This window comes from Dermacentor albipictus, chromosome 10 (genome assembly GCF_038994185.2).
Source record: "Dermacentor albipictus isolate Rhodes 1998 colony chromosome 10, USDA_Dalb.pri_finalv2, whole genome shotgun sequence".
In the NCBI taxonomy this organism is placed as follows: Eukaryota; Metazoa; Arthropoda; class Arachnida; order Ixodida; family Ixodidae; genus Dermacentor; species Dermacentor albipictus.
In genome coordinates, this window is record NC_091830.1 from 69,373,796 (window position 1) to 69,642,702 (window position 268,907).

General features: G+C 46.9%; 3 protein-coding genes across 4 annotated transcripts; 1 reads left to right on the top strand and 2 right to left on the bottom strand.

Annotated features, from left to right (window-relative positions):
* Positions 1-3,238: 3,238 nt before the first annotated feature.
* LOC135899525 (phospholipid-transporting ATPase ABCA3-like) lies at positions 3,239-141,548 on the bottom strand. The gene is made up of 24 exons (XM_065428809.1): positions 141,492-141,548; positions 134,618-135,006; positions 130,852-131,118; positions 119,610-119,698; positions 107,864-108,013; positions 102,909-103,134; positions 97,015-97,206; positions 95,358-95,536; positions 91,040-91,165; positions 89,826-89,943; positions 87,483-87,637; positions 83,003-83,158; positions 77,628-77,838; positions 74,900-75,152; positions 71,304-71,356; positions 64,248-64,689; positions 54,507-54,928; positions 49,079-49,204; positions 39,626-39,814; positions 27,382-27,833; positions 22,307-22,494; positions 15,933-16,106; positions 7,362-7,575; positions 3,239-3,528 (listed from the first exon to the last, which is right to left on the bottom strand). The coding sequence occupies exons 2-24, from the start codon at positions 134,904-134,906 to the stop codon at positions 3,304-3,306; spliced, it is 4,896 nt and encodes a 1,631-aa protein (XP_065284881.1). The 5' UTR covers positions 134,907-135,006; positions 141,492-141,548; the 3' UTR covers positions 3,239-3,303.
* An 11,961-nt stretch (positions 141,549-153,509) lies between these two features.
* Positions 153,510-243,209, top strand: Mical (Molecule interacting with CasL). Of its 2 annotated transcripts, XM_065428789.2 has the most exons (26): positions 153,510-153,653; positions 177,895-178,122; positions 179,816-179,977; positions 181,977-182,184; positions 183,957-184,073; positions 184,774-184,875; positions 188,333-188,469; positions 188,771-188,890; positions 192,425-192,682; positions 193,198-193,302; positions 194,979-195,213; positions 196,751-196,947; positions 197,705-199,094; positions 201,648-201,701; positions 203,135-203,415; positions 209,703-209,920; positions 211,929-212,170; positions 214,979-215,110; positions 227,464-227,583; positions 228,015-231,731; positions 232,326-232,411; positions 233,924-234,110; positions 236,721-236,817; positions 237,820-237,893; positions 240,828-240,942; positions 242,710-243,209. In XM_065428789.2, the coding sequence occupies exons 2-26, from the start codon at positions 177,985-177,987 to the stop codon at positions 242,765-242,767; spliced, it is 8,550 nt and encodes a 2,849-aa protein (XP_065284861.1). In that variant the 5' UTR covers positions 153,510-153,653; positions 177,895-177,984; the 3' UTR covers positions 242,768-243,209. The 2 variants fall into 2 exon arrangements, with proteins under 2 accessions (XP_065284861.1, XP_065284869.1); XM_065428797.2 differs by lacking the exon at positions 201,648-201,701.
* A 14,130-nt stretch (positions 243,210-257,339) lies between these two features.
* On the bottom strand, positions 257,340-266,445 carry LOC135899503 (leucine-rich repeat-containing protein 57). The gene is made up of 5 exons (XM_065428780.2): positions 266,112-266,445; positions 265,823-265,958; positions 263,476-263,744; positions 259,970-260,155; positions 257,340-257,738 (listed from the first exon to the last, which is right to left on the bottom strand). Exons 1-5 carry the CDS (start codon positions 266,190-266,192, stop codon positions 257,697-257,699), a joined length of 714 nt encoding a protein of 237 aa, XP_065284852.1. The 5' UTR covers positions 266,193-266,445; the 3' UTR covers positions 257,340-257,696.
* Positions 266,446-268,907: the final 2,462 nt, after the last annotated feature.

Sequence of the window (268,907 nt, forward strand, 5' to 3'; positions counted from 1 at the left end):
CCCATCAGTACCGCAGGAGCGAAAAAAGGTGCTTCCCTTCCTTATATCGTCATAATATACCTCTTCACCGAGCACTCCACTTAAGCAACGACCCTCTTTTTAATTTGAGAACAGTATTAAAGCTCTTGGCAGAAATGAACACGGTATAAATCATTTGGCGAGGCTATATGTAGCATAGCCTCCAAGCTTCTCCTTGGAGGCTGTAGCTGCAATGCAGTCGCTCACAGAGCACATGCCTCGCAGCCCTCTCGAAGGTCTCTGCTGAGGCATTGGTGCTCCCTTCACAAAAAAGTTTTAGTAATCAATCGTTTATAGCGCACATTTATAGTCATAGCACTCACCGTTCGTCGACGTTTAATTGTAACAGTATACAAATTTCTTACGCCATTTACAGCGAATATTTTTAGGCCGCTAAGATTCCCAGCTAATTTTCTCATCCAGGAACAACGCATTTCCACACACCTCCAAGTGTCATGGTGCTCTTTGGCCATCTCTGGCCCTTGCGCAAAAAAAACAAGAAAAAAACAAAAAAACAATATCCGTCAAATCAAATCAATGTGTTAACGATTGATTGTGTTTCGAGCGTCGTTGCTCCTCGGGCGTTGTGAGCATATACGTGGACCCCATACCCCAGCCATATTTTGCCGCAAGACCCGCTGGGTCGTTTGTGTGGCCGGCGGTTCGGTGCCCGGTCGCAGCGGGCACATTCCGAGTCTCAGGGAATGCAAAAAAACAAAAACAAAACCATTCCAGTATACAAATATAGGTGCGCGTTAATGAACAGCACACAGGCGCAATGACTCCGGAGCCCCAACGCTACCACGTCCCTCGTAACGCACTCTGCCACTCTGAGGAAGCCAAACACCACAATGCTTAAATGTCTGAATGCGCTGCAGACGTACAAAATCCAGTTACTGCTACCTAGTTTGTGGACTGACAACTGTGTCATCCTCACACGGATCTTTGTACTAAAAGCTGATTAACCCAGAGCGTTTTGTGGTCAGGATAGAGAAGCACTGAAAAGATTTCCCCTATCGCTGGTTAATGCTGTTTTGTTAATCCTGCTTTACTGTGGCTGCGTGTGTGTGTGTGTGTGAAAACATTTATTGTAATGAGGTCCGGAGGCTCGACTTCTTAAGCCAAGGCGGGCCGCACCCACGTTGGCACTGTCAAGCCAAGCCTTTCAGCGACATCATGGGCCATCTGGACGGCCCTTAGTTGGTCCTGAAACAATGGGCTTTGAATCCTTTTCTCCCGCTGTGTCCATTCTTCAACTAGGTTGGGGAGAGTCGCGGGACACCCCGCCAGCATATGTCCGATTCCAATGATGACATTACAATCATTGCAGTCCATTGCCAAATCTGGGAGTACCACTGTGGCTGTGGTACTCCCAGATTTTGCGAGCCCCTCTCTTTTTCGTGCCATAACCACGAAATAAATTGTCGGACCGTCATTTAACGCAAGCCAAGGTTTCGTTGTGGCAAAACAATTTCGCGATTATTTGTCATCAAACGCAAGTTTTCGGGGAAAAACAATATGAAAACCTTATAGCAGCACCTCAAGTATAGTATACACTCGCTCGCGCTTGTAAATATAATTTTCGCGGTCTCCACTAACGTACGCCCTTGTTCATCGACTTAGTCGCATATTAGATATGAGCGCAGAGAGTTTGCCGACCAACGAGCCATTTACATGTGTTACGGAAGAATCTTCAAAGCCGAACGTTTAGTTACGTGTCACAACAAAACGAATGACGAACGATGTTACTTCCTTTCCGTAAGTTACTACAAAGCTTCAAACCATTGATGATATACGCTATAAACGCGGCATAAAGAAATCTAGCGCAATTGACATATTCCCGAGCTATTACCTCGAAAGTAAAATAATTTAATGACATCGCAGCAATAGACATTACTGAACCAAGAACATCATATCACAAGTTGTGTATTTCAAGCCGTTTGCAAAAATAAAGAAAAAAAAAGATGAACGGAGGGCAGTTATCCTGATTCGATACAACGGCTGAAAGTGAGCGCCATTGCGCATTGGAAAACAACTTACATCTCTACCTTCCAGTATACGCGCACCGTTCAGCAATACTCGTGCCATTCGGACAACGTTAATGAACTTGGAAGGATGGATACGCGACGTTTACGTGCCCTGCGAAGCTTTGGCCAAAGCTTCGTGCTATTCACGCCGTGATTGTCTGCGGCAGACGCCGTGATGTAGCGTCATGCTGCGACGCGCACCAGCGTTGTGCGCTGCCTTTGTTAATAGCGGCGGCAGAGGCGTAGACGAGGCACTGTACTGAGGCATGCAATGGCGTCGAACCACGTTGTAGAACTCGGCGGCGCCCACGGGAACGTGGTCAAAGGCGTTTATACTTTTGTCTCGTGGCACATACGACTGGTATTTTCGAGCTCTCTGTAGGGTCGGAGTCGAGAGCATTTGCAACACGTTCGTCTGCTTCTTTTAGAGCGGCGCACTCGAGCTCGGGAGTCACTCCCGCCTTCAACTGGAAAGCGCGAACCACGATCCGACAGAAGCACGATCACGTGGCTATACTCCGAATGATCCGAGAGTGCTCGGAGTCACGTGGGTGCTATGCAAAATGAAAAAGAAATTGCTGCGTCAGCTCGCGATGCAGATATAATTTTAAAGCGAAGTCGTCTTGGCAAACCTTAGTGATCTTTCCTCACCCTTGATAGGCGCTGCTGTCTTGCCGAATATGTCAAACGCCAAACTGCACTATCTCTACTGGCCTTACGGGTCTCCTGGACGCTGGCCTCGTTATCTACGGAATTACTCAGCGATGACACAAACGATCCCCTAAATAGTTTATTTCCAACGAATATGCATGGTCAAGAGCCCAATTCCTTTAATAAGGCAAACCTTTCTCTGCGTACTTTTTAGGGTATCGGGTATGACGCATCTGCTTCGTCGGTTGTCCACCGAGTGAAGTACAGTTAACTGCTGCACAGATCCAGGAGAACGAAGGCGAGCAATGCTGAAGACAGTATAATGCGCGGTCACGTGGGTGAAGTCGGGGGGCTCTCCGCGTCCTGCCCTGTTCACTGGCAGGCGGGCAATCGCTACGGTTCAAAATGCAGAGCAGAATACAATTAGTTGCATATCACGTCTTTACTTAAATGGCTTGACGAAAGCTCCGCTCCCAAGATTACATCACGTGGGTCGAATCTGAATGCATATTGTATTTTCAAAAAATACCAAGAGTAGACCATTTGATGTGGAAGAGGGCTTTTATTGCCGCCCATGCGAAGCATCTTCCGGGTGCCACGGTCGGGCCTAGTACGCTGGACCTGGTGGTGGTGCAAGATAGCCGCCTCCCAGTGGCGCACCACTCGGAAGGTGTGGCCGCGCTGCACCTTTGGCGAAGATCAAGAAGATGTCCTCGAGGGTTTTCTCCCCGACCAGAGCGTGCTCGAGTTGGAAGCTTTTCTGCAGCTGCGCCACCTTGGTGAACAGCACGCTCCAAGGAATCCGCTCCGACAGGTGATAGCCAAGCAGGTTCTGGATGGCAAGGAACACGCGTCGATGCGCTATACTACGGGGCATCACGCGCAATAAAGGAAGCATCCAAAGTGTGTCATTCGAATCAAAATACAAATATAACGTTCGCCATGACTCTTATTTATAATGGTCCCTTATGAAGCATATTGGATCCTACGTACGGGGTGTGTTTTCTTTAGTGCTATTAGCATTCCTTGAGAACTGTACCCAGCCTGCGGTATGTCATTATGTATCCAAGTGTGAAAGTCCGCGTATAAACTCTTTCTTGCCATCTTGGGTCACTGCGTAGTCCACGAACAAATGGGTAGAGCGTTGGGCTTCTGTGCTGAGAAAACTGGATTCAAAACCCACCGTTGGCGCAACTTGGTTCACTGGGTCACTGGGTACGTAACACTGAGTATGTGAGCTCTGAAACGAACCCCCTCGACGTGAGCTTGGGTCACATGGCGTTCACCAGTGGTCATGCGCCGCTCTTGTATAAAACGCTTTGATGCCAATTTGAGTCGCCGGTTGTGTGCCACCTTTCACGATAATCGTTATATAAAACATATCGACAACTACGCACTGACCATTAGACGGATTGCTATGAGAATTGATGTCGTCGATCATTTCTAAAAGGACAGATGCACGGCCATTTTTTTAGACCCCACAAAATTTATAAAAAGCGTCGGTGACAGAAAGTGCAATTGTCTCCCTTGAGCGGGTATACTCGAGGCGGCAGAGATTACTGACACGAGAAGTCAAAATGCGAAATCGACTAATCCGCAGAAATGCGCTAATTAACTACTGTGTTTAATTACTTTACAACACATATTGCCATTTACGAATTCTAGCGGCAGAGTTTGCGAGGAATATCCGTTTGGAACGACTTCTGAGGATCGCCTGGATTTCGAAATATGCACCGCGAACCTTGCGGTCGAAATGCATTGTTCTTCCTTTTACTTTTTGAACCAACCACCGTTTAATGAATTGAAACACAAGAAGTGAGGGAACGCCGATGTATTTCGCCAAACAATTTCGTTATACATATCTGGAAACTGGTGCTCTGAAATTTCGTTTACCGGCTGCAATTAGTTAATTACAATTTGCGCAGTAAAGTAGTTATTTTAATTTTGACTAGTGAATTTTTGCTGACTAGTCGACTATGCATTTCGATGTCTTGTGCATGTAATGTCCTCCGCATTGAGTAGCCCAACTCAGTGACTACAATGACGCCATTTGCCACAGCTCTGGATTAAACAAAATATATGTATGACTTAAAAATAAATAAAGAAAGGACACCCGGTACAAAATGATATAGCCCTATAGAGGCGATAAGCAATGCACCAGCCGTGAACGAGAAAAAGAAAAAGGTTTTTCAGTAATGACTACTTACGTTCTGAAAACAGTTAAAGTTAGGAAATAGGTTACAGCTTACCGTCCGAGCGCCTTACACGCTGCATTGCATGGTTTTACGGGGCTGAATTCACGAAACCTGTCGTTCGTAATTAGTGCTGTTTGTAATTTGCCGGTTACGTTTCATTCTGATGTGATCCACATTACAACCAGCCGGTATTCGCACTATAACCTACTATTACGTCGCAAATACTTTTTTTGTGTGTGCAAAGGAGCCAAGAAATACTTTAGGAATGTTCGGAAAACTTGAGTAATTGAAAGATACCATGCAGAAAATATATCGGATTGCTATAAAAGTACTTTGAGAAATGAACAGTTACAGTGTCTATGTGCGGTTTCAGTAGTCTCTCCTCGTACCTTCTTTAAAGGAACGGACAATCGTCCGGAATGTGTCGCGAGATTATAGTGCGGATGGAAACATGGTGGCTCGCAGCGAATGGAGCGAGCATAATTTTATCCCTTCAATAAGGAGCTACATCTTTAAGTCGGCACTGAAACTGAAGCAAGAATTACGGGGGGGGGGAGGCATTCTGCGGCGGAATGTGTTGTCAGGCCTTGAAAATCGTGTCCGTTTCTAAATACATGTAGGAGCTTGAGTTGTTTTCATGTGCTATATCTACGAAGCCACGAAAACGCGTATTACCAATCACTTCACATTATCACTGTATATCTGTGTACTCGTAACCTGCAAGTTGTTTTTTATAGAAAAATGGCGCCCCTTGCAGGCGCGGAAGGCGAACAGTTCGCTGACGGAGCACCGCTATCTCGCGCAAGCTTCTCGCAAGTACAAAACCAGCCACTACACCACTGCACCGAGTGTACCGCAAAAACCTGCAGGCGTCTGCACGCCGGTCGATAGACAGCTTTACGGATGACCGTATACCAGTGTACAAGTGTATAACAGCTGTGTCTTACCAGTACTCTCGTACGGGGCACAAACCTGGAGGCTTACGAAAAGGGTTCTACTTAAATTGAGGACGACGCAATGAGCTATGGAAAGAATGACGGGTGTAACGTTAAGGGATAAGAAAAGAGCAGATTGGGTGAGGGAACAAACGCGAGTAAATGACATCCTAGTTGAAATCAAGAAAAAGAAATGGGCATGGGCAGGACATGTAATGAGGAGGGAAGATAACCGATGGTCAGTAAGGGTTACGGACTGGATTCCAAGGGAAGGGAAGCGTAGCAGGGGGTGGGAGAAAGTTGGGTGGGCGGATGAGATTAAGAAGTTTGCAGGGACGAAATGGCCACAAATAGTACATGACCGGGATTGTTGGAAAAAATATGGGAGAGGCCTTTGCCCTGCAGTGGGCGTAGCCAGGCTGATGATGATGATATACCAGCGGTGCAACCTGCACCGCCACCTGCCTCACTCGACTCGGCCCATTCGTCCATAAGTCGGACGCATAGGTAGGGACGGTTGCCTCCGAGATGCCCTCTGACCAACAGAAACGGATCTCGAAGGCTAAGACGTCAACGCAGCCATGTTTTATTCTGCCGTTGGCAGGAAACATCGCAAAATAGATAAAAGCACTCCGTCTCAAACATCTCAAACAATAATAAAACGTTGTTGCGGCAGTTTTTTTTTACGCGGCAGTCTCGACGTTTGACAGGAATAGCTGCTCCGGCGAGTAATATGCATGTATTTCGAATTGCTGAGTTACTGCCGCCATCGATATCGGTTATCGCTGTTGACGGCGTCCGTACATAGTAAGTAGAACTGACTTGGCTGATCAGCAAATTCCCCTTTAAAGTTTCCACAAATTTCGGCGATGAACTCCAGGAAATTTCGACGGGATATAAGCTCTCCGTCGCGCCAAGAGAAGGGACATGTTTGAATATCAGATTTCAATCCCGTAAAAAAAAAAAAGTTGGAGAAAGATTGCATGTGCAGCATAGCGGCCTACGGAACCGGACTAAACAAAGTGTCTAGAATTTCACGATAACAATATTCGGCTTTGGAATGCGCAATTGTCTTGGGTGCGTGCCAACCTAGACGGCACATGCCAGCTTTCACATTCACAATTTTCGATGCCTGACTGACACTCTACGCAGTGACGGTGTTTTTCCAAAGCCGCACTACACGGAGGTTCTCTGCAAGATTTTAGGCATGAGGGGTTCTACAAGAGTTTGACGCCCACTGCTGTCTCTAAAAAAAGAAAGATTTATATCAATGATGACATTTGTGCACACAATCTAATGCCGGCATCATCGTCCGAACGAATCAGTATGTCCGTTCTGTGCGAAAAACGAAAGAATGAAACTAGAGTACTTCATCGTCAACACGCGCTATGAACATCAGCACCAGCACATACACCAGCACCAGCACGTATACCAGCTCATATACGTGCACCAGCACCACCAGCACCAGCACATATACGTGCCGGCAAAGCGTATTTTTTCTTCTGTTAAAAAAAAATCTAAGAAATCGCCAATACCTGGTGGGATTCGTCGAGTTCGATTCCCGCGAAAAGCTGTCGCACAGCTTCGTCCAGCCTGGGCGCATCTGCCGCGGCGGTGTGCTTGAGCAGGAACTCGAGTCGGTAGCCCTGGCCAAACTTCTCCCGCAGGTGCTGCAGCGTGCCCAGGCACATCATCTGACCGCCGACCATGATGGTGAGCCGGTCGCAAGAAAACTCGCACTCGTCCATGCTGCATGTGTTGACAGACGCGCGGGGCACAGCCTTAAGACTAAGGAATTCTGTTAGAATTAAGGCATCCATCCAACCCACCTACCCTCTGTAGTGGTAAAGGCAAGGCGCAGAAGACCAGGACTCAAGAAGAAGAACGCAAACAACAGGACCGGCGCCATCGTTTGTGTTCTTCTTCTTGAGTCCTGGTCTTCTGCGCCTTGCCTTTACTACTTCAAGCCTGAACCAACTAGCCCAAGCAATAGTTTTACTACCCTCTGTGTGCGTGCCCTCCATGTGCGTGCGCGAGCTCCCCGCAGCTTTCCTCCCCCTCCCCTTCCTTCCCTCTATCTCATCTTTCTATTCCCTCTCTCCCGTCCCCCAGAGCAGGGTAGCCAACCAGACGCATTTCTGGTTGCCTTCTCTCTTTGTTTCCTCCTCCTCCTCGCTGAACCTTGTGCAATGATATTGTATGCGCGACGCGAATAGTGTACTTTCTGAAAGGTGCGCGAGTACCACCAATTTTACGATGTGTAATGGGTGCACTGAACAGTTCCGAGGGTAACGTCTCTTCGTAACCGAGGAGGCAGGTGACGCAGAGCAGGAACAGCTGGTTGCCCGAACGGCTCACACTCGTGCCAAGCACTGTTGATCCGGCTGGCCCACTGGTTGCACAGCAGGCATGGAAGAGACGATCTGGCTGGCCTTGTTCTTGTGCTCTTCTTCTTCATTACAGATGGAACGTTTGACGAGTCGTGTATAAAAAAAAAAAGCCGACGCGTTTGACGTACCGAGCAAATTCCTTCGACGAACGGCGAGTGAGCTCGCCGCAGTCATTTGTCCACTTGTCTCGCTATTCACAGGTGCGCCCAATAAACATACCGTTTCGCGACGCGAGTTGCGTCATTGCGGTTGTTCGCCGTCACTACAATGCGACATTACTGGCAAAGTTACAATGCTTCGTACAAATGGCCATGTGTGTACGCTGTTGCACGTTTCGTAGTTATCACCGTTGTAACATTTTTTGTTTGTACCCACCCCTGGAAGCGGGGCCTTTGGCCCTCAACTCGCAGGACACGCAATAAAGTTGTTTCCTCCTCCTCCACGCCTGGAATGCCTCTTATCGAAGTCGGCATTATTTGCATATCATAACGGACGCGTGCATGCGAAGGAGAACGCAGCGCGAAATTGTGTTCCTTCTTTTGTTGACGAATGAAAAATTTGTAATTTCTAAGATAACAGCCACAGCATAAGAATTCCTACGCGCCAAGTGCAGGGTCGATCACATCTAAAGGCACGGACTTGCTGACCCGCTCGCCTATCGAGTTAAGAAATAGCGCCATCCATATCGCAACACTACTGCTAATCGACAGGTAGGTTTTAAAGCTCGGCATGAGCATTCTACCACTTCATTATTTAATTGCCACCGCCGTCGGATACTGCGCTGAAGCGACAAAGAACCCACTACGCTGGCCGAAGTGCCGCCAGGTGACGGGAGGTGGCGGGTCGAGAGCGAGGGATGCTACGGTGAGGAAGAGGCGGTAGTTTTGGCAGTCCATTGGGGAAGCACGGATTAACGCATTGGGGAATGGAAGGTAAAAATAAAGAGGAAAACAGATGAGAGAGAGAGAGATGTGGCGACCGTCACAGCCATAGCTGCCAGCACAATCTTTTTCATCCGCGATGTGGCAGCAGTGCGTTCATGACCCCAGAGAATTTCCGGTCAGCCATTTTCGAGAGTAAAATTAGCCAAGAAAGAAAAAGTGGTTTGCCGCATAGCAAACTGTAGGCTCATATTCTTGATGTTTTCAGATATAAAGAACGTGCACCATGCGTCGAACTCATGTACGGGCTTTTTTTGTTGCACTTTACAATACAATTCATTGTCAACTCCCGAACAAAACTGGTGCCAGCTGGAGGGGCCTGTAAGTTTATAGACTATTGTAGCTTGCGTTGTTCTTGAGGGCTTAACCGGAAGTCTTCTGGGAACTCTGTTTATAAGCATGAAAAGGGTCCAGTCCGCGTTCTCCCGGAACCCAACTAGGTTCCCTGCGTCTACTTTGTCTCCAGGTTTAACAAAAAAATTGTACGACTTTGGCCAGAAGCCTCCGAAACAGTGCCCTGACGTAGACACGGTGAAGGGTTGGACAAATGATATCAATACCCAATCACGATAACGCTTCCGAAACGCCTTTGGAATCATGTCAGGACCTGGAGACGTTTTAATATTGAGCCTCAGCAGCAAAGTCGGGAGGCCTCCCTTGACAACAACAGTTTGATTTGAGCTGCGCGTTATTGGCGTTTGACGAGTTGCCTGTAAATCGGTATCCCTGATTAACACTCCAGCTGCAAGATTTATTCAATTTTTCGGTGATCGAAGCTAGATCACTGCAAATGCGGTCACGTGCACGTAGGCCATCTACTGAGCGTTTAGTGCCCGACAAGCACCTCGAACACTTCTGTGGTACATTCTTTCCCCAGTAATTTATAGCGCTGTCTTCATAAGTTAAAACTTGGGTTGCCTAAATTCCTTCTGAACTTGTGTATTGAGCAGAGCCGTAACGACACGGTTTTGAGGCATTCTGTAACGCGCCTGCGATCACCGCCATTTAATATAGTTTGGGTTTACATATTTGCTTAGATTTCTGAGGGAAAAAGGGAGATGGGCAACATTTCCCAACATACTTTACGTCTTTACGGTTTGCGTCATCTACCGAAGGCATTGCATCGACAGCATGTTCTATATATTCGAGAATTGACGTGTCATATCAGCTTGATTAAATTTGTAAACGTGTATTGATGGGTCTGTCATTCACATTAAGAGAAGCTACTATCTTTTTTTTAAAATCTGAAATACCTCCTTCCACAGTAGTGTTGGAAGGAAATGTATCTTGAGTTAAAAATAAATCCAGTAGGAATGGACTACGTGCCTGCGGCACTCGCGTTGGTTCAGCTCCCTGCATTGTAGCACGGGCAAGGGCCTTGGCGGATATGGTGCTTTGACGTAATATACGATGTTTTATTGGTCAGTTCTGTGCAGCTAAGTTTTCGTACTTCATGCCACTTGCGGTAGGCAGGCTATTCTACATCCACCGCAATAGCGGTGAATGGCGCCAGCCAGTGGCGTAGCTAGGTCGTCTGGTACCCGGGGCCCATAGGTCTTCTGTCACCCCCCCGGGTGTAGTCGAGGAAGGCGAGGATATCGACAATTTCCGGGTTTCAGCACCAGTACAGCCGCCTTGGACACCGCGCACGTCCCACGGGTCCCACTCTCCTTCACTTTCTTTCCCAGAGGTCGCGAATGCGGCAAGTATTGGCGGCTAGGAGTTACGGAGTCGCCATCTATCGGAAGCGCCTCGCAGGCGTAGTGTGAGGGATCACGCGGCTCGCACCTCATAGGTTTTGCTGTCAGCGCTCACTGAAAACACCACCCGTGTGCTCTCCCAGAAATTTCTGTAAGTACTTTCGAAACGAGAGAAGTTTTTTACTGTCTAACTAATAATCTTGGGCAGACTGAAAGCACAGAATCCCTTACAGACGCTATCTCTTTACCGAATACGTACAGTGGACGCCACTGTGCGCGGTCGCCGCCATTTAGTCTCCCGAACCGGCTTCTTGCGTGAAAGGTAGGCAAACGGCGGGACCGTACTATGTGAAATATGTTCTTATAGTGCTTGTATATCTAAATGGAGCGTAATAGAAAAAAGCCTCAATGCAGCGATCGCACAGCTTCGCAGCGACCGAGTGCGCGTCTGCATGCTTGTCCGCGCACTGTTTCGCTTTCGCCGCGTGCGTTTTCGCACCGTGCCATGAGCTTTAGGCTGCAGAATATGAGCATTTGACAGTATACAAGCAACCAATGTTGCGCGGGCGCTATCAGAGCTGTTAAAAAATAATTTCATTGTAAAGACTTCGACGCCTACGTGGACTGATGTGCCGGACGTCGCGACGATTCAATCTTTTTTTTTTCTAAATTCTTGGACGTTTCAATATTATTTCTCGAGTTGCGTCGCACTATATGTTTATCGGTGTTCTCAGCGTGCGATTTCCCGCTGCTTCTTTTTTTTGTAATCCAGTGCATTAATTCATAACACAAACATGACCATATGCCATGCGTTTTTTTTGTGTGTGCTTCTTACCGCTCCCTATCCACTCCAGTGAACTTGCCAGTATCTATAGCATCGACAAGTTCATAGACCAAACCGTCATGACATTAGTCGGGCAGCGGACTCGGGCGAGCGGCTCAGTGCGCATTTTTCGAACATTGCAGAACCGGCGCCGAAGCAGAAATCTTCCTCGCGTCTGTGCTTGCTGCATACCCGAGTTGTAGCCGATGACTGTCTGTCGGTTTTATATTTCGCGATCATGGTTATATTGCGCTCAGTTTTACACAGACGATATTATAACGCAATATAACCATGAACGTTCACCAACTAGCCCCCTTCATTGCTTTACTATATATTTCGCGAGCCAAGCTTCACGCAGCTTCTTGTCCTGCCGCTACGTATGAATAAGGCTGACACCGGGCTCCGTTGCGTACGTCCGGCACTGCGGCACCGAGCAGTAGCCTACCATGTTGCGCATCTTTAAAGGCAGCCACTACCTATTCTAGTGCTTTCAATCGTTGTAAAGGAGGCACTCGAAGCGGGAAAACCCCGCCAATAAATGAGGACCGCAGCGTACGAGGGAACTTAAACTTTCCTTTTCAGCTCGCTTCCGCGCCCTCGAAGCAGCCGACGCGGCCGCTATTCCACGTGATCCCTAAAAGCACGTCACGCCGACGGTGGCGCCAGCTTCTCCAGTGGTGGAGCTCGAGGCCAATACACGCTGTTTTTATGCGAAGCATACTAGCCGCACAACCACGCTCTTCCTTGCTGCGCCGCGCGCGGCCGCGTAGCTACCATATGACGTCATAACAGCTGCAAAACGCCTCCTCGGCACGCCAATGGGCGCGCGTCTCTCGCAGGCATAGAGTTTCCTACAAAAATTGCTCGCAGGGGCCTGTCCGGTTGTCTGGAACGCCTCCCCGCGCTCCCATTCGGAGGCTCAACTCGTGCGCTCGCTTGCGGCCGCGTAGCTACATAGCCGGGTCTCAGCTCGTGCGCTCGCCTGCATGAGTTGTTTCTCCGTCTAGCCGAACCGAATATAGCCAAGCAGCAGCAGTTCACCAGGCTAAACAGTGGTTCAACAACTAAAATAAAGGCTAGTACGCTTCGCATCCTGGGGCGCTATAACGTAAAACTATTCCAAACTTTTCTATTCCAATTCTGCTATCAGTCCTCCACGATTGGTCAAAGACTTTTTTCGACCACGCCCACTTCGCCTGTCTGTCACGCGACGTCACGAAAACCGCTATACCTCTCCATCTGATATGATGTGTACACACTGATTATGCATGATTTGACAGAAAAAAGAAAAACAGTTATTTCTGATTCGATTCCTTTTCGCCATTAGCCCTCGGCTATTGGTGAAAAGTTTTCGGGCTGCGCCCACTTCACCTGCCTGTCACGCGACGTCACAAAACCGCACAAACTCACCGCGTCAAAGTGACGTGTATGCGATAAAGATGCATTAATATGCCGAACAAAACTGAATTTTCTTCGGAATAGCCGCAGGCTGCCCCGTTCCGAAAGGAATAAAAGATTGCTGCTGCCGATTGCTGAGACGCTGGCTACTCGCACCTGCCGGAGAGCATGGGTCTATTTGCGCATTATAAAACTTCTTGCGTGGCCGTGTAACATTTTTGAGCCCTTTTGGGACGTTTACCACCTCATTTTGCCAACTCTTCTTTGCTGAGGATCAGTTTTAGCGTCATTCTTAAGCTTCCGTTGCATGCCGCTGTGATTTTCGACCAGCCACCACAAGCTAAGTAAGAGAAAGCCGACCAATCGCACACGCCAGCACCACCCTCTTCATCCGGTTATCGATTTTCAGTGCACTGGCTCTGCCCCAGTGAATCCCTCTCCACTTGAACGTTCTCCTCGCCTCTTGTCAGCCAATTAGATAAGACAAGCCGCTCAGTTTAGGCAACGTTTTAGTTTTTCAAGCAAACAAAAGTGACCTCCTATGAGCGAGGAGAGCGTTTGATTGGTCTGTTCAGACACCCCTGCGGGTGACCGCCCGGTGCTTGCGTCGGTGGTTACGCAAATTTGACGTCAGGAGATTGGAATAGAAACATATTGGAATAGTTTTACGTTATAGGGCCCCTGGGCTTAACCTTAGCTAAGCCACAGCCATTCTTTTTTTCTGCGCCAAATAACACAGTTGCTGCACTGATAACTTGTGATAAGTGCATGTGCACATCTTCTGTCAGATTGTAAGGCTTGGCAACCAAAACAAATGCGGCATCGTGGCAAATACGGCTCACGTCACAAGTAAAAAAAATTATAAAGTTTTAATTACCAATTTTAGCGGCAAAATTGCATTTGCAAAATTGAATGCCGACATTCATATTTTGCCCAACAACAACTTCACAAAAATCGTCGTAGGTACTATGGCCCGCAGTATTTTGGCTGTGGGCAGCCCTGAACGAAAACGAAAATTGTGTCTCAGTGACGCTGATCTCCCCACCATATTAGAAAAACGGAAAACGCCACCTGCCTCCCTGCTGCGTGGGCACCAATGTTATTGCGATTACGACTTCTCTTTATTGTGATCAATAAAGCCTTGTTTTTATTTGCTGCTATACGGACAAACGTGATTATCCTAGCTGCGGTACCACCAAAAGATTGGGAACAGAATAGAGCACGCTTCGAGTCGATTCTTGGCGTCACCATAAAAAAAAAAGGACCTCGATGAAGTCCGTGCCAGCGAAACCTGTTGGTCTGCACTCACAATGGAGAGGGTTGAAGGATCAACCTCACTAGTCCACTATTTCATATTTCTTTCGCTACTGCCATGCTGGGCGCCGCCCGCAGTGCCAAAGTACTGTAGGTTGTAGCACCCAAAACGATATTGTTTTGGGTGCTAGTTTTTGTTGAGTTAATAATATGACTTTGAATCCTCAATTCTAGAATTGAAGTGCTTCCTCTATAAGTACTAATTTGGGGATTATTGAGGATACGGTTATTACTTACCTGCCATATTTTTCACGCTACCGAGTTCCTAGTAATCACAGATACATAACTTCATAGAATATCCGGAAATATCCTCACAAAATTCACGTTTTTTTTATTCTGTGCAGCTGACACAGACACTGTACTTACGACATGGAGTCACACAATAACAACAGTTTTTTGAAACTTTCGAGGGTAAGAAGGAAAGCGTGAAACATAACGGCAGGTTTCGCAGCGGCTTCTCGGAGCGAGCGGGAGAGAAGTAAAAGCGAGCACATAGTTTAGCGACCATTTTAGGAATTAAATTTTTCTAGCCCGCACATTCGTGCAATTATTTCATGGGGTGTTGACATAGCTGCAGCCGACAATTCTGCAGCGCAACGCATCGGGTACATGAGCTCGGGCTACTGGATACCGGAGCATTCTTTGCCGTTTGCGCCCAGTCAAGCCAGCGGAAAAAGGGGTGTCTACAGGCGTATGACACCCCCCCCCTCCCTCTGGCCCCTTGCACCCGGGGCCCACGGCCCCCCGGCTCCCCCTATTGCTACGCCACTGGCGCCAGCTAACACTGCTATGTGGGATGCCTCAACGCGCACCTCCTACCCCGCTCCACGGAGCGGCGGGCGAAGAAGACATCGAGGCACCCTATACTGCTATGGCTAATTCTAACACATGCACACAAATGCCCGCGAAAGTCAATAAAAGGGACAGACGGCTCAATTGCTGAAGCATTGCACGCAGGTTGTTGGTTTGGCAATGGCCTCCGAAACTGGGCCGCGTGCGCCAGCCGATCTCGGAGGCTATGGTTCGTCCTTCACCTACGAAGGCTGCCTTTTCTTCGCTGTCTGTTGGCTGCATTTAGATTCGCCTACAAATGTAGCCATTGGCTCGTATATCAAGGAATCCGCTGTCGCTGCATGTTTTCCTACACCTTCTCCTTGGCTTCACCGTCTGTTGATTTTACCTGCATGTTACACGAGCACTCACGTCGATGAGCAAAACGTGAACAAAGCGAATGCAGGAGCCAACGTTTCGACAAGTGGACTTGTCTTCTCCAAGGCGACGTATGCTTTCCTCGCCACAGTATATATAGGTGGGGTTCTTCTAAAGGGGAGAGGGTGCGAAGCCGGAGGATGCGGAAACGAGGGAAAATGTGTTAGCGTGTCGAATTACATATACTGTGGCGAGGAAAGCATACGTCGCCTTGAAGAAGACAAGTCCACTTGTCGAAACGTTGGCTCCTGCATTCGCTTTGTTCACGTTTGCTCATTGTCTTGGAATTTCCATATCCCGCATTCCCCGTCTTTTGCACGAGTATACTCACGTGTGTGACGTGAGCACGAAGGTTGTCCGCGAGCGCCTCTTGATCTCGCCGATGGCCCGGAAGATTTTGTTGCGGGACACCACGTCCACGCCGGCGTACGGCTCGTCGAGGAACACGAACGGCTGCATGCCCAGCAGCGCAGCACCGATGGACAACTTCCGGCGGTTGCCTCCGCTGAGAGTCCGGAGAGAAGCGCGCTCAAATAACACTCGACGATGAGAAGTATTGCGCACGGCGAGACGGGCACTGCCAGGTACCAGGCAGTATGCCAGGTACCTGGCATACTGTCTGGTACCTGGCACAGGCGGTACCTGGCATTACAGTACCTCCTATATGAAGCAGGTACAGTACCGTGGCAGAGTATGCCAGGTACTGCCTGTGCCAGGTACCAGGCAGTATGCCAGGTACCTGGCATACTGACTGGTACCTGGCACAGGCAGTACCTGGAATACTCTGCCACGGCACTGTACCTGGCATACTGCCTGGTACCTGGCACAGGCAGTACCTGGCATACTCTGCCACTGTACCTGGTTCATATAGGAGGTACTGTACCTGGTACTGGTGCTGTGCTGTATGGTAACGGTACCTGGCATACTCTGCCAGGTACCGTTACACTTACTTAAAGGGGCCAGGATACGGGCCCCAATACTGTTATTCACGCAGAAATACTGAGCTGCAAGCTCACATTTAAGATTGTGTGGTACAGCGCGAAGCAGGGACGAAGGACGTGAGAAGAAAAGAAAACGAGGACAAACGAGGAAACCTCGTTTTTCTCGCGTCCGTTGTCCCTACTTCGCGGTGTGCCACGCAGCCTAAAATGGAAAAACCGACTAGCCCAAACCATCACCCTTCTAACTCACATTTGAACTCCAACTTTCAAACCTGAAACGCTGCCTTCTGGCAATTCCAGAATGTGTTACTTGTGGAGGCAACACTGACCAAACAAACAAAGATGGCTACGACATCTGTGTAGTCTGGAAAGTTGCGCTTCTTGGTGATTAATCATCATGCCTTGCTTGTGAAGCAGCGCACAGACACGGACACAGTGAAGACACAGAAGAAACCAAGTAACCAACCAAGAAAGCCGATCCGACCGAACCAAGCAATCAAACCACCCAAACCAAGCAAACAAACCAAGCAGCGAGTGTCGTCTTTTCTTGTGTGCCTTCACTGTGTCCGTGTCAGTGCGCTGCTTCACCAGCAAGGTATGATGACATCTATGTTCATGGCGGCTCTTCCGCCTGTTTCTACGATCAAGTTTCTGATTTGTGGTGTAGAACGGAGGCGTTCAGTCGAAAGGGTTTTTGCTGCCGATTACCTCATTTTGATCGTATCAAGTATTTCGGCGACGAAAGCGCGGAAATCGTTGCGCTGTGCGTGCGAACGTTCGGCCTGTCTATAGCGAGCCACATTGGTCATTTTTAACGGCGAAGTGCCTTTTAGACGAGCCGGAGGTTAAAGGGAAAGCGTGTGTGCGTAGCGGGTCCCTTCAAAAGCTACGAGCAATAGTTCGCGGCGTTGCTCCAATGCTACACTGTAACCCGTGCAGTATTATCACATAATATGATCCCCACTATCCCCACTATCCCCACTATCCCCACTATCCCACTATCCCCCAATATGTATTGGAAGTATCGTCTGTCGTGCTCCCAGGAGCTAGATGCGCATATTGTGCACTGGTAGAACGCGGCTGAAAACTGTAAGTTACCTGGCCAGTGTGTCTTAAAAAAGAAGATAACAAACAAACAAACAAACAAACAAACAAACTATAGCTCCGTTTGTACGTCGGAGTGCGCATTTCTCTTTACAGTTAGCTTATCCGTGTGATAAGGTCTGATAAGATACTGCTCTCAGTACGCAGTGTTCGAGTTAGGGTCCAGGCTTTGGAACGCAGTAACCGTTTTCCTCCCGTAGGAATTCTCAAAACCCGGAGAAACGGGAGAAGTGAATAACAACCAATCGGAACAAGTTGAGTTTCTTCCAACAAGTTCCCGAAATTTAGCGAGGGCTATCTTTTGCTCAATTAAACTTGTATTAATGTAAACGCGTCACTTGGAAACGAATCGAACCAGTCTTGATGGAATTTAGCTGTGGAATTCAGGGTCACTTCAGTGTCAGATACATGGAATTCAGTGCCGGAAAGCACACTAGCGGTGCTGTGGCCAGGCCGAATGCTCCAAATCTGGAACGAGTGCTGTTTGCAGTTCCTTCTAAATTGCTTACGAGCAAACAAACGAAGAGCTAAGTATGCTGAATGAGAAAACATCTTCTGCTTGCGCCGCTACACTAAAGCATGCTGTAAAAACGATACGTCGTCTCGCGGCATAGCATGAGTCATGATCAATTTTAGAACTTCCGAGCTAGCTACCGTTCTTGCTACGGGTGCCTGCAGCCAAAAGTACATTAGGGAGAGTATTCCTGCTGCTTAAGGCATTACTAACAGGAATTCTTGGGCAGAAAACTAAAAAAAACAAGTGAAGCTTAAGCGTACATCACTAATTTATTAAAGCGCCTTCCCTGAACAAAGTACACTTCGCGATTTGAAGCACCAGCAGCATACATAAAATATAGAAAGACAAAACAATGATCATTCCGCCGGGAATAAAGAAGTCATCCCTAGCGAAGTGTTTCGAACAAACCAGCACGGTATCGGTCACCGTTTCCCAAGGCCCGTAAGATTCTATTCAATGCCGGTCTCCGATGCGCGTCGTCTGCTTGTTTCGGGAAACGATGAGATCACACACTGCTGCTTTCAGCCGTAATGACACGCACAATAGTACACAACAGAAGTCTTTCGACGTCCGACTTTTTTCATTTCCGGGCTTGTGCGCAGCGGCATCACAACGGCCTGAGAACTGCTAGGCAATCAGCGCATGCCGCGAGAGGGCGTACACCCGGTCTCGCTTCAAGGCTGAACCTGGATCGGCCGTTTCTCGGCGCTGCCGCTAGGCGGCGAGCGATTACTTGGAGTCGGGATTAAGCCCTAGCTCCCAGCCACAGCGAGTGCCATGTTGACATAGGCTCTGTTAAGCCAGGAAATGCGAGGCCACCGTTGGACTGTATTCTCCGAAGAAGTTCCGAGACCACATCACAAGTTCTAGTACACGGTGGCAATGCAAAAAACCAAACACGGCCGCGTGATAGACATGGCGCATTTTCAGCTCCTGCAATCGCTTTGAGTGCTTAGGGTACACAGAAGCATGGCTTCGAGATCGGCTGCCTTTAGTGAGAGCCGGCTGTTTCCGCACTGCCCGGGGTGCGATTTCGGATGGATGGATGGCGGCTATACCCTTTGTAACGGGCGGCGGCTGGCGCCACCTAGCCTTTTGCTCCCCCTCCTATTTTATTATTATTATTTTTTCCTTTCTTTATATCCTCTTTTCCTTAACCTAGTTTCATTTCCCTCCTCCCCCCAAAATTACTATTTAAAACAGTAGAGGAAACATTATCTCCCCGATTTATGGTATTATCTATCCCTTGACTTTCTCCACCAATCCTCAAGCCTCCCCTTCGTTACTGCCACTCTTTTCTCGTCTATCTGCCCTCGTTCCCCGGGAAAACCTAATGCCCCTTCCATATCTGCCACTGTTCCCTCTGCCAGGGTCCTGCGAAAGTCTGTGCATCTCAGCACTATATGTTCAGCGGTCTCCATTTCGGCTCCGCAGGCTGTGCACCGAAGGTCCACGTCTTCAAATTTAACCCTGTATGTTTTCGTTCTCAAAACCCCCGTCCTAGCTTCGAATAATAGTGAGCTGCCCCGCGAGTTATCAAATAAGGGCTCTCTCTTAATCTCCTGTTTTTGAACCTATACATTGATAGCGCTGGCTTTCCGAGCATTCTTTCTTCCCACATTTTTCTTTCTGTCTCCTTCACCTCCTTTCCCTCACTAGAACCACGTTGGACCCCCTCCCTCGGCTGTAGGTATCTATTCCTCAGCTTCCTCGTTCTGAGTGTCCACTTTGTGTTCAAACTTTTCATGTACAGATATTTGTACACTTTTCCTGCCCACCTTTTTTCCTCCAGTGTTGGGAGTCTCTGTTCAAATTTTAGTTTACTTATTGCCTGTCTACCTTCGAATGACGTCCATCCCATGTCCCCCTGCACTCCCCGTGTTCTCCTAAGGCCAACCTGCCTACACTTCTCTGTCTCGTTTCCATGCATGCCTGAACTTCCGATTTCATGCACAGTACTGAATTTCCGAATGTGAGGCCAGGTACCATAACCCCTTTCCATACGCCCCTAACCACCTCGCACCTATTATAGTTCCAAAGTGCATTGTGTTTCATTACAGCTGAGTTCCTTTTCACTTTTTCAATCATAATTTTTTCCTGTTCTTCCAAGTACTTTTTGCCATTGTTTAGCCATATGCCCAAATACTTGTATTTTTCAACATGATCAATCTTAGTGCTTTGTATTTCCAATGGTTCCCCCCTTTCTTCATTTCATTTCTTCAGCGTTCATTGTTGCCAGAGTGCTGCGTGGTGCAACTTCATTATAAGGAAAGTTACGGCGCAGATTTTCTACCACACCTAATGCGCTCAAGTTTTGCGAGCTTGCTGAGGGAGGCCGGACGTGTGCGGCTTGGGACGCAATGTAGAATACAGGCCCGAAAATTTGATGGCATTGCCATTCTGATGACTAGAGAACTGAAGGTGTCAACAGTGCCTCATCATGAGCCAGTGATGCAGCACAAGCATGCGAGTCCCTTATGGGAGCTGAGCCTATGTAAATACTCTTTTCCAAGTAATTTGCTTTTGGAGTTTACTCAGTGTTGTTTGCAGCACACCAGACAGGTTACGAACTCTGACCGTTCTGACATGAGCGGTGAATGATAAAGGAACACTATATAGGGAAATCAATACGCACATTATACCGGCACTAGCTCTGCACATCTGGCCTGTATGCGCACGCACACACACACACACACACACACACACACACACACACACACACACACACACACACACACACACACACGCACACGCACACACGCACACGCACACGCACACACGCACGCACACACTCACACACACGCACGCACGCACGCACGCACACACACACACACGCACACACGCACACGCACACGCACACGCACACACGCACGCACACACTCACACACACGCACGCACGCACGCACGCACACACACGCACACGCACGCACGCGGGCACACCAGGAAAGTGCCAAAACACAGACTGTGCGGCTGAGTGTCGGTGTGTCCCATCGAATAACAGTTAGCGCTCGTTTCGTGTGCAAGTAGGAATATTTTCCGTGTTTCGGACAAAAATGGGGCATTGGAGGGCAATATTTTATCAATTCCCCAGTCGGCGCGTTTCATTAGCAGAAAATTGGTTCAAACCGGTCACAGCGAAACGCTATAGATAGTTTGAACAGACGTCATCGCGGCCGCCATCTTTAGGTACTAATTAGCAGGTCGAGAAGGAGTGTAATCGAGAGAACGTGACAACATGGCAGCACGATGGGCCCATCTTGTGTCGAACGGCCAAGCGACCACACCGATAAACCGGTGAAGAACCATCACCGTCAATAAGCAAAGCAATGCGCGCGTGATAATACAATCTGCTAACATCATCGTGGCCGCCATGTTTTGGTACTAGCGCCGTGACAGCCACGTCCGTGACGTCACATGAAAACTATCTGTATCGTGAACATGCGCGCCACCGACTGTCCATGCCCCGCTAACGCGGCTACGGTGGTGCCACCCATAGCTCGATCTCGTTGCCTCATACGGCACTTATGACCGAAAAAAAGATTTCCCATTGGCTACCTCCCACCACAACCCTACATGCTCCCGTCTTTTTTTTCTCCCTTCTTTCTTTCTATTGGACCACAGACAAGCTCTCTCGACAAAGATCAAACTCGCTGATTACAATCTTTCTCTCTTTGTGTTCTTATCTCGAAACTTAATTTTGAAGCGAAATTTTTAGCAATCCAAACACCATCCACGTTTAGCAATCTTGTGCTACAGTTTTCTATTTCTTTCACACATTTCTATTTTTACCATTCAGCTCAGTACGTAGTGCTTTGAACAGGTAATCAATCAATTAATATGCATGCACACAATATTGTTACACGAAAAAAAAGGAGCGATCACTATTACGATAACTATGTCCCCAAAGATTTTAAAGATGACAAGAAGGCGTGTACATTTCGACAAGTATACTGGCAGCTTGCGCAAAAAACTGAACAGGAAAGGGCGACAGCAAGTTCCTGACGCTATCATTCAGGAACGCATACAACGCAAACGTTTGTGCGATAGTGAACGGCAAAACTGACGAGCATTAATGCTTTGCAAATTTTTAACGATTAGCGGGGACCGTTGTAAGAACTCAGAAGCTAATTTCAAGCTGCGAACCTGCAACGCCCGGACTCCTTGGAGGCGTGTTCCGTGAGGTCGACGACCGATATTATGCCGTCCACCATCGGCTTCAGCTCGCTTTCGGGGATGCCTCTCAGCCGACCCAGCAGGTAGAGATACTCGTACGCGTTCAGCCTGTCTAGCAGGCCCCCCATCTGGAAACAGTAGCTGATCTGCGACTGCCACTGCGATGCACGAGGACACATACACACACAAAAAAAGAGGGAAGAAAGTTATTTATTTCGCGCGAGAATCGGCACCAAATAAACAAAAAATTCGTTTTTTTTAAATATTTGGAATATTTGGAAGTCATTTAAAACTGCGCCAAACATGCCTCATGCTGTGGCTGCGCTTACCGGCCCTGAAAGCTTGGGCAGGAGTTTTCTTTGTCGTTACTTCTTGTTCATAAACGCGTGATTGAAAGAGCGCATCGTGCAAAAATTTCGAAAGGTACGTGATTGCATCAACACCGTATGCGTTGGTTGATTTACGGGGCTCAAAGTCCCAAAGCAACTCTTCGGCTACGCGAGAAATCATATGGGAGAGCTCCGGGTGAATTTTGATCTCCCTTGGTTCTTTAATTGCAGCTAAATATAAGTAAGTACAAGCGGGTAAATTGGCTACCCCTTTTAATTAGTTCGGCGTACGCAGCAAACACCGTAAGTTGTTTACACCTACGTTGCAGCTGCGGTTATCATATAGTTTATCGGAACTCCGCTTCCGGACTTAGTTTCTTTCGAAATTTTGTTGCGATGACAATTATATGGATGCTCCAGGCGCATCTCTGCCATCGGCACACCGTCGCCATGAGCTTTCTGTAAAGTCCACGGGAGTTAAAATCGTTGCTACGTGTTGTATGCTGTACGTGCCAGTGAAAGCTTGCGAGGGTGCAACGCGCGCAACGGCGGAAAGCGGGGAGGAATCGCGCCACCTTCCGTCGCGCGCGAGGCTTGGGGAAGGGGGGGGGGGGGAGGGGAGGGCGCGTTCTACTTCGGGCGGCGACTTTACAATTGCAAATAAGTATTAGCCCCGAGAATTAGGAGTGGCGCCCTCTCGCGAGTGACGTCACGGCCAGGACGCCGCTCGCTCCGGCTCGCTCGGCTGCCGCGCGCGCTCGTTCCCATCGTGTATGCTTGGGGTATGGGTGGCTCGAGCCGTACGTATTGAAGAATACGTCGGCTTCTTTCAGCTGTCATACCTTAACCAAAGTTTCTTCTTCAAAAGCGTGTGAGTCGAGAAACTTTGCGGCTTGGATATCGCAAGCTAAGTAGCGTTAAAGGGGTCTACTAGGTTTTGCAATGCATATATGCGCCGTGTCTATCGGTAAATTTTGGCTAAAAAAAAGAATATCTGCAAATTCAACGCGCGAAGTTGTGTATGATGCTTCGCTAAACATTTAACATTCCTTTAGTATTTAGCTATGAGAGGCATTGCATTTTACGTGGAAGAAAAATTTGGTAATTGGCGTCAACATGTTACCTGATTTTAGAAAGACACTGCCCAGCGAAGCTCTCATCATGATTCCTATTACTCTGGTGTGTTGTTCTATTCAAATATGCCCATTCATTAATGCGTAAAAAAATAGTTAGGCGCGCATTTCTTATGAAAAAGTTTGCTGCTACTTTCATCCCCCTCTGAAACAGGCCTCCAAAAAACGAATTGCTCATGGCTGCTAACACGACGGCGCGTCATGTAGAGTATTTACATAGTTAATTCACAAACACCATAGTAGCAATCACCTGAGAGAAAAGTTTCGTTGTTAAGATCGAGAGCCACTCAATTGAAAGTGATGAAATGTTTCATAGTGGCCCTCAGTAGCCTTTATCGACAATATGGCACACCCCTGATCACGTAATGGTAGCAATCGACTGTCCGTATGGCGAGGCACGCTATGTTCGCGTGCCTCGCCATACTACAATTCAGTTCACTACAACTTCGAATTAAAACCATAAAGCATGTTTTTTACAGCGCCAACTGGAATGGCTAAAGTATTCTCGAGCTACTACACCGCAGCTTAGATTTACTGTATACAAAAGGAAAATTCAAGCACCTTCTGTCTCACCATGTCTCGATCCAGCGTTATTCAATTATACAAACTATTCGCTTCGTCGGTACATAAAAGAGAACCTTGCAGGCAAATTAAGTTTGCTCCAATCCAATCGCAAACATTCATAAAGAAAGCACCACAAGCCTTGCATATACTTTCACTTGATTTCTGACCCTCCACCGGGGGAATTTCGATATCTTCAATATGTCCCATACTACTAATCATTGACGCTTCGACTTCTTTCTGGCTGCAGCTATGCGGTCCAGCAGGCATACTTCACTAAAAAAATTGGGCCGAGCAGCCTGTGTCAGTTCGCCAAACAGATTGGTCATGTACATTCCTCAAGCAGCAAGCACCAGTAAATTTCTCAAGTGAGTTTGATTTGATTTATTAATTTCCATTTACACACACACATGTACAGAGGAGTGGTAAGTGGAGGTGGATGAGGGAAAAAAGTCGCACAGACGCGGCTTGAGGTAACCTCACCCCCTTAGGTACAATATGGCTGCATGGTGTAACACATCAAGCGCCATATAAATTACATTTATATAGTGGCCATAAAACATTGCAGTTATACAATATATGAAAGAACAGTGAAATATTTCCACAATAACAATGCAAAACACACTGCGGCACTGAAATAAATAAATGATATACACTTGGTAATATAGACAAAAAAAAGAGGAACATAACTTACATTATTAATCATTAACAAATGCGCCCTAAAGAGGTGAGTTGAACGTGTAACACGGAAAAGGAAATATATATTGGTACATTCCTATTTGTACTCCATAAATAGCTGTAAGCCTTCATTAAATTTACTTCAAATTTCCGCCGCTTAAAAAAAGTAAACACGTGAAGAACCGCCTAATGTTGACAGGCAGTTAAAGAAGGAAGTGAGGCGTGTAGAATCGAAGCTCCAGTATTAGTTAAGTCCCCGTGCTACTGCCGAGCGTTTCTGTGAGGAAATGCGAAAATTCGATATTATACCATGAACTACCCGTCGTGAGCAAACCTATTTTAGCGGAATAAAATCAACGTAACTGCTGTCGAAGTCATATATAGCCAGCTTTGTGACATACTTGTTGCACCGCGGCAGGTATGGTATCATAACTGGATTCCTATAGGCTATGCTTTTGCGATTGTCTATCCGCGCATGAAAAACCCGCAATGGGCTGGTCTGCGTCGCTTCGGCTGGCACTGTAGCGTTGCCTTCGAGAGCTGCATTGTTGTCTGAGAAATTAGCTCTTTGAATAAATGTTCGCAAAGGAAGACGTCGTAAAAATATATTTGAGACGACCACCATAAGTATACAAGCAGAGAGAACGAGGGCGAACAAACGAAAACACAGCAGAAAGCGCCCGGACAACGCCCGAACTGTAGCAGACGACAGGCGCGAGTCCGTGCCCTGACGTCACGCGAGCGGCGCTCGCAGCGCCGCCCGTGTTCGTTCTCGGGGCTAATAGCGGGGCGTGGCACTCGCGGAGGCGTCGGACGTTTGCGCGCATGCGCGAGTAAGAACAGGTGTCAGAGAGAAAATGTGGGGGGCTTTTTCCTTGAATACATGGCTGCCTAGGAAGTACGGAGGAGAAGTTTGTCCCTAGGCGTTTGTATGTGTTTATCCCTAGGCGCGCCGGCATTGCGGAGTCGGGTAAAGTTTGTTTACGCCCAAACACTAGCTGCCGGCGCGTTGAAACAGGTGATGAGATCGCAGATGTTTCCGTGGGAGCATTAGGGACCGTGGAAAAGGTCGGTCCGCGTATATTTAAAATCTAGAAGCCAGAGCGCCGTAGCAACCACAGTTGAACGCGAGTGGCTTGCAGGGCGCCGATGACGCTCGACGCCCCTGCAACCGCTATAAGAATTCGCCGCGCCTCCCTAACGCGTTTTATGCTAGCTTAATCTAACGTTAACCTAACCTAACGAGGCCGAGACAAAGAACAAAATTCCTCACCGCGAAACCATTGCGAGAATACGCCGCGCCACCCTAACGCCTTTTACGCTGAGCTAATGTAACTTGAGCTAACCTTGAGCTAACTTGAGTCACCCGGCAGCACAGTTGCTTCTAATGCGGAGTGAACAAACATCACGCCACTCTCTACCACCCGTCGGATGGAAGCCCGGAATTTTCGCGGGGGGCATAATTTCCCAACTTGTGTATACGTCTCGCTCTGCGAATTGGCGTTGCGGAAAGGAAACATTAGAGACGTTTAGCGTTTCCGTTATACCGGCAAACCGGGGCGGTTTGGGCGGATTACCGGATGGTCGGGGGCGTAAACGTGAGCGGCCGGAGCGGTGCAGCCGCCTGGCGTTGCAGAGCTCAATCAGACAAACACAGAACTAGAATTGCAGTAACGTACTTTATTCTGCTTCGCTGCCGGTGCGAATTTTCCGCAGCAGCGTAATTGTGCTCACAATTACGCCGCTGTCGAAAACTTACACCCCGGCTAAGAAGAATATAGTAATTGGCTCTGTGTTTAGGTCGTTGAGCTTTGCACCACCAGCCGCCGCCACCAATCTGGCCGCTCACGTTTACGCCCCCGACCATCCGGTAATCCGCCAAAACCGCCCCGGTTTGCCGGAATAGCGGACACGCTAAAAGTCTTTATTAGAGACTTTTAGCTTGTACGCTATTCCGGTAAACGGGAGCGGTTTGGGCGGATTACCGGATGGTCGGGGCGCAAACGTGAGCGGTGAAGCCGCCTGGTGTTGTAGAGCTCAACCAGACAAATGCAGAGCTAAAACTGAAGTAACTCACCATATCCTGCTTCGCCACTCGTGCAAATTTTTGGCAGCGGCGTAATTGTGAACACGATTACGCCACTGTCGAAAATTTACCCCAGCAGCTAAGCAGAATAGAGTAATTAGCTCTTTGTTTGTGTGGTTGAGCTTCGCGCCACCAGCTGGCGCCACCGATCGGGCCGCTCACCTTGACGCCCCCGCTAAACCGGAAAACCGCGCGCGCTTGCCCGAATACCGGACACGCTAAAGGTACCTAATTGCCGTTACGAATACGCCCACTCACGGCACGGGCGTCTTCGCTGAGGTTGGCCGTCGCTGTCCAGGCGTCGCCGTGCGAGACGCTCGTCAGGGCGGCCAGCATCTGGAACGTGGTGGTCTTGCCGGCGCCGTTCACGCCCAGGAGGCCGAAGCACTCGGAGGGCCGGAGCGCCACGTAGATGCCCCTGACGGCGTGCAACGCGCCGAAGTGTTTGTGCAGGCTCCAGGCCAGCATCGAGTTTCGGGCGAAGTCTCTTTGCTGGCAAGCGACGATCACCCGCGACTTCTCCTCTTCCACGTCTGCGTCGACGGGAAACTCCTGGGGCGCGAAGCGGGTCTCTTGGCAGAAGTCGCCGGAAGTGGCGAACACCATGAGGCCCAGAAAGAACAGGCCCTCGGCTATCATGACGAACAGCTCGTAGCCGATTCCTTCGTAGCTGAAGTTCAGCAGACCCCCGCTGCAATCGATCCCGAAGACTGGAAGAGTAACAGACCAACCGTCAGAGACGATGGCATTCAAGACAGCCTGTTCAGTTCAGTTCAGTTTTATTTCCTTAAAGACCCCTTTGCTAGGGGTATTACATAAGGGGTGGGTACAGTTTATAATGCAAATATAAACACAGGTATACAGGAAAATTGTACATAGAAGCTACATTTTCGCAAGTGCATAAAACCAGAATAATAATACGTGAAAAGCAGGTTATTGATTAGCCAACAAGGACACATTTTCGAGAAACGATGTCGGGCAAGTGATTGCAGCTACGTGGTGGGGAACGGCGTACCAATCTGATGCTGTGCGGGAAAAAAATAGACGAGGAGAAAGTGGTTGGGTGGGAGCGTGGGCGTAAGACTTGTAATGGGTGCCCAGTTCGTTATACCAGCCTGTCGCAGCTGGTATAGCGTATAGCGTTATACCAGCAAAAAAAAAAAGAAAAGAAAACGCTTTCCAACGTGAGGGAAACTATAGTGGGGTGGCTGGGGGCGGGCTAGACACGCTGAGGAAAGCGGAACGAGCGCGCTGGACTGAGGTACAACTATATTTTCAGTCTCGGGAGAGAAGTACGTTGCAGTCAACAGTAATTGATTTCCTATACGGGAGGTATACGCATACTTGTGCTATATAGAGGAAAGAATGTAAACTTCGCCGTTTGGCATTTGCCTTCCAGCGGCTGGTCGTAAGCAAGTTACCGATGAATGACTTGGAAAACAAACAGCGCTAAAAACGGGAATAAACAAGCAGACACAGGCCGGATCTTGTTTAGTCCCATTTTTAGCGCTGTTTTGTTTTCCAAGTCGTTCACCACCGAGCGTTATATATATATATACACAGTGAAAGCTCGTTAATTCGAACTTCAATAATTCGAATTTATGGATAATGCGAACTGTAAGATTTGGTCCGGCCAAGCTCCACAGAAGTCTATGTATAAAAAAGTCCGTTAATTCGAACGCCAGAAGGTTCCCTCACGGATAATTCGAACTACGCTCACCTGGCACACGGCCAGAGAAACGCGCCTACAGCCTACACACAAGGCTGTATTGCCTCCGAAACGGAGAGAACGGCGAGAGAAGGCAAAATCGCAAAAAAATCTAACCGACGCGGGGTCAGCCAGAAGGCAGCGGCGGCTGCCGCCTACCCGTTCTACGTAACCTCCGAGATTTCTTGGCTGTTGCGAATCTCGGAGGCTTTGCAAATCTTGTACAGCTGCTAATGTTGTGCGGAGATGGCACTGCAAGCTCCAAAACACAGCGAATCAAGTACGTCGCAGCTGCGCTTGCAATCAAGAACCAACGAATCAGGGCTTTCGCCACCTTCACATGTTCAGCGTCTTTGTCTCGGCAGTCTTCATCGGTTGTGCACCTCTGTTTTCAGCGTAGGAGGTATCGGCCGTCGCGATTCATTGTGATGGTGTTAAGCCTCGGCTAACGTTCGTTTCGGTGGACATCGGTGGTGTGGCACAGTCGAACCCGGAGCTTCGACTTGAAGATGGCGTGTGCCGCGGGCACACGCCATCATTTTCTGACACGCCAAATTTCTGACATGCCCTACTGCTTCCAAATCGCAGTGTACTGTTGCCCTCCTTCACTTTCGTTACTTCGAACTGAAGCGGCTTCCCCTTGCGGTTCGAATTAACGAGCTTTTACTGTGTATATATATATATATATATATATATATATATATATATATATATATATATATATATATATATATATATATATATATATATATATATATATATATACAGAGAGATAGAGAGAGAGAGAGACAGAGAGCAGCTCTTATGCGCCAGTTCCTGCGGGTCTGCGTCGACAGCGTAACCGAGCGAACGAGCCCAGCGTAGGATGCAAGCGAATCCATTCACGTCAGCCGCACGAGACAGATTGTCCGCGCCAGCCAATATACCGCGAAATGAAAACACATATAGAGCTGCGTTCACTTCGCATTATAAAGTATTGTAATCGTCGCAGAACCTTTGTAAACGCATTTTCTTTGTTAAATAAAATATAGAGTAGAATCTCGGTAAACGAAAATCACCTAAGCGAAGCACCAGCCCTTAAATTGGTTGGTTTTGTATTTGGGTAACGGGGAAAAAGTTTTACTTCTTGTTGCTGAGCTGGTTGGTTGATAACTTCTTGCGGTGTAAAAATACGAGAAAACGGTAAAAAAGAATAACCGAATAGAAAAAATGACTTTTTTTTTGCTGTCCATGTTGGTTCTCATTGTCGTATCTCGTAGGCCCTTGTTTAAACAGCTTGACCCGGGTTAGCTGGGGCGCGCGGTATACTATTGTGTTAGCTTCCTGTCCTTCGTGAATCGCGGTAAAACATGGGCGACCTGCACTAGACCGGCACTTCACAGCAACTCGGAACATACTAAAATCTCAAAACCACTGCATCGTCGCATAGCAGCCGTTTATTGAAGCTAAAGAACCTTCCGACTGGCACAAATATGGACTTAACGCTTCAGTATACATAAAAAAATAGATATTTTGCCCGGGAATTCTGCGTTACGTTCAGTTTCATAAAGTGTAATTTTTAATGAGACGCCATTAGCCCCGTGAAATTTGAGTGCCACCCACTCGCAGTTTGCAGTCTTGCACAAAAGTGGGCAGAAAACCATCCACTGCGCGATTGAGCGAATTTGGTGCACCTCGGGATGGGCCGTCGTATTTTTTTTTTTGCTTAATATTGATCGCCCCGGTCAAGCCGCCTGCTAGCCACCAGTGCGTATAACAGGTTTAAATTGTCACTTGACTATATCGTGCGACGATTTGGTGTTACGTGGTTGTGACGCTATCATTATTGCATCATGTCTGTTCATTCTTTTTTTTTTGCGACGATCTGCGGCGCTGGTTCGTGGGGCCGTCTCTGCGCTGTAATAAATTTAGTGCTTGCCTGTGTAGAGCGCACTTTGCGTGGTCGGTAGGGCGTTATACATTGGCCACAGTCACTTCATTTTTTTTTTGTTGGCGCCCAACGCTTTAAAAGGCCAACTAAGGAGAAAAAATTATAATTATTTTCTGTATCAGTAAACCACTCTTCCATAACACCGAAAACACCACTCTCAGCACGATAAGATGCTTGGTATAAGCTAGAAAAAGCGCAATAACAAAAGATGGGTGGCGAGTCTCTGTGAAGTTTTCGCACCAGCTCGCTGGCACGTCATGGATTTCGACAACGTCTTCTAGGGCCTAGTCGATCATTTCGCGGTAAACAAAGCCGACATAGTGTTCTAAAGGGGCCAAAGATTGAGCATGGCGAGTTTCTGGAACTCTTGCGGTGCTAACGCCACCTAAGTATGAAAAAAAAAACGTACTTCGAAATCTCTGACGTCACAGTGACGTACCGGTGTTGAGTATTTGGTGCTATATTCAAAAACCTCAAACGTTGACATTCGTTTTGAGCCGAACTCTATGAAAAGCTCAATGAACGTGTGAAAGCAAACATTGCGTAGCTGAGTGCAAAGTCCTGCAGCTTTGTAAAAAATTCCGTGCTTTTCACTTACAAAGAAAGGTTCTCCGCTTTTAGTACAAAAAAGTGATCTTCGAGGAGCGTATCACGTGTCTTCGCAGCAGAACATTCCAATGCCAAGTAATTGAAAATAATTCCAGCGAAGCGCCGCCGTTCACGTACCAAATGCTTACCGACGACTTGCGGAGCTTACCGCGCGATGACAGTTTGACAACGTTTAATGCATTAGCATTAGGAGTGTGGGAGTTAAAAGCAGTGTATGCGATGCGTAGGAAGCCGGTCACGTCGTTCGAAAAGCCCAATTAAACGCGCTCCTTGTTTATAGGAGGTCTCTTTTCTTGCTTTCAAAGCGAATAGCGTCGCCTACATTGAGGATATTCCCTTATCGAATTGGCTGACAAGAGGCGAGAAGGACGCTCAAGTGGAGTGGAGTTCGATGGGGCCGAGCCAGAACAGGGAGAGTAGATAACCGGCTGAAGAGGGTGGGGCCCGCGTCTGCGATTGGTCCGCTTCCCCTTAGCTTGCGGTGGATGGTCGAAAATCGCTGCGGCGTGCAACGGAAAATTAAAAATGACACCAGAACGGATCCTCAGCAAAGAAGAGTTGCCAAACGTAGACGTGCCGAAAGGGCTCTATAACGTTATATTGCCACGGAAAAATGTTATTATACGCAAATAAATCCACTCCCACTAGCTAGTGCAGTGCACTCCCACTAGCTAGTGCAGAGCAATCTGTGGGCAGCCATCTTCTATTTCTTTCCAAACGGGGCAGCCTCCGGCTATTCATAAAAAAATCAGTTTTGTTCGGCATATTAAGGGTTCTTTCACGCGTATACGTCACTTTGACAGTATGCGTTTTCGCGGTTTTGTGACGTTGCGTGACAGACAGGCGAAGTGGGCGCAGCCCGATAACGTTTGACCAATGGCAGAGTATCGCGGCAAAAAAGGCGTCGAATGAGAAATAATTATTTTTCTTTCGTTCGGTTTAATCATGCATAATCGGTGTGCGCGCATCATATCAGATGGGGCGTTTCCGCGGTTTTTGTGACGTTGCGTGAGAGACAGGCGATGTGCAGGTGGAGCTGGTTGCACCCGATGTGCCCAGCTCTACCCGATATCAGCTCTACCCTATGTGCGGGTAGAGCTGATTGTAGAATTAGAATAGAAGTTTGGAATAACTAATTATATTAAGAAGGTTACGTGCCAAAACCACTTTCTGATTATGAGGCACGCTGTAGTGGAGGGCTCCGGAAATTTCAATCACCTGGGGTTCTTTAACGTGCACCTAAATCTAAGTACACGGGTGTTTTCGCATTTCGCCCCCAATGAAATGCGGCCGCCGTGGCCGGGATTCGATCCCGCGACCTCGTGCTCAGCAGCCCAAAAAACGTTTGGAATAGCTTAACGTTATAGCGCCCTATGTTTCGTTATGGAGTGTCATGTTCTTTTCTTTTTGCTACGAATCATTTGTAACTCCCTATTTGTATTTAGTCACACATTAGCCTCGTGAGCTATGGACCAACATGAATTGGCACACTTTTTACCGATTAAAAGATTCTGATAATTTTCACTGCAGAAGTTGTTAATCGATAGCTTCATCATCAGCCTGTTTTATGTTCGCCCCAAGGACACATGCCTCTCCAAGCGACCTGAAATCACTGCCTTGTTCAGTAGCCGACTGCTCCTTGTACCTGGAAATTTCCGTATACCCCGAGAGCAGCCGATTTCCTGCCGTCCTCGACTAACCTCTGTCAATCGTCTGTCAGTATCTGTCAATTTGTACCCATTGTTATCCCAACAGAGCAGAGATCATGATCTCTCTCCATTTAATAATGATGTGCCGGACTTCACTTCCTCCTTTTAATCTCAACGAGAACGTCACCCACACGTGGTTCGTTTATCACCCCTATGTTTCATTGCTGAAGGTGAGCCAGTCCCGATTGGTGGTTTCTGTTCCTACATCTCCCCCTCTCCCTAGCTGGCTCAGTGCGACACCCGCGATTCTGCGCTGCATAGTTACAGCTAGAATAAAGCGATCATAAGCTGGCGAGAAAAGGGATGTGTGAGGCTTCGTGAGGTAAGAGGAGTCGAAATATTTCGCAAGGAGGGTTAGGCTGTCACAGAGAGGATGGGGTTAAAGTTATTCCGAAAAGTTGGTTGCCCGGGGGGTGTTCTCAGAAGTGGGGAGAGAGAAAAAAGAACGGACATGAATTTTCGTGTGTGGGCAGGTGTCGCGAAACCCGTGGGACTAGTTTTAGAACTGTTCGTCACTCCAGGTGTTGAGCGCCGGACGCTGGCGTAAAAATAAAAGTTTTCTCTCTCTCTCTCTCTCCAGGCGTCCACAATTTCGTGGACTTTTGCTAAGCTTTGGCTGGCGAAAGAATAATAGTTTAGAAAGGTGCAAAGTCGAGGCTTTGATGAAACCTTGTCCGGCCGGGACCAAGCATTGGCAAAGGCAAAGACGAGTCTGCCGACTACAAACAACAACAACAACAACAACAACAACAACAACAACAACAACAACTTCAACAACAAGCTTTGGCTGGCGAAAGAATAATAGTTTAGAAAGGTGCAAAGTCGAGGCTTTGATGAAACCTTGTCCGGCCGGGACCAAGCATTGGCAAAGGCAAAGACGAGTCTGCCGACTACAAACAACAACAACAACAACAACAACAACAACAGAAATAATAATAATAATAAACATGCCAGACGTTCCAGCTTCCATGCGGGAGCTTCGTTCACAATGATGGTTGCAAACAAGGCCCAGCTCTGGGCTGTCGCATAGCTGCCGAACCGCTTTTCAGTGCGAAAACAATTTTTGCCTCTACGCCCGCAAGCTTTTGCGTGGCTAGCTGGCCTTGAAAGTATTACCGCGTGGAAAAAGAATTAAGAGCAGTGAGCGAACGTACCCGGGGCTTTCAGCACGGTAATCGAGTAACTGTCCTTCCGGACATGCTAACAGCGATGTCATGCGGCCCGACGGCACTTGGCCAGCGTGACCACTGACGTCGCTCGGTGTGGCGCGATGCTAGATGTTCCAGAAGAAGAAAAAGACAGAACAGATGGTTCCGCGGAATTATCGAAATGGACTTTGAGGGCAGGGCCTGCGGTTACAAGCTTGATACGTACCTCAATGACAGATACTGTCATTGACGACGTCTTTGTGAGGGGGATACGACACTTGAAATCGTTTAAGTGCAGTCGACCAAAAAAGTTTACGGACCACGGGATCTCAGAAAATTGAAAATATACAAGCAGGCTTTAAAAGCACCCAGTAAAATTGTGCATCACAATGTTGTTCGCATATGCCACAAAAGGCTAAAAATGGGAATAACAGGCTGTGTTTTAAGACTGAGGAGATATTCAGCTTTGTGTCAGATCTCTCGGTCCGTAAACTCTTTTGGTCGACTGTACGTACCATATTTGAGCCCGCACTGAACCGTGAGAGCTACGTTAAGCGCGACAGGTCAAGTGAGCAATTCATAATGGTGGTTGAATAAAGCTTGCACGTGCGCGCGCTGTGGATGGTTATGCGTAACTTAGAAGCCATCGTGGGTGGTTTCCGGTGCGACTTTATTTTTTAGCTTTACATCGAAGCCGTATTAGTGAGTTTCGCAGCCATTTTTGTGGCTGCGGCGAAGGCCGGCGTGAGTATGTTATCCGTGATCACGTAGCGTTTTACCGACTTTCGCGTTTGAGGCAAGCAAGCAGTTGGTACGGCAGTGGCGGTGGAAACTGACCGCGTCATTTTTTTTACCGTCACTTCGAGCAAGCGCGCCTCAGTGCAGTGAGTATGTCACTTTGGCGGCGCACAGCTACTGGAGAAAGAAAAGTTGATGGCATTGGCGATGCGTGAACCGTTCGGCTCAACACATGCGTGTTACTTCGAGCAACAGTAGCAAAATGTTAGCACGGCGTAGTTAAAAACAGTATCTAACGCGAGGTTTAATATAAACGTTGTAAATAATTGCAACCGCGATGACATCGTCGATCATCACGAGCTTTGGTACCGAGGCTACGCACTTTGACGCAGCGATGCGGTTTCGCCGAGAACACTGGCTCGTGAGTGTACTCAAAAGCATCCCCAAAGTGCTCTCCCTAGAGTGGCTGCGTTCCAATGGGTGAACAGGAACGAGAGTGCTGTGATCCAATGGCACAACAGCACCAGTTTGTCGATGCCCCGAGCAGTTCGAGCTGCTCCCGCGCGACAAATGGAGGAGAAAGGAAGTCACGTGACGTAAACGCGTCTTATCCTTTCTATTATGCGAAGCATATTACGAGAGCTCAACCCAGCTCCTCAGGCGCGGCAGTGTCGCCTTCAATGACCTTTGACCCCATGCCATACCACGTGGCACCGTGACGTCACGACAGAGGAGTAACGGGGCTCCAACGCGCGCCGTCGCTCGCGGCGTCGCGGCGGTATATAAGCAGCTGCGCTTGTTTCTAGGTGGCTTTGGCTCAACTCTTGCAAGATGGGCTGGGTGGGAATCGAACCAGGGTCTCCGGAGTGTGAGACGGAGACGCTACCACTGAGCCACGAGTACGATGTTTCAAAGTGGTACAAAAGTGCCTCTAGTGAATGCGCTGTTGTCTTAGAAACGAGCTGTTTCTAAGGCTCAGGCGTGCGTCGCTTGCTCAGGCGCACATTTCGTTGCCGCGCCGAACGCTGCGTTGCTCGACGCTCACCGCGTCCAATGCGGGGCGCGTAGTCGCTGCGCCGTAGCCCATTGTCTTACACCCCTTGGCGGGTCGACGGGAACGCTGTCGCGTTCCACTCTTGAAGGCGAAGCAGAGTAACGCATGAGTTGTTTCTTCGTCTAGCCGAACCAAATATAGCCAAGCAACAGCAGTTCACCAGGCTAAACAGTGGTTCAACAACTAAAATAAAGGCTAGTATGCTTCGCATCCTGGGCTTAACCTTAGCTAAGCCACAGCCATTTTTTTGGTTGCGTTTCCGTCGTTACGGTTCGGTGTGCAGCAACAAGGAAAGACTTAGTTTAACAGAAAGTTGCATCAGAGGGGTCTGCATATCTTCAGCGCACTTCAGATCGCCCGCCCCGAGCGGGGGAGTGGTGACGTTGCACGCGCCACCACTGGCTTTTACTGCCGTCGGTGAGTAAAACGGCGCCCGACAGGCGGCGTTACGTTCTTTTTTTGTGTTAAACACAAACGCGCGGGCATGGAGAATCCGAGCCAAGACATGGCGTTGGATTCGCCGCTGCAGCGGCTTTCCGTCAGGTGGCGTGAACCTCGCTCGGGCATCCCGCGACATCACGTGAGCGTCGAATTCCCTGCTACTTGCAGTTTGCACGAGTTTCGCGAGCCAGCAAAACAAGCGAAGCACTGCCTAGTAACGAAACAACTGATGTCTGAAAACGCGGGTGGGGCAGAGTAGTGCGAGAACGAAACCTTTCCACCGCTCGCATCGTTGTCAAGCGTAATGTCAATGAGTTCTTCCTTTTCTTTCGGAACATCGAATAGAACTGGACAAATCGCACTTCCCCGTCAGATATTACAGTACAATGACCTTTTCATTGCGAGAGGTTGAGTACTAGTGACAGAATTATAATGAGGAGGGCCTTCGTTATCGGGCGAGTGCTTGAACGTCCTGCGGGAAGGCTCTGATAGTGTCCTGCACTAACCTCAACTTGTTGATTACTCTATCCTTACTTCGTATAGCTGTCTGCTAATTTGCTATAGCAATTGGTGCTTCGCTTTCGGCTGAAACTGTGTTTTTTAACGCGATAGCGTTAAGGAGCTCGTGTCGCAGAAAAGCCGGTGTCGTCGGCGTCGGTGTCGGCGTCGGCGTTTGCGGCGTTGACCGTGAGCGATAAATCACGGCAGGCACTCCATAAATAAAAAGCAACTTCCAAGATGGGCTGGGTGGGAATCGAACCAGGGTCTCCGGAGTGTGAGACGGAGACTCTACCACTCAGCCACGAGTTTTTTTTTCTTTATTTACACTCAGCCACAGGTTCGATGCTTCCAAGAGGTACAAACGCGCCTCTAGTGAATGCGGTGTTGCCTTCGAAACGAGCCGTGGAATGTTATACTGCGGTGTATATCGGTAATTATGAACATGTAACTTACAGAAGTCGCAATTACACGAGTAGCGAAGTGGGTTTCGCTGCATTTCTTCTGCGCTTTCCGCACACGCAGAGCCATCTTGCGGCAAACACAGAAGACCCTCTCCTCTCCATGTACGGCGCTGCCCCGACAGATAGCGCCACGCGCGCATTGGAGCTGTCGCGGCTCGGACTCTCTCCCCTGACAACGCTTCGCCTTGCTCCTTCTGCAGAATCAAGCGTCCTTCCTTTCTTTAGATCACTATCTGTCTATCTCTCTGCCCGTGCCGATCACGACGTTTGGCTGGCGTGCATCATTTCCCCCTCCGGGATACCGAGTTCTTTGGTTCGCTCCGCTTGCTCAGGCGCACGTTTCGTTGCTGCGCCGAACGCCGCGTTGCTCGACCATATGGCTCGACGCTCACCGCGTCCGATGCGGGGCGCCTCGTAAGTGATGGCTGCCCTGTAGCCCATTGTCTTACACCCCTTGGCGGGTCGACGGGAACGCTGTCGCGTTCCACTCTTGAAGGCGAAGCTTAAGCGTCCTCCAATTTTTTTTGCTTATAGGGGCAGGGTTTGCGCCAACATGGTCTTCCGTTTCTTACGGCGAAGCTGCTAATGCGACTAGAAGTGCTCGAAAACGTTATACGCCGTTTTCACCATTGCTCAAAAAAAAAGAAGAAAGAACAATATCACTCGAAAAAGCTTACGTTTTGAGAAAATGTGCAGAATGTTAGGGACAGTATGTACGTAAATGTTGAATTGTGTGTGTCCCACTTAGTGGTTAAATGAAATTTACGAAACTCTCGTTTTTTCCCGCTTGGAATCATTACGTGAATCGATTATAATAAAGCTTGCCCGTCCAGCTGACAGCGCAAGAACGCCAGAACTTTCATAGTTACAGGAAATGTGCCCCGCTTTATTGGTGAAGTGAACCTGAACTTTCAACTGTGCACGTTGGTTATGTTCTCCGGAAATAAGTACTGAATTATTTGCGTCTTCTCCCAAATTTCTTGCGTTATACGTGGCGTGTAGCTGGTTTTCCCGGACTCATTGGTGAACAATGCAAGCCACGTTCTTTATATTTCGTTTAAGTAGGATGTAGTGAGCGACGAAAAATAATTTCTTAACAATTCAAGCGTTCCAGAGTGTCACGCTGCCGCTATTCGCAATGTTTCCTATAGTCATAAGACGACTGTCTAAGACACCAGGTTAAAATTAAGTAAAAATAGGGGGATAGTTAGGTGTAATGTGTGGCGAAACATTTCAAATACCTGGCTCAATTCGAAGGGCTGCTAATAATTACTAAAAGTTCGCTTCACTTTTTTCGTTCTATTTTTCAGTTTTGTGCTCGCAGGTACGTCGATGTCGCCTTCTTTCGTGCCAATCAATGTTGACACGCCTTTTTTTTACCAAGGTGCCAGGTGGACCGATGCCAGATATAGTTGCGTCTATGGTGAAGTCTGGCTAATTTTGGCGATATTGGCGCTAATTGCACCCGCACTGATAATATTGCCTACCCTTCGACTAATTCTCGCTTCCTGTCTCGTTGAGACCTACGTTTTGACACCTGTTGCAAATCCCTACGGCATTCTAAACTCACGAATTCACTCCTTTTGTCAAGAGGTTATATACATAGATACTAAGGTTCCAGATATACCAAAAAAACCCGTATGAAGTCGATAAATAAAAGAAGGAAAGGTGCATGAAATGTCGATGCAAAGGAAGACAAGGTCGACGTACATGGTGGATCAAATGAATTGATGAGTAAATCTTGAATACACCAATCCCTGCTGTCTCTTTTTCGTGTTTTAGTATTGACTCATTTCTTATCCTTTTCACATCGTATTTTACGGTCAGTGACGTCGGCCTTCTCTATTTTGCCGTCGGCCTTGGCGGACCTTTCCTTTTTTGATGAAGAGGCCATATGGGCTTTGCCTCAACATGTCTATACTTACGGCGGTGCACCCTTTACAGGGGAAAAGTGAATTGGGTAATTTTATACCGTACTGCACTGCGCCTGTACCGTTCGTCTTACCTATTGTGCGACTAATTCTCACTCCTGTTCTCGTTAAGGCCTACGTTTTGATGTCTTGCGACGGGCTACCAGGCCCCGGAGGTGCGACAGGGCTGCTTTTTTTTGGGGGGAGGGGGGGGGAAGTGGTCAGAAAATACAAATGTATGCGAAACCCGTGTGAAGTCAGCAAAGAGCCTTGTCCTCAAAAAAATACTGCACCTTCTTTGTTGAAGATGACCTTGTTCTTCTTCTCCAGCAGCTTGCACTGTAGCTGTTTTTCTTCCTCGTTCCACACTTTGACGAGCGCGGACAACATTGCGTACGGAGGGGCGAGGAGGGACACGTAGTGCACGGTTCTTTTCGTTACAAAAATCCAAACAAGGAAGCCGAGTGTGGTGCTCACCCAACCTGAAATCCACAAGAGGGTGTGCGACAGAAGCTTGGCGTTAACGCGGAAAGAACTCTTTCAGGAAGTCGGCGAAAAAAAAATGAAATCTAGTGCCAGAAAAAAAAATGGCTGTGGCTTAGGTAAGGTTAAGCCCAGGATGCGAAGCATACTAGCCTTTATTTTAGTTGTTGAACCACTGTTTAGCCTGGTGAACTGCTGTTGCTTGGCTATATTTGGTTCGGCTAGACGAAGAAACAACTCATGAATTACTGCTTCGCCTTCAAGAGTGGAACGCGACAGCGTTCCCGTCGACCCGCCAAGGAGTGTAAGACAATGGGCTACAGGGCAGCGACTACGCGCCCCGCATTGGACGCGGTGAGCGTCGAGCAAAGCAGCGTTCGGCGAGGCAACGAAATGTGCGCCTGAGCAAGAGACGCACGCCTTAGAAACAGCTCGTTTCTAAGGCAACACCGCATTCACTAGAGGCGCTTTTGTACCGCTTTGAAGCATCGTACTCGTGGCTCAGTGGTAGCGTCTCCGTCCCACACTCAGGAGACCCTAGTTCGATTCCCACCCAGCCCGTCTTGCAAGAGTTGAGCCAAAGCCACTTCTCCTCTGTCGTGACGTCACGGTGTCACGTGGTTTCAAGGCGACACCGCCGCGCCTGAGGAGCTGGGTTGAGCTCTCGTAATATGCTTCGCATAAAAAAGAAGAGAGAATTGGCTTGTCATCCCGCGTTTGTTAGATGTATAGGGCACAGTTTAATCGTCACATGCCGCGATGACATAGCGACCATGGCGACGTGCTGCCAAGTACGAGGTCGAGAGCTCAATTCTCTGCAGTGGCGGTCACAGTTTGACAGAGGCGAAATGAAAAAAAAAAATACCCGAGGACAGCTAAGCAATTCTTACGGGTTGCGAATGCGAAAGCGTTTATGTTGAACGCCGCTGTGCTGACCTTCGAGATTTCGCGCCACGAGTATTGTTAACGCTGACGCTCGTTCCGCTTGCCGTGCATTGTGAAAGTTGGCGGCGGTGGTGGACTTCGCTGCTAGCATTTCCGCTCGTTTTCCTGCGTTCCTCCGCTCCTTTACTTGCGTCTGCGGTTTACTCCCGTGGACGGTCGCGTTTCGGTAGAGTCGCGGTTGCGCCACGACTGTGCCCCTACGTCACAAGCGCCTCGTCACGTGACGCCACGTCATGAGCGTGCCAGGCGCACTCACGACGTGTGGTCGGTGGCAGCGCGAAATTAAGTGACGCGTTTTCGTTGCTATAGATGCTCAATGGGCCATTGCTCAATGGGCCATTGGACGAGTTAACGTAAAACAAGAACTGCTTTTCTACATATATTTAGGTGCCCATTAGAAAAACCCGGTGTCTAAATTGATCTGGAGTTCGCCCCACCCCCACTTCCCTACGAAGACACCCCTCATAATCAGTTCGTAGTTTTGGCGCGTTAAATCCCAAGAAGTCATTATTTCATAAACTTAATGAGGAAATAAGTACTGTGGTATGCCACAAAGTGTAGAAGGCTTTCTGACGAGGGATATTGTCATACTTATCAAGCTACAAAAGTAGTCTAAGTGGGATCAACAGCAGGCGAGTTTCACTGTTGCATGAAATTCTCATTTCCTCGAGTATAAAGACGAAGGTAAACCTCTCTTCAATTACAAAGTTATTTTTCGCCTTAATGGGCTTTTGGTTACGTGACTCTTGCAAGTGAATGACATGTTCCTCTTTATGCTGTACCGATAATGTCACAGACCTTAGCGGGAAGCGAAAAGTATACGCCCATAAAAAAATTAAACCCTTTGGGGCTTATCATGTCCCACAACAATACTCGTCATATGTCTTGCCCACGTTTCTTTTATATAACGCTGCGAGCCCGGCACTTCCCAGTCATGAACGCCTTGCGCGTTATCAGTGTGACACAGAACTCTCGACAGGAAAGTAGCGAGCACCGAGCTTTCTAGAAAGGAAACGCAAGCAAGGCAGATTGAGATCATTATTTTGGGAAAAATATAGACCCCAAAGGGTGCAACCGTTTTAAGAGTGTAACCTACGCTGCTAACCGATTTACACCTTCAAGAGTGCAAATTGATTTCTAACACTCCTACATCCTTACGGGTGTAAGGATGCTAGCTGTAGACCAATTTGCACTCTTAAGTACCCTCGAGGGCGTAAATCAGTTTACCGTGTAGCCTTCGAAATACACTTGCGAGGCACAGATCTCTGAGGCTCAATATCCAGAAAAAAATTCACATGACCAGCTTCTGAGCGCATTTTCGGACTATCGCTGTCGTTCCTAGAACTTGGAGCAGCACGGATTGAATTGAGGGCTCCTTTTACTAGCAGACACTGTATGTGTTCTTACTTCCGCTTGCCGTCTTCGCAGACGTGAACGGGACAAATCGATAGTAGAATGGGACACTACGACAAGCTGTACTGTAGTCCGGAAAGTGGGGCACGATTCTGGATGGTTTGTTTCATCTAACTGCTTTATACTGTGCCCTAAGAAAACACGTTGACCTAACGTGGATCCTAGGTATGAGGGCTTTAGTTGTGGGAATAAAAAAAAATAACACAGGCGTCTCTAATGCTGCCACATCGCCTTGCAATGCGGTTTAGTACTGCGCTTATATATCGCCGCTTATAATATCGCTATTATCGCCGCTCATATATATATTTTTAACGCGGCGCGCATGCGTAGATCACGACAAGAACGGAGCGTACGCGTGACGTGTAATGGATACCTTGTAGCTCTCGTCTTGCTCGAGACAGCGCTAGATGGGATCTTTTATTTTTTTTTTCGCAAGAACGCGAGCTCGCCGGCGACTCCACGCATAGCGCTTTACGTTTCGGCTTGCTTGCGCGAGTTTGCGCACGCGGGCACATCCGTGGTTTAGAAGTGCTGTCGCCACGAGCTGCAGACTTCAGCGAAACGATAACGTGCAGGGTGCCGGGGGGGGGGGGGGGGGCGCCTTGGCCGCAACGCACCAACGGCCCATACACCATTATGAAACATCGTGCCAGCGCACAATTGAACACGGACGAGGAGAGAAAGACAACACGAACACCGGACTTCAAGTTGAAGTCCGGCGTTCGTGTTGTCTTTCTCTCCTCGTCCGTGTTCAATTGTGCGCTGGCACGATTTTTTGATAATGCTAATCATAACCAACTAGCCCAGCTGTCCATACTTAGCCCATACACCAGACGGGAAAGGCGCACGGCGAAATTTTACGTATGCAGGCACCGCTGGTGGCTTCAGTTGTGTTTCTTCTCTCAGTTATTCATTAATACTCTTAAAAAATAAATTATGGGGTTTTACGTGCCAAAACCACTTTCTGTTTATGAGGCACGCCGTAGTGGAGGACTCCGGAAATTTAGACCACCTGGGATTCCTTAACGTGCACCTAAATGTAAGTGCACGGGTGTTTTCGCATTTCGCCCCCATCGAAATGCGGCCGCCGTGACTGGGATTCGATTCCGCGACCTCGTGCTTAGCAGCCCAACACCATTAACGCTTTAAGCTCCGCTAGCACATTACGGGGGTGCACAAGAACAAAGGCTCTCAATCATAAGGCATTTTTATTCATGACAACAAACAAACAAACACTCGCCATTGTTTCAACAAAAAACTGCTCTTTATGATGTTTCGAGTCCCCTACAGGGACTCGAAGCGCCACTTTCATTGCATTTCCATTGCACAAAGAACTAGGCCCGGCCCGCTTGAACCGAGGTATGATTAATCAGGAGAGCAGTGTATCTCAAAACTAGTGTTATAAAATTCCTTTTCTGGTCCCGAACCTTCTACAAAGTGGAAGTATATTGAATCCATTGTCTTGTTTACAACCTACATAGCCTTAATTCTTTCCGATGTTTGATGAATGTTATACATATTAACACAATCATATAGAGTAATTTACGATCACGCAGTTATATAGCAGCTGACACTTCGCAAATAGTTTCTTTTTGCCAGTGCATTTCAATCACTTTCAATTCATATACATTAACACTCATACAAGATTCGTATCGCACTCTTTTTTCATCACGTAAACTTCTCTTTTTAATATTGTGATAATATTTCTTTTTCACTGTCTATGGGGAAGCTTGAAATGCCACTAGAAGGAGCCGCAATGGGTCGCAGCGTCTTTTAGGGGGGAGGGGGGCACTTAGCCAGAGGCCGGGCGAGGGTAACTTGCACTGGTGTTCCAGCGACCTGCGCAACTTCCTCTGTTGCAGCACCGGAGAAGAACGCATTAGAAGCGATGACATTCATGTGAGTACCACTAACCATACAATCCTTTAAATGAAGTTGCTGGTACCATCTGAAATGGACATGTTTCATTTCAATTACTAGCGACCAAACGAATAGCGCCGGCGAAATCCTGACAATTGTCTACTAATGCGTAAGCATTCTTTGGCGCCACAAATTGAAGGGTAGACATGCATAAGCCAGCAAAGGCAAGTAAGTAAAAGCGAAGTAACAGCCGAGCCTTAATCATTCTTTGGCTCGGCTGTTATTTCACTTTTGCTTACTTCGTTTTCCTAGCTTATGCATGTCTACCCACCACTTTTCCTGTGCCCAAGAATGCTTACGCATTAGTAGACAATTCTCACAATTTATGTAGCCACTTTTGTGGCTTATCATGTCTGTCCTGCTTACACCACATCATAACGTTCCAAACACAATTAAGTTCATGGACTCACAGGGTTACAATATTGCTGTATTGCTGCGTTCTGTATAATTTTTTTTTAAAATCAGACGACCTGCATTTCTTCTGTGGAGGCTGGGAACCTGCTTCTCCTTCACCATAAATGTCTCGCTGTTTATTCTTCATCTGCGTCTTCTTCTTTCTTTCTCCTACACAGGTTAGAGCACGCAGTATATCCTATTTATTTATCCTATCTCCCTTTTAAATGCGTAAGCATTTCTGGGCTTACGCAACGAGAAAACTGTCCCTCCGTCCGTTCCCTAAGGTGACCACTTTCGAGACAGCACCCGCAGCAGCGAATGGACTCATCTTCGTGCAGCCTCTAGTTTCAACGCGAACGAAGCGGCGAGGACAGAGAACACATGGAGGTCTCAGCACACGCCTCACTATGCCACTTTCGCAGATCGCTTTCAAGATACGGGCGCGCTTGTGTCTCTTCTGAGCTAAGTAAGCGGCGAAGACACATCGCGCGAAGCTATCAGCAGTCGGCACTCTCTGTCGGCATTACAGATCGCTTTCAAGGCATGGTCCACGTGGCGGTGCCATACGAAGCCGACGCCCGAGTACGTTTGGTCGATGGCTCGACGCGGATAGATAAAGTGATAAAGGGTGATAGCAACTTATAATGATCGGAACGTATCAGCACATCTGGCGCGGCCGTCCGCACGCGTTCGTGTCGCCACAGCGTTGTCGTTTGTACTCGACCGATCAAGTTTCATAACATTGATAATGACACCGGGCTGCGTGGAGATGAGCGAGCGGCACAATGCTTATTTATACTCGGACAACCTACCAGAGGAGTTTCTGCGTGCATTTTTATGTTACGATGTGAGCGCGGTGACGTAGCATTTCCTTAGTCTGTCAGTCATCTGCTATTGCGTCGTTATCGCATCTACAAGCACCTAATTTATCACTATTCATATTGCGCAGTCCAAAGCTGGCTCCTTTGCACGCACACAAGTAATGCGGAAAATTAAGCTTTCAAGGGGGCAACACTAGAACGGTTATCTTTCTCTTTTATCTGCTTTCTTTATTGCGATAGCAATTACATGGACACTCCGGGCACATTTTTGCCGGCACCGTAATGTTCCATAAGAAGCCGAAGGGCGATTACACCGTCGCCGCGCGTCGTGTGCTGTATGTGCGAGTGAAGAAAGCACGAGAAACGAAGCCGACGATCGCGGCTCAATCTGTCACGCGGGAAGGAGGAAAGCGGAGAGCAAACGCGCAGCCTTCGGTCGCGCGAAAGGCCGTGGAGGGATGGGAGGGACGGAGAGAGGGGGCGCCGTTGTGCTCCGGCAGCAACTGCGCATTTCGCAACCGGATGCAAGGGGAACTACGATAGCAACTCAATCTCGCGTGCCCTATATGGAAGAAAGCGGGGGGGGGGGGGGGGAGGGCAGCGCGTAAGGGAGATGGTCGGCTTATGTTGAATTCCAATGGCGGAGTCGGAGCAAGCTTTTCTGCCCATTTCGGAGCAAGTTTGTTCCAATGACAGAGTGAGGGCGGGAGTAAGGTGTTCCAATGAGAGGGTCGGAGAGGATTCAGAGTGGGAGTCACTCCGTGGAGCAGAAAAAATTGGAGGACGCTTAAGCTTCGCCTTCAAGAGTGGAACGCGACAGCGTTCCCATCGACCCGCCAAGGGGTGTAAGACAATGCGCTACGGAGCAGGGATCACTTACGAGGCGCCCCGCATCGGACTTTGCGCCCACTTATCACACGGAGAGCATCGAGCAACGCAGTGTTCGGCGCGGCAACGAAACGTGCGCCTGAGCAAACGGAACGAACCAAAGAACTCGGTGTCTCGGAGGGGGAAACGATCTACGCCAGCCAAATGTCGTGATCGGCACGGGCAGAGAGATAGATAGATAGTAATCTAAAGAAAGGAACGGCGCTTGATTCTGCAACCCGCGTGGGAGCACGGCGAAGCGTCGTCAGGGGAGAGAGAACCGGACCGCGCACAGCCCCAATGCGCGTATGGCGCGCCACCTGTCGGGGCAGCGCCGTACATTGAGAGGAGGGGGTCTTCTGTGTTTGCCGCAAGATGGCTCTGCGTGTGCGGTAAGCGCAGAAGAAATGTAGCGGAAACGTACTTCCCTATCGTGTAAATGCGACTTCTGTAAGTTACAGGCTCAATAATTACCGATATACACCGCAGTATAACTTTCTACGGCACGTTTTCAAGGCAACACCGCGTTCACTAGACGCGCGTTTGTACCGCTTTCAAGCATTGAACTCCTGGCTGAGTGGTAGCGTCTCCGTCTCACATTCCGGAGACCCTGGTTCGATTCCCACCCAGCCCATCTTGGAAGTTGCTTTTTATTTATGAAGTGCCTGCCATGATTTATAGCTCACGGCCAACGCCGCGGACGCCGACACCGACGACACCGGCTTTTCTGCGACACGAGCTCCTTAACGCTATCGCGTTAAAAAGATGCTCCGCCAAAATCGGCGGAGTGGACCGGAACTCTGCGTGACGTATTTCCTTTACCACGTTTGTCTGCTGGGAGGCGCCACCGGTCACGACTCGCGAGGAAGTAAAAGCTGCTGCACGCTTGGCGAGATATCTATTCCGCACTTAAAAAAAAAACAGATGAACGGCGCTGAAGAGACAGGTGACCGGTGCGGCGGTGGTGGGAGCAAACAGCGGAAGGAAATGACAACACGCAAGGTATCCTGGGTAACTCGGTGATAGAACTTCCGCTTCCGGCGGCGCAGGTTGTGTTCCACTCGCGGATTTGGAGGCGTTGCTCTGCGCCAGAGTCGAGTGCTCGCTCGCGGATTCCGTCGGCTGCTCCGACTCCGCCATTGGAATTCAACATTAGACTCCGCCAACAAGTGCGCACTTTACGCGCCCGTGCATGGCCGAGCGCGCCGTATCTCGAAAGGGTTCTGCAGACGGCTCATACCTTTGCGCGCGCTGTGTTCTCGCCGCTATTGCGCTGAAGCGATAGACAGCACGAAGGTCACTTCGCTTGCTGCTGCTGCCGCGCTTGCTCACACCAGCGTTTTGACAGCGAGTGTCCGCGCACATAGAGTGGGATGTGTTCTTGCTTGCTTGTGCGCGCTGACACCATGCTCGTTAATTCAGTTAGTAAGCGGATGTTTATACGGCCGATAAAACTACCATCCTTACTTCGTATAGCTGCCTACTAATTTTCTATTGCAATCGATTGCGATAGTAAATTAGTGGACAGCTATACGAAGTAAGGATAGTAGGTTTATCGGCGGTATAAACTTGTAAACGTAGACACACTAACTAAATTAACAAGCACGGTGTCCGGCGCGCACAAGCAAACATGAACACATCTGACTCGATGACAGAACGCTGGCGTGGTGGAATGCGGCAGTAGCAGCGGACGAAGAGAACATCGGATGCCAAGCCCATCGGCCAGCGCAGTCGCATGAAAACAAGTAAACAATTATCTGGCCGTCATAACTCACTACTTTTGACTGAACAGGTTAAAAAGCGACGAAGCTAGCCGGGTCACCAAATTCAAGCTTCGACATGCAATAACGCACAACGTATGAGGGGGAGGGGGGCGTATTTGAACAGGTGAACTTTACGAGCGCGCCTTTCTGCATGTTTCAAGAGCTGCATTGCTGTTAGGCTGCTGGGCACAAGGTCGCGGGATTGAATCCCGGCCACGGTGGCAGCATTTACATGAGGGCGAAATGCGAAAACACCCGTGTACTTAGAGTTAGGTGCACGTTAAAGAACCCCAGGTGGTCGAAATTTCCGGAGTCCTCCACTACGGCGTGCCTCATAATCAGAAAGTGGTTTTGGCACGTAAAACCGCTAATTTAAATTTAAGAGCTGCATTGCATTGTGAGTGATAGCGGCGTCAACGCCCCCTGTAAGGATAGGCGCTGAAAAGAAATATGTTTATTAATAATAATAAAATGAAAACTTGTGTGTTCTTAACTCGTGACGAATATATAAGACTGACCAGGAATTTTATTTTAAATGAATGAATCTAACTGTGTCTCGCCTGAATTAAAAACGCTTTTTTGTTTCCCAATGTTTCTTCGCGCCAAACGTAGTCACGCTTCGATCGCTGCTCCCATAACCACCCTTGCTGACGTCGGTGACAATGTGAACTGAACCGCTTTTCGTCCGAAGCTTCGCGACCTATGTGGATCGACCTTGCAATTTTGTTCTCGCAATAAAGATAATTAAACTATTAACTTGAGGTATAAATCATTGCGTACTAATTAAAAGAAACGTCGACTACACTGGAAGGTCCTTTGGTTTTACCGCTACCAGTTTAGAGTTTGTTTCACCCATATAGTTGGCCCCACGTTTTCTTTAAACCTTTCTGCATGATAACCAGAACATCTTGCATATAGGAAGATTGCACTATGTAAAACGTTGTGGTAAAGAAAATATGAGCATTCATTTCGTGCATATAGGAAGCCGGCGCAACACATACGTGTTTTTCTGTAATTATAGACATGTTGAATAGCTTAGAACGTTCAACCTACAAGTGGTTTAAACAGAATTTTTCGAGGCTCCGTAGCCTGTATTGTCCAACGCCACTGGAGACCTGTAGATGGCGTTGCTGCTTACCTCCAATGTAGAGGGCTATGAAAATCCAAACGACTGCTGCACCTGAGGACACTGAATATTCCGCCATGCAGTAGCCAAGGCCAATAGCTTGCGGCCCAAAAAATAGAAAAACCAACAATAACATGCCTGCAAGAGAAAAAGAAAGAGAGAGAGAGAGAGACGAATACAGCGAATTTTAGTGGCATGACCGTGGCTTGACACTCACCTCCATTTATCGCCATAGCCATCCCATTTTATGCCCACTGCCAGAATTCAGTCACCCCAGTCTTGCGTCAGCTGGCACCGTCGTATGCCTGGAAGCGTTCTAATGCCGTCGCACCGTCTAGTTTTCTGATAGCTTTGACTGCGGCTACCTTTCCTTGAGACCCATGATGCTTACCTCATGTGCGCCTCCGGTTATCGTCTGTACGCCTTACATGGCCCCCCACAACTGTTTTTACCGCTCGTCTTAATCTCAACCTGAATGCCGGCTACCTCCGTTTGGTCTTTGCTAGACGCCGCCGTCTTCTTTTCTCTTTTGTTGCGCAGTTACTAAAGGAAACCAAAGAAACATGGTAAGTCGAGCTAGATTCAAGGATAAGGTTTCTGTAATAATCAATTCGTCATTCATAGCGAAAACAGAGCATTTGTGGTATCCCTCACGTGACGTCAGTACAGGGAGCGGCAAAGAAGGGACCACGTGATGATTTCGTCAATTTGACCGTCCTGGCGTGGGCGATTCAAATCGAGGAGAGACAGTAGCAACTCGCGCGGTAATTTTCTACGCGATAAAGTAATTTGTAGGCAGTTAGAAAACGGGGATAGGCTTCTCGACAAGAGCCTTTCTATCTAAGTGGGCTTAAAGTTTTTTAGCACCCCTTTACCTTTTCCTGAATCGCCAATTTTAAATGCCGATTTTCAGTTCCCTCGGCTGGTGCGATTATTATGCTGTGCTTGCACAATTTTCTGCTCGACAATAGCGGTAAGCATCTGGTCATAACTGGGTAATGCCTGCTGGATGATATCCGAGTAACTTTTATTCTTCTGTACATTTGCTCCGCATTATCCGCGTACTCTATGACATTAAAATTTAAAATTTCAATTTATTACAACGTACTGTATCAAGTGCACGAGCAGCCAGGGAATATCATAGATCGGCAAAATAATTGGCAATAACTCAGACCCATCCATATATTTTTCTTAATCACTCACTCACCAAAATTCTACTAAGCCGAGCTCACTAACCAGAATGTTACTCACCACAATTCTATTTAACCTGACCTCATCCAGACTCAAGCGCCCAAAAATTATACTCAGCCAGGCTCACTCGGGTTCAGGCTCACCGAAATATTACTAAACCGAACTCACTTGGACTAAGGCTTACAAGAACCAGACTCAGCTAGCCCATTCAGACTCGTGGGTTTACTCGTGATTCCTCAGATTTACGTAATTACGGATGCATTCATACTAACGGAAGCGTGGAATCGGACTCTATGAAATGTCGTGGAATCGCGCCTTCCCGCTTTTGATCTGAACTCGCAGGTTCATTTCTCACGTGAATTACAAGATCACCAAAGGACCACTGATACAGAAAATTATCAGCGCTTACTTCAAAGTCACGTTCACACTTACGTCTGCACACATGCGCTGTGACGCACTGACTAGCACACTCTGCTGCTCCCACTAACACGTACCTGTTCATGCTCGTAATCACGTCCATGCACGCTCACCGGCGTTTAACGACATTCAAAGCAAGGTGCCGAACCGTATAAAATACCGGTTCGGTATAACGTGCACGAATTTCGTTCCGGCTCAGTTCTGGCTTGTACAAATAAAAAAATAAGTAACTCGTCACCCCTGCCTTCCGAAAGTGCATGTCCAGCGAAGATGTTGCAAAACCATCATTACAACTGCTCAAATGGGTATGCAATGCTTTATTGATGGCTCGGATGCTTATTTTGAGCTTGTCCTTTATTGAAACGTACGCTATTATCTGTGTTCTATGGGTGATTGCAAGGAATGTATGCACTATTCGCTTCACTTTGCTAAGCGTTTCGCCTTAAAGCGATATGAGGCATTGCATTTTAACGCGATAGCGTTAAGGGGCCTGCGTCGCAGGAATTCCGTGCTCAGTTTATTTCGAAAAGAGGCGATACGGACACTGAGTCACAATCACGGCACAATTCCAACAGGACGACAACATATACAAAGTACGAAGCATTGTATACACGACACGTTTTCACAGAAGTGTCGAGCCCTCACTCAGTAACGTGTAACCACAGAGACCCACGGAAACCCACAGCTACACATAAACTAATTGTCACATTTTATAAAATGATGTTCAATATATAGTGTACACGATGGTTTTGCGCAATGATGATGTGACAGAGACCCTTTACATAATTTTGTAGTGATGCTACGAGATGTGTATATACAAAGATGATCATGTATACGAGAGCACGTACACGCAGACATCACGGGCACATACATGCCATACGCGTCCGTAAGACACCGACAGGCAACGGCATGACCACTTTTGATGGAACTCCTCTACCCAAAGGAAGAACCACTCCTCCGACAGAAACGACAGTAGCTCAGAGTAGAGCTTCTCCAGAAGAGGAAACAGAGCGCGGTGACGATGTCCCGCGGCAACTGCCTCGCACCGGTTACGCCATAGACAAAAGGCCCCCGCAGCAATCAAAAGCCGCACGAAGCGGCCACGTGGGCTGCGACTAGATGTAATGAAGCGGTTAACTCCAAGGCCACGGAAACCGGCTTGCACGGCCCTCCTAAATACCCTAGCAAGGACGCATTCCAGCAGCACATGTTTGTACGATTTGTTTAGGTTGACCAGCCATGGTGCCCTGACATATCCGGAGCGGCCGATTCCGCGGCCCCTCCGCTTAAGCAAGGTTTAAGTACGGGCTAGTTGGTATTCCATGGTATAAATCGTCACTTACAGCGCATACATAGACGGAGGACAACAAAGGACGACGTATAGACAAGCGCTGCAGACTTCCAACTGATTTTTATTTTCATTCCAATGAACATACCAGAATTATCATTGCAGCAGCAGCGATTGCCGATGGCGACTCGGTTAGTAAGCCATCAATCGCACTAACAGACAAAGAACTGGTATTCCTGAGGTCGCACATGCGCTATCGTACATCTTAGGTAACAAATTCTGAATGCCTTCGCATGTCGGGTTGCTGCTTGTAGAGGGCGCTTTTGTCTTGGTGTTTAGGGTATACAAGTTTGTTTCTGAAAATAAAAATCAGTTGGAAGTCAGCGCTTGTCTACGTCGTCCTTTTTTGTCCTCCGTCTATGTATGCGCTGTAAGTGATGATTGATACCTGCGGTTAAGCGCGCTAGCGTGTTCTCGCGCTCTATTCTTGAGAGCCGTGTTCTTCTTCACCGGCTCTGTAGGCGATAGCCGCGCCGCTACAAGGTCCCCATCCTAGTGCAAAGCACGGTTGTTGTAATTTACAGCTTCGCTGTCCAACCACATTGACAAGCGTGGATTGGAGACCATATTTTTAAGCCACAATGTCAGGCAGGCCAATCCCTGACATAGTGCAGTCTAAAGTGCAGTGAAAGGGAAAAAAATGGCATCCACCCGAATAGTAGCACGAAACTACAGAGGAAGCCACCTAGCGACTGAGCAAGCTACAATTCGGGTGGATATGTACTTGCCTCCCCCTTCCCGGCTTCCGCAGAATTGATTTGCCATTCTAAGGTGCAATGTGTTTAATTCGTTGCCATATTGTCGATAAACAGGCCCGTACCATTATTTTCTAAATACCGTGCGATTAATTCTCGCTTCTTGTGGGCGCCGCCGAAGCCGCCTTCCAGACACAATGCCGCTCGTGAGCCCTGCTCAGTACAAGCCAACCTGCTCCATTTGCAAAATGTGTGCAGTGCGGTGGCTTTGCCTCAACATACCTACATCTGCGGCGGTGTACTTTTTACAGGGGCATAGTGAAATGCAGTTGGACTACATTGAAGCTAATTACACCTGTGGCGTTGTTCTTACTCATTTTGCGACTGATTCTCGCTTATTTTCTCGTTGAGCCCTACATTTTGACAGCTTTTTCCACTCTCCACGAGGGAGGCGCAAAAGCCGTTCTTTTTTCTGGAAGTGTTCACAACATGCCCTCAGATTAAAAACATGGGGTTTTACATGCTATACCCACAATATGATTATGAGGACCACTGTAATGTGGGGGACATCCGAATTATATTTTGGCCACCTGAGGCTCCTTACCGCGTACCCAATTATCGGAACACGGACGTTTTCCATTTCGCCCTCATACAAAGTCGGCCGCTGTGGCCGGGATTTAATCCCGCCGCTTAAAGGGCATCTCACCAGGTCTGGCCATGTTGAGCTGACAAGCGTAGCGCATACAATGTGCGCTAACAATCGGGCCTGTTAAGTATTACACGCCTGCGTGCCGCGGAAAGAGCTTAAATGTCAAAACAAACACCGTTCGCTCTTCTCTTCGCGGGGGCCACGCCCTCAGCCAGACAGTCGACGTCAATCGCACAAGTGCGCCTACGTACATGGCAGTGTTGTGACGTCACTCAGTTACACGTGACCTTGAGAATTATTCAAGGCGACATTAGTGGGGGGATTTGTTTAGTCTGTTGGAATCAATCGTACAAACCGAATGTCTGGGTGTTTTCGTATTACTTCGTACCGCATCAAGAGAGATGCACTTCCGTTTCGTCTGCTTCTTGCCACCGTCGTGCAGTCGCGCGCGCAGAGAACGAAACTATGTCATGTTCTACCATCTCGCAGTGCCGCGATCACGCTCTCTCATCCTCTGCCGCCTGCCTCAGTGCTCGTGACGGTGGCACTGACTTACACCGCTAATCCAGTGTTCTCGTGCAGAGTGTGCAAAATCGTCTGCTGCGCGAAACAAGACGGACGCAAGCCACGCGTGCATCTCTGTCGGGGCAGCACGATAACGGCGGAGTCGGCGGTTCGCTACTTCGGATGCGTCGACATGGGATCCACGGCCTAGTCGGTCGGGGTCGGGACTTAAACGAGGGGCGTGGTGTCGGCAACCTTAAACGAGGAGCGTGGTGTCGGCGTCGGCAACCTTAAACGAGGGGCGTGGTTCACTACTTCGGATGCGTCCACGCGGGATCCACGACCTAGTCGGTCGTGGTCGGGACTTAATACGAGGCGCGTGGTGTCGGCGTCGGCAACCTTAAACGAGGGGCGTGGTGTCGGCGTCGGCAACCTTAAACGAGGGGCGTGGTATCGGCGTCGGCAACCTTAAACGAGGGGCGTGGTTCACTACTTCGGATGCGTCCACGCGGGATCCACGACCTAGTCGGTCGTGGTCGGGACTTAAACAAGGCGCGTGGTGTCGGCGTCGGCAACCTTAAACGAGGGGCGTGGTGTCGGCGTCGGCAAAAGAGCCCACCCAGGGGGCGCACGTACCGAATGTGGCTGCCGAGTAGTGGCTGAAGCTGTAGTGGACGGCGCACCACGACACGCTGAAGAAGACGTGGTAGAGGAAGTCGAAGGCGAAGTGGGCGAAGATGAACTCGAGGCCCGGGATGCCCGTCATGAGCTGGACGTCGCGAGCCCCGCTCAGGCGCTCGGCGACCGGGAACGAGCCGTACGCGGCGAAGCCCAGCGAGTAGGTCAGGGACGGCACGCGCATCCAGTAGTACCAAGCAATGAATCGTGAAGCGAGGACGAGTACTTCGGCCCGCACACGAGAATATTTCAGGATAGTGACGGTGACGTTGAACTGCGCCGTCGGCTGCGCCGTGAGCGCGCGAAGCCAGGCCGTGCCCACCAGGTTGACGACGATGGGAAGTGTGACGTCACTCGTCGGGTTGGGAATCATCCGTATGCTGCGCGGATGAGAGATGTCATTGCGTTGTCAGTGCGCAATGTGTCGCGAAGATACACTGCGCGCCGATTCGAGAGAGAAGCATTAGCATCTCCGCATGTGTAACTATACTCGGTGATTTCATGCAGCGCTCGCAACTGGGTCTGTCCCTCACCGCAGTTCTGCTGAATGCGCAAGTCACTGCACCTGCCGTTGCAAATTCAGTTCGCGTTCACTTGTCAGGCCTCCTGTCTGCAATTTTTGCATGTTCAGTGACAGAGTCGAAAAGTCGTCGAGCTGCCCGTCTGCACACCTGTGCTCCCACCTACAGCAGGTGCGTTGCGATAATTAGTTTTCTATTAAACTGCACATGCCTCATGTAATATCTATTGGGGGAAACATTCGACTTGCGAAACTGTAAATCAAAGAAGGAAGCAAATAGAAATGTTAAAATGGCCTGTTTTCTCTTTTTATGTGCGCCTTGCTCTGTGTTACGGTCACCCGACCAACGCAGCAGCAGGGAACGTACAAAGTACGACATATTGTGGCTGGTCTCGCATTCATCTAAATTATATGGCAAGGTCTGCCCAATTCTCTATACTTGAACAATAGCTTCCCAATAAGGCTACCATCGTTGTAAACACGTCATTTTCTTTCGCCATTTTTTTTTCGCAGGTAAATGCGGGAAGCAAATGAGTTCAGCAGAATACACGACGCCATGCCGTTAACTCAGGTTCATCGGATTTGGCGCAAGTTGATGACGGAACGGTGGTTTACATTTTCTCGGCGTAATCTGCAGAAAACAACGGTGACAGACGCGTAAGCTAAGCCTCAATAACACTGTTAGACACCGAAATAGCACCTGTGTAATAGTGAGGGACGTCCAAGCTGAGATTTCAGCACTGCCAGCGCGTGTGCGTATACAGTACGACGAGAGTGTCCTGAGGAAGTGGTCCGTTGCGAGCCATCGCCCACATTGTCGTTTCTTTCATGTGTCGCCCCTGGCCGCGTCACCGCCTGTTCGCGCTACGTTGAGGAAATTAGTCCCCGCACCCAACTACCTCAATCCAGCGGGCACACGTCTTAAGCTCAATGCGACAGTATACACGCCGGCGGCCCCAAATTGAGCCCGCACACTAACACGTTCGACTCGAATGCCACGGCCATTGAGTAAGAGGTGATGTAGCTGTGCATCATTGAGTAAGTGGTGATGTGTGTAGCAAATTAGTCCCCGCACCCAACTACCTCGATCCAGCGCGCACACGTCTTAAGCTCAACGCGACAGTATACACGCCGGCGGCCCCAAATTGAGTCCGCACACTAACACGTTCGACTCGAATGCCACGGCCATTGAATAAGAGGTGATGTAGCTGTGCATCATTGAGTAAGTGGTGATGTGTGTAGCAAATTAGTCCCCGCACCCAACTACCTCGATCCAGCGCGCACACGTCTTAAGCTCAACGCGACAGCATACACGCCGGCGGCCCCAAATTGAGTCCGCACACTCACACGTTCGACTCGAATGCCACGGCCATTGAGTAAGTGGTGATGTAGCTGTGCATCATTGAGTAAGTGGTGATGTGTGTAGCAAATTAGTCCGCACCCAACTACCTCAATCCAGCGCGCACACGTCTTAAGCTCAACGCGACAGCATACACGCTGGCGGCCCCAAATTGAGTCCGCACACTCACACGTTCGACTCGAATGCCACGGCCATTGAGTAAGTGGTGATGTAGCTGTGCATCATTGAGTAAGTGGTGATGTGTGTAGCAAATTAGTCCGCACCCAACTACCTCAATCCAGCGCGCACACGTCTTAAGCTCAACGCGACATCATACACGCCGGCGGCCCCAAATTGGGTCCGCACACTCACACGTTCGACTCGAATGCCACGGCCATTGAGTAAGTGGTGATGTAGCTGCGCATCCTTGAGTAAGTGGTGATGTGTGTAGCAAATTAGTCCGCCCCCAACTACCTCAATCCAGCGCGCACACGTCTTAAGCTCAACGCGATAGCATACACGCCGGCGGCCCCAAATTGAGTCCGCACACTCACACGTTCGACTCGAATGCCACGGCCATTGAGTAAGTGGTGATGTAGCTGTGCATCATTGAGTAAGTGGTGATGTGTGTAGCAAATTAGTCCGCACCCAACTACCTCAATCCAGCGCGCACACGTCTTAAGCTCAACGCGACAGCATACACGCCAGCGGCCCCAAATTGAGTCCGCACACTCACACGTTCGACTCGAATGCCACGGCCATTGAGTAAGTGGTGATGTAGCTGTGCATCATTGAGTAAGTGGTGATGTGTGTAGCAAATTAGTTCGCACCCAACTACCTCGATTCTGTGTGCACACGTCTTATGCTCAACGCGACAGCATACACGCCAGCGGCCCCAAATTGAGTCCGCACACTCACACGTTCGACTCGAATGCCACGGCCATTGAGTAAGTGGTGATGTAGCTGTGCATCATTGAGTAAGTGGTGATGTGTGTAGCAAATTGGTCCGCACCCAACTACCTCAATCCAGCGCGCACACGTCTTAAGCTCAACGCGACAGCATAAACTCCGGCGGCCCCAAATTGAGTCCGCACACTCACACGTTCGACTCGAATGCCACGGCCATTGAGTAAGTGGTGATGTAGCTGTGCATCATTGAGTAAGTGGTGATGTGTGTAGCAAATGAGTCCGCACCCAACTACCTCGATTCTGTGTGCACACGTCTTATGCTCAACGCGACAGCATACACGCCAGCGGCCCCAAATTGAGTCCGCACACTCACACGTTCGACTCGAATGCCACGGCCATTGAGTAAGTGGTGATGTAGCTGTGCATCATTGAGTAAGTGGTGATGTGTGTAGCAAATTAGTCCGCACCCAACTACCTCAATCCAGCGCGCACACGTCTTAAGCTCAATGCGACAGCATACACGCCGGCGGCCCCAAATTGAGTCCGCACACTCACACGTTCGACTCGAATACCACGGCCATTGAGTAAGTGGTGATGTAGCTGTGCATCATTGAGTAAGTGGTGATGTGTGTAGCAAATTAGTCCGCACCCAACTACCTCAATCCAGCGCGCACACGTCTTAAGCTCAACGGGACAGCACACACACCGGCGGCCCCAAATTGAGTCCGCACACTCACACGTTCGACTCGAATGCCACGGCCATTGAGTAAGTGGTGATGTAGCGGTGCATCATTGAGTAAGTGGTGATGTGTGTAGCAAATTAGTCCGCACCCAACTACCTCGATTCTGTGTTCACTAGTCTTATGCTCAATGCGACAGCACACACGCCAGCGGCCCCAAATTGAGTCCGCACACTCACACGTTCGACTCGAATGCCACGGCCATTGAGTAAGTGGTGATGTAGCTGTGCATCATTGAGTAAGTGGTGATGTGTGTAGCAAATGGTCCGCACCCAACTACCTCAATCCAGCGCGCACACGTCTTGAGCTCAACGCGACAGCATACACGCCGGCGGCCCCAAATTGAGTCCGCACACTCACACGTTCGACTCGAATGCCACGGCCATTGAGTAAGTGGTGATATAGCTGTGCATCATTGAGTAAGTGGTGATGAGTGTAGCAAACTAGTCCACAACCCACTACCTCGATTCTGTGTTCACACGTCTTATGCTCAACGCGACAGCATACACGCCAGCGGCCCCAAATTGAGTCCGCACACTCACACGTTCGACTCGAATGCCACGGCCATTGAGTAAGTGGTGATGTAGCTGTGCATCATTGAGTAAGTGGTGATGTGTGTAGCAAATTAGTCCGCACCCAACTACCTCGATTCTGTGTGCACACGTCTTATGCTCAACGCGACAGCATACACGCCAGCGGCCCCAAATTGAGTCCGCACACTAACACGTTCGACTCGAATGCCACGGCCATTGAGTAAGAGGTGATGTAGCTGTGCATCATTGACTGAGTGGTGATGTGTGTAGCAAATTAGTCCGCACCCAACTACCTCAACCCAGCGCGCACACGTCTTAAGCTCAACGCGACAGCATACACGCCGGCGGCCCCAAATTGAGTCCGCACACTCACACGTTCGACTCGAATGCCACGGCCATTGAGTAAGTGGTGATGTAGCTGTGCATCATTGAGTAAGTGGTGATGTGTGTAGCAAATTAGTCCGCACCCAACTACCTCAATCCAGCGCGCACACGTCTTGAGCTCAACGCGACAGCATACACGCCGGCGGCCCCAAATTGAGTCCGCACACTCACACGTTCGACTCGAATGCCACGGCCATTGAGTAAGTGGTGATATAGCTGTGCATCATTGAGTAAGTGGTGATGTGTGTAGCAAATAAGTCCACACCCCACTACCTCGATTCTGTGTTCACACGTCTTATGCTCAACGCGACAGCATACACGCCAGCGGCCCCAAATTGAGTCCGCACACTCACACGTTCGACTCGAATGCCACGGCCATTGAGTAAGTGGTGATGTAGCTGTGCATCATTGAGTAAGTGGTGATGTGTGTAGCAAATTAGTCCGCACCCAACTACCTCGATTCTGTGTGCACACGTCTTATGCTCAACGCGACAGCATACACGCCAGCGGCCCCAAATTGAGTCCGCACACTAACACGTTCGACTCGAATGCCACGGCCATTGAGTAAGAGGTGATGTAGCTGTGCATCATTGACTGAGTGGTGATGTGTGTAGCAAATTAGTCCGCACCCAACTACCTCAATCCAGCACGCACACGTCTTAAGCTCAACGCGACAGCATACACGCCGGCGGCCCCAAATTGAGTCCGCACACTCACACGTTCGACTCGAATGCCACGGCCATTGAGTAAGTGGTGATGTAGCTGTGCATCATTGAGTAAGTGGTGATGTGTGTAGCAAATTAGTCCGCACCCAACTACCTCAATCCAGCGCGCACACGTCTTAAGGTCAACGCGATAGTATACACGCCGGTGGCCCCAAATGGAGTCCGCACACTAACACGTTCGACTCGAATGCCACGGCCATTGAGTAAGAGGTGATGTAGCTGTGCATCATTGAGTAAGTGGTGATGTGTGTAGCAAATTAGTCCCCGCACCCAACTACCTCGATACAGCGCGCACACGTCTTAAGCTCTACGCGACAGCATACACGCCGGCGGCCCCAAATTGAGTCCGCACACTCACACGTTCGACTCGAATGCCACGGCCATTGAGTAAGTGGTGATGTAGCTGTGCATCATTGAGTAAGTGGTGATGTGTGTAGCAAATTAGTCCGCACCCAACTACCTCCATCCAGCGTGCACACGTCTTAAGCTCAACGCGACAGCATACACGCCAGCGGCCCCAAATTGAGTCCGCACACTCACACGTTCGACTCGAATGCCACGGCCATTGAGTAAGTGGTGATGTAGCTGTGCATCATTGACTGAGTGGTGATGTGTGTAGCAAATTAGTCCGCACCCAACTACCTCAATCCAGCGCGCACACGTCTTAAGCTCAACGCGACAGCATACACGCCGGCGGCCCCAAATTGAGTCCGCACACTCACACGTTCGACTCGAATGCCACGGCCATTGAGTAAGTGGTGATGTAGCTGTGCATCATTGAGTAAGTGGTGATGTGTGTAGCAAATTAGTCCGCACCCAACTACCTCAATCCAGCGCGCACACGTCTTGAGCTCAACGCGACAGCATACACGCCGGCGGCCCCAAACTGAGTCCGCACACTCACACGTTCGACTCGAATGCCACGGCCATTGAGTAAGTGGTGATATAGCTGTGCATCATTGAGTAAGTGGTGATGTGTGTAGCAAATTAGTCCACACCCAACTACCTCGATTCTGTGTTCACACGTCTTATGCTCAACGCGACAGCATACACGCCAGCGGCCCCAAATTGAGTCCGCACACTCACACGTTCGACTCGAATGCCACGGCCATTGAGTAAGTGGTGATGTAGCTGTGCATCATTGAGTAAGTGGTGATGTGTGTAGCAAATTAGTCCGCACCCAACTACCTCGATTCTGTGTGCACACGTCTTATGCTCAACGCGACAGCATACACGCCAGCGGCCCCAAATTGAGTCCGCACACTAACACGTTCGACTCGAATGCCACGGCCATTGAGTAAGTGGTGATGTAGCTGTGCATCATTGAGTAAGTGGTGATGTGTGTAGCAAATTAGTCCGCACCCAACTACCTCAATCCAGCGCGCACACGTCTTAAGGTCAACGCGATAGTATACACGCCGGTGGCCCCAAATGGAGTCCGCACACTAACACGTTCGACTCGAATGCCACGGCCATTGAGTAAGAGGTGATGTAGCTGTGCATCATTGAGTAAGTGGTGATGTGTGTAGCAAATTAGTCCCCGCACCCAACTACCTCGATACAGCGCGCACACGTCTTAAGCTCTACGCGACAGCATACACGCCGGCGGCCCCAAATTGAGTCCGCACACTCACACGTTCGACTCGAATGCCACGGCCATTGAGTAAGTGGTGATGTAGCTGTGCATCATTGAGTAAGTGGTGATGTGTGTAGCAAATTAGTCCGCACCCAACTACCTCCATCCAGCGTGCACACGTCTTAAGCTCAACGCGACAGCATACACGCCAGCGGCCCCAAATTGAGTCCGCACACTCACACGTTCGACTCGAATGCCACGGCCATTGAGTAAGTGGTGATGTAGCTGTGCATCATTGACTGAGTGGTGATGTGTGTAGCAAATTAGTCCGCACCCAACTACCTCAATCCAGCGCGCACACGTCTTAAGCTCAACGCGACAGCATACACGCCGGCGGCCCCAAATTGAGTCCGCACACTCACACGTTCGACTCGAATGCCACGGCCATTGAGTAAGTGGTGATGTAGCTGTGCATCATTGAGTAAGTGGTGATGTGTGTAGCACATTAGTCCGCACCCAACTACCTCAATCCAGCGCGCACACGTCTTGAGCTCAACGCGACAGCATACACGCCGGCGGCCCCAAACTGAGTCCGCACACTCACACGTTCGACTCGAATGCCACGGCCATTGAGTAAGTGGTGATATAGCTGTGCATCATTGAGTAAGTGGTGATGTGTGTAGCAAATTAGTCCACACCCAACTACCTCGATTCTGTGTTCACACGTCTTATGCTCAACGCGACAGCATACACGCCAGCGGCCCCAAATTGAGTCCGCACACTCACACGTTCGACTCGAATGCCACGGCCATTGAGTAAGTGGTGATGTAGCTGTGCATCATTGAGTAAGTGGTGATGTGTGTAGCAAATTAGTCCGCACCCAACTACCTCGATTCTGTGTGCACACGTCTTATGCTCAACGCGACAGCATACACGCCAGCGGCCCCAAATTGAGTCCGCACACTAACACGTTCGACTCGAATGCCACGGCCATTGAGTAAGTGGTGATGTAGCTGTGCATCATTGAGTAAGTGGTGATGTGTGTAGCAAATTTGTCCGCACCCAACTACCTCAATCCAGCGCGCACACGTCTTAAGGTCAACGCGATAGTATACACGCCGGTGGCCCCAAATGGAGTCCGCACACTAACACGTTCGACTCGAATGCCACGGCCATTGAGTAAGAGGTGATGTAGCTGTGCATCATTGAGTAAGTGGTGATGTGTGTAGCAAATTAGTCCCCGCACCCAACTACCTCGATACAGCGCGCACACGTCTTAAGCTCTACGCGACAGCATACACGCCGGCGGCCCCAAATTGAGTCCGCACACTCACACGTTCGACTCGAATGCCACGGCCATTGAGTAAGTGGTGATGTAGCTGTGCATCATTGAGTAAGTGGTGATGTGTGTAGCAAATTAGTCCGCACCCAACTACCTCCATCCAGCGTGCACACGTCTTAAGCTCAACGCGACAGCATACACGCCAGCGGCCCCAAATTGAGTCCGCACACTCACACGTTCGACTCGAATGCCACGGCCATTGAGTAAGTGGTGATGTAGCTGTGCATCATTGACTGAGTGCTGATGTGTGTAGCAAATTAGTCCGCACCCAACTACCTCAATCCAGCGCGCACACGTCTTAAGCTCAACGCGACAGCATACACGCCGGCGGCCCCAAATTGAGTCCGCACACTCACACGTTCGACTCGAATGCCACGGCCATTGAGTAAGTGGTGATGTAGCTGTGCATCATTGAGTAAGTGGTGATGTGTGTAGCACATTAGTCCGCACCCAACTACCTCAATCCAGCGCGCACACGTCTTGAGCTCAACGCGACAGCATACACGCCGGCGGCCCCAAACTGAGTCCGCACACTCACACGTTCGACTCGAATGCCACGGCCATTGAGTAAGTGGTGATATAGCTGTGCATCATTGAGTAAGTGGTGATGTGTGTAGCAAATTAGTCCACACCCAACTACCTCGATTCTGTGTTCACACGTCTTATGCTCAACGCGACAGCATACACGCCAGCGGCCCCAAATTGAGTCCGCACACTCACACGTTCGACTCGAATGCCACGGCCATTGAGTAAGTGGTGATGTAGCTGTGCATCATTGAGTAAGTGGTGATGTGTGTAGCAAATTAGTCCGCACCCAACTACCTCGATTCTGTGTGCACACGTCTTACGCTCAACGCGACAGCATACACGCCAGCGGCCCCAAATTGAGTCCGCACACTAACACGTTCGACTCGAATGCCACGGCCATTGAGTAAGAGGTGATGTAGCTGTGCATCATTGAGCAAGTGGTGATGTGTGTAGCAAATTAGTCCCCGCACCCAACTACCTCGATCAAGCGCGCACACGTCTTAAGCTCAACGCGACAGCATACACGCCGGCGGCCCCAAATTGAGTCCGCACACTCACACGTTCGACTCGAATGCCACGGCCATTGAGTAAGTGGTGATGTAGCTGTGCATCATTGAGTAAGTGGTGATGTGCGTAGCAAATTAGTCCGCACCCAACTACCTCAACCAGCGCGCACACGTCTTAAGCTCAACGCGACAGCATACACGCCGGCGGCCCCAAATGGAGTCCGCACACTCACACGTTCGACTCGAATGCCACGGCCATTGAGTAAGTGGTGATGCAGCTGTGCATCATTGAGTAAGTGGTGATGTGTGTAGCAAATTAGTCCGCACCCAACTACCTCAATCCAGCGTGCACACGTCTTAAGCTTAGCGCGACAGTATACACGCCGGCGGCCCCAAATTGAGTCCGCACACTCACACGTTCGACTCGAATGCCACGGCCATTGAGTAAGTGGTGATGTAGCTGTGCATCATTGAGTAAGTGGTGATGTGTGTAGCAAATTAGTCCGCACCCAACTACCTCAATCCAGCGCGCACACGTCTTAAGCTCAACGCGACAGCATACACGCCAGCGGCCCCAAATTGAGTCCGCAGACTCACACGTTCGAGTCGAATGCCACGGCCATCGAGTACGTGGTGATGTAGCTGTGCAAGTCGCCCTCGATGGAATCGCGCAGCTGCTTCCTCACGTCCTTCGTGGAGCGCACGCTGCAGCCTTCGGACTCGACGAGCGCGCGCAGTCTCTGGCTCACGTTGGTGGCCGGCGACTCGCCGAGCACCACCACGGACTCCGGGAAGTGGGCGCCCAGTTTAATCGGGACGTCGGCGGAAGTTGCCGCGCTGGTCCACTTCAGCAGCTGGCTCTGAGGGTTCGAACGCCACGAGTCCAGAGCCAACAGTGCGAGCGGCAGAAGGAAGAAGATGAAGAAGAGGTCCCAGCTGCGAACGAGGCTCAGGAGCCGCTTGGAAAACAGGGCGCCGAAGGATCGCGGCCCCGTGCGCTCTTTCGTGATGGGCTTGCAAACAGCGTCGATGTCTTTTCCTGCAAGCCGCGCGCAAGATTCGCAAGTTTATTAATTCGTGACTGGAACTTCCATTGATGAAATGAATGCCGGTAACGGATTTGCAAAACGCGAACGAAATAGTGCATAAATTCTGAGTTTTTTTGTTGACTTGACTACTTCCCTAAACTACAAGAATATTGGTAATCTGAGAGAGAGAGAATGTTCATTAAGGAGCAGTAAGAGAATGTGCCGGAATGTATGTGTCTCATATGTCTGGCTCACTTACCGAAAATGAAGTATGTAGACTTACTTTAGGTGCAATGGGTTTTACGTATGGGAAATAAAGGTGACTCCGATCATGGCCGCAGGGTAAATGAATCAAACGTAGCAATTTGACCTCTCTTTTCCAAAACACGCACACGCAAATATTGAAGAAAGCTACGCCTAAAACAGGCATAGAAACAACGTAAGTTGGTCTTCTGGAAGAGGTAACCAGTACAGTAGCCGGTGTGAACACAAGGCTAACGACTCAATTGCTCTTGCGTATATTCTTCCAAATGGCAGGATACATGTGTAGCAAGTAACTGGATGGATTCTTTAGCATTACCGCCATGTTCTGATAAAGCAGTACATGTTGGTCACTGCGCACTGTCCCTGTGATTCGGCTGGATTTTTTCTGCGAACCATCTTTCTTCAAAAGATGACCCGATGCTGTTCTCTCAGGTATATGTTAAGAATCAAGGAACAAGCCGCGTTAGCAGAGGGGAAAATTGTTTGCAAACCATGTACTCCCTTTGTAATTTTGAACGTTTACCAGGAGCAAAAGAATTTTGTATTCTTCCTCGTTATTAATGGTTATTAGTGAGCGAAAACTTTTGCACTTGTATGTGCACTTGAATACGTGTAAATTTGTTCAGGTGGGCTCCTTGTCGACAACTGTGTTCGAGCTGCCAGCGTCTGCAATAAAATTTTCTCTCGACTTCCTTGAACTCTCTCACAGAATTAGCCAGCCTATGCCTTCTTATATTTCTTTTACCAACACTACATTGGGGCACACCCTGTTCTCCGCTCCGTGCAACATTCCCTGCCGTCTGAACCATTGCTTAATTGTTCATGTGTCGTTCTGCCAGACCAATCTACACACGCGTTCCTTCGTGCAGAAGGTGTCACCTGAGTGGATTTACCTTTAAGCGTACATCACTCAGTAACCCTGTTCATTTTTTGAAGACTACCATTTTAAACACAATTTTAATTCGAGCAGACGTTTTCTTTTTGGCCCAACATTAGCCAGAAATCACAGTACCAACTCGGAGACTACATGCTACGTCCAACGGGTGTCCAGCTAAGACTCGTGTGTCCAAAGCCGAGTATACTGTTAAGCAAATGTACACCCTTTGCGGTGTAAATTTTTCGCAGGAGTGTAATCGTTAACAGGTTGTTCATGTAAATGTTTAAAATGTTTTACGTTTGGTTAGAGTAATATTAGCGCTTTGTGTGGCTGGTTAAGCACGGCGCCAACAGGTTGGCTGGACCGTGCAGACCGATCAGGCCGCTCACGTACGCCTACGCTAAAGTTCCTTCAACAGCTTGAGTTTATGCCTCCAGCCATCCGTCGATACGCCCAGCTTGCCTGTGGTTACCGGAATACCAGACACGTTCGGCGCTGGGACAGAATGCTCGCAAGGCACGCTGCTTCGATAGCTTTCGCTTGGCGTCGACTGCAAAGCAGCTGGCGGAGAGTTTGGAGAGACTTCGCACGCTCGCTCCTAGAGAACCGGAAGTCAACGATACGACGGGCCATCATGACGCGGAGCCAGTGAACACGGAGCTTAGCCCCGGTCATGCGGCGTACGAGTTGAGGAGAAAATGCCTGGCTATGGGGGAGGGCAACTTGTAATCGTCCGTAGCTCTCTTAATATGAGCCGTTTCACACAAATTGTGGTGTGAATGATTAAGTTTAGCTGCACCTTACGAATCTACAATATTTGTCCGAACAGTTTCAGGGGCCCTTTGATAAGGGGTATACATTAAAGGTGGTACAAGCATACGCTCCAACCTCCAGCCATGATGATGAAGAAGTAGATCGGTTTTATGAATATGTGGAATTAGCCATGAGAAAAGCACAAACTCAGCATACTACAGTAATGGGCGACTTCAATGCAAAAGTTGGGGAAAAGCAAGCTGGAGAACAGGCAATTGGCTCTGGAAACACGAGAGGAGAGATGTTGGTAGAATTCGCGCAAAGGAAGAAGCTACTAATAATAAACACCTTCTTCAGAAAGCGTAGCAACAAAAAATGGAACTGGAAAAACCGTAATGGTCAAACAAGGAATGAAATCAATTTCATACTTTCTACCAATCCCAGCATAGTGCAGAATGCAGAAGTGTTAAGTAGGGTAAAGTGCAGTGATCATATGTTAGTTAGTGTAGGATTTACCCGAATTCGAAGAGAGAAAGAGTAAAATTGGTCAAGAAGAAACAGGCCAACCTAGACGCAGTAAGAATAAAAGCGGACAAATTCAGGCCGGTACATGCAAACAAATATGCAGCCTTAGAACAGCGAGATGTAGACGACATAGAGGTAATGAATGAAACCATAACTAGGCTTCCTTGAAAAGCAGCGCTTGAAGTGGGAGGCAATGCACCAAGGCAACCAGTAGGTAAGCTCTCCCTAGAACCAAAGGACCCAGTAAAGAATCGGCAAAGAATGAAACAGTCCAACTCGAGAGATCACATAGAATTCGCGGAATTGTCAAAACTGATCAACACGGAGAAAATAAAGGGTGTCCAAAATTATAACGCAAGAAAGACTGAGGAAGCAGTAATAAATGGACGCAGCATGAGATCAGTTAGAAGAAAGCTTGGCATAGGACAAGCCAAGATATATACCGTCAAAGATAAGCAGGGAAATATCATCAGTAATTTTGAATATATAGTAAAAGCCACGGAAGAATTCTATGCTGACCTGTACAATACCTAGAGCAGCCAGGACACCTCCTTTGAAAGAAGTAATGAAGAGGTTACAGAGGCTCCTCTATAACTTGCGATGAAGTTAGAAGGGCTTTAGAAGACATGAGACGAGGAAAGGCGGCTGGTGAATATGGAATAACAGTCGATTTAATCAAAGATGAAGCAGACATCATGCTTGAAAAGTTTGCGGCTCTCTCTATACGAAGTGGCTATCGACTTCAATGGTCCCAGAGAACTGGAAGAATGCCAGCATTATACTAATCCACAAAAAGGGAGACGTTAAAGAATCGAAAAATTACAAGCCCATTAGCTTACTTCCAGTATTGTACAAAATATTCGCAAAGATAATTTCGAATAGAACAAGGGCAACACTTGACTTCAGTCAACCAAGGCAACACGCTGGCTTCAGGAAGAGATACTGTACAATGGATCACATCCATGTAATCAATCAGGTAATCGAGAAATCTGCAGAGTACAATCCATCTTTCTACATGGTATTCATAGGTTCTGAAAAGGCATTTGATTCAGTAGAGATGCCAGCAGTGATAGAGACACTGCGTAATAAAGGAGTAGAGGAAGCTGACGTAAATATTTTGGAAAGCATCTACAAAGATTCCACAGCTACCTTAATTCTCGACAGGAAAATTAGGAAGATGCCTATAAAGAAAAGGGTCAGACAAGGAGACACAATCTCTCCAATGTTATTCACTGCGCGCTTGGAAGAAGTATTGAAGCTATTAAATTGAGACGGCTTAGGGACAAGGATCAAAGACGAATATCCCAGCAACCTTCGGTTTGCACATGGCATTGTCCTATTCATTAACATTGGGGACGAGTTACAACAAATGACTGAGGATCTTAACAGAGTGAGTGTAAGAGTGGGGTTGAAGATTAATATGCTGGAAACCAAAATAATGATCAATAGCCTGGCAAGGGAACAAGAGTTCAGGATCACCAGCCGGTCTCTAGAGTATGCGAAGAGATACCTTTACCTAGGTTAATTACCCACAGGATACCCTGATCATGAGAAGGAAACTTACAGAATAAAATTTGGATGGAGTTATACTCATTTCTCATTATATCCTTAGCTGCTGACTAATGCAACGTGTTATCTGCATGGGAAAGTATCAGTTCACGCCATTCTCGTGTTCATACGACATCTAAAACTCACCTAACTTACTCTTTTTTGTGGAAGTGCTTGCAAAACAACCAGATACCAGATACGCCAACCCTGTGGGAAGTCAGCTAAGAAGACCTTGTCTTCGAAATATGAAAGGAGCACATAATCATGCAACATCTGGTGGAATGAAGAATGATGAGCATAACTCTAAAACAAACGTAATTCTAACTCAACGTTAGATGCATACACAAACTGTGTCCTGCCAGATGCTTTACGTGAGGTTTGCGGGGACCCACCGAGCTGAGTAAGTCATGTAGTGCGTATAGAATGCAATCAATGGTCTGTTATAGTGAGCAGATTTGGTGGCACTGTTAAAAAAAGGCATTCGAGAGGGGAGCTGAGAGGGGAGCATTCGAGTAAACAGTTGAGATTATTAAATATGCATGCGTATGATAATAAAATCCGGAGCAAGGCAAGGGTGACAGGAAATCGCTGGCTAGACTTTCAGGCAGTTACATAAGCAATGCATAATAATCAATATGTCCGAGTTCAAAATTGTGCGTTGATTTCTGGCTGCAAGGCCATCAACGACCACTGTGCGTGTGACGCGACCGCAATTCCATAGTTACCGGTATATCAGATAACCTTTCTCATTGGCTTAGTATGCCTAAACTACGCGTAAATGCAGTAGCTATACTGATACTTGTTTTCATACAACTGTCAGAAAATTTTGTAGATAATATTGGGGGAAATTATCCTTAGATGATCAGGAACCCTGATATTCGTGCGCAATATTCTGCCTTGCATCGCCAAGAATCGCCAAGTTTCTTTATTCAGTAACTACACGCTCATTAGCAACACGTATAACATTCTTTGTAGTGACCGCTCCTTGTGTGGTGTCAGGTTAACGTTCGACAAGTCTTTAAAGCGGATTTGTCTAGCAAAGCGTTTGTTACAAAACTGAAGGCATCTGCAAATTATCATATGAAAAAGAATTTGTTTGTGAGGTTTGGTGACTTGACAACTACGCGAACTTAAATTAATACAAATTATGAGGTTTTATGTGCCACAACACGATACGATTATGAGGCACGCCGTAGTAGGGGACTCTGGAATAATTGGAAACACCTGGGTTTCTTTAACGTGCACTGAAATATAAGTACACCAACCCATCGAAATGCGGCCACCGTAGATGGGATTCGATACCGCGACCACGTGTTTAGCAGCATAACACCATAGCCACTAAGCAGCCACGGCGGTTCCGTCCTCATTAAATTAATAATTTCACTCGTCGTCGAAAATTTATATCAACTGCTTTTTTTGTACGTTTAAAATGCACATTACCTCCAGAAAATGCAATGTAACATTTTGTCATACTACCACCTCTTTAGTAGAGAGTTACAGTATACGTACACCTTAATATTTTTCGAAAGCTTTTCAATATTCCCATTTCAAGTTCATATTTTATCGTTAAATACTTCTCTTTTGCTATTTCATAATGTTTTTCAGCCGATATTATAAGAATGAAGAATAAAGATTATCTTGTATCAAACAATACCACTAATAACTGTATATTACTAGAGCATGTGTCGAAAGAAAGTGCGTTGGCAAAATTCTCAGAATGTAAGGCAATTCCCACCGTTGACTGCACTCAAATCGCTTTTCGAAATCTTAGATAAAAATCTGACACTGACAAGAAGAAAGACCACACCTTCGTTGTGCACACGCATCGCAGAAACTCTGCTCTAGCATACGCCTAAGGCTTTCACCTTTTCTGATCATAGGAATGTCACAGAAGGGGAAAAAAATGAGTGTTAACGACGCATTACGGCATGATTACAATATATCAGGGTGCAAACACATATTCATATGACAGATATCTGAATTTTGTTAACCTAAGATGTACTTCAAGGATACTTGTGTATTTATTTATTAATTTATTTTCACATACTGTCAATCCCTCATGGGATTATAACAGGAAGGGCAAGTACATAGGGTAGTGTTTGCGAACAAAGAATATAAATAGATTATATAATCATAAGTGTGTTATTGCAAAGGTTTTGGTTTCACTAAACACAAGAAATAAGTAGTTCATCACAAATGCAATATTTGGGCACAATATACTTTAACAAGGAAGAATCTGAGAAAACAAGAAACCAAACAAGAGAAAAAAAAACACACCTGAAAGCACATGTGATATACAATACCTAATGAACATGACAAACAGATGCAGTCATGCGTATGATTCATCATACAAAAGGCACACTCATAGATTAAAGTGTTAGGCTATGAAGATCGGTAACAAACCTGGCTATGTGTCAGAGCTGTAAGGCAAGGAGGTGTTCTTCCACTGAATTATCAAATGTATCTAGTGAGGAGCTGTTACTAATGGATTCACTAGGTTTATTCCACTCTCTTATCGCTAAAGGAAAGAAGGAATTCTTAAAGCAATCGGTATGAAAAGAATGCTCATTGAGTGTTTGTGTGTTTTTATACCGCGTCGGCCGTGTTTCATTTCTGGAGATATATCTAGAGGTATCGATATTAAGCTTCTTAACAAACCTTCGACTGCACTTTCTCGTGCTTTTCCTCCAGGTGCCCAGCCAAGGTTAATCCTGTAAAAAACAAAAAGAAAAAAAGACGCCGTTTCGTCAGAAAGACGAAGCATCGATTCCGATAGTAAATTAGCATATAGCTGTACGGAGTAAGGGTAGTAGTTTTATGGGCTGTGTAAACTCGTAAACATTCGCTAACTAAATTAAACAAGCGTGGTGCTTGTTAATAAAAAAAAGACATCTCACTTGTTGATCACGACACTCGCTGCCAAAAAGCTGGCGTGAACAAGAGCGGCAGGAGCAGCGAGCGAAGTGACTTTCATGCTGCCTCTCGCTTTAACCCGAACTGAGCAACGGAGATGGCAATTCGCTTGGTGTGTCCATATAATTGCTATCGCAATACATGATAAAACCGGGGGTTACGGGTAGAACCAGATATTCATAATCAAGTACTTTCAACAAACAGGTTTAGCGACTTTTCGCATCTCTTCTAAAAGTTGTTTATGATCACTCGTGTAGAATTGTCTTATTTTACGCTAACGGTGATTCGGTGATGTAAATGTCAAGACTAAGCACGAAGTCGTCCAAGTGGCCAAAGATATCAAGCGTTGCCATTATACACGACTATGCAAAACAAAGATTGCTTTTGCATATTAGAGGAGTTATTGGCGTGCGACATTTATACAACGACGACCCATGAGTCAATAATATTTGAAGTCCGCTCTATAGATGACCATCAACGATGGGGTAGAAGTGTATTCGATCTCACTGTATAAATAATGAAATGCTTGATTAATAAAGTATTGAAGGAAAGAGGTGATGATTGTGCACTTCTTTATTCACCGGTGGGGTCTCATCAGGCTTAACGAACCTGCCATTTCGTAACATTCAGTGGTGACATCGCCTTCCCAACATTCCAGAAACCAAACGCGGAAAACACCTTGAAGGTTTTGGAATCTTTAGAAAGCGTACTGGAGATACGTTTTCTCAGATTACACGTAATACGTGACGTCACATACATGTAGTCGCGGTGGCTGCGCTGTCGATATCAGACCGTTAGTCTATATAGATTGTTATACATCCGCTTGTAGAAGAAACGGACTCGGCCCCTTATATTGTGTATGTGAGAATCGTCTACTGAAGCACGTTCTCGAACTTGCGCGGTTATATTATTCCAGTCTGTAATCAAGGACGACACCTGTGTAAAAGAAGCAGACTGGCTGCGTCTTTCGATTAGACTGACGAGTGCGCTCACTGATATCGCCGCCGCCGAATTGTACTAATAAGATAACATTGTTGGCGGGCTTAATTCCCCACGTTGAGGAATCCAACAGAAAACTCGTTAACGTAACATTGATAAATGAGTGTGCGCGAGGTCAGCCGGTGACGGACACGCGCGCGCCCAGACATTACAACTATCACAATCTAAGTATTGTCAACACAGGTTTGCAGAGCCACTTGTGCTAAGTTATGGCCTAGCTTTTCTTTAATAACCAGATACGTCCTGGTGAAGATATTTATTCTTAGCTTATCAGGGCCAGCTGCGTGTATGTACACCTATCGATCAGCACTGGTAACTACACCGCGGCTTACGCTGGGACAGCTCATGTTCAGCTCACACCCACAGCACCAGGGCGCGAGCCCGCATAATCGTGATATGTTATACACCACTTTCAACTAGCTTGGAATTTTGCACAACTCGCTTGGATAAACGTTGGTAAACGTTCATGTAAACTGGAAACTGAAGCATCATATTTGTGTGGTAAATTACTGCTTTAAGTTTCAGAGCCCACAATAATGAAAAATTGCGGCAGAATACGTCGACCGTGATTGTCACTGCGAGCGAGTAGCCGAACGCTCCTATAGAAGGCTATTAAATGGACTTATAGCACACCGTGAACCGCATCCGCGATCCACTCCCGTGATGAGGCACTTGCGAATGCGCGAGTCCCCAAACTGTTGTGACCGGAGTAGCCCGAGGACCTTATCTATAGATAGATAAGGTCCTTGGGCTATAGATAGATATCTATAGGGGTGTTAAGGTAGCTGTGGTCGAGGCGTTCCACTTTCTGTCGACGGTGACAGCGCCGCGAAACTCGGCAACAATTTGTGTGGCGCGGTAAATAATAACCAAATAGTTGACAGGCACTTCCGCATAAGCTAAAGAGGATGAAGGCGAAAGGCATTGATTGCGCAAGCAAAGTACGGCCGGTGGCGCCGGCAGGTGCGCTGATGACGTTCCGATGGTTTTAAGCCATTATCTCTCTTTAGCGCCTTATCCGTCCACGTCGAACCATTTTGAACCGTGACCAAACGTGCCAACACGGCGGCTGCGTCTGGCGCGGCCGCGCGTACCGTATCTTGAAAGCGATCTGCGATGGCGACAGAGAGCGCCGACTGCTGATAGCTTCGCGCGCTGTGTTCTTGCCGCTTCGTTGGCGTTAAAGCGTGAGGCAGCGCGAAGGTGAATTCGCACGCCGCTGCGGGCGTTATCTTGAAGGCGATCGTCTTGCGGGACGGACGGACATTTTACTAGTTGGGTATGCGTACAAATGCTTACGCGTTTAAGAAATGGGCTTACCTCCTATAGCGGCTTGTGAAATCTGACTCACGTACGCTTGTCTGGAGTGGCTAATCGGCCGATTTTAGCGCCATCTTTCGCGAAAAAAAAAGAGGGAAGCATCGGCTAACACCCCAAAAGACCATGCATGGCCGTGCACTATATAGAATAAACAAATATATACCCAGAGGCTGCTGCTTCGCCACTCGCGCTGTCCGCAGCCGGCCACTGAACCAATCGACAAGTGTGATTTACAGTGTACTGTGTGCTAGTATCGCTAACAAAAACAATTTTATTCGTGGGCGCCAACCACGTCCATCAAAAGAGGTAGTCACGAAATGTATTTTCGTATATTCGCTATGTATTTCGTAGTCGCCATGCGTTCACTCCCCCGCCGATTGTCGAAAAAAAGATGTAAGGATGCATTGGAGAGATGGCGCTCGTACATTCTGTTGTCTGCTACACATTCGGACCCATGACGTCTAGATCGAGCAGCAACCAAACAAAGAATAAAAAACACCCTAGACAAGCGTACGTGATTCAAACTTTACAAGCCGCAATATGAGGAAAGCCCACAGTTTCGCCCGTGAGGTCCTTTATGGGCAACATGAATGAATAACATGAGTAAATGATTTGCCTTTCGTAGCATGTATGCTGTATGCCCCTGTCCTGTGCGAGACGAGAGCAGGTAATCTTGCACAGGACAGGGGCATACAGCATACATGCTACGAAAGGCAAATCATTTACTCATGTTTATATATTCATTCATGTTACCCATAAAGCACCTCAGGGGCGAAACTGTGGGCTTTCCTCATATTGCGGCTTGTAAAGTCTGAATCACGCGCGCTTGTCTAGGGTGTTTTTTTCTTTGTTTCGTTGCTGCTCGATCTAGACGTCATGGGTCCGAATGTATAGATTACCTGCTCTCGTCTCTGTGCTCTGCCGTCTGACCCAAGTACCCAGTGGCGTTCCTTCAATCATGTGCCTCGTGCCAAACTTAATAAATGCGAAATTCATTCACTGGCACGCTCATTCAGACCTACTTCAGGTAAACGTCCTTCATTGTGGCAACGGTGACTCCCATGCTTGCAATGCCGAGCTTTCTGAAGGACCTTTCCAGCGCCTCGAACATCCCTGGGAACTCCGTGGGGTCAAGGGTGCCCAGCGCGACGGACACTTGCTCCTGCTTGTCGTCATCCACGAGAGCATCAGGCGTGGTCTTGCGGACGATGTCCATCACGTCAGCGAGATTGAACGCATTCGGCACCTTGGAAAACGTCAGCTTGTATCCAACGCCTGCGAGCACACACGGCGCAGTTAGAGGTAATTCGTCGTGACCTGGCTCGAATGCAGATATACGGTTTGAACGGCCGTAGTGATTCAGTGGCTACGGTTATACGCTTTTGAGCACGAGATGGCGAATTCGATTTCCTAGCACTATAATGGCATCCCGACCGGTGCTGAGTAAAAAGCTACAGGCAAACGAAACTCAACGACATATATGACGAAAAAACGCATGTTGAAATACATCACTTTTTTACATTTTATTCGGGGAAAATAAACGTATGGTTTTCAATTAACGTGTATATTTTTTCAAAAGTTATGGAGTTGCTAAGAATTATCTTTGAACCACACACGCACACGCACACACACACACACAAACACACAGGACGTGCGATTTGTCAGCGTGGCTCGTTAGGTAATTCTGCTGGGTCCCTCTTGGCAAAGTATGGAGGCGCGAAAGAAACAGAGAATAAGGTACGCGCATAAGCAGAACGAGCGCCAACTACGAATCGATTTTGATTCAGGAAGACGACCATTTTATACTACAAACGCACTGTAGTAACCAGTGGCACAATAGAAACAACATGCCCACTAACAGCGACAAGTGAACAGGCGTCGACAAAAGTGGTGTACTCCACGCAGATTGCTATTGCAGCGGCATCGCTCGGCATTTTGGCGAGCTAAAGCACAAAACATCGACACGAGTCAAGCGACATGCCTTCAGATAATGATGATGATCACAAAATGTATTTATTAAGGGATGGCGCGAAGGCCTATAATGGGGAATAGGAAGAGGAGGGGGGAGGCGTATTCAGAGCCATCCTAGAAGCTGCGCGTCCTTGGCGAAAGCCAAGAGCGAGTCCAGAATGGCCCTGTCGGAATCCATCGAGCCAGTTGCCGGTCTAATCCACTCCTCGTAGGACGACACTCGCACCGCCCTCAGGTGGTGGTCCCGCTGTTGAGCGTGTTGCTGGCACTCCCAAAACAGAGGGACTGTGGATGGCCGCGTAGCCATGTCGCAGTCAGGGCACTTGTGTGGCGTCTGGAGCGCTTCTTGTTCCGCGGAGGCTGTGGGATGGCCGGGTTCCTGCGATGGAAGGGAGTTAGGAGACGGAGATGGAGGGCGTCTTTCCCGGGGTGGCCGGTACTCTCGCCACCGCTCCAGCACATCCGGTGTGAGGACGAAGCCGGAACGGAGCCTATGCAGCAGCACCTGCCCCGACCTGGGAAGACCCGCTGGAAGTAGGTCTGGGTCTGAGGGCACACTCGCACGGAGTTCCCACTTGCGTCGGTTGGCTGCTGCTCTCAGAGCTCTGTCTGGGTCATACGGGGCTCCATTTGTCGTGTTGCTTGTGCTGGTTTTGCTGCAGATAATAAAGGGCACCCATTGGCTGTCTCGATCCCAGATGCTGCCTGTAGATGGCGTTGCTATGCAGTTTGCCGTTGCTCCGGCTCCCGCTGCGTGGAGTATACCACTTTCGTGGGCGCCTGTACATATCTTGACGGTAGCTACAACGCAGTCCAATGCACTACCAAAACCGACACTTATTTATCCAGTAAAGACAGTGAATCTTTACTGACACCTCTCGAACCCTGTTTCCTGTTGTGAAAGGCCTCAATCTTATACTGTATGTTTGACCATCTAGCTCAAACAAATCCTATGCCACATCATGATTATGTTCTTTTTTTTCTTGTAATTAAGAATAAATATGATATTGGAGTGCGCGCATGCAACGCTTGGTTCTTTTTGTCCTGACCATCAAAGCTGCGCGAACAACGGTGATCATTGAGAAGGCTCATCAGTTCACATCAGTTCTTTTGAGGTGGCGTTCAGACATGGTACCGGTAGTCCTGAGAACACTAAGTTGGCGCAGCCATGGAGTCTAAGTGAACTAGCGCCTTGTAATCTGGAGCTCGCGTCTCAACCATCTGTCCTGTTGTTCCGCGACACAATAGTGTACGGCAGCAAGACAGCGCGCAGCTGAGGAGGCCCTGCAGTACGGTGATTGGATATCCGTTGGCCCATTAAAGCAAAAGCTTGCGAGCCACGAGAATGCAAACGCGCAACTGAATTGAGGGCGGCGTATAGTAAGTTAGACTGAATGAATTTAGACTAAGAAATGCGCAGAGGTAGGATTAAGTCAATTGAATAATGACATTTAAGGCTAAGATAGCTGGAAGAAGCCTTCGTTCATAGGTGTACATAAATATAGGCCACGTCCCTTGCGAAAACTCCCAGACTAGTCAAACTGCGTGATGGCTGAATTGAGGGCCAACTGAAAGTAAAGGAAAACGCCCAAATGTCAGGTTCTTTACACAACGCTGAAAACAATCCAGCTACTCTGTTTCATAGACAATATGTTTATTTCTTTGTTGTCGTCGGGACTCTACCTGGCGCTTGCACCCCGAAGCACAGGGCCGCCAAAAAGACAGGCGGATGCATCGAATCAATCAAGATATAATCATCAAGCGACTGCAGATGCTTACCGCACGCTCTTTTGAGAAAGGCTGTCGATCCACTGCCGATGACCACACCCGAAGCCATGATGATTATCTGGTCGGCGATGGCGTCGGCCTCCTCCATGTCATGGGAAGACAGAAGCAACGTTTTTTTCGTGGCTATCTTCTGCAAGGTATCCCAGATACGTCGCCTCGTATTCGGGTCCATGCCCGCCGTTGGCTCATCCAGAATCAGGAGCTGGAATTGGAGGTTATTTGGTTTCCGCGTCGCAGACTTGCCCGAACTCTACCGTAGTCGAGGGCTTCCCAGTTAATGGTGGCCACCCAGAGTGCTCTAAGCTGACATGTTCATCTATCTGTGCAATCATCATTGCGCTCTGTCAGAGAACATAACGGAACCGGAGTTGCCATGATCGCTGAACGCCGTGGTCTTTGTGCCATCACAGCGAGTGCGAAGGATGCGGACATGTCAAAATTACCACGTATCGAGGCAGAGAGAGATCTAACCCCTTCGCTGCCAGTTTTGGAAGATACAAACTTCGCTACGGTGTTCATAGAGAGCGCTGGAACAGGTTTTAAAGGAGTTCTGTAATGTGTTTAGGGAACAAAAGTCACTACCTGTGGAATCATATCTACGAAGTTTTTGTTTATACAGATGTTCACTTCGACAAGGGGAACATTCAGGCCGCTAAGAGAGAGAATACGTTTTCCTACAAAATTAACGAGCTATTACTCTGCTTGCCAACGTAGCGACAATCTTACTGTGATTCACGCGAATTAAACACGACGACAGGCATCGCGACATTAAAATGTACCATAGAAGCTTGCAAAAAAAGCCCTCGATCGTTGACAGCTTTCTCTGCTAAAGGCGCAGAACAACTTCATCGCAACCTTAATGGCAACGTGATTGAAACAAGGACTCACAGAAAGATAAGCAGCACAGTACAAGCCCTCAACGCCACATGATCAGGACGAGCATCACAGTATCAGCGCTTGTCCTGTGGGTGCGTGTACATTGTTACGTGTACGTGTACATTGTACATTGTACAGTGTAGATTGTACATGTACATTGTACTTTGTTAACTCGCTTCAGTATTGCTCTAATATGTTACTAACATAACTTGAATACCTCAAAATACTAAACAGCAAATAATTCATTAAATTAACAAGTAGGCAAACATGAGATCTCACTCGATGATCGCGGACACTCTATGTCAGCACACTAGCCTGATGGAGAGTGGCGGAGCGGCGAGCGAATGGCCTGCGGCCCCACTGGCTTTCGACGCCACTCCTAAACCTAAGATTACGCGGCCTCCAACACCAGGCGCCCGGAAACATAGCGCACGCGAAGACACCAGCCAATCCGGCTCGCCTAAGCTTTGCACCCGCCACCGATTACCTCTCGCGGAGTCGCGCTCAACCACTCGCTCACCTCACCCTCTTCTCCGCCTTCTTTAGCACGCGCTTGATCACGTTACCACGCGCTAACGCCCCATCCCGCCCTTGCGCACACAGCATTGAGGGAGCCGATAGACGGCGCGCATCAGGTAACTGTACTTCTCGGCTCACCTTGGCGCGCTTTCTCGCGCACCTAAAACACACGGCGCGTGGAGCACAATAGGACCTTATCGCACTTGGACCTCATGGCGACGGCGTAAGTTCGCCTGGAGCGTACCGATAAGTACTATCGCGACAAGAAGACCAACTCGGTGGCGCTGATTGCAGCAAGCACGGACGGCAGTCTTCGGATCGAATGCCGCTGATTGTCTCTCGCCGCTTCCATACGCGCGTGTGATTGACCCCCGTGTTCTCGAAGCATCCTCTCCACGCGAAGCCTTTCTTCTCCTCCACCGAGATCGGAGCGCAGCGCCTTCTCTCGACTGAGCAAGACACTAGGCTTCCCATACATTTGCCTAGGTAGTTCTCTCGAGGAGAGTATCCAGAGGCGGTAAATTGGATGCAAATGATGGAAGCAAACATACCATGGAGATTTACGAAACCGCCAAGAAGCAGGAGGAAAATAATGCGTGATAACGCAGGGGCCAGTAGCTTACTAGTTGAGGCCCGAGCTGGCTGCCTGGAGACAATAACATGCCGGAGGAACTGTGCGCCACAGGATGAGGCATGCGTGTGCTGCAAAAAATAACCGAAAATTGCTGAGCACCTCGTAATGGAATGCAGCGAAATTTATTCAGCGACACCTATCAGGAACGTCCATCTTACAGAAGCGATGATATTCAAAGAAGACGGAATAACTAACGGGTCAGCAGTCGAGACAAGTAAGAGATAGTTAGATGATATTGGTAGGAAAAAAATGCGGCGGAACCCAGCTCAGGATAAATGTCGACTTAATGCATTAGCACTGACTCAATAGAGGACACAATGTATTAAGACCGTCGAAACGTGTTATGTATGAGCGACGTACTGCAGCGGTACTCCTCCTTCGCGCTTTCCCGAGGACACTCGGCTCCATCTAGCGCCGCCGCCGCGAAGCCTGTGCGTGGCCTCCGAGATGCATGCCGCACCGGTGCGTGCAAACTCTGAGAAGCACGTCATGCGGTAACCGGGCTCCGCTCTCTCACGCTGCTTTCTCACGCTGTGCCATCTAGTAGAACTGCCAGGAAGTCCTCGCCTGGCCTCCCAGACGACAATCGTGGGGCGTGGGTGCCTATCTACGAACGCTGAGAATTGCTCCCTCGCTCGTCCCACAATCAGCGGCACACAACCAGTGAACTGAATTGCCATCAAAGACGTTCGTCAAAGACTAGTACAGACCGAGTGGCACATGCTCGGAGCTCCAAGTCGGCGTCAAAGAGTTTCTTCGAACATCGGTACCTACCCAGTCCCGCAGCGTACGGTGACCCGTGACCACGTGGACGAGGTTCTTTGAAGAGCGGCACGTATGCTCACAGTGTCATGTGCCGAGTGACCGAAGTTGGTCCAGCGGTGGGTTTCGAACCCCGTTGCCTCAGCACTGCAGCAGGATGCGCTACCTGATCGACTACAGATTACCTATTGACCCAGGAAGGCGGAAAAATGGTGCGTGAAGTGCCCTAAGAGATCTAACGCATTAAAAGCAGGGAAGGGATTCATAGGGAAGAGATTGATAGAAGCGGAGTCGTTACAATTAAACAGCCTTTAATTAAGAGCGAAAAGTACGAGAAGAGATAGGCAAATCGATAAACTGCGACAGTTGTAGTGAAACCTGATTAGATCAAGCCGACTAGACGATCGTTCGCCGCCCCGCTATAAAAGGGACGCCAAGAAAAATTATCATCACCATCATCACTGTACCGAAGTGTAATTTTGAGTGGAGTAACATTCTCAAATACGGGGGTCAGTCTTCAAAACAAGCTCATGATGACGATGTAAACAGTGCGGCGCGTCTCTGTGCGTTTCGCTGCAAACAACGCTTGTGTGTTTGTCAGTGTTACGTCCCCAACGCCGTAAGTAGAATAATAAAAAGAAGCTTGTAGCGCATAGGGAATGCATTACGAAGTCGTGAGTGGAAGTAGAAGTGGTTGAGCGGCTGGGGCGTTGAGCTGCGAAGCCCAAGATTGCATGTTCGGTTCCCCGACTGCGGCGGCAGCACTTCGATGGCCGCGAGCCTCTGTACATATGTTTAGGTGCGCATATTAAGTAAGTTTAGGTGGTCAAGATTATTCCGGAGTCCCGCCTTCACAGCTTCGCTCAAAACCATATTGCGCTTTTGGTGGTATGTAGAACGCCAGAATTCATATTTTTAAGTTTGAAGAGAAAAGAAAGTGTACAGTTAAGGCATTCTACCGGCGCTTATTATGGGGCAGAAACTTGGAGGTTAGCAAGGAAGCTAGTGACCGCGAAAAGGGTGGTAGAACGAAAGATGATAGGTGTAACCAGAAAATAAAGTTAGGGGGGCGGGGTAGGGCCGGATCCCCGACTCAAGCAGACGAGGGGGGATATCCCGCCGTCACTTTGGGATCAACAGTGCATTCATCTATGTATGTATGTATGTATGTATGTATGTATGTATGTATGTATGTATGTATGTATGTATGTATGTATGTATGTATGTATGTATGTATGTATGTATGTATGTATGTATGTATGTATGTATGTATGTATGTGTGCGTATGTATGTATGTACGTATGTATGTATGTATGTATGTATGTATGTATGTATGTATGTATGTATGTGTAGTTACGTCCATACATACAGACAAGCGGCCCATGTACGTGTGGGAAACTCCCCTCCAGCAAAGGGAGATATCGAGCACTGGATATAAGGTTGAGATAGTGAGTGAATGGTGTGGATTAAGAAAGCAAAAAAAACGTGGACGTTAATGCGATGAGCATCTCAGCGATGTAGCGACACAGCCTAGTACACTGCCGAAACGCGTCATGTGTCACGCATATATGCAGCCTGGCTCCTTCTGGCACTTCTCTTGGCGTGCTGTGCCATCTGGCGGCACCGCCACGAAGTCCGCGTGTGGTGCGTGGGCGAATATATTCAGAGAAGGTTGTCCGAGTAAACATAGAAGCGGGTTTGGTTCCCTCCAACACGGGAGTGACATTAAAGTTGTTTGGTCAGTGAAGAACGGCACATGCCCAACGGGCCGCACCTATATTGACCAAAGTTAGGGTCAAAGAGGTTTATTGAAGAGTGACATATACCCAACAGCACATATAAGGTGAGCCGAGTTGACGTCAAAACAGGGTTCATTCAAGATCGGTACATAACCAGTAACGCATACCCAGTGACCGAAATTGATGTAAGAGAGGCTAATTCAAGCTCGGCCCAAACGAAGTCGCACATTCTTGCCAGTTGCCAAGTTGGTGTCCAAGAGGTTCACTGAACATCGGCACATATCTGTTGCCGCGTGCCCATTGTCCCGTACCCAGCGACCCAAGTTGTTTCGACGGTTGCTTTCTAACCTTGTTCCTTCAGCACAGCAGCCCGACGCGCTGGCCAGAAGTCTATGGACGGGCCAGTAACCCAAGTTGACCGGAAAGTGGTTAGAGACGCAGATAGTCAGTTAGCCTTTGGAAAGTTGGTGAAGGGCTGTAAGAATGCTAATCGAATTAAAACTGACCGAGCCACTATTCTATTACAAGTAGGAAATTTAGTTTGGAAGGCCATGTAATTCTTCGGGAAGATAACGGATTATCTACCACAGTTGCTGAATGGGTACCGAAACAAAGGCAACAGAGTCAGTGAGGGCAGTGAACTAGGTAGTGTAATGCAGTTGGGAAATTCGCAGGCAAAGCATGGGTAAGCTGGCGCAAGACCGCTGTATTGGGAGTTAGTTGCGAGGGGTCCTTGTAATGCAATGAAGTATGAGGACGGTAATGCTGATTGCAATCGCAACCTGACACCGAAATGGCGGGAACAGCTGATTCAGCTTTTGCTTTCAAGAACTTACCTCTGGATCAGAAACAAGGGTAAGGGCTATACTCAGCCTCCTCCTCATGCCACCAGAAAGCTCATTCGGCATGTTTTCGGCCTTGTTTTCGAGCTGGACCACACGCAGTGTATTCTGGATGGATTCTTTAAGCTTCTTGTACGGTGCTCCCTTGAGCTGCAAAACAAATGACAAACAATAGTGTACAAATAACTTTGGGGTATTACGTGCCAAGCTCGCCGTAGAGGGGAACTATGAAGCACGCCGTAGAGAGGAGGGGGGGGGGGGCACACCGGATTAATTTTGTTAAATAGCACCGAAAGTAGTCAAGTGGGGGCGAGTTTGGCAGCGCCTGGGATGTCTGCTTCCCTGGCGCCCTGTCCACGTATTTTCACTCTACTTCTTACTTGTATGCGATGATTAATTATGACCACCTGGAGACTCTAACGCGTGCCTGAGTCTAACTATAGGAGCGTTTCGGCAACGCGCCGCCATCGAAACCTCGCGCTTAGCGGCGCGATGGTGGCGCCACTCAAGCCACCGTGGCGGATGATAAATTCTGAGCTGTCGATATCGTCACCTCGTGAGATACGGTTCGCACAGTAAGGAACAATTATAAATTCGGCTGAGTAAGTTTAGAGTGCTTCGAGAACATCAAAAAGCTACACTCTTGCTAAGGTGATAGCATCGTTTTCCGAAAATTTTTCAATTTCCAACAATTAAAAAAAAAGATTTGCCTGCCCTAATCAAAATCGCTCTTCCAAATGCAACAAGCCTAATCGAAATTGGTGCAGTGGTAGCTGAGAAAAAGGCTATCTCAGTTCGCATGTATTTGATATGAGCTCCCTAGAGACCATTGCGCTGTTTACAAACATAGGCCCTGGACGGCTACCAGGTTTGTCCACTGACGTAGCCAGCTACGTCAGTGGGCAAACTTGGTGAGCCGCAGATGAAGAAGAAGGGCGACACCGGGTATTGTGCTGATCGGGGAATATAGCCTCACTTCAAATCTTCCCTAATGCAAAATTTGAGCGCAGGTGTATACGTGCTTTCATTTCGCGTTATAATGGCTGGCGCGGACAATCTGCATCGTGCGGCCCGTTGCAAACGGAGCGAAGTGTGGCGCGACTGCCTTGATGATCTGGAGATCGCGAGAATCAGCGCGTGGGTTACGCGTGGGCGCAACTCACATCAGCAACCGCCGCCGACTGACCTCCCCGACGACGCGCGCTACTCTGGTGCCATCTCGTAGCAGTCGTCGCCGCTCTACGCTTTCCTTCTCACCATTTCGCCGTGCCCTCCTCCTCCGTTTTCCGCCTCATGGTTCCGCCGCACCCTCCTCCTCCTCCGCTGTCCTCCTCGCGTCTTTCATCCCCCACTGCGCTCCGCGTTCGCTCTATCGTCGTTCGCTGTGCTCATTCGCTCGGCCAAGGGCCGCGCCACGTCGCCTGCCTGCAAGAGGTGCGGGGACCCCGAGACTCTGGAGCACCTTCTCTGTGCTTGCCCATCCTTGGCTCAGGAACGCTCCACAGTGATCAACACCTACAGACGCCACGGCCTTCCAGCGGCCACAGAGACTGACCTGCTGTTCCCAGTGTGTCCACAGCTCCCTGCGCTGCGAAGCGTGCTGGAGTTTATCACGGGAATAGACACCCTATAAGCGCCCGCTACAACGCTGGCAACTTTACTGAGGACTGCCACCTGTCGCGTATAGTGGAGTCTATTAGGCCACATCCTCCCTCTTTCTCTATCATCTTTCACTACCCATTCCCTCTCCCCTGATGACGCTTCGCCGTGCTCCCTGACGGGTTGCAGAACCAAGCGTCCTTCCTTTCCCTAGATCACTATCATTCGCTCGGTTACGCCGACGTCGACGCTCACCGCAGTAACAGGCACCTAATAGCTGCGCTCTAAAAAACACTGCTTGAATCGGCAGACTTGATTATTTGTTGCGCGTAACGTTTACATTAGGCTGCTCTCTGACCCTGTTGCACAGCGGGGGAAGTTGCAAGACCAGGGCAAGGTAGGCTTTCCCGGTTAGATTGCTTTAATTAGGATTTAAATGGAGATGCGTCACACCACAACAACATTCGCACCCTCTTTCTACCGCCAAGCAATTGCCAAAACCCAGATTACGAAGAAGTGTATAAGAGTTAAAGTGGCACTGTCGGATATGAAGTGCACTTAAGAGGAAGTCTTAGCTCGGGGTCATATCCGATGCCGCCTAATGAAAGACATGTAAAACGCAGAATCACTTTTAGGAGGCAACCGTCGGACTAATATAGGTGAAATTTGTTGAATTTAAGAGGGAAAGCTAAATTCTAGTGAATGAAGGAAGCATAATTTTGTTTTAGGCCTTCGATTTTTTTTACAAAAATTGCCACAACTTGGTTAGCTAAAACAATTAGATCGTCCGAGTTTACAGATCACAGCTTCGCAACAAAAACTGATACCGCATTTCTGTAAACTGCAACTATTAGAGCATCGAAAGCCATGTCTAACACGTCAACTTTGTCCGTTCTTGATTTGCTATTAGAATGAGTTAGCAGAATTGCGATATCGTGTTTCATTGTTGAGTCACGGAACTGTAAAGGTGATAGCATCGTTTTCCGAAAATTTGCAATTTCCAACAATTAAAAAAAAGATTTGCCTGCCCTAATCGAAATTTCTCTTCCGAATGCAACAAGCCTAATCGAAATTGGTGCGGTGGTAGCCGAGAAAAGGGCTATCTCAGTTCCCATGTATTTGATAGGAGCTCCCTAGAGATCATTGCACTGTTTACAAACACAGGCGCTGGACGGCTACCGGGTTTTCCCACTGACGTAGCCAGCTACGTCAGTGGGCAAGCTTGTTTGCTACTGACGCAGCGAGCAAGAAAAGCATGGGTCGCACTATTGAGTATAGCATGAGCGCGTTAAAACGGGATCCCGCACATTTTGAACACTTTTCCTCGTTGGATATCGATCATTTTCCAAGTCAAACGTTGCCGTACGTTATACGCAAGTAAATTGAGGTATGACGATTTAGGCGTAATGCTCAAGTTTATCTCAACGCGTCAAAATAGACTCCGTACATTGAATTTTGGTAAAATAGACTTTCCGTACAGCCTCGTAGCGCGAGTGTCAGTCCCACCGCGACTCTCAACACCAGATGCTGCCTTTTGGGGAGGACTGCGGAAGACGGTAGAATACAGTTACACTTGCGATAGTTACAAATGTTACACTTACACTTCTAAAGCCTTACACGCCTCATGGGACGAAAAACCCGATGTTCGGATTTCCAATGTCCGGCACCAATACTCTAGGGAGTCGAACCCTGGACCTTTCGTGAGAGTAGAACCCACGGCCTTTGGTGTTAATTAGGGCGACTTAGACAATCAATTTATTAACAAGAAATCATGAAGCCGGTTTAAACACATGGGGGAGGTAGGAAGTGAGAGCGGGATAACTGGGAGGAGGCAGTAGGATAAAATGAAAAATAAGGAAGAAACAAATTCGGAAGAACCCATCTCACGATAACCGTCGACGGTAGTGCGTTAGCATCGAACGGTAAAATGGTATCACCCATAAAAGACGCTATGTACTGATCGCATCGCGACCGAAAGCAGGAGCAGCCGTGGAAAATGGCGAGCGGAGCCCGGGTAGATTTAACTAAAGCCCCTTGAACTTCGTAAAGTAGTGCCACGCTTTGAAGGATGCCGCCTCCTCCTCGCGCGCTCTGGCCGAGGCCGCCGCCGCGTCGCTATTGGCCTACTAGCACCACGTGGGCCCTCGCGCCTTGCTTCAGCGCCATTTTTGCTCGAGAAGCGTCTACGGAGTGGCGATGAGCGCATATTGGCGCCGTTGCTACGCTCGAGCATTGTAGGTGGCGTCACGGTTGAGGAGGGAGCGTGAGAGAGAGGAGAAACGAGGAGTCAAGGCGAAGGAGGAGAGTATCGCTAGTTCGCGAAGTTTAAGAGGCTTTAGATTTAGCCCTCTGCAGCTCTCCCCCTCTCCTATTGTCCGATCATTGCACCAACAAGCACTCGTCTCCGCGCTAGGTGTGCGCCTGATGCGCGGTAGCTGAGCCTGTCGCGCCTGAAGGGGGCGGAGTTTCGGACTTCGTTGTGGGTGATGTGGCCTTCGTGCCCACAGAACCCACAAATTATGGTAAATCATGTGACGCACCTTAAATGAGCCCTTACTACGCAGATAAAACACATTGGCTATTTTCGAGCTCCTCCGTTAGCTTATCACTTCGCACTCCACACAAAACCAATAAATTGAGGCTATGTTTAATGTTACTAATTAACGACTGCATATACCCTCATTTGGGTTGGATACTACAGACATAATTAGGCCTATTTGGAAACTGTAGCCATATTCGGTGGATTTGTAAACGGGAAATTCCATTTTTAGGTGCACCGAAATATTTTATATGACCTGGCTTGAGCTTGCTGAAGGCTTCCTAAATAATGCTTCGCCTGAAATGCATGGCCAAAGAAAATTTGCATGGTGCGTACCGATCCAAAGTATTGGAGATTCTCGGTGCAAGTCATGTCTTCAAAGAAGATGTCTGTCTGTTGACAGAAGCTGACCCGCTGACGCACCTGGTAACGCTGCTTCGCGACGTCGTAGCCACAGACTGTTGCATTACCACTGGTTGGGGCCTGCATACCTATGTAATTCAAACGAAGCACTGAATAAACCACTTGTGAAGCTTGTGAAGTGAAGTCAAGAAATGGTCGGAGTCGTAAATAAATAGCGCCAAATTTTTCGAAGGCAGAATGAACATCTGTATTACCTGTACCTTCTGTGGCCTTATTCCGATATATATACTCCCGACACACATAGTGGTCCTTTTATAGGAAGTATATATACTTTCACTAAAGAACACATATCTTTATACCAAGAGGTTTATTACTGAGTAACCTAGCTATGAGGCGAACCTGCGACGACGGTAAACTTAGTAATTAATGTATGTTGCTTCCTCAAGCTTGATTTGGGCGATTTGGTTCGTACTAAATAGCGTAGGTACAGCGCAACAATTTTCGCGAAGGAAAAACAGAGAGTCTGGAAATAACGCTGACTTTCAACTGAGTTTATTGAAGAAACTGTGGGAAGAATAGGTCATGCAGGCCAATGCTTTAAGGATCGAGCCAGGCAGCAAGCCTATAACGTAAGAAATGGGTATGACAGCCATACGGCTGTGTATTGCAAAGAGTGCAAATGCGAGCCGTTATTCCACAAGGCAAGGCGTCTGAAAAACAGCAAGAACGAAAAAAAAGAGAGACATTTTAGAAGCTTTCTTCATCAGGAGGGCTGATAGAGAATTTTCATTCATCGGTCAACACTGTTATCACGTGTAATCACATACGCGTTTCTCTTTCCTTGTATAAATAGGACCAGAATTTGTTCAAAAAGTTCAGCTGAAAGTCAGCGTTCTTTCCTGTCTCTTTGCTTTTCCTTCCTAAAAAATTGTTGCGCTGTACCTACGTTATTTAATGGGGAGGGATGGAGGAGCAACGAGAGGCTACATACAGTAGTCATGAGGCACCAAGCTTTTTGAAGCGTTACATTGCTCTATTGCGCGCGCACTGCGGTGTCACTGATGGTATGGTATGGTATGGTATGGTATGGTATGGTATGGTATGGTATGGTATGGTATGGTATGGTATGGTATGGTATGATGAACTTTATTTAATGTACTGAAGGTCAACCCTTAGGTTGACGCAGGCGGCTCCCACGTCGGGACACTAAGGTTTAACCTTACCGCCGTATCATGGGCATTCTGGACGGCCTGTACTTGATCGAAAAGAACTCCACTGTGTAGGACTCGCCGCCACCAGTCTCTCTCCTGTCACTGAGGGTGCGTAAATTTATTTCGACACTCAAGGCCTGCATATTCTGTACGACTCCTTTTTCTTTCTGACATGAAACGTGATTGAAAAGGTTTAAAGGAGGTCACATGATAAAACCAACCTAACGAAAATATGTATAGCAGTACCGCTTACATCTTTGCAAACAATCACGCCCACAAGCCTTTCTTTGATGTCGTTGTGCAAAGGAAATAACACATGGACTTGAGGACGCATGTGTCGCGTTTGCAGACGGCGACGTTGTTGCGCAACGCGTGACGCAATCGAAGCTAAATTTAGCCTCGCCCGCGTCCTTATACGTAGTTCGGCAGTACGTCTGTTCATCCGAGCAGGAATGGTCACGGTTTGAGAACACTCACTCTGCCGTAGCATTTATAATCTATCAAAATCAAGGCTGTCTTCATCAGGATTTACCACGCTTACAGCTGCGCGGTTTGTTGCAGGGATCTTACGCTTTCTCGGCCATGGGCCCTTGCGTTCGACACGTAGGGTTCAGAAATGGCTTGAAGAGGGTCGAACAGCAAGACAAAGTGATGTCCGACCCCTCTGACCAGCGCGGAGTGTGTCCCCTTTGGATAGCGAGCTCAAGGGCAGGAGGTTGAGACAAGCGCCGGAGTCCCAGCTACCTTCGAGTGCGGCGGCCTTGAACGGCTCTGGGCACGCTCGGGTGCCACTGGTGGAGGGCGAAGTCATTTTTTTAACCCCCGTTCTCAAACGCCCACTGCAAAACGAGCGGGTTCACTACGAATAGGAATTAAGCACGATTGCAAAGTTAGAGAATGAGACCCCCACTAACTGTAACTTACGTATGCCGTGTAACCTTTATAATGCACCAAGGAATGTAACCCGTGTGTTTGGATACGCAATTTCTGTACCCTAGTGTCCGTACGCCGTCTGCAGCAGGCGCAAGACGTTTCACGTGCCCTACAGCGACTGCGTCCCTGATGCAGCCAAGCAAATTAATCTAGCTGTTTAATTGTTGCTTACCTGTCAATATGCTCATCAGAGTCGTCTTCCCGGCTCCATTGTGCCCGAGAAGTACTGTGATTTTCGACTCGTACACTTTCGTGTCAACGCCATTCAACGCTCGCACGTAACCATAAGCCTGTTGAAATAACAGCGATGAAAACGGCATTTGAGCTGTTTTAACGTTAGGCTCGGCGAGATGACCATTTCTCTTCTGATATACTGCAGCCGCCATGCCCACAACTGTCATTTACTTCTCGCACTGACTAAACAGGCATCACCGACGTTAAGGGATGTTGCGGTAAGTTAGATGTTTCACATTTGTGTTCATACACGATACTCCTCTTTTTGACGTGTTTTTAATAAAGGAACACTGGTCTTTCATTGTGTTTTTGAAGTGGTTTGTGTCATGCTTTTCCTTCTTCGAGGTTTCAATTGACAAGAAAACTATAGGATAAATGCATAGCATAAATCATTGTAGAATTAGCATGAATTCACGTTCTAATATTTGAGATTGCGTGCGAGTATGCACAAATACTCTTGAGCTTGTGGGAATGAAAAGTAGTTACAAATAATAGGCACGGGAGCAATTTAGTAGTGAAGAAAGTAAAAACACTAAATACGAAACAAGCCTACAAAAACAATTGAATGCGATGCCACTTTGCAGTGGATGATTATCACGAATTATTTGCATTTCTTCGTGCCCTCCAATGCTGCATTCTAAGCCTCATATGCCCTTACGTCTGAAAGCTCATCATAATGTAATTAAAATAGTAAAATGCTCGTAGAATGCCGCTAATTAACCGATCTGAATAAATTTAAGTATATTCAGAGAGATATCCCCCCCCCTTTTTTTTGCTTATGCGAGTTAAGTACTTAGGTTTAAAACTTTAGCGGAGTCAAACTTTGAGCATCTAAGGAGCGAAAAAAAAATTACCGCGAGGAAAATTTCACGATGCAACTGTGTTTATCTTGTTTCTCTGCAATCGCTGTTGTTAGGTTACAAGAAATGTTCACTTCAGGATGATATTTGTTAAGCGACTGTAATGCGTCATGTGATATAATGTGATACCCTTTTTATTAAGAGTCCTTAAGGTAATAAAATGAATTGGAATGAGTGACACAAAGGGCCAACGGGCAGTAATAATTAAAAAAAACGCAACGTGTATTGATCTTCTCGTAAGCTTTTCATTCAAGCGTAGTATACTACTAGCGCATTGTCATCCTTTCCCCACCTTGGTCAGATTATCAATGGCGATGACAGTTTTGTTTTCTGGCGGAAGTTCCTCGAATCGGTAGGCGTCTTGCTTGTCTTTCGTTTCTACTGTGGGTCCAGCGCCTCCGGGCTTCCTATACGAGGGCTGCGAGCATCGAGCACAAGATACGCATAACCCAAACGTGGTCATAAGAGAAAACGTTTACTTATTTGAACACGTACCGAATTTAAGTACCAAATGTAGTACGACACACTGTTCTGCTTCTATTACTATACACTGTGTCATGGGGACGAAAGGTTGCCGGACAGCTTACCCACATGTTTATATTCTTTGACACCGTATCTTTGTTTATTTGTAACTTGAACTGACAACGTTTTTTTACATGTTTATTGGCTTGTTTGTACGATGTGCTCCTCCTGCCTTGTTCTGGGGGATTGTATTATAAGTGGACTATCTTTAAACGGAATCTCAAGGGACCAGGGGAAGTTGGTTCCACTTATTAGGAGTTCCATTTACTGTTAGTGATACGTACGGAGTCTATTAACGTAATAGGGACGCTCCTCAGAATGCGTCCTAGCAGTGCAGCACGCCTCCTAAACTGCTAGGACGCATTCTGGGCAGCGTCCCTATTATTATACGACTAATATGGACGCCCTGTGGATGTCCTAAATCCACACATGGATGTCCAACAAATGTCCTTTGGACAATGTCCCAAAAGCGTCCCACATCGTTACAAAGATATCCTTAGGACGTACTTGCGATTATGCAATAAGAAATATTTATATTTAAACATTTCTTGGACGTCCCATTACCAACTAGGACGTTCGTGGGACGTTTCTTAGAACGCCAATTCGCGTGCATCGGACGATCCCACAGACATCCAAAGATCACGCACGGGATCTTCACGTATGTCCAAGGGAAATTCGCATGTCCCGTTTCGGCACTTGGTCGACATCTGTAGGACATTGTAGGACAATGCGGAGAAACAAAACTGAATACAACTGTATGAACCAACCAACCATGAGGATGGCGTGGCGTTTAAGAGGCAGTTCCATTTCAGCGATTTCCGTTTATCGAGATTCTAATAAAGAGGTTATATATATATATATATATATATATATATATATATATATATATATATATATGTGTGTGTAAAATTAAATTATGGGGCTTTACGTGCCAAAACTACTTTCTGATTATGAGACACGCCGTAGTGCCGGAAATCTCGACCACCTGGGGTTCTTTAACGTGCACACGGGTGTTTTCGCATTTCGCCCCCATCGAAATGCGGCCGCCGCGGCCGGGATTCGATCCCGCGACCTCGTGCTTAGCAGCCCAACACCATAGCCACTGAGCAACCACGGCAGGTGTGTGTGTGTGTGTGTGTGTATATATGTAATATATATATATATATATATATATATATATATATATATATATATATATATATATATATATATATATATATATATATATATATATATATATATATATATATATATATATATATATATATATATATATATATATATATTTACATATATATATATGTACATATACACACACACACACACACCTGCCGTGGTTGCTCAGTGGCTATGGTGTTGGGCTGCTAAGCACGAGGTCGCGGGATCGAATCCCGGCCGCGGCGGGATTCGGGATATATATATATATATATATATATATATATATATATATATATATATATATATATATATATATATATATATATATATATATATATATATATATATAACAATTACACAGATACTCCAGGCGCCTTTGTGCCGTCGTCGTTGCCGTGAGGTTCCATATAATGTACAAGCTCGATATTATAGTTGCCGCGCACCGTATGTTGTATGTGCAAGTGAAACTTGCAATGGTCGCCCGAGGATCGCGGCTCAATCTCACACGTGCAAAGGAGGAAAGCGGGGAGGGAGCGCGCCGCCTTCCGTCGCGCGCGAGGCGCCGTGGGGAGGGGAGGAACGGAGGGATGGGTTCTACTCCAGCGGTTGCTTGGTACAGTGAGGCCGCGCAGCCGCCGTACTTTGAAAGCGATCTGGGATGTCGACACAGTGCGCTGAGCGCTGGTATATCTTCGTTTGCGCTGTGCCTTCGACGCTTAGTTCGCGTTGAAACGAGAGTCGGCACGAAGGTCAATTGGCTCGCTGCTTCTTGCCACGCTTCCTCACTCCAGCATTTTCATAGGGAGTTTCCACGGTCATCGAGTGAGATGTGGTCATGTTTACTTGTAAGCGCGTTGTACTATGCTTGTTAATTTAGTTAGTGAGCGAATGTTTGCTCATTTATACCGCCGATAAAACAACTATCCTTACTTCGTATACCTGCCTACTAATTTGCTATCGCAATCGATGTGTCACTTTCCAGCGAAACTGCGACTTTTTTTATGTGATCAATTAGTTGAAGGTCATACTAGGCGCTAAATTATTTATAGCGGGTACTTCAAGTGGCTGGTAAGCATAATTATTCAGCGCTTCTATATGGAATCCAAATTGGGGTGCGCGTAATGAGGTAAACACTATTGGAGCTTATTCTAATATTCCAAAAATGCATTCAAGGGCCCTATAACGTAAACCTAGTTCAATGTGTTTTTATTCCAATCTCCTGCCGTCAAATTTGCGTAACCGCCGACGCAAGCATCGGGCGGTTACCCGCAGGGTTGTCTGAACAGACCAGTCAAACGCTCTCCTCGTTCATAGGAGGTCACTTTTGTTTGCTTGAAAACCGAATAACATTGCATACACTGAGCGGCCTGTCTTATCTAATTGGCTGACAAGAGGCGAGGATCACGCTCAAGGGGAGAGGGATTCGTGGGAGCCGAGCCACTGCACTGAAAGTCGATAGCCGAATGAAGAAGGTGGTGCCGGCGTCTGCGATTGGTCCGCTTTCCGTTACTTAGGTTGCGGGCGCTGGTCGAAAAACGCGGCTGGATGCAACGGAAGGTTATGTATGCCACTAAACCGGATCCTCAGCAAAGAAGAGTTCGCAGAACGAAGTCGTAAACGTGCCGAGAGTGCACGAAAACGTTACACGGCCACGCAGGAAGCTTTATTATACGCAAATAAACCCATGCTCTCCGGCAGGTGCGAGTAGCCAGTGCCTGAGTGATCGGCGGGCGCTATCTTTCATTCCTTTCGGAACGGGGATGCCTGTGGCTATTCAGAAGAAAATTCAGTTTTGTTCGGCGTAATAATGCATGTTTAACGCGTACACGTCAATTTGACGCGGTGAGTTTTTGCCGTTTTGTGACGTTACGTGACAGGCAAGTGAAGTGGCTGCAGCCCGAAAACTTTCGACGAGTAGCCGAGGGCTAATGGGGTCAAGGTGTCGAATCAGAAATAACTATTTTTTCTTTTGTTCTGTCCAATCATGCATAATAAGCGTGTACATGTCATATTATATGGGGAGCTATCGCAGTTTGCGTGACGTCGCGTGCCAGACAGGCGAAGTGGGGGTGATCCAAAAAAAAATGTTTTGACCAATCGCGGAGGGCTGATTGCAGAATTGGAATAGAAAAGTTTGGAATAGTTTTAGTTTATAGCGCCCCAAGTTTCTCAATAAAAAATCAAAGCAGATGTATCAGGAACTCATTCAGAACTTTGAGCAATCGCAGCATTCTTTCGCTGCCTTGAAGCACACAAACAAAACGTTAAGCGTCATGCGAAATGATAGCCCTCAAGACATGTATAAATGTGCTACAATGAACACAGTGGCGACATTTATTCATAACAATGCGTTTCTAATAGATGTTTATTAGAATTTATTGAACCTTCGAGAGGGGGGCATGGTTTCGGCAGTATCTGGCATTGGAAGCAGTCTGAAGCACATAAACGTGTCATAAGCCTGCAATTAGAATTTGGGTTCGGAATGTTTCCTTTAGAGGGGAATGGCGGATTGTATCATGGAAATTGTTGTCATGGAAACATTATTGCTCGGGCAATAACGTTGCCCTATTCATTTGTTAGGCTCCAAAAAAGAGTTGACTTGCCAATAAGTTCAAGGCTAAATATTTCGCCGTGGACGGACAGTGTCGCACAGCCGCTGAAACGAAAAAAAAATGCGTTCGCACGTAATAACAGCAAGGCAATAATTTGAATCAACTGTTCGCACAGAATTTTTCGGCAGCGTCTGCCAAGAGAAAGAAGCAAAGGATGCATAAAAAGCAGTGTTGTTAACTAGATGTGGTTACGGTTGGCTACCTTTCACGGGGGAAAGGGCCAGGGGCTAAAAAAACACAGATAGAGCGTACAAATAGAGCTATGAAGAGAGATGAGCATAAAGGTAAGCGTTTGTCAAAACTCGCTGCTGTACCTACCTTAAGACAGAATAATGGGTGCTGCCGGTTATCGGTGCTCCAGGGAAGAACTTTCGAGAGGTACCAGGCTAAGAACGCCATGACAACGTCGCAGGTGAGCATGGTTGCCCAAATTTCCGCAATAGTGATGCTGTCTAGGCCGAGCACTCTCCTAGTCACAAGGGACCATGTTGCTCCTTCTGCAGTATTCGAAATTTTGGAAGTTTAGCTCATCTTTGTACTATACACACGCGCGTAACAAAATTTTTTAGACTTTTGTATGCTCGCTTTCTATGAGTGATATTTTCTTTTGAAGAACGTCGTTATCAGTAGAAAGTTTATAGGGAATGATATATGTTCTGAAAAGAAAGATTTATTGCGAGCACCTTTACTTTCTTTATTTCAACTACACCTCAATCGCTGAAGCATTGTAATGTGCAGGTGGGGTACAGAGAAATAAATGTAAATAAGGCTACAATAGCTGTAAAGTACCCTACTGTGAATACAGGAATAACCATAAATCCCAATAAAATCTACAGAAAGACATTTTCCATAAATGAATTACACTTTGTAAAGATGCATGACCATCACATATTATGCAATACAACATTCTACAAGAAGAATGATAATGTTTCGCATACAGAAAAAGCTGGAAGAGTGCGCCTCCACATTGAGTGGTCGGCTATTTTAACTACTTCGACGCGTAGGATATTTCATTAAACGCCTCGCAAAGTTCACCTTATATTCATGGTTATCGTGTTTGTTAGCGATTTGAGAAATTGACAACACAATACTATAATCCAACGGAATGTGGCCAATCGGCAAAACAATTTACTTCTCCGAGACAGGATGGCCAAATAAATATTCTGCGGCGATTACGATACTCCATAATGCGAAATTTGGGCACAGCTCTATCCGTGTTTTCGCTTCGCGATATATTAAGGCAAATAATTTGAGTGAGACATGTAGCAGAGTCGGCGATCGTCGAAAACCTGACCTGCGGGGCAAGCACGTCGGCTTTTATACACGACTCGTCGGAGTTTCTAGTGTAATCGCTGATGCCGCGTCGCTTCCAGAAAGTGCTACAGAAATCGCGTCGCGCGTACAGCCACATTACAAAACAATTGCAAACCGTGACAATAGAAACAAGCGCGAACAAGTCCAAACCAAGCGTACCGAACAAACGTGAGCGAGAGCAGACGCGAGCAGACGATAGTGCGAAACGAGCGGTGCGGCTGAGACCAGTTACGAGTACGCATCGAGCGGTTGGGCAGGTCCGCATGACACCGATTTCCTGCGCGCAGGTCACTGAAGGTGCCGCTCACATGGATCTCTACCGTTCGCGTCTCGCGTCTTTTATATGCCGCTCCGCGTTCGCTCTTTCATCATTCGCTGTGCTCGTTCGTTCGGTTACGCCGCCGACGCTGACGCTCCCCTCCCCACGGCGCCTCGCGCGCGACGGAAGGCGGCGCGCTCCCTCCCCGCTTTCCTCCTTTGCCGCGATCCTCGGGTGAGCAAGGAACGGGCGCTTAAGAGCTGCGCTCTAACACAGACAATACAGACGGCCGTGATCAAGGGGGGGGGGGGGGTTATCAGTAAGGGAGAGCTCAAAAATAAACGATGCCAGCACATAGCTTTGTGCCTATAGCTGCATATAATGGAACTAGGGCATGCAGACCTTCATAGTCTCGAGCAATGCAGATGATCCTCAGTACACAGTAGAAGCCGCTGTGTGGCAGAATACTCGCTAGGAGCTTCTGCGTCTTTGATTGGAGGAAATATTCGGGCAACGGCACCGAGTCGGCCGAGTCTGAGAAAAATGCAGGAGCGGCCTCCATCAGAAGTACGGCAATGATGAATGCCAGCCAACCTGTAAAGAACAGAAGTAATCATTGCGTTTTTTTCTGGTGCGACGCTTTTTTTTCTTTTTTCAATTATTGTTTCCCATTTGCCACATGCAGGAGGCTGCAGAAACCCTAATAGGCGACCCAACTAACTCTCAACCCCTGAGAACCTCATATTACAGCAAGGCAGGGCAGAAGAGAGACACAAGCTAAAAATTAGAGGGAAGCTAAAGAGGTGGTATACGTAACCACAGCCAAGCTAAACACCCCGTACATGTGGTTAGTGAATGCCTAAATATGTAATAAATACTGTAACCAGAACAAAGCAGTGGCAACAAAGCACGATAAGCATAAAAGTTGACAAAAACTTCAACTCTGTATTAAGGAATTCAGGATGTCATCAAAAGGTACCAGTTATGCGGCCAAAAATATTGCAGTAAACTTTTCTTTTTCGCGCTAAAAAAACGTTTTTTTTTTTTCAAGGGATACCAAATCGTCCAACAATACATTCTATTAACAGAGCTTCTTAAGAAATGTTGCAGCCCGAATGAGTGGGTTTATTGAATTGTGTAGTGTGTGTGCTTAATACACGAAATTGAACGAATAAGCGCTGCAAACTATAAGTGAGCGATTGCAGGCCGATCACCTTTCCCTTTGCTGGCTGGCCAGCTTAAAGGACCCATCTGGACGACTTGCAAAGCGGTGCCTCAGGATACAAAAACACGCCATTACTGTTGTACACAGGTCTGGGAGAAAACATAGCGATGCTGACAGCTTGTCCCGCTCCCCAGTGCAGTCTACTCCTTCAGACTTCGCGTTCCCTACTGTAACGAAAGCTTCGAAAATCGCCGAGTGTCAGCGGGCCGACGCAGAGTTGTTCCCATTCACCGAGCAACTCGAAGGACACGACGTGCATGTCCCACCTACGTTGATGAGAGGTCTGTCGTCATTTTGCCTCCAAGAGAATACGCTCTACGAGAGGAACTTTCTGCACCGTCACGAAAAATTCTTACTCGTAGTGAGCCATGCGACCGGAAATTTTGGAAGCTTGCCACGGTGAACTATCGTCAGGTCACTTAGCTGTCAGCCGCAACTTCGCCAGAATTTATCTCAGATATTACTGGCCTAAGTTGTTAACGTCGGCGCAATATTAAGTGAAGACACATTGAGAATATGTCAAAGGCGCAGAACAACACACCGCAAACCGGCCGGCCTTATCCAACTCATAGACCCTCCGAAGACTGGAATTCTTCTTGGACCGACGTCATCGTCAGGCAAAAGATGGATGGCAGCAACGACGGACTATTTAGCACGATTTGCTGGAACTGCCTGCCTTGAGCGAGGAACAGCAGTTGAAGTTGCCATCTTCTTCCTTTATAACACAATCCTGAGACATGATCGGGACTGCCGATCGAGGAGCAGCCTTCACGGCTGAGTTGATGCAGTGCTTGGTGAAGACGACTCCCGCCAGTCACGGGAAAGGTACTGCATACCTTACAAAAAAAAAAAAAGGCTGGCGGAACGCCTAAACCGAAGCCCGGCCGGCATGCAGTCCGCGTATGTCGACCTCGAACATAAGACATTGGACGCAATCTTACCTTTCGCTACTTTCGCCCATAATACGTCTGTACAGGAGACAGCTCAGGTCAGTCCAGTTCAACTGATCTATGTTAGCTCATTCAGAACCGCACTGGATGCCATGTTACCAGTAGATGATGACAACAACACGTACGCCGTCGACGGCATCCTACAACGAGCTAAAGACGTCACACAGTAGGCACGGTGCCGCATTCGCCAGCAACAACGTAGGAGCGCCAGGTATACAACCTGCACAGCAGAGGAGTTCAGTAACAGCCAGGCGGTAAAGAGTGGGTGTGGACACCAGTGAGTCGTCGCGGACTATCTGAAAAACACTTTTGCCGATACTTTGGTCTTTACGACGGTTTTCACCGAGCAGGTGACCTGGATTACGAAGTCATACTTCATGGACAAGAGCGATCGAAGCGGCACAACCTTGCGGAGGTCGTACACGTAGTCCGCATGAAACCTTAATACTACAACAGGCAATGAAAAGTCATGGATATATCAAGTTTGTTTCACATGCATCGGGACTATACGTCTTCGAAGGAGACTATAGTTCTGCAGAGAGGTCTCCACATGTCACTTCCTAACACTCTCGCCTGGATACCCTGAATAACCGAGGTACCATTGCAAGGGCCTCATCGCAACGACGTTAGAAGAGCGCCAGCAACCCTCGCGCATGGTGACACAGCGCGTGTCTCTCGTGCACGGGCACTCGACAGTGCTCGAGTCCCCCTCCAACTAGAAGTCACGGCGTGGCTCCTCGTCTTCAGGGCGCGAGGGAAGTGTGTCCAGTGAACAGACGTGGTTGTTTGTTGAATGGGCTCCAATTAAATCAGCTTGCAAATTGATTAGAAGTGTTTGATTCTTTAATTTCTTGGTAGACTCACTCACTATAAACCATTCCTGTAATATGCTTGATTGAAGAGTGCTACAATATACCCAGCGGCACATGCCCATTTGCACATACCTAGCGACCCAGGTTGTTTGTTTGGGAACATACCCAGTAGCAGCTGCTATGGTGGCTTAGTGGCTACGGTGTCGCGCTGCTAAGCGCGAGGTCTCGGGATCAAATCCCGGTCACGGCGGCCGCATTTAGATGTGGGCGAAATGCAAAAAATTCAGTGCACTTCCAATCTGTGAAGAAGGATGACGAGCGAAGCTGTGAATGTGGGCCCTTTAATGGCGAAGTGCACCCGCCGCGGGTCGGCCCGGTATTGCACTGTCTTCGGGATCGGCCCATGTATGGGGAGTGCTTAACGCCTGCTTCACCTCCGCCGCGGGTCGGCCTGGAAGGTGCTGAGTCGTGCTCCCTAAAGGGCTGCAGAAAATAGCGCCTCTTCCTCCTCACAATCACTCTCTCTCTCTGCGTAGTATTGCACTATCGTCGGGATCGGCCCATGTAGAAAATGTGGTCTAGGTCCACGGAGACGAGAATCACTAGAACCTAGCCCCTAAACAGCTTCGCTGTAAAAATGCCCCACGTTGTCTATTCGGAAACCTACGCAGTGCCACATGTTTTTGCCGGTACCCATTGGCTCAAGTTGTCTATTTCGAAACATACCGACAGGCGCATGCTCACTTTCACATATACAATGTCCCAAGTTGTTTCTTTGGAAGCGCACCCGATTGCCCAATGCCCTGTTGTATATGCCCAGTGACCCAAATTGTTTGTTAAGGAATGTACCCAGTAGTAAATGCCCATTTGGACATAGACAGTGGCCCAAGTTGTTACTTCGGGGAACATGCCGGGTGGCACACACCCACTTGGACATAAACAGCGGCCCAAGTTTTTTGTTGGGAAACATACACAGTGGTACATGCCCCCTTGCACGTTAAAAATGGCCCACGTTGACTATTAGGAAATCGACACAGTGCCACATGCGTTTGCGTGTTTGCTGTATAGTGTGCTGTGTAGTTGTCTATTCGGAAACATACCCAGCGGCGCATGCCCTCTTGCGCATACCCAGTGATCCAAGCTGTTCGGTAACATACTCAGTGGCGCATACCCATTTGCACATACCCAGTGACCAAAGCTGTTTGTTCAGTAACATACCCAGTCGGACATTTCCTTTCTTTGAAAACATACCCAGTGGCACATGTCCAATTTCACACAAAAATGGCCCATGTTGACTATTAGGAAATCTACACAATGCCACATGCGTTTGCTTCTTTGCTGTATAGTGTGCTGTGTAGTTGCCTATTCGGAAACATACCAAGCGGCGCATGCCCACTTGGGCATACCCAGTGATCCAAGCTGTTAGGTAACATACTCAGTCAGTGGCGCATACCCATTTGCGCATACCCAGTGACCAAAGCTGTTTGTTCAGTAGCATACCGAGTCGCACATTCCCACTTGCACATGCCCAGTGCCCAAGTTCTCTCTTTGGAAACGTACCCAATGGCACATACCCACTTGCCCATAAGGAGAGGTCCAAGTTGTCTATTCGCAAACATGCGCAGTGTCACATGCTGTCGCACATAACCAGTGGCCCAAGCTGTCAATTTGGAAATATACCCAGCGGCACATACCCATTTGCACGTATAACATACCCAGCAGTACATGCCCAGTTGCACATAGCCAGTGACCCAAGCTCTTTGGGAAACATACCCAGTGCAATGAGCTTATTTTGTGCAATGGTCACACGCGTGCTGATATTCCTAAAAACGAGGAGTTGCTTCCCAACACACCCCTAAAGAATCACATTGAAGGTGTCCATATCCGTGTCTGGAGTGGTCTACTAAATGGCGCATTACACCGTGATTCTAGAGTGCTTATCTTCGGATCAGCATTTTCATTATCTACTATTTTTACAAATTTTTGCAACCTTTTTAGGACATTCTGTAAGGACATCATCGTACTTTCTGAATGCAGTGTACGACAGTAGTTAATTGGCTATTGAACTTTTACGTAATCGTATAGCACTTTCATAGTGCGTACTTCCCCCATTGCATTCATGATCTTGTATGAAATAAGAAAGAAAGCTTGACGTGTTCTAGCTGCCATTTGCATTATAGCGTCACAAAATGCATAGTTTCAAACAAGGATTTATTACTCCGGAGTTGCCTCATAATAAGGAATACAACGCCACCTTGTGTGCTGGCTATGCCAATTTGGCAAATATTCAACGGCTTTGGGACAGCCTCGTTATGTTGCAATGACTCTAGTAAGGTGCAGCTTTAGAGGTTTACTAATGGAATCAACATATAGGGTGGTCGTTTCCACTTCAACCACAAGCACGAGTGAGAGAAACAAAGACACCCACGAACTACTTATATGAAGTGCAGAAAGCATATTCTTACAATGTAGGCATGTAGAGTCTTAATACGGTATACATATTGGACATTTCTGACCAAGCTGTATAATGGCACAGTATTGTTGTGCCATAGAAGGGTAGTTTCTGTAAACAGGCGAAAGCTAGTTCTTTCCTCTATCATTTATCCTATGTCGAATGTCCAGGAACGTGACCTGAGTACCATTATTCCACTTTGAAACTTAGTCAGAAACTTGGCGTGCTTTAGAACTTTTCAGAATGTTTCTGATTGGAACGAGAATGTCTCAACTTCACTGCAGGCCTAGTTGCTCAAATCTATTCAAGAAGTATGTCAGCTGTTCAGGCACTGAAGGTATCATTACGTGCACTTGCGCTTTGTTCGAAGAAAGACACTGTTGTATTGCAGAATCAAAATATCCTCAGAAGCGGCTCCATAAAATACGTATTATGCAATGAATGCACTCGATAAGTACGCTTTCAAACGCCAATGTTAAGGATAGAATCACTTCGCGCAGCCGTTGAATGTGTTGTAGTTCTAATAGCTCATTTCTATAGCCCCGTTCGTTTTCTTGTTTCGGCAATCGGGAGTTGGCTGGACGGCCAGGCAAATATTTGTTAACAATGATGACATTAAAGCGAGTATGTTGTTCGATGCCGTATACGACTAGCAGCGCCAATTAATTGCGAAACTGCATAAATATCTGAGTGGCCAGCGAGGAACGGGTGCCAAAGAAATGAGCAACCTGCGGTGCCTATCAAGTTCACACCACTCGCATACTTTATTTCGGCGATCATTTCTATACGGCCCGTTTCTGTGGTCACAGCTTACGAAGGCTGTGTCGCTGCGATGCACTATATCTCTCTGCGCTCACCTTTAGGGAACACCCACGTGATGAGTATGATAAGCAGGCTATAGCCAATTTGAAAGATGACGCACGATACGGTCACGAGACCCGCGTTCATTCCATGGGCTCCTTTTCCTTCTATGAGAAACACTGGAATAGCGATGGCAATTTCAATGAGGCCGATGATCAGAGCCGTTAGAAAGTGGCCAAGGAAGAACTCGGCATCTGAGAGCCCCATTACACCTTGGTGTTCCTGAAAAATGTAACGAAAAAAATTTGAGTTCTCATTGAAGCATTGTAGATAGCGTGGATTCATCATATGGCACCTTTTCTGTTCTAGATCGCCCCGTATAATATGAACGTATTGCATGCACCTCTCCACGCCCGCTTAAAAGAACATCTGAATAAAAAATTAAGGAGGAAGATATGTTTCCCGAGAAAGAAGTGACATTGGTATTATATTACTGCGAAGATAAGGTTTGTCTTTTGCAGCTTTTGTTATAAACCTTTCATATGTGAGTAGCTAGCTGATTAAGAAGGTGTTTGAAGTATTTAGATCTAAGTGAATTATTATTTGCGCAATTTTTTTTTAGAATGTAGCGTTTGCTGAAATGGGAAGAAAAGCGCATGTCATTGCTTTATTAAGGAATCGTCTATTCTTCACCATGTATCTTGTTCTACTAATATTCCCACTTCACTAGTGTTTGTATCTGACGAGGTACAGACCCCACCAAACGATATCTTCGAGCTTGTAGCCTGTAGCATAGGCATGTGTAACCTCTGATGTTGAACAGGGCAATTTCATCTAATTAAGCGGCCTCTTCCTGTTTTTCATGAAGTCAAATGATAACGTGTTGGCACAGTGCACGGTTCTAGCTCATAAATAAGCGTTGTAGCCAAGTTTAATCCTCGGCTTCTGGTCACTCCCTTTTGTCGAGAGTAATCATTGAATTTTATTCCAATTCACGACCAAACTAAGTGAGCGCGCTTGTACGCCAGCCACGTTGTAATAACGTTACCGCGCCTGATGAGCACATGTGGGTTTTTCAAAACATTTAGAAGCGTTGCAAAGTTCAAGGCGCATATAATTCATAACGTTTAACTTTATTTGTTATATTTCGAACTCTTTCGTTGCAAGAATACGAAGAGATTGCATTGAATTAGAATTTCAATCCGGTTATAAATTATTGGCTACAGGAAACTGTACCACAGTGGAATAGTTGTTGGGCCAGTTGGCATGGGTTAAACTAATCTGGACTTTGACAATAACAAGACTGAAAGCAAGAAGTTAACGAAACATTTCTATTGTTCCCGTGCTTTGCTTTAACAAGGGACCCAAAGCAAAGGGACAGCAATGGCAAATAATATGTGTTGCATAAAGCCGCACTGAAGTCCTTTTGGTGATTTTCTGGAAAAATTACTTATTCTGGAACCTTTCTATGCTAGAATTGTTTTCAAAACTTTCATAAACTTCCATTTTCTGTCTTAACTCTAGGTCTAGGTAAGGTCCACTAGAAGCTCTGGAACATTAACGCTACACAGCACAGGCATGGGTCATCGTGGAGTACTGCTTCAAGAAATTCTTGCACTTTTCTTTAGAGAGGAACGCGTGTTCATTTAAGCGTTGTATGTGAACACCGTCGAAATAGCATGTATATACTTTTACAGCTTGAGAGAACACATGCCACGATAAGGTGTTTTGGATTCAACTTAGAGCACCTTTGAGCTAAATCACAGACTCTCTCGAGCTGCTCCTGCGCAGACATCAGCATTTGCAATCTTAAAATACCTAATGCCCAAGTTCTTTAATCTGTCAACACCTTTTCCGCAAAAAAAGTATTACAAAATGATCTCCTGACTTCTTAAATTTCTTAGTATAAAATTACGTGCTTGTGTTGTTGTAGTGTTTAACTGTCTGCGCTGTAAACATGTGTTGCAAATATTGCCTGCTGCTGCTTTTTTCCCAGGTTCACGAGGCCAGTCAAGTGGTACTGCCATGCTGCCTGTTTTGGCCTCCCTCAGTCTAGTAAAAACTGGAATAAAGTGATTTACTGATAATTGGAGTTTTTTCAACTTAGGTCATTCTTGCGCCGTGTGGGAGCTTACACTTGGTCTCCTATCTTTTAGTCGAACCAGCTCCTACCTCACATTAATCCGGTAATTTGTTTCTTCAGCCCACAAAGGGCCGTATTCAAATAGCTTTTTAATCGTTACTCCTGTTCGCCACTGGCCAGCCACTTTTAGTAACGATAGATATGACAAGATGACTGGCTGGCATGATTATTTGCAAACAGTCCTAGCTTAAAAACTTTATTAGCAACATGAATTAACCTGTTTAATTGCACCTTCAGACTGCACGCGATGTACGTAATCAGGCCTTAAAGTCTCCCCTCCATGAAGAGGCACCCCGCGTATGTGGCAACTGGTATGGTGCATGAGTCAGTTTACGGGACGGAAGATACGAAGTAACATTGCCCTGGAAGGAAGATTTCGATAGAACGACTTGTTGAGCTACTCGGTGTTTGCTTATCGACATAGTGTAACGCGAAGACACAATTATAAAGAAGAAACAGAACACGTCACAGGTGCTGTGATGCTGGCAAAATTGTGACAGAACAGATTACAGGCACTGTGATATTACAGAGCGCCTGTGACATGTCCTGCGTGTCTTCTTTGTAATTGCGTCTTCGCGCTACATTATGTTGGGAACCCAGACCCGCAGAAAACAGCTGTCATCCAGTTGCCTATCGACAAGAAGGCAGTGCGTAGATTCCTTGGCATGTATGTCTACTACAGGCGCTTTGTCAAGGACTTTTCACGCATTACTGAACCGCTGACACATGTAACCAAATGTGATGTCGAGTTCAAGTGGGCAACGCCGCAGGCCGACGCATTTGAAAAACTCAAATGACGCCTGCAGTCGCCACCGGTACTTGCGCATTTCGACGAGGACGCCGCTACAGAAATCCAAACTAATGCCAGTAGCCTAGGGCTTGGTGCCGTCCTAGTCCAGAGGAAAGACGATTTTGAACGGGTGATAGCTTACGCTAGCCGGTCACTGTCTAAAGCTGAAGGCAATTATTCAACGGCCGAAAACGAATGCCTCGCCGTCATTTGGGCTACAGCGAAATTCCAGCCTTACCTATATGACAGACGGTCAGTCTCGTCAGCGACTGTCGCGCGTTGTGATGGCTAGCGAAAGTACCCTTCAGGACGCCTGGTGCGGTGAGGCCTCAGACTGCAAAAATATGACATCACTGTAACCTACAAGTCCGGGCGAAAACACTCTGATACCGACTGCCTCTAACGCGCCCCCATTGACCCGCCGCCTCAAGACGACAAGGATGACAACGCCTTCCTTGGAATAATAAGCGTGGAAGACTTCGCTGAACAGCAACGAGTAGACCTTGAGCTAAAAAGCTTCATCGAGCATTTGAGAGGAAACATCGATGCTGCCCCCAGGGCATTTAAGCGAGGATTGTCTTCGTTCTCGCTCCAAAACGGCCTACTCGTAAAGAATAATTTCTCACCAGTCTGGGCCAACTATCGTCTTCTTGTTCCCTCAGCGCTGCGTCCAGAAGTATACTGCTCGCCCTACATGACGATCCGACCGCTGGGGACCTCGAATTCTCCCGGACGCTATGGAGGATACAGGAAAGGTATTACTGGCTGCACCTTACCGCCGAAGTCACCCGCTAGGTCAGGACATGCCGAGACTGTCAGCGACGCAAGGCACCACCGACAAGGCCAACAGGATTACTACAGCCGATCGAGCCTCCTTGCCAACCATTTCATCTGATCGGGATGGATTTTTTGGGATCCTTTCCGACGTCAACATCTGGAAATAAGTGGATCGTCGTGGCAACGGTCTACCTCGCCCGCTTCGTTGAAACAAAGGCTATGCCGAAAAGTAGTGCAGCCGAAGTGGCGAAGTTATTCGTCAAGAACATCCTGCTGCGACATGGCGCCCCAGAAGTCTTCATCGCCGACAGAGAAACGGCCTTTACAGCGGAGCTCACCCAAGCCATTCTGCCATCCAGACAAGCCACAGGAGGACAACTGCCTACGGTTTACGTAGGTTAATAGTTTACGGAGCGCCTGGATAAGACCCTCGCCCACATGCTGGTTATGTACTTCGACATCGAACGGTAGACCTGGGATGCCATCCTGTCGAACGTAACCTTCGCTTACAACAGGGCAGTGCAAGAAACAATACAGACCACGCCGTTCAAGCTGGTTCACGGCAGGAACCCGACGATGATTCTCGACGCCATGCTGCCACACGTCACCGACGAAGAGAATCTTGACGTGGCCACCTATTTCCAGCGCGTCGAAGAAGACCGACAGCTCGCCCGCCTGCAGATGAAGAACCAGCAGAGGACCGACAGCCGACACTACAACCTCCGACGACACTACGTCAAGTACCAGCCCGGTGACCGTGCTTGGGTTTGGACCCCGATACGCCAACGAGGACTCGGTGAGAAACTACTGTGACACTATTTCAGACCCTACATGATCATCCGACGCATTGGCATACTCGACTATGAGGTCGTGCCAGACGGCATTTCGCTATACCAGCGGCGCCGCTCACGGTCTGAAGTAGTCCATGTTGCGCGACTTAAGCCGTTCTACCAGCGCTAACGAACTTTGGGAATTCGCGTAGATGCACTTTGAACTTTTGTTTTGGATTGAGTTACCTTGGACTTTGTTTCCTTGTTGTTTTGTTACTTTTGTTTAATAGTGTCCTCTTGGGTTTCGCTCTCTTGTTACCTTTGCAGCATCGGGACGATGCTTTTTGAGAGGGGGGCATTGACACGTAGACTTGTTAATCTTTTACGGGTGAGCGCGTCTCACCGTCGCTACTACGTGATAATATTTTATGTTTTAAGGAACAAAGAAAGACAGACAGACATAGGGAGACATGTCGTGCAAAGTTCTGAATGACGTATATGTGAAGAAAACTTTGGGCCATTTGTACTTACCGCAGTGCCGGTCGTAAACTCGTACTGTATGGCGTTCATTCGTCTGATGAGAGGAATTAGGAATCCGACATAAAGTGCACGTTGGAGGAAGCCTTCATAACTATTTTCATGCCCCGCAAACACCCAGCCGGGCATGTTGTCAATCATAAGCTGGACCACAGAAAAGAAAACAATAACTGATTAGTGTAATTGCGGAACCGGGAGTACCACTAACCATAACACGTCGCAGGTTTCTTTAAAGTTGCCTTAATCAAAAATGAATTCAGCAAGTAGGAATGGCGCGTTTAGTCTCTAAACGGTACCATGTCAAGAGTTCCGGCCACTTACATACAGACATGGACAAGTTGCACATACAAAACTAACGTTTATAATCAAATAAAAATCATACAAAACACCCCAAAGCACAAAGACACTGCGCACGCAGTAGGAACATTTAAACTGCACAATATATACAGTCATACTCGGCAAGTCGTGAACGCTCAGAATTCGCTTGGGTGGCATGTCACGGTCTCGGAGCAATCTCCACGGCACAAGACATGTCACGTCGTAGGGAGGTCCGTGCCACAGGAAGCGACCTCGTGAGCACTAAATAGCCACTGGTGCATAGCATGGGGCCTGGTGAGTGGCGACGTGTTTATTTATTTATATTTATTTTTATCTATTTATTCATATTACCCTCCAGGCCCCAAATGAGCACTGGGTAAGGAGGTTACGAAAAAATAACAACAATGAAAGCATATAAAGGAACGAACGTGACAAAAATACAGGAAATGAAAAAATCGTTCAGACGCGCGAAAAAGAACTGCGTTTGAAAGAAAAAAGAACAGTATGCAAGCGCAGAGCAAATAAAACGGAAGTAGCCATCATAACACAAAATCAAAACGACATTTAAAGTTGGAATTGTTCACGAAATTTAACAAGATCGCTTATCGGCACAATATCGCTAGGGAGATTATTGCATAATTCTATGACGCGTGGCAAGGATGCATTGTTGAAAGACGTGTGCGGCCGAAATTACGCCTTGAAACTGAGGTGAATATGATGTCCACCAGATGTGGGCGAAGGAATTTCAAGCGAGAGACAACTAGACCACGAATCGTAAAAGTACCCATGAAAAAGGCATCGAACAGCAATACAACGGCGGAAATCCAAGTTAATAAACATATTAGTGCGCTTAATTTGACTAATGCTAGATTGACGATTGTAATTGCTTTTTTATAAAACAGGTAGCACGATTTTTGACGAATTATGACTTATCTACTCCATAATTCATGGCGAGACCAGATCGACGACGCATATTGAAGTTGTAGGTGGGCAAAGGTTTGGTAGGCCAGTTGTCGACAGTGTCGCGAAACGAGTATAGCGCGGGCCTCTTTGCTTGCTTTCCGGGAATTTTGTTGGCTCCTCGACGCGGGGAGAAACCTTTGTCCAGAAATAAAAGTGACGGCGCCCGGCCGCCGCCGCTGCACCTGAGACGTCATGACGCATCATCGTCTCACGCTCGGCTGTCAAAAGCCGATTAGTTATGGTCAGAGTGCTTTTGTGTACGGAGTGTTGACGCGACCATTTCTTGACCCCTTGAACTCTGACGCTCATTGGATGATGTCGGCTTGCCTGATTGGTCGGAGTAACGAAGTAGCCCATTGGTGGAGGAAAGTGTCTATTGGATGCTGTGTAAACTTATTTAAGGGATAGTTCGAGTAGTTTTTGGGAGTGAGCAAGTAGACAGCAGCAGACACGGCGCAACTTCACCAGGGGAGACCAGGCCGGTCAGGCAGGCCGACGACGACGGGTATGACACCGCTTTGTTTGTAGATTTTTGCACAGTTTAAAATTACGGCAGATGCCAAGTGAATAAATCTAGTTGTTCAAATACTACTCTCGTCGTCGTACCTGCGGATTTGGACTTGCCCCTGCCAGAGCTCATTCCCCGTCATCTTCCGTCTCCCTGGTGAGCTGATGCGTCTGATATCTAACACAGCTGCGTCACTCCGCTACAACAGAATGGCAGATGGAGATTGATGAAGATGCCGACATAGAAATCGCAGGGGGGATGTTATTGCGATAGCAAATATACGGACACTCCATGCGCATTTTCGACGTCGGCGCCGTCGTCTTGATGTTCCGTATAAAGTCTAAGGGCGATGACACCGTCGCCGAGCGCTTTATACTGTATGTGCAGGTGAAAGCGTGCGAGGGTGAAGAGACAATCGCAGCGCAATCTCACGCGCGCAGAGGAGGAAAACGGAGAGGAAGCGCGCCGTCTTTCGTCGGGCGCATGGTGCCGGGGCGGAGGAGAGGGAGGGCAGGCGTTGTACTTCGGCAGCAACTGGCTACGGCGCGGCCTTTTTATCTTGAAAGCGATCTGCTTTGGAGACACAGTCTAGGCGGGCCGACGGCTCGTAGCTTTGCGTGTGCCGTGTTCTCGCCCCTCTGTTTGCTTTGAAGCGACAGACGGCACGAAGGTCACTTCGCTCGCTGCTGCTACCGCGCTTCCTCACGCCAGCGTATTGAGAGAGAGTGTCCGCAGTCATCGAGTGTGGTGTGTTCATGTTTGCCTGCGCGCGCTGCCACCACGCTTGTTAATTTAGTACGCGAATGTTTACGAGTTTACACGGCTGTCAGAACTAGTATCCTTACTTTGTATCGCCGTGTATTAATTTGCTATAGCAATGGATGCTTCGCTTTTAGGGCGAAACTGCGACATTTTTTTTTACATAAGCGCATATCTCAACACGAACGGACCAGTGAAGATTGTAATAAAGACGAATGTCAATAAGTAGTCGCCCGGAATTTCGGCGGAACAAATAGCGTACGCCAAGTTGAAGATGATGCTTTTATGGCTGCAATTACGCAGCCCTTAGATATGTTTAGTGTCATTTGCCAACCCTTACACCACTCATGCACCAGGTGAACGTCCTTTTGCAACGCTAGATTATCATATTCACTGCTAATATCTCTGTAAATTGAGCAATCGTCCGCTAAGGCTCGTACACTTCAAGAATGATCGTGCTTTTGCAAAGGTAGATTATCACCTTGAGTGCTAATAGTTCTGGAAATTGAGAAGTCATCCGCAAAGGGTCGTATACTAGAAGATATGTTACTCAGCAAATCAATAACATAACTTAGAAAGGTGAGAGTGCCGATACACTATCTGGGGGAATACCCGATGTGATTATTTTATATGATAATGCCACACCTTGCAACAGGCTCCGCAGAATTAGAAAGCAGACGAAGACATGCGCCAGTCCACCTGCCATGCGCCGGCACCTGCTTTGACGGACGCCAGTGAAGCAGCAGATGAAAACCCTCCCACCCACGCGTGGGTGCTTGAAGTTTTTCGTCTGCTCAGTTGACGGTTGCAGACTCGAACGTCGCCCTGGACCTCTCGATCGCCCGGCACCTGGCATATTACCAACTACGGAACCGTAATGGCCGCTTGGACGCAGAGTCACAACAACTAGCTGTACGGCAGCGATGGGATACGCTACCCTGAGTCCCAACAAGTTCCAGATGAAAATTGGCGCCATCTGTGACGCAACTTGTTGGAAGCGCAATGGTGATTGCGTAACGCGTCCTGTAATCTGCAGACGCAGTGACCCGCTTGTTGCCAGACGTCCAAGAGGAATCGGGTCAAGTAAGTCCAAGCCAACGCGAGAGAAAGGCCCCGCCGGCACGCCGAGCGGTTGAAGGCACCAAAGAGGTAGTGTCGATGGTGTTTTTCGGAGCTGCAATTTCTCGCGCTGCTCAATGTATTTTCGGATAGAGCGGGCAAGGCCTGGCTACAGTAAGCGTCCGCGAATCCGGTCGTAAGTGCGGGAGACGCCGAAGTCACCGATGGTTGGCAAGTCGTGAAGTTCACGGAGAGCAACCGACCGCAGATGCTTGAGAATGGCGGGTAGTAGTGCAGGACTGCAGGAACGAACGTTACGGTGGTGTAACACACCATCCCGGAGGACAGACAAGAGGTGATTCGGACGGCAACAATTCTAGGCGACCTTCTAGGCACGCAAGGAGGCACCACGGCATTGCTCGTCGGTGACGTGGAGCAGTCGCAAAACGGAGAAAACGCAAGCGTCGGTGTCAGGGACGCGGCGTGTTTCATCCACTGAATAACGTGATAAACAGCCTGCGTCTTGATGTAGGCGAGCCGCCTTGTATACTACTGTATAGTAATATTCTTGTAGCCGCACGGCCCAGCTACCAAGCCGACCGGTAGGATCCTTGAGTGACGAAAGCCGGCAGAGCGCGTGATGGTGCAGGATGACAGAGCAGTGCGTGCCGGTGTAAATACGGGCGGAATTAGGAGAGATCCAGGATGAGAGCAAGCCATTCGTGCGATATAATCGAATAGTTGCGATCCACTGCCGTGAGCAGCACTGGACCAGATCTGCTGCTCCAGTGCTGCTCTCAAGCGTGCGTTCGGTGAACAAGGTCAGATGCAGCATCGTGACTGGCGATGGGGAAGCGGCTGGGCGTTCTTCATCGCCTCTGCAGCGCTCTGCCGCCAGCATGCATTTTCGCCGTCATCGGACGGGAGTCGACCTTGTTCACCGAACGCATGCTTTAGAGCAGCACGATGCAACTGCGCAAGCGCTCCGTCACATGGCTTTTTCGTATTACATATAAACAACTCAATCGCTGGTGCCTGAAGGCGCTCTACAAATCGGCCTATCATACTTGAAGTCCTCAGCCAAGAATTAAAAAGTTGGGTAATTAAACCTAATCAGTTAGTGAGTTATGGGGAAAACAAGAACTGCCCGAGTTACTATAGACTATTGCGAATAGTATGCGTTCGGTTAAATTCGCTTTTGACACGCCTTTCTTTTCTTTTAATTCATGGCTCAAGTAACGTGAGACACGCTATATATGTGTGTGTATATGCACAGGTTGTCCCAACTATCATGCCCCAGATTTAAAATATGCAAATGCCATGTAGCTAGACAGAACCAAGGAAATGTTGTTTGCCATCGCTTGGAGATACTCGGAGTATGTTTTACATTCCGTATATTTACATAACTAGTCTTAACTTATCAACTTCTCAAGTATTAGATGAAAAGTGTCAATGAGAAAATTGTAGAGCAACATGAAAAACTTCCGATAGAGCTCTTTGTTGCTCAATACGTGCTGCTTAAAAGTGCTTTTCCGGACGTGAAAGAAGCCTGCAAATACTCGCAAAATTACTGCTTGACTGGCCGCTTGAGGCACTTCGCGTGTTTATTTTTTGCGTGTTAGACACAGTTTATTCTGCATCTCGGCCTGACAATCATACAAGAACTTATACAAGAGCTTATAAAAGAACTTATACAAGGGCGTCACTTTCTAATGTCAGTCCCCGACATATTTTGCGCGTAAACAGAGCTTCAGCATCAACTATTTTAGCCTTTCTGAGAGGGCCACCTCATCGAACATTGACGCAAGAAGCTGCAGTTCACGGTTTGTACCAAAACAGCACGCGTATACTTTTTCAACAACAAAGGCTACTACAACTTGGAGCTGACCAACCCAAAGTTGGGCTAGTGGACTTAAAAAGGGTGTGCTGTGATTTGTCAAAGTGATTGGCTTGCTCAAAGGCACCATCCTAATATTTACTTCACCAAACCTAACGCTTGCTGCAATATCGCAAAGATTCTCTTTCTTCCCTTTGGTCCAAAAGTTGCGGCCCAACATTGCATGTAGGAAGTGGCAAATTCCCTCCAAGGAACATCACTGCACTCGTCGATGGTGTAATAAGAGGCGATTACGAGTGCCGTGAAAACTACTTGTCGGTATTAGTAGTCTCTGTCCTCGTTTTCGGGCTATGCACAGGGGGTTGCTCTGCGCTCTACGGCAGAACCCAAACGATGATACAACCAGCAATAAAGGAGTGCCGCGTTTCGGGCTCAGTGAGAGGTTCGTGAACGGGGATCGAGAGCGGCAGCTGGTGCGACGCGTTTAGGAACTGGAGCACGAGCCGGGGCCTCCATTTCGATAGGTTTGTGGTGACATTGAATCGAAAAGGTCCCGGAGGCTGTTGATGTCCTGCCACAGTTTCCGCGGTTTCGCTACGCGATTTCGGCAGACTGAAACAGGCGGCGAGGTGGAACCGCAGCAAACGTAGCGCCGATGAAACAGCTGGTGCGGCAGGAGATAGTCCGGCAAGTTTCACGATTTCGTCAGTTTGGACCGCCAAAGTCAGCTGGGAGAGGTCTGCCACTGTGGCTAGGAGCATCTGCACGCGGGCTCTGGTAGTCGCCGACGAAAACGAGGTCCCGAAGAAGCTGCTGGTAAAATGTTGCTGCTGATCTACCTCCTAACAAGGGTTTCATGTGTTCGACAAGCAGTGTGGATCGGCGGCCACCGACTTACTTTCCGGAAACAAGCTGTTGCAGATGCTGTCGCGTCCGGTCAGCATGATATGTTCCAGGACTATTGCCTTGACGGCGTCCTACTCTTTTGTCGCGCTTGGGTTGGAGAGGACGTCGAACACTGGATGTGGGCATAGCGAACACGTGGAAAGGTGATGCGCAGTAGGTGGAACAATTCTTCAGCTTACTCGATCAGACTTCAGGATTTTGCGTTCAGAAAGGGCAAAATCGAACAATGATCGCTTGAGCTGCCGGTGAAGGTGGCGTGTTTGAGAATCGGGGTAGCGTTTAGGCAAGGAATCCTTCATGGCATATGGATGAGTACGTCCACAAGTAGGAGTGATAGGGAACTGGTTTATTATGCGTTATTCACATATTGCAAGAAGTCGTCAGATTCTAGTGAGAGCTCGCACATGTCTGCAGACGTCAGGACACCTCAGCATACCTCTCTCTGCACCAAGGGCCCGCTTTTAAAACGTTCTGCTTCCCTAGTTCCCTACGCAAGGGAATTGGATGACCTTGTTGCGGCCAATCAGAGGTGTCGCATAGTTCACAGAACTCCATCTCCGATATCCAACCTTCAAAGCAAGGACGAGACAATCGGGAAACAGATATCGTTTGCGCTCCTTGCACGAAACAGTTCACGCTCGTTACCGCCTCCACGGAGGGCGGCGGACGCGGTCGTTTCTAAGAGAGTCGCTTGCTTTGCCGTCACAGTCGGTGTCGAGCACTGCTGTCGCCGTCTCGGTGACAGCAGTGCCTGGCTGCTGCCTTGGGGTAAACACCCAAAGAACTCATACAGTCGATTTGGGGCACAACAGTGTTGCGGGCTCCGGTGATCGCTGGAAGCGTTGCATTTGGCCACTCCAGGTCACCACTGTGGAGATGAGAATCGTGGGACACGAAGTCGCATCACTCTGGTTGTCGTTGTTGTTGCCTCATTTATTGGTGCTGCTCGAGAAAGTCTTCGTCCTTTTCTGTGCAAGGGTGCAACTAAGACTCGACTGCCCCGATATAGAGAAGCAAGCAGTGACCAGCACAACCTTTAGGCACTTAAGACCACATTTACTGATCGATTCATGCAATGGGATGCCCCAAAATGGCACTGGAACTATGAGGCAGGCCGTAATGGAGGAATCTGGAATATACAGCTTTAGATTCTTTAACTTGCACGTTGGTCTAGGTGATCAACTTCTCGAGGGACTAGTTGTTCACTGATTACAGTATGGAATTGCCGCAGTGACAACAGCAATGACGCACGCAATGCTACGTGTATTTTCGTGTAGTGTCCCTTTCTTTGCAGCCACCCGCTAGTTCTGCACCGCAATCACTAACTTAAATGCTCGGTGTCACACACCCCGTGAACGAGGCGCCAACACCGTGCCAATTCCAAAGCCGACTTATCAGCCTCCAAAAATAACCCCGCTAAAGCACGGACAATTAATAAAAGGCCTTCTGGTGCCCCAGCGAACGCTTGTTGTGGTCAAAAGACCTAGTCAAAGCCCACAGTTGGCAAAACTCAACAAAACGTATTTGCAAATAAGGCATTTGCATTCACACATGCACACTTCGGCTAGGCACATCACAATGCAATGCAGATGAGTATTAAGAAAACTCTGGAAAATATTTAACAACACGCACTAATAGTTCAACATGTACAATACAGAATGAATAAGAGCACCAAGTGTCCACTCGTATTCACCCATGTCGGTCTTGAGCCCGACATCCTCAGCGTAGCTCGAAGCAAATCTCGAAGAAGGAGCTTCTTCAGGAAATGCATACGCTCGAGAAACTCAACCAGCTTGCCGGCGAACCCCCTCTTCTTCTGCAAACGGCCAGTCTACGCATCACTTCCCTTCACGGGCGCGATCTCTTTCAGGGTTGCCAGCTCTTTAGCAGAAAAAGGAGCCGAAACTTTTCGAAAAGTTGCCCACAAAAGTAGACAACTGCGGTGAAAGTTTTAATTGGTAGCCAGAAAAGTAGCCACGATGTGACAAACCAACAATTGTTCTGACGCGAAAATAATGAAGAAAGAAAGCGAAAAATACCTGTAGCATGATGCTTCACTGAAGGCAAACAAAAGTAACAGAACAAAACAAAAGTTATCACATATTATTCTGTGATAATTTACCGTAATAACGGGCTGACGTTCTTTTATAAAGTGTTGCCGACAGTTTCAGTACAATAACCTCGCTGCACGATGTCCTTGCTCCTCTATGACTTCAAACGTTCCCAAGCGGACTCTTATGACGTCACACACTCCTTACCACCCTGGTAAGCAGTCACATAGTCACGTAGACATTGACACTTGTAATGTCATGGCTGCCGTGACGCGTTCTCGGTTGTTTCAGTCGTTTCTGGCGCCAAGGACCATGGCCTTCGAGGTTCTCTACAGAGGTAATTATTCGTCGCTGGGGATGATATTAGGACACCACCTATTGCTTCCGTTCTACGAAGGACGTAAAATCATTTCCTTAAAGATTGGTTAATTCCTGTTACTCAGAGAGAGCTGCTTTGGCCTGTTGACAGGCCAAATCCGTCTATGACAGTCCCGGACTGCCCAAAAGGTTGATTTCAGGCAACGAGCGTTGCACATGAAGCGTGTGCCGGGCAGTCCTGGACAGCCCAGAACAAGTCGAATAGGCCCACTGACCATATGACGGCTATGATATATTCTCAGCCCTTGAATTTGCTTACTCAGCTTGCAAGACACATGAGCATAGCCTTCATGATCTGGAGTTTGGGGCTGTTGCATCGAGGGAGCCATCGGGGGGAGTGTGATTCGTACACTACCTATACCAATTACCGCCGCCAAATGTAGACAGAAAGTAGCCACATCGCCAATCACGATTTTCGGTCACCAGGAGCTTTTAAAAGTAGCCAATTTGGCGAGAGATCGCCAAGCCTGGCAACCCTGGACCCCGTTTTCCCATATTCCAGCACGGCGCTTTTATCGCCTCCGCCTGCGCATCTCGAACTTTCTGACGGAGTCGTGCTCCCATATAGCATGAGCAAAGCCTGGGAATCTTCTGGACGTTTATCGCGTTTTCGGCCGCGTATTCGGCCGCGTCTTCGAGGAGGGTGGTGACACAGCCGTTGGCGCACGCTCGGGCTGTCGCTCTGCCCTATCGCCATGCTCGCCATGTGTCGAGGTCTGAGAGGGTGTTTCGGTCGCGCTCTCTTTCCTCTCTCTTCTTGGAGTATCTTGTCGAAGCTTTAGTTAGTAACCGTTGATCGCGTCGGTTGTCTGTGGCGTACGCGCTCTTTTAACGCGACAGCGTTAAGGAGCTCGTGTCGCAGAAAAGCCGGTGTCGTCGGTGTCGGCGTCGGTGTCGGCGTTGGCCGTGAGCGATAAATACCAGGAGGCGCTTCATAAATAAAAAAACAACTTTTCCTCTGCCGAAGAAGACGTGGGGCCGGCGTCTCCTTTGCTGGATTGGGTGACACGCTCCACGCACTTTCATGACGCGCGCTTTCGTGACACGCGAGCGTAGAATGTATTCTTTCGATCGTGTATATTGCAAAAGCAGCTGCAAAAAAAGGAATTATTATAATTCTGCTGGAATTAGCTGTTAGAATAGTGGGCCGAATCCGATGCCCACGTTACCTAAAAAAAATCTGCAGCTGCTTATGCAACACATAATAAACGGACACACTGACGCGTTTTATACAGCAGTAGCCTGAGCGCAGGCATTAGTAAAGCCCATGTGCAATGAACAGCTGACTTTCTGACCCATAATTTTGAACACACACATCTCACAATTAATGCAAACATTACACGCGCTGCCTATAAGCCAAACCTCGGCGACACGTCGGCTGTCTGTCATGTAAACGGGGGCCTGAACCTTCATCAAGTGAACTAGTTTTCACGTTTTGTTCAAGCCTCCTTCGATTTCTTTATGAGAAAAATAAACTTGATTTGATTTGATTTGAAGTACGTCGTTTCATTCCACAAAATTGGGTCTGTAAGCTTGTGCATTCTCCGTGTTTTCAACCTATAAATCTCGGCATAATATCTGTACATTCATTCATTCATTCTGTGCTTTATTTTGCACAACAAGGTCTCGTATACAAGGCCAAAGGCACATGTGCTCTGCATGATGGGACCCCAGCACCGGAATGCACAGACTCGGAGCATGCAGCAACGGAAACGAAAACATACACTATCGTTACATACAGAAAACAGTTTTATGCAAAGTAAACAACGGAATAAGGTGCAAACATTTGCAATCATAAAGGAAAATTCGTACAAATAAGGAAACCTCAGTATCGCAAAATATTCTGTATACACAACCTATTATTCATTAGGACTGGAAAGAAGGTAAGCTTTAGGATTCTTTTTTAAAAAGTTCAGGGGCACGCATTTCTGAATAATTTCTATGGCCTGTGTATGCCTGTTGAGAACACTGAGAATTAGGTATGAAAGCATTTGGGTTCCGTAGTTGGTCCGCAGAAGTGGAATTCTGTAATGGTCGTGTCTTAATTTGTAAGACACATTACTGCTTGAGTGCAATTAAATGTATTTGGAAGGATTGAGCTTGATCTCGTTAAGGACGTAAGAGAGCAACTTCAACTCATATAATTGATTCACTTAATATATACATATATACATATACATATATGCTCAGCTCAGAGAAAACTCTGATATACGCAGGTCAGCTATACTTAAAATTTGGAGGACGCTTGATCTACGTTTTTAAGAGTGGAACGTGGAAGCATTCAACCATATTCCCCTGCGGAAACCCCCTTAGCCACCGTGACAATCATTAGTCGATGTATTGATCTAATTTGACATGGTCTTTGCTTAGGAAGTACAGAAGGGTGGTGAAAGGGGGCAAGATGGGGGGAAAATCATTCACAAAGATCCCTGACTGCTTCTCCCACTTCTCGGCAGCTGCAGGTCATGTGACCGTAATGTTTACCGGGAAACGCTGGCGGCGATCGCTATGCTCGAAGGTGAGCTTTCTGACAGAAACGCTGCTTACATAACATAATTGTGTTTTCTCGTATATTCAAATTACAATCCGACGCTACCATATCGGTATGTTGTGTACGAGTTGCATTTTACGATTTTTGTGACGTACTTTAGTTTAAGAAAATAGATTAGTTCGGTAACTTCCTAGCGATACATGGAGCGTCTGAGTGGTTGGGCGCGCGTATTTCGAAATGGTTTTCGCCGAAACTACGCCAACATCGGATTTTCGGCGACCCGGGGCCCTTAACGCTATCGCGCTAAAAGAATAACATGATAGTCAATGATTTCACTACAAGAATGTGGAACTCAATACTCTAAGAGTTGCAGCCCATGTGTTTGCTTTGCACACAACGCCCCGAGGGTAGCCAAATAGGCGCGCATGCAACTCCTAAAACACTAAATTTTTTACACTCTGTTCACTCACCGTGTAATTCATTTCTGCTTCTGGAAATGCCTTACTTTTTAGCTTTAAGTGCTCCTGCTGTATTATGTACAGAAAAGCAGTCGTTTCATCTGAAAGTAGAAGACATCGCATTTCATGAGCATGTTTGAACGAATGAATACGCTTTCTTTCAATTGTTTCATTGAAGCCAAAAGCAAACAATCATACATATATATATAAATATATATATATATATATATATGAAAGTACAACTGCGCGGTCGGTTCCGAATGGCTTATTTGCCCAACAGTTGCGGTCGGGGAGCCCCTCCCCCCCCCCACCCCCTTGAAGTAGGTTGGTCCACCAATCGAAATTGTTCAGCACATAAACCATTGATAACCACAAAGTTGTGCTTCTTATGTATCTAAATACGCTCATAAACATAGAGCTTCGCACAACTGCCATGTCTGCAGATGAGTACGCATTTGGGCTGGTTTGTTCATTATTACGAGCAGTAAACAGCGCTACACAACATGACGAAGATAGAGACACAGGCCGCAGCGTTGACTAACAACCAAGTGTCTTTATTCTTTGAGTCAGCATGTATATACTCTACCGCTATCTCAAAGTACAGAATCAACATAATTCAGCATGCGCAGGGGCAATAAATTGCAATGAATGCGATAGGAAGGCTATCTACTTCGGAAGGAGAGAAAGGGAGGGAAGCCTTACAATGCTTCGCCACTGTTCTGAATGTGGAAAGCTTGCGAAATAAGACGAGCGCGGTCATCACGGTATCTTGACAAATAGCTCACATCTTTCGGCCTGCAGCCGCATTATTGCGATGCAGCGGTAATTGACGATTTCCAGCTTGTTCTTGAACTTTCTTTGAGTGTTCGTGCATCCGGTCATTGATGCACCACCCCGTATGACCGATATAGAAACGCTTGCGTGAAAGAGGATTCTTATAAACCACGCAGCCACAACAGTCAATCACAAACCTCTGCCTGCACTGCTTTTTGCAACTTTTTTGGTTGTTCTCGGTCACCCGGTGGACTTGATGGCGCAGGCTACCTAACTTATTTCTGGCAGTGAACAGCAACCGAACGCCTGCCCTGCTGACAACCTTTTTGAGATTATGCACAACTTGGTGCACATATGCGATAGCCGCAACTATTTGCCGTGAGCGAGTCTCAGATTGAGCAGCTGCCGATTGTGTTCTTTTAAGGCTTGTCGCGAGGCTTTGATTGATGCTAGTTAAGTGATGGTCGCAGGTTTCCCTTTACCGCTTTGAACTAGCATCCCTGAAAGCCAGGGCAGATGTGATAGTTCACGAAACCGCGTCCAGTCGGCTAAATCTACATTCAACCGGGGAACGTGTGTAAAGCCCTCAGCTTGTTTTGTAAGGCTTAGAACAATGGGGAAGTGATAACTTCCATAAGGGTTATTAATCACATCCAAGGCCAGATATGGTAGGATTGTACTGGACACTATGCTTAGGTCTATTAAAGAAAAGGTTTTGTGTGCAGGGCTATAGAATGTTTTTTTTTTCTGGTTAAGGAAGCAGGCATTTGAATAGGATAGGATGTTTTCGATTAGCTGTCCTCTGGCACCACAGCGACGTCTCCCCACAAAGTGTCCTGTGCGTTTAGATCTCAGACAACTATGTACGGCGCCAGAAGGTCGTCTATGTAGTTCTGAAATTCGGCTTGAGTAAGATGATAATTAGGATAGATGTAAGCAGAGCTGATAGTGACTACCTTGTCAAACAACATCCATCCGACAGCAACTGCCTCTAGGGGCGTACGAAGTTTTAATCCCCGGCAGGCAACACCTCTGTCGACCATGATAGCCACACCACCGGGTGACACGACAGTGTCATCGCGGTGTTTGCGAAAAAATAGCATGTTGTGGGACAAAATTTGTTTCCGTAGGCTTTAAATATGTCTCCTGAGCACACATCACCTATGAATTATGCTCATATAGGAGCTCTTTGATGTCATCAAAGTTGTGGAGGAGACCTCTGACATTCTAGTGTAATATTTGTATTTCCAGGTTGAACGTGGTTTTTTGTGCTATGTGTTTAAGAAAAGACAGCTTACAGAGCCCTTTACAGGCCCCGTCATGCTATGTTTCTCATTTTTGGAACGGTCGAGGAATTCTCGCTGCTCCTTAGGCGCTGTCGGTGCCGTCTGGCTGGGAGATGTGTCCATCGCCTCTTGCGGGATGCTGGACACCCGCTCTTGTGAGCGGTTTATTCGCGATGTAGGCCTCGTCTCGGGTGGCGAGACCCTTGAAGCCACCAGTCTGGAGATTGATGACCCCTTCTTCTGAGATGGCGGAGCAGTGCTAGCTGCGTATGGCGTCACCACCGGCTCACTAAGCGTGGGCCAGACGGCAGCTGGACGCCGCTGTGACGCTGCCCACTGACGCGCTACTTCGTCAAACATGGTATTAGACAGGAAGGACACCCGCCTTCATGCATCTTTAAATGAAATGTTTTCTTTGACTTTAACTGTAACTATTTCCTTCTCTTTCTTCCACGATGGTCAGGACAGTGAGTAGGCGGCATGCTCGCCATCACAGTTCATGCGGGGCAGTTTGTTCTCACAGGATTGCGATGGATGTTCGTGGCCACATTTTGCACAGGTGAGGTGGTCACAACAGTTCTGTGAACTATGGCCTAGAAAATCGAAAATAAGACAGAAGGGAGGAGAAGACAGGAAAGATTAAATGTGAGAAAGAAAGACGAAGATTAGAGAGGAGGAGAGGAAAAGCCAACTATCGATTTCCCCTGGATGAGTCAGTCCGGGGGGGGGGGGGGGGTCTACGTGAAGCCGAGGCCAAAGGGGCGTGTTGCCTCCGCCGAGGGGCCTTAAAGGCCCAAGCACTCAGCATCGCCTCAACACCCAGCATCCCCCTTTCCCCGGACACTGCTAAGCCACGCAAGGTTATACGCGGGAGGGTCCAGCCCTCGTGTGCTCGGGTACGTGGTGTCGCAGCGCACCAAATGCCTGCTGACGCAGATGTCCTTGTGGGGAAGTATACTGGTATCTCTTCACATAATGTGCAAATGTTTGCACATACAAGGGTTATTACCACAATGTGCAAACTTGAAATGAGTGCACAGATCATATCAGGATATTAATTTCCTCTTTATTAGCCTTGTTAGGAATGACCTGCCGAGGTGACGACATGCAAAGTTTTGCCAGCCAGCTGCGGCAGCGTCGTCAACATTTTCTAGGAAGCCACCGTCTTTCTCCAGCCGAAAGGCGCCACTAGGTCTACTGTGTGAGGAGGAAAATACGCCGCGTCAGCGACTCCGTCGCGGGAAGGCCGAGATGAGTACGACGAACCAGGCTTTGTTACTGAACTCGCCACTGCCGACCTGGTCTGCCGTGAGCGGGGGAGTTCCCGAGGGAAGGTATTTGGCGGCACCTCCCCACGTGCCTTTCAAGACGTAAGCCCCGAGTTCTGCAAAGCCTGTCTCACCTCGGTGGGAGTTGTGAAACCAGTGCCGAAGTGTGTGTGTAAGCCCTGCCGCTCAAAGGCGGTTCGGCTGCGATGGCTGGTCGAACGTTTTTCTCTCACCTAGCGATCTAGGGAGCACGGAGTGTTTATAAGCAGCTGTTTGTCGCTGCTAGGGGGTGCTCGTGAGCTGTGTGCTCTGTGATCGTGCTCGTGAGCAGTGTGCTTGTGCTCGAGAAGCAATGTGCTCGGAGCTTCGTGCTCGCATGTTGTATGCTTCGTCTTGCGTGCTCCATTTGTGAGTCACGCTAGTGCGTCGAATGTATTAGTTGTTTGAATGTAAATATCTGTAAATAAAACCTGCTCGCCTTGTCCTGTGCCCCCAAGTTCCTCCCTACGACCTACAACCCCTTACAACTGGTGGCAGCGGCGAGATCGTCCGACAACTCTTACAGCCTACTGTGATGTTTCAACGGAGAAGCACATTTGGCTGGTTATGTGAGGCAACCATTAATTTTCTGCATCATGTATAACACAGCCAATGCAGTTTTTGAAAAGTAGGCGAGTCGGTATTGATTCATGGAAACGGATAACGGTAACGAGTCTCACTTCGGCTGAAGAATATTACCATCAAATATAACGTGAAAGTAGGGGTTGTTTTGACGCCGCAAATCTAAACGAATTTGCTCAGCAGTAAGAGCACGTGCCCGCACCAGTGCATGCGAACAAGGCGTTTGCAAAGTCAGGCTCCACATGCATTTCTTGCCTTGTAAGAATTGCGGGTGGCACACCATGTTTAACCATTTCCTGAAGTCGAGTAAATGTAGGCCAAAGTGAGCGATGTATAAATATACAACTCAGGGAGCATGCCAGCTCATCGAAAAGAGCAGTGCATACCCTACTTGACCTTGAACTGCAAAAGTCGCGTATGCACACCTATTTTTAGTGGGGATGAAGTGCTTTTCCAACACGAACGGCCGCGAGCTAGGTCAGGCGTACCGACATAAAGAAAAAAAAGGGGACCCATGCGTCAGTCAGACGTTGGTATCACATTTAAAAAGTGAAGTAACCTTGTAGAAAATGGCTAGGCACGTGCGTAATTTTGGACAGGTGATTTTGAACTTGTGCTTCGATTCGTACCTGATGTCAATATATTAGTTTTCTTATACTTTTTAATCATTGCTAACATCGCGGTTTGTTTCGTTTTTCTGTCTTCATGTCATGTGAGGAATGGGCTCACGTGGTCTTGTTCGTAATTAAACAACCTTTTTCTATGAATAATTGAATTCTAAGGTTTTATGTGCCAAAACCACGATTTGGTTATGAGACACGCCGTAGCGGGGGACTACAGATTACTTTTGACCACCAGGAGGTCCTGAACGTGTCCCCATGAAACAGGCACACTGGAGTTTTTGCATTTCGCTGCCATCGAAATGCGGCCGCCCCGGCCGGGAATCCACCCCGCGACCTCGTGCTTGCCACCGCGGCAGGTTCTTTCTGTGAATAAAATGTGAAGGACGCTTCATCTTCGCCTTTTTGAGCGGAACGCCATAGTATTCAAAAGATCACTGACTGCTTGTCACGCTTCCCGGCAACCGGAGATTTCTTGCGGATGCCTAAAGCCCCTTAAACTTCGTAAAGTAGTGTCACGCTTTGAAGAATGCCGCCTCCTCCTCACGCGCTCTGGCCGAGGCCGACGCCGCGTCGCTATTGGCCTAATAGCATCACGTGGGCTCTCGCGCAGTGCATCAGCGCCATTTTTGCTCGAGAAGCGTCTGCGGAGTGTCAAGGAGCGCGTATTGGCGCCGTTGCTACGCTCGAGCAGTGTAGGCGGCGCCACGGTCGAGGAGGGAGCGTGAAAGAGAGGAGGAACGAGAAGGAGTGAAGGCGGAGGAGGAGAGTGACAGTACCTTAAGGGGCTTTACGGATGCCCGGAGAAGAGTGCCATCTGGATGGTCTTGTTGCAGGGAACCGAGCGAGCCACACCACGTTACGAATGGTAGAAATGCTGGAAAGGGGCCTTTTGTTTGAGTGTTTGAGTTTTCCGGTATATTCAAAATACAGCCCGACGCTTTCATATCTCTAGGTTGTATTTACGTCGTATTTTACAATTTTTCTGGCGCGTTCTACTCTGATGAATTCAATTTGTTCAGTAACGCATCTGTGCCACGCAGAGGGTCTGCGCGTTTGTGGTTCGGAAGGATTTTTCGCGAGACAATATCTGGCGCCGACACCGGATATCTTGCGACACGGGGCCCTTAACACTAGTGCGTTAAAATGTAGTTCAAGTAAGCGCTAAACTTTTGTGGTTCTTTCTTTTGTTTTCGTTGCTCGCACTACTAACCGTACGTAACCATGCGGTTAGGGGTTGTTTTGCGGAGGACAGTAGAGGTGTTTGCTCACGAAAGAAAAAGTTGGGTGGCAAAATTTCTTGTTTTACTCCACGATACCTTTTATTATAACCATTATTGGTAAAAATGGGTCATCATAATCATCATCAGCCTGGTTACGCCTACTGCAGGGCAAAGGCCTCTCCCATACTTCTCCAACTACACCGGTCATGTACTAATTGTGGCCATGTTGTCCCTGCAAACTTCTTAATCTCATCCGCCCACCTAACTTTTTTGCCGCCCCCTGCTACGCTTCCCTTCCCTTGGAATCCAGTCCGTAACCCTTCAAGACCATCGGTTATCTTCCCTCCTCATTACATGTCCTGCCCATGCCCATTTCTTTTCCTTGATTTCAACTAAGATGTCATTAACTCGCGTTTGTTCCCTCACCCAATCTGCGTCGTCCTCAATTTAAGTAGAACCCTTTTCGTAATCCTCCAGGTTTCTGCCCCGTACGTGAGTACTGGTAAGACACAGCTGTTATACACTTTTCTCTTGAGGGATAATGGCAACCTGCTGTTCATGATCTGAGAATGCCTGCCAAACGCACACCATCCCATTCTTATTCTTCTGATTATTTCAGTTTCATGATTCGGATCTGCGGTCACTACGTGTCCTGAGTAGATGTATTCGCTTACCACTTTCACTGCCTCGCTACCCAGCGTAAACTGCTTTTCTCTTCCAAGACTGTTATACATTACTTTAGTTTTCTGCAGATTAATTTATTGACCAACCCTTCTGCTTTGCCTCTCCAGGTCAGTGAGCATACATTGCAATTGGTCCCCTGGGTTACTAAGCAAGGCAATATCATCAGCGAATCGCAATATACTGAGGTATTCGCCCTTAACTCTTATCCCCAATTGTTCCCAATCCAGGTCTCTTAATACCTCCGGTAAACATGCTCTGAATATCATTGGAGAGATCGTATCTCCCTGCCTGACGCCTTTCTTCATCGGGATTTTGTTGCTTTCTTTATGGAGGACTATGGTGGCTGTGGAGCCGCTATAGATATCTTTCAGTATTTTTACATACGGCTCGTCTACACCCTGATTCCGTAATGCATCCATGACTGAGGTTTCAACTGAATCAAACGCTTTCTCGTAATCAATGAAAACTATATTTAAGGGTTGGTTATGTTCCGCACATTTCTCTACCACCTGATTGAGTATGAATATAGGCTATTGTTGAGCAGCCTTTACGGAATCCTGCCTGGTCCTTTGGTTGACAGAAGTCTAAGGTGTTCCTTATTCTATTTGCGATTACCTTAGTAAATACTGTGTAGGCAACGGACAGTTAGCTGATTGGTCCATAATTTTTCAAGTCTTTGGCGTCCCGTTTCTAATGGATTAGGATTATGTTAGCGTTCTTCCAAGATTCCGGTACGCTCGAAGTCATGAGGCATTGCGTATACAGGGTGGCCAGTTTTTCTAGAACAATCTGCTTGCTATCCAACAAATCTGCTGTTACCTGATCCTCACCAGCAGCCTTCCCCTTTTGCATAGCTCCCAAAGCTTTCTTTACTTCTTCCGACGTTACTTGTGGGATTTCCAATTCCTTTAGACTATTCTCTCTTCGATTATCGTCGTGGGTGCCATTGGTACTGTATAAATCTCTATAGAACTCATCTGCCACTTCAACTATTTCATCCATATTAGTAATGATATTGTCGGCATTGTCTCTTAACGCATACATCTGATTCTTGCCTATTCTCAGTTTCTTCTTCACTGCTTTTAGGCTTCCTTTGTTCCTGAGTACATGTTCAATTCTATCCATATTATACTTCCTTATGTCAGCTGTCTTACGCTTGTTGATTAACTTCGAAAGTTCTGCCAGTTGTATTCTAGCTGTAAGGTTAGAGGCTTTCATACATTGGTGTTTCTTGATCAGATCTTTCGTCTCCTGCGATAGTTTACTGGTATCCTGCCTAACGGAGTTACCCCCGACTTCTATTGCGCACTCCTTAAGGATGCCCATAAGATTGTCGTTCATATCTTCATCACGAAAGTCCTATTCCTGAGTCAAGGCCGAATAACTGGCTTCTTATGTACCAGTTTCTTCCGTTGCCTCGTCAAGTTTAGGCTAGTTCGAGTTCTTGCCATCCTATGGTCACTACAGCGCACCTCGCCGAGATCGTCCACATCTTGTATTATGCCAGGGTTAGCGCAGAGTATAAAGTCTATTTCATTTCTAGTCTCGTCATTCGGGCTCCTCCACGTCCACTTTCGGCTATATCCCGCTTTCGGAAGAAGGTATTCATTATCCGCATATTATTCTGTTCTGCAAAGTCTAATAATAACTCTCCCCTGCTCCTCCTAGAGCATATGCCATATTCCCCCACTGACTTGTCTCCAGCCTACTTCTTGCCTACCGTGGCATTGAAGTCGCCCATCAGTATAGCGTATTTTGTTTTGACTTTACCCATCGCCGAGTCCAGGTCTTCATAGAAGCTTTCGACTTCCTGGTCATCATGACTGAATGTAGGGGCGTAGACCTGTTCGTCCTTCGATTTGTACATCTTATTAGGTTCACAACAAGACCTGCCACCCTCTCGTTAATGCTATAGAATTCCCGTATGTTACCAGTTATATCCTTATTAATCAGGAATCCTACTCCTAGTCCTAGTGTCTTCGCTAAGCCACGGCAGCACAGGGCGTGCCCGCTTTTTAGCACTGGATATGCTTCTTTTGTCCTCCTAACTTCACGGAACCCTATTATATCCCATTTAGTGCCCTATAATTCCTCGCCTCACTAGATAACGTTCTAGCTGGGATGAGAATATCAGCAGTGTTAACGATGAAGATAGCTTGGGGCCTGCGATGTTCCAGAAGCTTTTAAGAATAGACGCAACAATTAACTCCCAAAAGAAAAGGAAGAAAGTTTTGGCTTGCACCAATCTCGTAAACAATATGCAAAGCCGAAGTAAACGTAAAATCAAGTTCTATAAATGGTATACAAATGCCAATAATATATGAAAAACATTGAAGGCATGAATCAGCCGATCAAGAATGACATCAAATTTGAGTGAAACTTGCATACAGACTGGAGCTCTAAGTAATACGCTTCAGCTCTTGAAACAATGTGTCAAGTCTTTTCAGTGGTTCTGATATTTTCAAGTTTTCTGCACATCAAATGTATTTTTGCGTGGTCAAAAGATATACCCGTAACTGCACAGCGTATATTATACATCATATCTCCCTCTCCGTTATTTTCTACCCTTTTCCCCTGTGTAGGGTTGACCTCCCTACATATGCGAAAATGTTTGCCTATAAATATACAAATAGGCGAGTATTTTTAATACGCGGCGTGGGTTTAGGCATATCTGGCCTAAACAAAGGCTTGCTGAATTCTGTTACTAAATAAGAGCTTATGGAGTAAGGGGTTAAAATTGAATGAGAAGCCTGGGATTTCTTGTTCAACCCTGTGTTCACACAGCCTGGGTTCATTCCCGTAACCCTGGATTCGTGCAGACGGTTCACGCCATGGTTGGACCATTCGCATAACTTATGAATATTTGTGGGAGAATGGCATAAATTTGTTGCACAATTATTGATGGGGCTTGTTACTTGTGTTTCAAGTAACGTTTTGTTAAAATGTTACTTGTGTTTCACGTAGCAAGTAGTTAAAGAAAGGCGTTGTGGAAGCGCACGTTCGTCATTTCTATCGCACCTACGCCTGTTTGCAAGCCAGCGTGATCAAATGCGTCCGCTTATTAACCAGAAGCGCTTCGTCATTTCTACGGCGCTGCAGTTTCACCGAGCGTGTGTTCGTGTGTCTTTCCTATTGCGCGTCTCATGCAGAAACGCTATGAACTTGTTCCACGTCAATGCCAAATCGGCATGTTGCTGAAGAGCTTTCACAATCGTCTGCGGTCAGTAAGCTGCACTGCAGATTACTTCCTACACTCAGAATGTCCCAATGGATTTATATGCGAAAGTCGCAGTGGTCTGGGCTAGACTTACAATTCACTGACGTTGTGCTAATTTTCTCTGAAAATCACTACGGGTGCCTTGGCACGAAAATGAAACAGAAATACCGTTACCACGTCGTTAATTTGAAACGTCTTACTCACCACCTTACGATTATCGGGTTTTCATATACCCTCATGGCGACAGAGAGAACACAATTTATGACCGCAGAGCATCAAATGCCGCGGACGCGACTTCAGGGCGGCTGTGTTGCAACTTGCAAGGTGCAACCAGTGAAAACACGCCAGCCAGTGCAGCTAGGGGACGAATGGAGCTAGGGAAGCTTCCTGCGTAGTACCTAGGCAAAGGCGGTTCTTTAGGGAGCAAAAGAGCCCGGAGGCGACATGCCGCCGTGGTTCACGTTTTGCCGAGTGGTGTCGCCTCAGTCGCGGGCCTGCCGCCCTGGAAAATAAGTCACGCGCGCACGACCGAAACGAAAATGCGAAGAGCAGGGCATAGCCGTAAGGGCAAAGGAGGGCGCAGCAGGCAGGAAGAAGGATGGCGAAGGGTGAAAGGAGAGGGACATGACGTCACCGCGGTTTTTGTTCAGCTTGTGATTTAATTCGGCGCGGGCGGCACTCAGGGGTGGAACTGGCGCTCATTGTAGGTCTCACGAAATTGCTAAGTGAGAGGTCAGTGAGAGGAACACGGCCAATGAGAGGAATGCATAGCTTCCCGCCTACTGGCGCTGCCTGAGTGAGATGCCGCGTCCCCTTCCACCCGCACTGGCCTCCTCTCCACCCATCTCTCCTCCTTTGCCGCACACAAGCAGACAGACGGGTTTTCGTTCAAACCTTTCGTTCTCATGCTCGCTTGTTAATAAATCACCAGGCTCGCCCGAAGGGCGTCGCATTGGCAGCGGTAGCAAGGTGCAACGTTGCGCCTGGATTCCTCAGACGATACTCAAAGCGTACGCGGGTGCAAAAGGCAACCCTGGCAGCTACGAAGCGTCTCACAACGCTACTGTAAAGCCCCTTAAACTTCGTAAAGTAATGCCACGCTTTGAAGAATGCCACTTCCTCCTCGCGCGCTCTGAACGAGGCCGCCGCCGCGTCGCTATTGGCCTAATAGCATCACGTGGGCCGTCGCGCCTTGCTTCAGCGCCATTTTTGCTCGAGAAGCGTCCGGAGTGGCGAGGAGCGCATGTTGGCGCCGTTGCTAGGCTCGAGCAGTGTAGGTGGCGCCACGGTCGAGCAGGGAGCGTGAAAGAGGGGAGAAACGAGGAGGAGTGAAGGCGGAGGAGGAGAGTGTCACTACTTCGCGAGGTTTAAGGGGCCTTACGCTGGTGCGATGAAGAGCGCCGCCAGCGGGGTGTTGCAGGCCACGTACATTCTTTCTGCGCTACGCGGTACGGGAAGACTGGGACCCTTCACGTGCGCACGGCACGTGAGGTTTGCGTAATTGCGTGACAACCTGGTCACGTGTACTACACGGCCTGTTGCGGCCACGCTGGTGACTTACCGAAAAACGATTCAGGCGTGAAGGTAGTACCGAGGTGATACTCCGTCATAATTGTCGAAATAATCTCAACGGGAGTGTAGAGCCTTAGCGAGAGGCTGGCGGAATCGCTCGCCGTGGCGGGAAAGGCTAAGCACAGCGGCTTGGTGGTGCTGCTATCGTCGCTGCCGTTCACGAGCTCCTGGCACTTAAGAGCCACGGCGTCTGCGTCTTTCAGGGTGACCACTGCTGACTCGAGTGTATTTGTCGCGTTATCTTCAGACAGAAGACCTAAACAGAGGGAGCGAAGGAAGCGGTAATTAAAAATAGTAAGAGGCATATCGCTTGGGGTGTTTTTCGTGAGGTGGCAAGGATAAATTACGTAGTTTCACGCATCAATACGTCTAGGGTCACCTAGATTTTAAAAAGAACATCAAATTGTGGCGGCTTTACGTGCGAAACCACGATTTGATTATGATAATGAGGAATTTGGCTTTCTGGGGCGAAAGGCCCAACTATGGCCAAATAGCGCCATGCCGGTGCTAATTAGTTGGCAGTGGAGCAATGAATTACATAAAGTAGATGTGACGTCGCTGATGATGTCTGGAATTTTATGGCGCAAGGGTCAATAATGGCCCAAACGTGCCGGCTTGGCTGTAAAGGGGCGTAAAACAGTCTCACTAAAGTGAGCAAAATGCATCTGTAATAAAATTATGGCAATGATTAAGGCAATTAAAAAATTAAATTATGGGGCTTTAGCCAAAACCACGATCTGAGTATGAGGCACGCCGTAGTGGGGCCAAGCCAATAGATTCAAGCACGAAAATATCAAAATTCTGGTGTTTAGTTACTTGAACTAAACGTTTATGGGTGTAAAATGCAAGTCTCTCAGTATATAAGATAAACACAAACGTGGCGCTAGCATGTTTCGCGCTTTAAACGCCGTATCAGTCTCACTTTCCCAAAATACACTATACTCGCGGACTTTTCTTGGCTATAATACGAAGGCTACGAAAACTAAGCGCGCCTCTTTCACCGCTGCTGGATGTAGTCCCGCAGTTTTCCTCCCATTTTCTTACTTGGGAAATAGAAAACAATATCCTTTTTGTTTTTACAGCACCTAATTTGAAACGATACGTAACATTCACCGGTCCGCCATTGGTATTTTATTGTATTTCTAGTTTGCTCTAGCAAGTTTTTGCACACCCGCAACCGTCGCACTCTTTGCACATTCATCAAACGCGAAATGGTGCCCACCTCTTCTAGTTATTTTTTGCCGCTTGCTGTCCCGCCATTCAACTTCGCTGAGAGGCTGTTGACCAACTTTAGCAACAAAATACTGTTGAAACGCACAAAAAAATGGCTGTGGCTTAGCTAAGGTTAAGCCCAGGATGCGAAGCACACTAGCCTTTATTTTAACGCGACAGCGTTAAGGAGCTCGTGTCGCAGAAAAGCCGGTGTCGTCGGCGTCGGCTCAGGCGTGCGTCGCTTGCTCAGGCGCACATTTCGTTGTCGCGCCGAACGCTGCGTTGCTCGACGCTCACCGCGTCCGATGCGGGGCGCGTAGTCGCTGCGCCGTAGCAAAGCCACCTAGAAACAGTCTCTGTTGCACGCCGCAACCTTCGCTTCCCATTCCAACGAGCAGCTCTGTCTCCAGGGCCGGTATTTTGTAGCGATGCCTTTTCTGATTCTATGCTTTTTCAGGCTTTTCGCTCTTGGCCAGTGGTCAGAGCGACGGCCTGCCCACATTATCAACGGGATCAGGCGGCCGTGTGTGGTGGATGATAAGAAAAGCATGGAATAAGGCATAAGGCATCGCTACAAAATAGCGGCCCAGGAGGCATCTCACCTCGTGAGTGTCTAGCAGAGGCAAGCGCAGCTGCTTATATACCGCCGCGAGCGACAGCGCGAGTTGGAGCCCCGTTTCTCCTCTGTCGTGACGTCACGGTGTCACGTGGTCAGCCTTGAAGGCGACGCCGCGAGCGACGGCGCGAGTTGGAGCCCCGTTTCTCCTCTGTCGTGACGCCACGGTGTCACGTGGTATTGAAGGCGACACCGCCGCGCCTGAGGAGCTGGGTTGAGCTCCAGTAATATGCTTCGCATAAAAAAGCATTTGCAGCGACTGAGCGGAAACAAGCGAACCTATCTGGAAATCGCAACCTTCGGCATGTAGAAACGAGTGAGCGAGCTGACTGCTACGCCGGCTGTGCCGACGCCAGCGTCGGTTGCGCGTCCGAGTCCTAAGCGACGCCGTACGTGTGCTTCGGAGCTCCGACGCGGGCTGCGATGCTCGCTGTTCAGAACTTGGTGCATATCGGATGTGAATAAACGTTTATTCACGCCGAGCTCATTGTATCTGCCTTCACTAAAGAGGTTGTGCAAGGTTGGCGAAACCGGAACCGGTGCCGCGCGCGTCTGGACTACATTGCGTACGAATACAGACATGTGCAGAAGCTCCGTAGCTTTCGCTTCATAGCGAAGTTGTCCACGAGTGGTCATGCAATTGGTCGTTGTGAGCCATGCTAGGCGATTATGGTCAGCACTTGGTCCGAATTGCGGCCCGTGCTTCCGCAGTTGTAAACTTAAGATCTTGTTATTTTAATTGGGCTTCCACAAATCAATGAATGTTGGAAACTGTAAACGGATTTTCTTTTCCCCAGCAAGCAGACTTTTTTCTGGTGCTGCTTGTTTACAATGCCACGAGTTCATGTTCTACGCGCAATGACTATGCAATGGCCATCCGTCGACTTCTCTGGAGTTTAGCCTATGGTGACAGAAAAAGGCATCAACCTGAAGTCTGCAAGCCAACTTCCTCTGACGCCGCCCATCTAGATTTATAGGTTTCAAGACAGACATGCAACGCTCACTCATGGCAAGTCGGGGCGCGCCGATACTACTGCGCTGTCATCTACAGCGTGGACGGATCATGACTGAAGTCAAAAACAAGGACGACATCACACGGGCCACTGCAATAAACGTTAAAAAAAAATGGCTGTGGCTTAGGTAAGGTTAAGCCCAGGATGCGAAGCATACTAGCCTTTATTTTAGTTGTTGAACCACTGTTTAGCCTGGTGAACTGCTGTTGCTTGGCTATATTTGGTTCGGCTAGACGAAGAAACAACTCATGCATTACTTCTTCGCCTTCAAGAGTGGAACGCGACAGCGTTCCCGTCGACCCGCCAAGGGGTGTAAGACAATGGGCTACAGGGCAGCGACTACGCGTCCCGCATTGGACGCGGTGAGCGTCGAGCAAAGCAGCGTTCGGCGCGGCAACGAAATGTGCGCCTGAGCAAGAGACGCACGCCTTAGAAACAGCGCGTTTCTAAGGCAACACCGCATTCACTAGAGGCGCTTTTGTACCGCTTTGAAGCGTTGTACTCGTGGCTCAGTGGTAGCGTCTCCGTCCCACACTCCGGAGACCCTGGTTCGATTCCCACCCAGCCCGTCTTGCAAGAGTTGAGCCAAAGCCACTTCTCCTCTGTCGTGACGTCACGGTGTCACGTGATTTCATGGTCACCGCCGCGCCTGAGGAGCTGGGTTGAGCCCTCGTAATATGCTTCGCATAAAAGAACAAATGTTTTAGCGTGACCCAGGAGATGTCCTCCTTTCTGTTGCATTCAGCCCGATTTGTCATCGCTCTACGTAAGCATATTCAGAGCCAGTCCGTTTTGTTCCTGCATGGTTTGGTGAAAGCCAGTGATTCTGGTCTGGTGGTCGCGTCCAGCACGCGCAGCTCTTGCACGCGGGTGCCCGTTAGGGTTAGGAAACGAAACGCCCGTGCGCCACTCACCGCGCGCTGAGTTCCCCAACAGTCGGCTCAGGACGGCGGCCATCAGCTCGTCGTTGTAGTCGCTCTTTGGCGCGTACACAATGTGCGACACCCGGGGCGGGACAAAGGCCCAGCGCGCTTCCACCTCGCCCGAGTCGCTGCCGAGTCGCCTGGCCGGCTCCCGCAAGCCCCCCAGGAAGTAAAAGAGGCCCGCCACGGCCGAAAGCTCGATCGCCGTGGCGATGTAGTGGCGACGTACGGCCTGCACGTACAGCGTCCGCCACAGGAAGATCGCCACGTTGCGCGCCATCGAACAGGAGCGTCCGTCGTTCCAGCGGACCTTCTGCGGACACGCTGCTGTAGGTGACGACGAAGGTCGGCGCTCGACCAGGTCGCAGGAGGGCGATGCCCTGGAAGGAACGTGTGGAAAAGGGCCCTTCTATATGTAGCTGCGATGATGTGCGTGAGCAGGTCGACACATGACAGTCTATTTACTGAAGGCGGGTAGTATAGTATGGCGCGCCGTGATTGCAATCAACCGCTGTGAGTCTCTGCTGTCCCAATGAACGCCAGAATTTCCAGCATTCTACTTTTTTTTTACTTGTAGCATTCTTTCTTTTTTATTGCGAAAGCTATACTGCTCGAAATTTCCGCTCTTGGCCGTCGTCCCGGAGAATCCACCATTGATCTTTAGCGTGACCTATGTGTGACGTCATACCAGCTGTGGAAAAGCGCCCCCCCCCCCATCACTCGGCTCGTCGCAGTCGTCCCAGCGAATGCTCCGCGTATGTCAGATGATGTGTATAAGGTGAAGCTGCAACGATGTGCAGCAGCTACGAAGCGGCGGCGTGCGGAAGAAACGGATGAAGAGCGGGAACAACGTTTAGCTAAACGGCGTGCATATTACGCAGCCAGGCGAATGCGTTCAACATCTCTTGATCTGGGTGCATCTACAAGAATCATGCATGCTCTCAATGCTGACGCGACTTTGGCGACACCCGATCGTCGGACAGCAAGCCTTATGGATGCTTTAAATGGCGACGAGACTGCATCTACACGTTCGATGAGCAGTATGGAACTATACAACTTGAACAGAAGATTGCTTTCGCAATCCACTAGGCTTAGCCAAGCTAAGCCTCTGCCAATTTTTTGCCTCCAGTTTGCTTAGCTCTGGGTCAGTATTACAGCTGTAGATGGCCGCGTTTTGGCCCTACGTTTGGGCGGCTGCCTAGGAGTGATGCTCAGGTCAGGCCCGATCGCTTAACACCGACAAGCCCGTCCTGCCCAGGCCGCCATTTTTTTTAGACATTGCGGCTTGAGAGATGAAGAAAATTTGCTCAAGATGTTTTATTTTAGTGCGCCAGGGATGGGCAAAAATACTTTGCAATTGTGTCACGATACAGGTACAAGTTACTGAGGCGGTAAGTATTTGAGATACAGATACAAGACACAAGCGCATTAATTGTACCCGATACGATACCGGCCGTATGTATCTTGAGATATTTCAATACACTGGTAAGTTTCTCATTATATTGCTCAAATGTAGAGGTCAGTGCAAGTCGACAGGTGTTTGCTTCCAATGTTCCTACCAACCAGCATAGACATCTTCCCTTTAAAGTTTTCTTTACTGACACGTAAAAGGTTTGCTCGACGTAGTATATCGTAGTATAGTAGTAAAGTAGTAGTAAAGTAGCATATCACATTTCCGCAACAGTCTATGAGGAAGGCCGGACGCTCAGCAGATCGGCACTAACACTCTGCGTTAATCGGCGATATTTTTCGTGCCACCTTTGTCGACGGGTACGATGCACAGCTTCGTGATCTATTCGCGAAGCTGGTCAGTGGTTCATACTGCTGTGTTTCCTTTTGCATAATCTGGCAATTTTGTCACATTAACGTTTCAATGCATAATCTGCATATCACGCACTGAATAAGTTGCGCGTGTTCTATGTACATAATTTTTATAAACAGGGCATCGCCTTATGTGAATTTCGTTTACGGGCCTCAGTACAAAACGTCAGTAAGTGTAATTAAGAGTGTAAATATATTTGACGACTTTGTCACACCGGAAGGAGGTTGGTGACACGCGTCCCCACACAGTCTCTGAAGGTACGCTCGCGTCATCGTCACTGTCACAATCAATTTGACAACTGTAATGAATAATCATCTAATGTAATAATCATCTTGACAATGAACGAGAGATCGATGTCACAACTGTTAGCAAAAACACACTGCGCTTCGTTTTTATGACGCATTCATGATATCATCTGTTCTGCGTGGACGTTTGTCTGAAACCTAATATGCATTTCATCACGGACATTTCATTTCATGCATACAACCCTGCAATTCTCTGTATTTTCTGTATTTTCTTTTATTTTTTCCCTACAGAGAATATGTGAAATAGTAGCCCGTGCCTGAAATTTTGATATTGAAATGTATGCTGTTTTGTTTTTAACGCTTCTTGTGCTCATATTATGTTTGAAATGTCAGTCACTGGTTTATCCTACTGTATACTTTGTAAAGGGGTCCGAACCTCTGTCAAGTGAATTCACTTTTACTTTTTAGTTCGGACTTTCCCCCATTCAATATGGAAATCAATTCAATTCAATTCAGTTCAATTCAACGTCATGATTGATGAGTAATTTTCAAAGTGCATGTAAGTTTAGGTGTCGATTTCAAGATGGAACAGCATGACCCGCTGATGATTGCCTTGCAAAATGCGCATCTTCGCTTCACCTTTTATCCGTCGGACGAAGATGTGGTCGATCACGTAACAGACGACAATTTTTCCATCCAAGTAACATGCCGAGTATCATCGAAGCTCCCAGCTCTTTAGTTGGGGACAACTCGCGCTCGCAATAAAACGTCCAAATGTGATATAAAACCAACCAGTCAATATTACCGCAACGCATACGCGTCGAGAGAGGCGATGGCAAATGTAAGACAAAGAAACAGCACAGTGGATATTGGGACGACGGGGAGGAAGCCATTAACCTATATGGAACACACATAACAAAAAGCAAATTAAAAGGAATGGTTTGTGACAATTCAAAGCGCTGAGAACTACTGCACGACCCATGTAACGGTTTCAGATTCGCCAAAAAGGGCGTTAAAGGATAAATTTTGCCGATGGCGACTATATTCGTGGACATAGCGCAGGAACTATTCATTTCGTTCTGTTGTAATAAGACTTGTTGCGAAGAAACAAATGGAGTGCGCGGAATCCAAGACAAGGACGTAGTAAGGGACAGGGACAAGCACTAACTTTCAACTAACTTTATTCTTCGTCGCTCGGGTGCACCTATATGTCGAGATATCTTTATAAAGGCAAATAAAGATGTAGGTACTCTGCCGAATGCATTGCGTGTGAAAGACTACCGGAAACAAGTAAATGAACCTGTCTTGGAAAATGGCAAATTACAGCTAGAATTATAATAGCTAGCACACTGGCAGTAGAGCGGAATGGAGCCCCGCGTTCCCTCGTACCCCTTCTGACGATGCGCACTAAATGTGGCAGCAGCCATATTGTTCCGGCTCTTTTTATCGAGGCAGTTTCTGATGGGGAACTGCTGACTAAATTTTGTTCAGCTGCGGTGGAATAATGTGTCAAATAGCGTTTTTTTTCTTTCATTTTAGGCCGCACAACTTCAAACAGTACGTCGACGCCGATGGGAGATTCGCGACGGGGACAGCCGGGCGACCGCGGTGAGCAAATGAGTACAATCAAATATTTCTCTCTTTTCAGCGCCTGCGTTTGCGGCTTGGAACTCTAATCCTGTGTGCGTATTCAGCAGTGACTAGATCAGCACTCGTACAGTGCAACCAAGGCACTCGAATTCTGCAGCGATATGCAGAAACGTTCCAGACAGTGCTTCCACAGTTTCCAAAGGGCTGCATGTAAAACGGTTCGCTGCAAAAGGAAGGCGTTCGTGCTCAAAATATACTTCTCGAAGCTGGTTTTAAGGGTAAAGTTTCTAGAGAATGGTATGCTTACGAGTGCCGGCTTGACTTACATTCTGCAGCGTGCCAAACGAGGCACTACTGCCGGCGCTTCCGATGCCGTAATGTTAAACCCCATCTGGTTAATGCGCTGAGGTGGTAGAGCCTCACTCAGCCACCGATCTGACGAACGGAAAGGTGAAGCATCTCCGCGACGCGAGAAAACTTCTGCGATACTGCGGGCGCAATCGACGGGTTTCGCCGCTAGTATGGATGGATGGATAGATGTTATGAGCATCCCCTTTGGAACGGGGCGGTGGGTTGCGCCACCAAGCTCTTGCTACTATGCTGCCTAATATCCTACCTAGGTTAAAGAATGAAAAAAGAAGAGAAAAAGAAACACTATGAACTACCACGTCCAAATTTTCTGATCCCCTATTGCGAACTGTGTTTTTGTGCGTCTCCATCTTTTGTCGTTTCCCTACTTTTCTTCCACCAATCCTCCAATCGCCTCTTACTAATGTCTACTGCGGACCTGTTTGCTTTACTACTGCTCCCGCTGAACCCAAGGGCTTCAAGGAGGCCAGTGGTGCCTAAATCGACCGCTGGGTAGACGTCTTCACATTCTAATAAAATATGCTCCGTCGTTTCCCTAGCTTTACCGCAGCAAGCACATGTTTCTTCTTCCTTCTTATATCTCGCTTTATAGGTGCGTGTTCTAAGGCATCCCGATCTCGCTTCGAAAAGTAATGAGCTTCCCTTTGAGTTATCATAAATGGTTTCTTTCCTGATTTCGTTTTTTTCCTCTTAAGTAGTTACTCATGGCAGGTTTCTTTTCCATTGGCGCCACCCATGAGATTAATTCAGCTTCTCTCACTTTCTGCTTGACCTTCTTTGTTGCTGTGTTGCCCACCCCACAGGCCGCATACTTGCTGGTAAGTTTTCTAGTTCTTTTCCTCCACTGTGAATCAATGTTTTGCCTGTACAGATACCTGAACACTCCCAGTGATGTGCGCTGGGCAACGCCATCTGGTGGTGTTACGGCGAACCGAGCTTTGCGTCACCTGACCGAACGCTCCTCACTCATTGGTGGAAGTGCCGTGGCGTGCGCGTTCACTAATGTCAGCACCTTCTGGTACCTCCCTCACCTGTCTCACCTATCGCGCTTCGGATGGTGCCAACGGCGAGAAATCGAGCAACGAGCTAAGACACGTCATGGAGAGTTTTAGGTTACGTGACGTAAAACGCACCCAAGCATTGGGGAACGCAAACGCCATTGTGGGCCCTTCGCGCTCTTTTGTGCTCGCGACGGTTTCTCTCGCACGCCCGGTGGTTTGCATCCCCTACCGCTTGGGGGCAGTTTGTGTTCCCTAACCTATAACTCCGTAATGAAATTTTTAGTTTAACGTTAACGTATTAGCGGCGATAAGGGAAGTAGCGCTACCGTTCCGCAGGTGAACTTTGCAAAACCAAGTTTTAGTATAGCGTGACAGCGTATTTTACGTGCAAGACGCCATTTAACTAGTGTTTTAGATTGGGTAATGCAAGCCACACCAAAGCGTTGGCGGACGCAAACAGCCGGGTGTACAAAGATCCCAAATAACGCTTAAGGGCCCACAATGAAGTTTGCGTCCCCCAACGCTTAGGTGCGGCTTGCGTTCCCCAATCATAAGCTCGTTAACTACGCTTTAAATTTCTCAATTGCTTAGTGCACATAAGAAATTTCATCTATTCCACAAACGTTGCGTGCGCGTCAGGAAAGTGGGATATACAGCGCAATGACAGCTGGGAACGCGTCCTCCATGGCCTCTGAGATCACCCGATCTCAGAGGCCATATGCTGTCGCGCCCAGGTCGTGGCTTCGCCGTTAGGAGGTGCTGCCATTTCGGAAATTTTAGGGAGCCTACGTGCCAGCACAGCGCTTGTATGTAGGCTACCTAAGAAATTTCTCCCGTTAGGGCTCGCTGCGTTCGGAATGAGAAGCTAACTCGAAAGCTACGCAAGGTTATCCATAATACGCTATCGCCGAAGAGGCCTGAGATTGAGCGAAAGCACTTCACACAGCCATTCACTACGAGCAGAGTTAATTCTGCAAAAACAACGGCAAATTCAGTTCGAAGTGGGCAGCCCGGACCACCGCCATGTCTTCCGTAAACTGTGTACTCCACGCGAAGACGGTAGCGCTAAATGTGAGGAGTAGCGTGCGTACGTTGAACGAGACGGCTCATTTAAGGTTCTACGCATGCGCATTCTGGTCCCGCTGTTACGCTGAAGAAGCTAAACTAAACCTGTCTAATATTGCGGCAGTACGTAAGAAGCCCATTTGAATACCATTCCAAAAATTTGTACAAGTGCGATTATAGAATCTTGTATGCGTTGCATGCAGGAAAAAAATGACAACGGACGCACTGCTTGTGGTTTTAGGGGTTAATTTCTATTGCATTTTATGAATAATTAGAATCATATGTGTTCATATACTATGTGTGAATAATATATGTAAGTAATGCATAATAATGTGTGTACTTATATTTGTACCTCCTGCTCTTTTCTTTCTGCGAAAATAAATTAGTACCGCTACTAAGTTCTATTATTTTCGGCTGCCCAATTTCTCGCCAGTCTCCCGAAGGGGGTGTGCGCCATTTGTACCTAAGCCTCTGCATTTACATTTTCGAAACACATAACAGGCATTGTAGATATTTCAAACATATTTCAATGCCATCAGAATCGAGAATGTTACATATAAACGAAGATGTTGGGGTAGCGAAAGCGCTGTTGGCGGAAGCGCTGTCTATGGCCATGTAGGCGAGCTCCACAGATATGTGCCGGTATGTTTCTTTCCGTATTAATTTCCATGCCGTGGCACGACAAAGGAGACGTTACAGACCCGTGCGGAGGCCTTGTCTCGCCACGCAGAAAGAGCGTGGGGGCTGAATAAATTTCAAATCTGCCAACTTACGACGGTTTTTTGAAGACGTGGTGAGGAAGTGGTCCGGTGGGTCTCTCTTCGTTCTTGTTCTTGTTCTCGTGCCCAAACACTGGCTTATGCCCACTACGGGGGACTGGCCAAGAAGCACGTAGTTTGAAGTGTCTTTTTCATTAGGATTGTAACATTTCGTAGTTTCTACTGTAACCTCACGTGTCGATGTTTCGAGATGCCAATAAGAAATTTTTAGTCCGCACGGTGAGAATTGAATCGGGTAATGTTAATGCAACACGGTCGTATGCGTAATCAGGATATCGCGGTTCGGTAATACCCCAGGACGAGAGGCATCAAAAAAAAAGGACATTTAGAGCAGCCCTGCAGGTAGAGAGACATCTGGATGGAAACAACTTTATTCTGAATCCGGCAAATTTGACGACCCGGGCTCAGTAGAGAGACATCACGAAGGGCAAGTCGCTCGCCGCTGCCGACGCTATACGTCACCGCAGTGGGTCTCCTCAGTCATCGAGGCAGATGCGCTGCATGTTTGCCCGTGCGCATATCACACCATGCTTGTTAACTTAAATGGTCACCATTTTATGTCGATGAGGAAAGCAAGTGTGAATACCCGCCCTAAAGCGGACCGCTTTGGGCAGGGTGCCGGTGGCGAAAGTGATAATAACGGATCGCTTTTTTCCGAAAGGCCGAGCGTCAATAATCGGTAGTTCAGGATTGAAGGGAACAAGTCCTTTCAAGATTTCACCGTGCGATTCGCCATCACTGTGGGCCATGTGAATGGCGCCCCTCACGGCATCATCCGGCGGAGCGAGGTAGGCGCTGACATCAGTTGAACTCGTGCCGATGCGAATTGACGCGATTTGGGCATAAGGCCGAGATCGAACCTCCTCTCGAGTGATGAACGCGTGGAAGCATTGTTTGTTGGATGCAGCCGCACCTGGTCCTGGGAGAGCGCTTCCTGAAGGGGGATTTTCTTCACATCGCTTATTGCTGTGAAAGGCGTGCGAGGGGTCTCCTTGGTCACGTCCAAACCGCCGCGTGGTTGGATTATACGATTTTGAGGTCTCCGCACGGGAATTGCGGGGTAGGCGAGCGTCACGGACGCATGCAGCTGGTGGCGTCGCGGCTCGGAATTTCTCGGCCGTTGAGCGGCCGTCGCCGCCATTGGGTTCCGTCTGGGGAGAGTGACTGGCAGTCGCCGGGCGGTATTGGTTGCGGAGACGCAGGACAGTCTCCCATTCCCCGTTTAGGGCTTCGGTGGAATCGATGTCAGTGCCGTTTACTTGATATTCCATGGCTGAGTGGGTTGTGGGGGGCCACGGACGCTAGGCCTAAAACAGGCCTAGCTGCGGCGTGCACCAGGGAGACAGAGAAAAGGCCGAAAAATCCGATCCGGGCGGGACAGTGACAACCGGGTGGGCTCAAAATGGGCGGCTCACCTTCCCGGATACGATGGTGGTGATACTGCGAGCCTCGGGTCAGAATCTCCGGTCGCTGTGGACTTTTAAGGAGGAGCCCATACAGGGTGCGTCCGCTCCCATTGGGGTCCGTTTTCTGGGACTGTCCCTCTTCCGAGTGCGGCCAAGTGCGGCCAAGTGCGGCACTTGTCAGTTTGCTAAACTGCACGCGCGCTCACCGTTTGTGTCAAGCACGCGGACGAGCACGCGGGACTGCTGGCCACACGGTGCACTCCGAAGATGCACACCATCGCAACTGTTGCTTGAGAACAGTGTTAAACGTGCCCGCGGTCTCCGACACGGGCAAGAAGAAGCGTGGCCCCCGTATACCTATGCGGGGGCCACTAGTTGGAGAGGGTGGGGCCTCCGCCTCCTCCAACGCAACAGAATGAAAAAACAGTGATTGAAACACGCACACTTGAACACCGCAGTGTTCAATCAATCAACACTTCTTTAATTACCCGGCGCCCTATATTATATAGTGACTATGGCATTTCTTCCCTGTTAGCGTGTTCGGTCCTGACGACAGCGGCCGAACTTCGACGGGGCCGAAATGCAAGCACGCTCGCGCGCTTAAATTTAGGTGCACGTTAAAGAACCCCACGTGATCAAAATTAATCCTCCGCTACGGCATGCCAGATAATCCGAATGTGATGGCACCCGTAAAGCACCCTACCCAGCTAACCACAAATATGTACTGGACGCACCCAAAAGACCAAATATCCGAGAAATTTAATGACGTCTTGTTAACATCTATAATATGTTCCACTAGTACATGGCAGTCAAGGGTCATCCAAAGGACGTCGAATGTCTTTGTGATTGGGACATCTCTTGCATATTGTCAGGATTGGGGGCTCAATCCCATCGTCCGTGGTCATTTGCCAAGATTGGAGTACGGCATGAATTCGAAGGTAGCTGGCCCATGCCGTCGTCCAACTTATTTACGCTGAGATCGTTGATGAAGTGAAGAACTGTTTCTCATCGAGAACGAGGAAAAAGGGTTTATTTACAGAAATTAAATCAGTCTAACATGACTGCTTGAGAAAAAGAGTAACAGTCCAACATGACTGCATGAGAGAAGTGACTCAGTCTAACATGACTGCTCAAGAGAAGTGTCCTCAGCATTCGCACAACCACAGTTTTTATACACTCGATCCGCCGGTCCTACGACGCGGCGACTGTTCGTTTACTCATCACCAACTCGCCGCGGCTCTGCAGATCAGTTTACGTACACAAAGGCAACCGCGCTCTGATGCCCGACGACGGCGTTGGCGGGGTGCCGAAGCGTGAGACGCACCAAAATACGTTGTCCCCACGGCAGCTTGTCCATGCGTGTCAAATCAGCTCCGCGTTGGGGAATTCCGGAATCATTGTTCACACACGCCGAACTAGTCCCGTCACAATGTCGATGGGGCGGGTGGAAGGCGGCGGATTCCAGCGCAAAGGCCGCTTCTTTGAACGCCTCCCAGCTGCAGCGACGGAGAGGGAGAGGTGCGCGTCGTGTCGCCCTGTCGTAACTGTGTGGCAATCTTGTTTCGCAGCTCGCCATCCTTGACAGCGCCTCCATGGCCCGGAAAGTCTCGACTGTCTAGCGCTGACAACCGCTAGGCAGGAAGAGAACGGCTGCTGGTCAGGGGGGGGGGGGGGGGGGGATTGATGTCTTGGCTCGCAGCGACCACTTGTGCATTGATGTCACCGCCCCAAAACATCCAACAAGGACAGGCAACTGCAAAATGAACCCCACAACACGGCTCTGCGCCGAGATGACGTGCATTGGCTCTCACTTTAGACTCGCTAGGCTTCAAAAAAACAACAACAACATAAGTGCAGAAACAAAAAAAAATGCTGCATTTCACTATGCCAATTTCTGAAGCAAATTCCTGCTGACAAATTCAGCAATCATGGAGGGAATCCTGCTAAATGAGAGGGGATCTTCTTCGCTTAATAAAAGTTAACACTAGTAACCCTAAAATTTAGGCGGGACCCTCAAACGCAGAATTCAAATTAGCCTGCTCAAACCATCCGCATTGCTATGCAACTTTCCCTTCTTATATCTAACGGAGAAGTTGTACTCTTGGAGAGTGAGGCTCCATCGGAGCAAGCGGCCGTTTTTGTGTGACATTTGATTGAGCCACGTCAGAGGACAGTGGTCGGTCTCGAAGATGAACTTCGCTCCGTACAAGTAACACGACAACTTCTGGGCGGCCCAAACCAAACAAGCGCATTCCTTCTCTGAAGCGCTGTAGGCTTCCTCTCTTACATTTAGTTTACGGCTGGCGTAGAGGATAGGATGCTCCTCGTTATCGTCGGCGACTTGACTAAGTACCACGCCCATACCTCTGTCGCTTGCGTCGCATTGAACTATGAATTCCTTTGTGTAGTCTGGCGCGCGAAGCACAGGGCGAGAAACCAATAGCGTTTTCAAACTTTGGAAAGCGTTCTCTTTGTCCTTATCCCAGTGTACGTTACTCGGTGCTCCCTTTCGGAGGGCGTCTGTTAATGGACTTGCCAATTGCGAGTAATTCGGAATGTACCGTTGATAGTACCCCACAAGTCCCAAAAATGAACGAAGGTCCGTTTTCGGGCGCGGCTGAGAAAATTCTCCAATCGTAGCTATTTTCAGCTCAGCCGGCCGTCTCATGTCCTGACCGACAACATGGCCCAGATAAGTAACCTGTGAACAACCAAACCTACACTTTTCCGCTTTCATCGTTAAGTCGACGTTAAACGTACGAAGCCTCGCATTCTTGTCGTAATAGACTTTGGCGTTCTTTTGAGCTAGTGCCATGTTCTTTCCGACTAGTTCTTGGGTTGCGCTTAGCCGTTCCAGTAAATTTAGCACGTATTCAACCACTCTTGGACTCTCCCATCTTTCCTCCCACATCTCTCTTAACATTCTCAGTGGAGACCGGCGTGTCCTCCCATACACTAGTTCTGCTGGTGAGAACCCTGTCGTCTCATGTGGAACCTTTCGCAAAGCAAACAAAGTTGCCGGCAGACAATTCTCCCAGTCCTCCTTGTGCTCGTAACATAGCGCACGCAAAACTCGCTTAAGCACCGAATGCCACCTCTCTACACTGTTTGACCGAGGGTGATAGACAGAACTGTGTATTAACTTTACCCCGCACTTTTGCAAGAATGTGGAAGTCAGTGCGCTCGTGAATACTGACCCTTGGTCTGCCTGAATTTCGGCTGGAAACCCAACTCGTGCAAACACTGTCAAAAGCGCGTCTACTACTTCGGTGGAGCTGAGCTCTTTCAAGAGAGAGAGAGAGAGAGAGAAGAATACAGGAAGGCAGGGATGTTAACCAGTCAATAGTCTGGTTGGCTACCCTACACTGGGGGAAGGGAGAAGGGGAAGAGAAAGAAGGGAGAGAGAAGGTGTAGGTACGCGTACGGACAGCACTTCAGTTAAAGTCGCTCGAGCAAACCAGAAGTTCTGAGAAAACACAAAAGTGCCTTCACTGCCTTCTGAGCCGATGATCGGTCGGGACGGTGCTCTAATATTGTCTGTTCACTCAGAGGACGATCGTCTAGTTTCCTCAATGTGTCGGACAAATACTGTCTTTGGGCTTGAAATTGAGGACAATGGCACAATATGTGGTCAATGTTCTCCTCGCATGCAGGGATTGCTTCTGGAAACTTGGTGGCCGGACACAGCATGGTAAACAAGTACCTGTAGCCTGATTTTGTTTTTGGAAGAGGCCCTACCGTGTCTATTACAAGTCGTCTGAAAGGCTCTGTTATTAAGGGCACTACCTTCAGTGGAGCTTTCCAAGTCTCTCCTGGTTTACCAGAACGCTGGCAGGCGTCGCATGATCTTACAAAGTTTTCTACATCTTTGAAACAGCCAGGCCAGTAGTATTCCATAAGCAATCTTTCCTTTGATTTGTTTATGCCTAGGTGGCCGGACCACCCATTTCCATGACAAAGACTCAAAAGGTCCTCCCTATACTTAGTAGGTATGACTAACTGATCTAAAATCCTACCCTTTCGATCTCTGTAATGCCGATACAACAATCCTCCTCTCTCATGTATCGTTACGTTGCGCCTAGCAATGCCTTCTTTAGCTGTGTCATGTAATTTTGCTAAGCTCTCATCATTCTTTTGCTCAGCTGCCAGTGACTCTCTATCCACGCGTAAGAGTTGATCAAAGTTCTTTGAGGCCGGTGATAATAACGACCCTGTCTCGCTTGTGAGCGCGTCTGCTTTCTCTTCCTGCAGGCTAGAACTCTGACACTCTAGTGCTACGCTCTCATTGAGCTGGTCAGCTGGCAGGCTCTCCGCAACTGTTCTTTTGTCCCTCGGGCCTAGCTCGGATTCGGGCATTGAAGTTATCCCCTTTTCTGCTTCCGCTGGAGGAGCTTGAGCATTTTCAGCCGAAAGCGCCGCGATCTTACGAGCTTGGCCTCGGGTCAATGCCTGTACTATGCCCTCTCCCAGTTTGAGCCCTCTGTCACGCAGTAACTGATTCGAACGATTCGAAAAGATGTAGGGATACTGCAGTGACAAAAATTTGGAAACTGCTGCCTCAGTCTCTAGCTCCCCGAATGGTCCACTGATTTTGACTTTGGCCATGGGCAGACACACGCTGTGTTCTTCTACAACCTGTTTTATCCATGCTACTTCTCCGGTGAAGTCATCTACCATCACGTAAGACGGATGGACAATGTCCAGCGTGGCGGCACTGTCTCTTAGCACTCGGCATGGTTTTCCGTTAACTTGCAGGTCGTGGAGATATGGACTTAAAAGTTCCATATTCTCATCTTTTTCCTCCACGTAGGAAAAAACTACGCTAGACTTCTCGCAGTTTACAGCTATATGTCCCAGTTTGTGGCATTTGTAACAGCGAATTGGTCTAGCAGATTCGAATTTTCTTTTCTGTTCTTTTTGTGCGGTTTCTCCGTTAAGTTTCTCCTCGCTCTTTTCTGCGGGCTTTTCCGCCAGGTCTACAGGCTCGGATCGTCTAGTTTGCGCACCCTTTTTGAACGGAAATGGTTTCCGCGGTCCATTTCGACCGTCCCAGTTTCCCTCCTCGGCGTTCAACTTTCTACGGGTTGCGTACTCTTCGGCTAATTCAGCCGCCCTTTCCACAGTGTTTACATTACCTCTGTCTTGCACCCACAGTTTCACAGCTTGGGGGATGGTTTTGTAAAACTGCTCTAGACACATGCATTCAATGATCATGTCTCTGCTGTCGTACGCTTCCGCGCTTTTAAGCCACTCGACTAGGTTGGCCTTTAAGCTATATGCAAACTCCGGATAGCCCTCGCTATCTTTCTTGCCTGTGCTCCTAAACCTTTGCCGAAAAGCTTCGGCTGAAAGGCGGTATTTCTTCAGGAGACTAGCCTTAACTTTTGCATAATCATATGCATCCTGCACACTCAGTCTGGCGATTACTTCCGCCGCCTCACACGGCAACATAGACAGCAACCGCTGTGGCCATGTACTCGGGCCGAAGTTCATCTTTTCGCAAGTCCTTTCAAAATTGCTTAGGAACAAGCCTATGTCGGTCCCGACCTCAAATGGCTTTAATAGCCTGTCCATGCGGTATGATTCTGCCTCACTTGATCGACCCAGAGCGCCTTCACTTCCTTGACACAACTCCAAACGTCTGCTTTCAAGTTCAAGTTGCATTTTTCTTAACTCGCGATCTTTATCGCGTTCCTCCCTTTCTTTTCTCTCTCGTTCTTCTCTCTTTTTCAGAAGTTCAAACCCCAGTTCAACTTCTTCCTCACTGGCCTGTTCGGAAATGATATGCAATAATTCTGATTTTAGCATTTCCTTACGTACATCTAGGCCCAGTTCCTCACCAACAATCAACAACTCGTCTCTCAGCAGTGTCCTTAATTCCATGACTGCTGCTTTACTGCCTTGATTCTGCTCTCTAAATCTAGCTAGGAAAACACAACCTAGCTAACACACAACAATCTAGCTTTCCTACTGTTCTAAACAGAACAACCACAAAATGAAGCCTAGAGAGTCAAAGCAAAAACCAAGCACTCACCGCAGATACAGCGCCATGTCGCAAAGTCCATCTCACCGCTGTCAGCCAGTTGTCAGGATTGGGGGCTCAATCCCATCGTCCGTGGTCCTTTGCCAAGATTGGAGTACGGCATGAATTCGAAGGTAGCTGGCCCATGCCGTCGTCCAACTTATTTACGCTGAGATCGTTGATGAAGTGAAGAACTGTTTCTCATCGAGAACGAGGAAAAAGGGCTTATTTACAGAAATTAAATCAGTCTAACATGACTGCTTGAGAAAAAGAGTAACAGTCCAACATGACTGCATGAGAGAAGTGACTCAGTCTAACATGACTGCTCAAGAGAAGTGTCCTCAGCATTCGCACAACCACAGTTTTTATACACTCGATCCGCCGGTCCTACGACGCGGCGACTGTTCGTTTACTCATCACCAACTCGCCGCGGCTCTGCAGATCAGTTTACGTACACAAAGGCAACCGCGCTCTGATGCCCGACGACGGCGTTGGCGGGGTGCCGAAGCGTGAGACGCACCAAAATACGTTGTCCCCACGGCAGCTTGTCCATGCGTGTCAAATCAGCTCCGCGTTGGGGAATTCCGGAATCATTGTTCACACACGCCGAACTAGTCCCGTCACAATGTCGATGGGGCGGGTGGAAGGCGGCGGATTCCAGCGCAAAGGCCGCTTCTTTGAACGCCTCCCAGCTGCAGCGACGGAGAGGGAGAGGTGCGCGTCGTGTCGCCCTGTCGTAACTGTGTGGCAATCTTGTTTCGCAGCTCGCCATCCTTGACAATATCCAAAGCTTCCGCGCATTGATCGCACGTTGTGCTTTGTGACTAGATGAACGCATCGTGCCGCAGAAGTACAAGCAGATTGCTTCTGATGTCTAACAAAGACATGCTGGGAGAGGAAAAATGCAGAGCTATTAATTTATAAGCTTCGTGCGTCTATCTTTTTCAAACTTTCAAATTTTTGAAAAATTTTTTACTAATATTCAGGCCCTAAATCGAAATTCCACTTCCAACAGTCACTAGAATTTAACATTCTCTCTCAAAAACAACAAACTTATTAAAATCGGTCCAGGGGTTATGTCAGAAAAGCTTTTTTGCGTTTTACATGTATTTGAATGGGCCGCGTCCGAGTTGAGCCCGAGCTAAAGCTCCCTCTTAACGCAGAAAGTTTGGCTAGTTAGTGTGGATGCATTTGCTGTGACATATTTACTAGCGCTAAAAAGACTAAAAGGGGGAAAAAAGTTGCGACAGGACAGAGCGCTAGTTTGTCTTGCTAGCGCTCTGTCCTGTCCCAACCTTTTTCTTTTCGTTAGTCTTGTTAGCGCTAGTAACTATGCCACAGCAAATGAAACGTCCTGCACGCGGGCTGCTGATGATGCATGGGCACCAGGGGGCGGTGTGAATGGGGAGAGCGCGGACATTAAGCAGTATAATAGCAAGAGCTTGGTGGCACAACCCGCCTCCCCCCGCCCGTTCCAAAGGGGCCGCTCATATTATTCATCCATTCATCCATCCGCCACGTGCGTGCGTGCCACGTGTCACGTGGCGGATGGATGTCACGTGGCATGTCACGTGGCGTGTCACGTGGCGGATGGATGTCACGTGCGTGCTCACACACACGCACGTGACACGGCCTTCATCAGCGTGAAACGATGGGATTACAACGCAGCCCCTTTTTATGGGCTCGCGTGTAGGCACTATCGATAAGCTAAATTATTCGATCAAAGTAGCCAACACTGACATTTCAGTGACAGTGAGCAGATGTGACTACGCTAAAGATCAACATGCGACACGGCAAGCATTTAACAATCTCAGCTTCAGTAACGACGCATGTTACGCACTATATATAGGATGTCCCAGCTAACGTTAGCCAAGCTGTTATAAGAAGAAGAAAAAAAAGTGGGGAAGAAAACAAAAACATGGTACAGGGTACACAGTTATAAGACCTGCGGTATTCGGACTTGTGCCGAACGAACACTGTATAGGTTTTGTGACTGTATTCCTTGCACCGTGCATTTTTTCTTCGTTTGTTTCTTCTAACAGCATCTTGGATAACGTTAGTTGGGACACGCCTTATGTATACACGAGACACAACGACAGCTGTGCACCAAAAAGAAAAGAGAAGTACAACACATGAAGAATAGAGCACCAGCAAGCACTGTTCTCAAGCCTTCACAACGCGCGTATTGTGAAGGCTTGAGAACAGTGCTTGCTGGGCAGGCCATGAGAACAGTGCTTGTGCATGAGAACAGTGCTTGTTGGTCAGGCCACATGACTCACATTACAATGCGAGTCATGTGGCCTGCCCAACGTTTTCGTAGATGCCTGAACGAATTGTATCAAATTTATGGGTTAAGAATGACTTCCAGGTCGTGGCGCGTTTGAGAACCCGTTGAAGAATGGTACATTTGATTTTACCGAAACGGTGACCAGGTATACTAACATGTTTAGACAATGGAAGGCTGATGACGTGCTCACGATGGTTATTAAAACGAATCCTAAAAGTTATATCTGCTTAAATTAATGAAAGTGCAAGTGGATGAAAAAACAACTTGCCGCAGGTGGGGAATGATCCCACAACCTTCGCTGTGGATCGATGCGAAGGTTGTGGGGTCGTTCCTAACCTGCGGCAAGTTGTTTTTTCATCCACTTGCATTGCCATTAATTTATCGTTTCTCTATTTCATTTATTAAGCACAAGCAACTTCCCCTATGTGGTCCTTGGTGTCAGTGTTTGTTGGCTTCTTGTGATATCACTAACAAAAATCTGGCCCCTCGGTTAACCCCTTATTCTTCTCGTTTCTCTGCTTAAAAAGTGCTTTAAATCATGGATCAGGTTCATCAAATAGGTGCGACATAATCCTAACGCATTTCTCTCGCATTCACCACTAAATTGGCACCCAAATTTTATTTATTTATTTATTTATTTATTTATTTATTTATTTATTTATTTATTTATTTATTTATTTATTTATTTATTTATTTATTTATTTATTTATTTATTTATTACACGCAGTAACCATGAATGCTGAACGACCTGCATAACTAAATATGTTGCTATATTCTGTGTTGTGTACTTGCTCTGGAACCTTTACTCACATATGCAAAGCTAGTTTTAATAGAGCAGTTTATAGAGCCCCGTGCCAAAATTTGGCCATCTCCGGACGGGAAGCGAAAAAGCATACTGAGGCGCAGTGTTATACGACCGCTCTGACCGAATTCAAACGAATCAAAGGCACCCACACCAGAACATTGCGGAAACGCGTACAGCCGTTTTTATGTTATTCAGGTGGTTTTGTCCATTAGAGCAACAACATGGCTTTGTTCCAGTCGCTCCGCAGGTAGTTCTGCACCGACGGAGCGAGTTCACGCTCATGTGCGTGTCATTTGTTTTCAAAACACCCGCTACGCGTCACGTGACACGTCAACTCACGTGATTAAGCCTAGCGTCTTGTTGTTTCCTTTCTTTGATTTTCCCATTGTTTTTTCCTCTCTTCGCCTCCTTTCTCGGCTCGAAGCGTGCGCCGGAAACGTATTTCCCTCTTTTGAAAGCCCAGGGAAATTGTACAATGGTCGCGCCATCTAGCCAAAACATTAAGAAGTTGTTCCAGCTGTAACAATAGCCTTTGAGATTTGCTAATACAAAACTGTTGCGTTTGGTCATGAGCACGGTCATGAGCAGTCGAGCTATTTGGAGAATGACACCGTCAGAGGTGAGGTTTTATAATTAAGAAAAAATAATGCGACGGAACATTCGCAGGGCAGTAAGACGAGTTGCGCTGTGGATCGCTGAATAAGTGAGATGCAAGCATTATATTTTCGTGTAAAGCTGTTCCATTGCAAACACCACCGCGAATGAACCGCCGAATTAACTACACATCACATCCTCCAGACTGCAGGCACTAAAGGCGATTTCAGGCGAAGAAAGACGTCATCATTGCCATGTTTCGAACACGCTTTTGCTCGGCCTCAGAGATGTGAGCGTTTCTTACACCGGGGCCACGATGATTACAGCCTAAATGTGTCCACTGTGTTTATTATGGTGGGCGTGTTTACGGTGCAACAAATAGGTGGTGTCGTATCCCTTTAGTGATGGTTCCTTTGCATTAAGAGAAAAAGATCTCAAAGGTCATGCTCTTGTGTACGGCAGGACACCAACAGGGCGCCAGAAACGGTTGCATATACGTCATATCCGAAATTTTTCATTGAGTGAAATGTATTGTGCACGGTCCATGGTGTTGTGCACGTATATAAATGCGCAGATCTGGCGCCGACTACGTTACCTACGAAGGCGGCAACGTTCTCTGGGTAACAAGGGTAAATCTTGAAGGCTATGTATTAGCAGGCTGCAGGCGCCGGAAGCGCAATATTTTCACTTTGGCAGACATGTTAGGAGTTTTTGACAGCATTCAGTTGTAAAACATCTTATTTGGTATAATAGTTGCATATTTTATTGCCATTTGGATTTTAGAATTACTTGCGTTATTATTGTTCAAGCCAGAGGACGGTTTCGGGGCGTCTGTCATGGCATCTGCAAAGCTAACGAAACCGAAACTGCAAAAAATTTTGCGATTGCGACACGTAATGCCATCTGTCGAGTAATCTTGCGGCCGCTCACATCGTGTGGGGCACAAAGTTGCTCGGGCGTCAGGTGTTTACACGATCGCGTGCAGTACTTTTATCTCGTGTTGCTGCTCCACCGGAATACCTTCCACGATGGACACCGCCAGGTAAGTCACCCTTTTGAATTCCTGAGCTGCCTTTCAGCCCATCGGATGTCCGGGAACGCCGTGAAGTGTACTTGAAAGGCACCTTTCAAAAACTGCGGATCGGGTCAGTCAGGCACTCTCTGTGTGGGATGCGCTCGTTCGCAGGCACAGCCTGTGTTTGGTAACGAGCAGCGCGCCCCTGGGCCGTCGTGTGCTCGGGGTTCCGATTCTGTGCGGATATTTTGTTTTTAAGCCTAACCTTCTCGTCGCCGTGCACCTGGAGACAATCGGCGCGGCTAGTTAGCGACGAGGAAATAGCCGTTACGTAACCGAACGTCCACGCCCTTCAAGGAGCAGTGGTAGTCGTGCGGTGGTGCGTCTCCGATGTGACGGGCGGTCGCGGACGACTTGACGCACGGTTTGATGACCTCTCGACACTCCCGGGTCCCGGGATCGTTCCGGACTTTTGACTCAACAAGCTCCCTCCTTTCAGTAACAGATCGACGCTTTTGTGTATCCGCAAGCCGAAAAGTTTGTACGCGATGTCGTTTACAAGAGCCGGAGCTTCGAAAACGCGTTGGCCAGCGGTAACTCGTGGGGGGTGCCGAGCAATTCCTCGGGGCGTACGATCGCAGCGAGGGAATGGCTCGGTGGAGGGTTTCCGGGCTGTCGAGGAAATTGAAACCAGTCGCCGACGATCGGTTCGGAGACAAAATGCAGCTGGGTTTGAGCACGAAGTTGCCCTGTCGCCGAGACGGCGGAGGCTGCTGGCACCGCTCACGAGGGGCGATCCCCGGGGAACGAGCATGTCGGCACATCGTTTTGGGGTCCGCCGAAGGGAGGTCGCTTCTCTTCTCTTCTTTTTTTCCCGGCGAGCCCACGTACTCACGCGCGACGCTTGGATGAGTACCATTAGACCTGGCACTTCGTATTCGTTTACTGCTTCCCTTTTTCTTTTCTTTTTAGCTGTCTCCTCCGGGGGAGGAAGTCGGTGCTTTAAGAGTACGCGGCTAGTTTGGTTATTTGTATTTTTTTTTTCGCCGCTGCAGCTCGCGCTGCCGATCATTGATCCGTGATTGGCTTCCTGTCGTCGCCGGCTTTCGCGTCTAGTTCTCAGAGACGAATTGTCCTGTCTGCCTGTGAACGACCCCGCGTACACGCCGAGGCATTCCTCCGTAAAACCACCGACGCGAAACGTACGGCACGAGAACCACGTACACACAAAAAAAGAACCCCGAGCGTTCTCAGGAGTCGTTTCTTTCGGTGCGTCGTATCCTAGATAACGAGCATTCCCTGTAGCTACGCGATCACAAAAGGTTCATCCATTCTCGCAGTACTGTACCGCGGTGCCGCCGTCATTCGACAGCTGCAAATTATGCGTGGTGTAATGACATTTCGCTCGACGGCCACCTCCTTCGAACCAGAAAGCGCGGCTCCGTGCACGGCTTATCCGGAACGGTGGCGCAATGAAGCATCCGCAGCGCTCAAGATTCGAAAAGGCGCCGCTGTGACCATGAATTGAGCGTTTCACGTGTGACCGCTGCACTGTGTTGTGACTACGCAACGCACCGTGCTGCTGTCCGACTGCGAAAGGGCCGGACTGTTGCGACGCGCAGTAACAGACGGCTTGTACGCGCTCGGAGACGACACGGGCGCCTCGTAAGCGCACATTGCGACACATACGTGCGCGTGTGTTTTGTTGTCACGTGCGTCACGCACACAGTGGGCTCGCGCGCGTGATGTTGATTCGCGCGTGTTCGGAAAGGTCGCTTCTCATCCGCGTATGACGGGCCGTACGTAGCCGCGCGGCGCATAAAGAAACGGCCAGATCTCCTCGCGCGGCTGGTCCCCCCAGGCCATTCGGCTGTTTGGAAGTCTCGCAGTCTAGCCGCGAAGCCATCGTAACCAAGTAAGCCATACACGCGTGCCGCTCCCGACTCATTTGCGGGTAACGGCCGTTAGCCGACGGGGCCATCCCATCGCGAAGCGCGCTCCCAGCGTCGACTGCTCCAGTTTCGTGGTAGTTGAAACTTTGATGTGGCCGGCTTGCCAGCTGGGCCACGGCGGTGCGATCCCCCCCCACCCCCTTCTTTTTTTCGGATGCCTTTGTTTTGCTTGCTTGCTTGTTTACTCGCTCTCTTGCTTGCTTGCTTGCTTGCTTGCTTGCTTGCTTGTGTACAGCGTCGTCTGCTGTCCCAGAGCTTGCTTGCTTGCTTGCTTCTGTACGGCATCGTCTGCAGTCGCGATCCTCACGGATAGAAACAATACCTTTATCCGATTATTATTTTTGACCGTGCTTCGCATCTTTGCAAGTGGGACGATTCGAAACTGTCACGGTGGTTTTTAAGTATGCTTCTGGTTGAATCGATTGCACTGGATATGGGTCGAATTCACTCGAGAATAGAAACTTCCCGCGTGGCAACTGTTGAGGGGTGCTGAATTATCACGCAGGTTGTCACAACTGGGTTCTAGTGGTTTAAAGACTGGTCACAGATGGAAGCGCGCGCGGGAGCTGGCAACTTTCAGCTGACTACGCGTGAAATCGTATTGGTGATTTATCTTCGCTAATAGCGCACGCATTCAGGGCGAGCTGCCTTGGCGAGTTGAGCGAACTTCAGCCGTTTGAAACGCGCCCCTCCTTCCGACGAAATACGTCATCCGTGCTTAGCGAGTGCAGCATTCGTTAAATGAGCCAGAATGTCGACATTTCAAATAGAACTGGCTTCGGACGCATCGAACGGCTCGCCCTTGCATTTGTTTATTCACAATTGGTGTAGCAGTCCCACTACTTTTGGTCGCAGCGTTGGCCCAGTATTGTGGATTTTTGTTGCCTAGAAGAAGAGCTCCTTGATATCAAGCTCAAAGAAAGAATTCTCTCTCCCTCTCTCTCTCTCTCTCTCTCTCTCTCTCTCTCATATATATATATATATATATATATATATATATATATATATATATATATATATATATATATATATATATATATATATATATATATATATTGTGTGTTTTACTACTGACGGGTCTGTAACCATTTCAGTCTTTAGCCCTCTGCTGCCAGTCACTTAGTGCACGTCTTGAAACCGATAATTCTCGCCCTGTACCAGGCCCATCGATAAAGCCTTCCCTGGCAAAAGTTAGTGGTTTCGTACCCGGGAAGCCAAACTAGAGTATTCCGTTAAATGAACTGACATGTATTTATTGTGATTATGATATTATGACTTTATGATATTTTATTTAATATTTGTTATTGTTTCTTTTTTTTCGAATCTGGGACGATAAACCTACTTTGTGTTCGCAGTTATCAGCCTGCAGTGAGATCTCTCCGATATTGTTTCCGATTTAATGGCTAGTCACGTGTGTCTTCTCCGGGACTATTCGTACTGATACTTGTGAACGGTGCAATAAAGAGGTTATTTATTTTTTTGGATACTCATTATTAACGCCGGCGGAACGCAACATGCGACAATGACTGACAAATTCAGTCAGCGAAATCATTAATTCACTGTGATTGCTCACTTTAGAAAATGGGCTGCGGTTGAGCAATTGAGGCTGCAGGCAGTCAATGTTCAGAGCAGGCGTGTTTGCGAGGCATACCGAAACTATAGCACAATGGTTTCCAGATCAGCAGCAGTAGCCCTATTTCGCATCCACTGCAGTACGAATGCGTCTCCGTCGTATCCACTTTGTCCTATCTTTCGTCTGCGGATTTCATGCTATGCCTGAAGAAATTGCTAATTTCATCGCACACCACCCATATCCTTGTGGTCCTCAACTGCGCTTCCCTTCCCTTGCCCCCTTCCCTTTAAAGAGGGATAAATAAAGTTTTTCATCATCCCTTGGCACACATTCGGTAACTCTTAATGGCCCACCGGGTATCTGCCCTACCCGTAACATGCGGCCTGCCCAATTCCCATGTATTTTCTTCTAATCGTCTACCTCTCGTTATCCCCTCTCTTCCTAGCTGTTGCTAAATGTTACCCGCCGTGGTTGCTTAGTGGCTGTGGTGTCGGGCTGTTAAGCACGAAGTCGCGGGATCAAATCCCGGCCACGGCGGCCGCATTTCGATGGGGCCGAAATGCGAAAGCAACCGCGTCCTGAGATTTAGGTGGACGTGAAAGAACCCTACGTGGTGGTCCAAATTATTCCGGGGTCCCTCACTAGGGCGTGCCTCATAATCATATTTTGGTTTTGGCGCCTAAAATTTCCCTTTTTTTTCCTACGTGTTACTTCCATCGTTCCGTAGAAACACCGATGCGTTTCGTAGCAGAGTTTGGCGACTGACTCGGTCAAGTAGGCGCAGCGGATGCCAAAAAGCCTGTTAATGTCTCAGTATTCGTAAATAATGGACACGTCGTTAGCTGTGACATGATTATCAATTCCATGTCTGCAACGTGTGCGATAATTGAGGTGCTTAGGTTGATTTCGCCAATAATCTGAAAGTTAAACGTGGTGCTTAACATCTCAAAGCAGCACGCGGGCTATGAATAACGTCGCAGTGTGAGAGGGGGGGGGGGAATTAAAAATTAAATTATGGGGTTTTACGTGCCAAAACCACTTTCTGATTATGAGGCACGCCGTAGTGGAGGACTCCGGAAATTTCGACCACCTGGGGTTCTTTAACGTGCACCTAAATCTAAGCAAGCGGGTGTTTTCGCATTTCGCCCCCATCGAAATACGGCCGCCGTGGCCGGGATTCGATCCCGCGACCTCGTGCTCAGCAGCCTAACACCATAGCCACTGAGCAACCGCGGCGGCTAGGGGGGGTTCAATTTCGGCCGTATGGGGTTCCCTAACGGACACCTAATGCGCACGAGCGCTTTTGCGTTCTCTCCCCCGTCGGAACCTGGCTGCCTGTAGGCCGGCAATCGAACCTGCAACCATGTATGTACTTGCGGAATGTGTCGCGGACAAAAATAAGATTTGCACGACGTCTACCGCCTCTATTTCCAAGATTTACTAGCCCTTGTACTGCTCTTCATTTGAGTTTTTTTTTTCTATCTTTCAAGGTACTTATTGCAGGGCACAAATTACTCCTATAGTGGCAGCAGGAACAAACGATCTAATGAGCCTCTTCCACTTGCATGGCTGCACAGACGCCCATAAGAGCACCCCCCGTAAAATTTCCTATTCGTCCTCGGAACATCCTGCTCGCGCAGACGTCCAGCTGTCGAGGAAACACTAAAGTGGTGGTAAATATAAACACCCTATAGCAATGTAGGATACCCCTCTGGGGCGAAATTCAATTTGATGATATGCGCCCTTCGCTTTGAGTATCATTTGGCCGAAGCGAGTTGCCTAGGAAATCATGTAGGTTCGGCGTTATAGGCCGACATACGTGTCTTCCACGAGCTGTGCATTCCTATAAGTAAAAACATGTGTAATGGTACATTGTCACAACTATAGTTGCCGCCGGATATCGTACGGAATGAGGATATAGGTCAAAGTCTTTTTTTGGAGACTTCGTTGAAGCACGGTTCAAAATAAGTTGGTATCTGTGCAGCCTATAAAACAGTGTTCAGTGGCTTAGGGTGACTGCTGTTTCCATGTTAATAAACACAGTTGGTAGCCATCAAATGTCATCATCATCACCATCAGCCTGTTTTATGTCCACTGCAGGACCAAGGCCCCTTCCTGCAATCTCCAATCTCCCTGTCCTGCGCCAACCAATTCCAACTATATAGCGCCCGCGAATTTCCCAATTTCATCGCTCCACCTAGTCTTCTGCCGTCCTTGACTGCGTTTCCCTTCTCTTGGTACCCATTCTGTAACCCTAATGGTCCAACGGTTATCTAACCTGCACATTCCATGGCCTGCCCAGTGCCATTTTGTCCTCTTAATGTCAATTAGAATATTGGCTATACCTGTTTGTTCTCCGATCCAAACCGCTCTCTTTCTGTCTCTTAACGTTATACCTAGCAATCTTCGTTCCATCGCTCTTTGCGTGGTCCTTAACTTGTTCTCAAGCTTCTTTGTCAGTCTCCAAGTCTCTGCCCCATATGTCAGCACTGGTAAAATGCACTGATTGTACACGTTCCTTTTCAATAATAATGGTAAGCTTCCAGTCAGGAGCTGACAATGTCTGCCGCATGCGATCTAACCCATTATTTATCTTCTATGAATTTCCTTCTCATGATCAGAGTCCTTGTGAATAATTGACCTAGGTGAGCGTACTCCTTCACAGACTCTAGAGGCTGACTGGCGATCTTGAACTCGTGTTCCCTTGCCCTGCTATTCATCATTATCTTTGTCTTCTGCATACTAATCTTCGACCCCACGTTTGCACTCTCTCTGTTAAGGACCTCAACCATTTGTTCTAACTCGTCTGAATTGTTGCTGAATAGAACAATGTCATCGGCAAACCGAAGGTTGCTGAGGTATTCGCCGTCGATCCTTACTCCTAACCCTTCCCAGTTTAATAACTTGAATACTTCTTCCAAGCACGCAGTGAGTAGCATTGGAGAGATTGTGACTCCCTGCCTGACCCCTTTCTTTATAGGCATCTTCCTCCTTTTCATGTTCGGAATTAAGGTAGCTGTGGAACCTTTGTAGATATTTTCCAGGGTATTACTGCGTTCTTTTCGCTTGTCCCTGACGTAAGTGATGCTTTCGAAGATGGACCCTCAACTTTTGTTCGCTGTTCTGACCCGATAATTCCTGCTTTCGAGATTGTTATCACCTTTGAACGATTGAATTATCATTATTATTATTTTTTTCTTTCTGGGCCCTGGGCTCTCTCTCCTGGAACGTTGCTTCGCTTGACGCTTACGAAAGCTTATAAACGCTTCGCTTCGTGACATCTGAAATAATTGTGTTGTGAGACGAGTTCGTTCACGCCTCGGCGCTAGCCCTCGATGGCGTTTGATTATCTGTTTGTACCCTCGAAAGCCGTCTGTCGGCGTCTCCCGCCGACACTTCTGCTCGCCGATATCAGTAGCGCGAATAAGCTCACTTAGGAAGCACATACGACGCACGGTTTCGCAGACGCGTCGACGTATCTCGATTCTCCTGAAACTACGGGGTGGGTTTGTGTTCGTTGAAAATAAACCTCGGCAACACTTTTCGAGACCGGAGCGGACGCTGGGGTTCGCGGTAGCGTCGAGCGTTCGTCGACCATTTCCTGGAAATGAATGTCATTGCTGAGCTATAGTGTGCCGGAACCGTTACCTCCGAGATCCCTCCGGTGCACCACCTTGAGATCTCGGATGCCACATTTCCCTGAATAATATAGAATTCCAGGGGGAACTGTGGCGCTGCGATCGCTCAGCTACCACGGGAATGATGGGCAATCTTCGAGCTTGTACCACCAGACGTTCTTGAGGCCTTATTTGTTAACGCTTCATTTCTTTTTCTCCTGAATTTCCGAGCAATCTTAGTTTTCTAAACACCGCAGGCAACGCGTCTCTGAGCACGTGAGTAATCATCGCGAATTGTTGCATCTGCAACGCAATATTTTATCGAATATGATCAATTTTGTGAATCCACAAAGTCGCTTTTGAAGCCGGAAGGATGAAGTTCGTAAGCCAGAAGGACGAAGTTCGTAGGCAAATCAATGTACTAATACTCATCACCATGCTGGCCAAACCGCTGTACTCGCTCCTGCCGTAGGCACTAAGGCGCTAGAGTTCTCCGCAGCGAATTTTGTAGGAGACACCGTGGCCAAACAGTACCCAACTGCCTCTCAATTCCGTGGCAAAAAGAAAAAAAAAAGCTGTTTTAGTCGGGGAGGATTTGCCGTGCGCGCGATGATTCACTTTGACTCATGGCCGTGTACAGGTACGAAATCAATAGCGAATAAGCGTATACGGGTACGTTCGATATGGTTGTGCGTTTCGCCCTCCTAACGTTTCGTTCGGATTTCGAGGGTGTCAGCTTTTGCTGTGTGCGCGCAGTCATAACAAACCTACTACCCAAGTCACGCGGGCATACCGAAGGTCCTTGAAGTTAAGGAGCATACAGCTTTCAAAGGAACGTTAAGTTCGAGTGATATGTGTGTCAGCTAGTGCCACGCGGTCTCCAGATAGATCTCCGCTGAATCTTATGACAGAAACCACAACGTATCCCTAAAACGCAAAAGTGACGAAGGACGAAAAAGCTTACGCGCGCAGGAGAAAAAAAAAAAAACGAAGACACTTCGATGCGTAGCAGACGATAACCAAATCGAACATGGCAGCCATGTTGCTGCTGGCGACAGGCCGTGCCGGCGCTGCTGTACAGGTGCGTTCATTATTGATATTGCGGGTGTGACGAAAGTGCTTAGTCTTAGGAACTTCTACAATACAGGGAAACTTGTTTTTAACCAGTAAAACTTGAACCTCTGTATTTATAATGAACCTTTTACAGCGAAGCTGTATACCTGTACCCTCCGATGCGTTTGTCGTGTCCGTGGGAAGAAATGTGGGCCGATCCCGGAGGCAGTGCAATACCGGGCCTATCCGCGGCGGAGGGGAAGCAGGCTTCGAGCACATCGCCCCTAATAATAATAAGTTATAAAAAAAATGAAATAAATCAATGATGATGCATTGTTTCCAGTTGGTGGGTGTACTGGAATCGTTTGGGAACAGCACACGGACTCACGAGCAGGAGGCGTTGTTCTATACGTAAATGACAAAATGTATGTACAGCCATGCACACACCCTGGACTCGCAAGAGGGCAACGCCACCGACTGGAGGGATGTGTGTGCCGTACAAACGAAACACGTAATTGTGATCTCCAGTACACCCAAGCGTGATATCGAGAAGTTCATGACCACGCACTTTGCATGGCTTTGCCGTGATTACACTACCCCTGTGATCATCGTTGGCGACTTGAATGAGGACATTTCAGAACCAGACAAGAAGTGGTTCACTGAGTCTGTGCTTGAAGGGTTTTCGTTCGAAGTGCCACACCCACCCAAGTGACTTAACTACTCAAGCAGCGGTCGTGCGTCACTGCCGTCACCAGGTGGAGACAATAAATACATGTACAGCGTGTGATGTGCTACGGCTTCGCCAGTTGTCCGCCTTCACAGAGTGGAATGGCTCCTCGACATTTATTTCTTCCTTCTATCGGACGCTCTCTAGGCTCAAGAGTATTCCCCTGAAATTTCAAAGGCTCCCTTCGACACACACACACACACACACACGCACGCACGCACGCACGCACGCACGCACGCACGCACGCACGCACGCACACACACACACACACACACACACACACGCACGCACGCAGACAGACAGACAGACAGACAGACAGACAGACAGACACACACGCGCGATTGCATTTCCTGTCGGCAATGCTGTCATGCTAATAACGCGCGTGCCGTTCGTTACTGGAAAGTACCGGGCTCGCAGCGTTAAAGAAAGGAAACGCATCATGGCAGATGACGATTATCGCTGTGTGCCAGAAGGGGCACTCCAAAGGGTGTAAACTGTTCTTAGATTGTACGTATTCGGAAGCGACACGTTGTGAGAAAGCGCTTTAAGCGGCTTAAGAAGCTGTAATTAAACTGCGCTCCTGGGATGGCAGATACGCTACTCTTTAAGAAGGTCCAGTACTCGGTGTAGCGCCAGAAAAACAAGGCATAAGGAAAGCCGCAGATGCATAAATAGGGAACTCGGCGAGTTTCTGTGTGTTCAGCGTGTGTGTGTTCGATTGAAAAGGCGAATTCGGGATTCTGCACTTCTCACGGCACTGCCAGGTACGCGACGTTAACGAGCTTCCGCTGCGGAGATGGTCGCCTAAATGTTTTTTTTTTTTTTTTTACCCTCATAGGCCTGGTCTCTCAAATATAAAGGCTACTGCTATTCCGGCAACGACCTTGAAACAGACGATCATTTCATTCCGCCGTTGCTCATGCCTTCCCAGCGGGTTCCTCAGGTTACCGGTTTAACCTTATCGACCTCGAATCTATTGTCTCTCGGTGCGCGTCGGTTGGATGCCATCCGCCGGTCCATTGTAGCCGTGCTCCGTAAGTTCATTAAAAGGATAGCACGACGGTCGTTCAAGTCAATCCGGAGCTTTTTTTTTTTTTTTAGACAAGTAGAAGAACAAATTTTAAAGTGTGGTAAGAATATTTATTTTCCCACATAACCTCCAGGTACAGTTATACACTCATCCCAGCGTTTAACTAACGCCTGGAATGCTTCGGCATAAAAAGATTTATTGTTACGACGAAACCATTGTAGGACACCATTCTTCACTTCATCATCAGGGATGAAATGTTTTCCCCCAAGGAATTCCTTCAGGGGCCCAAACAGGTGGAAATCACTTGGTGCTAAGTCAGGACTATGGGGGGTTGGGGAGGTAATATCTCCCAGCCAAGTTTCTGGATTGTTTGGAAGGTGCGTTGAGCCGTATGTGGTCGTGCATTGTCTTGCAAAAAGACCTCATCCTTTGTTATCAAACCCGGATGTTTCTCCCGTGAGCTCTTGTGCACATCACGCAGAACACGGCAGTGATACTCACCGTTGATAGTGACACCACGGGGTAAAAAATCAACGTGAATAATTTCCTGTTTACACCAGAATATACTTGCCATCACTTTACCACCAGCCGCAGCTGTTCGAAATTTCTTGGGAGGTGACAATGCCGTATGCTTCCACTGCGTCGATGCTCGATCTTTTGGATTCTGGGGTGAAATGGTGAACCCGTATTTCGTCACATGTCGTGATGCGATTCAGAAAATCCTGACCTTCCCTTTCATAGCGTTCCTTCAGTTCTCTACAGACTCCAACTCTTCTCTGTCTGTTAATAGCATACAGCTGCTTTGGGAGCCAGCGTGCGCTCATTTTTCCTAGCAACGAATGATCATGAATTATCGTGTTCACTGTTCCTAACGACAGATTACACACCCTTGCGATTTCACGACAGGTTATGCGACGATTGTCCACAATCAGCTGCTCAGGAATGACTCAGGAATGACAGGAATGACTCAGGAATGTTCTCAGGAATGACTATCGTGGGCTGTGATCCACCACGATCGGGATAGTCAGTAATAGAGATGCGGCCATCTTTGAAGCGCTTATACCATTCAAATGTCTTACTGCGACTTGTGGTCACATCACCGTACTGAGCCTGAAGTCTTATGTAAATTTCAACAGGTTTTATGCCCTCGTTCGCTAAAAACTTCATCACAGCACGCTGTTCCACGTAGACGTTCACACTGTTGTCCGCCATCTTGAATAACAGTCTATCCAGAAACGAGGGAAATGAGCGCCGTCTACCGGTAACAGGTCACAGGTGCCAGTTTCTACTGCATACAAAACCTCCAGCCTAGGCGTCTGTTTAAACCGGGAAAGAAAAAAAGTCCCGGATTGAGTTGGACGACCCTCGTAGAAAGAAAATAAAAATTCGATCGATGTTGGTAAATTTCTCTTCTGTGATGAAAAAAAATTGCAACTATTTTCACGAAGGAAGGCTTGTAAAGCCACGAAAGAACCCAAAAGCGTCACGCCGTCTGCAAGAGTAAAATTTTTTGTCGGTAAAGGTGGACGGTGTTGTATTCTACAAGAGCCAGAGACTGAAATTCTCAAGTTTCAAGAACTTTTTGTCGAGACACAACGGTCCAAATACGAAAAAAAAAATGGCTGTGGCTTAGCTAAGGTTAAGCCCAGGATGCGAAGCATACTAGCCTTTATTTTAGTTGTTGAACCACTGTTTAGCCTGGTGAACTGCTGTTGCTTGGCTATATTTGGTTCGGCTAGACGAAGAAACAACTCATGCAGGCGAGCGCACGAGCTGAGACCCGGCTATGTGGCTACGCGGCCGCAAGCGAGCGCACGAGTTGAGCCTCCGCTTTTGCAGCTGCTATGACGTCACATGGTAGCTACGCGGCCGCGCGCGGCGCAGCAAGGAAGAGCGTGGTTGTGCGGCTAGTATGCTTCGCATAAAAAGAAAATTCCAATTCCGCGACGTGACACTGTTGGGGATCTAATGCGAAATTTAAAAAAGAAAAAAAACGGAACATTGACCTTCATTTAATTACTCGTAATGAACCCCTTAGCGCGAAATTAACGAAAATGGAGTTTTGGGAAACGCGCGTTCAGTTTGCGTCCAGTTTCGCTTCACGCGATTGGCCTAGGCCGCGCCGACGTCGCGCCCGTCCGGCCTATAGGCCAATCGCGTGAGGCGGAACTGGAACTGGAATCGCGTCAGGCGCGTTCCGAACAACGATCTCCGATCGCGCCTGAATTAGCGTGTCTCTTTTGTGTCCCTTTAATGCGTCCGCAAAATTTTGCGCTTGGTGCCGATCGCGGGGCACTTCGCTTACTACGCCAAATCAGATACTAATGTTATCGCGTCACCTAATGTTGTCTTTCCTTGTTTTCATTTTTTTTTCTTATTTTGTGTAGTTCGTAGCCCCCGCGCGGCCGTTCTAAGCCGCGCCTTGAGGCGGGTGACATGGTGGCACTAGCACTTCACCATTGCGGTGCAGGTACCGTGGAAAAAAAAAAAATGAGTGCTCTCTGCACCTTCGAAAGAGGTTGCGCAACTCTGTCTTCTTCAGTGGCACGACGACGGGAGGGAAAGGGGGGTCGACAAACTCCGACCCCCTTCCCTAGAACTTATCTCCGAAAAAAAAATTATGGGGTTTTACGTGCCAAAACCACTTTCTGATTATGAGGCACGCCGTAGTGGGGGACTCCGGAAATTTCGACCACCTGGTGTTCTTTAACGTGCACCTAAATCTAAGTACACGGGTGTTTTCGCATTTCGCCCCCATCGAAATACGGCCGCCGTGGCCGGTATTCGATCCCGCGTCCTCGTGCTCAGTAGCCCAACACCATAGCCACTGAGCAACCACGGCGGGTTAAACTGACCTCCGAGGTTGCATGCATGCATGCATGCACGCATGTGCAGAGAAACAAATAAAGGAGCGAGACTTTATTTCTCTAAAAGAAAAGGGGGGGGGGGGTTGGAGTCTCCATGCTAAGGAACCCCGAGTCCAAAGCCCCACTGGTAATGAGAAAGGGACGAAAGCAGATGGATGGAGGTTATTAACTAGGCAGTGTACACGAGTTTGTCCATAGAGGTTAACAGACCCTACGCGTTGCGAGGCGGACGGGGGAGTAAAAGAGAGAGGGGCAGAAGGCAAGGAGCGGACCTCGATAGAGCGAATTATTCGCTATAAAAGGATCGAAATTTACCGCAGCATGTATGCGCACGCTATAAAATAACTCCCTCATTGGGCGCGTGGAACGCGGGGCACCCGCTGCCAGCACCTTAATTGATATCAACACTGTAAAATAATTCACGCCGCTAAATGTGAGAAAAGGGTGTAAATATATGTCAATAACTCACACCCTTAGCATGTCGGTTATATAAATCACACCCTAAGGGTGTACACGGGGAATGCGGGGAATGTGTCTATAACTCACTCCCTTATACTCACACTCACACCCTATAACTCACCCACACACTCACACCATATGACTCACACCCTAAGGGTGTGAGTTATAGACACACTCACACCCTTAGGGTGAAGGGTGTGAGTTAGACACATTTACACCCTTTTTCACTTTTAAGGGTGTAAATTATTTTACAGTGAAGCCCTTGAATTTCAGGAGACGGGTCCTTGCACAACGCTTCAGGACGCGCTCTCCGCGGTAGATGTGTTGCACCGGTGTGTGTGAGAATTAAGTGGACGAAAAGCAGTTCTACGCAATATGGCGCATCGAAAACCTCATTCTCATTTCAAGGCGCCAGCAAAGAATTACTGCTTACTATGTGTCGTTTGTTTTGTTCGATAAATTGTTTCTTTCGTTGCTGCTTCCTCCTCTGGAGATGACGAAATCGTATGCAAAGTGAGAGGCCCTCGTTAAGAACTGGGTGCAGAGAAGGCGGGAGTTCGAACACCATTTCCTCTGTTCCATTCCTGCATCGGTAACGATGGCATTTGCTTCCCGGTAAATTTCCAGTGCAGTGGAACCTACAACGGTGGAACCTCGTTGTAGTGAAATTACACCGTATACAAAAATAGCTTCGTTATATCTGACGTTCGTTCACACACACACACACACACACACACACACACTATATATATATATATATATATATATATATATATATATATATATATATATATATATATATATATATATACGTGCGTGTCTGTTACGCTGTGATTGCGGTGAGACATTTTTTATTTATTTTACTTGCTATTTTTTACTTGTTATATATATATATATATATATATATATATATATATATATATATATATATATATATATATATATATATATATATTGTGGTGTTCACCCGCGACGCTCACAGCGCGCACGCTCCGATTCTGCGCGCGCCGGACGACCACCACCGCGGGTTCGAGCACTCCGAGCCGCCACGCGCGCAGGGCACCGCGCGCCCGCGCCTGCTCCGGCCCGCTCCGTGTGCCGACGCGCAGCTGCGCGCGTACGCGCCCCGCCGGCCCCACAGCTTAGGGGAAGGCGAGACCGCGCGCGCGCAGCAAGGGAGACCCTAGGCAAAGCTCTCGAGAAGACAGAAAGTACATTTATTAAGGCTGGATTCAATACAAACACACGTTTTAACATAACACAAAACATAGCCGAATGGTTGCCGGTGGCCGCTAGAATGGCGCACCGCGACAGAGAGAGAACAAAGAACAAAGAACCCCCAGCAGTAAGAATTTGCCTATCCTCCGGTCAGCGCCTGCCATCGTGCTCCCCACAGCAGAGAAAAGGGAAATAGAGAGAAACGACAGACGAACAGACGGGGGCACGATCGACAGACGCTGCCTCAGGACATCGAGACGACGGAAGAGTGCGCGCACGCCCGCCGAGGCCGGGACCCCGACGAGCCGGAGTAACCATCGGCCGGCGGCGGACAAAGGGGGCCGCCGCCGGCAGAGAGGAACATGTACGCACCTTCCGACGCCCCGATGTGGTCTCCCCGGGCGCCCGTCTTGCGCGCGCTTACCCGGAGTGCCCGCAAGCGGGGCCCGAATCCCGCCAAAATGTCGGCCAATAGGCAAAGCCTGTGGACCTTCGCGTGGGCGGGGTGACAGCAGAGCGACAGTGTTTTATGACCCGCTGCCACCCCGTCCAGGCAAGGAGGAGAGGGACACGGAGCCCCCCGGCAACACAACGCAATGGCTCCACAGAACCACCGCGAGAGCCAGGAACCCCACAATATATATATATATATTATGTAGGAAAGAGACGAACTTTTTGGAAGTAAGACGTGTTAACGTCTTCGGCTGGTGGACCAGCCTTCGTCAGAGTATACACCGGCCGAAAACGTTAAGTAAACAGGTCTTACTTCCAAAAGGTTCGATAGCGGTGAGACAATTTTTATTTATTTTAGTTTTATCAGATATTACAGGCCAGTACAGGCCGGTATACCGAATTACCTAATTTATCAATCGTTCTACTTTTAGCGCACATAGACCTGTTCGTTACAGCCGGGTTTGACCGTATGCACGCGCACTGGACGATGACACAGCGTTTCTACTTGCGGGCACTCGCGTCTCTTTCTTTCCGGTAGGTGTAGAAGAACGTGTGCCTTTCAGGGCTGATTATAGTGGCGTGGGCGAACACCCGGAGCCTTATAACCTTCGATGAAAACTGATCGTCCATTCTTTCGGGGACTTTTCTGTATGCGCTTATGGAGGTATGGTCGTCAGCCGGGCCCAATCTTGTAGGAGACCGCACAGGCATCGAGACACCCTACAGCTATCGCTGAGAACGAGCTACTGTCCGCTGTAGAAGAGAATAGGAAAGTCAGAAACCGGAGGGAGGGTAGGGGGACGGCGTAATGACTACGCATGGGGTCTGTTTGCTGTTCTGCGTAGCTTTTTCACGAAGGGCAGTATGTGGTGCTGGCGGGTGGGAGATAGCAGTGGGCAGTCACGCCATCGGATAGAAGGGAATCCACGTGATCATGACGTCATAATCAAAGATGGCGCCATAGTTTAGGAATCTCAAATCCAAGATGGCGGCCAAATTCGGATGTACTCTGCGTGAGAGCGTGGCGTTCTCTTTGAGGTTGGGCGCGGGGACGCGTATTTGGAGCGGTACGTAGCGCTGCTCACGGCTGGGCGCAGTGCGAATCTCTGGCTGCGTCGTAACCCAGCCGTACACTCTAAGAAAAGTTTACACCCTTTGGCTTGCCCCTTCTGCCACGCAACAATAATCGTCATCTGCCTTGATGCGTTGCATTTCTTTAACGCTGCGAGCCCGGTACTTTCCAGTAACGAACGGCATGCGCGTTATCAGCATGGTAGCATTCCCGACAGGAAAGTAGCGGGCGCGGCGTTTTCAAGAAAGGAAACGCATCAAGGCAGATGACGATTATTGTTGTGTGGCAGAGGGGGCACTCCAAAGGGTAGAGTGTAGAACTTGTGAAGCTGTAGAAGGTGCAGACGATATTCTCTTTATTTTCCTGGGGGGGGGGGGTTCGGGGGGAGGGGGAGGGGGGCTAGCGGATGGGGCCGCAGGCTGGATATGGTGCATAAAGCCTTTTTTTTTTCGATAGTGTGAGGTAGCAGACGACCAACTATAGTGAAACTACGAAACCTGCTGTTATGAAATTTTCGATTTAACGAAGTTTTCGTAGAGCCTATGCGTGGAAAAACTTTGAAGCAAGAAAGCGAACTGAATGTCTCGCCTGATCGAACAATTACTTTTTTATGAAAGGGGGGGGGGGGGGCAGGGTCTGTAAATTAAACATAGGGAAAATGTGGACTTTTCGGGTTTCTGCGCAAGTGACGACTTAACGAAGTTCTCGACTTAACGAACTAACTATCGGTACGTACCACCGACTTCGTTAAACCGAGTTTTAACCGTAACGCGTAGACAAGACGTTCCCGTGTCAGGTGCGGGCATGCGCCGCCCAGCGACTTTGTACGAGACGGACGACACCGTGCAAGCAGTCGTTCGCCTCGTGCGATTTGTGAAAGTCCGGCTCGCGCAAGCTCAAGGACTGCGAGCCGATTCCCAACCGCTCTGTCGCCGCGCGACAGCTGTCGGCAGGCGCTGCGATAACTTTTGGGGCCCCACGGTCGACGGCAATATTCGTCGCCCGCGAGGAAATGAAGTCCTGCGGGCACTTCCAATTAAGTTTGCAGGCGTTTTTTTTTTTCTTTCTCCCCGGACGCTGCGGTCTGCGCAGTGCCGAGGCGAGCGGCGCGCGCAGCCCTGTCACTTTCGTTTTGCGGAGGCGGCGTGGCACGCTGATTTGTGGCACGCGAGCCCCCAGCGGCGTGTGAGCGGCGCGCTTGTTTGGCCATCGCCGTCCGGCCCTCCAATCGACGGCGATACGATCGCCAGCCGCCCGGCTCGCATCGAACTCTCTCTCTCTCTCTCTCTCTCTGTGCGAACCCAGCGGGGGAGAAGTACGGCTTCCGAGGCGTGGCAGCGCGTAGTCTGGGGCATTTTCTTTACCTCTCTCTCTCTCTCTCTCTCTCTCTCTCTCGTGTCCGAGGGAGACGGGGCGATCGCGTATGTGCACTTCTCCGCGCTCCCGTGGGCACGCGGCCGTGACCTCGTCTTGCGTTTGCCGCGGCTCTCGCGAGCGATGTGTAAAACGCTGCCGCCTTCCCCCGGCTAGGAGCGGGCGCGCGGGTGCGTGTGCAGCGCACTCCCGCTTAATACGAACTCGAAGGGACCGTTAGAACGTGTTCGCATCATCGGAAGCTCGTGGTAACCGAGAGATTACCAACGTGTCGTGTGCGCTTGGCCGAGTTTGATAACTCCACATTCTGATCGAAGTGCTGATCGAATTCTGATCGAAATTCCGCATGCGGTAGTGTTTGTGTTTGGCATGCTGGAGTGGGGTTTTCAGTTGTGGATGGTTCGGCAAACTAATTCCGTTTACCGTGAGTTCCGTTTATGTGAGAGATTGAGCTTGAGGGCTCAGTCTTCCATAAGATGCTCTTTCGGAAGGGGCAGACACCTTATTGCCAATGGCAGACAATAGGTGTAGTAGATGTGATTACAAAGCTGATTCGTATCTTTCTGCTTGCATGTGGCCGCTGACTACAGCTAGCAGCACAAAACGTAATTACATAAACAAATAAGTCATTGTAGTTAAAGAAAATTGTTGTTTTAGTCAAGCCACCACTCTTGAAGTCATCAATAACTTACATCGTCATCTCTAACGTGAGCACACTGTGTCTCCGTTTCTGTGTTAGCAAACACTAAGCAAACTCGCAGCTCACTGAGATTGCCAACACAATGAAGCCACAGCTAGCCAAGACCATAGTAAAACATCATACTAATGATAGCACCAATAAAAGCAGCCTTGGCAATAATGTGGAAAACTGATGAGAAAAACTGCAAAGGAAAAGGCAAGAAAGACACGAACAGTGATGGGCGCCACTAAATTTCATTTTCAGAAATATTTTAGTTCTGTTTACCTAGACTAGGAGAAAGTTGTGGTTCCATTTAACAAGTTCTCTTCATTATTATTAATGTAATGCAATACCTAGCAGCCATAAGACTGCTGTTCTGTTTAAGCGGTTTCCATTTACCAAGTTTCTACTGTATGTAATTACGCAATTCATTCAGTTTTGAAGGAAACAATGATATTTTACAACATTTTAATTCTTTTTTTCTGTTCAAATGTGCTCTACTTGACCAGAAGTTAAGGTGAACAAGTTGTTGAAATGTTCCCTCAATGTGGAACTGTGTTTGGAGCATTACAAGGCTAACAGAAGCGATCCACAGTACTCAAAATCTACTATTCCTGGTGGTCCCTAGATGTTGGGCTGTGAAAGCCTGATGAGCGGCACTCACATTTTAACCCAAACCATCTGGTCTCGCATTAAGCTGTCACTTGATTTGGGTTGTGTACCGAGTCAATGAGCAGGAGTTTTGCACAAACTTCAGTTTTTCTCTGAGTTACCATCTGAAGGGCAACCAGACAATATATTCTACCAAAGCAAAGGGACCCAGCGTACAGAAGCATAACGAACAGATGCTGTTCCAGAAGTGGAAGCTAACCAGCCTTGTGTTCTTGCCGTTTGCATAATGCACTGCATACAAAGTTGCTTTTTATGTAGAGCTGACCTGCTAACAAGCAGGTTTTGCATAGTGTAATGCTTGCTGCTCTTTCATCCCACTTGTTTGTTTTTTCAGCCAGGATAGGGATTTGCATAGCCTAAGCAAATTTGCATCATTACCTCTATGCTCATTCTGCTGACTTTTAATGTTTGGTCTGAGACAGAAGATTGTGGATCTATTATTATGCGCATTGGGCTGTTCATATCTCGGAAATAGCAGGGAAGTTAGTGCGTAGTACATTCTTCGGGCTATATGCTCTGCAGTAGGCTATTGAGCCATATGCATTCAAGAGTCATCAAAAATGTGACGTCATCTGATACGCACTCGGTTTGAATTCATAATTATCCTCCTATGTTATACCGTAGTGCTTCAAAAAGGAAGAGGATGTGGTTGGCTGCAAGCAGATATAGCCTTGCAAGGTATGCCAGCAATCACTTCACCCAAGCACCTCCTTTCAGGAAGAAGATGTCACTAGGAGGGTAGGACTGTTGCTAGCATGTACATAGCAGTTAATAATATGTGCTTACTGTTAGTTGATTTCACTTCTAAACCAGCTTCCAGGGTTGTTGTTTTGCACTTCGGCCTGTATTTGATGCAACTTGCTGACTTTGCAGTGGTTGCTGAAAGTTGGCTTCACATAATTTATATGTATACACATATGTGCAATCATATCCCATAGTATGAAAACGTTTGGGCTAGTTGGGCAAGGTACATAGAGACATCAGCCTATGTGAAGTATCGTAGCACTGCACAAATAAGGAGTCCAGTTTATTTGCTTTGGTTCTTGATTGAAAATGCGGGGAAGTTGCCCTGAACATCTGTGCTGGAGGCACGTGATCAGTAGTTCCGTTCGCTGTCAGCCACAGCAGGTGCTGTTGTATAGAACATCCTGCAGAATACTCGGATGTCGCTTCAAATGTCTCTTTTCTTTATCTTTTTTTGCACGGAGGTGTAATGATTCCACAGGCTGCTGGTCCAGCACATTAGTGTGAACTCCCCGTGTTGTTTGAAACGGTCGATGGAATACATCTTTTGTGGCGACATTGGCTCTGACAAGTGTTGCCCCGCTACTGTCAACAACCTCCAGTGCCAGGTGTCCTCGCGCTGCCTGTTATTTTTATTCGCCGTCGTACAGATGGGTTGCTATGCGTGCAATGTACAAGTGTGCAAGAGATAAGCTGGAGGCTAAGGCAGTGGGGTGGGCATGTTCCTGTGACGCTCGTTTCTGGTGTTTTCTCTGTTGTTTTTTTCTTTGTTATGAAATGGGGGAAGACTTTTTGTGCTTTTACATGGCATTATCTGGTGACTGTAACTGATGTTAAAAATTAGTTCATCGCTAACCAAAAAGCATTACAAAAATGAAGCTCATTGTCGAAAGGAAAAAATACATTTGTGGTGTGGCATACTAGAAGTGTAGCAAAAAAGTAATTAATTACTGATTTTTGAAGGATGAATTATTTGATAGCGCTTGGCTATCTTAAATCATACAGTTGCATCACTAAGTGCCAGGTTACTATATAGTATTGTCATTGGTCTGGTATTATTTGGCACTTTCTTTCTTACCTACTTTTTATTGTGTATTGTTTTGAAGCCTGTATTTGCTTTAAAGAAGAACGTTTTTTTAAACAATTTTTAAAAGATATTTTAGTGCAGTATAACATGTACACTCACGTGATGTATACTTTTCCGACCTGTGTATGGCCTGAAATAACATGTCTGAATAAATAACATGGAAGATTAGTTACATATCTTCTGGGAAAAATATTGGAGGTATAGGGTTTTGGTTTATGGCATTTACTTGTTTTACATGCTGCAGCCATGTCAGTGTTATTGTAGGAGTGGGCAAAAAAATTGAATGCAAATGCCAAATTACAGGGAAGTAGGTGCAAGTGTAAGTAGGTGAAATACAGTTTGAGTTCACTAACGCAAACCATAGTTCAAACACAGCAGTTGTTCTAATGCAGAGAAAAGTGATAACATCTTTCAAAACGCCTATGACATGTCGTGATGTTAAACTTCACGAAGCAATCTGTTTTTGTGCTTCATTGATGCACCTCTACCTCTTGACAAACAGGAGAATTGATGTCTTCATGGTTGCACTGTTTTTGTACTTGCTAAGTAGAGAAGCTAAGATTAAAAGACAGCAACATTGGGGTATGGATTAAAAGATTAAAAAGGTGTCTAGGTACAATTGTACTTGAGATTAAAAGAGACGCTTTGCCTCAGGGGTTCCTATCTAAACGTATGGAAATTGATGAGTGATTTTTGCACCCAATATAATGAAGTTTGATGCATTTTAAAGAAACAGTTAAAATATACCAACTATTTTATTTGGAGCAGGTCTTTGATTTTGGCTATCCATTTTTTTTAAATACAACTTGTTGAAAATCATAAGGTAAAGGGCCAAAGCATTAAGCTAACAACTCGACAACTGAGAAATAGACACACACAATATCGCAATTCTTTAAGCTGCCCCAATTGAGACTTAAAGGGACCCTGAAACGATTTTGGCGATTTTCTACAAACGTACTGAGTCGTTAGAGTAGGTCCTTCTGATCATTAATTGACACATCTAAGTGCTCTGCGTAAAGCGTGTAATTTATTATAAGGTTTTAAAAATGCACATCACTGTCGATCGCAGCGCACTGCTCGGCGGAATTTTAAGCCGCCCCTACCCATATGATGCAAATAACCCATATGACGTCACATGGGCGAGCTATCTGATTGGCTGACCAGGGCGCGTGGTCGATAATTTTTTCAACTTTATGGTGAACAAATGATGCTCGTAACAGTTGGAATGTTAGTTACTTTGTTTTTGTAAAAAGAAAATAACTTAAAGAGAATACACAAGAATAGTTTTTTAGTACACTTGAGCACTTCCGGCACACAGCAAGTGTCGTCTGCTTGTGTTACAACGTGCGCAGTCTTTGACGAGAGCCCCGCCGTCAGTGTCGATCAGTCTTTTCGTGAGCACGATGAATCACCCTTGTTGCGTTGTGGGCTGCAGACGTAGCGACTGGAAAGATGTGAAGTTGCGAAATCGTGTCTCTCTGCAAGGCAGCATACGAGCGAACTGGCTGCTGCGCATCGAACAGCGGCTATCCGATAGGCGCCAGGATTTGTGCGTTTGTGGCCGCCACTTTACAGCGGAAGATTACTAACGCAATAGCGTTTCGCAAGTCCGGTATTAGGGCAAACACAAGCGCAAGGGGACAGGGTCTGGCCGCTTGACTGCGCCGGGATGAGCCATGAGATGAGCAGAAAGGTAAATGAGAATGGTCTGCACGGTGCAGCCACCTGGTGGCACAGAGCTCAACCATACACAGTAGCAGCAACGAAGCGTATTCTTTTTTGCTGCTGGTGTGTATTTTTCGCAGGAGTGTAATCATCAACACGTTGTTCTTATAAATGTTTAAAATGTTTTACACTTGGTTAGAGCAATATTAGCGCTTCGTTTGACTGGTTAAGCGCTGCGCCAACAAGTGTCTGGACAGTGCAGACCGATCAGGCTGCTCACGTACGTCTACTCTGAAGTTCCTTCATCAGCTTGAGTTTATGCCTCCAGTCATTTGCCAAAATGACCAGCTTGCCTGTGGTTACCGGAATACCGGCCACCTTCGGCGCTACGACAGAATGCTCGCAACGCACGCTGCTTCGATGGCTCTCGGTCGACGGCCAAGCGGCCACTGGAGAGGTCTCGCGTGGGAGGAGGCGTGCTCCAACAACTGGAAGTGGACGATGTGACGTCGCATCGTGACGCAGGACCAGTGAAGGCGGAGCTTAGCGCCGCTCGCTCGGCGAGCGAGTTGAGGAGGAAAGGCATGGCTAGGGAGGAGGGTAACTTCTAATCGCTTGTAACTCCATTAATACGTAACGCTTCACTTAAATTGTGGTGCGAATGTTCTACTTAAGCTGTACCCTATGCGCCTACAAAATTTGTCCGAACCGTTTCAGGGGCCCTTTAATCAAAAGCAGACAGAATCAATGTATCATCCACCACGCGGAAATATGTACCACTTACATTTGTAAGTAGCACTTTTGCAAAACCTTTATATACAGTGAACTCTCACTTGAGTGAACTTCAAGGGACTGAAGGAAATAGTTCGCTTAACTGAAAGTTCACTAGACTGAATATTCACTAGACCAACATAAGACATGGCATACTGAGTCAAAAGTTTGAAGTGCAATTCATGGAGCAAAAGACATGGCATCCATAGTGTTAGAAATGTGTGAAATGGAATTTGTACATATCAACGAATAACACTCCACGTGGGTCGTTTGTGTGCACACGCGGAACCGACGAGACTGGAAAGAAAGAGACGACGACCATGCCACGACTAGCCGGTCGGAAAAAAACACACACCACGTGGTTTGTGGTCTGACAGGTCGGCGCTTTGCTCTGGCGGCGTTGTAAGCGCCAGCGATTTTACTTTGTTCTTGGCCTCCGAGATTACATGCTTGCTTGTTTTGTGCGGGCGATCTCGGAGGCCATGCCTCGTTGCCATTCATTTTCCGCGCCGCCGCTTTGTCCCAGGGGCGCTGTAGCACCAGCGACGTTACATTGCCGCTGGAGTGGCAGTTTGACAAGCGCGGGCATCGGTTGCGCCTGCAGTGCAGTGCAGTGCAAGCCCTGGCCCTCTGAGTGAATTCGTTAAACTGAAATATCGACCATTCCAAAATTCGTCTAAGTGAAACATTTTTGCATAGAATCTATAAGTAACTGCCGGGGATTTTTAAAAAGTTCGTTATTCTGAAATATTCGATAAACCGACGTTCTTACAACTGAGAGTTTGCTGTATACATATTAAGTTTCATGAAATCTGTGAAATCATTTATTGCATTTTTCCATTTCAGATGCATTAACAGACAAAGGTTTACAGAACTACAATATCTGATGAGGAGTTTGGCAGATCGTGCAATGCATAGAGTAGATAACCAGTAGTCTGTTAAGAACGGAATGAGTGTCAAGGGAAGAGAAGCACAAGCTAGGATGGCAGATGATTAACTGGTTTGATGAGGTTAGGAGATTTGCAGGCATTGTGTGAAATTGGCTGATAGAATGACAGTGGTCATTGTAGATCACTGGGAGAGGTCTCCATCTTGTAGTGGATGTAAGATAGAATGATGATGGTTATGTAGAAGGGGTGCTGCCCTACCTTTGGCTTCAAGCTATATATGGTGGTGATGAAGTAGAGAGGGTGCGGCTGTGTTTTGGGCTTTCAGCTAAACTGGCTTCCTGACACAGAGCGCCGCCCTTTCGCAGGCTGGTGGGTGTCAAAGCGGCCATGCGGAGGAGAAGACATTGACGTTCGTTGGCTGATAGGAGGAGGAGGAGGGGGAGGAGGAGGTAGCCATGGCCATGCGGGGCGCAAGGGGCACCCCCACGGGGCTGCCCCAGGCCATGAGCCCCGAAAGTGCTTTGGCCTCGGACATCTTCGACCAGTTCGTGTCCGCCGGCACCTTCAAGGCGGCCCTGTCCACCTACCGGCAGGTGAGTGCCTCGGCAGCCCTCTCTGCTTTGCTTCATCTCGCTTCCACATCACTTATCACTGTTACTGCGCAAAGCAGATACGTCCTCGGAAACCAAGACAAATCTGTAGCGGATGACACACCAGCCGGACTTATGCTATGTTTGACTGGTTCCTACCGCGCCACAACTCAGTTTGCAGCACTGCGGAGGCCTCTCGACATTGGGACCAGAAAGAAACATGCCCGAGATGAATGTTCAGCTGCTACCAGAACATTTGTAGAAGTCACGTGATCGGAATTTTGTTAGATCTTGGTTGCACCCCCTGCTTGAAAAGGAGAGGGACTCTTAGTGCTCTGAACAAACGTGGCAGTGTGTTAAGAGTACTACATTTTGACTACCTGAATGTGAACTGCACTACAGGAGCACTTTAAAGCTCTCGAAAGCAACCAGTTGAATGTTCCATTGGTATACGTACCACACTTAGTACTTGCACAGTTTGAATTGGAGAGAGGAACTAAAATGACATACGGAAAATTTAAACTTAGCAGAGTAATTAGCGCTGTTGAAATTGCAAAAAAGAAATTTGTAGCACAATGCTGTGTTATAAAGCTTGGAATGTGTATTTCAAGTTGTTCTTATGGGCAAGCTAAATGATATCCGAAGATAAGATTTCTCACATAGAGAATCTATGAACTGAACATGAAATTAGTAAAATTTTTAGGCATGTATCATCATTCTTTCACAATGTATATTTCATTTCCATAGTACACCTCATTAGCAATTGCCACAGTTTTATTACATATAAGTTTTACACACTTTACAGAAACATCTTTTAGGCCCCTTTACAGCCACGTCACATCTACCTCTTGGAATTAATCTATCCACTGCAAGCTCATTAACACTGACCTGGCGCTCTTAGGTCATAATTGGCCCTTGCACCATAAAACAGCAAATTCATCATCATCATTCATGAACAAAGTTTTGAGATCCTGGAACGATTGGCGTTCGTCATAATTACTGAGAAAAGGCACGGGCTTTTGAGTAAGTGATGCGCAGTCATTCACAGCATGGCTTGCAGTGCCATCATCATTTTCATTGTCATGCCACTGTCATTATTGTTGTCATCCAGTCATTGTTTTATGTGCACAGCTTTGCACTGTAAATGAATTTAGGATTGTGGAGTTGTCTTAAGACTGTGTCTTTGTTGTTTCACCACTTCCAGTCACTTGCCACTCTGCAGATTTGCTGGACTCACTCAATTCGTTCATTGCCCATTTTACGCTCCCTGCACTGAGTTGTCAATTGATTTGGCATCGTGTTACCATGTGCTAGCCTCCTGGTTAGCTTAAATGGTGGAGTGGCTGTTTTCTAAAGCAAGGGGTCCGAGGTCCCATTTCTGAACAAAGATAAGTTTTTCATCAACTGGTTGGTCTGTCTATCGACGATACCAAAATGGCTTTCTTTGTAGCGCTCTGCTGCAGTTAGATGGACGGAAGTGCTTTGAACTCTCAATCTTTCAGATTTCCATTCAACGTAGCATGTTCTTATAGCTTTTGTGGCACAAGCTGTATCTGTATGGTTATACAGGTGTTATATTCTCTGCACTATGAAAACCTGCCGAAAAAAAGAAATTTGTTTCTTTGACATGCTTATTGCCGTGAATGAATTAACCTGATCATCCACCATTCACATGTCGACGTCTCCGTCCCCGAAGATGTGCGACGTGCTTCAGCTGAGCCCGTCGCCGCTGCCGGTGTTCTACCCGCGGCTCAAGGTGAAGCTACGCTCGTGGCGAGCCGCCTCGCTCTGGACCAAGTTGGACAAGCGTGCGGCCCACAAATGTTACAACCGAGGAAAAGCCTGTGCGGGCATGCGGGTACGTGAGGACTTTTGTGTCCCTGTCTCTCTAGTGCTTCCTTCCCAGCAGCAATGCAAGAGTGATCAATGTTGGCCCTATGTTACTGAATGTTGGGCCAATGTTGGCCAGCATTGAAGCAGAAAACGACCTTGTTTGCAAACCATACCCTGGAAAATGACAAACGTTGCACCAGCTTTCCCAGAAATGTGGCTTGCAGGCGAGCCATGGTTTTCAGCGCAAACATACAGGCACCAAAATATAAAAAGAAAAGCTACACACAGGCCATCTAGTGTACTAAATTGCAACTATAAGCAAATTGACAGATGTAGTCATCATCTGTTCACACTAAGGTACTTTCATTCATAAAAACTATACGTGTGGGCAGTAGAGAAAGGGTTGAAATGAATTGCTCAAAGTGCCCAGATGCTTACTAGTATCTTTCATAGTGTTTAGGATGCTTGGACCTACCGTACATATGGCCGCGGCCCCGCATTGGGAAGCAAAATTTTGAGAAAAGAATTCAAGACGTCCTGCCAGAAGGCGAAATTAGTTCCATTGGCACTAGATGGTTCTAGCCACTTCTGCATTGGCGCCGTACAGGTCGGCGCTGCTGCGCCATTATTTCTTTGTGTGGCGTGCCGTCTCGACTGCGTTGGCAGTGTTTCCAGTCAGGTTGGTGGCATTTCGCCTCTAGAGAAAAGAGCCCAGTTTGGGTCGGTAAAGTAAAATAATAAAAATGTTTATGACATGTCATTTGCCCTCTTACCTTCTGCTACAGTTGCAGAAACAGTACGAACCTTTAGCAGACCGTCATCAGCCTGTTCTGTGTTAAGGCTGCACCCAGCTAAGATTCTAGAAAAAAGAGTGCAGCTCTAACATGAGTATCTACGGTACATTCGATACAAAAAATTAGAAGTCGAAAATGTTATACCAGAACTCCTTAAAGCCCCTTAATTTTACGTTTTTTACTTTATCCATGTCAATCTTCTGTGATTTCAAGGCAGCCCTCCAGAGTTTACTCTCAGTACTGCGTCATGGATCACATGAGCAGTTCGTTGCAGAGATAAGACAAGTCCACCATTGAGTAGTTGATGAAGGATGCAATATAATATTTCAGTGGTTGCCTAGTCACTGTAGCATACATGAAAATGATAATGTGGACGCAGCTCCCAATCCATTCTTAATGGCGTCAACTGCATTGCCATTCCTTTTTTGAGAGCAAACAAAGCAAAAAAAAAAAGTTTCTGTGCTTGTGTGTAACCTAACGCTAGATCACTAGAATTCGTCTGACTTTACAAGCGCACACCTTCATACCCTGGACCCTTATTTACTGCTCCATATTCCATCCGACCTTCCACAACGTGAATGCACCCTTCTAGCCAGTCTGTGGCTTGGAGTAGCACTTCCAAATGCGGGCTCCCCTGATTGGAATAGCCCATAGCCCACATTGTGATTTCTTCGATGGCAGCGAAATGATCGTGCACCTTCTTCGTGAGCGCTCTTGTTTCAACCTGCAAAGAGTAACCCTCTGAGCCACGCTAGACCAACTGGACAACTGGCCTGCACAAATATCAGCGTGGGCTGCTATGGAAGTACTGCTGCATTATTTAGGAGATAACGGACTGTGTGACAAGTTTTGACTGTGCACTGTGTGACGTAGAAAGTATTTGGGTGACGTTGACAGTGTGTATATGACTATACAACGTCGTTGCAGACTATGTCACAGTGCACACAGAGACAGTTCTGTGTTGTTTTGTTTTTTTCTTCTTCCTTCTTTCTTATCTTCTGGACCGCTTTCCCCCTTCCCCATTACAAAGTAGCCAACTGCAGGTATCCTCTGGTTAACGTTCCTGTCTTTCGTTTACTCTCTCTCTCTTTATATATATGCTGACTGGTATCTTACTGCAGTTGTGTCACTTGGGTTTACTGGGTCCTCTTTTCATGCAATCGACAGCACTAGAGCTCTGGCTTAGTGTTTTATTGAGCGAAGAGTTCTCACCATTTTCCTCCCGTCCAGGTCCTCATCATTGGAGGCGGTCCGTGTGGCCTCCGCACAGCCATCGAGGCACAGCTCTTGGGTGCCAAGGTGGTCGTGCTGGAGAAGCGGGACCGTTACTCGCGCAACAACGTCCTCCACTTGTGGCCCTTCGTCATCCATGACCTTCGCAGTCTCGGGGCCAAGAAGTTCTTTGGAAAGTTCTGCGCCGGGTCCATAGACCACATCAGTGAGTGATAAAGGACCCTCCACTTGCACAGAACACGAGTGTTACCGTATTTACTCAAATCTAGGCCGGCCCCGATTCTAAGCCAACTCCTGAAAGTCCGAAGCCAGAAGAAAAAATAATACTTACCTTGAATGTAAGCTGAACAATTGGGAGCACATTGTTCCCAAAATTAAAAAGCATTTATTGAATGTGAACATGCTGAACTCGATCTTGAGCACACAAGCGAGGGAAGTACAACGTCTTCCATCTTGCACAAGGATCTGAGGGTGGAATAAGTAGCAGGGGCGTTCTATTCTGAGCAGCCCGGGCAGCCGCAAGCGACCGCTTGGGCCTCCTCACTCCGGCATTTTGACACCGAGTTTGCGCAGTCATCGAATGAGATGTGTTCATGTTTGTTTGTTTGTGTGTATGTGACACCATGCTTGTTAATTTAGTTAGTAAGTTAGTAAGTTTATGTTTTCAAGTCTATATGGCCAACAAAACTACTATGCTTACTTCGTATAGCCAGCTGCCCACTATTTTGCTATCACAATTGATGCTTCGCCTTTTGGGCGAAACTGCGACTTTTTCCCCTTTTCAATGCCAAAGTCCCGCCCGGTTTGAACATTTGACGATGCCTCTATGGCTAGCAAAACTTTTTGTTATGCTAGCCAATATATTTGAAAGTGGCATAATAGTGGCAACCCCTGTTTGGTGCCATTGCGATAATGCCACGCTGCACGCCGATACGACACAGGTCAAAATGTCGACGTCGCTCACGTACTTCAGTTCGCTACTGACACACCTAGTAGCCGCTTTAATACTGACTTTTCTAGTTGACCATAGCTATACACCATATTTATCAATTTCAATTAAATACTGGCGCATTTTTTAATATCATCCAGTCTAAGCCGACCCTAGAGTTTGGTATGTGATTACTTGAAAAAAAAAAAGAAAACAATCGGCCTAGATTCAAATAAATGGGGTATATGAATACAAGAATGCTGATGCTCATGTCTTCTTGTTTGAGTCTTTGTCTAACCATTGCTATCCGATCAGTCACGTTTCTAAGCTATTGCAAAAGTGCCAATTTTTATGCTGATGAGTGACCTAAAATTGCTGCTGTTTTGTACTTTTATTGCACTAATGCATTTTTTTTCTTAGTCTAGCATACTTCCCAGTCATGTCCATAAACAGCAATTACTAAAGATGCTTGATGAACACCCTAGCCCAAGCTAGTTAATTTATTGCTCTAATAAGTTATTAAACAGTGCGAAAAAGTACTGAATGGTCTTGTACTGAAGTACAAAACCACGTCCAGAATGTTAGTTTTCTTTCTCTTCTTTTTTTCTTTTGCAAAATTTTTATTGGCCTAGCTGCTCAGTGATAAGAGAAAGTGATTCTTCTGTCGCGAACAATGCTTCTCGGTGAATTTCATCCCTAGCATGTTTGCCACAGCTGTGAAGTTAATATTTGCCTCGTTGATGGGGACTTATCTAAACAGTTGGCAGTCGGAGGCCAGGTGTCCATACTTTTTTTTTTCCATCCTTTTTCATGCTGCTTGCCTATTCACTAAAGTAAAACAAAACACACTTTTTTTTTTTTTTAGATGCAAAATGCCCTCAAAGCAGCAATTGCCTCAGTTCCAATCAGTTATGAGCAGCGCTCTTGTGCTGATTTTACTGCGTGAGTGGGCCATTATGTTGAGCCAGCTTTGCTCTGAATTGGCACGTCCTGATGTGAGGCAAGTTTGTAATTAGTACCTAGATTGATGAATCATTCATTGTGTGCAGGCATCAGGCAGTTGCAGCTGATTCTCCTCAAGATTGCCCTTCTCCTGGGGGTGGAAGTTCACGAGAATGTGACCTTCAGGGAACTCCTCGAGCCACCCGAAGACCAAAGTATGGAAAGTGAGTTCAGCTTGCTCATTCATTAGGAAAGTTCATTGAATTTTTTTTGCTAATCTATGAACATTTGTTTTTTGTACTGTAGGTACATTGGCGTGCGTGGGTAGACAAATGAAACAAACGCTGCATTGTAGAGCTGAACATTTGTGGTGCCGGTATATTGCATATCACTTGTGTTTATTTCACGCAGGCCTGATCATTGGATTTGCTTTCATTGATATCCGTGTGTTGTTTGTATTGAACATTAGGTATAGCAAAAACATTTTAAATTTAGACAAGTTCATTGTAATGGTGTTCGAATGTACAGTCGACCGCAAAAGTTTACGGGATGCAGGATCTGCCAAGAAGCTGAATTCTCACGAAGCGTGGTCACACAGCCTCGAATCAAATGTTCGAGCATGTAATAGCCTTCACCACCTATACAGTGATTCATTAAATGAGAAGTGTCATGCCTCCACAGTGCAGGAATTCACATTTGAAGGGGAAACCGCATCCCGTAAACTTTTGCTGTTGACTGTACATGTAACATGATGTGCTAAAAACTTGTATGGGTTCTTGGTAACTACATTCTGCTTTCAGAGAAATGTCAGTGTTTCTTTCCATGAACAGAACTCTTTTGATGAACCTTTGCATTGTTTGAACTTTGTCCTGCTGATAGCTGACTGTCGTGCAATTTTATAGTGTGCCCTGTGTTCCCTTTCAGAAATTGGGTGGCGGGCTCAAGTAATGCCTGCCGATCATCCGGCGTCACAGTACGAGTTCGACGTGCTGATCGGGGCTGATGGAAAACGAAACACGCTCAAGGGCAAGTGATACCGTCAACACTTCTGACCGAAATTCATGCCAGATAAGGTGTTAAATGCCAGATAAGGTGTTAAAATGCATGCCTGGCAACTCTCCTGAATTTTCGATAAAGTTGACCAATTTTGGGCTGAAATCTCTAAAAACGGCCACAAGGCCTCTATGGCCTCTATGTGTTGTTTTTTGACATCTTTCACGTGGTTTGAAACATTTGTTTACATTTTTCTCAAAACAAGATTTTGCTCCGCTTGATGTTACTGAAACTTTTATCACTTCTTCTCTGAATGACTATTTGGAAATGAAATTTCGCACACTTACTCCTGACATAGAGATGCGTGCAATGAACTAGGACAAAAGGAAATTGATGCAGTATGTTTAAATTTACAACTCATCTTGCAAACAAGTTTGGTCCAAATGGGTTATATTTTTTGCATTGCTTAGTTTTTCAAATATTACTTCCTTAATGTCTATTACATTGCATTTATCCTAGGTCATTGCTTAGGTCCTGCACTTAGCTACATAAATGACAAAGCTGTACTCAATTCATCAATTCATTAATTACTTATCGTTGCTGGTGCAACTACCACTTTTCACACCCGCCGTGGTTGCTCAGTGGCTATGGTGTTAGGCTGCTGAGCACAAGGTCGCGGGATTGAATCCCGGCCACGGCGGCGGCATTTCGATGGGGGCGAAATGCGAAAACACCCGTGTACTTAGATTTAGGTTCACGTTAAAGAACCCCAGGTGGTCAAAATTTCCAGAGTCCTCCACTATGGCGTGCCTCATAATCAGAAAGTGGTTTTGGCACGTAAAACCCCATAATTCAATTTTTTTTTACCACTTTTCACGACAAAAATTATCTGCCAAAAAATCAAATGAACGATTTTTTGCCCTTTAAATTGTTGAGTAAGTTAGATAAGACATGCTTATAATAGTAAGAAAGTTATTTCAATCTAAAAAAAACGTTATTTTGTATGTGGCTTCCCACCTTATTCTGCTGTTATCCTCTCTTTTCTTCTATTTCTTTTTTTTTAGTTCTACTGTAAAAAATTATTTGCATGTCCTTTGAAATTCACTATAGCAGGACTGAACTGTAAGATTGAGTTTAGTAAACTGTTTGAAACTTAGAATCATCTTGTTCATCGCAGCACTGTAGCAGCTGGCTCAAAATTTAAGAAACTTGCCCAGTTTTGAATTATACAACAAAAAGATCTCACCAACCATTACGATACTCCCTAATGCAAAGTTTGAGCGCAGCTCTATTTATGTTTTCATTTCGCGATATATTGGCGGGCAATCCGTCTCGTGCAGCATGTTGCAGTCTGAGCGAAGTGTGACGCAACTTGCCTCGCTAATGGTGTATCCACACGACGGACGGCTCCGCGCAAATCTGTGCCGCGGACGCTTATACTGCCGCCCGTCCAACTGCGAAGCGCATCCAGACGACGGACGGACTGAGTAGGCGACCGCGCCGGAAAAATAAAGATGGCGGCTACGCCCGAAGCGACTGCTGTCCGCCTCGAACCTGTAAAGTCGTCGTCGTCCACTGTGAGGCCCGTAACTTTCAAACTGAGGATTGTATTTAGTTTAAATTTGTGTCCAGAAGCTTCAACAGCAATATATTCATGATGAGTGGGCACCGTTTCCGAAAGCGATACTCAGATTCTTGGCGTGTAGGCTTAGAGTGGCTGTATTGGCTGAACATGGCCTCGAAGATATTGCGGCGGCCCGGGCGGATCTCAGTGGCCGCAAGTTAACATGATTGCTTGTTTCTACTCACTCTAGATGGCGCCATTGGTGTAACAAATACTTTGTCATAGGTGTTTTTCACTTTGAATGAAAATGGAGATCGAAAGGAAACGACGGTTGGCCGCAATGGCTGTTGTTTTGTCCGAATTGAACACAAATGGTGTTAGCAGCGATGAAGCTGTTTCAGAAATATACCAAAGTAGCGCTTGTTGCCAGACTGTAGAGCATGCTAGGCTAAATCCGCAGCATTCGACCCCCAAAATCCGGATGCGAAAAATAGCTCGGCATTTTCCGTCCGTGGGGGTCGCGGATGACGCGCGGACGGCACAAATCCGTGACGCGTAGTCACATGATGCGCAGTCCGTCGCGGAAAAGACGGATTTCGTCCGCCGTGTGGATCTACCATAATCGGGTGATCATGAGAGGCAGCACGTGGGTGACGCACGGGCACGATTCACAGCAGCCACCTCTCTCATGCAGTGCCTTGTTTCCATATATGGTATCGGTGGCATCATCAGTGAACAGACGATGCATGCTACTCTGGTGCCATGTCGTAGCTATCGTCGCGCAGAGCCCTTCTTGCACTGAATTATGCTTTTCTTCTCATGCATTCGCTACACCCTCCTTCTCCGTTTTCCTCCTTGCGCTCTCTTCGCTATTGCCGTCTTTCATCCCTCTCTGCGCTCTGCATTCACTCTTTCATCCTTCGCTGTGCTCATTTGCTCGGTTATGAGGGATATTAATGCTCACCACAGGAATGGGCACCTAGAAGCTGCACTCTAAAATTCACCAACGATTACGATAGTCCCAAATATGAAATTTGAGCACAGCTCTATACTTGAAAGAGGTGTGCATATCAATCAATATTTTCTATTACGATAATGCGGGTACACGGTTTGTATTAGGAAGAGAACGCTGTGACAGACAATCTGCCTTGTGCAGCACACTGTAAATAGAGCGCGACTGCCTTGCTAATCGGAAGATCATGAGAAGCAGCAATGTGGGTGACGTGTGGGCGCATTTCACAGCAGCCGCTGCAGACAGACTTCCGCTCATGCAGCACTTTGTTTCAATATATGGTATCAGTCGACGCCCTCGCCGCATGCCTTATCGATGACGTCGTCAGTTAACAGATGGAGTGCCACTCTGGCACCACCTCACAGCGGTCGTCGCCACACAGCCCGTCTGGCATGGCAGTACGCTTTTCTTCTCACAATTTTGCCATACCCTCCTCCTCCACTTTCCTCCTCACACTGTCTTCACTATCGCTATCTTTCATCCCCTGCTGCACTCCGCGTTCGCTCCTTCGCTGTGCTCGTTCGCTCGGCTATGCTGTGGGACGCCAATGCTCAACGCAGGAACAGCCGCGTAGGAGCTGCAATCTAAAAAATGCTATAGGGGTACAGTGACTCCTGTGTCTACATACACAAGTCTGTAAATTTGAGACATTAAGACTATTACTAGTTACCTTGATCAAATTAAGATTTGAATTTTTTACAAGGCCATGTGCAAACAGCCCAAGAGACAGGAGGAGATACGCAGACATACACGGGTGTTCATGTGCCTGTTTGGGGTATTTATTTGTGCTGTCCTCCTTAAATGCACTTTACCAACTCCCCCCAGCTTGAAGTAAAGCTTTGGTGTTCTCAACATGTCATCTCCCGGTACAGTTTTTCCACCTGGGCCCTAATTCACTGTCTTGCTTGTAACAGGGTTCAACCGGAGAGAGTTCCGGGGCAAGCTTGCCATCGCCATCACCGCCAACTTCATGAACCGGCACACTCTGGAAGAAGCACGTGTACAGGAAATCTCGGGAGTGGCCTTCATCTTCAACCAGAGGTTCTTTCAGGTGAGCCCAGCATTACTCTTTCTCTTCACAGCTCATTTAGGCAACGCAACAGGACAGGAAGATAAAACAAAGGAACAATCAAGACATGTGCTGTCTTGTCTGTTGATCATGATCCTCATGCTCATGATAGCCAGTGCTATGTGCCCTCTTTACTACATAGCAGAGCATTATTTATTTTGTTATGTAGGACCTGTACTAAAAGGAGACAGCCGTATCAGTCAAACTTATGCTTTCGGGAGCCACCCCTATGTTATGCTACGAGAGGCTTTAAATGTGCTTTGATATGTTGTGTCTCTTTCAGGATATGAAAGAGAGCACAGGTATTGACCTGGAGAACATTGTGTACTATAAGGACGACACGCACTACTTTGTGATGACTGCCAAGAAGCAGAGCCTGCTGGAACGAGGAGTCATCATCAACGTAAGAAGGGCATTTTTTTTTTTCTTTTTCTAAACCCTTTGTTGTTGTCTAGATACACCTTTGCTTATTGGTAATATGCAGCTAGAGTGTGGGGAGCACTTTGTCAAGTTGGTTGGCCTAATTCCTTCCGTCTTTTGGACAAGCTCGGTGTGAATCCATCTGTTTCTCGTCAAAGCGGCTGAGGGCTAGCTCGGCTCATGAGCAGTACTTAGCATTTTCTAGAGACTCCGTGCACGAGCATAGTTTTATCTCGGTACTTCGTCATGCTCTTGGTAGGTGGCGGCGCACAATCTATGGGACAGCATAAACTGAAGCCAAGTTATTCTTTCTGAGGAGGTAAAACACGTTGGCAAGTGGGATCTTTAAAAAATAACTTCGCCATTTTCAGTCAGAAATCTGGGTAATAGTGTGGCACAGAAAAGATTGATTACAATTGGATCTTTTTTACACTCGACATAGCTGAATAAACGAGACACTATGCAATTAGCTATGTTTATTTGTGTGCTACAGGTTACTTGTTGAATTTGTGACTGTCATGTGACAGCAGGCAATGCACAGGTATATGATGTAGCAGCATTTTACTTGTCGAAACGACGTGCATTTAATCTTGTAGAGACAGAAAAGTGCAAACTCATGCACACTCATGCTGCACATAGCTTCACACTCATGCTCTCGCAAAAATCCAATAGATGATTATAAGACACGCGGGCGCAAGCCACAAATGGTATGCGAGTGGTTTGCACCAAGCATGCAACTTTCTGAATACACTGGGCTGTTCCACACTTGCCTGAAAGCTTTATGTTGACAAACAAGGTAGCACCCATCGAAGCAACAGCTCTCGCATTCCAAGCTCAGCAAGATTTTTATTAAGTTGACACTAGAAAAAAACTAATTCGAGTTTTACTAGTGAATTACCCTTCTACAGTACCCAAAAAGCCACACTTACCTCGAGAAGACGCTTGGTAAGCCAGAAAAGATGCAAAAACGAGAGACGGAAGGTGACACCACCTTGGAGTTCCTGCACCAGCCAGTCATGACGTCTTGGAATTTTAATAGCATCTGCTGTGGCCTGGCCAATTGTTTATTAAAAAAGAAAGGCTACATTGTACAGTAGAACTTCGTTCTTACTTTCTGAAAAAGAAAAAGAGCGAGAAAAGCATGTGCTAACCGAGAAAACGTGCAATCTGATGTCAATAAAGAAATTGGCAGAGTGAACTGTAGTTGATATTTATGTAGTGCAAAACATTGTTAAAATTTTTGCAGCACAATGTGCCAATGTATGCCTAGCTGGTGGGACCCAGGCAGCCCGAAGGCGCGCACTGTCGTTCCCGCGACTTTGGCACCCATACGCACATTGCTTGAATTCGGCCTATGTCAGAAGCTTTTTCAAGTGGGGCATTTTGGCGGGAAGTTATGACGTGCCCACTTGGCGCAATTCGTTGCGGCACACTATGCCAATCCACGTCAAGCTGGTGGGGCCAGAGCAATCCGAGATGCCCATTAATAGCATGCAGTACGCTTCTAAGGAGCACTACGTCCCGTGCACTGTGAAACAGGTAGTTAAAGATCCTTATTGCAGTAGGGTTGGTAGCGATAGCTGGGAATCCGGCTTGCGACGAGCCGGGAGGAGATTTGCTGGTGCCCAAACAGGAAATTGGGCGTGCACTCACATTTTCACGTGATATAGATGGGCTAGTATTGTGGGGAAGCTGCTGTGGCAGGCATCTACTCTTCTCGGCTGCACACACCTTGCACCTTTACTTGTTTACGTGGGATCTAGCAGCTGGCAAATGTATCACACAATTGCAGTTTGGCAATGTGGTGAACGTTGGTGCCGAAAGTCTGTGCTTTCCGAGAATGTGTGAGCTTGTAAAAGAGAAGCATAACTGTATTGGGCCACTTTATGTGTTCTCAGTTGCGAACATTGGCGCCGAAAAATTCGAACATAGCGGGATCCTATCAACGACGTTTTGCTGCATTCTAAAAGAGCCAAGCATTGAACTTAGCAGCTTTCAAGAACTTGTACCAAGCTGAAATGCCCCAAATGCAAAGAAATACTTAGAAATCTGCGACATCACACTTGTGTACCAGTGCTGAAACTTTTTCGTGGAGAGTTCAAGAAATGTAGCTTTTGACGTTCACTTTCTTTTGTGGTACTCAGCTTATTATCACGAAGTCAACAAAAAATAGAAGAGTGTTTCAAGTTCGGCTTGTTGGTTGTACATCAGTAAAAATCAACAGCACGGAAATTTGAAAAGAACTAAAAAAGGCACAATGAAGACACACGCCTGGTGCCTGTCATCATTTTCATGAGATTTCTGTGCTGCTGTCCAGTAACGATCAAGAAATTTTAACAAAACTTTTAAGGCGTACGTTATCCATCTAAATTGATTTAATGTTTCTCTTTAGTGTCCGTTAAAAGCAATAGTCATGTCTTTAAGCAACTAGTGATGATGTAAGCTATCACTTTTTCTTGCTTTCTGTAGATCACGAATATTGAACAACAAATTACTGCTGTTCTTAAAATAATTAAATAATGATAAACAAGAATAGGGGAAACCGAGAAGCCCAAATTTGTTAGTCACAACCATATGGAGCCAAGAAAAGCATAGGAGAAGATATTTGTGTTTCCTTAATTGAAGTGTAGGAAATGATAAGTTAGAAGGAAATGAAAGTTGGCGAAAAAGCAACTTGCCCCGTTGGTGAGAGCCAAACCCACAACCTCCGCATTGCACGTGCGTTGCGCTCCCAGTTGTGCTGTGGTGGCGGCTGCTGCCACGTTCAAATTTTTGGCCATTAATGTATGTGGTCGACAGTTAACCTAGAGTGTGTTAGCCAGTGTCACTCGTGGCCATGGTGGTGAACATGCAAGATCCTTTTCACCAATGGCCTCACTTTAGGAACCTTTGTATGCTGGCTGAAGGCATCAAACCGGCCGAAGCCGAGACCCTTGCTGTGTGATGAATGAGAAGAAGGGGAACCAAGTGGCTCAATTGTCAATTCTCAGGACTCACAGGCCCAAAATGGGAAGGTTTTTGTCGTTAAGTCAACCAGATGGAACTGAACCTAAATTATGTGACACTAAATTACCTTCATTATATCCAATATTCATTATAAGCGTATATCTGCTGCACACCGATATCAGTAAAGTTTATGTTTATGTTGTTGTATCCAATAATTCATTACATATCCATGTTCATTATATCGAGGTTTCACTGCATTGAACATAATAAAGGTATTTTCATGTTAGATTCAACTACATTATTATGATCTTCAACTCTACATGCAAAGCTCATCTGGGCTTCAGTCCTCGTGATTCCTGTTCTAAAGCCCTCTAATGCTGTGTGGGATCCACATCTGTCTTTCTTAATCTGTCATTGTGCTGTTGTGTTACATCAATCCTTTTTTTTAACCACTGCAGCAACAATTCACTAGCATATACAACACTTCGTTGCCTTGCTTGCAATCTGCTTATAATTTTGCCAGCGCTGTTTCCGCAAAGTTGCTCCAATGCCATGTTGCTCGCTTTGACAGGACTACAGCGATACTGCACGACTACTGTCACCCGACAACGTGGACCGAAGTGCCCTAAAAGAGTACGCGAGGGACGCTGCCGACTTTGCCACGGGCTACGCACTGCCATGTCTTGAATTTGCCGTCAACCACTACGGTCAGCCGGACGTGGCAATGTTTGACTTCACCTCTATGTACGCAGCAGACAATGCCAGCCGTCTTCTCGAACGGCATGGCCACTGGCTGCTTCAGGGGCTTGTCGGCGACAGTCTTCTGGAGGTTTGTGCTTGCTATTTCAACTACAGTCAGCAGTAGCAGTAGCTGTTATGAGTGAATTGCTTACTGGCTGGTTTGGGCCAGTCATCATAGTTCCAAAGGACAAGGCACTCAATTGGACAGTTAAAGTATAAAGACCTTAACTTTTTAAATCCTTGGACCTTTAGTGTGCCAGGACAGTACTTCAAGGTTTCTAACTTCTGTGGCATTCAGAAGTACTAGTTGTTATAGCAGTGGTAAAAAATAATGTTTATTTGTAGGTGAGGTCACCGCGTGACATACTGAGACAAAATTTCAAGGTCCACTATCTCTGAAAGGAGGCTGCTTACGACAGACATACAATTAGATTTTGTTCACATAAAAGGCGTACCTTTCTTTTTTCTTTTTAGCTAACTCCATGTTAGCTGAGATTGGTATAATGTAAACGATTGGCATCCTTGCTATTGTGTACCAAAAGGCATTACTTTCTGAAGCGCCTGACTATGTTAATAAGCTTTGTTTTATGACTTGTGCTACAGCCTTTCTGGCCCACGGGATCGGGTTGTGCTCGGGGTTTCCTGAGCTCCCTGGACGCAGCCTGGATGATTCGCTCGTGGGCGGCCAACAGGGATTCTCCGCTGCATGTGAGTGTGGTTTGTGCTTTGTGTTAACATTTTCTGTTGCCATAAAGCACACAGACTACCATGCATCACACAAACTACCAAGAGCCACACTTTTACAACACCACCTGCTTTGTTCGTACGGTTTTGTGGCACGACAAATTCAAAGTCTAGTGGGATGGGCAGTGTTTAAACAGTTACTACAGGAGTACCAAACAAGTTGATTGGGTGAAAAATTGCTGGAGTAGAAGGAAAGTATCTGCAGTAACTACTGGTATATGTCATGATGTTATCTGTTTAACATCTAAAAGTCATGAGGAGCTTATGAAGGTGAAGAAGCCGCAGAAGTGTCATTTTGGCAACTGCTGAAGAATCCAAAAATTTGTAAATGTCCACCATAAGTAACTGGTAAGAGCTAGTGGCTTGAAAGTTTGCACAGTGATAGCACAGACTCTCTTCATGCTCGGGTGATTTCAATGCATTGTCAGTTCAATTGGGAAACATTTGACTGATATTTGAGTAGCCTAAGGCAGCACATTGGAGCTCACGGTGGATGCTGTATCTTTGGTATGTGCCTACAAAAGGTTGCAAAAATGTGCTGGCTTTTATTTGCAATCTTTTTTTCTGCGAATGTGGATGCAGATATTCTAAAGTGTGGCTTATACATGAATAAAAGGAGGATGTGGCTTCTGCAGCGTAAGATATGTTGCATGGACATTTGTTGGCAAGGTTGGCAGACTACCTGGGGCCAGTTGTGATGCTTCTAAAGCATCTCTGTTTTACAAGTTTCTTGCCTCCTTTCTTCGATTCTTTTTTCGCCAACGAAGCTACACAGAACCATTCTGTGTGAAAGCTGAAACATGGTCTCTATCTTTTAGCCACAGCAGTTTGGTTATTGCTTTGTATTATTTTCTTCTGCAGAGGCCACACAAGACTCCTGCATGGAGAGACGAAACATCATTTTTGTCATTCAGTCACAGCTGTTCAGTCAGATTCGTTTTATCGGTTCAACAAGGTGGAGCGCAGCTCTTAGGCGCGAGTTCCTGCAGTGAGCCTCGGCGTTCTCGGCGTAACCGAACGAACAAGCACAGCAAAAAATGAGAGTGAACATGTGACGCAGTGAGAGATGAAAAAAGGCGGCGATAGTGAAGAGGCATGAGGAGAAAAGTGGAGAGGAGGTTGCAGCGGAATCGTGAGGTGGAAAGCGGAGGAGGGTAGGGCGAAAGGGTGAGGAGGAAAGCAGAGTGCCGGCGACAACTAGGCATGCGGTCAGTGTGAAAACAAAGCACTGGCATAGGCTTTGGACCCACTACACATTCGCTACTTCGCCTGCAGTGCCGTCATGACTAGAGAATGCGCTCTGCGTGAGCCATGCATTCCCGAGTACATGTTTTCTTTCTGAACAATGAATGATGCAACAAGTGGAAATGCTTCATCTGCCACTGCTGCTAAACGAGCTATCTGAGCAGGGGCAGAAGCGAGAGCACCCTGTAGTTCAAAATAAAATTCTTTGCCACAATATATCATGATTTCAGAACACCTAGTTGCGCTCAAAATTCGCACTAGGGAGTGTCATAATTGTCTGTGAAATTCTTATTCGTGTTCTTTATTTATCGCCAACATTTAGGACACTATTTCTGTTCTGTATCCTCGTAATGTGAATTCACTTTGCTTTACAAACTCTTTCCTGCCTCTCTCAGGTTCTTGCCGAGCGGGAGTCTATATACCGGCTGCTTGCACAAACGACACCCGAGAACCTGAGCAAGGACATGGCCGAGTACAGCCTCAACCCAAGCTCGCGGTACCCTAACCTGAACCTGCAGACGGTGCTGCCGTCGCAGGTGCGTGCCCTGTGCCGCACCGACATCGAAATCAAGCTGCCGCCCCCAGGTCCACGGCTACTCACTGACATGCAGCGCAAGCGGCGGCGCAGAGGTTGGTGAACACCTGAGGCACTGCTGAAAGTCAGATGGGAGCCTTACCCCCGTATGCAGAGATGCAACTTAAGTCGAAGCACATGCTTGACTTGATTTAGATGACGCCTGGCATTAACGTGCCCAAAGACGCTCACTGCGTTTCCTTCGGCGCGTTCCTGATAGGCGTCACTCGGATCAAGTCAAGCATGTGCTTCGACTTAAGTTGCATCTCTGCATACGGGGGTTAGTTAGCTTCCCCTAATACTGTAGTTACCTGTTTCTAACCCATCCTCACATCTTAAGGTGCATCTAAGTTTTTTAAAAATTATTATGATAGCAATTAGCATATGGATTTCCGAGGTGCGCTTGCACCATTGTCGGCGGTGGCGGCGTACTGTCACAGCATCCACGGCATGTCTGTGTAACCCATCCCCACATCTTAAGGTGCATCTAAGTTTTCATTTTATTGTGATAGCAATTAGCACATGGATTTCCGAGGTGCGCTTGCACCATTGTCGGCGCTGGTGGCGGCGGCGTGCTGTCACAGCATCCACGGCATGTCTGTGGCCAAAGCTCCTCAGGTTAAAAGGTCTCCAGAGACACCACAGCCTCACGGTCCATTTGGCTGCAAAATGACAAAAGCCAAGTGGATGCATAGTCACGTTCTGCTCAATCAGCTTCGAAGTAAAACCTGGACAGCGTTCCGCCTTCTGCTGCTGGCACGAGCATTGTGCACGCAAACACTGGCGTGCCTGCTGAGAGTCTTGTGTTCGTGCAGTGGTCAGAGTGAAATGGGCAGTCGACTATCATCGACTATCAACTCTTCCTGTTCATCCAGCGATACATACAAGTCTCCAGAATGCCATAGGATGCAACACAGCTTTCTTGTCACCAGCTTCACCACGTAAAATAACCTTTCTTCCATAGGAGCTTCCGTAATGAGATCAATTCTTTCAACCGGTTGGATGCCGGCTGTTTTTCAAAAGATTAACAAATTTTATTTCTGCCTGAGTAACACATTAGCAGGTTTTAAATTCAAATGCTATTTATTTACGATATGCACATTTCAAAATTTTTTAATAGGAAGAGTCAAACAAAAATTACAACATGCTAATTTATTACTTCAGATATGATAAGTATCATTTCTCAGGCAACATGGCCTCTTCATCGCTGTCATTGTTACTTAAGGAAACCTCGTATGCAACATTGAGGTGCTCTGAATCGGAGTTCATAAGTTCTTGAATTTCTGTGTCATGAAAAGAAATGTGTCTGCTTATTGCACCAGTCTGCCATGTCAGAGCACAAGGGATGTGAGCAACACCAACAGTCCATAAGCTTTGTTGTGCAATTTATCCTGTGAACACAATGCCTATTACAAAATTTTAGCTTAACCAATGTTTGAATAGTGAAGGCAGTTGAATAAGATATGTGGGCTGTGCTGATGGCATCACATAACTTAGACAATCGTCACAGCTCGATTCTGCTGGATGTTTGTTCTCATCGACACAAGTTTCAGGGCACGTTTGCTTTCTCTTTCGTTGCTAACCCGTGTGCAGAGTCCATCATCCACCCAGACGCACTTCTTTCGTGGTGTCAGAGGCAAGTGGCTTTGTACAGCAAGATAAAGATCGAGAACATGACTTCCTCGTGGAAGGACGGCCTGGCGCTATGCGCCATCCTGCACCGATATCGGCCGGACCTCATAGACTTGGACGAGATGTCGACTGCTGACGTGGCTACAAACAACCAACAGGTCAGCTTGGTACATCTTTGGCAATGAAAAAAGTGCAGACACATATTTGCAAAGTTGTAGAAACTCCTACCATATGCCTCTCATAGCTAAAAGAATCACACTTAGCAGGTGTGAATGTTACGAAACAAAATATTTTGGTTTGATGCTGAAGTTGGAGCATGCTCTCTGCTGTTGCCATCAATGCTCTGTCTCTGTGGCGAAACTGCAGCATTTCTTTTTTTGCTCAGGAGAAATATCTATCTTTTTACTGTTTTGTTTTTTAATTTGTGGCCGCCATTGGAGGACAGCTGCAGGCACTAAGTGCAGTTGGCCATGGCGTCCAAAGTTTATGGTGCCACGTGACGCAAAATGAAAATTTCAGACGCCAGGAGCCATGTTGATGCATTGTACTCAGCCCGATCTGCACCGCATGTACTGGTGCATATAACCACACCATTATGGGGCCCTACCTTCTTGTTATTTGTTTATAAGTGCCTACTGACAAGTTACTGTCCATCGGGAATGCACTGGGAATTCGTGAAATTATGTTTACTGCCAGAATTGCAAAATCTTGAATAAATGAAATTTGCGATTTAATGAAGTTTCTCGCTGGTTGTGCAACTCAGTTATATCGAAGTTTGACTCTATTACTAAAGTACTTGGTGTTTTCTAAGTAGTTGCTTTTGCTGATAACAGCTGGCTTAGTGCATTCAGATAAGAACGAAAAAGGATGCTTGTGAGAGGGGTCACAGCAACAAATCTTTTCTTTCCACTGCAGGCCTTCGACATCCTGGAGCGCGAGTACGGCATCCCGCCGGTCATGACCGGCCAGGAGATGGCCGACTGTGCCGTGCCTGACAAGCTGACTATGGTGTCTTACATCTCCCAGATCTACGAGACCTTCCGACGCGAGATCCCCCAGGGTCGCCCCGCTTACAAGGTCAGCAAGCTCATCGAGGAGAACCAGCCACCGCCGACCTCGCCACTAAACCTACTTGCCAAGCTCACTTCCTCCCAGAGACCGGCGAGCAAGCGAAAGTCATCGAACGACCACGAACCGGTGAAAGACCGTAGTGAGGGCCAGCGCCGAAGCAGGGTCTCCATCACCAGAAGTCGGCGGACCCGGGACCGAGTTGCGGACATCGTCGCCGGCGGCGACGCAGCTACGTTAGAACAGTACCATAAGATTCTCTCAGCCATGGACAAGGAATCCTTTGGCAAACGAATGCACGCTCTGCAAGAACAACTCGGCAAGGAATACAGGCCGTCGTCTCGAGGAAGCCGAGGTCGTCGGAGCGGGCACGTCTCCTCCGCGACGGAGGACGAGAGCAGCTCAGTCACAGGGAAAATACCGCGGACAGCAGTGGAGCAGCTCCAGGAGCAGCTCAACTCCATCGGCAAGCCCGTCCCCGTCAAGAAACGGGAGCCCAAGGTGGGCCGCATTGGCAAGGACGAGTGGAATGTCAAGATGCTGGAGGAACGACTCAGGCAGCAGCAGAAGCGGCAGAAGGAGCCAAAAGTCGAGCCGGAGAAGCCACAGATTCTGCGGGACATCTTCGAGAGCAAGCGCAACATCATGGACGCACGGCTCAAGGCGGATGGAAAGGAGACGGAAACCGACCGCGCCCGTTTCACACACATTGACGAGAGGTTGCAGCAGCTGGACCGGCAGTTGAAGGAAGGATCGCTCGACGTAGGGAGGCGAGGAGCTAACAGGGTGGCTGCCATGGCGGACTACATTGCCAACGTCCTCGACGCTCAGACGGGCCTGAGGGAGAAGAGGCCTCCTCCGCCGCCACCGGTAGTTCTATATCGGAGTGACTCCGCAGACGGGATAAAAACGCCCCCGCTCAAGAAGCCATCAATTACGCAGTCAGCTGTGCCAACAGCCAAGCCTGCACCGACTTCTAAGCAACCAGTCCCAACACCTACGACTACCATGTTGACAGATAGTAGTGGTGACGGTGTCGGCGGTATTGGTCTTGTTGGTGGTGGTGTTGGTGGTTCTGTGAGTGAGATCTGCTGCTTCTGCCACAAGCGTGTGTACCTCATGGAGAGGTTGAGTGCTGAGGGGTTGTTCTTCCACCGGAACTGCTTCCGGTGCGAGTTTTGTCAGTGCAGCCTTCGGCTGGGTAACTATGCCTACGACAGCACCATTGCTTTCAAGGGTGAGCACTGTTCTTTTTCACTTATATGCAAGGAGTGCAGTTCGTGTCTTCCTTCTAACGACGTAGCTCTTATACAAAGAATTATGTAGAGCAGTCTATTTATAATCATGTTTGATAAATTGAAGAACTTGATGGGCATCTATGTGCAGGTGAACTTTTGAGTGAAATTTGCAATTTATTGACTTCTCTCCATGTTTCGGTGGGATTTCCCTTGAAGATTGTATATTTTCTGCCAATATTTCGAGGGTCACCAGGGTCTCCATAACATATTACCCGCCGTGGTTGCTCAGTGGCTATGGTGCTAGGCTGCTGAGCACGAGGTCGTGGGATCGAATCCCGGCCACGGCGGCCGCATTTCAATGGGGGCGAAATCAGAAAACACCCGTGTACTTAGATTTAGGTGCAGGTTAAAGAACCCCAGGTGGTCAAAATTTCCGGAGTCCTCCACTATGGTGTGCCTCATAATCAGAAAGTGGTTTTGGCACGTAAAACCCCATAATTTTTTTTTCCATAACATAAAAAAGAAAGATTAAGAGTTAGGCATCATCTGCTCATGTCTTTCCACATGCGCCTATTGAGAGAAAACATAGGCAAGTGCCTGTAAGTGAAAAACTCCACCAGTGTGTCATCATTTATCCCACCACAAAATTTTCACAAGGCTTATTCCTCTTGTGCCTAATGCACAAGCACCTTGGTGATGTGGAGGATGAGAAACCTAGCAGGGGTTCTCATGTTGCAGTCTCGAAGCCTTGTCATAAAGTGGAAAGGAGGGTGACCACACAGACAAATAGACATTCCTTTCCTTTCAATACCCATAGTGGCACCAGAGAAGTGTCGTTTTGTTAATGCTTGTAGTGTGGAGACAGTTTTTGTTTCATTGCCAATAGCAGCTGCTGCGTTGCACATCACAGCCTCACATGTTGTTGCTGGACAGTATTAGAGACTTAGATGTCGCTAGAGCATTGTAAACTTGCCAAAGATGTGTAGCACTGACTGCTGGCATTGGTGTGTGCGATGCCATCCGGTGGAGGATTCAAGCACCAGGTGCAGCATGCACCGCTTCGCACACCTGTGTGCTGTCTCACATTACACTCATAACATGCAAACTCGTATATCCTGCAGGGACACTGCTTGAACCTCAAGAATAAGGCATAGCAAGCATGTTTACTGTGAGATATTGTAAGCTAGCGTCGATTCGCCACATTTGTCAGCTGTCCAAGTTGCCGATCGATAATTCAGACTTGCCCCATTATTCACAAAGCTTTGCCACACCAGTGCTGGCCCCCCATAGACTTAATCTACCGTGTGTCCTTGCTAACGTTAGCGAAGCTGCTTAACGAAAAAAACATACATCTTTAAAAAACATGGTGCAAGGTACAGCTGCAACACCTGCGATGTTCGGTTGTCAAAGGTATGACAACCTAAAACCATGTGTCTTAAGATCGTATCCTGCACCTTGTTTTTTTTTTATTCTTGTTTTTTTTTTTAGGAGCTTGGTTAATGTTAGCTGGGATACCCTGTATAAGGACAGTAGAAATTTTGATTACCTTGCAGCACAGCGTTCAGTAATACGGACTCCGCCTGCCAGACCACGTGCCATTTTGGCCTCCAAATTTAGGAGAAAAAGTGCTTTTTTCTTTTTTTTTGATACATTGCTGGTATGTTCACCAGCCATATATCACTGGTGCCTTTGAAAATCAGTGGCTAGTGATACCTAGTCGATCCAGTAGTCGCTGGCCACGACCAATTCATGGGACCATCCAAGCCAAGCCACTAACCACTGTAAAGGCCGAATTTGCAGTCTGTCGGCAAGCGATGCGAGTTTCACGTGCCCAGCATTTGTTGTTCATGTGAAATAGCAACGCAACCCCAGGCGACTAATTTTTGTCATTCAAAATAATCATGCAGCTGCAAGTGGTGCCAACTTTGCCCTCTATGTCTGCGCCAACAAGGGCTGTGAAGTGCAGGAATTGCCAGACAATGACCATTGCTAACAAACTTGCGATCATTCAGCTATTGGAGCAACCTCTGTGTTAAGTCACTAGGGGATATAAATTTGGTACCATGCATTGACTGCACTTCCATCTGTTTTAGAAACATGAAAATGGTGCAAATACACACTGACCAGGTCATAAGCAAGCATATGTGCATGCCGCAACACATTGACAAACTTGTTTTTTTGCCACTGATGAGAAAACACCACCTAATTTCTGGCAAATTCAGTATGTCGGACTCCCAAATACTCTGACTGCACATGACTTCAGATGCAAAGATGCACTGTAGCTGAGATGGCATACAAAGCTCGGCGATGCGGCATATGGTGTGATTGGTCAGTGGTGCCGCTTGAATTTCAAACTTTTTTGTTAAGTTGAAGCTACCTCCAACATCTTCAATCTTGGCATACTAAGGAAAAGGCAGCTGCCACTAATGCACCAGCCACAATGAGCTGACATTGCCTTCGAAAACCACTTTGAAAATAATGAAAGAGCGAGCGAAATAACTAGAGGCTGCTTCGGAGCCAGCAAAAAAAAATGTAAAGTCTAATGTGTGCAGACGGCCAAACGGTTCCTCAGGAGGCGGTAGGCACTGAAACGTCAGCCACACCAGGTAGGCCACCTTGAATTTGAAAAACAACCCCAAACATCTTGACTAGCACTCTCCCCTGCGTGTGTCTAACAATTTTTATTTCCAAACTCTGGGTGTGTTTTGTAGCAAGGCTTCTTGTGTGTGTTGCTTCTCATTAATTATAACTAAACTGGTGTGGCAACAATTCATTACATATGGAACACCCTTTGTGTGTTTCATGCAAGATTTTTTTCGTTGACGAGAAACGAACTGTTTGTCATGTGCTAGAGTTCGCGAGAGGGCCGTTATAAGTTGGCTAGACTGTAACTGACGCAGCTCGTTTGACTGACTTAGGCCATGATTTTGTAGCAATGCCTTCTGGTCGATTGTATGCTACTCTTGTCATCTGTTCATGGCTAGCTGATCCGATTGATAGCATGAGCAGAGCATTACTGTGGCCACTGATGAAGCAGGAAAAGCTCAAAAAGGAATAGAACCAGAAAAAATGTTGCTGAGAAAAACGCAACCCTGGTATTAGCGTCACTTTACACCAGAGCTGGTGTAAGGTAAGAATTTCTTCTGCTCTCTTCTGTTCTTTTTTATCATCCATTACCGAACTTGGTGATAATGTAGGTGGTCTGCTGCTTGTACCATAAAATGAAATCACATTGGAATACAACTAAGACATTACTCTCGCCCAGGCAACTTAAAAGTCAGCATAAAGACCACTACTGCAATAATAAAGTGCATTAATTGAAACATATCGAACATGTACTCAATGGCCTCCTTCAAGTCCACCTTTAGCATGTGCCTAGCACACAGCCATCATGGGATTGTTGCCACAGTAGAAAACCACGGGCTTGCCTTTACAGAGATTGAGTACCAAGTACCACGTGCCTTGCTTGGCTTGCAAAGGACTACAAATGGTGCATTATGCCATTAGACAACATGTGTGACAGGTTTCAGTGCACCACTCAGTCAAACATCTTCACGGGCTGACATGCACGCCAAAATTTTTCGAATTCACCTAAATAAGAATGTGTGGTGTATGATGTACCACTTCAGTAATGCATCATGTCATCTTAGCTGCAGCCTTTAGTGCGATTGAATGTCTTGATGCTTAAGGCTTTGTTATATGACATCCTGGCTATGCATGACACTTCATGCATGGGACACATTCACTGCCGAGATGTGCGAAATGTGTGGAAAGACCATGCTGCATTCTACAGGACATCTTGTGCGTTCTCATCTTGCCTGGTGAACACGCATGCTCAGTTGATGGATGCTTGACCTCCCACCTCCACTCCCTCCCCCACTTTCTTTCCTTTGTTTGCTGTGTGCCCTAATTGCAAGTTATCAAACGCTGCTGTCACAGCAAGGCTACCAGAAGTTGCTTTGTCGGTTCTGCACATTTGTTTGCTACGCAAAGTACAGTGCACAAATTTGAGCACCATTCGCCAAACGCTGGCACGCAGGCAAGTTCTACTGCACAGCGCATTTCCGCATGGAGAGGCCAAGCCAGCGATGGCAGGAGATGATGAAGCGCAAGCAGGCCTTCCTGTCAGCCAATCCCGAGCCCCCATCACTGATGCCCGCCAAGCCGGCCAACGCGGAAGACACCAACACAGCACTGCACCGGAGGCGTAGTCCGTCCCCTCCCCACGGTGGAGCCGGGGAGGGCATGGAGGACCCCACAAAGATGGAGGAAGTCCGGTCACCTCCGGCAGGAACTGATGCTGGTGTCATAACATTTCAGGTGAGCTAAGTAGACAGCTTTGATCCCTCTTTGGTTTAGTTGGTTTGGTTTAAGCTTAATGCAAAAACACTAGTGTGGTACAATTTATAAGGCTTGTTATAAACCTCAGGTGGTCAGACTCAAAAAGGGTTGTTCCACTTTTCATGACACTTCCTCCACCTTGCAGATTTCCACATCATTGCTTTGTTCTTTCAACCTATATACTTGCGCACATTTTGTGATGGGGAAGGTTACACACGCAACCAACCAAAACATGTGTTGGTGATTCAAATCTGCATTGCGCCTTTTGTTCACATGGCAGCAGTAACAAATCACAACTCAAGTTTTTCTTTGGTTCGCTCGCTTCTGTTACCTCTATTTTTGCTTGCCAAAATACGGCACTGCAGCTGTCTGAATCTTTGATCTGTCCTCTTTGCGACAATTCCAACATGATGGCATTGTGTCAACGAAAAGTGCTGCAGCTTGTGGTGTGAGTGCACCTCCCAACGCCCGATTTTCTACCCAACTTTTGTCAACAGCATACTAGAAAAAAATCTGTTTTTCTCAACTCCTATTTCACTTTTTCTTGTAATATTTCCCCACATAATAAAAGAACACCTGAGGTTTGTGGGCAGGAAAAGAATCTGAAACTTTGAACATATTGCCGCGACGCCATCTGTGCCCAACCACGCTGACGACGAGGACGACGACCTCGTGGGTGCAAGCGAGCGTGCTAGAGAAGAAGAAGCGAACACTGAACGCTTGTTCTAATTGTCCAGATTAAAATAACGCTCTCCGCTCTTGTCTCAAGTGAGCCGTGACACTGGTGGACGTGCTGGGTATCGCATCATCACCTCATGATAGGGACGACTCCTGCGAGTAGCCCTGCGTCCAGCCCTTCCAGACATCATCCACGCGTCGAGACACCTGTGCACCGTGCAAGCCGCCGCCTGCAAGGTCTGTGCCCGGAATTCGGTCCCTTGCAACGAACTTCGTCAGCGACCTCAATGACTCAGGAAATGGCGATTGCAAGTCCAACGCAGGTGACTATCCAAAACAATCTAGTCCCCTCAAGCTTCCACGGTGACACGTACGAAGACGCCGAAGACTGGCTGGACCAGTACGAACGCGTAGCTAAGGTCAATCAGTGGCGTCCGGACCAGAAGCTATCTAATGTGTACTTCGCTCTTGAAGGTAGCGCAAGGACGTGGTTCCAAAACCGGGAGGCACATTTGACAACGTGGGACGAATTTTGCCGTCGGCTACTTGACACCTTCGGAAGCACTGATCGCCGAGATAATGCACAACGACTTCTCGAGTTGCGCATTCAGAAGCCCAATGAAAGTGTCTCCATGTTTGCCGAGGACATGTCTCGTTTGTTTCGTCGCGCGGATCCCAACATGCCGGATTCGAAGAAGCTGAGCCATCTCATGCGCGGCGTCAAAGAACAGCTATTCGCTGGTCTCGTGCGTAACCCGCCTACAACAGTGGAAGAATTCATTAAGGAAGCCACAGCAATCGAGCGGGCGCTCCAGCAGCGTTGTCGGCAATACGAACGCCTGACTAATGATGCGCCTGCAGGAGCCGCAGTACTGACAGCGACCGACGAGACCTCGCTGCGTCAACTGATAAGAGACATTGTGCGCGAGGAGATTGCGAAGCAAACTGTGACACCGAAGGAGTTTACTGTCGCTTCGGTCGCTGAAGTTGTTCGCCAAGAAATTCGGCAAGCATTAGCACCTCCTGAGCCGCTCCCTGAACTGAGTCCCGAGCCGCGCTTCGAGCCACGCGCATATAGCTACGCAGACGCTGTCCGTCGCCCGCTTTCTACCATGCCGGTACAGCAGTACCACCAGCGGCCACCTATTGCTGCCTGGACACAGCGGGAGCATTTCAGGCGACCCCAGCCTCGCAGGACCGACGTATGGCGCACTGCTGATCGCCGACCATTGTGTTTTCACTGTGGCGAACCAGGGCACATTTATCGTTTTTGCCCTCATCGCCAGCGTGGCATCCAGGAAATGTCACCTGCCACTCCGCGCCAGTGTCCAGAGAGACATCCACGCTTCGACGACAGTGTAAGTCAGGAACAAGGCAGCTCAGCTAATCTGCGGTCGCGCTCGCCGTCTCCATTACGTTATTCTTCGCCGAACCGTCGCAGTTTCGCCGACGTGGTACGAGGCCGCTCTCCAAGCCCACGGCGGGGAAACTGAAATCAGCGACCTCCGGGGGGAAGGTTGCAAGTCGTCGAACCGCCGAAAATCCCCCATTATTACTGAGAAACGAGCACAGCAACCCGGAGAAACGGGACGCCGACGAATTTGTAAGTGCCGACCTACTCTTAACAATTGATGGGCACGACGTGACAGCTTTAGTTGATACTGGTGCAGACTTTTCGATAATGAGTGAGCAGTTGGCAGACCGCCTTAAGAAAGTCAGAATGCAATGGACGGGCCCTTATATCCGGAATGCCGGGGGCCAGATAATGGTACCTACAGGAAAATGTACTGCACGGCTCCAGATAGGAAATACAGCTTTTGTCGCCACTTTTATGATTTTAAAAGAGTGCTGCAGATCACTCATCCTTGGAATGGACTTCTTGCGGGAGTACGGCGCCGTGGTTAACATACGGGACGGCGAGATAACCTTGTCAACTAGTACAGACACGAGCCAAGACGAAGAGCGCCGACGTACATCGTTACGTGTCACCGACGACGACGTCTGCATACCACCACTATCATGTAGTCTTGTCTCCGTAAGTTGCGGAGAACAGTTTGACAAGGACGGTGTAGCCGAACAACTAACTGCACTTCTGTTCCATCAAGGTATTGCCATCGCTCGGGGTATCGTCAGCCTAATCGGCGGTCGCACAGAGGTACTACTGACAAATTTTACCAATGAACGCCGGCACATCAGTAAAGGCACCGCTGTGGCGTACTTTGACGAAATGGACCACGTTCAACACTGCTTTGCTGTACAACAGGAATCAACCACCGATACGATGCCATCTATACCCGTCGTCGACGTTGACCCAGGTTTAGCGCCGCAACAGAAACAAGGGCTCAGAGAACTGATTGACCATTTTAAAGACTGCTTCTCTACAACGTCCCGAGTGCGTCAAACACCACTGACGAAACACCGCATCATTACGGAGGAAACAGCAATACCCATCCGACAGCATCCGTATCGCGTGGCTGAGAAAGAGCGTGAAGCAATACAGCAGCAAGTCAAGAAAATGCTGGTCGATGATGTTATCCAGCCGTCGAAAAGCCCTTGGGCATCGCCCGTGGTACTCGTTAAGAAGAAGGATGGCAGCCTGAGGTTTTGTATCGACTATCGCAAGCTCAATCGGGTCACGAAAAAAGATGTGTATCCCTTACCACGCATCGACGATTCCCTCGACAGGCTACGGCATGCACGTTACTTCTCATCGATGGACTTAAAAAGTGGATACTGGCAAATAGAGGTCGATGAGCGGGATCGCGAAAAGACTGCGTTTGTGACGCCTGATGGGCTCTATGAATTCAAAGTTCTTCCTTTTGGTTTGTGCTCCGCCCCAGCCACGTTCCAAAGACTAATGGATACTGTTCTCTCAGGCCTTAAGTGGAAGACTTGCTTAGTGTACCTAGACGATGTGATTGTTTATTCTGCCACATTTGATGAACATCTCAGTCGGCTACGGTCAGTTCTTCAAGCCATACGGTCCGCTGGGCTTACCTTAAAACCTGAAAAGTGCCACTTTGGCTATCAAGAACTACAGTTTTTGGGCCACATTGTAAGTCACACAGGCGTCAAACCTGATCCTGAGAAAATCGCAGCCGTCGCAAAGTTCTCAAGGCCTACGGACAAGAAAGCAGTCAGACGCTTCCTGGGCCTATGCTCATATTACCGGCGATTTATTGCGGGCTTTGCACGCATCGCCTCACCGCTCACCTGCCTAACCAGAGAAGATGTCCCGTTTATGTGGGGCGAGGAACAGGAGGCAGCATTTAACGAGTTGCGGCACCGTCTACAAACTCCGCCTGTTCTTGCCCACTTTGACGTGGATGCGCCGACAATGATCCACACCGACGCCAGCAATGTGGGTCTAGGTGCCGTCCTTGTTCAGCGGCAAGACGGCGCTGAGCGAGTCATCGCTTACGCGAGTAGAACACTGTCACGTGCCGAGTCGAACTACTCCACCACAGAGAAGGAATGCTTGGCTGTAGTATGGGCCATTACCAAGTTCCGCCCGTACATATATGGCCACCCATTTCAAGTCATAAGTGACCATCATTCTCTCTGTTGGTTGACCAACATGAAAGATCCATCTGCACGTTTGGCACGCTGGAGCCTACGGCTGCAAGAGTACGACATGACAGTGGTCTATAAATCGGGAAGACAGCACTTAGACGCCGACTGCCTTTCCAGATCACCGATCGAGTCGTCAGGCCGAGATGATGACGAATCCGCAGGATTTTTAGGAGTTGTTAGTGCAGCTACCATCTCTCAACAACAGCAAGATGACCACGAGCTCGCTTCACTAATTGATTTCTTAGAAGGCCGCACCACAAACAAGCCCAGATTGTTCTCAAGGAACTTGTCATCATTCTGCATGCGCAACAGTGTTCTTTTTAAGAGGAATTTCTCTTCAACAGGGAAGAGATATCTACTGGTCATCCCTAAAACTCTCCGCAGTGAAATCTTGCAGGCCTGTCACGATGAAGCTACGTCGGGCCACCTAGGCTACACAAGAACATTGGCACGGATCAAAGAGAACTACTACTGGCCACGGCTCGCAACACACGTGAAGCACTACGTTCGAACGTGCCTTGACTGTCAGCGACGAAAAGTGCCACCTACGAAACCTGCCGGACTATTACATCCCGTTCAAGTGCCGGAAACACCGTTTGCACAAATTGGGATGGACCTTTTGGGCCCATTCCCAATCTCAACTGCAGGAAATAAGTGGATCATAGTTGCGACAGATTACCTTACGCGTTACGCAGAAACCAAAGCACTTCCGAGCAGCACAGCAGCCGAAGCCGCGCAGTTCTTCATCGAAAACGTCGTCCTTAGGCACGGTGCTCCAGCGGTCATCGTAACCGACAGGGGAACCACATTCACGGCTGAACTTTTGCGAACTGTACTCACGCTCAGTGGCACAGCACACAGAAGGACGACAGCTTATCACCCGCAAAGCAATGGACTTACGGAACGCCTCAACAAGACTCTTGCAGACATGTTGTGCATGTATGTCGATGTGGAACACAAGAACTGGGACCAAATTTTATCCTACGTAACGTTTGCTTACAATACGGCTCGGCAAGAAACAACAAGAATGACGCCATTCAGACTCCTCCACGGTCGAGAAGTGACTACAATGCTAGATGCTATGCTTCCTCATGATTCCAGCGATTCCGAGAATGACGCCGCAGATTTCACAGAGCGCGCTGAAGAAGCAAGACAGCTCGCACGCGTTCGCATAACTAGCCAGCAAGACCGTGATGCGCGACGTTACAATCAACGCCATCAATGCGTCGTCTACCAGCCCGGCCAAAGAGTCTGGGTTTGGGCTCCAGTGCGCCGCCGAGGCCTCGCGGAGAAACTTCTGCGCCGATACTTCGGACCGTACAAGGTTCTACGACGCCTTACCGACGTCAACTATGAAGTCATTCCTGACAGCCAATCCTGCTCGCGGCGCCGCCAGGACCTGCCTGAGACTGTGCACGTGGTGCGCATGAAACCTTATTTGGCTGAATGACATGGACACTTGCTAGTGGGCTGGACACCGGGTGCTACCCGCCAAGCATCGGGACGATGCTCCTTCTGAAGGGGGGCAAATGCCGCGACGCCATCTGTGCCCAACCACGCTGACGACGAGGACGACGACCTCGTGGGTGCAAGCGAGCGTGCTAGAGAAGAAGAAGCGAACACTGAACGCTTGTTCTAATTGTCCAGATTAAAATAACGCTCTCCGCTCTTGTCTCAAGTGAGCCGTGACAATATCGACTATGTTAATGGCCGAGTCCCCCCTCGGAAGGGTGGGCTGTAAACGGGAGTGGTGGTGTGTGGCATTTTGTCTGTCATTCATTGGGTGGATAACCCTGGTTTTTCACCCTACCCTACTCAACTTTGTAAACTACTTCTAATTCAAATAAAAATTTGTGAAGGAGCCTTAACTGATGCAAGTGAACTGTTGGCTCGCAAGACACTGGAGAGCAGTGTAATGATGAAAAACTCTCCTTCTTTCTTTTCTCTCTTTCTTTCTTTCTTTTTTTTTCTTCCCCTCCCCCCTCCCCTTGTTTTGGGGCTGCGAATACGTGCAGCCCAAGGCTTACAAGACTCCACGTCAGCTGTCGGCCGAAGAGATGGCCACTCTGGTGGACGTGGACAGCACGCCCGAACGGGTGGAGTTTGAGAACACACTGGAGCTGCTCTCTGAGGACGAGCTGCTCACGAGTGAGCTCGAGGAGGAGGAGCTTGCCCAGAAGAACCTCGGTGCTGTCGAAGTGCCTACCAGCGACGACGAGTACTCGGACTACAGGTACTCTGCAGTTATTACTGTAAAGCTGCTTAGGTTGTTGGGTTGGGTAACACCGTTTGGACCACAAACTTGGTATGACCATATTCCTTTGCTCTCATGGGCTTCGTTTTGTTTCCTCTCCCCTGTAGTTATTAAGAGAGAGCTTGGGTATAGGTCTAGGTGTGTTGGTGTTGTTTAGAAGCAGACGAAAAACATGTAGACACACATAATGTGCCCGATAGGGGAAATGCAGGTCGAAAAATTCGTTTTTTCCTTTTAATGGGATTCTTTTTTGTGTTATTTTTTGGCTGCAAAATTACACTTCAGCATTCCATTTCCATGAGTCAAAAGATCAGAGCGTTTATCGAACCAGTAGACTGTGAAAAATAACTCTAGTCGAGCCACGGTAGCTGTAAGTGCTTCATGCTCGACTGATGAGGCTCGTAACCACAAGTGTTGCTCAAATTTCTAACTTTCCTAGTGCAACAATGAGCGAGTTTTGATTCCAGGCAGATGCAAAGAAACTGCTGCACGCAAAATTTTGTAGGCTTTCCGTGTCGGGAAGCAAAGCACGAATTGGACCAGCGACCCATATATATCTGTTTACTTTCAAGCAAGATTAGTTTTTGTTTTTGTTTTTCTTTGCCATGTTGAACCTTGTACACATGTGCATTAATGCTGTGCTTTTTGTCAACTGGGGGACTGCAATAAACCAGTTTGTAAGTGCAGCGACTGTGGTAGCCGGTCCTTCGTTGTTTATGTCTGTTTTAATTGCACCACAAAGGCTTCACCAGCGTGCTGTTAACCGAGAATTAGATGTGGTGCAGTGCAAGCTGTTGCAATATTTTTTGCCCTTAAAATATGCAAAATGTCTAGGAAGTGCAGCCAAATTCATCACGCATCGTACACTGTGTGTGTGAAGCAGCGAGCGCGCACATCAGTTCTAGTAAAACCAAATCTGGGTTCTGTGTAACTTCTTGCAGGCTGTAATTGTGGGGCTTCCTCCAGTTTTATTGTGGAAAACATGGACTTGTGCCAGCTTTTTCTGATGCACCTCTTCACATTTCGCACATAAACTCTTGCACTGAGCCTTCTTTGTAGCTATACACTATCGCTGCTAATATTATTTTATTTTGCATGATGCAAAGTTACACTAAGAGAAAATAACTTCTCTGTATCAGTAAATTGCATTTCTACAATACCAAAAAATGCCACTCTTGCTGTGGGAGGAGGCTTGCAAAGCTAGAAAAACATACAAAAAATGAGAGGTTGGTGCTTACACCACTTTGAAGCTGTCAAAATCTATAATGTCATGAATTTTGACAGTGTGTAATTCCGCTTAGTCAATTCATTGTTAATAGAGATACGCTATATTGTATCATAAAAGAGCCAAACACTGAGCATAGCAAGTTTTGAGAACTTCTACTGCACCACAGCTTCCCAAGTACGAGGACATACTTTGAAATACACTACGTGACACTGATATACCAGTGCCGCAGCGTTGGCACAAAATCAAAAAAGAATGGAAATTTTCCCTTAATTCTTTCTTCTAAGTAATCAACCTCTTAACACAAAAACAATCAAACTGCAGCTTTTGGAAGAATACTTCATTAGTCTACATTGATTTAGTGCTAATGAAGTTAGCATTCCTTAAGAGCTTTACCCACTTATTTTCCGGTTTGTCTGTTTGTGTCTAACCTGTTTCACGACAACTTGGTTCACCGGGTATGTCCCACTAGGTACGTGCGACTATGAAAAAAAAAAGAAAATCCTTTACCATTTTTTTCGGTGCTGGGTAGAATCGAGCCCATGTCATACATGCTATTCGGACACGTGCCATGCCAGATGGCGCAACGTGTTCAGCGGGGAGTGAGACACTCCTCATACATGACGCGTTTGAGCAGTGGCAATACGGTGCATCACCACATTTCTTCGGTGCTAATCGCATTAACGTCGGCAGTCATCCTGAGATGGTGTGTGCCAGTATTGCTTTAGCATCTCTTTGAATGCTCTTCTCTCTAACTTGCAGCTCTGACGAGGGCTCCGACTCGGAGAGCCTAGTGGAGGAGATCGAGCACTCGTTGAATCTGGACGACACGCGGCACATGGCCGAGACCTGGCAGCGCAAGCACGCCTCTTCCCTGGATGTGGCCACCGGCGTTCAAGAGGAGGTTGGAAATGGCGTTACGCTGCCCCGAAGCCCCGCAAAGTCGCCTGGAGCAGACGACGAGGAAGAAAGTGACGAGGATGAAGAGGAGACAAGCACGGAAGGTTTGTTGCTCTAGGCGACCATCACGCCAGCTGCCTTTGGTCACTCTTACTTTTTATCCTGGTGCTGTAACCAAGCCTAAAGTGAGCACTAAATGCTCAATTGACAGGCTAACATGTTCACTGCGACGTGGGTCATGGGCGGGTCATGGCAATTATCCCCTCTGTGCTGCTGTGCAGGGCATTGGTGCAGTGTGCAGGTGACACCTTTGCAGAAGCCGTTCATTGCACGTGCTGGAGCAGTGTGCAAATCCGCCATAAAACACAGGCATTCACAAACCATACAAGTGAAACCAAACAAGTTGTTAGTAAATCGCTTCATGAACTCATGGTCCACTGCAGCAAAAGGCACACGATTTCTGGGTCGGCGACCGTATTGCGGGTTTGCTTGGCATGTGGCATCCTGTTGGCAAGCGACATCTTGCTGCCGAGTCAGTTAGGTGAAGGTACGAGCATTTTGCTTCGGCTCAGTAGTGTCTTGGGTTGGTTGAGTTGCGACATGCTCAGCTTCAGAAGCACCGCGAATGCGCGAAGGCGTTCTGCTTTATGCTGGCGTATCTGTCACTCGCCGGACGAAAGCTAGGTTCGCCCGTCAACATCGTTGCCTTTCTGCATCGCCTAGCACAGCAGTTTTATTAGTTGGTGCCATCACAAGCGAAGCAGCAGGCAGTGCGTAAGCACTGTTGATGCATGTTGAAGCTGCACTTTGTAGGCGACAAGGCATCACAGGATAATCGGATGTGAAACTGTGTCCGAAACTGCGCCGTCACCTCAGCAGATTTCCTACACCGCCTACGCCAGGCTGCACTGCATTGGAGCCTCCACTGCGTCGAGGCTACCGAAGCGTTCACTGCCAGCGCTCGTTAGTGTCATGATGCAGTACTTCACTTCACCACACCTAGGTGGAGGCACCAGCCCTGTCAAGATAGATCATATATTATGCATTAGTGCCGACGTCACATCCATTACAGGAAGAAGCGCAACTCCCTGGTGACTTACTGGTGGGTCATACACTAACTGGCAAAAAAGAATCTTAACTGCATCGTCTTTTTTTTTTTTTTGCTTTCTCTATGACGAATTTTGGCACCGAGAAATCTTCATGATACAGAGGCTTGTTTTGTTCTGGCAATAGGTGCAACTGTCACATGTAAGCACAGCCAGGATAAATGTGTGCAGCATGCTGCTTGTTTGTTCTTTTATGGGCAATGTTGTCATTCCTAGCTTTACTGCTGCAGAAAGTTGGCTAATCTTGCACTGTGTCATGACATTGCGATAATGTGAATGACGCCAGGCCTGGCATTTTGAAATCAAATTTCATACTAGTATAAAATTAATACGTCTGATAAAAACCTTCACACTTGTTAAGTGTCATCCCTTTACATGCAATAAATGTGCGCTGTGGTTCCTGATCATTGAAGATATGTGTCAGTGCTTTTTTAACCAGTCAGCTGTTACCATATTTCCTTGAATCTAACACACAATTCTTTTTTCTGATAGAACGGGTCGAAAAATTGCATGCGCATTAGATTCAAGTGCAATCCTAAATCTGCGTTGCCCTATCACCATCGGCATTTCAAAATGGCTGCCTCGTAAGCGCTTCGAGCCTAGCTCATCGTCCATCTTACCATTTTCTGCGTTTGCTCTATTAGCATGGAAGTGGCGGCTGCAAAGACAGGCCAAGTTCAGCATCATGCCACAATTGAAAGGAAAGTGATCATGTGTGCGGTAATGGATGGAAATCGGGCCGCATCGCAGACGTTTGGAGTTACCGGAACTTGCATGTGGGACTGGTGCAAACAGGAGAGGTGTTCTACTCCAATGGCTGCTGCATATGGTGCAGCCGTGCGGTCCCTATCTTGAAAGCGATCTGCAGTGAAGACAGAGTCTACGCATCTAGGCGCACCGCGCTGTGTTCTTCCCGCTTAGTTCGTGTTGAAGCGAGAGGCTACACAAACGTCAGTTCGCTCGCTCCTGCTACGCACTTTCTCACTCCAGCATTTTGATAAGAGTTTCCACTATCATTGAGTGAGACAGGTTCATGTTTGCTTGTACGTATGTGACACCACGCAAGTTAATTTAGTTAGTAAGCAAATGTTTAAAAGTTTATACAGCTGATAAAACTAGTATACTTTCTTTTCGTATAGCTGTCTACTAATTTGCTGTCACAATCGATGCTTTTGGGCGAAACTGCGACTTTTTAAATTTATCACAACATTAGTGCATTCGGAGTAAATCTTTGTTTTTCCAAATGAGAGAAAGTCATATTTCTCTATGAATGAATGAGGTGCGCAGTACTGTAAGGGGCTTTACTTTTTTTTTTTTTGGTCACTGCAAATGGGTGCACGTTACATACGAGGACAGGGGGGTTTTGGGGGCTTTTTTTACCTTTATTTGGTAACTAACAACGGGTGCGCATTACAATCGAGGGTGCACTAGAATCAAGTAAATACGGTATTTTGAACTTGCATTAATATGATCATTTTTGACGGCTGTTCATCTTGTGACACAGCTGTGACGTTATTGTCCTCACCACTGGCGTCGGAGACCCCGCCATAAGACAAGGGCAAGCGTGCCTGAAGGGCGTGGTCGACGACAGGGGAGTAGGAACGGCACACAATCGAAGACCCACCTAGAACTTGGTCCCGTTTATGCCTCGTATACATGTGCATATATAGGCAGGGGACCAGGAAGCTCCATCGGCGCTTTGACATAGCCGCTTTGGGCATACCAGTTGGCCTATGAAACCGAAACTGTTTAAAATGCTGAATTACAATGCACCACAACAACACCCTCTCGTTCTGTTCTGTGCAGGAGAAGACTACGATGAAGAGGAAGAAGAAGATGAAGAAGATGAAACGGAAACGGAAACTGGCGATGAAGACGCAACAAGTCATGATGTGGACAGCGACGAGGAGTACAGTCCTCCTGAAGTGCTCTCTGATGGTGAGTCAAGGGATGTCTTTTAGTGGATTTGGGTCTTTAGGGACAAAAGGAAATATATATATAGCTAGTCGACATGTCATTGCGTCTAACTTTCTACAATCACACACAGCAAAAAGAATTTCAAAGGCCAACTGCACCGAAATTTCACTTTTGCTAAATTAGCTATACAGTGCAGTCTCATTCATACAATCTTCACAGGAACTGTAAAATAAAATGTATCATCCAAAAATCGTATCATCCAAAGCAAACTCCAAAAAGTACGAAAATAGGCATAATCGGTAACAAATTCAATCAAGTGATACTGCCCTGCATAACACGTTACGCGGAGCAGCATCACTCGACGCCACACGAACCACAGCCAACGCACTTTTATTTAGCAACATTCAAATAGCTCATCGGTTTATGCTGAACTTCCTTCTCTTCAATGTTTGTAAGGAAGTTATTCTGGAAGTTAAAAAGAGAAGTTGCCGTTCTCATGTTCAACTGATCTCTTAAGAGTACTGGCCTTTAGATAATGCCTTAGAGTACAATGCTAAGGGGGCTAGCAGATGTTTGCACATCCCAGAGCACGGCCTTCAAGATCCTTAGCGCACCTCGAAAACAACCCAACCTCTGAGGTCATGCATTCATTGATTCTCGTACGTCTTTGTTGCATTTACATCCCCGTGCAGGCACCGATTCTCAATGTACTAAGTTCTGCGTCTTTCGCTGGTAGTAGTAATGCTGCCATCCTTTTGGTTTCGTTATCAAAAACATCTATCTCTGCTACCTTTTCGTGATGCATACACTCATATTTCGAACGTAACATTTTGTGTGAAGGCTGCTTTATCTATGCAATCGGACACTAGACTTTTTGCACAGTCCAAAATTTCGTTGAACTTGGCCTATAAGTAAATGTTGATGGTGAGCTATCTTAGCACTTGATGGTGAAAATCGGTGTGAAAGTCAAGGGCACAGATTTTTAGCAGGTACCGTGCCATTCAGTAAATCTTACATGCACAGTCACCCTCATATTGTATAGCACGTGCAATCTCTTTTGGTAGAGCAGCACAGTTCATTAGGGCATTGACCTTCAATACTCCTTGCCACCCTGGAAGCAGTCCTAACCCTTTTGGGTGGTAAATGAATATAAATGACAAGTGCTTGAAATGTTCTACAATGATAGCAACTTGTGATAGCTTCATTTAAAGAAATGTGTGCTGAGGGTTTCAATAACTTGCTGTGCATGCAAGCACACCTCCTGTTACCAAACTATTTTACCTGCCACTGTTTGCTTTGAGGGTTAGTATCAATTTGTTTTCAAGTGTTATTTCCTTGCATCCACCATGCTATACAACATTAGGCTGTTTAAATTAGATTTAACTGAAGAATGTTCTTTTCGTCCAGAAATTTTATTCTAGGTATTTGTTTTTTAAGTACGTACATAGGTGACTTGTGTCCAGCGGTAAAAACTTGAAAGGTGCACCTGCCAGTGAAAGCCTGCCACTATAAAAAAATATTTAAAATAAAAATCCAAAAGAGATTTCTTTTGCACAAGGAAAGCAGTGTAATAAGTAAGGCATTGCTTTTCAAAAATGGCATAGAAACTACTTCACTTGGCAGCTTATGTAAGTATTTATTGCAAATGTATATTAATGAAGTGCTTTGTAGCTGTATAGCTACAAAGCACTTGCTGGGTGGGAAGATGCCTCTCAGTTCAGCACCACTGTTTCAACAAGAGGACTAGTTAATTTCTGGATGATAAACAAGCTTCCCTGTCAATAAATCAGGGCCAAACTGAGGCTTTCTTCCTTCCTACTTCTGGCATAGTTCCTCTGGCTCATATATTCATGATGATTGTGATTCATCAATGTTAACTTATGATTTAATGGTTTGAATTCATGATCCGAAAAGTCAGGCATAGGCCTAACTTTTCAAATTGCATAGCCGTGTCAGCTCAGCTTTCTTTTGGTCCTAAGTTGTAAGGGATTCATTGTAAATAATTTTTTCACTACAGAACCAATGGGGCCTTATTCGCGGTACTTTTCTTGCGTAAGCGCATTGCTCTAGGAGACTGCCACTAATTGTATTAACTCGATTCAAATGCTCACTTTCGTGCTGGAAAAATTCACTGAAACATGACATGCATATAAAAATGGAGTATGCAACCAAACCACTATAAGGTGGTGTCCAAATCTCATCCTGCCAATTTTAAGTCCCACCTTCCCAGTCTTGGACCACCACGACAAGTTTTCTTCAGTTCTCTTCAACTCAAATGAAATTACATATCTTGTTTTACGAAAATGGTAACAACTTGTCATTTCCCTCTCTTACCACGAAATTCTCTCTTTTTTTCGCTCTTTCCTTTTCAGTTGTTGCACCTCGTTTGTGTGCGACTCGTTCCTCGTTCAGTGCCATTTGTGTTCACGTGTGCCTTTGTTTCCTTCTTTTCTTCTTCTTCCTCTTCCCTTTTCTTGCAGCTTGCATGAACTACCTTTCGGGCGCACCCATCGCGCCCTGCCCCACACTAGAGCGCGATCCCTCCGAGCAGCAGCTCAAAGCATGCACTGTTTCCTAACTTTAGCCTGGTGGCACGGTAGAGATTGCTTTAGCATGCATGTCCTACTTGTTTTCACTAGCCAGCTACCCTTACAGTTGTACTACTGCAAGATAGCTCAGCTAAAAGAGGGCATACTTCCTTTGCTTTTCTTTCTAGTGTGTTAGATCAAAAAGCTAAACCTCTAGTTTTAGCATACCACAGTTTGTCTTTATTAGTCACGACCTTGTGGTCATGCTGTTGCAGTGGCAATTTAGCAAGATTCTCTAAAAGAAGGCTTTTCTTTTCTTCTGACTTTTCTTTGCAGTCTGTTAAAGAAGCTATAGCTTTAGTTTTAGCATAGCACACCCTGTTTTCAATTGCTACTTGCTATTTTGGTGTTGGCAAAAGTTTGTAGGGAGGGCACCTTTAAGTTTATTTCTTCTATAATATGTTTGGTTGGAAAAAGCTGTGTGAGTCATCGCACTGAAGTGGTTGCCAAGTTAGCATGCTGAGATGCGTCATTACGGAAAGTAATACTACAACTTTAGTAGGAGATCTTCAAACATGTGAACTTATTTGGTTGTAGTTAGGTTTGGAGATAGAGTAAGCGAGATAGAGGGTTTCTTCTAAACACTAATAAAGTCAGCCTACTGAAATATGTTTAACACTTATGGCGCTTACAAATACAATTAACTTGTGACTTATGCTGTAGTGTTTTGTGAAAGGAGCATGGTTGCTGTGAGGAGATGTTGCTTCATACTGACAGTAACATTCCAGGGAAACAATTTTTGCACAGTCACAGCTGCTGCCCGCAATTGTCTCACAAGAAAAAAGAAATGTCAAAAATTTTGAAATTTGTTAAACAATTGAAGCGTCATGTCTACAACTTTGCAACTAAGATGAATTTCATTAATATACTGCAATTGTCCAGAGGTTGTTCTGTTTAGCATAGTGCAAATTCAGGTTCATTGTCACTAAACAAACAAAAAACATAAATTAGAATTTTGTTTCAAAGGCTCCTAATAATTTAGAACCAAAGTGTGGCTCAAATTATTATTATTATTATTATTATTATTATTATTATTATTATTATTATTATTATTATTATTATACACCTAGTCAATATATTGGCCATGACAAAATTATAGGTGTGTGGAAATATTAGAAACATTTGAATAACAAATCAAATAGTGTCCTATTCAATTCTTTCTTCAAATCGAATAGTCACTGCTCATAAATGCAAATATATTTTTAATACTTTTCAAATATTCTAAAATGTCAACTGCGCCCAAATAAACATAAAAGTAAAGCAAAAGTACGAGCAATAGTACAGTAAATACTCGCCCCCGTGGGCATAGTACCGACGTAAAACATGAGAACTTGCACAGTGTAGCAGGCTACGTCACTTAGGTAACCATACTTTTCAGGTTGTACAGCGATCATTCGCACTCTGAAGAGCCCTGTGCATGCAGAGAAACTACTTGTTTACTTCTAACGCCTTATTTGTACTTTTAATAAAGAACACTTCATAACATAATGACATAAACGTGCTAACTTTAAGAATACTGGGATGTGAATATCATCTTATATTAATTGTGGTAACGGTTGATAATTATTCGAAAACTATTTAAAAAGTATTCGATATTTGATTTGATTTGATTCCCTTCTGGCACTATTCAATTTGTATTTGCTTCGGTATCAGAAATCACTATTCGCTCACCTCTACAATATATTGATCATTTGTTGTTTCGTATAATGTAGGATGGTTTTGATAGCACCATTCTTGTTATACTTATGGGTGTTTTAGTAATGGTTATACTGCAACATTCTATATTCAGCTCGTTGAGCACCTTGCATTTAATCGTGACTGCCTTAATTGCAACTGCATTATTTTATTGTCACTGCAGCTACCTTTACTAAATGATAAGACTGGCCAAGACCATTTTTTTTTTCATTAGGCGACAATTTTAATACACATATTTTTTTTTAACAATAATGATGTCCTCAGCCACTGCTAGCGAGAAAAGGTTTGCAGTGCCTAAATTCGCGTCCTGGTATCAAAGTATATGGATTGCAATTGTATGTGCAGCAGTTATATTTCAAGATTCTTAAATTCCAAACTTGCCAACAAGACGCCCAATTTCTGTGTTTCTTCTATGTTTTATTTGAACTTCGACTGCCAGTAAGACACATAACGTTGCTATAATTACATGCGCATGAACACTCCGATTTACAACCTTTGGAAAAAGGAGGAAAGAAAGAAAAGCATCCACATGTATAGAGCATACAAATAGCTGCGTGCAACAATGTTCAGATCTTTGCAAATGCCACCATGCACAATTATTTGCAGCAACAGAAGGCTCCAGAAGCAACCTCGTTTTGTAATGTTCAGTTAATACTGTAGCCTTTGCAGCTCTTCCTCCATTTAAGTGCAGCACGGCTACACCGCAGCGCACGATGCATTGGTGCGAAGCCGTACTGCAAGGCAAAAATTGTGTGTACCTCGTAACCCCCTATTTCATAGGGGGCTAATTTCTTGAATATTTAGTGCAGATTTCTGCCAGGAAAGTAAAGTGGTTCTTCTCTTTAAAAAAAATATAGTGAAGATTGTATTAGCAAATCGTAACTTGTCAGCAGGCTATTGCTTTCTTGCACAATTGCATCTTACACTCTTCACTGCTCTCTGTCATCTTTCAGACTGCCTTTACGTTGATGGAACAAGCTACTTAAATACTTCGTTGGAGTGGAGAATTTTCTTTGCCAGAAATATTTACACTGCCCAAGCGTTGCTTGTTTAGGAGTAGAAAGCATTCTCATTGAATAAGGAAGGTGGGGCGGGGGGGGGGAGAAAGAAGTGATTGAAAGGATAAATACAAGTCTTTCTGTTCACTCCTCGTTGTCTAGTTTGGCTTTCTTTTTGTGTTTTTGTTTGTGCCATTGTGTTGTTGACTCGCTGTGGCAAAGTGCGTGTGTGTGCGTGTGTGCTTTACTATGTTGCTGATCGTGCACTAACGTTATAGCTGTGTGGTTGTCAACCTAACGGTGTCAACGTGTGATAACCTAACCTCGTAGTTTGTGTGAAGAAATTAACCTAGCCTTGTAGTCTGTGTGAAGTAATGAACCTCTAATTAATAAGCAAGATGCCAAAAACAGTCAAGTCACGTCGGAGACCTTAGCGCAGCCGCATTTGTGTGATCGGAGCACTAGACTTTGCTCTAGCCGCAAGTTTCGTCCTCCAAGGCGAGGGGTAAGAAACCATTTTTTTCTGCCCTATTTGGATTGCTGTTGCTGTTTTATTATGCACAATTGTTTAGCAGTATCAGTACTATTATAGTTATTAGAAGTTAAAAATATTTTAAAAAGAAAACTGGGAAACAAACTAGCAACTGATTCGGGAAGGTGCCCGAAAGATGGAGGAATTATCAGTGACAGGAAGAGAAGCAAGATCGGAAATGAAAACTACAATAGGGTCCCCTAGAAGGGCTGCCAAAGCAGTGAACAAGCTAAGGTGTGCTGCGCCTTAGCAAATCAGCAAAACAAGCCTAGACCAGCGGCAGTTGGCAGACTATGCAAAATCTTTTTCTTAAGATGCCTTTCACTACTCTTGCATTCCACACCTTTCAAAAAATCTGCCACGGGGCCCTTTTTAACGGTGCATTTCAGTACCATTCTGGCAGCAGTTAACCAATTTCGGGGCACGAGCTTGTGAGTTACGTGGACAGCACCATTCACTCAAAAATCTGCCACTAGAGTTTCCACTCTCATCACAGAAAGCACATCACATCAGAAAGCAGTCATCAAGGCTGGTTGGTCACTTGCAATTGCCCTGTGAAACATTTCAAGCTCATAAATATTTTGATCACATGATTTGTAAAGATTTAGGTTTCATGTTACACGTTGAATGTTCTTGCAACAACATTAATGGAATACCAACTAGACAAATCATTCACCCTCCTTTGAAGGTAACGTAGTTAGTCAATATTCTCCCAATGTCAAAGCTGCCGTTTACAATGCAGATCAGTGTCAGTGCTCCTTTAATTTGCTTCCTAGAAACACAGTTTATGTGAAAGTACATGAGGGAAATGGGATGCAATGCACCACTGTTGCCTTGAAAAAAACGTGGCAACTAAAAAATCTACAAGCTTTCGTTCACTGAAGGCCGGCAGGCGCTTCATGCATTGTATCTTTATATATATATGCCAGTTTTCGCTTGAGTGTCAAGCAAAAACACGGTGCATACTATATTTATATAATAATATGATGTAGCTGGACCACCTGCTCACTCAAAAGGTAGGCCGCATTTCTTAGCTTTCAAACACCTGCATTTATCATTATTATTTACATAAATAAGGACGAAATTTTGGGAGAAAATTGGGTTAACCCAATTCTCATACATTTTGTTTGGGATGCAAAAATCAGGTATTATCAGATTTTACTCGAATATGAAGGACCCTGCATACAGGGTGTCCCAGCCAACTTTATCTAGAGATTAAAGGTATGCCGATGCACTCTAAGAGAGTGCGAACAAATGCATCTTGCTGACTACTGTATGGAGTAAGTCGTACTATTTTTTGTATTCTGCTTAATTGCATAATTAGTCAAGATTAGTTAACCAACTTCTGAAGCAATGAAGTTAAGCAAAAAATCCCAGTTAAATAGTTGTAAAGTGGTTTACAAGGGATCCGATTAAACCGTTTCTAACTTTCTATCTATTAAGTATTAGTTTTTTCAGCTTACTGCAGATGCCTGCAATACACAAAAAAAATACCAATTTGACATGCCCGCTTGTGCACCGTGATTGAAGTTGTGGGGTTCTCACCCATGCTCTTGGGACAAAGGAACGACAACACAGTAGTGCAAACAATCAAAAGGGCATTTATTGCACCGTTCATAGACTAATACCTGCTAGCCGAGTTGCTATCCACAAAACATGCCGATGGGTGCGCGACAAATTGCGGAAGTTTGACTCACCACAACCAGATAACAAGCGAATATGTTCGCCCCGTGCTGGACACCAACACCTGGTCGTTTGTGCGTACGGTCACACGAACAGTGGCGCATTTGAACGATCGTGTTCGTCCATTCCGGGGTAGGCCTCGCGAGACAGTCTCACTGAAGCTGCATGGATCGGCACACGCGCAGAATGTCCACGCCACTTGCCGACCCCGAGCCAAAGAGGAAACGCCTACACCTTTTTATGCCCAAGTAACCCCAGCGTTAGGTGGCGTTAGCAGAGCAACACTCGCGTCATCTCTCGTACTACCCTGCAGGCGTACCGACGGCCACTGCAAAGCCATGTGGCAAAGCCAGATTACGGGGCACGGGAGATATGCGAGAAAACATATCAGGGAATGCGTGAGAGTCGTGCATCCCCACATCCCCCAACCTTAAATCACTACATATTCTGGCAAAACATGTCACACGGTTTAACATTAATGCATGCTTTGCGAACAAGGTAGTATATGCAGCAGTGGCCACGCCGAGGAAATGTCCACATGCTGTCCATAACATGCGAGCCGACATTGACCTTGGGGTACACCGCTGGCGTCCACTGGTCACAGCAGCAGCTCTGCAGACTCAACGGTGCGATTCCAGGCCAGGACTCCAGAAACGGTGACGCATTAGCCGCTACGAGCAAGCGCCGCTCGCGCTAACGCGCCCTGCTGGCAAGAGCTGCAGTAGCCGTTAGTGGCTGCCGGATCTTTTCTCTGCCACTGAGGGTTGCGAGCTGGATACAGGCGGCCGCCGAAGTTGCTGCGCCGAACTGGCCACGGCGTCACCATGCCCAGGATGGCTCGATCGTAGTCCGGGGTAGCAGCGCAGACAATGTGCAGGTGACAGCAAACCAGGGGTCACCACGCTGTGTACACTCAACGCACTCGGCAAACACTAAAGTATTGCGAGGGAGAGGAACTCTGCATCGCCCACGTGGTACGATGTGCAACTCGGCTAGCAAAATATCAGGCAGCTACTCAGATGCTAAGTTCACATGAATGAAGCTCGCTTCCTTGAGTCGAACGAGTAATTTCAATTTGTGCGAGGCTAACTAGAATGTGGGAAGCAAAGTGCAACACCTCAACACCACAGTCCACCACATTGTGTCCCTCCACATGCGACAGGCAGCCTCGTAAAGCCATATGCCTAAAGCGTCGCTACGCTGACAACAACCGGCATCCAAAAAACAACGCCCAAAATGTGCACAAAACAGGCAGCCATGAGGAGACGTCTCTGTTAGGTGGTCCTACCCCGCTTGGTGCGCACAGCATCCTAGTTCACGGCGCCCTCCATCCCAGACGGTGCCAGAGCTCCCGGTGCCAGGCCGCAATACCAATTAGCCCGTAGCGGCATCGGTGGCTCGCAGCCACCTGGCTCCCAGAGCCACGACTTCATCAGAGTCCAAGAGTTTGAAGAACCTATTTACATAAGAAATTCGGACCCCCCATGAGGCGTCCATACACGCTCGCTTCAGGCTTGCCAATGCTCCGCGGGCGCTAAACCTCGCTCTCCCAGATTGTAGACCACGTGGCTCTCGTACCGACGAATGTCATTAAAGAAAAAATCATTTCCGAAAAGGCTTAGCATGTTGAAAAGTTCAAACACACTACAGCCACCGTCGCCTTGCTCAAGGAAGCACGCCGCCAACGCTAGTGATAAAAATCCACGCTAGCCCTACGCTTTGGTTCAAACAAAGGTCTCGAACGAAGCAAAACTCTTAAAACTATCGTCCGATGCTTCAAGAGGTCCACGTTGGGCAGCCATTTGTGGGATTCTCACCCATGCTCTTGGGACAAAGGAACGAAAACACAGTAGTGCAAACAATCGCGAGGGCCTTTATTGCACCTTTCATAGACTAATGCTTACTAGTCGAGTTGCTATCCACAAAACATGCCAGTGGGTGCACGGCAAATCGCAAAAGTCCGACTCACCACGACTGGATAACGAGCAATATGTTCACCCCATGCTGGACACCAACGCCTGGTCGTTGGTGTCCACGTCATACACTGGCTGATCAGCAGCGGGTTTGTTCGTCCAAGATGCAGCGGGCACATATATATGCTCCGTCTCCTGGGGATGGGGGGTTAAAAAGTATACATTCACATTGCACCTTTGTCTTCAGCCAGGACTGCGACACAGAAAAGGGGAAATTGAGGGGCTAGATTTTTTTAGTGACAACTGTAAAATGCCGGCAAACAATGAAACCAAGGAAAGCATGGGGAAAATTAATTTTTTCAGTAACTAAATATAAGGGTTAAATTTGCAATAAACTTCATATTCTTAATAAAGAAGAAAAACTTTGCCACTAGTGGAAGCAAACCCCAAGGTCTCCACACGACGCTCTGTCTACCGATTGAGCTATGGAAATGAATCTATCTATCTATCTATCATCTCTCTGTCTCTCTCTCTCTCTCTCTTCTTTTTTTCTTTCTTTCTTTTTCTTTATTTTAACTCCTGGTTTGCTTGTACAGTGCACAGTCTTTAGCTAGCATCACCTTGTAAGGGGTCACCACAGGAACCGTTTACTTTACATTCCTAACCATCAGTTTCCTGTTGACCATGCAAGCACATTTGCTGGTTTTCTGAAAGTGGGCTATATGCTTCCTTATCGCTACAGTTGCTTTCAGATTCACTATTCTCACACAATTTCTTTCTGTAAAATGCATGCAGGGAGAACATCGCCTTTCTCTCAATGCCTCATGCCACAAAAAGCATGTGCAAATTCTTTCAAGTGCACAACACAAAAAGTTTTGTCCTCTTATGCACAAGCTGCATGGTTGAAAAGGTTCCCAAAATGTGGCATGACAAACAAAGAAAAAATGTGCGTGTGTTGGGCACTCAACATTTGACCGGATCTGATATTTTCGCCTGTAAGGAGAGGCCAGACATGTGACTGCACAGGGTTGATTACTCCAAGTCTGCTCTAAATCTGGTATCCATTGAAATGCCTTCCCAAGTCCTTCATTGAGTGCACAAAAGGATGCAATTTGCAATTATGTAGGAAGATCAACTCGTATGACATGCTTTCTGCAGGCTCTTGTTTAGAGTGCAGCAAGAGAAAAGCAGGAACATGGGAGGCAGAAGAATCGCAGGGTTCCTTTGCTAACATGCATGATGGAGAGATGATGATTGTACACATCATCAGCCATTGTACCATGGTTTGCTGACATGGACTGCGATGACATCCTCTGGAGTATTACTGCTTCTCCCATTACTTTCTTTCTTTTCTTCTGTCTTTCTTTTTTTCTGTCTCTCTTTGTCTCTCTTCATTTGCTGTGCTTCTGTGCACTTGCAGATATTGTGGGGCATGCAGATGTTCACACATGTAATTACACTGCTGTGTTTTTGTTGTTGTTGCTGTTGTGGTGGTAGTTGTTTTTTCACAAATTCATGTATACGCAAAGGCACAACCACACTCGAATCGTACAACTACTTGTATCATATTAGGGATGAACTCGCACAGAAAACTACTTTTGTATTCCCTACTGCTGGTGCAATTAGTGGAGCCTGATTGTAATATCCCCTTTGTTGGGCATTAAATGCAAAAGTACTAGTGTGCTTGGATTTAGGTCCGTGTTAGAAATGTCCAGGTGGTCAAAAATTAAACAAAAGCCCGCCACTATGGCCAACCTCGTTATCACATTGTGGTTTTGGCACGCAAAGTCCCAGAATTTTTTTAAAATATTTGTAATGCCTTTTGGACTTCGGACATCCATGTACGCACAACCGTACTAGAATTACACAGCTACTTGCATAATTTGTGAAATAACTTGCTTGGAAAGCTCTTCTGTAGCTTCGTATCAATGGTGCGACTAGTGGAACCTGATTTTAGTATCCCCCGCAGCCTTCAAACATCCATGCAGACATGATACTGTGATGAACTCGTCATATACTGGCTGTCGCTGCTATATCGTCTTGTGTCGGAATACTTCATCCTATGTGGCAGTACTGACAGTGCCCCGTTTTATGTGCCGACACCATATGTGTACGCAGGTGTTGGTGATTGGACTTCAGTTCAAAGCTTCAGTCAGCTCCTATGTACTATTGCATTCAGTGTGGGTTGCAGGCATGAACTGTGCTCAGAGTGCACTCCGAGTCTAGCTAGCTGATGTGCAATGCATTTGAGAAAAAGTTGTAGACAGTTTCGCCGTTCCAGCGATGTTAACCCCTGTGCTTTCTGTAATTTGCTTTCTTTGGACACAATGCACAGAGGAGTAGCGGCCATGCCATGCCGGAGCAAGTTGGGCAAATCACGGGAATCCACACTCCTTGGCAGGCCACTGCTTTATGGCATTTAGAGAGGCACACGGCAACCAAAAGAAGCAGACAGCTGAAACCACAAGAGTTGGCAGGCATTGCTTGAATGGGCAAAACTCTCTGTACCTTTTTTTTTAGCATGTTGCAAGTTAGTGGTACAATCCCTGTGAACATTGCAGCCACTGCTTGCACGTTCCAACTGGTACTGTACGTGAAAAGTAAACCGGTGGCCGAGGACCTGGTTGTGGTTAATCTCTGAATGCTTTCTGGTCTCAAATAATTAGACAGTATCTTGTAGTGAAGGGTTTATCCGAAAGTTTGTCTGGTCAGTTCACATGATGATGAAGAAATTGTGGTCACTGTGATTAAGAAACCCGTATGGACTCCGGAAGATGTTTTTTGACCATGATGTGGTCAGTGACTGCAACTACTAAGGAACCCGCATGGGCTCTGAAACATTATCTTTTTCACCTTGATCTGGTCATTGCTCGCAACATTTTCGTCAGTATCATCTTGTGTTGCAGCATTTTTTTTTTTAAGTAATTGTGGTTAGAAGCATGATTGCTGCTTTTCTTCTCAATAGATGAACATGGAAGGGCAGTGTCAGCTCAAGTCTGCGAGAATGGGAAGGAGGCTGTGGTCTCAGTACCGGTTCCCATTCTCAACATTGACAAAGGAGCAGGCGAACAAAAAAGCTCCACTGGTGAGTAGTTCGAAAACAAGTCCATCACACAAACTTGTTCTCTCCTTATGCCCTTGTATGTAGGGATTCAAAGGCCGCAAAGATTTGTTCACAAGACTGTTGCAATAGTTTCATGCAAGGAGGCAATTTTTTCATGATAGTGGGCTGAAAAAAAAAAGAAACAATAATTGATTGCTTCTAAAAAGTATAAAACGATTCTAGTTATGTTACATGGTTACGAGTTTGCACTTTCATGGCTTAACTGTTCAGTCCAGCAGATTCCTGCTTCAAAATTTGTTATGTCCTTTCTAAGTAGTTCATAAAATTTACAGAGGTATTTGATTCATGAAATTCCACTTACATTTTTTTCAGCAATATTGTAGTTTTTGCCAATGTTTTTGCCACCTCCCATTTATAGTGTGTTCTTTTTTGTTTTGCCTTGCGAGGATCAGATGACGAATACATTTCGGATGAAGAAGGCATTACGATGAGTTCTTCCGATGTGTCATCCGAGTCAGAGGAAGAACCACCGCCCCCAAAACACGAGATTCCTGTGATCGTCATTGACACTCCACCGGGTGATCAAGACACTGAACTCGACTGGGGTCCCAAAGAAGTGCGAGCTGCCTTGGGTCAAGTAGATAACGACAACTCAGAACATGAAGCGGATGAAATCATCAACGAAGCTGCAAATTTAAGTACAAGCACAGTGCCTGAGGGCATGCTCGGTGAAGAGCAGACGACACCTGTCAGTCCCCGGTCGAGTGATAACCAGACGTCCAGCGATCAACTCTCGGTACAGAAATCTGGAGAGTTGTCAAGGTCAGCCGAAAGCTTAGTAAATGCCAGTATCTCCTCAGGTTTGTCCTCTTCATCCAACGTGGACAAGTTCTCGGAGCCCGTTCATGCTGCCGGAGAGGTAGTTCCTGCCATCGTCGAAAACCTGGAGTCACCATCTCTTACGGACGTCTCTGATGTAAGTGCTGCAACAGGCACAGCTCCATCTAGTGCCACGACATCTTCGAACGTAGATCGCTCACCTAGGGAAGGCAAGTTGGGCTATGACCTCCTTCTAGATCGTGCTGGCTCAAGCGGAAGCTCGCCGTTGCCCACTCCCGAGAGAGAGGTGGAGGCAGCATTTGAATCGGATGGCGACGTCTCTTCCGAGTCGTCTGCAATGAGATTTGGGAAGTTGACTGGTCGTGAAAGTGAAGCCAGCTCTTCATTCGCCTCATCATCTCATCGCTCAGTGTCCAGCACAGGGGATGGAAAGTCATCAGGAGGAGATGATTCCAGCTCTGAGGAGCACGGACCTCTTGTTCTGAAGGAACACTCGCCAGATGTTGCAAGGACACCGCTCGAAGGAATGAAAACGTGCATGTCCTTTGGGCACAAGGACATTTCAAGGACTGCTTCTGGAGAGCCAGAGTTGTCCGAAGGGGTTCTTCTCCAAGTCTCTACAACTACCCTGTCGGATCGCCCAGACTCGTCCGAAACGTCAACCACAGACACCTGTGAAGAAGCAACAGTTGTTCACCGCCAGCCACTCCAGGAAGATGATAGAGATGTGTCACCAACGGGATCTTTACTGGACCATGTGGCTCCTGGCATCCACGTCGTTCAATTCTTGGAAGGCAAGGGAGAATGTGCCATTGACACTATGGAGCTGCTACACCCCATTGCCAATTTTAATGAAGAGAGCCTAGGTACTCTTCAGTTTGTGCCAACAAAACCGGGAAGTTCAATTGGAACGGATCACATACAGGCAGTTGAGCAAGAAGCAAGTACTGCAAGTGAAGGAGGTAGTCATAAAGTAGCTGACAGAACAAAGCTCGCCCTTGACTTGAACAAAGAAGAGCCACCAGCGCCAAAAGTAGAAACGCCAGACATTCTATCGCCGCGAAGCGACATCACTGATGAGGACACGACATGCTCAGCATCTATCAGTGACCAGGAGGTGTTTCCCACCGACGCTGACAAGCTTGTTACTGTTGAGGACCCTGCAGTGTCGTCTCCTATCCCACAGCCTGTTCCTAGAGAGTTGCTGCATGCCCCAATTGCAAGCATGAGCGACGAAGATGATCTCACAGCATCTGATCTCAGCAGGAGAGGTTTGCAGCATGGCAAATCGGAGCCTTCGCTGTCAAAGAAGGTGCTTTTGGAAACAATGAAAGAGGTTCAGGAGGCAATGGGTGTTGCAGCTGCTGCGACTCCTGTGGGCCAACAAAGTGATGGGGATGAATTCACAGTCTCTGAGTGGGCCAGAGAAGGTGGTGACAAAGAGTCACTTTCTTTTGTTGAAGATCTCAAGGCAGAGTTCAGCTTCGACGACAGGAATGTGACGCGCAGGCGCAGGAGAAAGAGGGTGCCATCTGGCAACAAAGAAAATGCGGAGGAAGCCGTAGAGGCTGTCAACATCGATCACCTTAAAACCAGCCAGGAAGCACTGGATGAACACCTTGGAGGTCACTTGGAGCCTCCTCAACCTAGTAACACTGCCTTTACAACCATCACTGGTGGCCACGATGTGAAGACCAGTTTGCATGTTGACTCAACAGTAGCAGAAGTACCTGGACATCACAAAGGCCACTCTCCCCTCCGAGAACCACCAAGGTATCAGGGTTATGGTGGCTCATTTGTGGAAAAAGTTCGTAGCCGCTCTAGCGAAGGCACTGGCGCTGGCAGCGGTGAGCCTCAGGTACCATCAGGTGATGTCATCTACCTCAGGTCTCTCAACATCAACTTGCAAAGACTCGACTTCCCCTCTATCCGTTCCTCGTCACCCAGCAGCCGTGGCTCCTGTGAAGAGCTGGACTCTGACTGTGGACTTACTGTGGCTGGAGGAGCGGGGCCGGTAGTTCAGAGTACTCAGCCTCCTGTGGCACACTCCGCACCCATCAAGATTGAGAGGCCCGTAAAGAGTGCTGACCCACGAATCCGTGTTAGGCCTAACCAATTTCCAGAGAGCTTCCCTGTGTCATCGACGCCACTGCGTCCTTGTGCTGATCCAGTGACAGCCATGCTGATGAGCCGGAGAGAACAGCTTGCCCGCAAGAGCGTGCATGAAGACATACAGAATTTGCCTTACTTTGACAGTCTTAGTCTGGCCGGTGACTTTGACGAGTTCAAGACACCACCCGAGGCCAACACGCCGACTGAGACTTTCGGTACACCTCCCACCTCGCGTCCCTGTTACCTTTCAGCACTGCATGCTCCCACCGATCCCGAAAGGGAAAGAGCGAGGCGCGAAGCCCGTGAACGTGCAAGGCTAAAAAGTGATGAGGAGCTAGGTCTGAGCCCGTGCAGCTACCGGAAAAAGTATGCACGCACACCAGCCTTCGATGAGATTACGCTTACTGACCTCCTGGACCAAGAAGACGAGACATTCAATGCGCTAGACGACAGGTCATCGCTGCGAAGTTTCAGCACGGCTCAGCACAGACTGGCACAGTTCGAAGATGACGACGAGTTTGGAGGAGGCTTGGACAACAACGGCAACGACTCCGCCACACCAGTTGCCTCACCAGCAAGGTCCACAGACGACCTTGATGGGATTGATGACGTGGTTGTCGGCGGCATAACACTCATGGATCCATATCAAATCCGGGCGGATGTCTGGAAGCCCAAGCCACCGAAGCCCAAGCGACGCCTCTTTGCCAGGAATGAGGACGACGACCGAAAGACTACACCATCTCCAGCTGCATCGACAACTAGGAGAAACCTCTTGTCCTTCTTAGGCTTTAACCGGAGCAGCAGTGGAGGCGACAGCTCAGCTGCAACGACCAAGGAGAAGAAGGAGAGCTACAACCGCGAGAAGGCGGCCAAGGATGTTGCCGAGAGCGAGAGGAGTAAGAGCTTCTCGAGGCTGCGTTTGTCCAAGACACCGCGGCCGGAGAAGTCCTCATCACCGAAGAAAGCGCCGGCAGCCAAGTCGGACAGCGCACCCTGCTCGACGGAAAGGGTCAACGCCTCACCCGAGCCTGTGGCACCCAAAGCTGCCGCCGTTGTCTCGTCAGTCTCTAGGCAGCACTCGCATCAACCCCGTCCTGTTGTGCGGGAGGAGATGAAGAAGCACATCAGCCTGGACAACCTCAAGTCACAGCCAATGCAGCTGCCGGCCAAAAGCAGGAGTATCGAGTTTGGCATCATGACTGCACCAAGAGCAACTGGTGAGTTTGTTTTTACCAGACTTTATCTGGTTTAATGATGCGTGTATATAAATTCCATGTGCATTATCAGTTTTTCTTCAGTTGACACCACTGACACGTGGTTAATGAGACTAAAACAGCTGCATCTTAACCAAAGTGTGAAAATTTCTGAAGCTTGTCATTTATGTACGTCGACCATGTGCCTGCTGCATTGGTGTACTAGTTAGACCAGCACTGCATGAGGATGATGATTGTGGCATCCAGTAGTGGGTTGGAAGCATGACAAACAAGGCATAGTGAGGACACAAAGGGCAAGAATACTGCATGCTTTTTTCTTAAAGTACTGTTGGAGCCTTCATACATCTTCATGCCTTCAATGTGCAATTCAGCAGCATATCATTCATTCATTAATTGAGTTTAATGTCCAAAAGCAAGAGTGCAGCTACGCAAGATGCTGAGATTTGACTATGTGGTGATGTTGTTTATGTAATCATAGCTGATCTAACTTGAACAGTCAGATGTCGCATTACTGTTTATAGCATTGCACTTTTACCGTGCATTCTTGCCCCCACGCGTAAACCACTAATGTCCGCTTTTTTCTTCTTTTTCTTGAAGGCGAAGAAGATGGCTTTGCAGACTCTGATGACCGAGACCTTGATGGAAGCGCCGAAACTGGGGGGACCAGTGACAAGAAAGCCAAGGTAGGATCAAATGATAGACCAAATTATATTCTGTGTTACGACAGCAGTAAAAAAACGTGTGATGCCACTGTTCTTTTAGCATCTGTGAAGCAGGCATACAGGTAGTGTCTCATGATGTTGTTTTGCACAAAAAAACTTTACAGAAAGTCAAGGCACACCACCTCACAAAACAAGTACTTACTGCCAACTAACACTACCAAAGAAATTACATTGATGTGCATGTGCTGAGAACATAGCAAGGAAAAAAATTCAAGCACATCCAAGGAACAGTCCATCCATTTCTGATGAGACGTTTTTAAAATAACATTAGCTGTTTTTGCGACAACGGTACTGCAGGTTTGCTGAATCGCCAGTTATCGACAGGAAACATTTCCACTGCATGGAAAGCAATTCCACAAGAACACTTTCACTGAACAGTTCCACATAGGCACTTGTCTCAGTTGTGGCTTAAAGTACCACAACTCTCAAAGTACTCACCAACGATGATACCTTATTTTCATAGTTGATTACTGGGTCATGTATCATCGTGCTGACAGACAAAACGTATAAGCATCCACTATTTCAACTCAACCACATGCTGAAAAAGGGTTAAAGTTTTAAGATTCCTGCAGCTCCATTTGGCACTTTCCATCATTCAGATGATGGAAAGTCCCACATTTGCAATTATTCAAATGGAAAATGTGGGCTTCTTTAATGCAGGTTTAGGTCACCGTGGGCCTGCAAGGATCCCCTTGTGGCAAAGCAATAACGTGCACAGTTTCCACAAGGCAGGGAAAAAATGGCACTTGCAGACACGCCAGCCAAGGCAAAGGGAGAGAGTGTCCTTGTTGGTAGTGAAGCTTGCTTCCTGGCAGCATGGCAACATGACATTTCAGTTTCTAGTACATTCTTTAATAATGAAATAATTTGAAGAATGATTGCAGTAGAATGCCTCCTGGGCAGCATTCTACAACTTGCAGCGTACTACCAAAACTTACTATTGGAGATGGACAATCTGGTGTCATGCACGGTTAATAGGGATGCAAACAGATTTTGGTTGACTGTGTAGGTGGGCGTTGTGTGATGAAATGTGTTTAATGTTAGACAGAGTTAAACATCACATCACAATGCATGCTCTGATCAAGGAAGAAAGTCTTGGTTTCAATGGATGCTTGTGTCCTGTGGTAATATTTTTTTAATTTGTATACAATTTTATCTGAAGACGTGCTGTCTGATTGAATCACAGCTTTGCAATTATTGTTCATTAGCGTAAGCTACCATGTGCAGAGCAGTGCACAATGCAAAGCTTAAAGCTCTCCTGTTGCACAACTTTTCGGACTGCCCCATCCCATAACACAAGTATTAAAGGCTCATCTGGGCTGGTCCAGCGTACGTAAGTATATCGGAAAAAGAAATCCAAATGCACTACAAGCACAATTGCTCAATTATGTCGCTCTTTCCCTACACGTGGCAAGGGTGTTGAGCCCTCTCACAGCAGTTCATTGGCCCTCACGTGTCTCTTGTTGGACGCAGGCAATCGACCCACGCAAGCTTGAGCGCCTGACCCTGCGGGTTCAGCGTCAGCAGGAGCGGAAGCGACAGCGGACGGCCCAAGAACTTCAACGGCGACTTGAGGAGATCGAAGTGAGCCTGCGCTCTCTGGAGCATCGAGGAGTCCTCGTGGAGAGGGCGCTACGGGGCGAGGAGGATGAGGATGAAGGTAACTATATTTTAGGGACTCAAGGATTTAGCCTTGAGGATTTTACCTATATCCTTGAAAAAAGAGGTACACATTAATACGGTAGTTAGAAATGCAGGGCATGCCCTTAACAGGCCTGTTTTACCAACGGAACTTATGGAGTGCCTGTCCTGTGTGGAATCCGTTTTGTGGTGTGCATAGAAAAATTCAGTCTAACGCGGCAGTGTGAGTCCTGGGGGGACATTTCCGTTTTCTAAGTGTAACAGCAATGAAAAAAGAACTTGGCTGAATCTCTTTGTCTGAACAATGGAGCATGTTGCATCTCACTCGTTTATTTAGTTTTTCTAGAATCGCACGATGATCTGCTCAACAGACCATGTACAACCCCCGCAATATGTTTTCTCACATAGAGTCCATTCATTTAAAATTGGCTGCACCTTTGCTGGATGGATCTCTTCAAAAATTGTTTTCTTGAGAGGAAGCTTTGGCTCGGGCCCAACTCCGATGCAGCCTATTCAAATACATGTAAAACACAAAAACGCTTTTCTGAGATAACCACTGGGCCGATTTTAATGAAATTTGTTGCATTTGAGAGAGGCAGTTAATTTCTAGTGACTGTTGGAAGCAGAACTTCAATTTAGGGCCTCAATTTTTGTTAAAATAATCTTAAAGAATTTGCAAGTTTGAAAAGAATAAACGCACAAAGTTTATAAATTAATATCTCTGCATCAGGAACAGATATCATGGTTCTGTAAACGACATTCATTAGATCATTCAAAGTGGACAAATTCGATATGTCAATTTGTATCTTACATGAATTTGTTACGTTGTGTACAAGGGTTCTGCAAAGCTGTATTTCCATATCACTGAAGTTTTTTTAGATTCATGTGTAACGTATCAGTTTTGTCCGCTTTAGATGTACCATTAAATGGAATTAACAGAATTGTGATATTATATTTCCTTGCTGAGTTGCAGACTTGTAAACTTGGTAGTTTCATTTTCTGAGATTTTTCGATCTTTGCCAATTTTTACTAAAAAAAATTGACGGCCTAAATAAAATATTCAAAACCAACAGTCACTAGATTTAAAGTTTTTCTTGTAAATTCAACAAACCTTATCAAATTCGGTACAATAATTGCCAAGAAAAACGAATTCTGCTTTTACATGTATTTAGATAGGAGCACCCGAGCTAAAGCTTCCTCTTAATTCTGCTAACGATTGTCACTTAGATTGTCACTACCTGCAGATTTGGTGTACCACAAGAATGGGGGACATGTTTTACCACCATTTGTCCAAACATCTTAACAGTGCTGCAGGTCACTTGTGAATAAAGAATAAAATGTATAAATGGATGCATTTTGCCAGTACTAACCTGTGAGGCTCATAACTTGAGAATAAGAAACGAACTCGAAAAGTAAATTAAGAACTGTGCTGTGAATAAAACTGAATATGGTAAGTGTCCTATTGACAAATAGAAAGGTGCCAGTAAGGAATAGAGAGAAAATGAGTGTAGCTGATATTCTAGTTGAGAGTAACAGAAGAAATGTAGCTCAGAAGTGTAAACTGTTGGGCCAGTCGGTGCAGCATTAGTGTTGTTGAGCGGAAATATGGGTGGGAAGAAACGGAGTGGACAGGCTGTCCTGTCCACTCCGTTTCTTCCCACCCGTTTTTCCGCTCAACAACACTACAGGAAGAAATGTAGTTGGGAAGCTAATGTCGATGATGATGATGATGGCCCCCTAACAGACACATGATATAGCAGCGTGTTATCAAGAGGGGCCCTTATCCAACTGACTTGCCAAATTGTCATTCTGTTGTTTCATTTTAGCATGGAGAACATAATTAGCATTTTATCAGCCTGGACAGCCTTGCTTCAGCTAGAACAGCAGCAGCTTCGTCGCCTTTTTCTTTTCTTTTTCTTTTTTTTTTAAATAATGGTGGCACACCACAGAGAAAAGAGAGTTGAGCAAAATTGGGCAATAAACGGAAAGGAGAATAAGTGATGATAATCTGCGATGGTTGATTTCAACTAAGCCTAAAGGTTGAGGTGACCTTCAAATCACTGAAGACTGTAAATGAAATGCGAGACAAAAGGTAACAACGTCATCATTCAAGGTCTAAAAGCAGCCTTCCTAAGTCTTGCATGATCTTGAGGAGTGTTTTAAAGCCAGCATTTCATCGATGTATAACTTGACAACCTAAGTAAGGTTTCATTGTGGGTATAAGTTAACAAGTTTAGGCTCAAGTAATCAGCTCGCAGCTTAGCTTATGAGCTGTGCGCACTTGTTTAGAAATGCCTCCAAGTTAATAATTAGAGCAACCTTCTGCCCATGTCTGCATTACCTGACAGGTCATGACAAGAATGAAAAGAGAGTTGCTGCAAGTGTCAGTTTCATATCTGGGTGCAAACATGTTTTTTCGTGACAGATTGGAAAAACGCCAGCCCCAATCTGCCTCTGCACATAAAGATATTACTTCCCTATGTATATATATATGTCCTTGACTTGCTGTCGATCTTATCCAGAATAAAGTTAATGCTCAAGTGGCAAGCATTCAGTCTTTGTGAGTGTGAACAATTGGACATGTGAACATTTTACTGCAGAGCACTTATGTTTCTTCTGGACGTTGCAGATCTTCAAGCAGAAGAGAAGGACCTGACACAAGTGCTGTTTCGGTTGATGCGGCAAAAGAACAAGTTGTCCCGGGAGGAGCAAGAACTGCTAATAAGGTGCACAGTTCAGCAGTTTTGGCGTCAAGCAAAAAGGTCACTCACGACCGCAACAGCATGAGCGGCAGTATCAGGCAAATTGTAGTGAGGTGCCTCATAAAAGTAAGTTCACTCTACAAACCGAATCACCGACTTCATCCATGAATGAACCATAACATTTCACAGCGAATCTGATTCGTTACCGGTATGACGACAACACAGTGTGATTCAGTGCCGCTGCACCACACCGTACTCTGTCCACAAACTGAATCGGCAGTTCGGTCAGCCTTGTAAATCCACGTTGAAAGGTGTTAATGCAAGGAAGTAACTTACCTCCTCGTTCTGTGAGGAATTAACCACAGGGCAATGCCACGTTTTCGCCAGACATAGTGCCACCAGACACCAGACACCCGCTCACGGTAGCCCAGAGGCTATGGTGTTGTGCTGCTGAGATCAAGATTGCAGATTCAGTCGCGGCCCTCGGCAGCCACATTACTATGGAGGCAAAATGCAAGAACACTCGTGTGTACTGCACGTTATTGGTGACTGTGCGACTTTTTTGCTTGTGGTGGCATGGATAGGAAATTCACCGGGAACAATGTTGCAGTAATCCATTCCCTGGTGGCATGGTTATGTCCCAAGTGTGACAAGTACTCCTCCCAACTATATGACAGTGATGGTGTGCCCGTGGCTTGCCGAAGCTTCCAGCCGTGTCTCAGGCTCTGAACTGCGTTCAGGAGGAGTTGCATTGGGAAGTGTGCTCAGTTACAAAGCATGTAACATGTTTTATAGAAGTATGGCCACCTTGGCAGGCAGGCAGGTAGGACATTGCTCATGGGAGATGGCCATCTCTTACCATTCATACAAAGACTGACGTCATGGCTACCACGTTTTCCTGATGCCAACAATGCTTTAAGGTTTTCCTATAAGCCTGCCGGGGATAACGATAATGATATTTACTGACTTTGTGGTGATGTAGAGTGGTACGCTCTGCTTCATCATCGCCTGGCACTTTCCACGCAGGGTCAAGGACCTGGAACTAGAGGACCAACAGTCAAAACTACAGCAGGAGATGCGTGAACGAATGGCCATTGACGGTAGGTGTCCTACGTTGCCAACACGTGCTGTGCAATCAGCATGGACAACTTGCTTTTATCCAGTGATGCCTACGCTTTTCATTGCAATGATTCATACCCTTATCTATTCAGAACCAAATCAGTACTGCACAATTGCACTATCATATATTGCATTTCATTGACATTAGGGTAGGATGAAATCTGAAATGCTGAGCAGGACAACCCTGTCAGGCAAATTACTTGAAGCCTGTATCTTTCAGAGCAACTCTACAGTGTAGCTTGGAGCACACTAAAGTGATCTTTAGTTTCAGGGTTCCGTCAGCATCTATTTTAATTTTGACTAGTGCATTCACGCCAAAGCAGCAAAACTAATCATGCAACTGGCATGACTTTGTGAGGTAGCTAAATCCTTCGGATAGGGTGAGTGAGTGAAGTAACTTTATTTTTCGGATAGGGTAGACTCTGTTTAACCCTTTGGGGTCGCGGGTATTTGTTTACCCACTTTGAAGTTCCAGTCAGAGACTTCAATGTCCACGCATTTTGGACGCTGCTCTGAAAGAACACTTATGTGAACAAACAAGTTGTTAATTTTTTCTGTCTTTATTTATTTATTTCAGAGGCTTGTAATGGTTCTGGAGCATTGTATGGCAGGGCTCGAAACATTCTCTTGGGTGGAGGCTGAGATTTCAACTGTGGATTTTATAGTAGGATGTGGTCTCCTTCCTGCCTTCTTTGTATCACTGCAAAAAGCACGGTTCTTGCTGTAACTTGTGGAACTCTTTTTAACTGAACTGTGGCATGCCTTAAAACACACACAAAAAAAATTGTGATCCTTTCCATACCTAGCCCCATGAAAAGCACGTGTGAATTTCTTCAATTGTACCACTCAAGAAGTACTGCCCTCATATGCAGACACTGCAATGTGTTATTACCAGTTCATTAATCTATAGGGGCACATTAGAGTCCTCCCTACAAAGTTATCAGTAGAAAACATCCTGTCATATGGAGGGAAAAAAATCTAATTCAAATCGACTGATCTAAATTGCATTGATAGCTGCTAAGCACAAAGTTTTGTCTTAAAATCCCGGCCACAGGAGCATCATTTTAATGGAGAGGGAATGAAAAAATGCCCGTGTACCATACAGCGGGCACACATTTATTTATTTATTTATTTATTTATTTATTTTAGTTATGCAATCTGGGCTGGAGATGTTATGGAGGGGATTGGTTATATAATTTCAATAACTTATACAATTTTAGCTCGTACATTACTTTGAAATAATATAATATAAAGAAAGCACAGGTAAGTTGTATTACTTCACCACAGAATGTTATCTAATGCAGAATGTAAGTGCTGATGATTGGTAACGGCGACGGCAGATAAAGGAGCCCAGGAGGTGGCAATTTACCCAAGTCCCGCGCTACAACGTCCATCACAATATGTTTGTTCTTTTGGGATGCTAAACCCTCATATTTCCTGTACAATTTGTTACTAGAGACTGTCATTTTTGCAGTCAGTTTGTGTATACACGGTCTTCTTAAAGGGACTCAAAGAAAAATACTAAGTTGAGCTAGATTGAAAGATTAGGCTTCTCTAATAACGATTCGTCACTTGTGGTGGGAACACTAAGTTTTTGTAAACAAGAAAAATGACAAAAATAGGAAATCGTAGTGGCGCCACCTGTTGTGGACTATGGTACCTCTCACGTGACATCAGCCCCGGCTGAGTCATGTCAGCCCTGGCTCTGTGATGTCAGCCCTGGCTGAATTTTGGCACGGCCGGCTTGAATTGAGAAGCAGCAGAGGGACCTTAGATGGCAATTTTCTGTGCGAGAAATTGACATATGCTCATCATCATCAGCAGCAGCAGCAGCCTATTTTATGTCCACTGCAGAACGAAGGCCTCTACTTGCGATCTACAATTACCCCTGTCCTGCGCCAACCGATTCCAACCAGCGCCTGCGAATTTCTTAATTTCATCACCCCACCATATATGTTGGCATATATGGCGGCACACAGAGAACGAGCAATTGTTGCGAGTTACTGCCACGCAACATTGCATAAGGTCGGTGGTTACTATGCCGTTATCAAGAAATCACGGTTTGGTAATGCTTCATTTACACATTGTGGATTGCCGATAACGGTTCACGATGACATACTACCTTTCAAACATCACATCCTTTTTGCCCAAAGCGACATAGATAACGTAACTTTACAGCTCTTGTGTGGCTTACCCGCAGTCGTAATGCCGAGACCATGACGTCCGAGACCTTTGCAGAATGGCGTTATGCCGCAGTATTTTCCAATGTTTCTGCTTTCAGTCAGCCAGAATGAATCACTCTCATGTGCAGAATACATTCATGTCCCGCTGGTGGTAAAATATATTACAAGCTCTCAAATAAAATATAGCGGTTGTACTCGCAGTTTCAAAATGACAGGTGATCGGAACCAGGCACCGTTTTGAAAGCGCTCTACAATAACGCATTTCATTCTTTAGATGGACGTTTCTCACTGAAATTTGCAGCTAGTAGCAGGAACACGCCAGTACCAAAGAATGACACCGAAAATCTGGTTTTCGGGCCAAAGTGCTGCCAAATTGTAACGGCTGACGCCAACTTCAGTGCCGTTAATTTTCAAGCATATTGAAGGCCGAGTCCATACATAACGAAGTACTGATATAACGACCACTTTTCGCTGTACTATCGAGTTTGTTATAAATGGGTTTGACTGTATAACCAATTTAACCAGGGTGAGATTTCATTGTAATTGGCCTTAAACTGGGCACTGATGTATTGCTTAGTCTAGCATGTCTTACATGATTCTTATATATCTACAACCTCGGGACATGTTTACATGTGCATATCGCATCATTGGTGTGCGGCACATCAGAGGTGAAGACAGCATGGCATGTATGTAGTATTTTGCTTCACATGTACCTAATCTTTTTCTTTTCAGATGCAGAGAAGTCTCCACGAGACATTGAGAAGGAGCGGGAAATCCTCAACGAGATGCTGGAAATTGTGGAGAAGCGGGATCGGCTAGTGGCCCAGATGGATCAGCTCAGGATACGGTACGAACACCACACAGATGAGCAATAGCTCGAATATGAAACTTTATCTAATACCATTAACCTTAAGAAGGCCCTGAAGTATCTTTTCGTGAAACCTGAGCAACGCACTGAAATGAATGCACTGCCTTTCAAAGTGTATACTCGTAGAGGAATTTTAATGTGATTAGCATTCTTTGGGAACATCGGAGTGTGATACTACTCACCTAGCAGTATGTGGTATCTAACCTCTTTCACCCAGTGATCCAAGTTGTCTACTAGCCTGGGCCACTAGGTATATGCTAGTTGCCATCTTGCTGAGCAGACATGGAGCATTGAGTATGTGTGAATAGACAACTTGCTGTTGGCTGCCATCTGGCTTAGCAGACAACTTTTGTCAGTGGGTATGTACCACTGGGTATGTGGCTGAACAGAAAACTTAAGCGCTTACCTCTTTCATGTCACTCTTTAATAAAAAAAGAAATCCTTTAAAACTTATCTGGTGCTGAGCAGAACTGAACCTATATCGTACAGGTTGCTGAACACAGCAGCCCAATGCTTTGGCACCAAGCCATGAATGCGCGTGGGCAACGAGGGAACAGTTCTCGGCATTCACATGCGCCGGCGCGCCATGCATCTTAGGGGCCATGCACAGACTTCAGAGCTGTGCCACTAGGTGGCGCAGCATGTGCTGTTGGTAGCAGAAGACGGGAACCTGGCTGCAGTACGTGCCTCACACAAGTTGCATTTCACCAGTGGCAATACAGTGTGTCGCTGCAATGATCTTATGTTAATCCCAGTATCATCCCAGAACCCATTCCTGAAATGGGTTCAGCCAGACTTCTTCTTTAAAAGGAGCCTAATAGGAATGCTAATGAGCGCATCACTTACTTGGCCCATTTCCCTGCAACTTGTTTATTCCTCTCAGCTGGGGCAGCAGTGATAGCATGGCCCTTCCAATTGATCCTTTCTTTCGTCTTCATCTTTCCCCAGTGCACTTGCAATAGCTCTTCAATGAGGGCACTTGACAAAGGTACGCGAGAGTAATAGAGGGGTTGTGAGAGGATGGTTAGGGTACACTAACAAACATTGTTATTCCTGTTTTCTAGATCATCTGGAAGAGTGTACATGTGTGAAGGGTATCCATCGTGACTGTTGTCTTGTCATCACTAGCATTGCATAGCACAGTAAGAATGTGGGGTTTTGGAAGCCACAGGAGATAGCATGCAGAATAATACTTGATTCAAATGTTCACAGCTGCATCATCTACAGATAAGGAATGTTTGATCACCATGTTCACATAGTGTTTCACGGAAGTTTTCTAATGTAATCAAAGATATTTAAAATGTGAAGCCTGTGAGTGTCATATTGAATACTAAACATGTTTCTGCTTCATAAGGTAGAGATAGAAATACGGAGAGCTGAGGCAACACAAAAAAATGAATTATTTTCTTCAACACACGTAATGCTATTTTGAAGTATGTTCAACTGGCAAGCTTGAATATGAGTAGGGAAATGTGAAGTGCCGCTTAATCTTGTAGTTGGCTTACCACTGCCTCCTGAAGCAGTCAACCGAGCATTGTTAGGGTCCCTTTTCTGTGACAGGCAAGCCGTTATAGTTGTAGTAACCATTTATACTAGGCCTTGATCGCATACTCAAAGGAATTGAATGTCAAGTTTTTCAACTAGCGCATCGCTGGGAAACAGAAGTGCCTGGTTTATATTCAAAATACTGAATACCACGCATGCACACTTTGACACTCATGCATTGCTGGTTGGCTTTCGTTGCAGGGAAGAAACAGAGGAGAAGGAGCTGGCCGCTCGCATCCTCACCCAAGGTGCCACTTGAGAGTGATTTCTCCTAGGTACACCCAGTCAACGACGCGAAGCTGTCGCCCGAGGAACAAGCCACATTTTGTCGAGTCATCTCAGGCTTGCCACTGTTCAGCCTGGCCCACTTGCGTCTTGCCATTATTGCTCACTCCTTGCCGCTAGCGACGCCTGCCTAGGCTACTCACCCAAAGAAGGGCTTTGCTGACAGGCCAGCCAATGTGATGCCATGTGTTGCCAGTGTCATGGACAGAAAAGGCACACTGCTCTGTCAATGGGCCAGCCGGTGTGATGCCATTGTGATGCCAGAGAGTCTCCCAAGGTTTTGCTAGGAGGAAGCTTTGCCTTGAACAAAAATTTTTTCTTCTGCGAGTTATAAACGGAAAATAGAGAAATGGCTTTTCGTAGGCAAGCTCCGTGCAGATTATTGCGTTCAAGAAAATAAATTGAAATCAAGTGACTGGGGGAAGCACTTTATGCCCCTAATTTTTTAGGGGCATACAAGGTAAAAATACAACTTTACAAGCTAAAGTTGCTAATTATTTCTACAATATTTAGCAACTTGTCATTTGAGTGTCCCGAGTGTCCTCTAACTAAGAGTCTAAATTGTGGTTGATTACAGCTTGCTGTGGCAGCTAGAAGAGTGAGTATCAAAATTCTGTGGGGTACTGCCAAAGCATTCGAGTAAAAAAAGAAATGACATGCTGGCTAACGACCCACGTCAGGTGACAAATCACTGTGTTGGTTAAACAGCTCTACTAAAGTGTTGTTCATTTAAACGATGAAAGACATATCTGACCAAGTAAGATATTGACCCTTTTCGCAAAGCAGTTTGGCCTAGAGAAACCAGATGACTGTTTCGGTGACGTGGTGTGCATGGCCTCAGCGACAGCGCATGAATACAAAACCATTACTGCTTCTACCTTGCCTCTGTGCTGTCAGCTGCCTGAAATTCAACTGAGTTTTCGCTAACGCACTGTCCTACAATCGTGCTGGATTGAATCGTGGACTGAAGACGTGTGCAGTAATTGGCTGCAAAAAAGTGACTGGCATATTAAGGAATAGAATGAATCTGTGTGGCCAAGTTCAGGGGCTGCTGCTGCAATGGTCCGTACGTGTTACCGTTACTTCAAGATGTTTGGCTTTTCTGGAGGATACAGAAATTCGCTCATCCACCAGTGTTGTATCACTGGCCTTCAGAGAAAGGGCTTCAGTCCCAGAACATCGGCAAGAATGAGTAGCACCACTTCCTGTCATGGTAAGCTTCACACGTCGTATATACACACATCAACCCCAACTGGCACAAAAGCTTACGCCTACCCATCACCAATGTGTCAAGAATAAGTGAATGGTGGACACTTGAATATATGTGCACTATATATGCACGATAAGTGACAGACTACACCGATAGCGCGTGAATGGTCAAAACTGAATGTTTTGCGACGGTCCACATGGGTAAGCGAGTCACTAGCGATAATACATCTTTGCTACAAGGTATTACAATGTACGAAATGGCTACGTTTCAAGCCTTGTGCGCGGCAAGAACAAATTTATCGGAACTGAGCACACCCGCGAGCGATTAGGCAGAAAATAATCAGATAGTAACAATGCCGAGGAACTTTGCTGAGCCAGAAACATGACAAACCGCCGCTTCAAAATGTTTGCCAAATAAAGAGCAAGGAGCAAAACACACTAATCCTTATTCAGTTCATGGCTAGAAAGTTTGGATAGCTTGGAAAACGTATTTAGACCCGCTTTTAGAGCAAGCACCATATACACTGATCGCGCAATTTGGACATAGATTAATCAGTTCCTAAAGTGCTCTTGCATGCTCTCTGAAGCCGTGGCCAAAGCTTCGTGTCGTCCACCCAGTCACCATCTATGATATCTCCCGAAACAGGTTTGCTAAGCCACACCGGCGTCGTACACATTCATTGTAAACACGGAGGCAAAGGAGGCAGTTGAGGCAAGCAATGGACGCGTCGCCACGTGATTAAATATGGCAGCACCCACGGGATCATCGCGAAAGGGATCAATAAGGCATTATTGTTGCCTGCTTGAAGTACTCCTTTAAGTGCAGCGCATGTGATTTTGGCCTCTGGTTTTAAGAAAACACTATTTCAACTTTTTAAAATTTTGCAGCCTTTTGACAGTTCTATTAGAAAATTAAAGGATTAAATCAATGTCTCGTATCTATCAATTACTAAAATTTACCTCTTTTGTGAAAAAAATTACCTTTAATCATAATTGATAGAGCAGTTGTTGAGTAAGGCCATTTCTCTTTTTATTGTATGTAGAATAAAGTGCACAAGGCAAAGTTTTCTCTTAAGAGTGCTGAATATTGTGAAGCTGGCTTTTGATGTGCTTTGTCTTGAGAGTGCAGCATTTCCGTCGGGCTCCTTGAAAATTGCCGATGTGCTGGTCACATTCTGGTGGTGCTGCTGACACGCTAAAACATATCCAGCAGTGATTACCACATTTGTGATTAATCTGTGTTACAATTAGTGCATTTATTTTTCTTTCCTTCATGCTTTTAGCAAACGGCCACGTAGCTTACGCGAGCGATCAAAAAACTGATGTCGTGCATGGCAGTATCACCTGTCAGCTTTTGTGTGTGTGTGAGTGTCAGCGTTCTTGGCGCCCCATGAGAGCTGCGATACTCAAATGCTGGCACACGTCGGCAACCAGTCGGCGTGCCGAATCTGCACGCGACAGGTTCTGTTGATTGAGATTATCTCTGGATGACGTGTCCTGATGTGTACAAGTGCGTTAGTCAAGGAATATTGATGCAATGACAGCAGCTTAGACATTGTCGCATGCGTCACGAGCAGCTGCAGGCTGCATTATGTCACAATGGAGTCTGCCTTGTGCACTATACATTTTCACTTCTTTAAAAGGAAGAAAAAGATATCTGTGTCACTGTTATGTTAGCGAGTGTTTTTCTAGCCACTGGAGTGGCAGTGAATATGCTGGCAACTGAAGAAATCAAGCATAGTCACTTAAAAATAAAACGGGAAGTCATTTATGAGAAGCTGCCTGATAAGGTTTTGCCACACCTCATTTGGCATGCAGAGGAGGTTTCAACAGACCTTGATGCAGTGACTACCTAAGGATGCAGGAAGAAAAATGTGTCCTAGTTCTGAGGAAAGAAAAAAAAATTTGAGCAGCTGCTTTACGGATGATGAAGGTAGGGAAAGTGTGATGAGAATGAGGTTGGATGACAGGAACGAAGACTTGTCTATGGATATCACTCGTTGGAATTATGTGCAACTAACTATATAATGGTTCTGCTATCTTCTGCTTGCAACATTCAACAGGTAGCGGCACGACTTCAGTAAAGCCCGTTTGCACAACCACTTCAATAGTTTGCCAGTGATGTAGTATGATGATGTTATGCTGAGCAGATTTTATTACCATCAAGCATGGCAGCAGCACTCGCAGACTTGTGGTGACATGCATCTTTACACACATGAACTTTCTGAGGTCTTGATTGGGCAAACCTTTGTTGGTCCATTGACAGAGCAGGATTGATCATTTTAATTGCGTTAAATGGTGTGTGCTGCACAACACTGTCTGTGTTCTTTTTTCTTTTTTTTTTGCAAGCTGTGCCATGTTTTACGACAGAAAATGAATTTTTAGTGGAAGCTTTGCAGCTGCGTATCGACGTTGCAAATGGGGATGGACGTTGAAATTGGTATGGACATATCAACCTCGCAAATTGGGAGACACCAGCCAAAAGCTGGTGTCTGATAGTGAAGCAACAGGCCAGCATGTTTTTGGTAACTGATAGCATCTATATATAACTTCGAAAGTTTCCGTTTTGATTATAGTGAGACCCTTTTTTGCTCCCAGTAATGTCACTAACTTGGCAGGTCAACTGTGTCGCGCATTGGAAAAGACAATCTTCAAGCAAATCTGTGGATTCCAGGGAAAACACATGAAGTGTGCTGAACACCATTTGTGCATTTCTCTTTGATTCTGTCCCTCACAGGTTGCACTGTGACTATGTTTACAATCTTGCGGTTTGATATGCAGCAGTGCATTCTAAACAGGAGCGTAACATAGCGATTACATGATAACCATGTAAGCTAAACACCTTGCAGAGTGCATGACAAGTACCAAGGCAAAATTAGAACCTTAAATAGCAGGCATAGCAGTACCTTTACTTGGTACGCGAGCAAATGAAAATGGTCCAAGAGCGTAGAGATGCTAAGCTATGCAACAGACTCTTAGCTCGTCTACACTGATAGGTACACAAGGTCATGCCAGATCAGAGAACAGTGCAAGGCTTTGAAAAGCTTGTATTAAGGAATGCGTTCTGAACTGTGAGTTCCACAATGTGTTTTGGCATCGTAGATTGCTCGAAATGCACAAACGTACTGTACATGCCATTCAGTCTGGTGACAGCGTTAAATTCTTCTACCCCACTTTTTCAACTTTGCCCCCGCTGCCTGTGAAATTAGGGAATTAGTAACTTAATGGGCTGCTGGGTGTTCTGTGTTCAGTTAAAAGTTATTTCGTTTAACTGTTCAGAACCACACATTTTATACTTGTGGAAAATCAATTCAGCTATTATGCCAGTCAAAATAGTCAGTAATTGAATGAACCAGATGACGTGTTTTAAGCTTTCAATTGGCACGTAGCGTGTCACCTGCACGTATAGAGTACACAAAATGCAACCAGTTACATGTTTCAAAAGTGTTTTTTGAAAGTTCTGAATAGTGCACCCTGCGGTTTTATTTCAACTGCTGTAAAGGACGATAGTGTGCTTGCTCCTGCTTCATTTTCATTCCAATTTAGCTACGAGATAGCATTTTTCGGTCCGTGTCATTTAGTAAAACACTTTGCATCATTATTTGCTAGGTTAGTACTAAATGAGAAAAATTAAGTTCACCATGGTATGCACACCTCATCAAAGTAAGCTGCTCCACGGACACAGTTGTTGGAAACCTGTTGGAAACTCAAAGACCATGCAAACAATGATATTAAGTGTTTTAGTGAACAGTGCAGATAAAAAATGCAATCACATTTCGAAAATATGACTGAGAACAAAGCAGTGCCGAGTGCAAAATATTATTTTAATAATTGTTAAAATAAAACCACAGGCAACTGTATATTATTTGCTTACTCCTGGTTTGTAAGATGGCTTTGTTTCTTTGTTGCACAAAGGACTTGGAACTTGAAGGTACACTTGTGAATGTATTGGAGTGCTTGGAAGACCTTGTTTAAAGGTGCTATTGAGGCTAAAATTTACTTGAAAAGCTAGCTTCCTCTGTTCTTGCAAAAGGAGGAGAGGCAACTCTCTGTTCTGCATTTTTTTTAATATTCAGTATTTAAACTATCGCATAATTAGAGAATTTTGGTCCAGGCATACAGAGCCTGCAGTTTGACATCACTTTATTGTGTTTTTACTATTCGAAATATTCATGTCACCACCCTGAAACGAATACTCGTGTCACACTGTCCTCTTAGAATTGCATAAGCAGCCCTTTATGATCAGCAGTCTGAATGCAAAAGTTGCAAGTCAACTTCAATACACTATCAACACAACAGGGTTGGGTAAGTGTGGGATTTCAGTGGAAGCCAGGCATCTGGTTCTTTTCCTGTTTTCACATAAATGGCCAAGATATATATGTGTTGCATTGCCAGCTGACGAATTCACGCAGGGCCCAATATTGCCCATTTAGAATACACTTCTTTGTATGCCAAGGCGTGCAAAGGTTGGTGATCCTTGTACATCGCAGTTCGTAGCATTTTCTTGTGCGGGCATTTTTTTTATGTATATATATATATCTAGGTGAGCGAGTTGTGCACACTGTTTGTTGCATGTTAGTTATTTCTGTCGTATTTTATTCACGTCGCGCTTTTTCTTTGTGTTTTAGGACTTGAGGTGCTGTTTTGCCTTGTCTTCCCTATGTGCCTTTCATGTAAACCTGTGTAGATTTACTTGTGGCAGCTCCTGATGTCACACCAACTTACGCTGCCCTAGTGACAATGAAATTTTTTTTTCACTCTGGTTCAAAGCAGTAGCACCACCAGATTGGAAAGACAAAAGAACAAATATGTTGCCTAATTCATCATGTGATGTGTCGTCATTGACAATGCACGCTGTCATCTGTGATGGTGTTAAGCCTAATGTATTGTTATGGTTGTGCAAACAGTTGTATACGGCTTACACACTTAGCCTCATTATGTAACAGTAAAACGCCATTGAAGGTTACACTGTTGCCAGTACAGGCAGCACATTTTGGTACGTGCTTGTAGGAACAAATGTGCTCACCATGCTGCAAGAGCTCGGCTAAACAACTCGGAAAACATCGTGGCCAGGCACGAATAGAAATGCCCAGGATAAATAGGGCGGCCTTGACAGGTTCGGCCCCTTGCCTATTCGTTCTTGCATAATGCCAATGCTTGAGCATCAGTGCGAGTGATGCTGCGCAGAACGCAGTGCCTCTCCTTTCCTACCCGCTGGTAAACTCACCCTCTTGACGTTGTTAACTTTGCACCACCTGTGACTGCACCACTGAGCAAAACAGGCCATGAATTAGAACATTTCGGCATATCGTTACTGCCCTTGCCAGAAGCCATCTGCACAAGTGTGGTGGGAACAGCATCATGCGGCAGCTAGGGGCAGTAATAGCACATGCGAAGAGGTAAAGCTGGGCTGAAACATTTATATTTAACTGCAAGAGGTCTGTATGAAGGGCCAGTTTCAGTCTTCAGAGTTTTCAACTCCGGTGTGTTCAAGGGACTGCGAACTTCAGTGACGCCATGGCAGGAGGTCCCTCGAAGATGTGACTTGAATTTAGCAGGACGTTGGATCAACTCGAAGGAGACACATACGTTTTAGCAACGGTGCAGAAGTGTTGCTGACCTGTCACAAAGCCTGTTGGGTGGTGTTTTTTTCTCGTCGCAATCGTGCCGTCGGCGTTGCGTTTGCAAGCGAACATCGTTAAAGTGGAACTGCACTTCATTGACTTGTTGACTTAGTTGGCTTCGCGCCTTGGAAGAAGGAAATAAATGTCCTCCACGCTTCGCGCCACCGCCAACAGGCAGTGTTGTGCTGGCACCGCATAGACAACAGAGATTTCCACTGGTTTGCCCTTCCGTGCAGTTCACCCCTCCGAGCACACTCTTTGCTCTCGATGCTGGCAAACCGAACCAGATCAAAGGACCCGCCACCAACGTACAACAGCTTATGCCCGCTGCGAGTGACACTTACGCAACAACGTTCCACGAATGGAATTATGTAGGAGTTTGTACATATACGTAAGCCCTGCGGCGTAGCGCTGCCGTTCGTGTAGCTTTCGCGAGCCTTGATCAAAGGTACGTCGTCCAGCTGCTTCGAGATGCGCGCTTCGCACTATGCTTATAGGTTGTATAAAAGTATACGGAGTGGCCAGTACTCCTTAGCAAAGCCGATGAGCGCTTACCCTTGGAGAAAGGTTGTAACTGGTGCCACGCTTTCTGGCATTAGTCTCCAGATTTCGGTATACGAGTGTGTCCCTCCACTAGGAACCTTCGTCGTCAATGCATGCAACAATGGCCTCTTGCTTCACCGATAGGGACCCGAGCTAGGAAACACGTCTTAGTATAATAATAAAGAATCTGCCCATTTTGCACAAAGAGTGTATGTGCGTGTGTGTGTATGCTTGGATGGCTTAACTGTGTGAAGAAAAATAAAAAAGAGGAGTTTGTTAGGCGATGGTTTCTCCCAAACCGTCGCAGTATGGTTTCTGCCGAAGCAGCTGAGATTTTGCGGCTGGCAGCTTATATTATTATAGTAATGTGCAAAAAATGAGCAGCTGCGTGCTTTCATGGCTTGTCGTGTGAAAGCTTTACGAACTGCTCTTGTTTTTCATTTTCTGAGAAATATATTTTGCTGGAACAGTTATATATAGGCTCTCGTTTTAGAGCTCTCGCGGCTGATGTTTTCATTCTTTCTTACCATTCTCTGTTGTGAACTTTTTTTTTTTTGCAGTGCACAGATCTGTAACAGAGCTGTGCTTGCGTGTAACATTGCTGCAACTCGGCTTTCGTTTGTTTAGAAAGTGTTGGCAGCAGCAGCAGAAACGTTCTGTATAATTGAGGCCAAGGGGCTTATAGAGCTATTGACTTTCCTGTAAACACCTTTATTCACGTTTGAATAAAAACGAGACTCGAAAAATAATGATGCATGTCTTTTACTGTGTCTCTTATTAATGCGTCTATTTACACTCTAAAAAAATATTGCGCGCAGAATCTATTGTGGGAATTATCTAAATGACGCTTAAGCATTTGCTACTAATCACCTGCTGTCCCGTCGTCGCATGCTGCTGTGTTTGGCATAATTGCGAGACACACCGCAAAAGAATCTTGAAACAAAAGCGCAGTTGCAACACCGAAATGTTGACCAAGACCAGCACGAGACATCGAAGAAGAAGCGAGTAGTAGCAGAGTTCACTCATATTATAGATAACTTCCAGAGGATGTGGGTGTGGGATGAAATGGCGAGATTTCGTAAATGAAGCAAATATATGCCAACATTTATTATGTGCACTGTCTCTTGCTTGGTTCTTCTGGTTGCGTTTCTTTATCTTCAGTTAGATGATGGTGCGTTTGGATGATGCCGCTGCTTCGTGGAAGATGAACACTGGCCGATGCGTGCTGCAGTACGTGACGTAATTGAACAGTGTCAAGTTTGGTAGACCTTGTGCGTAGACGTGGTCGATGACACTGCCTCCTTTCGATGTGAACCATTATCAACCGTACTCTGGCAGTGGCTGCATATGGCATGGCTGCGCGGGCCATATCTTGAAAGTGATCTGCGATGGGGACAGAGTGCGCCCGAGTGCTGGTAGCCTCATGTGCTCTGTGTTCTCGCCGCTTAGTTCGCGTTGAAGTGAGACGCAGCATGAAGGTCAATTTGCTCGCAGCTGCAGGCCCTACCTCGAAAGCGATCATCTTACGTGACAGATAGACGGACAGGTTTCCCTGTTGCGTAGGCATAGAAATGCCTATGCATTTAGAATGCTTACTCCCTTTAGGGCGTAGCTTGTCTCCAAACAGTAATCGTCATTCATTTTGCATGCGTTTCCTATGTTTAAAGCTCTGCACTCCCCGATTTCCTGTCGAGAACGCTGTGTCATGCAGATACGCACTTGCCGTACATGACTTGAAACTATACCGTGCGTGCAGCTTTAAAGAAAGAAAACGTACGCAAGATGATTACACTCTTTAAAAAACTTGCACCCGTTGGGGTTTATATTGTCCCCCAACAATAATCATCTGTCTTGCCCCCGTTTCCTTTATTTAACGCTGTGAGCCCGGTACTTCCCGCTCACGAATTGCTTGTGCATTATCAGTATGACACGACATTCTCGACACGAAAGTAGCGAGTGCCAAGTTTTCTAGAAAGGAAATGCAAGTAAGCATGTGACGATTATTTATGTGGGACAGATATACACCCCAAAGGGTGCAACCATTTTAAGAGTGTATTGTTCTGGGATAAAGTTATGCCCCAAAGGGTGTCAACTTTTCTTGAGTATACGATGCACTGTACAGCAATTTCACCCCGTTAAGGGTGCTTGAAATGTCTTAACACTCCTGTATGTTGATGCTGATGATTCACTATACAGGGTGTTTCATGTAACTTGAGCCAAACTTCAAAAATATGCAAATGCCACGTAGCTGGACAGAACCAAGGTATCTTGTTCGTCGTGTACTTTGACCGACAGTAACATTTTTCCCCTTTATAGACCCTTTTCACGCTTACAAACAGGCTTCCCAGAAGACTTTCGGTTAAGCCCTCTGGAATAACGCAAGTAACAATAGCCTATAAATTTACAGAACCCTCCAGCTGGCATAAGTTTTGCTAAGAAGTTGGAATGTTCTACAAATTAATTTTATTGTTCAGGACCGCAAAAATATCCCATACATGAGATCTACACATGCCGCACTTTGTTTATATCTGAACACATCAAGAATATGTGCCTACAGTAAATTATGCGCAAAATACTTTCGTTTTCTTGGCAAACTTGACTGTCAGAAATGCATGACCGGAAGTGTTCTGGGGTCATGAATGCACTGCTGCCACAGCGTGGATGAAAAAGGTCTATAGCGTGGTTCCAGGAAAGGCCTTTCTGCTGTCGCACAACTAACCACAGAACTTTACAGCTTTGAAAAGTTGTTAATAAATCAGGGTCATTACATCTGATGCTTAATAGTACAAGGGCTTGGAATGGCTAAAGATTGCTGTGAATGTTGTATAGTATTATATACAGTAAATAAAATGGATTGCTGTAAATAATAAACATTGTCTGTAGACAGGGCTAAAATTTCTAGCTGTATAGGAACCTAAACGATATATACTGCTAAAATTACAAGCCTGTAAGTTTATGTATATTTATTGAAATGCACGAGGAGATGATAACATAAAGCATTTTAATTGATTCCTTGCCATAGCCGTTGCACCCAAGGGCCTCAAAGCACCATGTGTGTTGCAGCATTGCAGTTTAAGCCTCCAACTAGAAGCTATGCTATGATTTAAGACTTTGAGAACAATGTATCCAGCAATGTATCCAGAAATGTATCGATTTCCTTGTAGCAATTGCTACGAACGGGTGGATGTCTGATTTTCCCTTTATTCAATGTATCCAGCATGCCTATATATCACTGAAGAAAGGCATGACAGTTAATTATGTTATTGCAAAGTAGGTTGTTGCCGAAAAAAAGGGCTGTGTTGAAAGGTATATAACGTCTGTAGTAGAAAGTGTTATGCTGTTTTATGGATATACATTCTATAAAAACATGTAGGACAGGTAGTCCCTCAACACTTGTTGCATGCTAATGGCTCGCTGCTCATCAGGAGGTGAGAATACATGCCACCCATTTTTATTGCACACATTCTAAACTCCAGCCACCTTGCTTGTCTTTCCATTGGGATAAGGCTGCACTAAGTGTAAAAGGTAAAAAGAAAAGAGCACAATCTGGTTTCCAAAGAAAACGCGCATCCAAGTGTGTATGATGCTAACCAGACGTGATATACCTGGTCCTGTTATCTTGTGGCGAGGTGTAACACGAGATTGCAGAAGCACCACCGTCCCTTCTCTTCGTCTCAACCGCCTTACCGTTTCTCCAGTCACTGTCACTCATGTGGCTGTAATCCCATGCTCAATCACACATTTATGCTCTTCCGTCATTGTAACAAATTAATGAGCGAAATAATTGAAGCATTTTATATCAACAGATTACAAGACAAATGTATTAGCCAGGCTTCTTCTGAGACCTTTGTGACCAAGGAATGTGATTATCTAGATGATGTGTGCGAGAGTGAAATGATAGGGTGTTACTTTCTTTATTTCTTCAAGAACAGCAGACGTTCCAAAGGTACCAAGTACGATGCCATTTTGAAAAGGCTGCATGACGACGATCTTGTTTGCTTCTGTGATTGGCTGGCGGAGTAACACAACTCCGTCCGGTCCTTGTGCCTTTGTTGCCAACTGCTGTTTTTGTCTTAAGTTCTAGTCTACTAAAGTAATCTTTATTTTACACTTTCGCTTCTTTACTTGCTCTTGGCAGTGTTCTTTCTGCGAGTCTTTCCTGCGCGAGTCCGTTAGACGTGGTTCTTTGTTTGCCAGGTAAAGGAGAGGTGTATCGCACAGGCGTACCTGTAAAATACACCTTATTTAATTTCTCTTTTGTGGGTTTGCGAGTTTTTATGGCGAATGGTGGGTGTTATTCATATTTGTACTAGTAAGGGTACCCCCTCTCATTTGCATAGAACAGCTACCTTGGGTTTCCCCCCCCCTCCCCCCCTAAAGAAAATCCTGGGTACGTGCCTGCCATGTGCACAAAGATCTCACCCGCAAAATCAATATCAGTGACATCGCGGACCAGTTTATTCAGAGAACTGTGCGCAGAAACACATTCTCGATCGAGCGGTAGCCTTTGTATAAAAGGACAGTGAATTTCCATCACAGTATGATGCACCAGCTTTATTCAGGATGTCACAGCCGCTGGCCTTAAGTTGTCCTCTCCTATAAAATCTACATTTTGCTGCTTCGTGATTACAACCTCTGACCTTTGAGTATTGTACTAGTCTTTTTGTTTTGAGTTTCATAGTTCATCTACATTTTTTGAAAGGCAATGAGTTTATGATCTGTCTTTAGATGTTATGTTTTTAGCTTATGGTGCAAATGTTTGCACTACCCAGTATTTCTTAGGCATGAAGAATGTCAAATCGTTTAAATTTTTGGATTGTTAGCTTATGGTGAAAATGTTTGCATTGTCGAGTGGTTCTTACACAGGGCTTGTAATAAGTTTGTAACATTTTAACTGTTAGCATGCTCAGGAAATGCTCTTGTTGCCCAGCGTTTCCTCCCACTTTCACTAAGAGGGTTATGAATGTGTACCAAGAGTTTACATGTTTTTTTTTCATTTACTTATTTAGTATCTTAACAAACATGTGGTCATTCTTTTTATCACATTCGCTCGACTTTAGAAATAAATAAAACTGTTTACATATATTGCCTCTGCACCTATGCATATCTCTTGCCAAGGACCATGCGCAGGAGGGGCTGGTGGAAACGAATGAAAAGAGAGAGGCTGTTCATGGTTTTTGCTCTCATTGTTGGAGCATGCATCACGTATGAATCCATGTACGTTGTATGTTGCATGTATGTTGTTGGAGCATGTATCTTCAAGCAATGCTTTCAGCGATAAAATTACCTGGGAGCTTGGTGCATGTCCTGTCATTTTTATCTTCTTTCAGTAGTTTTTCACAACTCACTCTTGGGGTCAAACATCTCCTCCAGTTCAACTCGAGCAACCGATATTTGGTTCACTAATGGTACAGAGCAATGGAGCAAGAAAAGTTTCGGTCATGCCAGTGCCTAGCGTACGTGGTTCCGCAACGGCATGTTACGTACACTTTTTTTTTTCATTTCTGTGCTAGGGTACCATGTTGTGCGCGTGGTCGAACTGCTCAATGACGTTTTGTTTGTTGGACTGCCTTTTCGGATTAACACAAGCTTCTTGTACTGTCATTGTTTGCTCGGTACACCTCCGTTGCACTGCGGCATGAACTTCGCTTGCTTAGTGCAACAATGTAGATATCAGACAAGTTTGATGGCAGCTTGAAAAACAGCTACTATGGTGTGCACAACAATATCTGCATGTGATAAGGTGCCACATGGCAAACTTTTATACAAGATGTAATGTTTGGTAGAAATTAATTGGACCCCTTCTAGTGTGCTCAGTGTTCGCTCAGCAGTTCTGCAAGGAAGTGTGCTTGGTCCGCTACTGTTCCTAATTTACGTGAACGGTTTAGTTGTCGCTATATCCCTGACAATGAATCTGTTAAATTTCTCGCGGACGACTGTGTGGTATTCAAACAAATTTCATCAGATTATTATCACAGGTGCATACAAAAAGCAATTTTTGCCATTGAACCATTGAAGAGTGGTGCCTCAAATGGCGAATGGAGTCGAATACTGAAGAGACCGTCCTCTTACGAATAACTAGGAAAAAAATTCTCCCAATTTGCTACCTTATTTTCTTCACGGCAATGTTATTTTAGAAGCTGAGAAATATAAATGGTTAGGTGCAACACTTGATAGTAAGTTAAAATGGTCAGCACATGTTACTAATATTTTTACAGCTGCGTCGCAAATGCTGCGGGTTTTACGAAGAAAACTAAAAACTGCCCCAGCACACATCAAAAAATTGGCTTACGATACTTGCGTAAGGCTTCCATATACGAAAACATTATGGAGCTTGAAAAATTCAATAGGAAAGCTGTTAGGTTTATATTCGGCAAATATAGAAGACTCCCCATCACAGTTATTGCATTTACACAACAAGCACCAGAAACCCGCAGAAAGGGTGCTCGATTGACATTACCTTGGATAGCTTATCAGGAAAAAAACTCCGGCTTCCAGAGTGCATTAAGCCTCCTCCAGTAAGAAGGACTCGTAATGTTCATGGGCATTCAATTGCTCCAATTTTTTGCCAAAACTAAGAGTTCTACATCCAGCTTTTTCCCCTAGAACAGTGCAAAAGTGTAATTCGTTACTGCCATCTGTTTTTTCCTCACAAGATCTTACTGGGGCATTAGAATGCCTATTTACCAGCTAAAATTGTGTTTTATGTATGTTGTTTATGTATATCTTCTTTTGTGTGTTTTGTATATGTGTGCTGTTAAAATAACATGTTCTTATTCCTTTCAGTGTATAAGAATACGATTTTACTCCTGCTTGGACCAAGCATTGGCCTGCAGTATTCTCAAATAATTAAATATTCGAAGAAGGCTGTACTGAATTACTGTCGGTAAGGTTAGGGAGGATTTCTATGTCTTCTGGAAATTCCCGCAGTGTCTGGAAACATCACCTCTGAGAGATCATTTGCAAGCTGCCTCATCCACACCGTTTGAGCAGCAGGCGCAGATGTTCCCTGCACCACATTGCAATCGAGGGGCTGTGGTGCAGCAGCACACTTTTGCACAAGAGGGCAGAGGCCGGCTGCGTAGCGCACCGCGAACTGGTGCACGTGCTTGCAGTGAACCACACGCGAGTCAGACTTAGTTCTGCCACAACCAAGAAAAACACACACAGTTCCGAGAGATACCTCGTTATTTACAATATTAGAGCGTTTAATAAATATAGACGTGCGACAACACCGTGTTTAATAAGGCGATTTAAGTGTGACACGGTGTCCGCCTGCGCAACAGTGAGCTGTGCGTGGCTCTAGGCTACATTTTACGGTGCTTCCTTTCCCAACAATGCCTCTGTTGCTTCTGGAATGACTACTCTGGCAGGTGGTTATCCAGATAATGCCAATTTTTTTTTTTCTTTCTGTCCACAGCTCTGCCTTGTCTCCCTTGAGTGAGGGTTGCAGGGGAAGTGCGGGCTTGATCAGATGCTCATCCTTTCTTGGCCAAACGATGGAGGTTGTGGGTTCCCTTTCAAAGTTCAGAACATCTTCTTCTTAGTTGCAGTGTAGCGTTCCATGTACTGCAAGAAAACATTACATGCTGTTAACACTGAAGCAACAAAATAAAATCTCACAATGCTGTGTTCTCTTCCATTCTAGTCAATTCAGCTCCTTTGAGACTAGATCTTTACTCCAATTCCTTGATACTGAAGAAACTGTGTAATCTCAGATGAGAACATGAATAACTTACCAGGCAAACACGTAACACATATTCCATGGTTCTTTCTATGGAACCAATATATAAATAATCCTGTGCTGCATACTGTTCATAATGTGTATACAATAGAAAAAGTCCTTCAGATTTTTTTTTTTTGTCTAAAGCTTATTTCACAAAGAGAACTGTGCGTCATGTTCCCAGTAGTTTCTACAGATGGCACTACCAGTTAACTTCCAGTTTGAAAAAAACAAGGGATTGCTGTTTTTGTTGTTTATGGTAAAAATGTTGTGCTCTGGTCCCCACAATTTGATTAATCTTGCAAATGCTACTTGCACGGTAGCATTATTTATTACGCAAAATAACTTAATGCTCTGTGCAATAGGTGTAAAACTTACTTTTAAATGTAGCTTCCTTTCTATACATCTTTTAACTTACCAGTTCAATGTTCTTTGTGTGCCTTAAAAAAGCATCTCTTCCAAAATTTTACCGACTGGAATCAAAGTGTGAAGAAGCAGTGATTAAAATACATGGTAATCAAAATCACGGTAATCTTGGCACCCATCCCATCTATATTTCATGAAGGAAGAATGGTCTTGTGGTTACTCTATTATCTTTCATCAGAATGTATTGTGAAGATGAGCGGGTTCAGTGGTGGAACAGTGATGCGACATTCCGGCGAAAAAAATGGAGCAGGCAAAATGCTGATTCAGTGGAGTGATAAACACTTTTGGTGCAATGTGGAATGTACATCTATATATTATCTGGCCTCTGTATTAACTGAAGTAATTAATTAATATAGTGGAGCTTGCTTTATGCGCATGAATGCGTCATTCAGGATAAAAATGAGCAGCACAAAACAGAAGAGAACTGCAGCATAAAACAGGACCATGCAATGGCATTACATTGAAACCTCCGCTGGGGAGAAATACTACAAAAGAACAAAAACAGCATGTGGGGGGACCAGTGGTGTCTGCTATATCTGTGGCTATGGCCGCAGTGTTGACCCGCAGGATGGCGATGATCGCGTGCGTGAACAAAACGAGGCGTTCCTTTTTATGCTTCTTTGGTGCAGGTTTGGTGCAATATTCAGCTAAAATGCCATTCTGGTGAAGGATGGCGCAAAGGCCTGCCTTTGGCACAATCTGGCACAGTTGTTCCACCAGTGCAAGTTCAATCTCAAGTGAGGCTGGTTTCGGCTCAAAGCAGATAGAACAAAAGCTCCTCACACTAGGGCTCATCTCCGTTTAGGAGCCATCTAAGCTGTACAGTAGTATGCTGCATGAATTACAAAACAAACAACAGAATGAAAAATGATAGATGTGATGTTGAGAAACAGGAAAACAGCAGTAATGAACTAGCAAATGTGAGTAGCTGATGTTCTAGTTGAGATTAAGAGGGAAAAAAGTGGAGTTGCACAGGCCATGTAATGCTGACAACAGATAACTTGTGGTCTGTTACAATGATAAAGTAAGCATGAAGGGAAGCAAAGTGCAGTTGAGAAAAGCGAAGGATTTGGTACTGTGATGAGATCCGAAATACCAGGATGCAGGCAGCCAGCTGACTCAACAGGAGTAATCTTACTGGGAGAGACCTGGGCTGATATAACGTAACAATGCCATTCTGCAGTGTTATTCCTTTTTGCACTTTTTCAGGGGCCATATTAGCACCTCCAGCTACTCTATCATCAAGATTGGCCAGTAGTGAGTGGCGGATGATAAGAAAGATGCTACAGATAACAAGTGTGCTCCAAATAATGCCGCTCGGGGCATACCGTCCAGGGTCATTGTTTCTCTAATGTTTTTATATATTTCGAGAACTGCTGTCATTTTGCCCAGTGATACAAAGTCTAGTTTTCCTCTCATACCACCAGCCAATATACATCAAGAAATGAAATTGAGTGAAAGTAATCCTTACGCTATCCGTTCAGTAAACTTTTAGATTACCATTTAATAATCCCTTCACACTGCAGCGAACACAAACACACTGAAGACATATGAAGCTACAGTAAATACCTATTACAAAGGTAATATAATTGGACAAGTTGATGGCTACAAGACTCAACGCTGGGGTTGAGCTCCCGGATGAGTCACTCACCGTCTCATAGCCTTCCTTCTCCTGGAAGTCCTTGAGCTCAAACAGGTTGCCCTCGACAGCCAGCAGGGAGACATTGGAGTTGGTCAGCAGCTGTGTCGGGATGGAATTGATCTGGAGGCAGTTCTCCTCCAGCCGCAGCACCTTTAGCCTCGGGCAGTTCGCTATGCTCTCGGAGATCATGGACACCTGCATCATTAGCAGAGGAAGCTTTGTCAGGAGTTCTTCTCCGGTGATCTGGTGCTTCCAAAAGTAAAACTGTACTCCATATCAGCAATTACGTGCCGTACAGCAAAGGCTGGAGCTCACGCAGGGGCTCATGGCACATCGTGTAGTTCACCCTCTCTCTCTCTCTCTCTATCTATCTATCTATCTATCTATCTATCTATCTATCTATATATATATATATATATATATATATATATATATATATATATATATATATATATATATATATATATATATATATATATATATATATATATATATAGTTACTACACTTAATTGCTTTTTATGAAAGAAGACTTTATTAATAAAATACAAAAAAGCGTGATTTATTTAATGTGCGGTTAATTCTTGTGTCCAGCACTGTTTAGAAAATTTTCGGATCACGGGTTAATTTATGTACAATATATGCAACAAATTTAATATGTTCTTCAAATGATAAACTATCACCTCATTCGGATTTTGAGGAGGCCAGAACTAAGCATGCAGGTGAGATGTTCGCATGGTCTGTTGAGCGCTCCAAATGCACGCCTACTCCTTAAGGAAAGTACATTTTAAGGAAATCAAACTTGTTGCGCACGCCCTTGCTAAGCTTTTTCAACGACCACTGACGAAGCGCCGTGCAGAAAAAAACCTGCAGTCTTATAGAATCTTCAGAGATTTCTTAGTGAGAATGCACATACTGGATAAACAATAAATGACAACTTCCAACGAATGGGTTAACAAGGCTTTCAAAGGAAAAACGCATGTCACCAACCACTGCTACATACATACAGACATACAATATACACATACAAACCACGTTAAACATGGTACACAAAATTGAAAACCCACACTTTTCCTTCAACTTTGGGTCATACACAATATTTTTTTTTATATACTGGACAGCGCACCATCACGTCAAACCATACGTGGCTGCCTGTCCAGGTAATTTTGTCTAGCACCAGTTCCGTGGTCCTGCCATTGTGGACATGCAAAAGTAAAAGATGTGTCAGTCTGCTTTGTGTTGTACTTCTGTCACTGGCAAACATGAAATGCTCATGTTTGCCTGTGCACGCTGACACCATGCTCGGTAATTTGCGCTGCCTTTATCCTCTCTGGCATGTCCTGGGAAGCAGGCAGGAGTTCCATCGTAAGCATTTTGTGCTCTATGATGGCCTTGCTGAGGCTCCTTGAGTTGCTACAGTCCGTTTCTTTCTGCAGTTTCTTGGGGAGCACGTCAGCTGTGTGTATCTCCTTGAAAGGGATGTGGGCAATGATGTAATCAAACTCCGGCAGTCTCATTCGGAACCGTTGAAGACGTGAAATGGCTTCATCTAAGCGGCTTGAGAACAGCAGCGGCACCAGCGCCTTGTGGTCTGTTTCTACATGGAACTGCAAACCTACCAGGTAGGAGCGGAAATGCCCGCAGGCCCATGTAACTGCCAATGCCTCTTTCTCTGTTTAAGCATATTCCATCTCTGTGTCAGAGAGGGACCTTGAGGCACAGGCAACTGGGAGCCTACAACCTGCTGTCTCTTGTCGGAGGACTAACCCCAAGACTGTACGATGATGCCTCTGCAGGCACCGAGATTACTTTAATGGTTGTAGTGGGTGAGCACCAGTGCCATTGCCAATGCTTTTTTGGTGGCATTGAAGCCCTCTTGCTGAGGTGTAACCCAGCACAATTCAGCATCACTGCGTAGCAGGTCAAGTAACGGTATTGTGAGCCACGAGAACCCTGGGAGAAATTTAGCCAGGTGATTGGCCATTCTCAAGAAGAGCCTCACTTCGGTCACATCTGTTGGTGCTGCTAGCTGACATAGCACATTAACCTTCTCTGAGGGTCAGCACTGATACGATTTGTCAATACAATGTGTCCAAGGGATCTCACTGACTGCTGTCATGGTACGCACTTTCCTGCGTTTAAGATGATGCCGGTCTCTTGCAGGCGCTGAATTACTTTGTGCAGTCACGGGTAATGTTCTAGGTTCGTGCAGCCAAACACAATTATGTCATCTTGCAGACATGCTTGGCAGTCCAGGCCTTCTAGTACTCTTAGCATTTCCCTCTGGAAAAATTCAGATGCTGTGGAAATTCCGAAGGGCAATTGGAGGAACTGAAAACAGCTAAATGACGTCGGGAAAGTGGTGTACCTCTGGGACTCAGGTGCCAGTGGAGCTTGCCAATAACCGGCTCTTGCTAAACCATATCCTGCCGGCGAGTATGGCCAGGCATTCATCGACAGTGGGCATTAAGGGTGCGATCTTGCACGTATTCCAAAATAGAACGGAGGCGGACCGTTCCACCGAGCCGCACACAATTGGTCCATTTGAACCGTGACGAACGCCATGATGAATTAGATTCTTTTAGATGAATCACCAGTGTTACAGAATGCCAGGAATTTTTCACAGAATCACTTAGTGAAAACCTGAAAAAATTCGGGAATTTGAAAATGTCAAGCAGTAGACACACTGAACTCGCAAACACGTGATCAGCATCAAAATATAACAACCGCAGAGTCATTGCAGCAGGTGCTGCTGCCTAAACGATGCATTGAAATGTACAGAAAAACAATTGCAAGTGGGTGATCTTGTGTTCAAAGCACACTGCATTGCTTACTGAGCCACCATGGTTTCCAACAAAGCACTGTCGCTCACTAAATATAAGAACTTTAATACTCCGCTCATCTGGCCCACTTTGAATTTCCTCTCATACATAGGGAACTTGTTGAATGAGTGGCCTCTACACATTGTAATATGTAAGCACAATGTAGATGCATAATGTGATGATGATGATTCACAGAACTTACTGATACAAATGCCACAATCACCATAAAGTGCCAAAGAAATGGCGATTGGTCAAAAGAATCTGTTCCTGGGATAGTTGGAACATTTTCTTGAGAACAGAGTCTGTGCAACGCAAATAGAGAGGACATAGATGAACACTATGATGCACACAGGCCCGCTTGTCTACATCGTATTTGTTCCTAAGTGTCCTCTCTAATTGTGCTGTACAAACTGAGTTTTCAAGTGATTGGTCAGTTCAAGAAAACTGTACTAGATAAACACACCCTGATGTGCTTGCATAAACACATAAGGGAAAACATGGGTTTTCCTGAGGTATCACAATTGCATTTTGTTTTTGTCTTACAAGCAAAGGGCCTCTTAATTTCCGTTTCCTTTAAGTTCTTCAACGATCTCGCCTGTACACTGTTGTAGTCAGTTATGAACCACGATCAACCAGTTAACTTAGCCCAGATTACCACATCTGTGCAACCTGATGGTGCTTCGCTTAGCACTCACCTGGTTCTGGTTCAGATTGAGCTCCGTGGCATGCACATCGCCAATGAAGTCTGGCACTTCGGATATCCGGTTGCGCGAGAGATCGAGCACGTCGAGATGTTTGAGGCCACAGAAGCAGTGCGGAAACGCAGAAAGCCGGTTGTCACTGAGGTTGACATTGCGGAGGTTGCTGAGCTGGGACAGTGTCTCGGGAAGCCGCGTCAGGTGGTTGCTCCCAAGGCTCAATGTCTCGAGCTTTTTCAGTTTGCACACGCTGTCTGGTAGGGACGCTGCCCGAAAAAGAAAGACAACAGAATGTGGTTTGTTGAGAGATGCGGCAAGCACGAATGAAGTAAAGTAGAAGTACACTATAGTGACACTAAAGGGACCATAAAGAAAAAAAAATTTTTTTTTGAACTGTATTAGCAACTTTTGCTTCAACAATACCACAAAAGCTGCTCTTATGTATGAGACGAGGCTTGGTAGGCCAAGCCAAAAACAAAAAATATGAGTGCAGAAGCCCCTTTGAAGCACATGCAACCAGCTCACTGCGACATTACAGATTTTGATGGTGTCTTGCTCGGGCCTTATTTCACTTCTCTCTTCTTGTTGTGGCACATTTTCTAGCTTCCCTACTTCACCAAAACTTTTAAATCGTTCATAACTAATTTACTTCAGATTTCATGTGCATAAACTTAGGTTACCTCTTCGCTAAGCAATATATATGTATTTGTCATTGCTACAAACGGCATGCTCTGAAATGAGGAAAATGCTTTACTTTTCTCTTATAGTAATTAGCCTTTTTCTACAGGTAAGTGCGGATAGAGTTCTGAAGAAATACAACAGAAGTACAGAAAAAAAATTGAGAAGATAGAAACAAGACAGAGCGCTACCCTTTGTCTCCTTTCTCATTCAGAGTTTTTACACTGCCATCACACCCGTTCACCAACTAGCCCAGTACGGAATGCTGCTAGTCAGAAGGAATACTTCACCAGAATGAACCAATTTAGTCGTGCTCTGTAGTGTCTCCCTAAACAGCTGCTAAATTCCCCATTCCAGAGGTTAAGCTCCTATATCGCCGGCCCCCGACGAATGTCCTGCAATCTATTATCTGAATGCGAGTGTGGCGTTTATGTATATTCATTCGTGCGCATGTATGCGACTCTCTATCCAACACAACATTTGTGAAAGCCGGGCCTTCACGAGTTCCTGTCTCCCACCTCGCCGCGCTGCCGAAGATGCCTCCAAGCACCAACTTACCAGCAAGAAATTTATCTGCTGATTAGCGAGGATAGACCCAAAGGTTCAGCACAAATGACACAACAAGTGTATAGCAGTAATGGCCATGAGTAATTCAGAAAACAGGATAATGCATCACATCTAGGGTGCTATCCAAAATGATGCACTTGCGAGGGCAGCGTGCTCTTTGGTTAAGATTTTTTTCACTCCTAGCTCTGTCGTAGGAGACAAGATGCAGAATGATGAGGGACACACGAGAGCACAGCTGTTGACACTTCTTACTGACTAGCTCCAGCTCAAGGTTCGCTCAGCCGACTTCAAAACAGTGCTGATGAATGAATGCTGCAAAATGGCACTGTGGCATGTTACAGGCCACACTGTGTACAGAAAATGTTTTTGCTCCCTAGACCAGCTCCAGTGCACAAGCCCGATCATGTGAAGAGGAGTACTGACAGCGATGTGTCTGCTTGTCATACCATGCATGCTTCGTGGTGAAAAAGTAGCTCATGAACCTTTCCATTATCAACACCTGCTGCTTGCAGTACAATGGCAACAGCAGCTCTTCCGCAGCCCTGTCATCCACTTTTCTTTTTCTCATTGTGCTTACATCTGAGTACAAATGTTCCTTGTTCACCTGCAGACGAGAAAGTTGGTTATTGAATGCAATTTCGCTGCGGCTCAGCGTTTGTGCCTGCTTGTTGGCCTCCTAGCGTCAGCTATGTCGTCTACCACTGTTTTCTCGACTAAATGGCAATTAGGTACCTGTAAATGTAGCTCTCGGAAGCATTTCGGCAGCACCTTCACCGAGTGATACGTATTCAACTCCGGCAGAGTTTGCGAAGCAGCCGATCACCGAAGTCAAGTAGTTTGTTTTATCACGTAGTTGGCATGCATAGTAAACGTTGAAACAGAAGTTTGTTAAAGATACGTATAAAATTTAAGAAAGAGACTCGTCGAAAGTGAATGCGGCGATGCGCCCGCATAACAAGAACACCACATGTCGTGTTGCTTTATGGTGGCGTTACCTCAAAGGCCGCGATTGTCGTAAGAAAGAGGAAGAAAGACACGCCTAGCTAGACAACAAACATGTAGCAACTCTTCGTCAAAGCTAGAACACGACGGCACTTACCGATGCGGTTGTTCGTGAGCGTCAGGTGCTTCAGCTGCTCGAACTTGCTGATCGCCGCCGGAATCGACGACAACTTGTTGCCCGAAAGGTCCAGGGTCCGCAGTACCCCCTCGATGAGGAACAGCTCTCTTGGGAACTGCGACACGCAGGTCAACGCTCGCTTACTTGGTGTTGCTCCTCTTTAGGCATCGCGACAAGGCGTGGACCGTATCACTTTCAACATGAAATTTCTGGCTTACGGTGCACTTGTAACGTGAGTTATCTACAAGCGGAACACGGTTTCACTTACCTCTTTGAGGTTGCTGTTGGGCAGCGTACACACACCCGTCTTGCCGGCATTCTGGATGTGGGGCTTTATCGAGTTGCCCATCTGATATTACGCGGAGGCAGAGCTCCTTCCCTTGCCTTTATGTTACACGGTAAGGCAGCGCGATTAAAACATGGCGAGATAGGCGCACTGTTTTTGCCCAGGCGCTCCGCGTCGACTGCCACCACAGATCACCGTGAGAACACTTCTAGCTGACCACGACTGGCTTTGGCTGTGACCGGTGTCCGGAGACTGAGCGAGTCACGGCCGAAAAGCTGCTGAAACAGCTGAGAACTTAAAGGGCCCCTGAAACGTGTCGGGCAAATTTTGTAGGCGCGTAGGGTACAGCTTAAGTAGAACATTCGCACCACAATTTAAGTGAAGCGTTACGTATTAATGGAGCTGCAAGCGATTAGAAGTTACCCTCCTCCCTAGCTATGCTTTTCCTCCTCAACTCGCTCGCCGAGCGAGCGGCGCTAAGCTCCGCCTTCACTGGTTCAGCGTCACGATGCGACGTCACATTGCTCACTTCCGGTTGTTTAGGAGCACGCCCCCTCCCGCGCGAGACCTCTCCGCTAGCCGCTTGGCCGTCGACCGAGAGCTATCGAAGCAGCGTGCGTTGCGAGCATTCTGTCGTAGCGCCGAACGTGTCCGGTACTCCGCTGAAAACAGGCAAGCTGGTCATTTCGGCAAATGACTGGAGGCATAAACTCAAGCTGATGAAGGAACTTTAGCGTAGACGTACGTGAGCAGCCTCATCTGTCTGCACGGTCCAGACACTTGCTGGCGCAGCGCTTAACCAGTCAAACAAAGCGCTAATATTGCTCTAACCAAGTGTAAAGCATTTTAAACATTTATAAATCAACGTGTTGATGATTACACTCCTGCGAAAAATACACACCAGCAGCAAAGAATACACTTCGTTGCTGTTACTGTGTATGGTTGAGCTCTGTGCCACCATGGTGGCTGCACCGTGCAGACCGTTCACATTTGCCCTTCTGCTCATCTCGTGGCTAATCCCGGCACAGTCAAGCGGCCAGACCCTGTCCCCTTGCGCTTGCGTTTGCCCTAATACTGGACTCGCGGTTTGCAGGTCGCTAGGTTTGTAGTCCACAAGGCAACAAAGTCGAATCATAGTGCTCGCGAAAAGACTGAGACCGACTCTGACCGCGGAGCTCTCGTCAAAATGGAGTACGTTGTAACACAAGCAGACGACACTTGCTGTGTGCCGGAAGTGCTAAAGTGTACTAAAAAACTATTCTTGTGTATTCTCTTTAAGTTATTTTCTTTTTACAAAAACAAAGTAACTAACATTCCAACTATTACGAGCATCATTTGTTCACCATAAAGTTGGAAAAATTATCGACCACGCGCCCTGGTCAGCCAATCAGATAGCTCGCCCATGTGACGTAATATGGGTTATTTGCATCATATGGGTAGGGGCGGCTTAAAATTCCGCCGAGCAGTGCGCTGCGATCGGCAGCGATGTGTATTTTTGAAACCTTATAATTAATTACACGCTTTACACAGAGCACTTAGATGCATCAATTAATGATCAGAAGAACCTACTCTAACGACTCAGTACGTTTGCAGAAAATCGCCAAAATCGTTTCAGGGTTTCTTTAAAGGGACACTAAAGTGAAAAATGATTTCTTCTGCATCAGTAAATTACCGTTCTACAACACCAAAAGCACCACTCTTACAACGATAAGACGTTTGGTAAGCCAAAAAAAAGCGCAAGAGCGATATACATGCAACGCCTACTTAAGTTCCCGCACCTGGGAGCTGTGCATCTTCTAGGGCCTACTAATTATATATAGTGGTACAGATTGACTACATTGTATTCTAAAGGAACCAAATGTTAAACATAGCAAATTTCGAGAACTTTATTCAGCCAACGCGGCCTGAATGCGAAAACATACTTTGGAATCGCTGACGTCACGCTGACGTACCAGCGCTGGGGTTTCGGCGCGAAATTCAAAAACTGATACTTGGACCTTCATTTTCTCATCTAATAATCAAACTATTTTTTTGAAATGACTACCTACAAGGTTCTCAAACAATGCTTCATTAGTCAAAACTGATTTAATGTTTCGCTTTAGTGTCCCTTTAAGAAAGGTTTCGCATTTGGAAGGAAATTATTTTTACGTACTATCACCTGCTCTTTTTTGAAATTAACCTTCTCGAGAGGTAGAAGCATAAATTTTTCGCCATTGTCTCACCTGTAGGTATTATTGTCAGGTTTACTCGCGTATTTCACGTTCCTTTGGATTGTCCCTCCCCCATCCCTCAACAGCGGTCATACCATACGTACCCTACCAGACCATACCCATACCATGATGGTTAGAAGTTTTTGGCTGACGGCCAGCTATAACTAATGAAGGAGCACAACAGAAACAGCCACGAACCTCAGCAACCAAATCCAGGTTGCCAAAACGACATTTATTGCACAATGTATGCAAGAAATAGGACTTCTTATTCTCAACAGACACGTACCACAGAGAAATTGCACCTAACTGAAACTAAAAGTCGCTGATAAAAAAAAAAGAAAGGTTTGTAGCAAGGTTCTCAAGGCACAATTCAGAGCGCTCGACGCAGTTTTAGCATCTTCATTCGCTCCCGCGTTTCGTCCCGTTTCGTGTTCTGAGACTTAACGTATAAATATAAAGCTTTCTGAGCACATAGAAACGATTATATTCTTAAAGGCTGTTTTGTGTTCAGGGCAGTCAACAGGGTTCAGCTTGGTAAGCTGGATAAAAGATACCAGATCCATATAAA

Bases quoted from the DNA above. Each gene is read 5' to 3' on its own strand.
- LOC135899525 (XM_065428809.1), bottom strand. From the start codon at position 134,906: ATGGCGCGCAACGTGGCGATCTTCCTGTGGCGGACGCTGTACGTGCAG. The intron at 16,107-22,306 runs GTTCGCAGCTTG...CCGGACTCTCAG, and splicing joins AAGGAGTCCGGGCGTTGCAG to CGGAGGCAACCGCCGGAAGT. The intron at 3,529-7,361 runs GTATTGGCGATT...CTTGCCATCCAG, and splicing joins AACTCGACGAATCCCACCAG to AACCTGCTTGGCTATCACCT.
- Mical (XM_065428789.2), top strand. From the start codon at position 177,985: ATGGCCATGCGGGGCGCAAGGGGCACCCCCACGGGGCTGCCCCAGGCC. The intron at 188,891-192,424 runs GTAAGAAGGGCA...TCGCTTTGACAG, and splicing joins AACGAGGAGTCATCATCAAC to GACTACAGCGATACTGCACG. The intron at 231,732-232,325 runs GTGAGTTTGTTT...TTTTTCTTGAAG, and splicing joins GACTGCACCAAGAGCAACTG to GCGAAGAAGATGGCTTTGCA.
- LOC135899503 (XM_065428780.2), bottom strand. From the start codon at position 266,192: ATGGGCAACTCGATAAAGCCCCACATCCAGAATGCCGGCAAGACGGGT. The intron at 265,959-266,111 runs GTAAGTGAAACC...TGCGTGTCGCAG, and splicing joins CCAACAGCAACCTCAAAGAG to TTCCCAAGAGAGCTGTTCCT. The intron at 260,156-263,475 runs GTGAGTGCTAAG...CTAATGATGCAG, and splicing joins TCAATCTGAACCAGAACCAG to GTGTCCATGATCTCCGAGAG.